We start from the raw sequence: 262,704 nt of genomic DNA, 5'->3' as shown, positions 1-262,704 counted from the left end.
CAAGGTTAGATTTCAGAAAGGCAGATTTTAAGGGATTCAGAAAGAGAATTGGAGGGATCCAATGGCTGGATATCCTTAAAGACAAAAATGTCCAGGAAGGATGGGAAATCTTGAAAAATGAAATTCTCAAAGCACAGTTGTTAACAATTCCGAAAAGAGGGAAGAATAGGAAGCATTTAAGGAAACCAGGATGGATGAACACAGAGCTTAAGCACATGCTAAAAAGGAAGCAAAAAATGTTTATAAAATGGAAAGAGGGAGGCATATCTAAAGAAGAATATAATGCTGTCTGCAGAACCTGCAAGGCACAAATCAGATTATCTAAAGCTGAAAATGAATTGAGGCTTGCAAGAGATGTCAAAAGCAATAATAAAGGATTTTGGGGATATGTCAAAAGTAAAAGAAAAGTCAAAGATGCTATAGGATTTTTACAGGATGAAAATGATGAAATGGTAAGACAGGATGTTGAGAAGGCTGAACTTTTAAATTCCTATTTTGCATCTGTTTTCTCTCAGAAAGGAAATGTAACATCAACTGTTATTCACTGTCCTATTAAGGGAATAGAAGAATCCAGGATATCTATAAACAGAAAGATAGTGAGGAAACACTTAGCTAACCTAAATGTATTCAAGTCTCCAGGTCCAGATGAATTACACCCCAGAGTACTGAAGGAGATAGCAGAAGAAATTTTTGAACCCCTCTCCATAATCTTTGAAAATTCTTGGAGAACAGGAGAAGTGCCAGAAGACTGGAGAAGAGCAAATGTTGTTCCTATTTTCAAAAAGGGGAAGAAGGTGGACCCAGGCAACTATAGGCCGGTGAGTCTGACTTCTATACCAGGAAAGATCTTTGAACAAATTATTAAACAACATGTATGTCAATACCTGGATAAGAATGAAGTGATTAAACAGAGTCAGCATGGGTTTGTAACTAATAAGTCATGTCAGACTAATTTAATTTCCTTCTATGATGGTATTACTGATTGGGTGGATCAAGGAAATGCTGTAGATATAGTATATCTTGACTTCAGCAAAGCATTTGACAAAGTCTCTCATACAATCCTTATTGAAAAAATGACTAAGTATGGAATGGACAAGGCAACTGTTAGGTGGATTCATAACTGGCTTAGTGATCGGACCCAAAGAGTGGTCGTAAATGGCTGCACATCCAGTTGGAAGAATGTCTCAAGTGGGGTACCACAGGGCTCTGTCCTGGGCCCTGTATTGTTCAACATCTTTATCAACGATTTAGATGAAGGAATTGAGGGTAAACTGATTAAATTTGCTGATGACACAAAGCTAGGAGGGATAGCTAATACTAGAGAAGAGAGAGAGAGGATTCAAAAAGATTTAAATAAACTGGAGAAGTGGGCAGCAACTAACAGAATGGCTTTTAACAGGGAGAAATGCAAAGTACTACATCTGGGCAATAAAAATGAAAAAAGCATATATAGAATGGGAGGAATAGGGCTAAGTGACAGCACATGTGAAAAAGACTTGGGTATACTAATAGATCACAGACTGAATATGAGTCAACAGTGTGATGCAGCAGCAAAAAAGGCAAATGCAATTCTAGGATGTATTAACAGAAGCATACAGTCTAGATCACGTGAAGTAATTATTTCCCTCTACTCCTCTTTGGTCAGACCTCATCTGGAATATTGTGTCCAATTTTGGGCACCACATTTTAAAAAAGACATCAACAAACTGGAGCAAGTTCAGAAAAGAGCGACCAGAATGGTGACCGGTCTGCAAACCCTGTCTTATGAGGAAAGGTTGCAGGATTTGGGAATGTTTAGTTTGCAAAAGAGAAGACTGAGAGGAGACTTAATAGCTGTCTACAAATATCTAAAGGGCTGTCACATTGTAGAAGGATCAACTTTATTCTCATTTGCACAAGGAAAGACTAGAAGCAATGGGATGAAGCTGAATGGGAGGAGACACAGATTAGATATTAGAAAAAACTTTTTGACAGTTAGAGTGATCAATGAGTGGAACAGGCTGCCACGAGAAATGGTGAGTTCTCCTTCAATGGAAGTCTTCAAACAGAGGCTGGACAGACATCTAACTGGGATGATTTAGCGAATCCTGCTTTGAGCAGGGGGTTGGACCAGATGGCCCAGGAGGTCCCTTCCAACTCTACGATTCTATGATTCTATGATGCCCTTGCCGCTGCCCAAGGGGCCATGGACCCATATCTCAATGGATTTTATTTCTGATCTTCCTGTCTCTGAGAATGACTGTTATCTGGGTGATTTGTGATAGATTTTCAAAGATGGTCCATCTTGTACCACTCCCAAAGTTGCCATCTTCTGCTGAGTTGGTGCCCTTGTTTTTACAACAGGTGGTTCGGTTACATGGGATTCCTGAGAACATTGTGTCCGACAGAGGAGTCTAGTTTGTTTCCAGATTCTGGAAAGCCTTTTGTTCCAATCTGGGAATTCAGTTATCCTTCTCCTCCGCGTTTCATCCTCAGACCAATGGACAGACTGAGAGAACAAACCAGACCTTGGAGTCTTATTTGAGATGTTTTATATCTGCTGATCAGGATGATTGGGTCTCATTTTTGCCCTTGGCCGAATTCGCACTGAACAATAGAGCTAGTTCTGCCACTTTGATGTCACCCTTTTTCTGTAATTTTGGGTTTCATCCTCGATTCTCTTCAGGGCAAGTGGAATCGTCGTCCTGCCCAGGTGTGGACACTGTGGTTATGAGAATGCAGCAGATATGGGACCAAGTGGTGGATAAGTTGTCACTCTCTCAGGAAAATGCCCAGCGATTTTCCAACCGGCATAGGACCATTGGTCCCCGGTTTAAAGTGGGTGATATGGTTTGGTTGTCGTCTAAGAATATTCCTATGAAGGTTGCATCTCATAATTTTAAGCCAAGATTTATTGGTCCTTATAAGATTTTGGAAATTCTTAATCCTGTTTCGTTTCGATTGGCTCTTCCAGTTACGTTCAAGATCCATAACGTATTTCACAAATCTCTGTTGAAGAGGTTTGTTGAGCCAGTGGTTCCTATGGCAGCACCTCCTGATCCTGTGTTGGTTGAAGGCAATGTGGAATATGAGGTAGAAAAAATATTGGATTCTCGTTTGGTTAGACGGAGACTCCAGTATTTGGTCAAATGGAAGGGTTATGGTCAGGAGGATAATTCTTGGGTCTCTGCCTCTGATATTCATGCTAATAGATTGGTTCGTGCTTTTCACCGGGCCCATCCTGATCGGCCTGGTGGCGTGGATGAGGGTTCGGTGACCCCTCAAGGGGGGGGTACTGTTGTGAGTTCCCTTTCTGGACTCCCTCTGGTGGTGACGGGAGGTGGTGCGGCTGGTTTGATCAGTGGAGATCTGCCACCTGAGAATGAGGATGACGATTGGATCTCAGGATTCTCAGATTGGAATTAAGACAGCCGACGCCCTATTCAGTTGCTGGTGATTCCTTCTGGCTTGTCAGCTCTTGGTTTTCAGCTCTGTTCCAGTCATCTAAAGCTAAGTTTTTCTGCTAATGTTCACACTTGATTTTGTTGGTCTATTCAGTTTTTTGTGTGGTCTGCCGACCCCGGCTGGGGGCTGAGCTGAATTTCCACTCTTATTAGTATTTTGCCAATTGGCTTTTTGTTCCTTACTAGTTCAGTCTCTTTTTGCTCTGTCTCAGAATATTTCAGAGTGCTGATATAGTGGGAGAAGTCTAGTGACTTCAGGGTTAATTTTGCTATCAGAAGTGTTGGACATTATTTTTGTAGGGTTTTTTGCAGGTTGCAGATGTCTTCACTTTCCTTTCCTGTCTAGTTAGTTTGGGCCCCATCATTTGCTCAGCCTATTTTCCTGCCTCTGTTTGTGCCTTCATCTTGTTTCACCGTCAATACATGTGTGGGGGCTATCTATTCCTTTGGGGTCTGCTCTGTGGCAGTTAGTTTTCCCTTTTCTTGCTTTAGGCTTATGTAGTCCTCCGGCCGTGACGAGGCGTCTAGGTTCATCGTAGGCACGCTCCACGGCTACTGCTAGTTGTGTGGTAAGATCAGGGATCTGCAATCTGCATAGTTACCAACCACTCTGGTTTTCTGTGGCTTAGCTTGTTTTGCGTTTTTCTCCTCGGTGACCCATTCATAACAGCCATGGTAGTTTTGGGCAGGATGGTGGCAGCTGCGGAGGCAATCCCTTTTGCGCAGTTTCACACTAGGTAACTTCAACAGACTATCCTGTCCCAGTGGAACAGATCTCCTCTTTCTTTGGACTGTCCAGTTCGGATCTCATCTCGGATCAAAGCGTCCCTAAACTGGAGGATTTCCTTCCCTCTCATTCTCCGAGGTCGGTCCTTCCTTCCCATTCACTGACAAGTGGTACAACGGATGCCAGCCTCCTCAGCTGGGGAGCTGTCTTCCACAACCTCACGGTCCAGGGTCGTTGGATACCTGAAGAGACTTCTTCCAGTCAACGTCCTTGAGATCAGAGCCATTCTTATGTCCCTTCTCCACTGGCAGAACCTTCTCAGGGGCCTTCCGGTTCAAGTCCAGATGAACAATGCCACGGCGGTGGCATATGTCATCCACCAGGTGGGAACCCAGAGTCCTTTGGCCTTGACTGAAGTCTCCAAGATTCTAATCTGGGCAAAGAACAAGGTTCCAACAATATCTGCAGTACAAGTTCACAACGTGGACAATTGGACTGCAACCTTTCTTAGTCACGAGGGTCTCGCTGAGGGAGAACGGTCCCTGCATCAGGATATCTTCCATCAGATTTGCCTATGATGGAGCACTCCAGACATGGATCTTATGGCATCCCAGTTGAACAGAAAGGTCACACAGTTCGTTTCAAGGTCCTGCAATCCTCTCGCAGTGGGCGCCAATGCTGAGGCGATACCCTGATCACAGTTCATCCTTCCCTATCTGTTCCCGCCTATTCCCCTACTTCCCAGGCTGTTGAAGAAAATCAAAGCAGAAGGGGTACAGGTGTAATATCACCAGATTGGACTAGGAGGTCCTGGTAAGCAGAGGTCTTCAATCTGCTTGGAGATTCCCAGACAGACCAGATCTGCTTTCACAGGGTCCCATTAGCCACCAGAATTTGTTGGCTTGACTGTTGAGACTGCGGTTCTAAGAGTGTCTGGGTTCTCAGGGTCTGTGATTCATACAATGATCCGGGCCCGGTAGCCGGCATCGTGTCACTTTTTTATTATCGACCTTGGAAAGCTTTCATTGGTGTGAGGCTAATCACACTGCGTCTATGGCTTTCTCTCTCCCTTCTATTCTGGCTCTTCTTCATGCAGGGCCCAGATTCCACACTATCAATTCTTTTCTAAAAGAATTTAGCTACTCGTTCTCAGATAAGAACCTTTCTGCAGGGAGTGACTCACGCAGCAGCTATGTACCGAACACCAGTGGATCCTTGGGACCTCAACTTAGTTCTGGAGGCCCTCAGTAGTTTCCCCTTTTAACCGCTACGAGAAGTCTCTACCTTTTCTTTTGTGGGTTGTGTTTTTTCTTGTCACAATCACCTCCATCAGTCGCGTTTTGGCTCTGAAGGCTCTTTCTTGTCTCTCTCCTTTCCTTATTTTCCACCAAGAAACGTTGGTTTTGTAACCAGTGCCTACCTTCCTACCCAAGGTTGTCACCGCCTTTCATCTCAATGAGGACATTGTCCTCCCCTCCTTTTGCTCAGGTCCTGATCACCTTCTAGAGTGTTCATTCAACAGGTTGGACCTACTCAGGGCAATTTGCATATACTTTGCTAGGACCGCCCCTTTTCGTAGGACTGATTCTCTCTTTGTTATCCCTGTGGGTGCGCGTAGAGGCCTTCCGGCTTCTAAGACTACAATTGCTCTCTGGATTTGGACGGCAATCTTGTAGGTGTACCAAATTAAAAACAGATTGCCTTCCCCTGGGATTAAGGTCCACTTTACCCGAGCGATGGGTGCCTCCTGTACTGTTTGTCATATAGAATCCGCTCTACAACTTTGCAAAGTGGCGACCTGGTTCTCCATGCACACGTTCGCCAAGTTTTACAGCGTCCATACCTACACTTGAGCCGATGCCAGCCTAAGCAGGAGAATCTTGCAGGCGGCAGTGGTTAGTTCTCCAGCCTGAATGGAGTCTGTGCTATTTCCCTCCCTAGGGACTGATTTGGGTTTCCTCTATCCACCAAGGAAGTGATAGAGAAAACAGGATTTTTTGGTTACTCACTGTAAAATCTGTTTTTCGGAGCCTTCACTGGGGACACAGTACCCTCCCTTGTTTGACAGCTGTGTGAGGCTAGTTTCACACTAGCGTTTATGAGCGCAGCGACGGCCTGCGCACGGCCGCCACTAAGCCCCGCCCCCTGCCGCGCCCCCGCCGGTAGCTTCGCCCACCGGTGCATGACGCTGCATGCGCCCTGCGTCCCCTATCTTTATCACAGGCGGCGCAGGCCGTGCGCAGTATGCGTTTGGCGGCGCATGCGCCTTTTTGACGGTGCGCCGACGCAACCAAACTGCAGCAGGTTGCGTTTGGCGCAGGTCGGCGCACCGTCAAAAGGACTCATGCGCCGCCAAACGCATACTGCACTCGGCCTGCGCCCCCTGTGATAAAGATAGGGGACACAGGGCGCATGCAGCGTCATGCGCCGGTGGGCGGAGCTACCGGCGGGAGCACGGCAGGGGGCGGGGCTTAGCGGCGGCCGTGCGCAGGCCGTCGCTGCGCTCATAAACGCTAGTGTGAAACTAGCCTTAGAGGTTTTATATTGTTACAGTTTGAATTTGTGTATTGATCTTTTACCAGTTGCTTCTCCTACTGCTTTCTCACTAACTGATTAACTTAGTCGGTGGAGTGCACACTGCTGGAGGGGAGCTAATTTTCTTATGGATCGTGTAAGCCTCCTAGTGGCAGCAGCATACACCCATGGTTTACTGTGTCCCCAATGAAGGCTCTGAGAAACAGATTTTATGGTGAGTAGCCAAAAATCCTGTTTTCTTAAAATTATTATTATTATTATTTATTGTTCTAGCGCCATTTATTCCATGGCGCTTTACATGTGAGGAGCGGTATACATAAAAACAAGTACAATAATCTTAAACAATACAAGTCATAACTGGTACAGGAGGAGAGAGGACCCTGCCCGCGAGGGCTCACAATCTTCAAGGGATGGGTGATAATACAGTAGGCGAGGGTAGAGCTGGTCGTGCAGCGGTTTGGTCGATCGGTGGTTACTGCAGGTTATAGGCTTGTCGGAAGAGGTGGGTCTTCAGGCTCTTTTTGAAGGTTTCGATGGTAGGTGAGAGTCTGATATGTTGTGGTAGAGAGTTCCAGAGTATGGGTGATGCGCGAGAGAAATCTTGTATGCGATTGTGGGAAGAGGAGATAAGACGGGAGTAGAGAAGGAGATCTTGTGAGGATCGGAGGTTGCGTGCAGGAAAGTACCGTGAGATATATAAAATATATTTATTTTTCTGAAACTGCTTCAACTACTTTCTTTTACATCTTTGCCTACATACTAGAGGTAGCTTACTGCATACTATATTATCGATTTACATGTATGGGCTCCCTCTAGTAGTGGCTGGCTGTCATAGCTATTAGATGTTCTTCACGGCATGCGCCATACATCTACAGCGCATGTCATGTTTCCCCCTTTGATGTGGACTCTGGCGCTGAGCCCACATCTTTTCTTGCACATCAGCTGATTTCATCAGCTGACATGTGCCACATCCGCAGCTGTTAACAAGTTAAATACCACTGTCAATCTCTGACTGCAGCATTTTACATGTTCGCGGGTCACTGATGGGTTGGGTGTAGTTGGCATAGCCAGATAGCTATGAGTGCCGGCCAGCGGCTGGCGCTCATAGCAAATGAGCATTTTTGCTACACAGAGCAGGGCTGAAGCACAAGCAATCAGATGATCATAGCTTCTAGTCTCCCAGGGAGATTATTAACCCCTTTCTGCCATGAGACGTACTATCCCATCCATGTGCCCTGGGACTTAATTCCCAGGGACTGGATAGTACGTCATAGCGATCAGCGGCGCCCACGTGGTGAGCGCCGCTGATCACGGCCGGGTGTCAGCTGATTATCACAGCTGACACCCGGCACAATGTGTCAGGGGCGGTCAAGGACCGCCCCCGACACGTTAACCCCTTGCACACCGCGATCAAACACGATTGCGGTGTACCGTGGGTTAAAGGGAAGCATCGGCAGGGAGGGGGCTCCCACCGTGCTTCCCTGAGCCCCCCACGGCAGCGCAATGTGCAGCGCTGCTGCAGGGGGCTCCTTCAGGGAGCTGGCTTCCTTAGTGCCTGCAAAGCGCAGGCACGAGGAAGCCTGCTGATCTGTCACAGTGATCTGTGATGTGACAGACAAGCGATCTGTCACAGGACAGTGATGTCCCACCTGGGACAATGTAATAAAGTTAAAAAAAAAAAAAAAAAAGTGTTAAAATAATTTTAAAAAAAATCGCCAAATAAATTAGAAAAATAAAATAAAAATATTCCCCCAATAAATTCATTTTTTGGAAATAAAAAAAACAAAAAACAATAAAAGTACACATATTTGGTATCGCCGCGTCCGTAATGATCTGCCCTATAAAACTGTCCCATTAGTTAACCCCTTTAGCGAACCCCTTAAAAATAAAAATAAAAAACGAAGCAAAAAATAATTTATTATCATACCGCAGAACAAAAAGTGCAATAACTCGCGATCAAAAAGACGCATTTAAATATCCATGGTACCGCTGAAAACGTCATCTTGTCCCACAAAAAACAAGTCGCCATACAGCATCATCAGCAAAAAAATTAAAAAGTTATAGCTCGCAGAATAAAGTGATGCAAAAATAATTATTTTTTATATAAAATAGTTTTCATTGCATAAAACCGACAAAACATAAAAGAAGACCTAAATGAGGCATCGCTGTAACTGTACTGACCCGAAGAATAAAAGGGCTTTATCAATTTTATCGCACGCGGAACGGTGTAAACGCACCTCCCCAAAAGAAATTCATGAAACGCTGGTTTTTGTTTATTCTGCGTCCCAAAAATAGGAATAAAAAGCGATCAAAAAATGTCACGTGCCGGAAAATGGTACCAATAAAAACGTCAACTCGTCCCGCAAAAAATAAGACCTCACATGACTCGGTGGGTCAAAATACGGAAAAATTATAGCTCTCAATATGTGGTGATGCAAAAACTTTTTACAATAAAAAACGTCTTTTTAGCGTGCGACAGCTGCCAAACATAAAAACCGCCATAAATAGTAAATCAAACCCCCCCGTTATCACCCCCTTAGTTAGGGAAAAATAATTAAATTAAAAGAAAATGTATTTATTTCCTTTTTCCCATTAGGGTTAGGGCTTGGGTTTGGGCTGAAATTAGCGTTAGGGGTGTGTTGGGGTTAGGGTTGGAGTTAGAATTGGGGGTTTCCACTGTTTGGGCACATCAGGTGCTCTCCAAATGCAACATGGCGTCTGATCTCAATTCCAGCCAATTCTGAGTTGAAAAAGTCAAATGGTGCTCCTTCCCTTCCAAGCTCTGCCATGCGCCCAAACAGTGTTTTACCCCCACATATGGGGTATCAGCCTACTCAGGACAAATTGCAAAACAACTTTTGGGGTCCAATTTCTCCTGTTACCCTTAGGAAAATAAAAAATTGGGGGAAAAAATATCATTTTTGTGGAAAAAAATATGATTTTTTTATTTTCACGCCCGGGCGTTATAAACTTCTGTGAAGCACTTGGGGGTTCAAAGTGCTCAACACATCTAGATAAGTTCCGTGGGGGGGTCTAGTTTCTAAAATGGGGTCACTTGTGGGGAGTTTCAATAGTTTAGGTACATCAGGGGCTCTCCAAACGCACATGACACCCGCAGACCATTCCATCAAAGTCTGCATTCCAAAACGTCACTACTTCCCTTCCGAGACCCGACGTGTGCCCATACAGGAGTTTTCTCCCACATATGGGGTATCAGCGTACTCAGGACAAATTGGACAACAACTTTTGGGGTCCAATTTCTCCTGTTACCCTTGGGAAAATAAAAAAATTGGGGACTAATTGATCATGTTTGTGGAAAAAATACGATTTTTTTATTATCATGCCCGGGTATTATAAACTTCTGTGAAGCCCTTGGGGGTTCAAAGTGCTTACCACACATCTAGATAAGTTCGTTAGGGGGTCTAGTTTCCAAAATGGGGTCACTTGTGGGGGTTTCCACTGTTTAGGTACATTAAGAGCTATCCAAAGGCAACATAACACTCGCAGACCATTCCATCAAAGTCTGCATTCCAAAACGTCACTACTTCCCTTCCGAGACCCGACGTGTGCCCACACAGTAGTTTTCTCCCACATATGGGGTATCAGCGTACTCAGGACAAATTGGACAACAACTTTTGGGGTCCAATTTCTCCTGTTACCCTTGGGAAAATAAAAAAATTGGTGGCTAAAAGATCATGTTTGTGGAAAAAATACGATTTTTTTATTTTCACACCCGGGCGTTATAAACTTCTGTGAAGCGCTGGAGGGGTCAAAGTGCTCAGCACACATCTAGATAAGTTCCTTGGGGGGGTCTAGTTTCCAAAATGGTGTCATTTGTGGGGGGTTTCCACTGTTTTGGTACATCAGGGGCTCTACAAACGCGACATGATGTCCGATCTCAATTCCAGTCAAAAACGTCAAATGGCGCTGCTTCCCTTCCGAGCTCTGCCATGCGCCCAAATAGTGGTCTACCCCCACATATGGGGTATCAGCGTACTCAGGACAAATTGCACAATAACTTTTAGGGCCCTGTTACCCTTGGAAAAATAAGAATTGAGGGTGAAAAGATCATTTTTGTGGAAAAAATATGATTTTTTAATTGTACGGCTGTATGTTATAAACTTCTGTGAAGCCCTTGGGGGTTCAAAGTTCTCACCACACATCTAGATAAGTTCCTTTGGGGGGGTCTAGATTCCAAAATGGTGTCATTTGTGGGGGGTTTCCACTGTTTTGGTACATCAGGGGTTTTCCAAACGTGACATGGCGTCCGATCTTAATTCCAGCCAATTTTGCATTGGAAAAGTCAAACGGCGCTCCTTCCCTTCTGAGCTCAGCCATGCGCCGAAACAGTGGTTCCCCCCACATATCAGGTATCAGCGTACTCAGGACAAATTGCACAATCAATTTTGCAGTCCAATTTCTCCTGTTACCCTTGGTAAAATAAAACAAATTGAACCTGAAGTATTTTTTTTGTGAAAAAAAGTTAAATGTTCATTTTTTTTAAAATATTCAAAAAATTCCTGTGACGCACCTAAAGGGTTAATAAACTTCTTGAATGTGGTTTTGAGCACCTTAAGGGGTGCAGTTTTTAGAATGGTGTCACTTTTGGGTATTTTCTATCATATAGACCCCTCAAAGTGGCTTCAAATGTGATGTGGTCCGTAAAAATAAAATGGTGTTGCAAAAATGAGAAATCGCTGGTCAATTTTTAACCCTTATAACTTCCTAACAAAAAAAAATTTTGGTTCCAAAATTGTGCTGATGTAAAGTAAACATGTGGGAAATGTTACTTATCAAGTTTTTTTTTATGTGCCGTATCTCTGTGATTTAAGGGCATGAAAATTCAAAGTTGGAAAATTGCGAAATTTTCAAAATTTTCGCCAAATTTCCGTTTTTTTCACAAATAAACGCAAGTTATTTGAATGAAATTTTACCACTAGCATGAAGTACAATATGTCACGAGAAAACAATGTCAGAATCACTGGGATCCATGGAAGCGTTTCAGAGTTATTACCTCATAAAGGGACAGTGGTCAGAATTGTAAAAATTGGCCCGGTCATGAACGTGCAAACCACCCTTGGGGCTTTAAGGGGTTAAAGCAAGTAAAAAGTTAAAAAAAAAAAAAAAAGTTTCTAAAAATATTAAAGTTTAAATCGCCCTATAAAAAATGCACATATTTGGTATCGCCATGTTCAGAATCGCTCGCTCTATCAATATATAAAAATAATTAATCCGATTAGTAAATGGTGTAATGAGAAAAAGTCAAAACACCAGAATTATGTTTTTGGTATCCGTAACATTGCATTAAAATAACATTGTATCTACAGCAAAATGTTATCACTAACAGCTCGGCACGTAAACAATAAGCCCTCACCAAGACCCAGATCACAAAAGAGTCGTTACGGGTCTTGGAAAATGACGCAATTTTTTTTAAAACAAACTTTGGATTTTTTTTTCACCGCTTAACCCCTTTACCCCCCGAGGGTGGTTTGCACATTAATGACCGGGCCAATTTTTACAATGCTGACCACTGTTCCTTAATGAGGTAATAACTCTGGAACGCGTCAATGGATCCTGGTGATTATGAGAATGTTTTTTCGTGACATATTGTACTTTATGACAGTGTTAAAATTTCTTCGGTATGACTTTCGTTTATTTGTGAAAAAAATTGGAAATTTGGCGAAAATTTCGCAATTTTCCAACTTTGAATTTTCATGCCCTTAAATCAGAGATATCTCACACAAAATACTTAATAAGTAACATTTCCCTTACGGACAGCACCATGGAGGAAGTCCTTCCTTGACATATAGCGGGACAGGATCACAGAGAGGTTAAAAGGCCCCTCCCACCTCCAGTGTTTTTCCTGTCCCAGCAAGGGACGGTTGTATGAGAGGTTGCTCTTAGAGTGAAGATAGCCTGTGGACGTTTATGGCTTTCCGTTCCCCCTGGCAGGCGGTCCGTGGCTGATTCCTCTCTGGGAGAGGTCCCTCAGCCGTCATTCGCTGTACCAGACGGTCTCAGGGATTAGGGGTCTTAGCCCTCTCTTCCCCCCCTGTCAAGCGGACCGTGGCTGACACCTCTTGGAGAAGTTCCTCAGCCAGCAGCCAGCCTGCATGATGGGCTCAGGGGGATCGCGCGGCGCGTCCAATCCTTCCCCCTGTCAAGGGGCCCAGGGCCGACACTCCCCGGTGGGGAGTCCCTCTGCCCCAAAGACCAGTCGAGCGGACGTGCTCCTGGGTTGAGCCGCTCCTCCCGGTGGGAGGCTCTCGGCTCGGACACCGGCCGGCAAAACATCGCTACTTCTGGAAAACATGCGGTGGAGAAGGCCGTCGCGCCTCTGGTAACGTCAGCATAAGGTCGGCGTGCGTTCCACGGCAGAACGCGGAAGTGCAGAACGAGACAGGCAACAGGCTAGTTTCTTGGATCTCGTGGGGCACAGAAGAGGAAATCACTGGCAGTAATACAACATTCCTGACCGAACGCCACGTCCCTCCATGGTAGGCTCTCGGCGTTACCAGCTCCCCCTGTCTTTCTAGCAGGTGTGGAGCCAGCACAGGTGAGTGCATGTTAGATTGTTGTGTTCATGGCCTGGGCCTCTAGGCTGATACTAGCCTCATGCCTTGGTGCCAAAGCTGGGCCTAGAGCCTCATGTGCTGAGATGTGTCTTCACTACTCACATATAAGCAGCTAGGCCTTGGACCTTTAGGCTATAGTAAGGCCATATGTCCAAGCTACATCTCATAATGTGACCTCAGTTAGTTGCAGGCCATGTCTGCACAGAGCCTTATGGCTGGACACATGGTGGAATGCAGCACATGGTCTCCAGGAAGACTGCCCTCCAGCTGCGGCTCATTAATTAGCTCCTTCAGGTGGAGCCGGTCTGACAATTGAGATGTACTATTCAGAGTGGAGGTTTATCTGGATCTCTGATTGCTTTCTTGGAGGTAACTGTGGGCCTGGTCTCTCGTTTGGCACCTTCAAGCAGGGACGTAGTCTGTGCATCATATTGCCTTTGGGCAGCTAATTGCATCATATGGCCTCTGTGCATCATAGTGCCTCTGAGCATCATATTGCCTCTGTGCATCATGTTGCCTCTGTGCATCATGTTGCCTCCGTGCATCATATCGCCGCTGAACATTGTATCACCGCTGATCATCGTATGGCCGCTGTGCAGGATATATTGCCGCTGTGCAGGATATATGGCCGCTGTGCACGATATGGCCGCTGTGCACGATATGGCCGCTGTGCATGATATTGCCGCTGTGCACGATATTGCTGCTGTGCATCATACTGCATCATAGGGCATCATTGTGCTTCATATGGTATCATTGTGCTTCATATGGCATCATTGTGCATCATATTGCATCATTGTGCATTATATTGCATCATTGTGCTTCATAGTACCTCTGTGCATCATATGGCTTCATAGTACCTTTGTACATCATACTTCATCATATGGCTTCATAGTACCTTTGTACATTATACTTCATCATATGGCTTCATAGTACCTTTGTACTTCATATGGCATCATAGTTCCTTTGTGCATCAGACTGCATCATATGACATCAGGGGGCTTCATAGTGCCTCTGTACATCATACAGCATCATGGGGCTTCATAGGGCCTCTATGCAGGGTATTCCACTATATGGCTTCATAGTGCCTTTGTGCATCGTATTGCATCATAGCGCTTTATAGTACCTCCGTACATCATATGGCTTCATAGTGCCTTTGTGCATTATGGTGCATCATATGGCTTCATAGTGCCTTTGTACATCGTATTGCATCATAGCGCTTTATAGTGTCTCTGTGCATCATACTGCATCATATAGCTTCATAGTCCCTTGGTGCATCATATTGCAACATAAGGCTTCATAGTGGCTCTATGCACCATATTGCTTCATAGCGCCCCATAGTGTCTTGGCACATGATATTGCGTAATACTGCTTCGGTACAGCATAGGGCCTCTGTGCATCATATTGCGTCATAAGGCTTTGGTACCTTTGGGCCTCAAGGTGTCATTTGGGGGTCATAATACCTCCGTGCTTCATAGCACCTGTGGCTTTGTGCCTCTGGCTGTGGGTCTCTGGCTTAGACCTTCTGACTTGTGCCTTGTGGGGGCCGTACCTCGTATGGTCGGCCTACCACTTCACATTTTGTCTCAGGCCCCAACTCCGGTCTTCGTGTTTCGGGACCCAGATCCAGTTTCTGTTGCTTCATTCTTTGCGACCGGGCTTAGCCAGACGAACAGTTAGGCTTGAATTGGCCTAGTAACTTAGCATTTCTTCTATTTGGAACAGATAAATACCGTTAACGGTAAGTAACTACGCTTTTTACCACGAAAATTTTGTTTTAACCCCATATTTTACATTTTCACACATGAGGTAGGTAAATATGACACCAAAATTTGTCCCACAATTTCTACTGAACGTGGCAATACCCCATATGTGGCTGTACAGTACTACTTAGCCATACAGAGAGACTCAGGAGGAACAGAGCGCTATTTGCCTGCTGGAGTGCAGATTTTCCTAGAACAGTTTGCGGACTCCATATACAGAGTCCCTAGTTGCTAGAAGAGCAGAATCCCCCCTCAAGTGACCCCATTTGGGAAACTATACCCCTTGGGGAATTTATATACAGGTGAAGTGACGATTTTGACGCCATGGTGACCAGTACGTTGCAGTCATGAGTACGTTATGCCCAGCTTATGCTTCTGGAGGCATGAATTCGTAACCTAGGCGGGCTCTCATCACTTCAGAAATGCCAAAAGTGGTGGATGCAACATATGGTTTAGGTACACTAAGGGGCTTAGAAGGGAGGAGACATTTGGATTTGGGAGCGGAGAATTTGATGAATTTCTTTTAGCGGGTGAGGCCTTGGTGCTACGAGTAACGTGGAAGCACCCTATCTTTCCGTTAACAGATGACGTACCTGAGCCAGGGCTTACTTTTTTTGTGGATTGAGTTGAAGCTTTTATTGGGAACATTTTATAAACTGTTTGGGATCACATTTATCAAGTGCTCTGTGTTGAACACTTACTTTTTGGGGTTTCTATCTACCATTTCTACTCGTTCATAAGCTGAAATTTTCAGCACATTTTCTGTGCTGAAAACAACCCCCTCGGCTTATACACGATTCATTGTCTAGACTCGGAGGGGAAGCGGGGGAGCTGAGCAGGAGCCGGCGGCTGTGGCACAGTGACAGCTGCAGCCGCCGGCTTCAAGAAGACGTCATACTCACCTTCCTCGCGCCGTCGCTGCATCTCCATCCCGGCAGCTCTTCCCCTGTTCTTAGCGGTCTCGTGGTACCACTCATTAAGGTAATGAATATACACGCGTCTCCACTCCCATAGGCGTGGAGCACATATTCATTACCTTAATGAGCGGTACCACGTGACCGCTCAGCACAGGAGAGCTGCTGGCGCCGGGAAGGAGATGCAGGGACGGCGCGGGGGGTGTGAGCCATGCATACAACGATGGGACGGGAGGGTGGTGAGCCATGCATGCAACGATGGGACAAGGGTGAGCCATGCATACAACAATGGGAGGGGGGTGAGCCCTGCATACAACATGGAGAGCCACACATTCTACAACAGAACGGGGGAGCCACACATACCTGGACAAAATGGGGGAGCCACATACCAGGACAGAACGGGGAGAGCCACACATAGCAGGACAGGGATGAGGGGACAATGCATACCCGGCTTATACTCAAGTCAATAAGCTTACCCAGTTTTCCGTGGCAAAATTATACTTGGGTCATCTTATACTCGATTATATACGGTAAATCTATGCGTGACCTTATTCAGATGAAACCTCCAAGGGATCCATTCACTATAATGAGACAGATTTACTCTAGACCCCGTCTGGCCTCTGTTCAGTGGTGTCCTTTTCAGAAGTGCACAAAACTGTGGCCGACGACACTTTTATGCAATCCTAAAAAGACGGACATTGCCAGATCACAGGTCAGATGGCGTCCACAGTGCCTTCATCTGCCTCATAGAACCTGTGGTGGAACATTCCCTATCTGAATCACGTATTTCAGAGATTTACAAAGAAACCCTGGTGTAAGCACTCAGCAGAGAGCGCAGGATAAATGTGGTCAAGCCTTACTGCGATCTTTGGGAGGCAGAATGAACAAATCAACAGCATGTGAAGAATTGATTTTATTTATTTTTTATGCTGTTCCTCATGCGTTATAAGTGATTAGGCGGCTTTATTCTTCGGGTTGGTGTGATTACAGCGATAACAGATTCATATCAGGTTTTTATGTTTGGCTGCTGTCGCACACTAAAAGATGCTTTTTATTGCAAAAAATAGTTTTTGCATCACCCCATTTAATTTTTAGAGCTATAATTTTTCCATATTTTGGCCCACAGAGTCATGTGAGGTCTTTTTTTTTGTGGGACGAGTAGACGTTTTTATTGGTACAATTTTCAGGCACATGACATTTTTTGATCGCTTTCTATTCTGATTTTTTTTGGGAAGCACGAACAAATAACAGCAGTTCAGGAATTTATTTGGGGGGGTTATGCCATTCCGTGTATGAAAAAATTGGTAAGGCAGTTTTATTATACGGGTCGGTACTATTATAGCGACACCTCATTTATATTTTTTTTATGTTTTGGCACTTTTATACAATAAAAACTATTTTATAGAGAAAATAATTATTTTTGCATCGCTTTATTGTGCGAGCCATAACTTTTTAATTTTTTTGCTGATTGAGCTTGTTTTTTGCGGGACATAATGACGTTTTCGGCGGAAAGATGATAATGCATTGTTTTTTGCCTTGCTTTCTATTTTTTGTTTTATGGTGTTCACTAAAGGAATTAACTAGCGAGACAGTTTAATAGGTCGGGTCGTTGCGGACGTGGTGATACCAAAAATCTTTTTTTTTTTTCATTCAAATATTTATTTGGAGATATAGTATCTTTTGATTTTTTTTTTATATTCTTACCATTATTTTAAAAATTTTTTTTTTTACTTTTTTCTAACTTTTTTCTTTGTCCCACTATGGAACAATATAATTTTTTGCAGGCTGATCACTTCTACAACATGCAGATGAAGGAGCATCCGCATGCTGCAGAAACTGTCAGCACTGCACTGACAGAGAAACTTGCTGATCATGCACTGGGCAAGATCAGTAAATTTGCTAGGTCTGGTGACCCGGATGTCATCATGACGGCATCGGGTCACCATGGCAATGATAGGGACCCCGCGTCACGCTGCGGGGTCTCCGATCCAAAGGAAGAGGGGGCTGTTATTCCTCTGCCGGCTTCCGGAATGCTGCGATCATGTTCAATCACAGCATTTTGGAGGTCGAAGTGCAAAGACGTAATATTCCGTCCCTGATCAAATAGGCCCAGGGCACAGGGACGGAATATTACGTCTGATGTCAGAAAAGGGTTAAAAAAGAACTTAGACATGTTTGGTACTGTATCTACGTAATGACCTAGAGAATTATAATGGAAGGTCAGTTTTAGCATTTAGTGAACATGGTAAAAAAGAAAAAAAATTGTGAAATTGCACTTTTTTTGCAATTTCACCGAACTTGGAATTTTTAGCCCTTACAGAGCCATATTGATGAAAAAATAAAAAAGTTATGGCTCTGGGAAGAAGGGGAGCAAAAGACAGAAACGGGGTGAAGGGGTTAAAGGGAATCTGTCAGCAGCAACAGTTCATCTCCCAGGCAGTATTGTGTAGGGGTCCTATTAATTAGAATAGACATGTCAGATGCTTCTTTACTGGATAATAGCTAGACAATGAGTTTTGCAAACTTCAGCCATGAACCCAACCATACGTGCCATATAGTACCTACACAGTGATGCCACCCTGCAAATAATCCATACTGTACCGCTCATACATCAAGTAGTCATGTCTAAACAGTAATGACATCCATGTAGAATTGTCAGAGCAGCGTTACTCAATGAGAAACAGTTACCATAAGTAATCAGTAAGCGTTAGTGCTGTGCGATATGAGCTCAAAATAAAATCTTAATTTGCTTATTTATTTCTGCTACATGTAGTCCAGATAAATAAATTAAAAAATGAACCCGTACTCGTGTGTGCCTGGCAGTTTTTGTGAAACCCTCTCCTGAACCCATTGCACCAGTTACTGCTGAGATCTTTCATGCGTTGATACCATACAACGCCACTGGAAAGAGAAGCACTCACAAAAAGAAAGGAAGAGGTGAGAGTAATGCAGGAATTAAAAAAGTAAGCCTCATCCACATGGCAATAACCTAATTAATTCAAGCGGGGGAATACAAAAACATTCCAATGAATCGGAAGCATAATCTAGATTTTTGGCACAATGATGTCCTACTTTTTTTTAAATTGCTGAGGATTTATCATCTGAAGGCTGGAAAATAATATGAGGCCTGTCATATACTGTATGGAACATTATATGGGGCTCATTATACTGTATGGAGCAATATATGGGGCTCATTATTCTTTATGGAGCATTATATGGGGCCGATTATACTGTATGAAGCAATATATGCGGCCTATTATATACTGTATTGAGCAATATATGGGGGTCATTATTCTGTATGGAGCATTATATGGGGTCCATTATTCTGTATGGAGCAATATATGGGGCCTATTATATACTGTATTGAGCAATATACGGGGCTCATTATTCTGTATGGAGCAATATATGGGGCTCATTATATTTTATTGAACAGTATATGAGGTCCATTATTCTGTATGGAGGAATATATGAGGTTCATTCTGTATGAATCAATATATGAGGCTCATTATTCTGTATGGAGCACTATGTGGTGCCCATTATACTGTATGGAGCAATATATGGAGCTCATTATTCCATATGGAGCGCTATGTGGTGCCCATAATACTGTATGGAGCAATATATGAGGCTTGTTATTTTGTATGGAGCAATATATGGGGCTCATTATACTGTATGGAGCAATATGTGGGGCTCATTATTTTGTATGGAGCGCTATGTGGTGCCCATAATACTGTATGGAGCAATACATGAGGCTTGTTATTCTGTATGGAGCAATATATGGGGCTCATTATACTGTATGGAGCAATATATGGGGCACATTATTCTGTATGGAGCAGTATGTGGTGTCCATAACACTGTATGGAGCAATATATGAGGCTCGTTCTTCTGTATGAAGCAATATATGGGGCTCATTATACTGTATGGAGCAATATGTGGGGCTCATTATTTTGTATGGAGCGCTATGTGGTGCCCATAATACTGTATGGAGCAATACATGAGGCTTGTTATTCTGTATGGAGCAATATATGGGGCTCATTATTCTTTATGGAGCATTATATGGGGTCCATTATTCTGTATGGAGCAATATATGGGGCCTATTATATACTGTATTGAGCAATATACGGGGCTCATTATTCTGTATGGAGCAATATATGGGGCTCATTATATTTTATTGAACAGTATATGAGGTCCATTATTCTGTATGGAGGAATATATGAGGCTCATTCTGTATGAATCAATATATGAGGCTCATTCTGTATGGAGCACTATGTGGTGCCCATTATACTGTATGGAGCAATATATGGAGCTCATTATTCCGTATGGAGTGCTATGTGGTGCCCATAATACTGTATGGAGCAATATATGAGGCTTGTTATTTTGTATGGAGCAATATATGGGGCTCATTATACTGTATGGAGCAATATGTGGGGCTCATTATTTTGTATGGAGCGCTATGTGGTGCCCATAATACTGTATGGAGCAATACATGAGGCTTGTTATTCTGTATGGAGCAATATATGGGGCTCATTATACTGTATGGAGCAATATATGGGGCACATTATTCTGTATGGAGCAGTATGTGGTGCCCATAATACTGTATGGAGCAATACATGAGGCTTGTTATTCTGTATGGAGCAATATATGGGGCTCATTATACTGTATAGACCAATATATGAGGCTCATTATTCTGTATGGAGCACTATGTGGTGCCTATTATACCGTATGGAGCAATATATGGGGCTAATTATTCTGTATGGAGTGCTATGTGGTGCCCATAATACTGTATGGAGCAATATATGGGGCTCATTATTCTGTATGGAGCACTATGTGGTGCCCATAATACTGTATGGAGCAATATATGAGGCTCGTTCTTCTGTATGAAGCAATATATGGGGCTCATTATACTGTATGGAGCAATATGTGGGGCTCATTATTTTGTATGGAGCGCTATGTGGTGCCCATAATACTGTATGGAGCAATACATGAGGCTTGTTATTCTGTATGGAGCAATATATGGGGCTCATTATTCTTTATGGAGCATTATATGGGGTCCATTATTCTGTATGGAGCAATATATGGGGCCTATTATATACTGTATTGAGCAATATACGGGGCTCATTATTCTGTATGGAGCAATATATGGGGCTCATTATATTTTATTGAACAGTATATGAGGTCCATTATTCTGTATGGAGGAATATATGAGGCTCATTCTGTATGAATCAATATATGAGGCTCATTCTGTATGGAGCACTATGTGGTGCCCATTATACTGTATGGAGCAATATATGGAGCTCATTATTCCGTATGGAGTGCTATGTGGTGCCCATAATACTGTATGGAGCAATATATGAGGCTTGTTATTTTGTATGGAGCAATATATGGGGCTCATTATACTGTATGGAGCAATATGTGGGGCTCATTATTTTGTATGGAGCGCTATGTGGTGCCCATAATACTGTATGGAGCAATACATGAGGCTTGTTATTCTGTATGGAGCAATATATGGGGCTCATTATACTGTATGGAGCAATATATGGGGCACATTATTCTGTATGGAGCAGTATGTGGTGCCCATAATACTGTATGGAGCAATACATGAGGCTTGTTATTCTGTATGGAGCAATATATGGGGCTCATTATACTGTATAGACCAATATATGAGGCTCATTATTCTGTATGGAGCACTATGTGGTGCCTATTATACCGTATGGAGCAATATATGGGGCTAATTATTCTGTATGGAGTGCTATGTGGTGCCCATAATACTGTATGGAGCAATATATGGGGCTCATTATTCTGTATGGAGCACTATGTGGTGCCCATAATACTGTATGGAGCAATATATGAGGCTCGTTATTCTGTATGGAGCAATATATGGGGCTCATTATACGGTATGTAGCAATATATGGGGCACATTATTCTGTATGGAGCAGTATGTGGTACAAATAATACTGTATGGAGGGCTATACTGTCCAGTTTCTGAGCTATTGTAGAATTTACAATAGATATCACTCATATAATGTAAGAAGTAAGTGAAATATTTGGCATTGTACTATACCTATTTTTCTCTGCCGTATTTGTGCATCATGAATTGTGGTATGTGTTAAAGGTGCCCAATGAGACACTTTCGCCTGGGGCCCACAAAAATGTGGAGCCGGCCCTGGGTGCCACAGTAGATGAATATAAAATTGTGTTTTTTCTTATAACTTTGCTTTTATAGCCGGTCTCTACAATGCTTAAAATTCACAGGATTTGTTATTGATTCATCATGCTAATTTCACGGTGGAAAAAAATCCAGTGTGTGTGAACATATCCTGGTTCCACCAACCATTTTTTTTTTTTTTTTTAATCAAAACATTTTCATTGAGCAAACATCAACCATTTTGTAAGTTGTTAATAAGGATAATCACACTATATACTCACAAGAAACTGAGTACAGCTTTGATCAATCATTGTTCTTGACAGGGCTGTGGAGTCGGTGTCCATTTTGGTGGATTCAGTCTAAAATGGACCGGCTCAGACTCGTATAATATATAATAAATTGGGTATAGTAGTACAATGCATGATAAGCTGTAAATGTTTCCATAATAATTTGGGAAAATTATGAAATGTCCTATAAATGTCTGTTCTGTCCCTGATCTGAGGATCTCGGCTTTTAGGTGAGATGAATCTGTGCTGCACTTTATGTACATGCTCAGTAAGTGACCTGTGCTGTGGGGGTCAGGCAAATTGAGGAGTTGGTGGTTTGGCTTACCGACTCCACAGCCCTGGTTCATGACAAGAATACATTGCCCAATCCCTCACCCCCATCTGAGAAGGGATTCTTGACCTTTGACATACAGGTACGTCAAGAGTTGGGCCTGTGCTTAAGTTAAAACCAAGACTCGGCTGTCAGTGCCCGCACTGCCCCAGGTATTTTAAGCACCTAAATCACACGATTGATAGTGATCACAGCATTTAGAAGGCTGGGAAAGGGAGGAGGCTCCTTCTCCTGTCTGATCAGTATAATCGCAAGGGCCCAATCATTACCATGGCAACCCATGGATCACCCAGCTACGGCAAGCATGTTAGATCATGCTCAGAGCATTTCTGTAGCAATGAGCATCCGCTTAATTTATGGGTGCATGTCTCCAGAAGCACAAACTGGGCATAATGTACTGGGCACTACACTGGAAAATTTTCAATTTTAGCTCCGTAACCTCCACTGCTGCTTGTTTTTGGAAAACACACATGGAGTCAAAATTGTCACTAAATGGTGCCATTTTTTACCCATTTCCCAGTATGAAAATATAAAATCTGGGGCTAAAAATTTTTTGGTGGTAAAAATGTAATCATTTTCTCTTCAATGCCCAATGGTATCAAATTCTGTGACACATCTGTGGTGTCAATATGATCACTGCAACCCTAGATGAATTCATTGAAAGGTGTAGTTTGTAAAATGGGGTCACTTAGGCTGTGTGCCCACGTTGCATTTTGTTAAGCGTTTTTGCCGCTTTTTTCCCCGCAGCGGAAACGCTTAAAAAACGCTATTAAATCGCATCCCATGCAATCCTATGGGATTCTGCAGTTTCTGTGTCAATGCTGCGGATTTTACTGCTGCGGAATCGCATAGCGGTAAAATCCGCAGCATGTTCATTATTTCTGCGGAATTGGGGGGAATCTGCACCTGAGGTCACTGGCAGGTCACCTGCGTTTTTACATGCGCTTTTGAATGCATTTTTGTAAGCTAAATAAAGATATTATTTAACAAAAAAAAAAAAGATTTGTGATGTCATTTCTGGTCCAACTATCTCCTTAACATTTGTCCAACCCACACACCATTACACACATAGATGGATAGATCTGTATATAGATAGATCTGTAGATCTATCTATGCCTCTATAGATATATCTATGTATCTATCTATAGATATACTGTATCTATGTATCCATCTATAGATATAGCAAACTATAGATAGATTACATAGATATATGATTGTAAGGTGCCATTAAGCCCCGTTAATAATGGAGAGGTGTCAATAAGACACCTCTCCATTATTAATCCTATAGTTAAAGGGCTAAAAAAAAAAGACATAGCCAGAAAAAAGTATTTTAATGAAATAAAACACTACACCGTTTTCCATATTTTTATTATACGCCCAAATCAAGGCGACGCCCTCGATCTCCTGAAAAAAAAACAAAAAACAAACCAACCGTATACTCCCTGATCCGATGTAGTCCTAATAACGATTGTCCCACGACGAGTCCAGCTCTGCTACATCTGGATGCATGACATCCAGATGTAGCAGAGCTTGTAGATGACCACTGGAGATCTCCGGCAGTCATCTACACTGTGATAACCCCCGGCCACGTACACGGCAGTTCTCGCGATAACATGGCCGTTCTCGCGATCAGCCAAGTTATCGCGAGAACTGCAGTGGACGGGGACTTCCGGCGGCAGGACAGGTAAGAACGTCATTTTATTAGTAGACATGTGTAGTAAGCTGCGTTACCGCTGTTACTACGCATGTGACTAATCATTAGATGCGGTTTTACCGCATCTATTGTCTATGGGAAAATTACGCTGTGGCGACGGAGCGTCGCTGCATCGGAAACAGACATCCTGCGTTCTGGATAGACGCGTCACATGTCTGTTTACGCGGGTCTGCTGCCTGCGTGTTTTAACGCATAGTGGAGATGGGATTTCATGACATCCCCTCCACTATGCTGTAACATCTGGAGGCTGCGGGTTTGACGCTGCGGCTGTACGCAGCGTGAAACCAGCAGCGTTTCCTGACAGTGGAAACACACCCTTATGGGGAACGTTTGCTGGTCTGGCACCTCAGGGGCTCTTCCAGTGGGTCATTCCACTGTGCCTGAAAAGGAGTTCTTGATTACATATAGGGTATTGGTGCACTCAGGAAAAATTACACAACAAAATAAGGGCCATTTTTGCCTATTGGTCTTAGGCTACTTTCACACTTACGTTTTTTTGCGCATACGTGCACATTACCATGCGCACCCATAGATTATAATGGGTGTTTGGCTGTAAAAAAAACGCATTGCATGCGCATGCGTTTTTTGGGGGCAAGTCGGACGCACAAAAAATGCAACAGGATGCATTTTGTGCGCCCGAGCGCACACTACAAAAAATGCATGCGCATACAAACGCATGTGTATGCGCACCTATGCGCACCCATGTAAAAGACAGGGGAAAAAAACGCATGCTTTTTTTTTAAGCTAAAAAACAGCGCAAAAAAACGCAAGTGTGAAACCAGCCTTAGAAATATGAAATACTTGGGGCTAAAATGACATTTTAGTGGTATGTTCCTCACCGCCCAATCATATAAAATTGTGTGAAGCACGTGTTGTGAACATGCTCACTGCACACCCAGATGAATTCATTGAAAGGTGTAGTTTGTAAAATGGTGTCACTTATGGGGGGTTCTGCTGTTCTAACACCTTTGGGGCTCTGCCAATGTGACATGGCACCCTCAAACCATTCCAGCAAAATCCGAGCTCTAATATGGAGCCTCTTCCCTTTGGAGCTTTGCAATGTGCATCAAAAGTAGTTTTTGGACCACATATGGAGGTACTCAGTAGATATTGCATAAACTGTACGGTTAATTTTCTCCTATTACCCCTTTTGAAAATTAAAAACTTAAGGCCAAATCAACATTTTGGTGGAAAAATTGTAATTTTCCATTTGCTCAATGTTATACAATTCTGTAACTCGCATGAGTTAAAAATGCTCATTTCCTCAAGAGGTGTAGTTTGCAAAATCGGGTCACTTATGGGGGTCTCCATTGTTTATGCACATTAGGGGCTTGCAAACGCGACATAGCGTCAGCTATCTATTCCAGCCAATTTTGTGGCGTTCCTTCCTGTCCGAGTTTTGCATTGCACCCAAACAGTAGTTTTCAACAACCTTTAGCGTATCGGTGTACTCAGGAGTCTATTAAATTGCGGGGTTTTTGCGGGAAAAATGTATTTTTTTAATTTTCACGTCTCAACATTGTAAATTTCTGTGAAGCACCTGTGAGTTCAAGTTTCTTTCTAAACCTCTAGATAAGTTCTTTCAGAGTTGTAGCTTCCAAAGTTGGGTCACTTGTGGGGAGTTTCCACTGTTTAGGCACATCAGGGACTCTCTTAACGCGACATGGCATCAGCTGTCAATTCCAGCCAATTTTGCACCCCAAAAGTCAAATAGTAGTTTTCCCCCACATATGGGTTATCAGCGTACTCATGAAAAATTGCACAACAAATGGTACGGTCCATTTTCTCCTGTTACCCTTGTGAAAATGAAAAAGTAAAATTGTAATTTTTTCCTTCCACATTGCTTTAATTCCTGTGAAGGGTTAATAAACTTCTTGAATGTGGTTTTTAGCATCTTGAGGGGTGTCGTTTTTAAAATGGTGTCAGTTTGGGTATTTTGTGTCATTTAGGCCTCTCAAAGTCACTTCAAATGTGATGTTGGAAAAATGAGACATTGCTGATCAACTTTTAACCCTTCTAACTTCCTAACAAAATTATGTTTCCAAAATTGTGCCGATGTAAAGTAGACATGTGGGAAATGTTATTTATTAACTATGACTCTCTGGTTTAAGGGCATAAAAATTAAAAGTTTGCAATTGCGAAATTTTCAACATTTTCACCAAACTTCCGATATTTTCACAAATAAACACAAAAAATATCCGCCTAAATTTACCACTATCATGAAGTACAATGTGGAGCGAAAAAACATTCTCAGAATCGGTGGGATCCGTTGAAGCGTTCCAGAGTTATTAACCTCATAAAGTGATGCTGGTCAGAATTGTAAAATTTGGCCTGGTCAGGAAGGTGAAGCCAGGGTGGGTAGTGAAGGGGTTAATTCAATCCCCCCACTGTTTACCAATTTTAGCGTTGCCACCCCCTCCCTTTTGATGTATATATTTTTTTTCCTCATCAGAATATCACCAAATACTTCTGTTAACTCCTTAAGGGGTCAGATTGGGGAAGTTGGGGAAAGGATTGAGGTCAGAAATAACATTTATTGCTTCTCAGGAAATCTCTGCACAACCTTAATTCTAAAACAATTTACCTCCTGTCAGCATGAGCTGATAGAATTTGCACTGAGACGCAGCAGCTACTAAATAACTAATTTATAACTTTCTAGCATTCAAACTGCAGTCTGAGCCATGCACCGGCTGTAAGATGGCAAAATGAGGCCGCGTCTTGTCCAGTCCTGTACTGCAGAAGCTAGTTACCGCTTGTCACCGTGCCTTTCTACCAACAGATAAAGGGTATATTTAAATTTTTGATATTTACCAAAATGAGAATCTTGTGAATCTCAGCTGGCAGAATACGGTACTCAAATACAATTAATCGTCCAGTTCTACTTGGAGACCCATAATACTAAGTACATGTGGGCAGCGGACCAAGCAGTGTCACCTAATCCTGTGCCAGGCAGAGATCACAAACGAGATCTGTGATCCGTGGGCAGACCAGTAATACTGAAGTTTCATGCGGGTAATTCCTTATGTTTTAGAGAAAATATGATCCATGTAGTATAATTTCTCCTTGTGGAGAGTGACATGTTAAGCGTGCCGAGATGAGGAGACAAATCCGCAATGCTCCTGTCATGCCGCTCTCACCAGGGGCTGGGACTCAGCGCCCGACGTCACCACTTCTGGTGCTGCGGCCGCTCCTGGGGTCCCGTCGGGTGCGCATGTGCACCTCTCGCACTTGATCCTATGGCTGTCTGGCTTTACTTAGCGCGTCCTGACTGCAGCTGCGCCATCTCTATGGTCCTGGAGGACCTGACCCGGAAGTCCCAGCGCTCATGCCCTATATCAGGCTGCCTCTTCCTGTAGGAGGGGCCTGATTATTGTTGTGCTTCCTTGCTAGGGCTGCTTGGCCGTTCTCAGTATTCGGGTTCTCTGCCGTGCTTCTTAGCACACACTCTGCTTCTGCCCTGTCCTCTGTCGTGCTCCTTAGCACACACTCTGCTTCTGCCTTGTGCTCTGTCGTGCTGCTTAGCACACACTCTACTTTACCTTGTACTCTGGCGTGCTTCCCAGCACGCGCTCTACCTTGCCTCGTACCTGGGCGTGCTTCTCTGTGCACGCTATATGCACTCCTGTACCCAGCGTGCCCCAGCATACACGTCCTGTACTGTCCAGAATCCTGCGTACCTCCGTGCACTCGCCTTGCACTATCCAGTACCCTGCGTGCCCCCATATACACACCCTGTACTGTTCTGAACCCTGCGTGCCTCCGTGTACTCACCCTGCACGATCCTATACCCAGCGTGTCCCTGTGTCCACGGTTTGCACACTCCTGTATCCTGTGTGTTCCCTCCTGCACCTTGCTAGACACACTCTCTCGTGTGTTCTGTGAGCCGGCCACCTGGTTCCAGCAGTCGTGGTACTTTACCCCCCTGGGCAGGCCCTTGATACTCCCTGTATAGGGGGTGGTCCTCACTAGGTCAGCTCGCCCTGGGTGGGTTGGTATCACAACCCAGGGGGTCCACTCCAGGAGTCATCACAGCTCCTCTGGGAAATATGCAACCTACTGTCTCCTTCCCCACAATTCTGTGGAGTGTAAGCCCACAAGGGCAGGGTCATCTTCCCTCTGTACCAGTCTGTCATTGTTAGTTTACTGTGATATTTGTACTTTGATGTAACCCCGTCTCATGTACAGCACCATGGGACCAATGGTGCTATATAAATAAATAATAATAAGAAAAATAGTCTCTTCAGAGAGGAAGAGGACTAGAACTCTAGTGCCACCTATTGGAAGTAGCAATCCTAAAAGTCAATGTCGTCCCATTATCGAGCCTTGCCACATAACTTAGGATAAAAGCCAAACCAGAATCTCAATTTGCAGACACTGTGTTTCAGGGTACTGCCCCTCATTAGAGCAAAGTGTGAGGTCTGGTTTGACTGTGTGAGAGGTGCTTGACCGTGATGCATGTAGTAACGTTTCTCCTTGTGGGAGTGACATGTTAAGCATGCTGACATGAGGAGATTTAAAGCCGCAATGCTCCTCTGGGAAATATGCAAATAGTCTCTACAGAGAGGAAGACGACTAGAAAATATGAAAAAGCCCATAATGTTCATCTAATAGATTCATTTAATTTACAATTTCTTACAGTTTAACAGCATTTAAACTGATTCATACCTAGATAATCAGCACGTAAATCATGAAACTTGCAGACCAAAGACCAGAAAAACCTGGAACTCCCCTCCTGTAGGTAGTCTACAGCGGAGTCAGGGGTGACATTGTGGCCACCATCCACCATAGTCACGTGGTTAAGTCTTTCTGACATAGACCCCTGTCTCCATCTGCTGTTTCACCTTAGATTTGTCATAGAGACCCCCAGCAAATATAATAATGTACATGACATCTGTTGCATTGTGACTTGTAGCTGCTGCAGATTGGCACTATTAGATTGCACAGACCAGAAATCACTGTTCTATGGTGCAATTCTGCACGTAGCTCTGTTTGTGTGTCCCGTCGCAGTATGGAGGCTTTTTTGTCTGTTTGCAGCCACAGAGCCAGGCTTCCTTATCTTCTGTTAGAGTAAAGCGAACTGGAGTGAGAGCAGGGGCTGCCTTCTTGTGCGACCCATCACAGAATGGCTGGAGATCAGATAAGAAAAAAAAAAACAGTTATGAAGTGTCCAATCGTCTAAGTGGAAAACCTCCATCTTCAGGAATAACTAAACTAAATTCACTGCCCTGCAACAGAGAGCAGGTCACTAATTTCACATGATTGGAGAACCCCTATAGAGGCGCATATCCCTCTAGCAGAACTGGGCAAAGTGCAGCCCGCGGACCGAGACAGCCGAGGGGCTGGAAACCAGAGGCCCACTGCCTGCCCGCTCACTGTTGCCATCTGCGCTCACTGCAGTGGTGGAGGAGGGGCCTCCGGCCACTGCCTTCACCAATCAGCGTGTGAAACAGCTGACACGATGACGTCATTTCACCGGAGACACCGAGACAGAAGCAGAGTGCCGGGACCGAGGTGAGTATGTGGTGCTTTTTTTCCCCCCCTATGTGAATGGGATGTTTAGGTGGGCATACATGCTGCATATGGGGGTGACATACTGCACATGGTGCTGGCTATGGGGGTGGGTGACATGCTGCATATGGTGATGCATATGGGGGTGACATGCTGCACATGAGGAGTCTATGAGGGCGATATGCTGCACATGGTGCTTGCTATGGCGGTGACATGCTGCACATAGTGCGGGCTATGGAGAGTGTCATGCTGCACATAGTGCGGGCTATGGAGAGTGTCATGCTGCACATAGTGCGGGCTATGGAGAGTGCCATGCTGCACATAGTGCGGGCTATGGAGAGTGTCATGCTGCACATAGTGCGGGCTATGGAGAGTGTCATGCTGCACATAGTGCGGGCTATGGAGAGTGTCATGCTGCACAAGGGGAGGCTATGAGGGCATCATAATGTACATGGGGAATCTATGGGGGTGACATGCTGCACTTGAGGAGGCTATGGGGGTCTCATGCAGTGTATATAGGGAGGCTGTGCGGGGCTCATGTAGTGTATATAGGGAAGCTGTGTGGGGGTCTCATGCAGTGTATATAGGGAGGCTGTGCGGGGCTCATGTAGTGTATATAGGGAGGCTGTGTGGGGGTCTCATGCAGTGTATATAGGGAGGCTGTGTGGGGCTCATGCAGTGTATATAGGGAGGCTGTGTGGGGCTCATGCAGTGTATATAGGGAGGCTGTGTGGGGCTCATGCAGTGTATATAGGGAGGCTGTGTGGGGCTCATGCAGTGTATATAGGGAGGCTGTGTGGGGCTCATGCAGTGCATATAGGGAGGCTGTGTGGGGGTCTCATGTAGTGAATATAGGGAGGCTGTGTGGGGCTCATGCAGTGTATATAGGGAGGCTGTGTGGGGGTCTCATGCAGTGTATATAGGGAGGCTGTGTGGGGCTCATGCAGTGTATATAGGGAGGCTGTGTGGGGCTCATGCAGTGTATATAAGAAGGCTGTGTGGGGGTCTCATGCAGTGTATATAGGGAGGCTGTGTGGGGCTCATGCAGTGTATATAGGGAGGCTGTGTGGGGGTCTCATGCAGTGTATATAGGGAGGCTGTGTGGGGGTCTCATGCAGTGTATATAAGGAGGCTGTGTGGGGCTCATGCAGTGCATATAGGGAGGCTGTGTGGGGGTCTCATGCAGTGTATATAGGGAGGCTGTGTGTGTGTCTCATACTGTATATAGGGAGGCTGTGTGGGGCTCATGCAGTGTATATGGGGAGGCTGTGTGTGTCTCATGCTGTGTATAGGGAGGCTGTGTGGGGCTCATGATGCATGTGGGGGAGGCTGTGTGGGGTTCATGCTGCATATAAGGAGGCTCTGTGGGGCTGTCGCATATAGGGAGGCTGTGTGGGGGTCTCATGCAGTGTATATAGGGAGGCTGTGGGTGTCTCATACTGTATATAGGGAGGCTGTGTGGGGCTCATGCAGTGTATATGGGGAGGCTGTGTGTGTCTCATGCTGTGTATAGGGAGGCTGTGTGGGGCTCATGATGCATGTGGGGGAGGCTGTGTAGGGTTCATGCTGTATATAAGGAGGCTCTGTGGGGCTGTTGCATATAGGGGAGGCTGTGTGGGGGTCTCATGCAGTGCATATAGGGAGGCTGTGTGGGGCTCATGCACTGTATATAGGGAGGCTGTGTAGGGCTCATGCAGTGTATATGGGGAGGCTGTGTGTGTCTCATGCCGCATATGAGGGAGACTGTGTGGGGCTCATGATGCATGTGGGGGAGGCTGTGTAGGATTCATGCTGTATATAAGGAGGCTCTGTGGGGCTGTCGCATATAGGGGAGGCTGTGTGGGGGTCTCATGCAGTGCATATAGGGAGGCTGTGTGGGGCTCATGCACTGTATATAGGGAGGCTGTGTGGGGCTCATGCAGTGTATATGGGGAGGCTGTGTGTGTCTCATGCCACATATGAGGGAGACTGTGTGGGGCTCATGATGCATGTGGGGGAGGCAGTGTGGGGTTCATGCTGTATATAAGGAGGCTCTGTGGGGCTGTCGCATATAGGGGAAGCTGTGTGGGGGTATATAAGTTGCTGTGGGGGCTCATACAATACACAGAAGGGGCTGTACTTGGGTTCAAAGGATATATAGCGGTATGCAAGCATACTCAATTCTGCTCAATATTAAGTGATACAATTAATATTAATATAATTCTCAATAATTACTGAGTAGAATACTACTGAGTAAAATAATATAGAGTAGAATTCATTTCGGCCTACTGGTTTGGCCCTCCTTAACAGTCACGATCTCTCATGTGGCCCCTCAGGAAAATTAATTGCCCACCGCTGTTTTAGGACATCACCACATACTTACAGAAAGGTGGATGCACAGTGCAGACTATAATTCACACCACCCACCTGCTTCTTGCTGTGTCCACAGCTACACCATGAGTACCGTTTGTCAGCCTTCAGCTGCACTTTAAAAGGATGTTTTGCTGCAATAACCGGGGCCGACTGCGCCGTGCTGCATGCCTATAAGAAGCAAAAAGATTACCGGCAAATGCATTTGGTAAAGCAAGGGAATAACAGAAGTAGATTTCTGGTAACATCTATGACTAATGCTTTAGAAAATCATTCATGCCAAACGTTTTGAAATATTTATCACTGTTTTCCAATGTTACTGGCATACAAAAATATTTTTTTTTTTATAATTTGATATTTCCATTGATCCCCATGGGCGGCTGTTAATCTGTCTTAGTGGTGGCAGGATTCAATCCTCATCCCTTTTTTCCATCCCCTTCCCCTCCTGGGAGCGGACAGTATAATCCCTTCTTAAGTTCCATTATTATAGCATTTAATGAGGCATTACAATGACACCAATATTTCTAAAGTACAGCATTTGGTACAGCAGGGGCAGCAACAGGCACAGCATTATGGGTGTCAGCGGGAAGGGAAGCTTGTAGGTTGGGAGTAGATGGGGACCTTGTGGCAAACTCTACAGACAAGTCTTGGCTGGAAGAAGTCATCATACTCTGGGCCAGATGAAAAAAACAACTGTGCAACTAGCAAGACCAAGACTATTGCATGTTGCAATTTTTTTTTAAGTCACGGAGCCATGGTGTTTGTGGAAATTTGTTTAAGTGGCCTAGTCACTTATATTCATCCATCTGGTGTGCACACGGACCAGACCTACGCTACTTCTGCCCTGATGAGACTGTAAGGGTATGTGCACACGTTGCAGATTTGCTGTGGATCCGCAGCACATTTTCGGCGCGGATTCACTGCAGATCCGCAAGTGTGTGACCAACCAATGTAATTCAATAGGAAAAAGGCTTTATATGCTGCTAAAAATTCCGCACGGAATCCGCAGCGGTTTATTTTCCGCAGCATGTCAATTCTTTTTGCGGATCTGCATGCGTTCTCACACTCATTCTATTAATGAAATCCGCAGGGCTAAAAATGCATGCTAATCCGCAAAGAATGCGCATACAATCCGCAAAAAAACAGCACGGATTTTTACCTGCGTTTTCTGCCAAGAGATGCAGATTCCGTGCAGAAAATTCTGCAGGCAAATCTGCAACGTGTGCACATACCCTTATAGGGGCAAATGGGAGGTAACAGTCAAGGGGGCAAATACAGCTCTGGCAAAAATTAAGAGACCACTTTCAAATGTTCAGTTTTTCTGATTTTTCTCTTTATATATATTTTTGAGTAAAATGTCAATTGTTCTTTTAGTCTATAAACTTCTGACACCATGTCTCCGAATTTCCAAGCAATACATTTTGTTTTCTTTTCTGAAAAGGAGAAAACAAGTTAATAATCATTTAGAAACAACAATACTAATGTTTTACCTCAGGAAGAGTTCAGAAATCAATATTTTGTGGAATAACCATGATTTTTAATCACAGCTTTCGTCTTGGCATGCTTTCCATCAGTCTTTTACACTGCTCCTGGCGCAAAAATGTAAGCAGTTCTTCTTTGTTTGATGGCTTGTGACTATCCATCATCCTCCTGATTACATTCCAGAGATTTTCAGGTCTGGAGAGTGGGCTGCCCATGACAGGGTCTTGATGTGGTGGTCTCTTAATTTTTGCCAGAGCTGTATCTTAAAGGTTAGATTGAAGCATAGATATCCTTTGCATTGCATGTTGGTACAGCAGCCAGGGGCCCTGGAGGTAAGGGGGCCCATTTCTGCCTCCAAAGGAGCACGCAACTTCTGTCAGTGACACTAAAGGGGCTACATGATGATGAACTATTGGTCTGCAAAGGGCCATATACTGTTCTTGTACAGTGGCAATCTTCTATCTAATCCAAGTATATTCCTAAAATAGGTAATAAATATCAAAGTAGTGGACAACCCCTTTAAATCAGCAGCAGACTAGAATAATGTGCAGAATGGACTCGTCTGTAGTCAGACAGTAATGGGGACACTAATCGCACACAATACCAAATTTGTAATGAACTTGTAATATCCTTCATTAGACGACAGAGGGCGCAAGTGTATCACAGGAAAAATCTACACAGAACGAAGCTGCCGTGCAAACGGCGGAAGAGCTTTACTGCCGCACACAGCCGTGCTCCGCTGCATGGTGCACGGGCTCCAGCAGCTAAGATTATAGTCACTGGTAATCCGGCACTCACCCGCGACACTATGACTTTCAGTCCTTGCAGTGACCTCATTGTGTGTACGGCACCGGCCGATATCTGTCTCTTCCGGAAACACTTTCCGAACACTTTGGTTCCGCTTTTTCTCGATACGCTTCTTGAAATGGCTCCTAGTAAAACGCTATTGTATGAAGCAGGAGTGCACCTAACTCTTGGGGGGGGGGGACTAAATGGCTACTCCACTCTGTATAGCCGCCACTAGGGGGAGCTGAAAACGTGTGTTGATATAATGCCCATTGGCAGCTTTAGTCCCAGGGAGCTCCCTCTAGTGGTTATAAGCAGCTAGACTACCACAAACAGGTAAATACTAAAAATAATTTACTTCTTAAGGCTGTGTGCACACGCTGCGGATTAGGTGCGGATTCATCCGCGCGGATTTTCTAAAATCCGCAGGTGAAACCGCAGGTCAAAATACCTGCGGTTTTACCTGCGGATTGCTCTGCGGTTTTGCCCTGCGGTTTTTCATCTCCTCAATGGAGGAGATGGCAAACCGCAGCAGAATCCGCAGAAAGAATTGACATGTCAATTCTTTCTACGGATTGAAAACCGCAGATAATCCGCGCGGAAAATTCCGCACCGTCTGCATTGCGGTTTTTGATTCCCATAGGGAATCATGGTACTGTACACCGCAGCAGAAACTGCTGTGGGTCCGCAGCGGCCGGAACCACAGCAAAATCCGCAGCGTGTGCACACAGCCTTATTGTTCCTTGCAGTATCTATATGTGTCCCCCAGTAAGTAATTTTATATAGTCCAGAGTCTACACTTATTATGTAAAGGGTGTGTTCAAACTGCAGCTTTCTGTGTGGAAGAAATGGATATGTATTGGTCATAGTCACTGACATTCTTGGATGGCACCTGGGCTCTAGCAGCTTTGAGCTTCGCTCAAAAGGGTTAATTTGTAAGTGGCTACTTAGCCAGTGGTTTCTAGGCAGAATCCACGCAAGGATCACTGCTTTGAGGAGGGGGTTGGACCAGATGACCCAGGAGGTCCCTTCCTACTGTACCATTCTATTCTGTGATTCACTCTAAGGCCATGTTCACACATTCAGTATTTGGTCAGTATTTTACCTCAGTAAAGTGACGTGTTTCTATGATACTTTTCCTCTGATTGAAAGCCAAAACCACGAGAGGAACAAAGACTGAAGTAAAAAATTCACCAAATTCTGAATGTGGCCTAGTAGATAACAGTGACTGAAGCAGTTTTCAAAAAGGGAGCACAGGTTTCTCATTTTAAACGATAGTAGCCACGTTGTGGATGATTTTCAAATGGGAAAACAACCTCTCAGTGTAATCATACTAGAAGATTTCATTCTAGAAGAAGCCTTTGAAGTTATTTTTATTCTCAATGGTCACATATCCAATTTCAGCTAAATTTACAAAATGATCATTTCAAAGTTGCCATGCTGGTACGACATAGACCATGGCGTTCCCCGAATCCAACATCCAAAGGCTATGGAGTCTCGTTGAGAGAACAAATCTCCAAAGGCTGCAACAGCAGCCACTCTGGGACCCTCACCGCTCCATGGGACCCGGCGTCTGTGATGAGCAGTGAAGTCAGTAACTACACGGCTCATCAGAGTCGCTGAGTAATGCTGCACTCTGTATAATGGTCCCATATAGTGCATCCTGCTATATATCCCCATTCTGCCAGCACCACTGTTCAGTGCATTGGAAAAAAACCCGCTGCTACTCACCTTCCCTCCGCTCCCACGCAGAGTCCTATTCTGTGTCAGTGTGTTCAGATCACAACAGCGTGATGATTTCACTGCTGAGCTCTGAACAGGTCGGTGGTGAGTGGTGATTGCAGCCTGTATTTTACTACTGTTGACAGGCTGCAGTCACCGCTCCATGGCCCCGAAACTAGCCTCACCCCGGGCTTCCTCTGCCTGGCAGCTCCTGACTACACAAAGATGGCACCAATCTCTTCCCACAGCTGTGAATTGGACAGCCCCATGCATGCTCAGGTCACAGCTATTATACTTCTCCTCTGATTGTTCCACTCCTGGATTTAGCTTACAGATACTGAGGTAAAATACTGACCAAATACTGCTAGCGTGACCACAGCCCTGGATCAGTCTGATTGATTATAGACACAAGCATTAGGGAAGCAGATACTGCAGTGATGAAGCCACATACTATGCCGGATGATACGGTTTGCGGTGGGTACATGATTTTGCAGAATACGTTTCACCTGCCTGTAACAGCTGCATTGTTTGCAATGAAACATTGACTCGCCTGAAAAATCACGTGTCCATTTAAAAGTCAACTAAAAACAGGGGCTACTAGCCACCACTAGTTTTGGGTGGCTCCGCCTAAGCCTACCCTTAGGCCGGGTTCAGACAGCTGTATTTCACAGTTCATATATGGACCTGAATTTAAAGAGGACCTTTCACAAATTGTGACCTTATAAACCATGGCCAATCCAATCCAGGCATTGCAGTCCATAAACGGACTGTGAAGAATGGCTATAAAAAAAAGACCAAAGGGTTGGCTCAAATGCTTTTGAAAAAATGGATAATAAAACCTAGGAAAATCCAAACGATGAACATAAAGATCTGCATCCAATTTGCAGTGGATTTCACAACTTACAGACCTGGAAATAAAATGTGCAGTGGGGCAAGCTGCTTATACTAATTCCCGCACAGTGTCCTAAAAAGCCTACTTACTTACATTTAGGGAGGAATATATGAAGACTGCAAAGTTCTGCATAAATACTAGTGACAACAAGTTTAGACATTTGTTGACACCATGAAACTTGCATAGTGTTCCCCTTTAGTGTACCTTTGGTGCTGAATTTCGTTTTTATACCAGTTCTGCAGCTGGTGTTCCTGTACTGGTAAGAAGTAGAAAAGTAATAAAAGCACAAGAGTCATAAAGTGAAAACTGACATTTTATTAAACAGTCTTATCATTTACTCCTGCAGAAATGGACAAAGAGACACAAATTATTTACAAGTATAACAAGGAATCCATGCGAGCTATCAAAATGCTAAGAATGTTATATTTGTAAAAAGCCCAAACAATTGCCACATTTAACATTTCATAGAAAATCATAATATATATATATATATATATATATATATATATATATATATATATATATTATCATCAGTCATTTCATCCTGGGGTCTGCACTTCACCAATCACTTCATGTGCTGAGAACCCATGTTTGTATTATAACCTGATCATAATAAGTGCAAGTAAACAATGTGTAGTAAGTGTCCTGTCAGGAGGACCCCCCTCGGCAATCAAAAGGACAGGTGTACCTTGTCCCCCAATCACTGTAAGTGGTACAGCAGGTAGTGGAGGAGGGCGGTAATCAGCAGACACTCCATTCATCGCTATGGGAGACCTAGATACAGCTGATTTGAGTATATGGTACCCCTCTTCTGATGATCATTGGGGGCCCAGTTATGTGGCCTCGCTTATCACACATTTCTTCTATGGAGCAGTTTGGCAGCTGTTAAAGCATGCTACTCCCCAACTTTATATTACCAGAGACGTTTATACTGCTCTAAACTAACCATATAGTTGGATGACAGCCAGCATGTAAAGGGTTATTCCCAGCATTAAAAGCTAGCACCTATCAAGTGGTCATGGTGCACCGACCTGCTCCATTCTGAAGGGGCATTTTAAAGACCTGTTCTCTAGTTCACTGGGGGAAACAAAGCAGTCAGTTCCTTCCTTTAGACAGACAACAGTTTTTATTGGTGGGGCTATCCCTTTAAGGCTGCAAAAGCAAATTTCCTATTACATGAATGTCTCCATTTGCAATGTCATTTACGTAATAGGAAATTGCAATTAAGGTGACGCCTCACTATAATGCTTTATATAAAAGATGCCCTGTGTTCTGGAAATTAGATGGTTTACTAGAACAACCAAACAAAAAAGAAATGTGTATACCCGAGAGTATTGAAATAATCAAACTGCAAATTAGAAATGTATGGACGTTATGATTGTATCTTATTAATGAAATATGAGAAGTTGAATGTCCCAGATGTGCAGGTCATATTGTGGGTCTGATTCATTAAGGTGCTTATGCCAGAAATCTCCCCCATAAACACCTTAAGAAGCCGCAATATGTTTGCACAGCTCGGCAGTTTCACAAAGATATTGCGACTTTTGTCATTTATACTCCAGACCCAAAATGGGCATAGCAGAGGCGGGATGGGGCTATGTCTGTCAAAGTCATCATAAAAGTGGCGACAATTACTCAAGAAATGTACGCCAGGCCCTGATTTCTGGCGGCAGCGCACGCGGAGTGTCAGACACGCCTGATTCATTGAGTGGTGCCTGCACTTGTACTCCAGCGAGCACTTCATGGTGTCTGGCGTGTGCTATGCCCCCACAGATTATGTCTTTCCTGACGCAGATATCTAGCCTTCGTGTCTTAATGTGCTGATATTCCACTGGTTGTCCTGCAGCTCAGCAATTGTTTTTGTGGGTGCAAATGACAAAAAACTCACTTTCCTTCCACCTTTAAAGAGAACCTGTCAGCGCGGCTTTGCATAGGGTAGAAGTAATGCTATACAAGTGCTTCTTCCCCAATACAAATAACACCTTGTAGACATCCCCTGTGCCAGCTATAAGAATTCTAGCATAGCAATCAAAGGCCAGTCAGGCTGAAGTGCCCTAAGGTTGTATCAATGTATTCAGAAGAAGAAGTCCACGTGCTATAATAAGCCCCAGTGCACAGCTCCCTGATTTGCATTTATTTGCTAGATTTCTTATGGCTGGCACGTGGGATCTTTGCAAAGTATAAGGTTTATTGCTGGACAAAAATTGCCCTACCTCTACTTCCATATGTAAAATCCTGCTGCTGGGTTCCTTTCAATACAGAGCTTACAACCTGGTCCATCAGTTTCAAATAGATTTTCCTTTACACCAGACAGTATTCTCTGGCAGAATGTGAGCCATATAGTATACAGTTTATTACTGTAAGGAATAACGGACATAATAATCCAGTAAATACCACGCTGTGTCCAGCTGCCGCCCATAAGACCTTACAAGAGACTAGGTGCACCCTTTCTAGCATAGTCTGGACAACCATAGCAAATTGCAACATTGGACGGAAGAGAAGTACACATCGTAAAGGGATTGTCTGATGAAGAGTTATTGCCTATCCATAGGTTAGGTAATAAGTTATAGATTATAACGGATAGGACCTCCACCGATTGGTAGAACGGGCATTTTTGTACCTGTTAGCATGTTTGACTGCAGCTCTATTCATTGTCTATGGGACTGTTGTAAAAAAAAAAAAAAAAAAAGAAAAAAAAAAGTGCACTACGTTCAGTCCCATAGTCAATAAATAGAACAATGGCTAAGCCTGTGCACTGCTGCACCATTCCAATGAGGATAAAAATGTCACTTTCTGGAGATCGGTGGAGGACTCAGCAATGGGACCCCAACTAATCTACAAGTTATCGCCTCTCCTGTGGTTACCCGACAATTTTTCATCACCGAACAACTCCTTTAAACGGAGTCTGGCAGCAGGATTGTGAATGACTGCTATGTGACCGACAGCCTCTATGATGTGAGACGTCAGGTAAAGAAGTCATCAGTCAAGCAGGAGGAGGCAGCACTGAGTAGGGAATAGAGCTGGAGTGACAGAGGCTTTAGATCTACCATAGCTCTTCAGCTTCATTTACATATCAATTCAAATGCTGATTTCTCAGTAAAGGAGTGGCCATGTAAAGGTATTGTTAGACTTATCTTTGAAAGAGCTACGTATGTATATAAATAGGTTTTGTTTGTTTTTTTGAGGTGGCAGCGCAAGAGGGAGGTAAATCCTGTTGACAGATTCACTTTAAGAGTGCTGTAGCGGAAGCAGCTCTGGTGTGCAGCCGGGTGTGATCTTCTACATGGAAAAAAGTATAGTAATTCATATAAATATGGAGTGTAATCCAGTCAGGACAAATTGATAAATAATCACAGCGTCACCTCTACCTGTCCTTCATCTCATCTTTTATGCAGGATGTATTTAGCCACGCATTTTCAAGTCTCATTTCTATATTTTTAAGAATGGATATTGATAACAGGGTTATGGGGGAGACAAGTGGTGAATTACAAGCCTCTCATCATTATGACACTATTGTATTGTAATGCTCATGCTCCACTGGTCATTTCCTACCAAGCAGGACATGGCTGCTTCCAAGAAAATCAAATGGATCATAAATGGAGAAAGAAGCAGCTTTTTCTGACAAGAGATATTACAAAACTTCTTATATTCTCTTGTACTATTGATTTATGCAAACTCTGCTGAAAGTTCAGATTCCATTGAAGTTTAATGGAACAGTGAATTGTTTTCATATAATGTTATAGCAGTCTTGGAATTATTTTTATTGGCACATATACATATTTCAATAGTAGATGGCTTGCAACTTTGACTTGTATACTAGCACCGGCCCTAATGCAGTTTAAAGGGAATGTGTTATCAGAAAATAATGAGTTTTTATGTTACATTTATTTTTGTAGGTTTTTTTTTTTTGCTATCACAATTTGTATTAAAAAAGAATTAGAAATCTTGCAATCTTCACACTAGCCACTAAGGTATTCTACATTCATACATCCTGTTTGTTTTTCAGCAATGTATTCACATGCACATTAGCATCACTGAGCAGACCCTGACACTTTCTTTTACATTTAAACATCTAGTGTGCATTTACAAAGGTCAGTGTGAAAGGAAGTGACATGCGGAAAACAATGACATCACCTATTGTGAGTGAATGTCAGAGGACTGTATTATCAGCTGCTTATGGAGGTGTTACCTAATTCTGACCCTGATGATAATGAGACTTCTGAAAAGTTTTCTGTAAAGAACAGGGAGTGTGAGGTTTAAAATAGCCCAAATGGGTACTGTGAAGGCTGAAAGATTTTTTATTGATTTATTTTTCTGATTACCGTATACATTGGCTTTAGGGCTACATGGTATGATCAGTGAAACTTCCGATGAACCTGTCATCTGTTTGCCAATTCAAAGCATCCGCTGAGTTACTCCTGTAGAATCCAACAGGGAGAGCTGCATGGAAGATGGGCCACCTCCCTATAGCTGTCTAGAAATAAGACCCCTACTTATTAGACATTTATGGCAAAATCCTGTGGACATTCCAGAAGTGTCTACCCTGCCCGTTTATTATATTATTTCTTAGATAAACCTGGAGACCTGCACAATCAGGCTTTATCCAGAGGTTAATTTGGACTACCTGAATATGTGTAGATGAGTTTCCATTGAAAATGCTACTCCTGTGGAACTACAAGTCCCAACTAACCACAACCTGTAATGACATAGCAGTCATGAGTTCCTTTCATCATTTTAAAGAAGCGCTCCAGCTATTTTTTTGTCTATATAGTGCATCACTGAATACTAAATGTAGAGACTCTTGTGTATACTTTATGTATACTTCTTTCAGTTTATGTGCTGTGTCTGGGTTGTCATTATAATTTTTTCTTCCCTCTTAGATGTTTTGCATAATCTAGACAACACTGTCTATGGTGTCAGAGTATCATCACATTGTTCTTGCTCCTATATAATGGTTAATTGATCAGTAACAAAGAGCAGATGTCCCCTGATGTATACAGCAGTCTCAGTGTCTCCTATGTGATTCATAGACAGCAGTCTCAGTGTCTCCTATGTGATTCATATACAGCAGTCTCAGTGTATCCTATGTGATGTATACCGCAGTCTTAATGGGATGTATATACAGCAGTCTGTGTATGCTATGTCATGTATGCAGCAGTCTCGGGATATGCCCTGTGATGTATGCAGCAGTCTCAGCATATGATATGTGATGTATGCAGCAGTATCAGTGTATGCTATGTGATGTATACGACAGTCTCAATGTATGCCATGAGATGTATATACAGAAGTCTGTCTCCTATGTGAAGTATATATAGCAGTCTCATTGTATCTTAGGTGATGCAGACTTGGCATTTCTCACTTTTATAAAGCAGAAATGGATAGATGGGAGATATACATAGGGACAGAGAAGGGAGGAGTCTGAGAGCTGCTAGGAGGGATCTGATAGGTGATAATGTCTTCCTGTAGTTTACAGGAAGTCAGAGACTGACATCCTGTTTACACAGTAGGGCATGAAATGGACTGGTCAGATTTGAGATCATGTGATCCACCTCCTATAATGAAGGAGAAACTGTATAGATGTATCTGAGGTGGAATGGAATAAATTACACAGGTAAAATATTGATGGTGAGTATGTATCATATGTGCATAAAGAAGCTGGAGTGCTTCTGTAATTGAGGGCATTTATTAAGATCTGTGGCTGTAGACAATAGTAAACTTTCCTGCTTTATGACAACTTTTATATTAGGACCAGTAATGAGCACAGATGCTCGAATAAGGTGTTATCTGAGCATGCTCGGGTGCTAACCAAGTGACTTTTTCATGCTTGAATAATATGTTTGCGTCCCCGCGCCTGCATGTCTTGTGGCTGCTCAACAGCTGCAACACATGCATCTTTTGCCTGTGTTAGGCAATCCATGCATGTGTTGCGGCTGTCGAACAGCTGCAAGACATGCAGGATGGAAACTGAAATATATTATTCGAGCACACCGAAGACACTCTATTAGAACCAGAGCATGCTCAGATAACACCTTATCCAAGCATGTTCGCTCATCGCTAATTTGGACCAAAAACAGAAGTAGGCAATTTTTAACTTGCCAGCTGCAAAAAAAGAAATCCAGCATATTTTCTCAGCCAAAGATTTCCTACACCTGTCCTATCACACACACACAAAAAAATTCCTATTTCTGTACAAAACAGTCATTGATACAAAGGTGCAAATTTTGGGGCTACCAAATGCTCCGGACATATTTCTTACATAGTTATATATATGTATATATATGTTTATATTACATAGAAGCCAAGCCCCTTTAAAAGGGTCAATAAATTCCTATTTACCCCAAGATACACACATGGTAAAATATCTACATCTTGTGCTAAAGAATTCACAAGAAATTGCTACATATATTGATCCGTGCAGTTATCACGGAAACATGAGCGATCAGGGTCAAGAGAACAAGAAAGAATAAAACAAACAAACTTGTGTATACGTACGTGTACAGATGAACATATACTATAAAATATGGATCGAACGTACACAGAGAAACACAAAGATAGTGCAACAGAGCGAAGAACTTGCAGACACACATCCTTCACATGGACTGATACTTAGTATCACAAGGTGCTTCAGGCTTCGCCCATAGTGCCGGAGAACGGAAATAGGCATGGGGGTTTTAAGGGGCTGAGTGCACAAAGTTCTGCGTCCAACTAAGAGAAGAATAAGGAGAGAGGAGAAGGACCGCAAGGCTCCCTGCTTGAAATGAAATAGGAGAGGCCACTGGGACATTTAACATCTAGAAATGTATATACACACAATAATGTGCCCAGCGTACTAAGGAGTGAAGTAATCTGCATGACACATACATTTAAAGGTGCTGTGCAAGAAGAGACCATTACATGGAAATGACACATCACTCTGCATGAAACACAGATACGCTACATATTTTCAGTATGTGTCCGGAACAGATATTTCCAGCTACTCTACGTAATACGACCTTATCCGCAGGCCGTACATATTGTCATTGCTTTGTAGACATGTGCTCTTTTCTCCCAGAAGATCTGGGTATCCTCTCCTACTGCCGATATTGGGAACATCCTCCCCAGTGCTCCAAACGCTTCTGCTCAGCTGGGTAGAGACCGGTCGGATCTGGTGGACGCATGGAGTTCGGTTCATCCCTTGTCGTGATTCATGGGCGTCTTCTCACCTCCTCTCTGTAATACAAAACAGACAAGGAAACGACGGGGGGATGATTTGTGTCCATGTTAAAGCGAACCTGTCACCAGGTTTGGCCGATATGCGTTGCAGCCACTGACTTTCAGGGCTTATCACAGCATTCTATAATGCTGTATATCTGCCCCCGATCCGACCTGCAAGAGAAGAAAAATAACTTTTATTATACTCATCTGCGGGGCGGTCTGGTCTGAGGGGTGTCGCTTTTACTGGTCCGGTGCCTCCCATCTTCTTGCGATGCCAACCTCCTGCTTACTTCATGGCTCCCCGGCTTTGTGCTCCTGTTGAGGGCAGAGCAAAGTACTGCAGTGCACAGGCACCGGGAAAGGTCAGAGCGGCCCGGCGCCTGCACACTGCAGGAATTTGCTCTGCCCTGAATAGGGCAGAGAAGTACACTTGCACAGGAGCGCAATGCCAGGGTGTCTGTGTGGATGATGCAGGGACACGTCATCTACATGAAGCAAGCAGGAGGATGGCATCGCAAGAAGATGGGAGGCACCAGACCAAGAAGAGCGACATTCCTCGGATCAGACCGCCCCACTGGTGAGTATAATAAAAGTTACTTTTCTTCTCTTGCATGTAGGATTGGGGGCTTATCTACACCATTATAGAATGCTGTAGATAAGCCCTGAAAGGCGATGGCCGAAACACGTATCGGCCAAACCTGGTGACGGGTTCCTTTTAAGATAAAGGAGAATAGAAAAAATGTAGAACATAACAAGGCCGATGCATGAGGCAATGGCAATCATTAATAAAAAAAAATATATGCAATTCTTTCCTTATACCACTACTGAATGAAACGTACTGTTGACTTCTGTACCCCCCCCTCGCCTTGTGGCACAAGGTAGGGGGGGGCTTGAGCGGTAAGAATGGGTGGGGCCGGGGAGGATGCCATGGTGTTAGATGTTGATGTCACAGGCAGCAGAGGAGGGGCAGCTGGCGCTGTAATCAGGCGCTGGAGATCCTGTCGTTGTTGTAAGTGTTGAACAAGTTGATAAAGGACATTCTGCTGTTCCTACAAACGACACAAAATACATAGTTGAAATAAATGGATAAAAGGCACCAATTTCTAATTTTACAAGACTAAATGGATTGTGATTCGCCAATCAATCTGACGGATCTGTAATGATCTGTTACGGTCTTGTTTTCCATTCTCCTCGACTTATGATAATGTCTGGCAGATTTATGTTTTCTTCATATTGGATTAAAAAGAAATATCAAAGTGAGCTACAATATTCTCATCAAAAAGAAATGAAAATAAAGAAAAAAAAGCGAACGCGAGTGTGAAGACATCATAGAAAGGCATTGTATAGGCTAGACAATACTAGCTTAAGCCACAATCAAAATTATTCTATCCCCAGGTTTATTCGTAAACTTGACAAACTTTCTGCTGTTTGCAGTGAACCAAACGAGAACAATATTATTCATAAAGTACATAATGTACATAGAGTGCAGCACAGTTTCATCACAGCTAAGAGCCGAGATCCTGAGATCAGGAACAGAACAGACACTTATAGGACATTTCGTAACTTTCCCAAATTTTTATGAAACATGTACAGCACATCCTGCATTGTACTACTGTACCCAATGTATTATATAATTTTAGGAGTCGGTCCATTTTATACCAACTCTGGCTCCCCCAAAATGGACACAGATTCTGACTTCACAGCACTGACAGAAGGCATGATGATTTCTCATATGGTTTCTTGATATTTGGTTGAATCCATCTTGACCTGCACACGCTGCAGGTTTCCAGTGTCAGAGAAGGCAAAGCATCCCCAGATCATCACTGAGCCCCCGGCTAGCGGTACTACGAAGTGTTCCAGGATCGGTTTTTGAACATGACAGCACCAGGCTGCACGTTACTTGTGCGTCAGTGAACAACCTTTGTGGTCTAAATGTGTAACCATGGCCTGCAGCGTCTCCGGACTTGTCTCCCATCAAGCACCTCTGGGATCAGCGGATCTTGATGATTTGTGTGCCCAAATGCATTTAGTGTGGCAGAACATTCCTCAGACAACCATTATTAACATCACTGATATCAGCCAAGGAGAGTAAGTGCGGGGATTTCTGCATGTGGGGCTTAGACTCAATACAGACTAAAGTGTCACGTTTTAAAATTTTTTTGTTTAAACACTACTCGAGTCGCAAATTTGAAAAGGTATGGCGTCCTTGGCATGATACTCCAGGGCTAGCCACAAATCTTTTAATTAGAGGTAGAATATATATGGTGTTACTCTCTAGTCGTTAGTTCCTCTCCCCCCAAAAAAATGTTGTACTCCTTTATTCCAGAAATTCTGTGTAAATAGCAATGGTTCTCTCTGGAATGTTTCCATTTTTTATCTTTTACTTATTAACACATCTATGCATCCTGTGATTTCCATAAATCCAGATCTCATACTTCTTGGTGTTATAATTTAAATGTTGAGGAGTATATAAAGATTACAAGGCAAACATCTAAGGCTACTTTCACACTTGCGTTTTTTTGCTGCGCGTTTTTTGCGCACAGAAACGCATGAAAAAAACGCATCATGCGTTTGTGTGCTTTTTTTGCGGGTTTTGGTGCTTTTTTTGTGCATATGTGCGCATTACAATGCGCGCCCATAGACTTTAATGGGTGTTTTGCTGTTAAAAAAACGCATTGCGTGCGCATGCGTTTTTGGGGGCAAGTCGGACGCACAAAAAATGCAACAGAATGCATTTTGTGCGCCCGAGCGCACACTACAATAAAACGCATGCGCATACAAACGTGTACAAACCCATGTGTATGCGCACCTATGTTAAAGTATGGGGAAAAAAACGCATACTTTTTTTGCGCTAAAAAACAGGGCAAAAAAGAAAGCAAGTGTGAAACCAGCCTAAGCGAGTCTGTCTGCAGTTTTGACCCAGTAAAACTGCTGACAGCACAGGTGTAGAGGTGAACATGAATGTAAAACTGAACTATTACTCCGAAACGCGTTGCTGCCACAAGCGCTCCAGGGGTGATCTCCAAGGCTGAAATGCTCTTCGTTCTACCATATTGATCTGGTGGTACTGCCCATAATAGTCACAAGATAGAAATTACTTCTAATCCTGGAAGCTTAACCCATTAGAAGCTGCTGACAATACCGTGGGATCTAACGTGTTTGTCGCTGTCTACCCATTGGCCGAAGTTGCATTTCAGCGCCTTTAGACGGAACAGGGCTGAGTTGTAATATTACTTGTGTGCGGCTGTTGAACTGATTTTGGAAGAAAGCAGCCATGCTTTTCCAGTCTTGTATACCTCACATGACCTCTGCAGTGAATCCCTAGACTCACCGTTCTTATGCTGCATATGGCAAAGGCCAATGATTGGCTGCAGCGTGAGGTAATGTGAACATTATCCCTACATCTAGCTAAGCAGAAGACCAGAGGGAAGGATTGGGGACACAGTGCTGGAACGATTGGGATTAAATAGGAAGCAGAAAGCAGTTGTCTAGCCTTTAATGCTAATAAAAGGCTTAGGTGTAGTTGAAGTGTTCAAGTACAGGCTGAGGATACCTACCACAGTGAGATGAGCAGAGGCGAGCTGCTGCAGCTGTTGTGCTAGCTGCCTCTGTTGTTCTGTCAGTGCGCTCAGTGGGGAAAGGCTGCACAAGAAAAGAAGCAGATTTTGATGTAATAGGAAGCTAATGTAAAACATAAGATATAAAATCTTTCATATCCACTAGCTCACCTGGCTGGTATGTGGCTGCTGGCAGTCCCGCTGCACAGAGGGTTTGGAGTTTGCCCAGATGCCTGCAGAACGCCCGTGATACTTCCTAGAATAGTATTCAGTGATAGTGCACCAGGATTACCAGAAAGAGCTCCAAGAAGAGGAATAGCTGCCAGTGCAGAGGGAACTCCAGGGCCTGCGGCTCGGACCAGCCCATTCATTAGTTGTTCTGCTCCCATTGTGGGAAGGGATGAAGCTGTATGAGATAGGGGTCCTGGGGGAGGAGTGCTGTGCAAGGATAGACAGGAGCTGCTTCTGCTGGGACAGCCGGACTGTGGGTCCTGTGTGGGTGCATTGCAAAAATAAGGAAAGGTAATTAATAGAAGGAAAAAAAAAAAATAGAAAAACAAAAGTTAAAATGTATGAAAGGTACAACAAAACAGGAGATATGCGTAGCACATGACAATAATGGGTACCACTACTGGTAAACTTGGACAAGGAAGATATGTGACCAGTATACCGTATGGATGAAAACATAAGCAAAGAAAGAAAAAAAGATAAAATAATGACAGTATATGCAACATAAATTAGAGGAGAGATAGAAATATCCCCACCTCAGAAGGAGAGTTTTCAGTACGAACGCTGCTCTTTGAAGTCGGACTCTTACTGCTCAAAGTGTCTTGGACGCTCACTGCAGATACAGAGCAAGGGAGTTATGGAAGAAGAGTTCATTTGTATAGAAATTGCTGGTAGAAGTGAACCATCTCTAAAGAAATATGAGGAGAACCATAAACCAAGGACTCACCATGAGGAACATTAATTGCTGGTAAAGTAGGGGGAAAGGGACATGCAAGCTGAACATTCAGTAGCTGCAGCTTCTCCTTCCGAGCGGTCAGACTCAAGATCTGGTCTTGTAGTGAGCGGTTCTCTTTTTGCAGCGAGTGCAATGCCTGGAGCATGTCCACAACTATGGAGGCAGAATGAGAACCATGAATGATAATGCACAGTGCTACGCTGATTGCACTCCCTTTGTATAACTTACACTAAATGCAAAAAGACTCTACTTAGGCCACTTGTAATGGGTCCTATTCTGACCTGTCTGATTCCTAACAGGCAGCTGATCCTATCCAATCCCTTAAACTACATATGATCTATTTTATATCTTATATAGAACAGGATACTTTGAGAAATAATTATTTTCTTTATAGTTCTGTCAATTTTATTATTTATTTTTTCACCACCTTCCACAATAAAATGGAACTGCCAGATTCTAATTTTACTCTTTTTCATTCTGCCACATCACGGCCATCACCAGGGTCTAATTGGATACTTGAATTCTGTCACATGCATTTCTACATGAACGTTAGCCTTCCCAACAGTTACCCATCATTCTCCAACACCATGAATTATCAGTCTGTTCCCAACCTTTCCTTGTATGAGGCCACATTGTCAGATTGCACAGTTGCCAAAGTCCACTTTAAAATTCAAATGGGGTATTACATTCTGAGACATATCAAAATTATATTCCATATATGTCTCTCCGATTCCACTTTCAGGTCTCCTACCTCTCAAGAGAAATAGGGATGCCTCTTCTCTCAGAAATGGAAAAACAATGAATCCATGGGTCTCCCCCCATTACGGTTTATGCACTGTACTCCTGTATCACCACCCCATCTTTCTGGAGTACTAGACAGGAGTAAGAAGACCCTCACTTTGCCAATATACTGAAGTCCCCACTGTGCACTGTTAGTACTTTTCCACCCCAGCTCTTGCACTATGTACCACTCACTCCTCTTTTCTGTGACATGGAAAATAAATGGGAGCAGACACAAGACACAGCAAAGGACGTCCATGACCATCTGTTTGGGGGCCGCACAAAGAGGCAACATGGGCCCTCAGGATGCAAATTTCAGTCACTTTTCTCAATACCACCCCCACACCAATTATTTAACCTTTTAAATTAGAGTCTTACTGTTAACCCCTGCCTCTCCATGTTTCTCCAGTAATTGTTCGAGGTTGGCTGTGACCTGTGGTACATTATCATTCTGTGTGGAGGCGCCACTTGGATCATATAATGGGGGCAGGCTGCTGATTGGTGACCTGTTGGAGAACAAAGTCTTTTTCTTAGTGTGAATTTACATGTACACTACATAACAAGGAACGTGTGTTACAAGGCTTTATGCATTTCTGCTAGATCAAGTATACTTACATAGAGGACAAACTCTCTCGTGGAGAACTACCTCTACATATAAAGCTGCAGTCTTCCAATTCAGGCTCTGTGTAAGAGAAGTCTTATTAAATATGAAAACATTCACCCCTTTTATTAAGGAAATTACTTTATATACATGCAATTGCAGAAAGCGACCCAATGTTCCTTACAGGACCATGTACTAAGCCCAAAGAACATTCTGGCAATCAAGTACAATTCCACAAAATGAGATCAGTCCTACATGTTTCAATTCACTAAAATATTATGCCATACTTCTCCTTAATAACGTTCAATTCACTGACTATTCCAGTTAGAGTAATATAGGAAAATACATGTTTTATTAATAAATTTAAAAGTCCATAAACAATCCCAAATTAACACAGAAAAACTAAAAACGAGTAATAGTTTTCTCAGCATATAGTTAATGGGTCCTAGCATTATTAGATGTTATATATTACTGTAACTAAAGTGTTATAGGTGCAATATAATACCCTAGCCACCTAGGACAGTTAGTACATAGTATTTCTTTATTATTGCTGTTAGTGTATGTAGTTTCTACTAAGGCCAGGTTCATGCTGCGTTAAGGCAGTCTGTTCAACACATAGCGTTGACGGGTTGCGTTAACGCTATAGCATAACGCGATCGCGCCATGCTATACCGCTAGGGCAGATGCTTCATCTGCGCTGGCGGTGACTGAGCATCAGACGCTGCAGCCCGCGTCCGAGGCTCCGTCACAGAATGACGGCACATCGCTAGCGCATGCTGATTATGGCATGCGCTAGCGATGCGCCTGATAATAGGGGTTATGCCGCAGTGTAACGCAGTATGAACCAATCCTATATAATACATAAGGGAACTAACCCTATCTAGGCAGCACACATAATTTCCTTTAATGCACTATTCACTAATACCACTAGTATTACATACTGGTTTAAGCAGTCGTTCAAGCATAAATCTAACACTGTCCAGCTTGTATGTTTAATTTGTATTTACAGTCAGTGAATTCAGTCCTACATGTTTCATGTACATGAATATCTGTATGGTTCTTTATGCCCATTGAAGCCATATATGCATCTGCTTAGAAAGATTAGCATCTAGCAGAAAATAGTGTTACCTACAACTACATATTTGGCTTGCCCTCAATAATCTAATAATAATCTTTATATAGCGCTAACATACTCCGAAGCGCTTTACAGTTGGCACACATTATCATCACTGTCCCTGATGGGGCTCACAATCTAAATTCCCTATTATTATGTCTTTGGAGTGTTGGAGGAAACCAGAGGAAGCCCACGCAAACACGGGGAGAACATACAAACTCCTTGCAGATGTTGTCCTTGGTGGGATTTGAACCCAGGACTCCAGCGCTGCAAGGTTGCACTGCTAATCACTGAGCCACCATGCTGCCCCGATTTCTTTGAATGGTAAATTTTGCATAACCAGGACTAAATCAACGTTTTGGTAATCAGAAGAGAATTTTATTTTCTCAATCTGAACACTAATTTCTGACCGCCGGGTCCCAACAGATCACTGGGATCTGTGATGGCTGCAGCAAGGATGAGTTGTATGGAGTGATGGCATTCATGCTCATCCATGAATCCATAGACTGTACTGGTGAAGAGGTCAGGGGTCAAACCCGACAATCTACCATTAATCATATATTGTGTTGATGTTACCTATTGAAAACCCTCTCTTACGTAATGCTTTTTTTGTGCTCATAAAGTATTAAAACGTTTCACTGGATTGCATATTTCTGCTTTATGCGATATTTAAGATAACAGAACTAGAGGTTGGTTACCTGTCCTATTATTCTCAGCCTGACTGAGGAGAGGAGGCATTGACAGAGGGCTTCCAAATATATGTGACGATGGTATACTGAATGTGGAGCCTGCCAGTGAGAATACCTACAAAAAAATTGGGGAAAAACATCAACATGCATTAAAACAGCTCCAAAACCACGGAAATATTTTATAATATGTTACATAAAAGTAGTTTTCAGAACTAAAATATTGATACAAAATGTGTTAGGGATTTTAACAAGAAGTGATAATAGTAGCCTCTTATATCATAGTTTGCATTTCAACAGTCACCTGAGAAAGGCATGATGTATGTGAAAGGGGGATGACCTATCCTTAGTATAGGCCCTCAATGCCTGACTGGTGGGGATGTGAGATGGCACCCCCATTGATCAGCTCTTCCCGTGTCGTCAGAGGCCGACGGAACTGCTCGGATAGAAAATTGCACAACTCCGTCGACAGAATAGTGGCCGCGGCCGAGAAATGCACATCTGCCTTGTATACAAATCAACAATCACAAGCCGATTGGACGTGCACGGCCTTGATCAATAAGAGTGAACTGAGTGAGGCTCCGCACGTCTAGTCAGAACTATACAATCCCGACAGCATTCGGTGTGCACATTGTAAGGATTCACAAAGTCATGGTGTGACTGCAGACTTTCATTAGAACAGACAAATCTTAAAAGCAAAATCCTTGTTTGCTTCCTTAAAGGGATATTGTGGTTTTGAAGAGTTGCTATTCTTCATTTTTCCATGTTATAAAGGATAACCACAACAGTGGCATGTAAAAGTTTGGGCACCCCTGGTCAAAATTACTGTTATTGTGAACAGTTAAGCAAGTTGAAGATGAAATGATCTATAAAAAGCCTAAAGTTAAAGATGACACATACATAAAAAATAAATACATAAAAAAAATACATTTTATATATATGGAAATTTGCATCACCTGGTCATTCCTAATGAGGATAGGATTATGACTTAATAATAATAAATTTTATTTCTATAGCGCTGACATATTCCGCAGCACTTTATATTTCAGAGGGGACAGGTACAGACAATAGACATTACAGCATAACAATAATCACATAGATCATAACAGATACCAAGAGGAATGAGGGCCCTGCTTGCAAGCTTACAATCTATGAGGAAAAAAAGGGGAGACACGAAAGGTGGGTGGTAACAGTTGCCCTGATTGTATGGACCAGCCATAATGTTAAGTGTGTAACAGTACAGACACAGAGGGCTAATGGATGCATAAAGCATGTGGGAACATGATGCGGGGAACCTAGTTATGGTAAAACTTTTGGCTGTGCCACACAGGGATAGATTAGGTTAATGTGTTGAGGTGATAGGCCAGTCTGAATAAATGCGTTTTCAGGGCACGCTTAAAATTGTGGGGATTGGGGACTACTCGTATTGACCTGGGAAGTGCATTCCAAAGAATTGGCGCAGCACGTGTATAGTCTTGGAGACGGGAGTGGGAGGTTCTGATTATTGAGGATGCTAACCTCAGGTCATCAGCAGAACGGAGAGCGTGGGTAGGATGGTATACTGAAACAAGGGAGGAGATGTAGGGTGGTGCTGAGCCATGAAGAGCTTTGTGGGTGAGGGTAATAAGTTTGAACTGGATTCTGGAGTGGATGGGTAGCCAGTGTAATGACTGGCAGAAGGTAGAGGCATCAGTGTTACGATTGGCGAGGAATATGATCTTGGCAGAAGCATTCAAGACAGATTGGAGGGGGGAGAGTTTGGTAAGAGGGAGACCGATTAGAAGGGAGTTACAATAGCCAAGACGAGAATGCATAAGAGAAACAGTCAGAGTTTTTGCGGAGTCAAAAGTAAGAAAATGTCGAATTCTAGAAATGTTTTTGAGGTGCAGATAACAAGAGCGAGCCAGTGATCGTATGTGGAGGACAAAGGAAAGCTCAGAGTCAAGTATGACCCCAAGATAGCGGTCATGTTGCTGGGGAGTAATTGTGGAACCACACACGGAAATGGCAATGTCGGGTGTAGGTACATTAGTAGCGGGAGAAAACACAAGGAGTTCAGTCTTTGACAGGTTCAGTTTCAGATATAGTGAGGACATGATGTTAGACACAGCGTTTAGACAATCGCCGGTGTTTTCTAGAAAGGCTGGCGTAATGTCAGGAGAAGAAGTGTATAATTGGGTGTCATCAGCATGAAGATGGTACTGGAAACCAAATCTACTGATTGTTTGACCAATAGGGGCAGTGTACAAGGAGAAGAGGAGGAGGCTTAGAACCGATCCTTGAGGAACCCCAACAGTAAGGGGAAGGTGAGAGGAGGAGGAGCCAGCAATAGATACAGTAAAGGAGCGGTCAGAGAGCTAGGAGGAGAACCAGGAGAGAACGGTGTCCTTGAGGCCAATGGAATGGAGCATAGTGAGGAGGAGCTGATGATCCACAGTGTCGAATGCTGCAGAGATCCAAGAGAATTAGCATGGAGTAATGACCATTTGATTTAGCTGTTAGTAGCTCATTAGAGACTTTAGTGAGGGCAGTTTCAGTAGAGTGTAAAGAGCGGAAACCGGATTGGAGAGGGTCGAGAAGAGAGTTATCAAAGAGATAGCGGATAAGACGGGAGTGGACCAGGCGTTCCAGGAGTTTAGAGATGAAGGGAAGATTAGAGACAGGTCTATAGTTAGTGGCACAGTTTTGGTCGAGGGATGGTTTTTTTAAATAGTGGATGTATGATGGCATGCTTAATTGAGGAGGGAAAGATACCAGAAGAGGGAGAGAGGTTAAATATTTTAGTTAGGTGAGGGGTGACAGCAGGGAAAAGGGGCTGGAGTAGATGTGACGGAAATGGGTCACTGGTGCAAGTGGTTGGGCGAGAAGATGCAAGGAGCCTGCTTACTACTTCTTCTGTGACTGGTTCAAAATTAGAGAGTGAGCTAGATGCAGTGGGGGAGGGAGGACAGTGCATGGTATGAGGGGATTGGGAGATAATTTCCTGTCGGATCTGGTCAATTTTTTCTTTGAAGTAATTGGCCAGATCGTCAGCTCGAAGCTCCGTGGTTGGGGCGCGCTCTCTATGGAACGTTCAAAAACCACATTTAGTTAGATGGATTACGTAGTCACGCCTCTCAAACTGTCACACAGAGACATCCATATATTAAAGGGGCGTACCGCGCCTGCATGCTTCCTATATAACGTTCAGCAGCCTATAACCAAGTGAGCAGCCTTGGTGATGGCATTTCTTGAATATGGAGGCATTGAGCCTTACCCAATTTAGATTGTGAGCCCCTTTGGGGACAGTGATGATAATGTGTGCAAACTGTAAAGCGCTGCGGAATACGTTAGCGCTATATAAAAATAAAGATTATTATTATTACCCAGAACCTCCCCTGATGATCTGGAGAGCAGTGAAACGCGTAGGGAGAAAGGGAGCGTTATGTGTATGGAGGAACTCATCACTGAAATGGTTATGGGTGAGATCTCTCCATGATATGATATACATGCAAATTCTGAGATTAGAAAAAAATCAATGAAGTATACGCTATATGAGTAATGAATTTGTAAAGCAAAGAATCTCAGACTGCATGATATGCCACTTATGTTTTTATAGGTTGTTACTATTATAACTTGTCTATGAGTACTATGAGCAATAATGGTATATGTAGATATATAATTACCATATTGGTCTCTGTATATTGAATAGACCATAGACAGTTCACAACATCCCAGAATTTGTAAAGGAGTGTTGTTGCTAGTCTCAAACTACTTGAATTACGGGAAAAAGCTGTACAAAGGAGAGATTAAGTAAAACTGTCTCTGTATAGGAGATTTGTATATAGATACTGAGACTGTAAAACCCGATTGAAGCTTGGGCATACTATTTACCGCGTCTTCAAGAGCAGTTTCTGTGCCTTGTTGTTTGTGTTTTTGTACATGTGCAATTTTATCAGGGACTAAAGTCCTTTTTTTATATATTTTTTTAAAATAAAGTAGATTAGTTTTATATTTCTAGTTTATACATGACTGGCCCGCTGAAAAATGAACTTTGCAAATTGGTAAGTCTTACCCCTCAAATTTGTTCCTTTTAGCATAAGGATTCACCATGTAAAATATGTTGACATTAAATTTAGATTTACCACTTGCTCAAGTATATGTTATATTTATACACACACAGTACAGACATACAGTATTTTCAGTTGTTTCACACTTTTTTGTTAATTATATACTGCAGTTCCACATGTGTTAATTCATAGTCCTGATGCCTTCAGAGTGAATCTACAACTTTCATAGTCATGAAAATAAAGAAAGCTCTTCGAATGAGGTGTGTCCAAACTTTTGGTCTGCACTGTGTGTGTGTGTGTGTGTGTGTGTGTGTCTATATATATATATATATATATATATATATATATATATATATATATATATATATATATATATATATATATATATATATATATATCTATCAAAAAGGGCAGCACTACCAAAATTAAATAGTTGGTGCAAAACCTATTCAGCAGTGTCCAAACAGCCAAATTAACAAAGGTAAAAAAAATTTGAGTGCTGCCTATTTTTTTTACCTATATATATATATATATATATATATATATATATATATACATACATACATACATACAGGGGTTGGACAAAACAATGGAAACATCTGGAAACATCAACAAAAGTTAGTTTAATATGGTGTATGTCCACCTTTTGCGGCGATTACAGCTTCAATTCTCCGAGGTATGGATTCATACAAGGTGTGAATTGTTTCCAAAGGAATTTTAGCCCATTCTTCAGCTAAAACACCCTCCAGTTCTTTGAGCGACGATGGCGGCGGAAATCGACGTCTAACTTGAATCTCTAAAATCGACCATAAATGCTTAATAATGTTGAGGTCTGGGGATTGTGGGGGCCAGATGAGATGCTCAACTTCATTACAATGTTCCTCGTGCCATGCTTTTAACGATTCTAGCTGTATGAATTGGTGCAGTATCATCCTGAAAGATGGCGTTCCCCTCCGGGAACAGTGCTTGAACCATAGGATGCACTTGGTCGCTCAAAATGCCTAAATAATCTCGGCTGTTAATTCTTCCATGAAGGGATATCACTGGCCCAGCGGATCTCCACGAAATAGCACCCCAGATCATCACAGAACCTCCGCCATGTTTTACATTTGGGAGAAGGCAGTCTGGATGGAATGCTTCTTTCGGCTGTCTCCAAACGTACACTCGGCCGGAGGTCGGAAATAGGGTAAACAATGATTCGTCTGAGAATATCACATGTTTCCACTGCTCCAGGGACCAATTCTGGAGATTTCTACACCACGCTAAACGCTTGGAAACAGTTGTCATTGAGAGCAGCGGTTTTCGAATTGCAGCTCTTCCGTGGAATCCAGATTTGTGCAGCTCCCGACGAACAGTTTTCGTGGAAACTGGGTTCTGTAGTTGTTCATTGAGCTCAGCAGTGATTTTCGGAGCCGTGGTCTTGCGATCCTCTCTCACAATTCGCTTTAGAGTCCGACAGTCTCTCTCGGTCAACTTCGACTTTCGTCCGGACCTGTGCTTTGCGGGGGACGTTTTTCCTTCTTTTTCAAACGCAGTCATTACTTTGGAGACAGTACCTCTTGACACGCCAAGCACTCGGGCACTTTCTGTTACACTAGAGCCTGCCATACGAGCACCAACAATTTGGCCTCTTTGAAAATCCGAGAGGTCTGCCATTAGTACCAGGTTTTCATCAATGTTCTTACAATTCTGCAAAACAAACAGTTAATTTACATACACATATCACATAACACAAATAATCAACTACAAAACATTACCATATGTCACGGTTTGCATGTTTATAACACGTTCGAAGATTATGATGCCAAAACATTAGGCGTTTTCATTATTTTGTCCAACCCCTGTATATGTATTATATATATATCTAATATATAAAGCTCAAGTGCGTGTATGTATGTATGTATGTATGTATGTATGTATGTATGTCCGGGATTGGCATCCGCACCGTCGCAGCTACAGCCACAAAATTTGGCACAGTCACACGTCTGGACCCCGAGAGTGTCCTAAGCTATGTTGTGAGGTGAAATTTTAAGCCCACGCGTTCCAATGCACCAAACAATTTTGCCCCTATCTCCCCTATCTACCTAATGGGGAAAAAGTGTGCGTGTATCAAGCCCTGCCCCTCATTATGATGTCATAATGGTTGACATGGCGACGCTGATTCATCATAGGTTGCAAGCCCCGCCGCTCATTATGATGTCATAATGGTTGACTATGGGATGGAGGATGTGTGATGGGTATATGGGCACTGGACTATGGGATGGAGGATATGTATGACGGGTATATGGGCACGGGACTATGGGATGGCAGATATGTATATGGGCACGGGACTATGGGATGGAGGATGTGTGATGGGTATATGGGCACTGGACTATGGGATGGAGGATATGTATGACGGGTATATGGGCACGGGACTATGGGATGGCGGATATGTATGATGTGTATATGGGCACGGGACTATGGGATGGAGGATGTGTGATAGGTATATGGGCACTCTACTATGGGATGGTGGATATGTATGATGGGTATATGGGCATGGGACTATGGGATGGAGGATATGTATGATGGGTATATGGGCACGGAACTATGGGATGGAGGATAATTATAATTTGTTATAAGTAACCACAGCTAGTTACTATGCCCGGGCAGCGCCAGGCTCTTCAGCTTATATATATATATATATATATATATATATACACACACACACACATACATACATACATATATATATACACACATACAAATACACACACATTTGGTATTGCCGCGTTCATTCAGAAACGCCCAATCTATCAAAATATAAAATCAATTAATCTGATTGGCAAATGGCATAGCATACCATACATAACGCAGGATATGCATGACGATAAATACTAAACAAACTGCAATATGCAAAAAACTGCAATATGATGTGCCATTGAGCAACCAGTAAATGATAACTAATCTTAAAAAAAATAAAAATAAAATATATATGACCAAAAAGGAACAAAATTAGGAGTAAGACGTTCAAAAACTTGCTACTTAATTTTTACCATGCATTTCCTTGGCACCCTTAGGCTGGTTTCACATTTGCGCTTTTGTGCGCAGCGCATCGTGCGCACCCGTGCGCATGCGCACTGCGCACCTATGTTTAACATGACGTGCGCATGTTTTTGCGCACACTTGCGTTTTCGTGCGCATGCGTTTTTTTGTCTTTTGCGCCAGGTGCGCCAGACGCAACATGTTGGATTTTTTGGTGCGCCCTGTCTCGGCAAAAAAACGCATGCGCACGCTTGCGCACGGAATGCGCAAAAACAACACATTGAAGTCTATGGTAACGCATGCGTGCGCATGGTCTTGCGCACGGTTGCGTTTTTTTATGCATGCGTTTTTGAGTGAAACAAGTCTAGAATGTTCTCTAGACAATGGAAAAAACGTCACACTTAAAAACGCATGCGCATAAAAAACGCCAACGCATGCAAAAAACGCATGTAAAACGCAAACAACTCTGCGTTTTTTTTACACATCAGCGTGCGCATGACGTTAAAAAAACGCGCGTTTGTTTTGCGTTTTTCTTTGCGTTTTTTATGCGCCCGATGCGCTGCGCAAAAAAACGCTAATGTGAAACTAGCCTAATATATAACTTTTTCTCCACTCATGGTTAGTGGTTGTGTGAAGCCATTTATTGTCAAATTACTGTGTTTTCTCGTTTTAAATCATAATGACAACCCAAAACATCCAAATGACCCTGATCAAAAGTTCACATACCCCATTTCTTAATACCGTGTATTGTCCCCTCTAACATCAGTGATAGCTTGAAGTCTTTTGTGGTAGTTGTGGATGAGGTACTTTATTTTCTCAGATGGTAAAGCTGCCCACTCTTTTTGGCAAAAAGCCTCCAGTTCCTGTAAATTCCTGGGTTGTCTAGCATGAATTGCACGCTTGAGATCTCCCCAGAGTGGCTCAATGATATTGAGGTCAGGAGACTGAGATGGTCACTCCAGAACCTTCACTTTGTTCTGCTGTAGCCAATGACAGGTCGACTTGGCCTTGTGTTTTGGATCGTTATCATGTTAGAACATCCAAGTACGTCCCATGCGCAGCTTCCGGGCTGATGATTGAAAATTTTCCTCCAGTATTTACTGATAACGTGCTGCATTCATTTTTCCTTCAACTTTGACCAAGTTTCCTGTGCCTTTGTAGCGCACACATCCCCAAAACATCAGCGACCCACCTCATGCTTTACAGTAGGAATGGTGTTCCGTTCATCATAGGCCTTGTTGATCTCTTTCCAAATGTAAGGTTTATGGTTGTGGCCAAAAAGTTAAATTTTGGTCTCATCACTCCAAATTACCTTGTTCCACAAGTTTTGAGGCTTGTCTCTGTACTGTTTTATGTATTATAGGGGAGATACTTTGTGGCATTTGTATCTCTTTCCTGTTTTATACAATTCAACTTCCTTTTTCCGTAGATCCGTTGACAATTCTTTTGCTATCCGCATGACTCACAATCCAGAAATGTCACTGGCATGAATATCAGAGGCAGAGACCCAAGAATTATTCTCCTGGCCATAATCCTTCCATTTGACCAAATACTGGAGTCTCCGCCTAACCAAACGAGAATCCAATATATTCTCTACCTCATATTCCATATTGCCTTTAACCAACACAGGGTCAGGAGGTGCCACCACAGGAACTACTGGCTCAACAAACCTCTTCAACAGTAATTTGTGAAATACGTTATGGATTTTGAACGTAACTGGAAGAGCCAATCGAAAAGAAACAGGATTAAGAATCTCCAAAATCCTATAAGGTCCAATAAATCTTGGCTTAAATTTTGGAGATGCAACCTTCATAGGAATATTCTTAGACGATAACCAAACCATATCACCCACTTTAAACCGGGGACCAATGGTCCTATGCCGGTTGGAAAAACGCTGGGCCTTTTCCTGAGAGAGAGACAATGTATCCACCACTTGGTCCCATATCTGCTGCATTCTCACAACCACAGTGTCCACACCTGGGCAGGACGAAGGAGGATGAAACCCAAAATTACAGAAAAAGGGTGACATCAAGGTGGCAGAACTAGCTCTATTGTTCAGCGCAAATTCGGCCAAGGGCAAAAATGAGACCCAATCATCTTGATCAGCAGATATAAAACATCTTAAATAAGACTCCAAGGTCTGGTTTGTTCTCTCAGTCTGCCCATTGGTCTGGGGATGAAACGCGGAGGAGAAGGATAACTGAATTCCCAGATTGGAACAAAAGGCTTTCCAAAATCTGGAAACAAACTGGACCCCTCTATCGGACACAATGTTCTCAGGAATCCTGTGTAACCGAACCACCTGTTGTAAAAACAAGGGTACCAACTCAGCGGAAGATGGTAACTTTGGGAGTGGTACAAGATGGACCATCTTCGAAAATCTATCACAAATTACCCAGATAACAGTCATTCTCTGAGAGACAGGAAGATCAGAAATAAAATCCATAGAGATATGGGTCCATGGCCTCTTGGGCACCAGCAGGGGCATCAGCAACCCACTAGAACGAGAACAGGGTTTAGACCGAGAACAAGTCCCACAGGACTGTACAAAATTCCTGACATCACGAGATAAGGCAGGCCACCAAAACGACCGACTCACCAAATCTCTGGTACCAAAAATAACTGGATGACCAGCCAATGCGGATCAATGGACTTCAGACATCACTCTCTTTCTCCACTGGTCCAGAACATACAATCTTCCCATAGGGCAACGCTCAGGTTTATCCTCCTGAAATTCCTCCAGGGCGCGTCTCAAAGCGGGCGAAATGGCAGAAAGAACTACCCCCTCACCTAGGATAGTAGTAGGCTCGGTCACATTAAGAGAATCAGCAAAGAAACTCCTAGAAAGGGCGTCTGCCTTAAGATTCTTAGTGCCCGGAAGAAAAGAGACCACAAAATTAAAACGCGTGAAAAACAAGGCCCATCTAGCCTGTCTAGGATTCAAGCGATCGGTGAGGACCACAAATTGATGTCTAGCTTCCTCCAATCAATGTCTCCACTCCTCAAATGCCCATTTCATGGCCAACAATTCCCGATTCCCTACGTCATAGTTGCGTTCAGATGGGGAGAACTTTCGAGAAAAGAAGGCACAGGGATTCATCTTAGAAGTCACAGGGTCTCTTTGGGACAAAACAGCTCCTGCACCAATCTCAGAAGCGTCTACCTCCACTTGAAATGGAAGTGAGACATCAGGTTGCAGTAAAACTGGAGCTGAAGTAAACCTCCGCTTAAGCTCCTGAAATGCTGAGACAGCCTCAGGAGACCAATTCAGCACATCAGCTCCCTTCTTGGTCAGATCAGTCAGTGGTTTGACAATACTAGAAAAATTACCTATAAATTTACGATAGAAATTAGCAAAACCCAAAAACTTCTGAAGAGCCTTCAAAGAAGTAGACTGAACCCAATCATAAATGGCCTGTACCTTGGCCAGGTCCATTTCAATAGTCGATGGAGACAAGATAAATCCCAAAAATGAAATCCTCTGTACACCAAAGAGACATTTCGATCCCTTAACAAACAGGGAATTCTCCCTCAAAATCCGGAACACAGTCGGTACATGTTCCACATGAGAATCCCAATCACTAGAAAAGATCAAAATATCATCCAGATAGATGATCAAAAACTTATCCACAAAGTCTCGGAAAATATCATTCATAAAGGACTGGAAGACAGAAGGGGCATTGGAGAGCCCAAAAGGCATCACCAGGTACTCAAAATGTCCCTCCGGAGTATTAAACGCCGTCTTTCATTCATCCCCGTGCTTGATGCGAATAAGATTATACGCCCCCCTGAGGTCAAGCTTAGTAAACCAGCAGGCACTCTTAACTCTGGAGAATAAATCAGACATCAGAGGTAACGGGTATTGATATTTAACCGTCATCTTGTTAAGGGAACGATAATCAATACACGGTCTTAATGAACCATCTTTCTTGGCCACAAAAAAACCTCCAGCACCTAAAGGTGACGAGGATGGTCTAATATGACCTTTCTCCAACGACTCCTTAATATAGGATCGCATAGCATCATGTTCGGGTACAGAAAAGTTAAAAAGCCGACCCTTGGGAAATTTACACCCAGGCATCAACTCAATTGCACAGTCATAACTCCTATGAGGGGGCAAAGACGCAGACTTACCCTCACTAAATACATCAGAGAATTCAGCCAGATAATCAGGAATATCATGAGACTGAGGAGAGGTGGAGAAAACAGGAGCGTCCCTAAGAACACACTGACAACCCCAACTCACCACAGACACAAATTTCCAATCCAAAACTGGGTTATGAGTTTGCAACCAGTGGAACCCCAATACAATAGTGTCATGCAAATTATGCAGCACCAAAAATTTACAATTTTCCTGGTGGTCAGGGGCAACTCGCATTATCACCTGGGTCCAAAACTGAGGTTTATTCTCCGCCAACGGAGTGGCATCAATACCCCTCAAAGGAATAGGCGTCTGCAGAGGCGTCATGGACAAAGCACAACGTTTAGCAAAGTCCAAATCCATCAAATTCAGAGCTGCTCCTGAATCCACAAAAGCCTTAGTGGAAAATGTGGACAAGGAGCAGATCAGAGTAATTGCCAAAAGGATCTTAGGTTGTATACTGCCCACAGCAAATGTGTGTGCAAAACGTTTCTCTCGTTTAGGGCAGACAGAAATAGTATGAAAGGCGTCTCCACAGAAAAAAAACAGCGCATTACGCCTTCTAAACTCCCGACGTTGGGCCCTAGACAAAACCCCATCACATTGCATAGGTTCAGACATTTGTTCAAAAGGTGGCAGCGCCTCCCGTGTATTTTTACGTTCACGTAAACGCCGATCAACTTGAATGGCTAATGCCATAGAGCCATCCAGACCAGAGGGAACAGGAAAATCCCACCATAACATCTTTTACGGTCTCAGATAAACCTTTCCGAAAGAGGGCTGCCAATGCACTCCATACATTCCATGTAGTAAGGACCGCCCACTTTCGGAATTTTTGACAATATGACTCTGCAGGATCCTGACCCTGGTTTAATGCCAACAGGGTTCTCTAAGATTAATCAACGGGGGGCGTGGCCTGGACCTCATGTAGGGAGGACGTGGAGTGAGAGAGCTCCTGCCCGGATCCGACAATAAATCCTGATTACCGGCACTGCTGACGAGTCCCACTGACCTGGAGGGCTGCAATATCTCCCTGGGCGTTTAGACAGCGGAGGATCCTTGGGCCATGTCGAACCGCAGCAGTAAAAAAGATAAGGAGACGCCGGGGCGCGCCTCTGCTACATCCAGGATGGCACCAGCAAACAACAAGTCGGCTGGTAGTGGAGCGATGGGAGCTGCTGGCAGGCTGGAACGATATGCAAGGGTGCCTCCTGCTGCTGCTCGATCGCCCAGTGCACAGACTGAGGCAGACGCTGGATGCAGCGTGGAGCTGGAGGATCATCTCTCCAGGGAGGGAACAGTGAGTAAACTGGGCCCCCCTTCAGCCCAACACGTGCAGACACAGGGGCCTGTGCTGGAGGAGGAAGGAGTGGGGGATGGGGAGCAGCCGGAGTCTGTGACTGCTGAGCCCACACTGGGAGAAATCCTCGCAGCAATTAACTCCTGCAATACCACACTGGCCACTCTAAGTAATCAAATGGAGATTGTCACCAAGGACATGGCCTGTATTAAACAAGAGCTGCGGGGGGTGACTGCCAGGGTGGGGGAACTGGAGGAGCGTGTTGGTGCGACGGAGGATAAATTGCCACCAATAACACGGGAGCTGGGAAAAGCCACGCAAAATATTACAATACTGCTGAACAAGGTGGATGATTTAGAGAACCGCTCCCGTAGAAGTAATCTGCGACTGGTGGGGGTTCCGGAGAGGACGGAGGGGACTGACTCACTTGGCTTTTTTGAAAAATGGCTAATGGACACCTTTGGTAAAGATGTTTTGTCCCCATTCTTTACTATTGAGAGAGCACACAGGGTCCCTACGCGTGCCCCCCCGCCGGGAGCACCCCCGCGTCCCATCTTGCTTAAGCTCCTACACTTTAAAGATAGAGATGCTATCCTGCGCAGATCCAGAGACATTAAGGAACTTGCTATTAATGGGAGGAAAGTCTCCATTTTCCCTGATTTTTCCCTGGAGGTGCAGCGTAAAAGGGCGCAATTTATTGAGATTAAAAAACGCCTACGTGACTTACAGGTGACATATTCCATGATGTACCCTGTTAGACTGCGGATTGATGTGAATGGAGAAACGCACTTTTTTGATACGGCGGGAATGGCGCTGTCCTGGCTGGATATTAATGAGAGGTCCATGAGGAGGAAGAATACTTGAAGTTCTCCCTTTTTTCGCCACCAGGTGTTGTTACTCCTTTTTGTCTAGGACGCTATGCTGGTATAATTACTACTGTTCATTCCATTTCGGATTCAGGGCGGGAGCTGACCGGATTGCTGTGGACACTCGTTACAGTGACAAGCTGTGGACCCTTCTCCCTGCATGGACTCTGGGCGAGTTTTCTAGCCCTGATTCTCTCTATTTGAGAGAAATGTGCAAGTTACACTTGTGTTTGGGGGTAGGGGCGCTGTGCACTGGCGTGCAGTGCTCCCTCTCCCTCCTTTGTTTTTTTCGTTTGTTGTTGTATTCCCTAATTGTTCTGTGGGATGTGATGTGCGTCAGCCGTGTCGCCCAATTCATTGTACTGAGGGATGGTGGAGATTGCCTCTCTCCCTCGGGAGTGGAGTATGTTCCGATTTCTCATTTTTTAGTCTGCTCTTATGGCGATATCACTTAATATTGTAGCGTGGAATGTTAGGGGGCTCGGGGATGCAAATAAGAGATGTGCTATATTTACTAATATGCAGAAATTTCTCCCGGCTATCCTGTGTATGTCTGAGACCCACATGGTGAAAGATAATATTCATTGGCTAAGAAAGGGATGGGTTTCACATGAATATCATTCCACGTACTCGACCCATGCGCGGGGTGTCAGTGTGCTGGTGCACAGGTCCATCCCCTTCTCATGTACTAAATCAGTGGTTGACCCTGGGGGCAGATTTGTATGTTTGCTTTGCACGTTATACGGTATACAATTTATTTTGGTTGCCATATACATCCCCCCGCCCTATTCAGTCGAACCAGTAAAAAGAATCTTGTCTATTTTGGGTTCCTTTCCCCCTGCGCCGACTCTTCTAATAGGAGATTTTAATACATATTTGCATCCCTATTTGGATAAGTTGCATTCGGGAAACATATCAGAGGATGCAGCCTCAACCTCATTTGCTAGAACGTTAGTGGAGCTGGGTATGGTAGATCTTTGGCGTGTCCGAAACCCCACAGCCAGACAGTTTTCCTGCTACTCTAGCTCCCACCACGCTATGTCACGGATAGACCTGGCCATTGGGAATACACTCATGACCCCATATGTACGAGGGGTGGCCTACCTGCCTAGAAGTGTATCTGATCACTCGCCGCTACATGTCACACTTTCATGGGGACACCCCCTCACCCTATCTAGACCTATCTGGAAGCTTAATCCCTTCTGGATCCAGCTTATAGGGGGATCTTTGCATGATGCCATTCTAGAATATTTTCAACTTAATGAGTACTCTGCATCATCACACATAGTCTGGGATTCCATGAAAGCCTATGTCAGGGGCTTATATATTAGAGAAATATGCACACGGAAAAGCCAAAATAGACGCTACACCCAGAGTCTGATCCAGGAGGTGTCTGTTGCGGAGGCTGCGGTGATACTCAACCCGACAGAGGAAACTAAAAAAGCTTTGGAGAAGGCACAGGGGTCGCTCAGGGAAAACCTCATGTCGGTGGCAGCAAATAAACGTTATTTCCTCAAACAAAAATATTTTATAGAGGGGGAGGGAGTAGGACATTTATTGGCCACGGTCATTAGAGCACAGGAAGGATCTTCATATATCAATAGGCTAAAAACGGACTCGGGTGGTCCTGTGACAGACAGTGCGGACATAGTGAGTGAGATAAGGAGGTATTATATGCGACTATACACATCAGATTGCAGTCTCACGGAGACTGAGATTGAGCAGTACCTGGATGCGCTCTCTCTCCCTGCATTGGCTGATAGCGATAGGGATTCATTGGATCGGGACATCCTGTTGGAGGAGTTGGAGGAGGCGCTTGGTCAGATGCAAAATGAAAAGGCTCCAGGAATGGATGGCCTGCCTGGCGAGTTTTACAAAACCTATGCACCCTTACTGCTACCTAAGCTACTTAAGGTATTTGAAGAGGCTGAAAGGCAGAGGGTCCTCCCGCCATCTATGAGGGAAGCTTTGATAGTTTTAATATTAAAGCCCGGAAAGGATCCAGAGGTTCCGGATTCATATCGCCCGATTTCCCTATTATCAACAGATGTTAAATTATTGGCCAAGGTACTCGCCAATAGGATGTCCCGAGTTATCTCATCTGTTATACAGAAGGATCAGACGGGATTTATCCCAGGCAGAGCCACATCTATGAACCTTAGGAAACTATACTTGGGGATTCAACATAGTTCTGGGGAGTTGGGGGGAAGAGCAATTTTGTCCTTAGACGCCGCTAAGGCGTTCGATAGTTTGGAGTGGGGTTTTTTGTGGGCGGTACTTCGGAAAATGGGCTTTGGACACAGATTTATAAATTGGGTGAGGCTGTTGTATGGCTCGCCGGTGGCGAAGGTTGGGGCTAATGGCAGGGTCTCTGAGTCTTTTCCTCTTGGGAGAGGTACTAGACAGGGGTGCCCGCTCTCGCCCTTGCTATTTGCTACTGCGGTGGAGCCATTGGCAGTTGCAATTCGGAAGTCCAGAGAAATAATGGGATTCAGATGTGGAACTGTGGAGTTGAGGATATCATTGTACGCGGATGATTTACTTCTATATTTAGATAAGGTACATTCCTCGATTTTGCCGGCAATGGAGGTCATTCGAGAATTTGGGCTGAGGTCTGGTCTTCGGATTAATTGGTCCAAATCAGCTTTAATGCCGATAGACCCTCTCCCGGCGGATTTCTCAGATTTGCAGATACCGGTCCCTGTAGTTCGGAGGTTTAGGTATCTGGGTATAATTGTTAGTCCTGCCCCGAAGGATTTTCGGGCTCTGAATCTGGAGCCCCTGTTGCAGCGATTTAGAGCAAAAGTACATACTTGGTGTCGCCTGCCGTTGTCGAATATTGGTAGATCTAACTTAATCAAAATGGTAATGATGCCACAATTATTATATTTGATACATAATTCTCCGGTGTGGATCTGTAGGGACTTTTTTGCAAAAATAAATACATTATTCCGGGAATTAATTTGGAAGAAAAAACAGGCTAGGATTCGCTTGGAGATACTGCAGCGAGGGAAGGAGGAGGGAGGATTGGCGGTGCCAAACCCATTCATATACTTTATAGCCTCCCAGATGCAACATCTTAAGGGTTGGGGTAGAGACGGGGCGTGTGACAATGGTGGTGATATTGTGAGGGAAGGATCGGTATGGAAATATCCAGGGTGCCGGTTGGAGGTGGGAAGACGGCAGATAAATGGGGCACGATACCCCACGTTGGCTATGATTTTCAAGGTGTGGGATAGGGGTAAGTCTCTTTTGAAGATAAATGGGCCTACGGAATTGTGGCCATTGTGGCGAAATCCGGATTTGCAAGAGATCAAAAAGCTGGTGGGGTTCGGAAGATGGGAAGATAAAGGGATTTATCTGGTGTCACAAATTTTGCAAAATAATACTCTTAAGAGTTTTGAACAATTGAGAACAGAATTTCACCTCCCGCACGTCTTCTTTTATCAGTACTTACAGCTAAGACATGCATTGGAAAAACAGAGAAGGACAAATCCGGTGATAGTGACACAATCAAACACTACATATGCTACTTACATCTGAGTCTTCTAGGGGACTTATCTCTGAATTATATAAAAGATTATTACCTGCCCATCTGGAGACATATCCACTGACTGCTGCTAAGAATAAGTGGGAACGGGACGTTGGCCCCCTGACGGAGGACCAGTGGTCCGATATTCTAGAACAGGTCCCTAAAATGGCGGTTTCTGAGTGCCAGCGGCTTTCGCAAATATATCTCATTCACAGGGTATATAAAACACCCAGCTTATTATTTAAAATGGGACTTAGGCCCAATACACAATGTGTTAGGTGTGGGCAGGATGATGCCCACTTGATGCATGTTATGTGGGAGTGCGGGCACATTGGGGATTTCTGGAGGCAGACCCTGGGACTCATAGCCCAAGTATACCATATCACAATACGACCGTCACCTCGTCTATGTTTGTTGAATTTGTGGGAGGAAGGGGTTGACCCGGACTCTGCAGTGGCCCTGGGAATAGCACGCATCCTGTATCAGGCAAGAAAGATACTTGCATATCATTGGTTGGATCCTATGCCACCAACATTGTCAGAGCTTAAAAATAAACTAAATAATGTCATCAGATTGGAAAGGGGGGCTTATTTAAAAAGAAATGCATTAAGAAAGTTTTACAAAATTTGGCAGCCATGGATGGAGTCACCGGGTCTCCCCTCGGGCGCACTGGTACGGGATGCGATGTTGGACCAGTTGCTGTTGTGCTTGCGATGAGGGGATGCTTGGGGGGTGAAAATAAAGTCTAGTGCCCTTTGTGGCGAAGTAGATTTTGAGTGGCGCGGTGGGAGGGAGCTGGGGTGGATTGGACCTGATATCCGTGGGGGGCGGGGGGGGGCGAAATATGATGCGGAGTGGCGCGGCTGGCGGGGATGGTTTTCCCGCTGAAATGAGGCACTGATGTATAATTTTGATTTTTGTTTATTTGTGGAGCCATGTTGTTTATAGGCTCAATTTTATGCAAATATCTGTGTTTTGAGATTTCTTCTTTTTATTTATTCTTACACAGGAAGAGTTTTACCCTTTAAATAATATTTGCTCTCAATGTAAATTTTACTAGCTATATAAGATGTCATATTCTTTCTGTATTGATTCCTGAATGTTTAATAAAAAAGATCTGATTAAAAAAAAAAGATTAATCAACGGAATTAGGTTCATCATACAACAACCCCAAGGCCTGAAAAAATGCATCCACATTAGTCAGAATAGGATTTTCAGGTGTCAGAGAAAACGCCCAATCCTGGGGATCGCCGTGCAGCAAGGAGATGACAATTTTAACCTGCTGCGCAGAACTTCCCGATGAGTTAGGCTTCAAGGCAAGAAATAATTTACAATTATTCTTAAAAATCAAAAATTTAGACCGATCCCCAAAAAACACATCAGGAGTGGGGATTTTGGGTTCAACAGCATGTGATTGAGCGAGATAGGCGGAAATTCCCTGCACTTCAGCAGCGAGCTGCTCCACACGATCAGACAATTGCTTAATCTCCATTAAGGAAAAAATCCTCCTACGGCCCCAGAGAAAAAGAGGAAAAAATGCATATTAAAAAAAAAAAAAAAATTCTGCCAATTTCTCTTTTTTTCTTTTTCCTGCTTTTGAGTACCCTAGAATCTGCGGTAAGGCTGGTGATTCTGTTATGAAAGGGTAGCCGAGGAGGAAATAAAAAACAATACAAGCTAAGTCTCAGAAAACCAAAGAGGTTGGTAACTATGCAGACGGCAGAACCCTGATCCTAACATGCAATTAGCAGCAGTCGTGGAGCGTTCCTACGGTGGTCCTAGACGCCTCGTCACAACCGGAGAACTAGATAAGCCTAAAGCAGGAAAAGAAGAAAACTAACTGCCCCAGAGCAGACCCCAAAAGAGACAGCCCCCCCACATGTATTGACGGTGAAAAAAGATGAAAACACAAACAAAGGCAGGAAAATAGGCTGAGCAAACGATGGGGCCCGACTAACTAGAAAGGAAAGACACTGTCTGCAGTCTGTCAAAAAACCCTACAAAATGTCCAACACAACTGATAGCAAAATTAACCCTGAAGTCACTAGACTTCTCCCACTATATCAGCACTCTGAAATATTCTGAGACAGAGCAAAAAAACGGAGATTAGACCTACCGGTAATGTTATTTCCAGGAGTCCATCCTGACAGCACCATGGGGGTTGTCCTTCCTTCATCCTTATAGGGACAGGAAATGCACGAGAGGTTAAAAGGTCCCCTCCCACTCCCACACTCCAGTGATTTCCCAAGTACCACACCAGTATGGATGCAATTATTATTTATTTAGATTTAGTACAAGCATATTATTACCAATACAAATCATCGGGAGGGAACTACCAGTGCTGTCAGGATGGACTCCTGGAAATAACATTACCGGTAGGTCTAATCTCCGTTTTCCAGGACGTCCTATCCTGACAGCACCATGGGGAATACCAAAGTAGGAATTCGTTTAGGGTGGGACTACTGCTTGTAGCACTTTACGACCGCAGGTCGTTTTGCTAGCTGCTAGCGTGTCCAATTTATAGTGTCTAACGAAAGTGTCTAGTGTAGACCAAGTGGCGGCCCCGCATATTTGCTCTACTGAGGCTCCCGCCCTTTCTGTCCATGACGTCGCCACCGCCCCAGTGGAATGAGCTCTAAGCTCCTCTGGTATCGGTAATCCCTCGGCCTCGTATGCTGAGGAGATAATTGACTTATCCGCCCTGCCAGGGCGTGAGTAGATGCGCCTTTATCTTTATTTCTACCCTGTATTGGACAAATAATTTATGTCCTGTAGCCACTCCTGAGTGGCCTCTAAGTAGCGTGTGACGTCCAATGAGTAAAAGAATCTTTCTTTATCGTTTTCCGGGATGGGCAGAATGAGGGTAAGACTATCTCCTGGTCTAAAATTTTGGGGAGATACTACCCAAGGGAGGAATCCTGGGTTCAGTTTTAGTATTATGCAGTCATCCTTTGAATGTAGGAGTTCTGGACTGACACAGCCTGGATCTCACCCAGCCGTTTGGCTGAGGTGATGGCTACCCAAAGGATGTGTTTTGTTTTTTTTTTTGTGTAAGCTTGTGACATCAATCTCTGATACTGGCTCATATGGTGGTCTGCATAGAGCGTTAAATAACTGATTTAGGTCCCACGGGGAACTGTTTTCCTTAACGTGGCTCTCAATCTCTGGATGGCCTTTGTAAACATGTTATCCACGGATGTGAGGCCACGGCAAAATCAAAGAAAGTACTCCAAGCTGCTATCTGAACTTTCAATGTGCTTGGACTCAGACCTTTATTAAGTCCTGCCTGGAGGAAGTCAAGGATTTGAGGGATATATGAGCAAGACGGGTCTATGGGGATACTACCACCTTCTGGGCAGAACTTCCCCAAGATTTTGCAATAGATTGCACTCGGTAACCGGCTTACAGCTGGTCTGCATCTTTGAGATCAATTGGTAGGAGAGGTCTCTGGATCTTAGGATCAGTCTCTCAGGATCCATGCTGCCAACTGTAGGGTCACCGGATCTGGGTGCAGAACTGGGCACTGGGAAAGTAAATCCTCTGGCGTTGGTAGATGGGCAGCCCTTCCTGAGCCATCTTCTTTAGAAGGGGGAACCAACTTCGCCCGGGCCTGAAGAGTACCACTAGCATCACCCGCCCTCTTCCTGGATCTTCCTGAAGACTCTCGGTATTATAGCAATCGGGGGGAAACCCGTATAGCAGTCCCCCACTCAATATTGATTGAGGGAGAAGAATCTCTGTAGCCTGATGTTCTTCCTTGATGCAAAGAGGTCTAGCTGAGGGGTCCACTCGGTGGCTCGGACTTCTTGTCCTGTTCAAATAGTCGGCTATGTTGTTCCTGGTGCCTTGCAGGTGTACCGCTCATATGGAGCGAACATTGTTCTCTGCCCCGGTGAAGATGTGAGCCGCCAGGTTCTGAAGCTTTCCCCCTGGTGGCGTAGGAAAGACACTGAGGTTACGATGTTTGACCTGGCTTACCTAAGTTGGCCCTGTAGACTCGACCGGCTTCGTTTTAGTGTCTCCCAAACTGCTCCTAGTTTGAGGACTGTGAACTGATACTTCCGGGCCATGTCCCTGAAGGTACCTTCCTTTCAGATGGGCCCCACATCCTTTCCTACTGGCGTCCGTGACGATAGTCCCACATGGTGATAGGATCCGAGGCACCCCCAGGCTGATGGTTCCTGTGACTGGTCCACCACTTTGGAGATGGTTCTAGGCCTGAGGACGGCCGAGTGCCTTTGTCCAGAGAGGTCTGCCGTCTGTCCCACTTTGACCCGATTTCCCTTTGTAGTCTTCTTGTCCGATTACGCAGGGTATGTATGCTTGCCAGGGTACCTAGGACCTTCATTGCGGTTCTTATGGATATTCAATCTCGTCATAGCTGACGAACTTTTTTTTCTTTTCTTTCCGGTAACGAGATTCCTCTCTTGGAACCTAACATGATTCCCAGGAATTCTTTCCCCTCCCGGGGTACAGGGCTGCAGGTCTGACTTGTCTTGATCAGGTTTCATCTAGAATCTCAAGCGTGGCGATTACCAAGTCGAGTTGTCTTTTAACTCTGATGCTGAAATAGATATTACAAGGAAGCCGTCCAGGTATGGCACGATGATTATGCCGCTTGTCTTAAGTGTGCCACGATCTTGGCGACCAGCTTCATGAAAAACCCGGGTGCTGAAGCTAGGCCAAAGAACGAGCCTGAAATTGAAAATGGTAGTACCCGTTTATTTTAGTGGAATCGCAGGAACTTCTGAGAGTGAGGGTGGATGGGAACCTGATAGTATGCACTCTTTAGATCTATTGTGCACATTGTGGTGTTCTGATCTATCAGAGGGATGGTGGTTTTTAGGGACTCCAACCGGAATCTTCTGTATCGGATCCACTGGTTAAGTGGTTTTTTAAATTTAGAATGGTCCGACTCTCCCCCAAAGGGTTGTGAAGAATTGAATAGAGGCCTTGACCTCTCTCAGTACCTGGGACCAGAACCACTACTTCTGACCCTAGCAGATCTCTACGTCTGCCCATATAGGGTCTATAAGGGTTTTGGACCGGGAATGAAACTACAAACCGTGCTGGGGGGGCTTTGTGAATTCATGGGTATAGCCCTGGGAAACTGTATTCAGAATCCACTGATTCTGGGACATAAGCCCCTATGCCTCTGAGAAGTTTTTGAGGTGACCCCCTAAGGATATCGAGCTGATCTTTTCCCTCTATCCTGGGAGCCTGAGGAGAACATTCGTGCTCCCTTTCTCATTGCGGCCTATGAGCATTGTGAGGCACAGGGGGGAGGGGGCCCTAGGAGGGGGGGTAATGTTAAGCGTTGGGTTCCTGACTCTGCACAGCAGGAATCCTCCTCCCCGCCGTAGTGAAGTCTGCTCAGCAAAGACATTGTTCTCAGCATCCTGCTCCGTCTGCTACTGTTGGCTTAGTAAATACTATCTAGTGGATTGGAAGGGTCATGGCCCAGAGGATAGGGCCTCTGAAGGGAAAATATCCTTTTTGATGTCCCTGGCCTTCCAGTATTTTATCTAAGACCAGCCTGAATACCCCTCCGACTGAGACGGTATGGCACGTAACTTATTCTGGTAATTCCTTGACCAGGTCTTCATCCCTATGGCTTGGCGAGCCAAATGGATAAAGAATTATTCCTGGCCGTGAAACGCACTGATTCGGCTGAAGCGTCCACCAGAAATCCAGTTGAAATTCTCAACAGGGGAAGGCTTTCTAAGATATTACGTCTAGGGGTTTCCCCTTTGATCGGTGCTCTGACAGGTCGATCCATAGATGCACGTATCTGACGACCGATGTGACTAGAAGAATATTCAAAGGGAATTGAAAACTTCCGTGACACCCTGGCCACTAGGGGTGTCGATCTTAGGAACTTCCTCCCGAGTGTTAACCTGGTTAAAGGGTAGTTGAAGCCCAAGGAGCTGAGGAACGATGAACCGCTCCTCAGCGTCCCCCCCATTCCTCTAGAATCCTTGTACGGATATGGTCTTTAACGGGTGGATGACTGAGGAGGTAGCAGACCTGAGGCGGAGGCCTGGACCTCCCCTCTGACCATTGTGCGCGTCTCAGCGGGGGAAAAGAGGCTTGTTTGCCTCTGACGAACCTGAGGGTGCACTCTTCGCATAGGGGTTTAAAGGTATGCCTGTCGATTTGCCCCTGGTCTGCCCAGCCTCGCGCTGTCTAGCGGCTGACACCTGACGAGAGCAGTTACGCTGACGAGAGCAGTTACGATCCGCCTAGAAGGGCCGCCTGGTCGGCCCCCTGGTAGTTTTGCCGACACAGATGGCGTTTATTGGATCTGCCCGCTTTCCTGGAGGTTGATGCTGCAGGAGTCGGTGTCGTCTTTTTCTATCGTAAAGCACGGGAGCTTTTTGGTTAAAGCTTCTGTCTTACATATGTCATGTCCATCGTGCCCACTACTTACAGACATTGGTGGTTCAGCGTGATCGCTGTTTCCACAGCGTCTTTCCTGGCGGTGTACGGTAGTCTGTATGGCCGACCCCCCGCCACTCTGTCCTACCTTGTCTTGAGTGGGTCGATTGATCCTCTTGCTGTCGCTGTCCCCGCGCCGCCATTCTGTTCCCGGCTCCACACCCGGTGGGACGCAACCGGAAGTCGTCATCTGGCGCCCGGAAATGATGCGGCCGCAGCCCTGGGGATGATGCGGCGTGTGACGCCGGGAGCCGAGAGCCCCGCTGAGGGGAAGCGGCTCCGAGTCCCGGAGCAGCGCTCCACGGGATGCCTGGCGGAGAACCCCCCTTAGGGGGTGCTGCCCCGGACCATCGGACGGGAGAAGCTTGGCCTTGGACCCCGATCTCCCTGGCCCCTTGGTAAGATTCTGACGATCCTGTGGATGCCGCAGCTCCTCCGCGGCCCTCTCGCGCCTGTCCTTACAGGGACAGGAAAAACACTGGAGTGTGGGAGTGGGAGGGGACCTTTTAACCTCTCGTGCATTTCCTGTCCCTATAAGGATGAAGGAAGGACAACCCCCATGGTGCTGTCAGGATAGGACGTCCTGGAAAAGGCCAATCTAATAAGGGACAAAAAAAAGGTAATTTGGCAAATAAGAGTGGAAATTCAGCACAGCCCAGCCGGGCTGGCTGACCACACAAAAAACTGAAAAGACCAACAAGAGCAAGTGTGAACATTAGCAAAAAACAAACTTATCTTTGAGAAGACTGGACCAGAGCTGAGTCCTAGCTGAGACCTAGACCTGAGAAGCAAACAGAATCACCAGCACCTGGATAGGGCGTCAGCTGTCTTATATCCAGTCTGATACTCCAGAGATCCAATCATTATCTTCCTCACCAGGTGGCTGATCACTACCACTCAAGTTAACCTCACTACCTCCTGTCACCACCAGAGGGAGAACGGAAGGGGAACTCTCAACTGGTGGAGCAGAAAATGAGCTCATAACAGTTCCCCCTTTCCATTGGCTGCAACACAACCACAAAGCATGACTGATCCACCCCCATGCTTAATGGTTGGCGAAATGTTCTTTTCCTGAAATTCTGTGCCCTTTTTTCTCTCCACACATACCTTTGTGGCCAAAAATTTTTATTTTAATCTCATCGGTCCACAGGACTTGTTTCCAAAAATGAATCAGGTTTGTTTAGATGTTCTTTTGCATACTTCTAACACTGAATTTTATGGTGAGCACACATGAGAGGTCTTCTGCTCATGACTCTTCCATGAAGGCCATATTTGTGCAGGTCCAGCTGAACAGTAGAACAATGTACCACAACTCCAGAGTCTGTTAAATCTTTCTGAAGGTCTTTTGCAGTCAAGTGGGGATTCTGATTTGTCTCTCTAGCAATTCTAAGAGCAGCTTTGACTGAAATTTTGCTTTGTCTTCGAGACCTTATCTTGACCTCCACTTTATCTGTTAACTGCCATTTCTTAATTACATATCAAACTCAGGAAAGGGCAACTTGAAAACACTCTGCTATCTTCTTATAGCCTTCTCCTGCTTTGTTGGCCTCCACCATTTTCAGAGTGCTAGGCAGCTGCTTAGAAAAAACCATGACTGCTGTTTTTTGCCACAAGGATAGAGGAGGCTGGGTTCTTATAAAGCTTGGAAATTTGCATCACCTGGTCTTTCCTAAGGATGATAGGATTATGACTAACAGGCTAATTAAGGTCTAAAACCATATAATATACAGTATATATAAACATTATATATATATATATATATATATATATATATATATATATATATATATATATATATATAGAGTGCCTACAAGTAGTATTCAACCCCCTGCAGATTTAGCAGGTTTACACATTCGGAATTAACTTGGCATTGTGACATTTGGACTGTAGATCAGCCTGGAAGTGTGAAATGCACTGCAGCAAAAAAGAATGTTATTTCTTTGTTTAATTTTTTTTTAAATTGTGAAAAGTTTATTCAGAGGGTCATTTATTATTCAACCCCTCAAACCACCAGAATTCTGTTTGGTTCCCCTAAAGTATTAAGAAGTATTTCAGGCACAAAGAACAATGAGCTTCACATGTTTGGATTAATTATCTCTTTTTCCAGCCTTTTCTGACTATTTAAGACCCTCCCCAAACTTGTGAACAGCACTCATACATGGTCAACATGGGAAAGACAAAGGAGCATTCCAAGGCCATCAGAGACAAGATCGTGGAGGGTCACAAGGCTGGCAAAGGGTACAAAACCCTTTCCAAGGAGTTGGGCCTACCTGTCTCCACTGTTGGGAGCATCATCCGGAAGTGGAAGGCTTATGGAACTACTGTTAGCCTTCCACGGCCTGGACAGCCTTTGAAAGTTTCCTCCCGTGCCGAGGCCAGGCTTGTCCGAAGAGTCAAGGCTAACCCAAGGACAACAAGGAAGGAGCTCCGGGAAGATCTCATGGCAGTGGGGACATTGGTTTCAGTCAATACCATAAGTAACGTACTCCACCGCAATGGTCTCCGTTGCAGACGAGCCCGTAAGGTACCTTTACTTTCAAAGCGTCATGTCAAGGCTTGCCTACAGTTTGCTCATGATCTCTTGGAAGACTCTGAGACAGACTGGTTCAAGGTTCTCTGGTCTGATGAGACCAAGATCGAGATCTTTGATGCCAACCACACACGTGACGTTTGGAGACTGGATGGCACTGCATACGACCCCAAGAATACCATCCCTACAGTCAAGCATGGTGGTGGCAGCATCATGCTGTGGGGCTGGTTCTCAGCCAAGGGGCCTGGCCATCTGGTCCGCATCCATGGGAAGATGGATAGCACGGCCTACCTGGAGATTTTGGCCAAGAACCTCCGCTCCTCCATCAAGGATCTTAAGATGGGTCGTCATTTCATCTTCCAACAAGACAACGACCCAAAGCACACAGCCAAGAAAACCAAGGCCTGGTTCAAGAGGGAAAAAATCAAGGTGTTGGAGTGGCCTAGTCAGTCTCCTGACCTTAACCCAATTGAAAACTTGTGGAAGGAGCTCAAGATTAAAGTCCACATGAGACACCCAAAGAACCTAGATAACTTGGAGAAGATCTGCATGGAGGAGTGGGCCAAGATAACTCCAGAGACCTGTGCCGGCCTGATCAGGTCTTATAAAAGACGATTATTAGCTGTAATTGCAAACAAGGGTTATTCCACAAAATATTAAACCTAGGGGTTGAATAATAATTGACCCACACTTTTATGTTTAAAATTGATTAAAATTTAACTGAGCAACATAACTTTTTGGTTTGTAAGATTTATGCATCTGTTAATAAATCCTGCTCTTGTGTGAAGTTTGAAGGCTCTAACTTATTTGCATCTTATCAAACCTGCTAAATCTGCAGGGGGTTGAATACTACTTGTAGGCACTGTATATATATATACACACACACACACACACACACACACACACACACACACATACAGTGGGTACAGAAGGTATTAATGTACACTCTGCACCCCATCTTGACTGAAAAAAAAAATAGAAATGTAGAAATTTATTAAAAAAGAAAAACTGAAATATCACATGGTCATAAGTATTCAGACCCTTTGCTCAGTATTGAGTAGTAGCACCCTTTTGAGCTAGTACAGCCATGAGTCTTCTTGGGAATGATGCAACAAGTTTTTCACACCTGGATTTGGGGAACCTCTGCCATTCTTCCTTGCAGATCCTCTCCAGTTCCATCAGGTTGGATGGTGAACGTTGGTAGACAGCCATTTCCAGGTCTCTCCAGAGATGATCAATTGGGTTTAGGTCAGGGGGCTCTAGCTGGGCCAGTCAAGAATGGTCACAGAGTTGTTCTGAAGCCACTCCTTTGTTATTTTAGCTGTGTGCTTAAGGTCATTGTCTTGTTGGAAGGTGAACCTTCGGCCAAGTCTGAGGTCCAGAGCACTCTGGAAGAGGTTTTCATCTAGGATATCTCTGTACTTGGCCGCATTCATGTTGCCTTCAATTGCAACCAGTCATCCTGCCCTGTAGCTGAAAAACACCCCCATAGAATGATGTTGCTACCACCATGTTTTACTGTTGGGATTGTGTTGGGCAGGTGATTAGCAGTGCCTGGTTTTCTCCACACATACCACTTAGAAATATCACCAAAAAGTTCTATCTTCGTCTCATCAGACCAGAGAATCTTATTTCTCAGTCTGGGATTCCTTCATGTGTTTTTTAAGCAAACTCTATGCGGGCTTTCATATGTCTGGCACTGAGGAGAGGCGTCCTTCGGGCCACTCTGCCATAAAGGCCCAACTGGTGGAGGGCTGCAGTGATAGTTGACTTTGTGGAAATTTCTCCCAACTCCCTACTGCATCTGTGGAGCTCAGCCACAGTGATCTTGGGGTTCTTATTTACCTCTCTCACCAAGGCTTATCTCCCACGATTGCTCAGTTTGGCTGGTCGGCCACGTCTAGGAAGACTTCTGGTGGTCACAAACTTCTTCCATTTAATGATTATGGAGGCCACTGTGCGCTCTTAGGAACCTTGAGTACAGCAGAAATTATTTAGTAACCTTGGCCAGATCTGTGCTTTGCCACAATCCTGTCTCTGAGCTCCTTGGCCAGTTACTTTGACGTCATGATTCTCATTTGTTCTGACATGCACTGTGAGCTGTAAGGTCTTATATAGACAGGTGTGTGCTTTTACAAATGATGTCCTATCAGTTTAATTAAATACAGCTCGATTCCAATGAAAGTAGAACCATCTCAAGGAGGATCACAAGGAAATGGACAGCATGTGACTTAAATATGAGTGTCTGAGTAAAAATGTCTACATTTCTGTTTTTTTTCAGTGAAGATGGGGTGCAGTGTGTACATTGATGAGAAAAAAAAAAATTTTTTTACAAGTTTGTCCACCCTTCGAGATTTGTTTGCTCATATAACTTTGATCAAAGTTTCAGACTTTAATTAGCCTGTTAGTGCACAAGTCATAATTAGAGTTGAGCGATACCGTCCAATACTTCAAAATATCGGATCGGAATGGATCGGCCGATCTTTAAAAAAAGTATCGGTATCGCCGATGCCGATACCGGAAGTCCCATTCAAGTCTATGAGACTTCCGGTATCGGAATTGGAAAAACCCTTTCCTGCCCTTGTACAGCCTCTCGGGGGTCTGTACGGGCCTTCCGGGGGTCTCTGCCGGCCTGCCGGGGGGCTGTGCCGGCCTGCCGGTGGGCTGTGCGGACTGCCCGGGGTCTGTACCGGCCTGCCGGGGGGCTGTGCACCCTGTGGGGGTCTGTACCGGCCTGCCGGGGGGCTGTGCCGGCCTGCCGGGGGGCTGTGCACCCTGTGGGGGTCTGTACCGGCCTGCCGGGGAGCTGTGCCGGCCTGCCGGGGGGCTGTGCTGATGTCTGGGGGTCTGTGCAGGCATCGTCCGATGGGACTACAAGTCCCATCTGGCGTTGCCTGCTACCATGACAGTGATTGACACATTAGTCAATGATGGGACAGTAGTAGTCCCATCATCCGGCTAATGTGTTAAATGTTAAAAAAAAAAAAAGAAAAAAAATACTACATACATACTACATGCTACATACATACCACATATATACTACATGCATGCTACATACATACTACATGCTACATACATACTACATGCATGCTACATACATACTACATGCTACATATATACTACATACATACTACATATATACTACATGCATGCTACATACATACTACATGCTACATACATACTACATGCATGCTACATGCATGCTACATACATACTACATATATACTACATACATACTACATGCATGCTACATACATACTACATATATACTACATGCATGCTACATACATACTACATGCATACTACATATATACTACATGCATGCTACATACATGCTACATGCATGCTACATACAATACATTCATACAATACATACATAGACATACAGTACATATAACAGAGTAACATACTTACCAATACTTGTCACATTGTTCCCCGAAGCCATTGTCTTTTACGGAATAAATATTAACATAACAAACCACAAAAATACTCACCCATGATCCGAAGCAGTCCACGAGTGTGTCCCACGACGATCTTGGGTAGAGAACTGCAGCATCACCTGATGCTGCCGCTCTCTACGGGCTGCAGGAATCCAATGACGGAAGGTAGGTATCCTTCCGCACTGTATTCCTCCGCCACTTAAAAAAAAAAAGTCCCTAGTCTCACTTTATGGTAAAAGCTGTGTGGGAATTTACCATAAAGTGAGACTAGGGACTTTTTTTTTTTAAGTGGCGGAGGAATACAGTGCGGAAGGATACCTACCTTCCGTCATTGGATTCCTGCAGCCCGTAGAGAGCGGCAGCATCAGCTGATGCTGCAGTTCTCTACCCAAGATCGTCGTGGGACACACTCGTGGACTGCTTCGGATCATGAGTGAGTATTTTTGTGGTTTGTTATGTTAATATTTATTCCGTAAAAGACAATGGCTTCGGGGAACAATGTGACAAGTATTGGTATGTTACTCTATGTTATATGTACTGTATGTCTATGTATGTATTGTATGAATGTATTGTATGTAGCATGCATGTAGTATGTATGTAGTATGTATGTAGCATGTAGTATGTATGTAGCATGCATGTAGTATATATGTAGCATGCATGTAGTATGTATGTAGCATGTAGTATATATGTAGTATGTATGTAGCCTGTAGTATGTATGTAGCATGCATGTAGTATGTATGTAGTATGTATGTAGCATGTAGTATGTATGTAGCATGCATGTAGTATATGTAGTATGTATGTAGCATGTAGTATGTATGTAGCATGCATGTAGTATGTATGTAGTATGTATGTAGCATGTAGTATGTATGTAGCATGCATGTAGTATGTATGTAGTATGTATGTAGCATGTAGTATGTATGTAGCATGCATGTAGCATGTAGTATGTATGTAGCATGCATGTAGTATATATGTGGTATGTATGTAGTATTTTTTTTTTTTTTTTTTTAACATTTAACACATTAGCCAGATGATGGGACTACTACTGTCCCATCATTGGCTAATGTGTCAATCACTGTCATGGTACCAGGCATCGCCAGATGGGACTTGTAGTCCCATCGGACGATGCCTGCACAGACCCCTGGACATCAGCACAGCCCCCCGGCAGGCCGGTACAGACCCCCACAGGTTGCACAGCCCCCCGGCAGGCCGGCACAGCCCCCCGGCAGGCCGGTACAGACCCCCACAGGGTGCACAGACCACCGGCAGGCCGGCACAGCCCCCCGGCAGGCCGGTACAGCCCCCCGGCAGGCCGGCACAGACCCCCGGCAGGCCGGCACAGACCCCCGGAAGGCCCGAAATGACGGCGCATCATGATGCGCACACACCGCGCATCATGATGACGTCATTTCGGCTGTCAATCAACTTTGAACTTCCGATTCCGATGCCCGATATTGAAAAAATATCGGATGTCGGTATCGGAATTCCGATACAGCAAGTATCGGCCGATACCCGATACTTGCGGTATCGGAATGCTCAACACTAGTCATAATCCTATCATCAATTGGAAAGACCAGGTGATGCAAATTTCCATATATATAAAATATATTTAATTTTTATGTATGTGTCATCTTTAACTTTAGGCTTTTTATAGATGATTTCATCTTAAACTTACTTAACTGTTCACAATATCAGTAATTTTCACCAGGGGTGCCCAAACTTTTACATCCTACTGTAAATCTGTCAGGGTCCAACCAAGGCCTAAATATCACCACAACTGGGTGTCCTGAATCTCCTGTGCAAACGTAGCAAGGGACCAGTCTGTGTGCTTGTGCTCTATTCAATGTCTATTGGCCTTCCAAATAGTAAGAAATTGTAGTGCACACAAATTGAGTTCTAGGCGCAAGTAAAGAGGGGTATAAGACCTTTCAAATAACTGCTGCATGGATTTACTGCACATTGTAGTATTGTTGAAAAATTGCTAGATACTTTTTTGGATATTTCAGCAGTGACCAGGTGAAACTGACATTTTTATCCTCCCAGGTATTGTTCATAGGAGTCGCTTATATAGGAGTCGCTTATGTAGCTTCACTGCCTCTTGTGTAAGGCTGGGTTCACACGTAGTGGAAATTACCACGAGAATTCCGGAATTCCATTCCATGGGAAAATCGCATTTTAAATTCCCGCGATTTTCCCGCGGAAAAACTAGCATTTTGCAAGCGTAATTAGCTTGCAGAATTGCTAGCGTTTTCCAAGCGATCTGGAGCATCGCTTGGAGAACTGATTGACAGGTTGGTCACACTCGTCAAACATAGTGTTTGACGACTGTGACAAACTTTTTACTATTGAGGCCGCCTATGCGGCGTCAATAGTAAAAAAGATAGAATGTAAAAGATAATAATAATAAAAAAAATATTGTTATTCTCACCTTCCAACGTCCCGCGCAGCCTTCCCGCCTCTCTCCACGCTCCCAGTAATCCTTTGCGACAATTACCGCGATGACGTCTGTTCTCGCGGGATCGCGACGTCTCGCGGTCATTCGCGATGACGTCGCACGAATGACCGCGAGACTTCGCGATCCCGCGAGAACGGACGTCATCGCTCGCAAAGGCTTACTGGGACCGGGAGCGTGGAGAGAGGCGGGACGGCTGCGCGGGATGTCGGATGGTGAGAATAACAATATTTTTTATTTTAAATTCTATTTTTTACAGGGATATGGTACCCAAAGCCCGGAGGACAGTCTCCTCTCCTCCGGACCGTGGGTACCATACGCAAATGTTCTGCTTACTTTTCGCATGGTGTGCAATGCGGAAAGTAAGCAGAACAATGCATTCCTATGGGTGCGGGATCGCCACGATTCCGCGAAATTAATGAGCATGCTGCGTTTTTTACCGCGAGGCGATTCTGCCGTGGTAAAAACTGCAGCATTAGCACAGCATTGCGGAATTCCATAGGAATGCATAGGATGCTTATTTTTCGCGGTTAAAACTGCCGAGGAAACGCGAAAAAAACGCCACGTGTGAACAATGTCAATAATTAAGCTACACCTTGGATATTTTGCCATGATAAATCTGAATATATGCACAAACTATTAACATAGTATGCACAAAATAGAAAGCATACATATGTATTTACATTAATATTCTGCCTAACACAGCATTTATTTCCCAAGTTCAGACCTGTGTGGTAGAAGTAGAAGAAGATGGGGTGATGGAGCAGCCTCTGCTGTATGGAGTAAGGGAGCTCTGGTGAGACAGGAGGCTGGAGGGGAGTGGAGTGCTGCAGGCCGTCCTCACAGAGATGGGGTCCTTATTACTGGTGTAGATCCCTGATGAGAAGAACACATAGCATCAGCAGGAAAGTAGCGTAAACCTGTCAGATTCACAGGAACATTTTCATTTACATTGGTTTGACTCCTGTGACAATCCCAGCGCCAATATACAAGTATTCTTTTTATACCTGATGACATCAGGGGCGATTCCATGCTGACACTGTGCAAAGAAGATGAGTGAGTATACTGCCTTGGTGGCAGGGAAATGGCAGAGGAGGCAACGCTGTGAGGTGGGTTGTTCTTGCTACCCCGAGGCCTCCCAGGACCATGCCTGCTTTTTCTGCTTCCTTTATGTTTTTTCTCTCGTGGGGGCTCACTACCTTCTCTGCTCCACCTCTGTGGTCTATGATCACCAGAAGAGGAATCCCATGGTCGGGGATGAGTGGATGATTCAGTTGAAAAGCGCATGATAGAGCCAAAGCTGGAGAAGGTGAGTTCTGGAGGAGAAGATGGTGTAGGTCTAGACGGCTTTCCCACATCTTCATCTTCCTCTTCTTCCTCATCCTCCTCTTCTTCTTCCTGCTCTTCCAATTTTGGGAATGTGACCAGTTCGGGGGGAGAGGAAGCACTACCTGCAATGTAAGATCTGATGAATGTCAAGAAAATGGCACCTTTACATGACATGCTTGCTTGTCTGTTTGTGCAACTACATCAGAAATGAATAGAGAGAGCCGCAGACACGTACAGCCACCTCTTCATTAATTCTCCACGTGGAATTTGGGTGACCCCCGTTCTGGAGATGTTTAAGGAGGAGATAATTTTTGGGCTAGCTGCATATTATACAGTACACAACTTTAATGATTCATTCCTGGCTGATTATAATAACATGACTCTGTGACAATACTGAGCTGTTAACTTGCTGATTATAGTCAATCTATATCTGTCTTTAAAGCAGACCAATAAGAAACTATCAGCAAGAAAAAAGAAAGAAAAAAAGTGTATTTATCATGTTATGGGGTACCCATACCTGCCAATCAATTAGGATTATTTCTATATGAGAAAAAAAATAATTGTGATACATACCAATAGAGGAAGCACTGCCAGCCCCTGGCACCACTTTGCCAATTCCTGCCTTTCGGCCTCTATGACCTGATAATTTTTTTCCCTTCTCTGACCTGGACACCTCTGGACTGTCTGTACTGCTTTCCAGCTGTATGGACCCAGAGCAAGATATAACATGAGAGAAATGCATGTACAGGAGGAAGAGCTATGTTAACACTTAAACTTTCAGAATATAGCTAGTTACATTAATTCTACATCAAGGTAAAAACTGGTCAAAACTCTAATATTGTGGATATGAACATATGAAATCACAAAAAAAATACCTTCTCTGTAGATATGGGTAACAAAGGAGGGACAGTTATGTGACCTGGTGAATCACGATGCTTCCGATGTCGAATTCTCTCCCTGTCTTTGTGACTCTAGAAACATTTTAGAAAAGTTTAAAAAATAATTATAAAACTAAAAAAAATATAACATCATCTAGTCAACAAAACTTTATTCCTCTTTACAATCACAGGGGTTCCAGCAGTTTGCTAAACTATTATAGCTGTAGTTTCAGGACTTTACTGTATTGTATGAAATGAATACTGGGAAAATTTTAAAGATTTTAAATTTACCTCCGGTTACAAAACCTGGTGACAGCATAAAAACAGGATTTTTGGTTGCTTACCGTAAAATCTGTTTCTCGGAGCCTTCCTTGGGGACACAGGAACCATGGGGGTATGCCGCTGCCACTAGGAGGCTGACACTATGCACAAAGTAGTTATCTCCTCCTCTGCAGTATACACCCACCCCAGTGACTGGCAATAGGTTAATCAGTTAGTGAGAAAGCAGTAGGAGAAGCAACAAGATAGAAAGAAAACAAAAAAACAAATCAAACTGTAACAATAGAACACAGAAAAAAAGAGCTGTAAGCATGGGAGGGTGCTGTGTCCCCCAATGAAGGCTCAGAGAAACAGATTTTATAGTAAGCAACCCAAAATTTTGTTTTCTCTATTGCTTCATTGGGGAACACAAGAACCATGGGACGTCCCAAAGCAGTCCCTGGGGAGGGAACAGCAAAAACTCAGTTCAGGTCGGAAAACTCACCACTGCTGCCTGCAAGATCCTTCTGCCTAGGCTGGCATCCGCCAAGGGTAGGTATAGACCAGGACCGTATAAAATTTGGCGAACGTGTGACCGGAAGACCAGGTTGCTGCTTTGCAAAGTTGTAGGGCGGGTGCCCAATGGTGTACCCTGGATAGAGTGACCCCTAATTCCAGGGGGAGGCACTCTGTTCTTGACCCAGTAAGCCTCCAAAATTGTCGCCCTGATCCAGAGAGCAATCATAGACTTGGAGGCCGGCAGGCCTCTTCGAACACCATCTGGAATGATGAAAACAGAGTCCATCTTCCTAATGGGGGTGGTCCTAGCCAGATAGATCTTCACAGCCCTGACCAGGTCTGGCCTGTTCAGTGAACGCTCCAGAGGAGGAGTCGGAGCAGGACAAAGGAAGGGAGGAAAATATCCTCATTTAGGTGAAAAACGGACACCACCTTGGGAAGGAAGGAAGGCGGAGGCCCCCAAACCACCTTATCCTGGTGAAGAACCAAGAAAGGAGGGCGACAGGAAGGAGTCGCCAATTCCGAAAGGCGCCTGATGGAGGTGATGGCCACAAGAAACGCCACCTTCCAAGACAAAAAGGACAGAGAGACCTCTCGGAGAGGTTCAAAGTGAGAACGCCTAAGGGCGTCCAGGACTGGATTGAGGTCCCAGGGGTCCACAGGTGTCCGGCATGGGGGAGCTGCATGCGCAACCCCTTGAAGAAAGCTTCTGACCTGAACGCGGGAGGATACATTTTTCTGGAAAATAATGGAAAGTGCTGACACCTGGCCCTTTAGCAAACTAAGAGCAAAGCCAGTGTTAAGTCCCGCCTGGAGAAAAGTAAAAATGGAAGGGAGATAAAAGGACATAGGCGAGATGTGATTAGACTCACACCAGCTGAAATATGCTTTCCAAGTCCGATAATAGACCCTGAAAGACGACTGCTTCTTAGCTTGGATCATGGTGTGAATCACACGATCTGAAAATCCGGATGCTCTCAGAACCGCGGTCTCAACAGCCACGCCGTTAAATTGAGTGACCGAGAATTTTAGTGGCAGATCCGTCCTTGGGACAGAAGGTCCGGTCTTGTCTGGGAGCCTCCAGGGGGCATCTGCGAGAAGAATGACGATCTCTGTGAACTAAGACCTTCTGGGCCAATCCGATGCAATCAGAATGACCGGCACCCCTTCCGCCTTGATGTTCTTCAACAGCCGGGGAAGGGGAGGAAACAGATATGGAAGGGCAAACTGTGACCAGGATATTGCCAGAGCGTCTGCGTCCACCGCAAGAGGATTGGGAGATCTGGCAACGAACCGTGGCTGCCCAATTGTCCATGCCGGGCATATGCACCACGGATATGGCTGGAACCGTCACCTCTGCCAGAGGAGAATCTTGGACACTTCGGCCATCGCCAAGAGGCTCAGAGTTCCTCCCTGATTGATATATGCCACTGCCATGGCATTGTCTGTCTGAATTCAAATTGGCAGACCCCTGAGATACCCTTCCCAGTGGCGGAGTGACAGAAGAATGGCCCTTATCTAGAGGACGTTGATCGGCAGAGAGTATTCCTCTGCCGACCACCATCCCTGTACAGTCAGATGCCAGTGAACAAGAAGAAAGGACCGACCCTGGAAAATGAGAGGGGATGACAGGACCAGCTGAGAGACCGTTTTGACTCAGAGAGCGAGCTGAATCAGATGATCCAGAGAGAGAACAGACCTGTCCCACTGTGAAATGATGGCCTGTTGAAGTGGTCTTGAATGAAATTACGCTAAGGGGATCGCTTCCGACACAGCCACCATCCTTCCCAGGACCTTCATGGCTGAGCGGAAAGATGCAAGCCGAGGACCCTGGAGAGAGCGAACCCCCTGCTGGAGGATTGTTGTCTTCTATTTGGGAAGAAACACCCTTGCCTGGTGGGTGTTGAACAACATGCCTAGAAAAACAAGATGCTAAGTCACAACAAGGCAAGACTTTGCCCTGTTGACTAGCCATCCGAAACGGAACAGGGTGTCGAGAACAATGGCCAGATTGTCCTCGGCCTGAGGAAAAGACGGATCCCTGATGAGAATGTCGTCGTGGTACGGGATGAGCACCAGCCCTCTGACCCTCAAAAAGGCCATCAAAGTTGCCATGATCTTTGTGAAGACTCTGGGAGTGGTTGCGAGCCCAAACGGTAGAGCGACAAATTGAAAATGGTCCTGCTGTACCGCAAAACGCAGGAATCTCTGATGCCCTGAGAAAATAGGGACATGGAGAGGAGATAGGCGTCCTGGATGTTTATGTAGCACAGGAACTTCTGCTCCTCCATGGAAGCAATTAGTGAACAAAGGGAATCCAAATGTCGCAGGTGGACCCTTTTGTTCAGCAACTTTAGATCCAGGATGGGTTGAACCGTGCCATCTTTCTTCGGCACCACAAACAGGTTTGAATAGAAACCTGTGAAGCGTTCCTGGTCTGGAATGGGAACGATGACCCCTGAACTGAGAAGGGAGGCAATGGATGCAGCAAAGAAACCCGGAACCAGAGAGGCATCTCTTTGAGGACGGAATTCGAAGAATCGATCTCGGGGCCGCAAAACAAAATCTATTTTGTATCCTGAGGAAACAACCTCCCCTGACCCATGCGTCCTCCACTGAGGCGAGCCAAACGTCTTTGAAAAGACGGAGACGTCCGCCCAGCCTGGGAGATATGCTGGGATCTTGAAATGATTCATGCCGAAGATTTACTCTGGACGATACGGGGACGCCAGGAATGAGAGGGTTTAAAGGAAGTCTTTTTCCTTTCCTGGCGAGCCTGCGGCCTCTGCCGGCAGGAAAAGTCCTCCATTGCAGCAAAACTGCGAAAGGAGTGAAAAGGCGTAAACCGACGCTTCGGAGGGGGAAAGCGAGGTTTGGATTGAGGAAGGAGGGAACTCGTGCCCCCGGTGGCCTCCTTAATAATTTGGTCCAACTGGGAACCAAACAAACGGGAACCCTGAAAAGGCAAGCTAGTAAGGGACTTTTTTGAAGACAAGTCCGCCTGCCAGGCCTTAAGCCAAATGGCCACAACATTACTGGATGCTTGAGCCGCACATGAGGCAGCGTCCAGGGAGGCAGATACCATATACTTTCCTGCATGATAAATCTGGTCTGTGAAGTCGGCCAATTCCTCCGGTCGAGCTCCAGCGAGAATACCCTGACAAAGTTGTTTAGCCCATGCAGCTATTGACTTCGACACCCAAGTCAAGGCAAAGGCCGGACACAAAGTAGAAGCGGCCGCTTGAAAGGCTGACTTTACGAAAGATTCTATGATCCTGTCTTTGGATTTTTGAGAGATGCCCCATTTGTTAGCAGGAGGACCGTGTTAGTGGACAGTCTGGAGACTGGCGGGTCCACAGTAGGAGAGGATGTCCAGTTAGCAGTGAGCTCTGGGGCGAAGGGGTATAGCAGGCGCTTTCCTCTTTGGAAGCATCTGGTAGGGTTTTCCCTTTCCCTGGTAAGAATGCCCTCAAATTCTCTGTGTGGGGCAAAAACCTTGGCAGCTGGTTTTGACCGTCTGAACAAAACCGCCTGTTCTGCGGGATCCGTAGAGGTGTCGTTAATGCTAAAGGTCTGGTTGAATGCCACAATGAGGATCTGGACCATGTCTCTCATGTTAGAGGCTTGATCAGAGTCCAGGTCCGAGTCATCCTCTGATAATGCATCCGAAACCGGGGAGGAGGACCAGGAAGAGGCAGACCACCAGGAAAGACCGGGGGGAGAGATAGAACAGGAAGAGGACATGGAACGACGCGCCTGCCTGAATCCCTTACGGCCTAAGTTGGTGGGCACAGTCGATGAATCCTGCGACCCACTAGCCATGGCAGAGGTTGGGAGGGGCAATCTGTCAAGAACAGATACCAGGGCCTGAGACACCTTGGTAAGGTCCGCCACAGACTGAGACAGAGAGGAAGTCCACACTGGGATAGAGGCCTCACTCTTTCATGGGCACAGAAGGGTTGCTGCAGTCCTGACAGAAGGGAGAGGACTGACCTGTAGGGAGTTTACATTTACATGAAGAGCATACAAAGTGTCTAACAAGAGCAGAGGAAGAAGAACAGTAATCAGGAGGAGGGGACGCTCTCCTTTAGGATTAGGCATGATGACCCAATAACTGACCAACTAACTGATGCCAGAAAGTTAGGGGACAGTTAGAGAATGCAGAGGTGAGTGTTAGTCTGCAGAACAGAACTACTCACAGCAAGATGCAGGCATCCTGTAGTCTGCTTCAAAGGGTAAAGAAGATGCAGGTTCTGAAGGAAACAAATCAGCAACCGGATCCACCAGAAAAATGGCGACTGCAAGAAGAATCCCGCTCTCTGGGGACGGGAAAAGGGGGCGGAGCTAGCAGCCGGGTCCAAGAGTAGTAAGATGGAGAAGGAGCAGGGTTTGGCCTGAGGTTGGGAGGAGTGGGCGGAGCTAACTGTCAGGAGCCAGAAGAAGTGAGAAGAGACGGGCGGTAGAAATGCCCGCCCAAAGAGCAGAGAAGAAGGGAGGCAGAGCCCACACGAAAAACTAAGCCTGTGAGAAACCGGGACCATCAGTGACCGCCGGAGCGAGGGGGAGCAGCGCGGAGGCCCTAGAAGCACATCAGAAAAGGTAGCATGGCACCCCAAGTCACCTAAAAACCAGGGGACAAAGGCCCCTATAGTCTAAAAGGGACCCCAACACTCCAACCCATAAAATTAAGCGAGGAAATAAGAAAAAAAATGTTTTGTTTTTTTGTCCTTCTTCGATCCTTGTCTTCTTCTTTTCTGTGGGGACTTCTCGTCGTCTCTGGAGAATCTGGGGAAGAGAGGGAAAAGATGTACCTCTGCATCCAGGAATGCCGGACGTCCGAAATTGCTGCGTTGCGGGACGTCCACGTCTCCAAACACCGACAGGCTCTGGTGTGCGAGTGGGTGGGGAGACGGGGGCCAGGACCAGATCCGGATCACCTAAACACGCTTCAGTGTTAGGGGTTGGGGCCCTGCCGACTAGACTTATGAGGATACGGGGTGGCAGTACTGCCGTACGATTAGTCTCTGCGTGGGATTACACCTCCTACTGACAACTAAGCTAAAACTGATTAACCTAGTGCCAGCCGGTGTGGTGTATAGTGCAGAGGAGGAACTAACTTTTTTTGAGCATAGTGTTAGCCTCCTGGTGGCAGCAGCATACACCCATGGTTCCTGTGTCCCCCAATGAAGCGATAGAGAAATAAGGACGGACCCCGATTCCAGAGCTCTGCCACTTACTGGACTCCTTCATAGAGTTTTGATATAATCTCTCAGCTGCTGAAGGTCTGCTAATCCTCTCAGTCACACCCATAACATTGATTTACAGTATTCTGCCTACACTGTGCATAGACGCAAAGCTGATATTTTTAATTTATTCCTTAATCTGTTAGGTAAATTGAATCCTCAGTCGTCCAATTACTTATATTATACTAGATGGTGGTCCGATTCTAACGCATCGGGTATTCTAGAATATGTATGTAGTTTCGCGGGCAGACTGCACCTGTCGCTGATTGGTCGCGCCCGGACGGCTGCGACCAATCAGGCTAGCGCCGGTCATCTCCCGGCTGTGTCGCCGCTGACCTCCGTGCGGCAGATTACGACCCGCCGCAGATCTCCTGACGGTAGGGATGTTGAGCGTCGTTCGAATTCCGTGCCAATTCAACAGGTGCAGTCCGCCCGCGAAACTACATACATATTCTAGAATACCCAATGCGTTAGAATCGGGCCACCATCTGGTTTTAGATAATTCTCCACTGCTTCCATACACACACACAGGGAAGAACACATCATATAGGATAGGACACGCAGGGCACACAGGACGGCACAAATAGCCGCATAATGTCGGCTGTGACGCATAACGTGTCCCATACGCCAGCGCTGCAGTGACAGCTGCCTCTCCCCACAGTCCCCCTGCACCGCCCCCTCGCCTGTCTCTGCCCCCCGCGCCAACACACCGGTTGCCGTCCCCCTCACAGAATGCAGGATACGGTCCAGGTATACGTTGTTTCTGTCTCCCTCCATAGCTGCACTGCTCAGTTGTTGGAGTCAGTGCATTGCCAGGTAACCACAGCCGGTGCCTAACTCACCGCGAGAGCAGGCGGCATATCACGAGACTTCCCGTAGCGGACGACACGCCGGCCTCATACATGGGAGTGCGCGGTACCGCATCACGGATGCGTCCACATTACAGTTGTTCCTGTGAGGGCCTCATTCCTATAACTGCGTCCTACACGATTCTGTCTGTCTGTCTCTGTTTGGTCGCAACCGGTTGCGACCAATCAGCGATGCAGGATTCGCGGCCGGACTGCGCCTGTCGCTGATCAGCCAGGCGCGACCAATCAGCGACGCGGGATTTCCACTACAAACAGACAGACAGAATTAGACGATTATATAGTAGATAATGCAATACTACAGAAATTGCAATATATAGAGAAATAGGAGTTCTCCTAAGGAGCGCAGCCTGTACATAAGCTTCATTGGAGAACCAATATGACAGCGACACAGGCATCTGGCAGGCCCCTGGTTGCCATGGCATATCATCTGCTCAGTGTGATCACCACAGTGATGGAGAAAAGCTCCGATCGCTGCAGCTACAGGCAGATGCTACCTATGTAATAAAGCCAGCACCAGCCTGGTATAAAGCAGGCTCAGCACCTGGGACTGCTTAACACATTCCTTATCGACCTGGATGGGTAATGGAGTAATATGCATTGTCCAGTTTTAAAAAAGTAACACCTTAATCACAAGCCATCAAAAACTGAACAAACAAACCTGGCCAAAAACATACCCTTTTCTGTCGCTCTCGATATAGGAGAGGCTTTTCTATAGAAGGGGAATCTGACCGGCTACATCGTCCTGGGATGAAAGGGCAAGGGAGACGGGAGACTTTCTGAGTAACAGAAATAAAAGAATATTATATAATATGTTAGAACACAAAACATCAGTGACAAGAGTAATATTTTTTAGTAATGTAGATTATCCCACAAAAAACTTTTAAGGACCTGTCGGCAGTATAAGCGATAAATGTACGATACCTGGGGCTTCCATCGCACATTAGAACAGGTATGCCTAGTCTGTCAATTGCCCTGTGCCTACTAAAACATCACCAGCACCTGTTAGGGAACTTGAAGACATACAAATATGGATGAAGACCATTTTAGCAATGTAAAGAAAATAAATTTTGATTATGTAAACGAGTGTGAAAGTGCCCTGGGGGCTGTACCAGTCCTGGAACTCCTCACTAAGGCTACGTGCACACACTGCAGATTCGTCTGCGGATTCATATCTGCGGAACCGCAGGTAAAACCGTAGGTAAAATGACCTGCGGATTGGCCTGCGGTTTTGCCCTGCGGTTTGCCACCTGGACAATGGAATAGGTGGCAAACCGCAGCAGAATCCGCAGAAACAATTGACATGCTGCGGAAAAAAAAACGTAGCTTTTCCGCAGGTAAAAATCCGCAGCATGTGCACAGCAGAATGTTAATCCCATAGGATAACATGCTACTGTACACTGGCTGCAGAACTGCTGCAGTTCTGTTGCGATCAAAACTGCAGCAGAAACGCAGCAAAAACCGCAGCGTGTGCACATGGCTTAAAGCCTGCCACCTTGTTGACGGCTCCAATGCGCAGAAATATGCTTGTGTCTTTTGCATGCACTGTACTTTCCGACCGGTCAGATGTGCAGCATTTTCCCTTATGCTGCCATCAATGAAGCTGAAGTAAGAATTTGCATGGTGCACGCCCAAAATTTCTATGCATGTCTTCCATCAAAAACAAGGGGGCAGTGTCAGATAGAGGAATCTTTCCAGCCCTGGAACAGCCATTGGGAAACTTTGGCTCAAAATTCATTTTCCTTTTATGCTAATCAATCTGCACTGCAGCCACATGTTTTAAAGTCCCCTACCCAGTGCTGTTATAATTCTTTTGTCAAACCCCATTTAAAGGGTATAGTCACATTCACACCATACTGACACACTTAATCTATGTAAAAATATAAAAATATTATGGGAAGATACGTTTGGAAAAAAGTCTACTCCCATGCACCACTCTGTGATTGGTGTCATGAACAACATTATCTATCATGAGATTGCTAGTCAAGCAATTCTGTAAGGGTGGTTTCACGTTGCGTTCCATCACCCGTTCAGTGGCCCCGTCAGGGCTTAAGTCTATACCCTCCCACAAAACGGGATTCAGGTGTAAATGTCGACGGGCCCACAGACTATAATGGTACTGGCAGAGCGAACTTGAGCTCTGCCGACACCATTATAGCCTATGGCCTGTCGGCGCATAATCCCAAATACCGTTTTGCGGGTGGTTCAAACGCAAGCCCTGATGGGGTCATTGAACGGGTGCTGGAAAGCAATGTGAAAGTGTCTTAATGTTTTTAAAGCTAGTTTAACTACACTGTGCAGATAGTTGAACGTTAAACTGGTAATAGAAAAGTAAACTGAGACTGGTACCTGTGGATCTCTCACCATCTTGTTATAGTGGTATTTGCAGTATCCAATATACTTTACGTTGTCCACTTCCTGAGCTTCCTCCTCACATAACAGACCAGCCATCTGGGCACTATGATTAAAAAAAATAATAAAAACATCAAAATGGCCCATCAAAAGTTTGCACACACTTGTTCATGCAGTGGTTTTGTTTGCTATTATTGGAATGTACAAATTATAGATTCAGTCTGAAGGCAGGAAAACCCACGAAGGTACACATAACACGTGTGAAAGACACCAGCATTTTTGTTAAGTCTTAGCAAGTACCTGCCTTTTCTTCTGATGACCCACTTATACCCACTTTGCATTCCTTCAAGCATTAGGTAGTCAGTAGAAATGGCTTCCAACGAACAGGTATGTAAAGAGTCCTTTTGGGGAATCACTGGCCTTCACAAAGTGTTTGAGAATATCCATTGTACTTTGCAGAGGCAGTGTTGGTTCACAGGTCCATACAGTGCTGAACCCTATTCCACAACTGTTCTGAACCAGAAAATTCCAGGAACCACTCAACTAAGTAAAAAGAAACAACAGTCCATCATTACTTTAAGATATAAAGGTCAGTCAATCTGGAAAAATGCTTGAGGAGGACCACCTCAGGAACTGAAGACCAAGAATTACCTCCGATGCAGAGGATAAATTTGTCAGAGTTACCAGCCTCAGGGATCACAATTAACAGCTCTCAGAAAAGATGAACAGACATCAAATAGGAGATGCATCTCAACATTAGCTTCCACAAGAGACTGCGAGAAGTAGGCCTTTTAATAACTGACAAAAGCCACTATTAAGGAACGCAAAAAAAGGAGAGACCAGTTTGGGTCAAGCAACACTAGTAGTGGAGAGTAGATCAGTGGAAACCTGTACTGTGGTCTGACATGTCAACATTTTTCATTTTGAGATGCAGATGTGCAGTGGATGGTTTATACATGTATGGTGACCTTAGTGAGGCATGTTGTGGAAGGTGTCATTGTGTGTGGCTGTGCCTTTCTGACACAGTGACTTATTCCAAATTCAAGGCTTTGTTTACTCAGCATGGCTACCACAGCATTCTACATGACATGCCATCTCATGTGGTTTGCACTTAGTAGGACCATCATTTGTGCTGTAACATGACAATGACCCAAAACACACCTTCAGGCTAAAGTAAGGACTATGCAATCAAGAAGGAAAGAGATGAAGAACTGCGTCAGATTGAAAGCAAAGCAGCCAATAAGTGCAAGACTATTAGAAAGCTATTCTTGATTAAGCTGCTTGATAGAATGCTAAGGGGGTGTAAAGCTGTCATCAGAGTAAACGAGGGGGTACTTTGAGGAATCTATGGTTTAACACAAATTCTGGTTTCACATGTTTCTTTACTCTTAGTTTCCATTTGTTTCTTCCCTATATGGCAGTGAGAAGTACTGCTTGACTGTGCCTGGGGCTGCATATCTGAGCTAAATCAGTGTTCCACCCCTATAAAACATATATATATAAACCCCTTAGTGACGGAGCCAAATTTTTTAAATCTGACCAGTGTCACTTTATGTGGTAATAACTCTGGAACGCTTCAACAAATCCCAGTGATTTTGAGATAGTTTTTTCGTGACACATTGTACTTTATGATAATGGTAAATTTAGGTCAATGTGTTTTGTTTTTATTTATAAAAAATATCAGAAATTTGAGAAAAATGTTAAAAAATTAGCAATTATCAAACTTTGAATGATTATCCCTTTAATTCAGATAGTCATACCACACAACAACATTCATAAATAACATTTTCCACATGTCTGCTTTACATCAGCACCATTTGTAAAATGTTCTTTTATTTTGTTAGCATTTTAGGAGGTTTAAAAATGTAGCAGTAAGTTTTCATTTTATCAAGGAAATTTACAAAATTTATTTTTTTAGGGACCTATCCAGGTTTGAAGTGACTTTGGGGGTCTTATATATTGGAAAACCCCCAAAAGTTATACCATTTTAAAAACAGCACCCCCTCACATATTGAAAACTGCAGTCAGGTAGTTTATTAACCCTTCAGGTGATTTTCAGAAATTAATGCAAAGTGGCATGACAGAAATTAAAATGTGTATTTTTACCACCTAAATGCCACTAACTTCTGAACAGGTTACATCAGCCGTCAGACTCTAAGGCCGTTATTTGGTCATGAATTGCCATGGCAAACATCAGGCCCACACAATCATGATCTCAGGGTGTGTATGGGGATAAAGAGGAAGCCCCCCACACTCTGTTAACCATTTATATGATGTTGTCACTATTGACAGCAGTATCTAAGGGGTTAAAAAGATTTGGACGGTGCAAACACTGATAGTGGCTGATGCATCAAGTTGTCAGCTATAGTGGACAGCCGACAGCTACTGGATTGTCACCTGTATGGGGAGGCTATTCTCTTATATCTCACGTCAGTTAAAGACGTATTGGCGGTCATTAAGGGGTTAAGCCACAAAATCATGGCTTAACACAGTTTGTGAAAGGACCTATAAATTTTGCACTATTTTCAAATTGATATGATAACCTCTCACCATGTCACATGGAACGCCTGTCGACACCCATGTCTGTTACAAGTCATACAGGCCCCAGATGCAGCCCTGCTTTCTCGTCCTTGGTCTTCACATATATAGCAAGTCTACGGAAGGAAACATAGTGAGACTGGAAAACATAATGAAGGCAGACAGTTGGCAAAACACACATCAGTGACATTCTGAAAGTTGAAGGGCCCCTATAGCCAATTACCTTGTTGAAGCGATCATGAGGCACATACTGCAGGACAATGGGCTCCATTGTCAACACATTCGCAAACTGAACCTCTGGGATATATAATGCACACACCACATGTGCCCAGCCTGGGGAAAGCAACAAAATGAAATTTTAAAAAATGAAAAAAAAAAAGAAAAAAAATGAAGGTGAGATTATCAGTTTTCAGGTCAAGCAGTCATCTCTATTCCGTCAAATCTACTAATATTGCCACTTAGTGTCAATGGCTAGCCATAAATATAATTATAGTTGATTTTAAAAGGATGGTCTAGTGAAGGCAAATTATCACCTATCCATATTATGGCCGATAACTTATTGATGGGTTGGGTTCGACCATCAGAATGGAGCACATTTTTCCCTGTGTGTATGCTCAACCTTGCCCGATTTGTTCACTATGGCAATGCCAAGAGTTGCTCTTGCCTTCCTCTGGCAGTCCCTTACAGAAAGTATAAAGCATCTGACCTGCAGCTCCATTTTGTAATAAGGATAAAAGAACCCCGTTGGGGGGGGGGGGGGATTTAAACATTCCGAGTTCTGACAACACCAATCGGTAGCTGATAACTTGTTTCACCAGACATCCTCTTTAAAGACTCTACAATAGTTAACACCAGGGCCGCCATTAGGGCATTACTGCCCTTATTGGTGTATGGGGCCCAGGAACGTCGGCGAGCAGCTGCATTAGATCTGCGTACCACGCTCGACGGGGCCAGTCTGGGGCCAGCAGAATCGCCGGCCCCCCTTCCGTCTTGATCCCTTTGCGGACTCTCGGGAGTAGTGGCAGTGGGGGAAATAGATATGGGAGGCGAAACTGGTTCCATGGCAGAACCAGCGCGTCCACCGCGAATGCCTGCGGGTCCCTGGCCCGAGAGACATATGTGGGCACCTTGGCATTCGCTCTGGAAGCCATCAGGTCCACATCCGGAGCTCCCCACAGTTGACAAATCTGCCGAAGAACTTCGGGATGTAGAGACCACTCTCCGGATGCAAGACCCTGCCGGCTGAGGAAGTCTGCCGCCCAATTTTCCACGTCAGAGATGTGGACAGCCGAAATCACCGAGTGGTTTGCTTCGGCCCACTGAAGAACGTACCCCACCTCGCGCATGGCTGTTCTGCTGCGGGTGCCCCCCTGACGAATTATGTAAACCACCACCGTGGCGTTGTCCGATGGAATCCAGACGGGGCGGCCTGCTAGAAAGTGATGAAACTTCTGCAGAGCCAGCCGAATTGCTCGTATCTCCAATAAGTTGATCGGGAGGCGTGCCTCCTGTGGCGACCACCGCTCCTGGGTTGTGTGGTGGCGAAACACCGCTCCCCAACCGAGGAGACTGGCGTCGATTGTCATTATCAGCCCATGACCTGGAGGGAAAAGTTTCCCCTAGGCCAGAGAGGAACTGGTTATCCACCATCCGAGCGACTGCCTGACTTGAGAGGACAGTTGGCACCGCCGATCGAGCGTGAAAGGATTCTTTTCCCAGGCTGACACGAGGCGTGCTGCAGGGGGTGAAGATGGAACTGGATGAAAGGTATCGCTTCCATTGCTGCCACCATTTTCCCTAGGATCTTCATCCCGGATCGGATGGTATGAGGGACTGGTTGGCGCAGTGTCTGGACTCCCTGCCGGAGACTAGCGCCTTTTCCTGAGGAAGAATTACCAACCATCGGCAAGTGTCGAAGATCATTCCTAGGAAGGAGATCCTCTGAGCTGGCACAAGGGATAATTTCTTTGTATTGACCAACCATCTAAGCGGCAAGAGTATCTAGCGTGATGTTGCCACCTTCCTCACATGCCCGTATTGACGGGCCCTTGACCAAGAGGTCGTCCAGATAAGGCAAGACGACTATGCCTTGAGAATGCAGTGTGGCCATGACAATTGCCATAACCTTTGTGAACACTCTGGGAGCTGAGGCTAGCCCGAAGGGTAGCGCTATGAACTGAAAATGTTGAACGTTGATGGCGAAGCGTAGAAACCTCTGATGAGGAGGAAAAAATGGGAATATGCAGAAATGTGTCCTGGTTGTCTATTGAGGCCAAGTATTCTCACTGCTCCATGGCCGATATGACTGAACGGAGAGACTCCACCAGGAAATGTCTGATCCTGATGAATTTGTTCAGAAGCTTCAGGTCCAAAACAGGCCTGACAGAGCCGTCCTTTTTTGGAACCGCAAAACGGTTGGAATAGAACCCCTGAGCTCTTCCGTGTTCCGGCACTGGAACAATGATTCCGTTGTACAGGAGCGACTTGATGGCTCCCAATAGAGCCCTTACCTGGGTATCCACCCTGGGAAGCCGGGAAAGAAAAAACCATCTTGGAGGGTATCTGACAAATTCTATTTTGTAACCTGAGGACACCAATTCTTTTACCCATAAGTCATGAGCGATGTTGGCCCAGACGTGGCGAAAACAGAGTAGGCGGCCGCCTACCTTGCTGGTGTCATCTGGTAAAGACCTCGAGTCATTTGGCCGATGATCTTTAGGATCTGGGTCCCCTCGATCTGGCCTGTTGAGCACGCATTCTCCCCAATGGGTTGGCTCTATATGAGACCTGCCGCTCCATATCCTGGTTGGGGCGGCCTGAGGTGGCGGAATTGGGCCCCGTAGTTCACCCGGAGTCTTTCAACGCATGACTCCGGACCGGTCTCCTATTCGGGTCCCGGACCAGGCTCAGGCTGCTTAGCGGCCGTCCCCTGACGAATGCAGTCACGCTCGGCCTAGAATGGCCGGTGGCACTGCGAAAGGCCCGAAAACGTGCCTGAACCGGGTGACGAAAAGCGGTTTAACCTTCTGTTGAGGGAGAAACCCGCTCTTTTCTCCTGTGGAGTCGGAGATAAGTTGATCCAACTTTTCTCCAAATAGGCGGCCGCACTGATAAGGCAGGGAAGTCAAGGACTTCTTGGAAGTAGAATCGGCCCGCCATGTCCTCAACCATAGGGCTCTTCAGATAGAGATTGCATTAGTGGCAGCAACTGCTGAACAACTGGCCGCATCCAAAGACACATTCATTACATAGTCTCCGGCTATCGCCATCTGACCTGCGATCTCCGAGATCTCTGCAGGTAGATCCTGCTCCCGCGCGACCTTCTTTAATGTTTCTGACTATGATAACATGGCCTTAGCTACCCAAGTTGCTGCGAACGAGGGAGCGAGTGCAGACCCTGACGCCTCAAATACTGAATGAGCTAGGCTCTCAATAAGGCAGTCCATGGGATCTTTAATCGAGGAAACCCTAGGGACAGATAACAGGGTGTTAGTGGCCAGGCGTGAAACCGGAGGATCCACTATCGGGGATTCCATCCATTGTTTACGGAGGTGAGGAGCAAACGGATACCTCGTTTCGAGTGCCTTTTAACCCGAGAAAACGCCGGTCTGGACGTCCTCTGTGCCGCTGCACTATGTCCTCAAACTCAGGGTGAGAGGAAAAAATTCTGTGCGGCCGCTTCACTCGTTTAAATGCCACTTTATGCCCCGTAGCCGCTGGGGAATCATCCGCAATCCCCAGGGTCTGATTGACGGCTTCTATGAGGCTGTCCACTGTTTCACGTGACTCTGGAGTGTCCAGGTCAAGGGGCTCCTCTGAGTCGCAATCTGAGGTCTGCTTGCTATCAACCACTGGTGACGGGGAGCGAGAAGCAGAACTTACGGATGCCGAAGGCACCGGATGGACTGGGCGACACCGTGTGGATTCATTTCCCCCGGGTCTGCCTGGAGTGGGAGCGGCCCCTGCAGGCCGGAGGCTCCTGTGAGGTGGAGGTTCCCTCTAAAGGCGGCGAGCCACTGTCCCTGCCCCTACCTGGGGCTTGAAGGGATTCTATTGCTCTCGTAAGCGACGCCATGTACTGTGACAGTGATCGGGCCCACTCCGGGGGATTTGACACATTGGTCGCGGTCGCAGGGGAGGGCTCCTGGGCGCGTTTGGATTCGCAGGCTTCGCATAAACGCTTGTTCTGCGCCCGTGGAAACGCAGCCCGACAAGAGATGCATGCAGCGTAAAAGAACGTGCGTCTTTGCTTTTTCGGACATGCTGTATCTGTCCGCTGCTGGGGATATGGGGAAGAGGTAGCCCCTCGTTTTTCCCTATAGCATGGCCTCTCGGGCAGCACTTACCCCAGTCCTGCGCCCCCCCGACCTGGATGCTTCCTTTAAATCGCGTGCCGACATCTGTGGTGCGCACCAGTCTGTAAAAAACGCTCTAGGGGTGATACTTCCGCTTTGCAGCCTAGCCCGTGCTCCGAAGCCGGGGCCTCGATTTTACCGCCGCCCAGTGCGGGGCGGGCTACTGGAAGTGACTTCCGGCCGCAGCCTCAACTTTTCCCCTACCCGACCGGGGGGGCGCGGTACCAAAAAATGGCGCTACTGACCGGCGCGGCGTTTCTGTCCCAGGCTGCCGCCTGACGATCCAGCAATCCAGCCCTTCTCTTGCAGGGCTAGTGGTCGCCGAGCTGTGAGCTCCAGCCCGAAATCTTCGCAGGAGCCCTCCCCGATGATCCTCTCAGCCTGAGCGCAGGTATGTGAGGGGGTCTTTGATAAAAAATAGGACGGTGCAGGCACCCTAACTCCATCTAACTCCTTCAGGGCGTGAGGAGTGGGACCGTCCGCCGCCTTGCAGCACCGCCGTCTAGCGTTGGTGGAGCAGTGGGGGCCGTACAGACTAGTCTTGTGCCTCTGTGCAAGCCCATGGTTTCAATACCTAGGGGTGGACAAGGCTAAGTCTGGCATAATGTCCCCCATCGCGGGAAATGATACGTGGAGGGATACTCGCATGTGCTCGCCCGTTGATGGTTTGGGGAAATCGGATCCTTTCAATAGGATGCGTTGCCCCTGTCTTATCTTCAGAAAATAACAAATAAAAACAGAAGTCTGGGGAAAAGTCCCAGATATGTCCCTCGGTGCGGGAAAGTATACATGGAGGCGATACTCAACGCGTGCTCGCCCGTTGATGGTTTGGGAGATCGGACCCTTTCAATAGGATCCGTCGCCCCTGTCTCATCTTCATAGTAAACTAGAAAAAAAAAATAGTCTGGAGAGATCCAGACTGTGTGTGCCTCCATAGCACACTAAGCAAAAAACTGATTTCCGCCCGCAATAGGGGCGAGGGTGTATACTGCGGAGGAGGAGCTAACCTCTTTTTTTCACTTAGTGTCAGCCTCCTAGCGGCAGAAGCATACACCCACAGTATCTGTGTCCCCCAAATGAGACGAAGGAGAAAGAGTCTACCTTGTCATGGTGGCAGGCTTAAAAAAATATTTTGGCCAAAACAAAAGCTCATGGCAATGCATGTGATATTGTGTCCACAGGAAACTGTTAATGTGTGATTGGTGAGGACGTGGCGCAAAAGTGGAGTTTTCCCAAGACTGAGCGTTGTAATTTTGCCAGCATGGGGCCCTGAAATTCCTGGTGGCAGCCCTGGTTAATGATACTCCTATTGTTCATGGATTGTTTCGACTTACGGGAATTTAATTAATCCGTGGATACACTTTTGACCCATATATTGATTGAGAAACAAGCATGTGGCGCTAAACATTGGCAAATTTCCCAATTTTACATGGATTAAATTGTTAATCTAAAAATGTCTGGTTGTGTACTTCATATCGACTACAGTTCTGACCTCAAAACAGAGTAATTATAACATGAGTGAGGGCATCTATAAATCTAGAGTTAACCTTACCTCCATTGTCTGTTCTCTTCAGCGCCCCCTCTTTATGTGGACAAAGATCACATCTCTGAAAAGAAGAATGATAGAATGGTCAATAACACAAATTTTTTTAGTACTCTTCATCTATAGGTGTGTGATTAAATAATGCTGTGGCTGGCAGACACAGAATATAGGTTACCATAAGGGATAGTCTATATTCTGCTAATAGTTTCTGCCTTAGGAGGATAGGTCATCACTGGCACCCCCACCAATCAGCTGATATTGGTGGCCGGAAATACTCACTTGCTGCTCCTTCGTCTGATAGTGGCCGCATCGGGGTAATGCACATCCACTTCCTATTCAAATCAATAGGAGGCGGATGTGTAGTACCCCCAGTCAGCCACTACCAGACAAGGAGCAGCTCTGCAAGTGAGAACTTCAATAGCAAAAGGCTATTGTTATGCATGGTTTATCAATGGTGATAAGGGGATAAGCAACTGCAAGACATCTGAAGAGTGGTTGAACAAGAGGATCAAGAGTTGCAGGACAGACAAGAGTCCACCATAAACATGTAAGGGTACCGTTACACTTAGCGACGCACCAGTGATCCCGACAAAGATACGACCTGTAAGGATCGCTGGTGCGTCACTAAATGGTCGCTAGTAAGCTGTCAAACAGGCAGATTTAACCAAAGACGCAGCAATGATCCAGCGATCCGTATAACGACCTTGGCGGTCTTTTGGGCCTTGTCACACAGCAGCGATTCTGACGACTCCCGGCCACGTCCATGATTTCTGAGTCGCTAACGAGGTCGCTCGTCGGTGTCAAACATAGCGATGCTTGCTGGCCAGCGGGACACCAGTCATCAAAAAATGGCCCAGGACATTCGAGCATGATCAGCGACATCGCAGCGGGGGCGTGGTCGCCGCTACATGTCACATGTAGCGAGATCGCTGGCGAGTTCGCTGTTGCGTCACAAAATCGGTGACGCTTCAGCGATCTCGCTAACGATCTCACTATGTGAGATGGGGCCTTAAGGCTCGTCTTCCCAAAATATGCAGGATCCATCAACATTGTTAAAATGTTTATAGACCCCTGTAGAATGAATTCACACCAGATTTACAGCAGATATTCATCTAAATAGGTAAAGTGCTTGAAGCCAAAACAACCTCAATTCAGAAGAATCTGATTTTCAGTTGCCAAAATTTCTGCAAGAAAACTTGATGCGTGTGTGAATAAATGTATGTTTCAGACCACTAATTAGCAAGACTGGGATTTTATATTCCAAATTAAAAATAAAAAGGAAACCTGAATGTCGCATTAAAGACAGACTGAAAATGCAGAAAAAGAACTTTTGTAGATTTGTGCCAAAATGTTTGCCCATTTTAACCCCTTCACCCCCAAGGGTGGTTTGCACGTTCATGACCGGGCCAATTTTTACAATTCTGACCACTGTCCCTTTATGAGGTAATAACTCTGAAACGCTTCCATGGATCCCGGTGATTCTGACTGATATTGTTTTCTTGTGATATATTGTATTTCATGTTAGAGGTAAAATTTCATTCAAATAACTTGCGTTTATTAGTGAAAAAAACGGAAATTTGGCGAAAATTTTGAAAATTTTGCAATTTTCCAAATTTGAATTTTTATGCCCTTAAATCACAGAGATACGGCACACAAAAAACTTAATAAGTAACATTTCCCACATGTTTACTTTACATCAGCATAATTTTGGAACCAAAATTTTTTTTTGTTAGGAAGTTATAAGGGTTAAAAATTGACCAGCAATTTCTCATTTTTGCAACACCATTTTATTTTTACGGACCACATCACATTTGAAGCCACTTTGAGGGGTCTATATGATAGAAAATACCCAAAAGTGACACCATTCTACAATCTGCACCCCTTAAGGTGCTCAAAACCACATTCAAGAAGTTTATTAACCCTTTAGGTGTGTCACAGGAATTTTTTGAATATTTAAAAAAAAAATGAACATCTAACTTTTTTTAAAAAAATACTTCAGGTTCCATTTTTTTTTATCTTACCAAGGGTAACAGGAGAAATTGGACTGCGAAAGTTATTGTGCAATTTGTCCTGAGTATGCGGATACGTGATATGTGGGGGGAAAAACTGTTTCGGCGCATGGCAGAGCTCAGAATGGAAGGAGCGCCGTTTGACTTTTTCAATGCACAATTGGCTGGAATTCAGACCGGATGCCATGTCGCGATTGGAAAACCCCTGATGTACCTAAACAGTGGAAACCCCCCACAAATGACCCCATTTTGGAAACTAGACCCCCCAAGGAACTTATCTAGATATGTGGTGAAAACTTTGAACCCCCCAAGGGCTTCAAAGAAGTTTATAACATACAGCTGTACAATTAAAAAAATCATATTTTTTCCACAAAAATTATCTTTTCACTCCCAATTTTTATTTTCCCAAGGGTAACAGGACCCTAAAAGTTATTGTGCAATTTGTCCTGAGTACGCTGATACCCCACATGTGGGGGTAAACCACTATTTGGGCGCATGGCAGAGCTCGGAAGGGAAGCAGCGCCATTTGACGTTTTTGGCTGGAATTGAGATCTGGCGTTTGGAAAGCCCCTGATGTACCAAAACAGTGGAAACCCCCGACAAATGACACCATTTTGGAAACTAGACCCCCCAAGGAACTTATCTAGATGTGTGGTGAGCACTTTGACCCCTCCAGTGCTTCACAGAAGTTTATAACGCCCGGGCGTGAAAATAAAAAAATTCGTATTTTTTCCACAAACATGATCTTTAAGTCACCAATTTTTTTATTTTCCCAAGGGTACCAGGAGAAATTGGACCCCAAAAGTTGTTGTCCAATTTGTCCTGAGTATGCTGATGCCCCATATGTGGGAGAAAACTACTGTATGGGCACACGTCGGGGCTCAGAAGGGAAGTAGTGACCTTTTGGAATGCAGACTTTGATGGAATGGTCTGCGGGTGTCATGTTGCCTTTGGAGAGCCGCTGATGTACCTAAACTATTGAAACTCCCCACAAGTGACCCCATTTTGGACACTAGACCCCCCATGGAACTTATCTAGATGTGTGGTGAGCACTTTAAACCCCCAAGTGCTTCACAGAAGTTTATAACGCACGGGCGTGAAAATAAAAAAATCATTTTTTTCCACAAAAATGATATTTTTGCCCCCAATTTTTTATTTTCCTAACGGTAACAGGAGAAATTGGACCCCAAAAGTTGTTTTGCAATGTCCTGAGTAGGCTGATACCCTACATGTGGGGGTAAAACACTGTTTGGGCGCATGGCAGAGCTTGGAAGGGAAGGAGCACCATTTGACTTTTTCAACTCAGAATTGGCTGGAATTGAGATCAGACGCCATGTTGCATTTGGAGAGCACCTGATGTGCCCAAACAGTGGAAACCCCAATTCTAACTCCAACCCTAACCCCAACACACCCCTAACCCTAATCTCAGCCCTAACCCTAGCCCTAACCCTAATGGGAAAATGGAAATACATTTTCTTTTAATTTTATTATTTTTCCCTAACTAAGGGGGTGATAACGGGGGGTTTGATTTACTATTTATGGCGGTTTTTATGTTTGGCAGCTGTCGCACGCTAAAAGACGCTTTTTATTGTAAAAATAGTTTTTGCATCACCACATATTGAGAGCTATAATTTTTCCGTATTTTGACCCACCGAGTCATGTGAGGTATTATTTTTTGCGGGACGAGTTAATGTTTTTATTGGTACCATTTTCGGGCACGTGACACTTTTTGATCGCTTTTTATTCCGATTTTTGGGACGCAGAATGAACAAAAACCAGTGTTTCATGAATTTCTTTTGGGGGGGTGCGTTTACACCGTTCCGCGTGCGGTAAAATTGATAAAGCGGTTTTATTCTTCGGGTCAGTACGGATACAGCGATACCTCATTTAGGTCTTTTTTTATGTTTTGTCGATTTTATGCAATGAAAACTGTTTTATATAAAAAATAATTATTTTTGCATCGCTTTATTCTGCGAGCTATAACTTTTTTATTTTTTCGCTGATGATGCTGTGTGGTGGCTCGTTTTTTGCGGGACAAAATGATGTTTTCAGCGGTACCATGGATATTTATATGCGTCTTTTTGATCGCGCGTTATTGCACTTTTTGTTTGGCGGTATGATAATAAATCATTATTTTTTGCTTCGTTTTTTATTTTTTAAGGGGTTCGTTAAAGGGGTTAACTAATGGGACAGTTTTATAGGGCAGGTCGTTATGGACGCGACCATACCTAATATGTGTACTTTTATTTTTTTTTTTTTATTTCCAAAAAATGGATTTATTGGGGGAATTTTTTTTTTCTAATTTATTTGGCGATTTTTTAAAAAAATTATTTTAACACTTTTTTTTTTTTTTACTTTATTACATAGTCCCAGGTGGGACATCACTGTCCTGTGACAGATCGCTGATCTGTCACATCACAGATCACTGTGACAGATCAGCGATCTGTCACAGGCACTGCTGCAGACTTCCTCATGCCTGCGCTTTTCAGGTACTGAGGAAGCCGGCTCCCTGCAGGCCACCGAAGGCCCCCGTCGCCATCTTGGATTCGGGGGCCTGCAGGGAAGGAGCCCCCCGCAGCAGCGCTGCACATTGCGCAGCCGTGGGGGGCTCAGGGAAGCACAGAGGGAGCCCTCTCCCTGCCGATGCTTCCCTTTAACCTGTCTATGTTCCTCATGTCATGAAATACATTTGACCAGCTTGCTTTTTCTGAAATTGCCTGCGTCCCTGACGACCAATGTGCGAAAATTTCGCACGGGCCAACTAGTGTGGCATTAAAGGCTAACTTATCTTTTCCGCATTGTGCGACTTTCTGGCCAAATTGTAACGTTCTTATGCCAATGGCGTAAACCGAGTAATAAATTTGTTCTCCTAGTTGGGAAGAAGATCGAGCACGCACATGTTTGCCTTAGGTAGGTGAACTTATCGCACATCTGTCTAACCTACGGTGACTCCTTACGTTACGTTTCACTATTGGCTAGAACGACCCGTCCCTGACACCACAACTATACATACAGTACTTTACCGATATGTGCAGTATTGTCAATAGGTTTCATTTTGAAGGTGACTTATCAGAAAATTCATGCTGCTCATGGTTTGGGCAGAGTCCAATTGCACAACTGTAGAAGTGCCCGTTTTCCTCTGAAATTTTACACCATATCAGCGTAAACGCGCTATGAAAAGCCAGCCGGGGACAACGTCTCAGCGGACTAGTCCAAAGTTTCTCTGCGCCTCGCTCAAGTTGACAGACAGGTCTCTCCCTATGTCTGTACATAGACCTATCAGTTATGGGGCATAGGACAGGAAGAAGCTGGCCAGGGACTACATCAGACTAGTCAACCGAGACACACGGTCCAATTCATCAGGACCGACGTTGTTCACACCAGTCTTAATGAGGGGATGTGGTAAGAGTGAGACGCTTCTGATACATGAAGAGGCGTATGCTAAGCAGTCTACACCTCTGTGTGCGCCCCACCACAACGCCTACTCCAGACCCTGCTGGAGTAAGATTTGAGACAAACGCCGCCGCTCGTCATCAGTTTGATAAGCGGTGGACACCATGCACACGTCTCTGCTCCACCCACTTTGAAAAAGCTGAGTAAAAATGTGAAAACTCCAAAAGTCTAGCACAGTCTTGATTTGTGCCAAAATTATGTGACTTTTCAAAGCATGTTCATTCTGAATGCTACAGCAAGATCAGAGCAAACATACTTGGCTAAAATCACAGAGCGGGGTCCTGATTCATGCTGCATGTGCTTTGGGCAGCATTACCGTAATGACGTGTTTCCTTCAATAAAGCTGTGACCTTTGCTATACTAAATGCAAGGCATGTGAATTCTAGTAGGCGCATAACAGGAAGTTCAAAGACCTCACTTAGCAACTTTAAAGGGGAGCAGCAAAAGCAGAAAACCCCTTTATTGTAAAACGCAATGGGACAGATTACCAACCAGTTTTGTACATCAGTAAATTAACAAAAGATGATGTTCTAATTGGAAAAATTTCTGGAAAATAACAAACCTGATCATAATAAAAAAAAAATATAACAAAAGTAGTAATCATAAATGTGATCGCCTGCTCCCTCATCAAAGTTACAGGCGAAACGCGATGGGTGCAGCAAATCTGCTATGGGGTTTGTATTTCACATAAAGCACTAGCTTACCATACAGAAAAGAGGACTGGGTTACCACCTTTTTTTTTGCAACACCCGCCTATAAATTAGCATGCATTTTGTCAACTTGTGGATTTATACCGTGCTTATTGGATGATAGGAACTGGAGAGAGAATTGAGGATCCAGGTAAGGAATGTAAAAACAGGAAAATGGGCAACGGCAAATAAAAATCAGAAGACAAATACAGATCCCTACAATAAACTATATTTGCAGATACAACAGACATACATTGTTTGAGAATTAGTTAACTGAGAACCAAAGAGTGAGGTTGCTCTGATGGCAGAGATTGTAACTTTTTGGGCTCGCTCACACTAGTGTATAAATTGGACTACTGTAATGCGGAAAAAAAAAAGTATTGCACTCTGACCAATGTTATTCAATGAGACAGTGCAGACAGGCGTATATTTCTCAGCTGTATATGGCATTAATAAAAAAATAAGAAAAAATTTTTTTAAAAGAAATCGCAGCATGTTGCAATTTCATTCTGAAATCTATTGGGTGTGAAGAAAAAAAAAAAAATCGGATGCCATACGGAGTCACAGTACAGCTCCTGATTTTTCTGGATATATTACAATTCTGTAGCATAGCAGCTATTACTCATGTACAGGACCGTTATGAGTTTACTGAATAAAAAAAAATGATTGGATGCGGACAGCACACGGATGACAAGTGAGAGAAAATCATCCCACTCTCAAAGTGGCCTGGAGTGAATACTGGGCCAGAGACGCGATGGAAGACCAGACACTGGGCAAGGACCAGTAGAGAAGTCGGAAAGGCGAGCGGTGAGAGGAGTTTTGTTTTTTAATCTTTTGCTGGCCGCTTACCTCACCGGCCGCCACACTGCTCCCTGACCGCTGTTCACTCCTCTGTGGTTCTGTCATGTCACATCTCTGGCCAGGGGTTTATTCTAGATCAGGGCTTTCGGTTGCAAGTAAGGCCTCATTTAGTTTTTTTGACGTATGAAAAAAAAAAAAAAAAGGGACCAAGTTTCATCAGTGAATTCAGTCAGTGAAAAACGGACAGCACCTGGATGGCATCCGATTCCTGTCACATTTTGACCCATAGACTTGCATTGCCAACTTTGATCTGACACTTGGTGTTCTGTCTCCGACATTTAATTCATAATCCCAGATTATCTGCTTGTTAATGTTTACAGTCTTTTCTGGCTCCATCTAGACCAGAGTCATAACCACAGTGTTATTGTGTGTTTTACTTTCACTTTTTATTTCCCTCCGTTTGCAATGCATTCTGGTAAGGTTGCAATGCACCCTGGTAGCCTTTTGCAAAGGATTATGGTTAGTTCAGCCCCCATTTTCCCTCCAGTCCACCATTTTCCTTCTGCCTGCATTCAGGAAGCATCTCATTTCTCTTCTCCCCTTGTGATGGCATCACTTGTATGTACTTTTGTTTCCTGTATCCAACTTCTGTCTCATATTAGCCTGCTTAGTTACTTCTCCCCTTGTTAGCTATTAGTGCAGATGATGTATTATGTATATATGAATCCCTGATGAACCCAGTATTGATTGTATGTATACGTTTTATTTCTAGTTTCACCGCATCAATATACCACCACGTTAAATAAAATACAGATTCAACCTACAGTCTCCTTATTGGACTCCGGTATAGCGGTTTAGCTGCCTGTATAAGCCACATGAAGTCTGCTTCAATTAGTGAGGACAGAACAGTGAAACAGCGGCCCTCCAGCTAGTGGGAATACAGAGAGAAGAGCCTTCCATCTTGCAGGACCGCAGTGAAACAGCGGCTATCCAGCTAGTGGGAACTCAGAGATAGAAGAGTCTTCCATCCTGCAGAGGCTAGTTATACAGCACCATCCAGCTAGTGCAATTCAGGGAAAAGACAGCCCTTCATCCAGCTTGCAGGAACTAGTGAAACTGCAGAAATCCATCTAGTGAGATTTAAGTCACCAGCTACAGAGACTAATACAGCAACAGATAATACTGCTCAACATATTCCACAAGAAGGTATATCATGTGGAAAAAAAGTGAAAATAAGAGAAAATACCCCACCCCTGGAAGAAGCTACATAGCGAAACGGCGCTCATCGGGCGGGGGGAGACTCCTGCGGCATTCCCTCAGCTGTTACCGGTGGACGCTGTACCGAATCTGGCACATTCTTCTAGCTCAGGTACTAACAACCAGTCCCTGGTTTATACCAGGCACTTTATTTCTATTATACTCTGTGCAGCTCCACTGGCACACTTTACTCATTAACCCTTTAGCACACTCAGGACACTAATAGTCACATGGGCAATGTGCAATACTGTTTCCTTTGCAGATACTCAGCAGTAACAAACAATGGCTTTTGTCTACGGAGGCATGTTGAACACTACAGTGATTAATTTGCATGTTAATACCTCTTTATATTTACATCTAATTTATATCTACTTTTTCCACAGCCACACGGGCAACATGCAATATTGTCTTAGACCTAGTAGTAACAAGCAATGTGTTCAGTGTCATCTACTATGGTGCACTGACTCTGGCAGGAATTATTATTATTACTTTTGCATGCAAGAACCATTTTTGTATTTATATTTAAATCTACAGGGTTATTATTGTGTGTGTATTATTTTTTTACATCATTGTATACTGTTTTGCCGCAGCGTATCCCCCTTTTTTGGAGGCCTTTTGCCCTGTCTTTTTAAGTTCTCTTTTTAATAATATTTAATAAAGACTCTTTTAACAATCAATATTTTCTCTTATTTTCACTTTTTTCCACATGATATACGTTCTTGTGGAATATGTTGAGCTCAGAATTGAAGTGACTTTGCCTTTCTTAAAAAGGACTATGAGATTTACAGATAATACTGCTGTTGGGAAGAGATATCCTACAGGTTCATAAAGTGAGAAGTCACATCAATTGACTCCACAATGGTCCCTATGCCCAAAGGCTATACCTAGGATGGGTCATAATAGGAAACGTATGCTTGGGACATATGCACGCCCCATCTTCTGTGACAAGTATGCTAACAAATGAAACCAGACGATTCTATGTTTATGTCAACAACAGAGTGCTACGAATTAGGAGATCAGTTCATCCAAAACAGTGGCATTATATTCCCACGGACCAAAACCCTGCAAATCATGCAACTAGAGCAGTTGACGCAAGTCGACTTGGAGGCACAACATGGCTCTCAGGACCAAAACTATTGTACACTGAGGAACGCTGTCCAGAAACCTTTGAACTAGAACACAGGTCTCAAACACGCGGCCCCTGAGGAAGGCATCTGCAGCCTGTGGTGCACCACGTCTCACTCCCTGAGGCAGGGGGAAGGTGCGCATTCAGGAGCCGGAGCACGCGATAGCTGTTCTGTGTGCACACACTGCACAGAACCTGGGATGATGTCACAAGAGGGGGAGGAGTCAGGGGTCACATGATCAGGGGCATAGAATCGTAGAGTTGGAAGGGACCTCCTGGGCCATCTGGTCCAACCCCCTGCTCAAAGTAGGATTCGCTAAATCATCCCAGACAGATGTCTGTCCAGCCTCTGTTTGAAGACTTCTATTGAAGGAGCGCACACCACCTCTCGTGGCATCCTGTTCCACTCATTGATCACTCTATCAAAAAGTTTTTTCTAATATCTAATCTGTGTCTCCTCCCATTCAGTTTCATCCCATTGCTTCTAGTCTTTCCTTGTGCAAATGAGAATAAAGAGGATCCTTCTACAATGTGACAGCCCTTTAGATATTTGTAGACAGCTATTAAGTCTCCTCTCAGTCTTCTCTTTTGCAAACTAAACAATCCAAGATCCTGCAACCTTTCCTCACAACAGGGTTTGCAGACTGGTCACCATTCTGGTTGCTCTTTTCTGAACTTGCTCCAGTTTGTTGATGTCTTTTTTAAAATGTGGTGCCCAAAACTGGACACAATATTCCAGATGAGGTCTGACCAAAGAGGAGTAGAGGGAAATAATGACTTCACGTGATCTAGACTGTATGCTTCTGTTAATACAGCCTAGAATTGCATTTGCCTTTTTTGCTGCTGCATCACACTGTTGACTCATATTCAGCCTGTGATCTATTAGTAAACCCAAGTCTTTTTCACATGTGCTGTTGCTTAGGCCTAATCCTCCCATTCTGTATATGCTTTTTTCATTTTTATTGCCCAGATGTAGTACTTTGCATTTTTCCCTGTTAAAAACCATTCTGTTAGTTGCTGCCCACTTCTCCAGTTTATTTAAATCTTTTTGAATCCTCTCTCTCTCTTCTTTAGTATTAGTTATCCCTCCTAGCTTTGTGTCATCAGCAAATTTAATCAGTTTACCCTCAATTCCTTCATCTAAATCATTGATAAAGATGTTTAACAATACAGGGCCCAGGACAGAGCCCTGTGGTACCCCGGACAGAGCCCTGTGGTACCCCACTTGAGACATTCTTCCAACTGGATGTGCAGCCATTTATGACCACTCTTTGGGTCCGATCACTAAGCCAGTTATGAATCCACCTAACAGTTGCCTTGTCCATTCCATACGTAGCCATTTTATCAATAAGGATTGTATGAGAGACTTTGTCAAATGCTTTGCTGAAGTCAAGATATACTATATCTACAGCATTTCCTTGATCCACCCAATCAGTGATTCCGTCATAGAAGGTAATTAAGTTAGTCTGACATGACTTATTAGTTACAAACCCATGCTGACTCTGTTTAATCACTTCATTCTTATCCAGGTACTGACATACATGATGTTTAATAATTTGTTCAACGATCTTTCCTGGTATAGAAGTCAGACTCACCGGCCTATAGTTGCCTGGGTCCACCTTCTTCCCCTTTTTGAAGATAGGAACAACATTTGCTCTTCTCCAGTCTTCTGGGACTTCTCCTGTTCTCCAAGAATATTCAAAGATTATGGAGAGGGGTTCAAAAATTTCTTCTGCTATCTCCTTCAGTACTCTGGGGTGTAATTCATCTGGACCTGGAGACTTGAATTCATTTAGGTTAGCTAAGTGTTTCCTCACTATCTTTCTGTTTATAGATATCCTGGATTCTTCTATTCCCTTAATAGGACAGTGAAGAACAGTTGATGTTACATTTCCTTTCTGAGAGAAAACAGATGCAAAATAGGAATTTAAAAGTTCGGCCTTCTCAACATCCTGTCTTACCATTTCATCATTTGCATCCTGTAAAAATCCTATAGCATCTTTGACTTTTCTTTTACTTTTGACATATCCCCAAAATCCTTTATTATTGCTTTTGACATCTCTTGCAAGCCTCAATTCATTGTCAGCTTTACTAATCTGATTTGTGCCCTGCAGGTTCTGCAGACAGCAATATATTCTTCTTTAGATATGCCTCCCTCTTTCCATTTTATAAACATTTTTTTCTTCCTTTTTAGCATGTGCTTAAGTTCTGTGTTCATCCATCCTGGTTTCCTTAAATGCTTCCTATTCTTCCCTCTTTTCGGAATTGTTAACAACTGTGCTTTGAGAATTTCATTTTTCAAGATTTCCCATCCTTCCTGGACATTTTTGTCTTTAAGGATATCCAGCCATTGTATCCCTTCAATTCTCTTTCTGAATCCCTTAAAATCAGCCTTTCTGAAATCTAACCTTGACGTCTGAGTCTTCACAGGTCTTCCTCCTCTAGTTATCCAAAATTCTAAAATAGCATGGTCGCTACCTCCTAGGGTCCCAGCCACTTTACCTCCTCAACCATTTCCTCCCTGTTTATAAGGATTAGATCCAAGGTAGCAGTTCCCCTTGTTTTCTCCCCTACCTTTTGGAAGATAAAGTTGTCAGCAAGGATAAGAATTTCCTTGACCTGTTAGTTTTGCCTGAGAGAGATTCCCAACAAATGTCTGGATAGTTGAAATCTCCCATGACAACTATGTCATATTTTTTGGAGAACTTGGCCATTTGATGCATAAAGAGTTCATCCATATCATCAGCTTGCACAGGCGGCCTGTAGTAAATGCCTACAATGGTGTCCTTTCCATTGTTCTGTCCTTGTATTCTTACCCAAACAGTTTCCACAGAACTCCCAGTCTCTGAAGCTTCAATCTCTGTGCAGATATACGCATTTCTAACATACAATGCGACACCTCCTCCTCGTATATCAAGTCTGTTTCTTGCAAATAAGTTGTACCCTTCTAGTCTTGTATTCCAATCATGTGTATTGTCCCACCAAGTTTCAGTGATTCCAAAGACATCATATTTCTTTTCTTGTGTTAGTAGTTCCAACTCTCCTTGTTTGTTGCCCATGCTTTGTGCAATAGTATAGAAACATTTTAGTTTGTGATTGGTTTCTCTTTCTCCAATATTTTTATTAATTAGATTCTTTCGTCTTTGTTCTTCCTTTCCACTTCTAATAGCAGAGTTCTCAATAGCATTTGTCAGGTGTATGGCTTTTTCTGGTCTTTTGCTTCCCTTCCCATGTTGTTCTAGTTTAAAGCTCTCCTTACAAGTGTAGCAAGGTGACTTCCAAATACATGTTTTCCAGTCTTCGTGTGGTGCACCCCATCTCTAGCAAGTAGTCCATCGTATAGGTAATTCACTCCGTGATCCATAAATCCAAATCGTTGCTGACGGCACCATCGACGTAGCCAGTTGTTCACCTGCAGAATCTTATTCCACCTCATGTTCCATGGCCATCCACTGGGAGGATGGAAGAGAAGACCACCTGCGCTCCCAGTTCTTTCACTTTCTTGCCTAAGTCTTCAAAGTCTCTGCAGATGGTTTCCAGGTCGTTTCTTGCGGTGTCATTTGTCCCCACATGTAGTAGCAGGAATGGGTAGTCATCTGTAGGTCTGAAGAGTCCTGATATCCTGTCAGACACATCTTTAATTTTTGCACCTGAAAGACAGCACATTTCTCTTGAAGTTATATCCGGTCGGCAGATAGCGGCCTCTGTTCCTCTCAGCAGGGAATCCCCCATGACCACCACTCTCCTTTTCTTCTTCAGAACATTTTTCTTTCTCCATCCAGGAGGACTCTGAAGGCGTACAAGGTTGCTGTTTGTGGGCAAAGTCTTATCCTGATGTATTTCTTCACTGTTCTCCTGCGTGAGAGGCTGGTACTGGTTCCTGAGAAGTATGGATGCTGTCTGCCTCCCTATCCTCCTGCTTCTCTGGGTCACATGTCTCCATTCCTCTGTTTCTTCAGGTGCACTTGGAATTTCTTCTCTTTCTGTAACATGAAGAGATAATTCTGCTCTGTCTAAGAACTCTTCACCTTCCTTAATGATCTTCAACGTAGCTAACCTCTCTTCGAGATTTTGCAACTTTTCCTCCAACAGGGACACAAGCTTGCATTTGTGGCATGTGAAGATTTGCTTTTCCACTGGTAAGTCTGTGAACATGTAGCAAGAAATGCAGCTCACCAAATGGCTCCTGGCCTCTTCCATACTGAGATTTCTTAAAAACGATGAAAGATGAGCCAAAATTCTCCTCAAGACTCTTCCCCTGGTTTTCCGATTTCCTCTTTTCAGCTGCAACGGCCAAAACCCAGTGATCGTTGAGCTCGCGGAGACTCTTCACTTATCCCAGAAGGCACTGGGAATATGCAAATGATCTCCTTAAGACTCTTCCCCTGGTTTTCCGATTTCCTCTTTTCAGCTGCAACGGCCAAAACCCAGTGATCGTTGAGCTCGCGGAGACTCTTCACTTATCCCAGAAGGCACTGGGAATATGCAAATGATCTCTTCAAGACTCTTCCCCTGGTTGCGCTTTCATTGTTTCTTCCCTAGTTTTCAAATAGCCATAATTTTTTTCATTTTTCGGCCGATATATATATTGTATATATATTGTTGTAAAGTGACATGAAAATGTGATTCTCCAGCTCAATACAATTACAGAGATACCAAACAGCTATACTATTATTATTACTTTTACTATAATAGTGTCTGAATAGAGCTGAAGTTTTTATTTAAACCGTTTTGTTGGACATACTATGTTTTTATTGCCTCTTATTGCATATTATCTGGTGCTGCAGTGACCACAAACTGCAGTTCTAGTACTTTGATAATTTCTTCCTTACAGCGTTTACTGAATAGGTAAAATTTATGTTTTAGATCAGACTTTTATAGATGCACCGGTACCAAATATGAGGGTGTTTTTTTTTTTGGTTTTTTTTTTTAACATTTTTTAAATGTATTTATTTTTAACCGGGCAAATCTGGGGGTGATTTGAATTTTTATGTTTTTGTTTTTATACACTTTTATTTTTCAATTTATTTTTTAGTCCACTTAGGGGACTTGAACCTGCGATTTGTATTGCTAAATATAGTATAAACGTTCCTTAGTATTGCTGTACAAAGTCACAGGAAAATTAACATTACAGGCAAGGGGCCTTCAGCAGGCTTCTGGCTGTCATAGCAACTCAATGGGCTCCCTGCGATCACGTCGCGCGAGGGCTGGTGGGCGCAAACAGACACTTGGGCCATACTGCAGCAATTAAAAAATGCTATCAGAGACTAACAACAGTATTTAAGAGGTCAATAGCAGTAATTGTCATTAGCTGGAATCCGTCCTGTGTGTTGCGGGCTCAGCTCCTGAGCCTCCATGATATAATACTACATCATTCATGGAGCAATAAGAGGTTAAGGCTATGCTCCAAATACAATGAATGTAATGTAAAAGTCAGGAACCCAAGATGTGTGCAAAGTGCTCTAAAAAGCCTACAATAATATAGTAGGGAACTAAAGGAACAGATTTACCCTACTTACTCACTTTACAAACCAGATCTTTCTCATCACAAACAGTGAAGAAATATACCGTATTTTTCAGACTATAAGACGCACTTTTCTCCTCCAAAAATGTGGAGCCAAATGGGGGGTGCGTCTTATAGTTCAGATGTATCGGCTGTGGTTGGGAGATGGGGGAGCGGTTTCAGCGGAGCAGCAGGTCACAGAGGCAGGAGCTGGCTGCTGCAGCCAACTCCTGTGCCCGCTGCTAAAGCGAAATGAATATTCACTGCATTTCACGGGGGTGGAGGGCAATGAATAGTCATTTCTCTTTAATGGCATCCTGGTATGATTGGCCCCCATCCCGGTCCTGGTATGCATGGTCCCATCCTTTCCTTATTCTGGTATGATTGCCCCCCCCATCCACATCCTGGTATGCATGGCCCCATAGGAAAACATTAAGAAAAAAACCATTACACTTACCTTCCCGGCACTCCCTCGCAGCGTCCTGCTCCAATGCCAGTGGCTGCTTAATGCTTGTAAGCAGCGCATGGCAGGTACGCCATGCGCTGCTTGCAAGCCAAAGGGCAGCTGCCGGAATACTCAATGCTCTGCACGCCGGGACTGTGTGCACGCAAAACAGTGAGTATTCATTGATCTCTAGCGAGCACAATGCCAGCCGGAGCCTTCCTGCTGCTGTCGGCATACTTAAGAGAAATGAATATTCACCCCTTTTCATGAATATTCATTTGTATTGAGTATCAGCACACATGACCACCAGCAGCTGCAGGAAGTTTCAGGCTGACACTGTGCTCACTAGAGAGCAATGAATACTCACTGCTTGGCGCGCACACAGTCCCGGCATGCAGAGCATTGAGTATTCCGGCAGCTGCCCTTCAGTTTGCAGGAAGTGCATGACGTCCCTGCCATGTGCTGCTTACAAGCATAAAGCAGCCACTGGAATCAGAACAGAACGCTGCTAGGGAGTGCCAGGAAGGCAATTGTAGTTTTTTTTAATGTTTTCTGATGGGGCCATGCATACCAGGATGGGGTGGGGGTCAATTATACCAGGATAATTATGGGTCCATGCATACCAGGACCGGGATGGGGCCAATCATGCCAGGATAAGGATGGGGCCCTGCATACCAGAAGAGGGATGAGGGGGACCATTCCTGCCAGTATAGGAATAAGGGGGACCATTCCTACCAGGATAGGGATGAGCGGGACCATTCCTACCAGATAGGGATGAGGGGGTCATATGTATCAGGATGAGAGGACCATATACAGTGCCTTGCGAAAGTATTCGGCCCCCTGGAACTTTTCAACCTTTTCCCACATATCATGCTTCAAACATAAAGATTCCAAATGTAAATTTTTGGTGAAGAATCAACAACAAGTGGGACACAGTTGTGAAGTTGAACGAAATTTATTGGTTATTTTAAATTTTTGTAGAAATGCAAAAACTGAAAAGTGGGGTATGCAATATTATTCGGCCCCTTTACTTTCAGTGCAGTACACTCACTCCAGAAATTCATTGTGGATCTCTGAACGATCCAATGTTGTCCTAAATGACTAATGATGATAATAATAATAATAATAATAATAATACTACATTTTATTTCTATAGCGCTGACATACTCCGCAGCACTTTACATTTCAGAGGGGACATGTACAGACAAAAGACATTACAGCATAACAATAATCACATAGATCATAACAGATACCAAGAGGAATGAGGGCCCTGCTCGCAAGCTTACAGTCTATGAGGAAAAGGGAAGACACGAAAGGTGGGTGGTAACAGTTGCCCAGATTGTATGGACCAGCCGTAATGTTAAGTGTGTAACAGTACAGACACAGAGGGCTAAAGGATACATAAAGCATGTGGGAACATGATGTGGGGAACCTGGTTATGGTAAAAACTTTTGGCTGTGCTACACAGGGATAGATTAGGTTAATGTGTTGAGGCGGTAGGCCAGTCAGAATAAATGAATTTTCAGGGCACGATTAAAATTGTGGGGATTGGGGACTAATCTTATTGACCTCGAAAGTGCATTCCAAAGAATTGGCGCAGCACGTGTATAGTCTTGGAGACGGGAGTGGGAGGTTCTGATTATTGTGGATGCTAACCTCAGGTAGCATCCATCAATACAGGTAAATATAATCCACCTGTGTGTAATCAAGTCTCCATATAAATGCACCTGCTCTGTGGTAGTCTCACGGTTCTGTCTGATGCACAGATAGCATCATGAAGACCAAGGAACACAACAGGCAGGTCCGTGATACTGTTTTGGAGAAGTTTAAAGCCGGATTTGGATAGAAAATGATTTCAAAAACTTTAAACATCCCAAGGAGCACTGTGCAAGCGATCATATTGAAATGGAAGGAGTATCATACCACTGCAAATCTACCAAGACCCGGCCATCCCTCTAAGCTTTCATCTCAAACAAGGAGAAGACTGATCAGAGATGCAGCCAAGAGGCACATGATCACTCTGGATGAACTGCAGAGATCTACAGCTGAGGTGGGACAGTCTGTCCATAGGACAACAATCAGTTGTACACTGCACAAAACTGGCCTTTATGGAAGAGTGGTAAGAAGAAAGTCATTTCTCAAAGATATCCATAAAAAGTGTTGTTTAAAGTTTGCAACAAGCCACCTGGGAGACACACCAAACATGTGGAAGAAGGTTCTCTGGTCAGATGAAACCAAAATTGAACTTTTTGGCAACAATGCCAAACGATACGTTTGGCGTAAAGGCAACACAGCTCATCACCCTGAACACACCATCCCCACTGTCAAACATGGTGGTGGCAGCATCATGGTTTGGACCTGCTTTTCTTCAGCAGGGACAGGGAAGATGGTTAAAATTGATAGGAAGATGGATGGAGCCAAATACAGGACCATTCTTGAAGAAAACCTGTTGGAGTCTGCAAAAGACCTGAGACTGGGACAGAGATTTGTTTTCCAACAAGACAATGATCCCAAACATAAAGCAAAATCTACAATGGAATGGTTCACAAATAAAAGTATCCAGGTGTTAGAATGGCCAAGTCAAAGTCCAGACCTGAAACCATTCGAGAATCTGTGGAAAGAGCTGAAAACTGCTGTTCACAAACGATCTCCATCAAACCTCACTGAGCTCGAGCTGCTTGCCAAGGAAGAATGGGCAAGAATTTCAGTCTCTCGATGTACAAAACTGATAGAGACATACCCCAAGCAACTTGCAGCTGTAATCGCAGCAAAAGGTGGCGCAACAAAGTATTAAGTTAAAGGGGCCGAATAATATTGCACGCCCCACTTTTCAGTTTTTGAATTTCCACAAAAAGTTAAAATAACCAATAAATTTCGTTTAACTTCACAATTGTGTTCCACTTGTTGTTGATTCGTCACCAAAACATGGATTTTTGTGAGTACTCACCGTAAAATCCTTTTCTCCGAGACGCTCATTGGGGGACACAGAGACTGTGGGTGTGTGCTTCTGCCGTCTGGAGGTTGACACTAAGTATACAAAAAAAGAGTTAGCTCCTCCTCCGCCGCATACACCCTCGCCCCCAGACCGGGCGTAACTCAGTTTAGTGCATAAGCAGTAGGAGAACGCGCCTTAAATTCAGGCAAGAAATTATACGTCTGGAAAAGGGACCACCCTGATCCTTACATAAAGATTTGTATAACTCAAAATAAGTAAATGCCAACTGGCTAATAGGGTGGGTGCTGTGTCCCCCAATGAGCGTCTCGGAGAAAAGGATTTTACGGTGAGTACTCACAAAAATCCATGTTTCTCCTTCGTCTCATTGGGGGACACAGAGACTGTGGGACGTTCTAAAGCAGTCCCTGGGCGGGATCTTAGCTCACCCAATCCATGCTATTTTGCGCCCCTGATTAGAGGTGCGCAACTGCTGCCTGGAGAATCTTTCTTCCCAGGCTTGCATCCGAGGATGCCTGGGTATGTACGTTATAATGTTTGACAAACGTATGCAAGCTGGACCAGGTAGCTGCTTTGCACACCTGTTCCGCTGAAGCTTGGTGTCGCAGTGCCCATGAGGCACCCACTGCTCGAGCCGAGTGTGCCTTGATCCCTGCCGGAACCGGCGTGCCACTGATTTCATAAGATTCTTGGATCGTCAGGCGAACCCATCTGGCCAAAGTCACTTTGGACGCAGCGAGCCCCTTCCGCCGCCCTTCTGGGATCAAGAATAGAGAGTCTGTCCGGCGGAAAGGTGCTGTCCTTGTCACATACCTCCTAAGAGCTCTTACCAGATCCAAGGTGTGCAATGCCTTTTCTACCCTGTGCACCGGTGCCGGGCAAAACGAGGGTAAGACAATGTCTTCGTTGATATGGAATGCAGAGACAACCTTCGGCAAGAAGGGAGGAGCTGGCCTTAAAACTACCTTATCCTTATAAAAAGTCAGGAACGGCGGTTTACAAGATAAAGCCGCCAATTCCGAAACCCGCCTAATAGACGTAATAGCTACCAGAAAAACGACCTTCCTGGACAGGTAAGGTAAGGAGACTTCTTGTAACGGTTCGAAAGGAGGCTCCTGAAGGGCCCTGAGCACCAAGTTCAGGTCCCATGATTCCGTCGGCGCCTTATAGGGGGGTACTAAATGTGCGACCCCCTGCATAAACGTCCTAACCTGCCAGACCGAAGCGACCTTTCGTTGGAAAAGCACCGACAGGGCCGAGATTTGCGTTCTGAGCGAACTTGGAGCCAATCCTGCGTCCAGCCCTGCCTGCAGAAAAGCCAGTACGTTGGGGATCGAAAAAACCAGAGGAGCCACTCCGCGATCCCTACACCAACGGAAAAAAACTTCCCAAGTCCGATGATATACTCTCGCCGAGGAAGGCTTTCGGGCACTCACCATCGTGGCCACCACATCGCGCCTGAATCCTGCCTGTGTTAACAGCCAAGATTCAATGGCCACACCGTCAAACACAGGGCCCCTAAGTTCGGATGGTAGATCGGACCCTGGGACAGCAAGTCCGGCCGATCTGGGAGACGCCAGGGTACGTCCACCACTAGCTGAACCAGATCTGCATACCAGGCCCGCCGAGGCCAGTCTGGGGCCAGCAGAATTGCTGGAACCTTCTCTCTCCTTAACTTTCTGATGACTCTTGGAAGCAGAGGTAGCGGGGGGAACAAGTACGGGAGACGAAACTGGCTCCACGGAAGCACCAGAGCGTCTGCTGCGATTGCCTGCGGGTCGAGGGATCGAGCGACGAACCTTTGTACTTTGGCGTTCTCTCTGGATGCCATAAGGTCCACGTCTGGTGTCCCCCACCGTTGGCAGATCTGTTGAAAAACCTCGGGGTGCAGGGACCATTCCCCTGCCGCGACCCCCTGTCGGCTGAGAAAATCTGCCGCCCAGTTTTCGACTCCCGGAATGTGCACCGCCGAAATTATCACGTGGTTCTTCTCGGCCCAACGCAGTACCAGCCCAACCTCACGCATGGCTGCTTGGCTGCGCGTGCCCCCTTGATGGTTTACATACGCTACTGCTGTAGCATTGTCCGACTGAATGCGCACCGGCCGGTGTCTCAGCCAACACTGAAACTGTTGCAGGTCCAATCGTATTGCCCGTATCTCCAGAATGTTGATCGGGAGAATTACCTCCCGAATGGACCACCGCCCCTGGGCTGTGTGACCCTGGAAAACTGCTCCCCAACCCTGCAGGCTTGCATCGGTCGTCACCACCAACCACTGTTCCGGGGGAAAGGGTTTCCCCTGGACCAGAGACGAGTCGCGAGTCCACCATCGGAGTGATCGTCGGACCAGCGGAGACAAATTGCACCGATGACTGAGGGATAGCAGCCTTCGGTCCCATGCTGACAAGAGCGCATGCTGAAGCGGACGGAGATGGAACTGGGCAAACGGGATTGCCTCCATCGCCGCCACCATTCTGCCCAACACACTCATGCCGTACCAGATGGATCTGGAGCCCGGCTGTAGAAGGTTCCGTACCCCCTGTTTGATCCTTCGCGCCTTGTCCTGAGGGAGGATCACCAGCCCCCGGGAGGTGTTGAAAACCATGCCTAGGAATACGATTCTCTGGGCTGGAACCAAGGACGACTTGTTCCGATTGATCAACCAGCTTAGACGGGCCAGGGTATCCAGCGTGATACTGACATTCTCCTGGCACGCCTGAAACGACGGCTCCTTTACCAAAAGGTCGTCCAGGTAAGGTAGTACCGTTATGCCCCGAGCATGCAGGATGGCCATAACCACCGCCATTATCTTCGTAAAGACTCTGGGAGCAGTGGCCAGACCGAAGGGCAGAGCAACAAATTGAAAATGTCGCCCTCCGATCGCAAAACGCAGGAACCTCTGGTGTGGAGGAAAAATCGGAATGTGCAGATATGCATCCTGCACATCGATCGAGGCCAGGAACTCCCCTGGATCCATGGCTGCAATGACCGAACGGAGGGATTCCATCCGGAACCGCCTGACTCTGATGAATTTGTTCAGGATTTTTAGATCTAGTACTGGCCTTACTGTCCCGTCTTTTTTGGGGACCGAAAACAGGTTGGAGTAAAAACCTTGTATCTCTTCGCTTTTCGGCACTGGGACGATGACCCCGTTGCGCTGTAGCGTCATTATGGCCTGTAACAAACCCTCTGCCTGCGATTCTGTTCCGGAAAGCCGGGAAAGGAAGAATCGTCGTGGCGGGAGTCCGATAAACTCTATCTTGTACCCGGACGATATCAATTCTGCCACCCAAGCGTCGCGTGCCACTGCGACCCAAACGTGGCTGAACCTTAGTAGGCGTCCGCCTACTCTGTCGTCCGTAGGTACGAAGCGCCTCGAGTCATTTTGCTGGAGGCTTTTGGGATCTGGCCCCCCTCGTTCTGGGCAAACGGCCTCGGCCTCTACCCAGCGGATTGGCTCTGTAAGAGGTTTGCCTTTCCCTAAACTGACCATCATTTGCGGAGGTGGATGTTCTGGCCGAAGTCCCCCTCCAGGGGTTACGAAAGGGCTGGAAACGCCTCTGTGTCTGCCTAAATGCTGGCCAAGTCCTCTGCTGCGGGAGGAAACTACTCCTCCCCCCTGTGGCTTCTGAGATAAGCTTATCAAGCTTCTCACCGAACAACCGATTGCCCTGAAAAGGCAATGAGGTCAAGGATTTTTTGGAGATAGAATCCGCTTTCCACAATCTCAGCCATAATGCTCGCCTAACGGCGATCGCATTTGCTGCTGCCACAGCAGAACACTCGGCCGCGTCCAGAGAGGCGCTGACGAGAAAATCACTTGCCACTGATATCTGATTTATCAACTCCAAGACCTCCGCAGGCAGATCTCTGTTTTGGAGGGCATTATGCAGAGCATCCGCCCATGAAACCATGGCCTTAGCCACCCAAGTAGCAGCAAAGGAGGGGGCCAGGGCCGACCCCGCTGCCTCATACACCGAGCGGGCAAGCCCCTCTATAAGGCGATCAGTTGGGTCCTTGATAGAAGAACCGCTGGGTATCGACAATAGCGATCTTGATGCTAAACGTGATACCGGTGGGTCCACTACTGGCGACTCCACCCATCCTTTATGGAGTTCAGGAGGAAACGGATACTTTGCTTGCAGCGCTTTTTGCATTGCAAAACGATTATCCGGGTGTTCCCTATGTTTCTGGACTAGCTCCTCGAACTCCGGATGCGTGGCAAACCTTCTATGCGGTCGCCTGGTCTTTTTGAAGGAGACCTTGTGACCTGAGGCCGTGGACACATCGTCCTCGATCTCTAATGTCTGGTTGACTGCCTCAATGAGGCTGTCCACCGAGTCTTGGTATCCCAGGCTTTCTGGATTCCAGGCCTCCTCCTCCTCCTCGCCCTCATCCTGCTCGCTTCCTGAGCTCGGCGACGGGGAACGAGATGCCCTAATACCCGCCGCCGAAGCCCCAGAGGGCCCGGCCGACGGGGAACGAGCTCTCTTGCCGTGAGCTTGTCTGGTGCTGGAGCGGCCTCTAACGGTCGGAGGGTCCTGAGACGTGGACGAGCTGTCTTCCGCTGGCAGACCACCATCCTTGTCCCTGCCCGGGCCTCGAAGAGACTCAATTGCCCTTGTAAGGGACATCATAGAGTGTGATAAGGACACCGCCCATTCTGGGGGGTCCTGACCTCTGGGCTCTGAAACAGTGGGAGGCTCCTGGGCTCGCTCCGACTCGCAGGCTTCACAAAATTTACCCGGCTGCGCCTTAGGCAGCCTGACCCCACAGGTAACGCAAACAGCGTATAGGAAAGAGTGAGCTTTCCCTTTGCCAGACATATTGCAAGGTAGGGTAGGAGGAGGAGGATAACCCCTTCCTTGACTACTAGTGCGGCACTCGAAACGGGGTTGCACTCACCCACCGGTAATGTCCCACCTTGCGTCTCCTCCACGGGGCGTGCGGCGTTACTCACCGGGGCACTTGCGGCGCACTCCGGGAGATAGGCGGCGGCTTCCGGCCGCACTTCGGCGAGGAAATGCGAGGAGAGGAAGGAGGGCGGGAGCTCCCCGGTAACTGTGCGCGCCCGCCGCTCTCCGCCCCCGGAAGTTAGTGGGCGGGGCTTCCGGCTGCCCCCGGAAGTCGGCGGGCGCGCGGAACTCCGGACCTCCCCATACAGCGGGGACCGCGGCCGCCGACGGGGCTTCTGGCCGCACTCCACGTGCGGCGTTCGAGAGAGGGGGGGGGCCTTCCGGCTGCCCCTGGAAGCCGGCGGGCGCGCGGAACTCCGGACCTCCCCATACAGCGGGGACCGCGGCCGCCGACGGCACTCCACGTGCGGGGCCGCATTCCACGCCCATCAACAAAGGTGAGCCGGGCCGCCGTGAGGGCTCTCTTGTGGTGCTCTCAACCCCATCCCTGGGCAGGGAGGGGGAGGCTACTGCATCGGTAAAAACCTTGACTCACCTGCGCCTCCAACTCCACCCCTGGTCTCACTACCTAGGGGTGGTAGGGGCATTAATGAATTCCCACGTTGCAGGAGAGGAACAACGTGGAGGATCACTCACACGTGCTCGCCCGTTGGGGTTCATGGGGAAACCGAATCCTCTTATCAGGATGCGTTGCCGCCTCTTTAAAAAAAAAAAAAATAACAAAGAAAAATGGTTGTCTGGGGAAAAGTCCCAGATGTGTCCCTCGGTGCGGGAGAGGAAACACGTGGAGAGCTACTCACACGTGGTCGCCCGTTGATGATTTGGGGAGATCGGACCCTCTCTATAGGATCCGTCGCCCCTATCTTATCTTCATAGAAAGGGAAGGAAAAAAAAAAAAAAAAAAACTAGTCTGGAGCTCCAGACTACGTGTGCCTCCATCAGACACTAAGCAAAAAACTGAGTTACGCCCGGTCTGGGGGCGAGGGTGTATGCGGCGGAGGAGGAGCTAACTCTTTTTTTGTATACTTAGTGTCAGCCTCCAGACGGCAGAAGCACACACCCACAGTCTCTGTGTCCCCCAATGAGACGAAGGAGAAAATTTACATTTGGTATCTTAATGTTTGAAGCATGATATGTGGGAAAAGGTTGAAAAGTTCCAGGGGGCCGAATACTTTCGCAAGTCACTGTATACCAGGATAAGGGATATTAAGTACAGAATTGACCACTTTTGCTTACATTTTTTTCCTCTAATTTCCTCCTTTAAAACCTAGGTGCATCTTATAGTCCGAAAAATACGGTAATCCCATGACTGCTCTGTCAACCCAGCTCCCAAGAACAGCAGCCTGTGCCGTGTCAGTGGATTTCCAGGGACAGGATGCATCTGCTGACAGGATAGAAAGACACTATAGTGGGCACACATACATATCACTACTTACCACCCTGGCGGCTCTCTCCTGTGACTCACACTTCCGACAGAACCACGGACCTGTTGGCACCTGTACAATCCCATAGCATGCTGGAAGGAGAGGGAGAAACATTACAAGATCAAAAAGAGAAGACAAAAATCAATATAAAGTCAATATGTGCACCCACTGCCAATCACTAGAAGGGGCAAAGCAACATTAGATCAGTCCGGCAGCGTCAATCTCTCCTTGGTGATGTCAGGGGGCAATTGCTGTCCACGGGCTTATTATGGTATTGCAGTACAGCGTGGTTAAAGGGGTTGAACAAAGTTAGTTGTAATCAATAGATCTTGGAATAATAATAAGTTCCACAATTGGATGTGTTTACAAAAATGTTCCTGTGCCAAAATAATTTTATAAATGTGCCCCTGCTGTGTACTGTGTAATCGCTGTGTCTGACCATGTAGAGTTGCTCCAGTTCATAGTCAGCACATACCACTGCTCCTGGACAAGGGTGGAAGAAAAAGAGTGTGCAGATATTACAGCAAATCTTTCTTTGTTTGAAGTAACACTTCTTAAAAACATACAGGGAAATGCTTTACCTCACAAAAAGAATCAGCTGTGCTACCTGTACACTATATTGCTTCCTCCCCTCCCCAGGAGCTGTGGTATGATCAGACCATGTTCCTGTACGGTCAGACACAGCCATTACACAGTACACAGCAGGGGTGTCACGCCGTGCTCACCTGGGGGCGGGACCTCGGTCCCGACGTCATCTCTTCCAGAGCCGCGGTCACTCCGGGGGTCCCGTCGGGTGCGCACAGGCAGCTCTCGTCCCCGGGTCTCCTCCTACATGTCACGTTTGCGCTTGCGCGCTCCTGTCAGTGCTGTATAGGGCTCGGTCCTCTCTATGGTAATGGAGGACCTGACCCAGAACCTGTAGTGGTCATGTGCTTTCTGGCTAGGTCCTGACCCGGAACCAGTAGTAGTCATGTGCTATATCAGACGACCTCCCCCTAGGGGAGGTGCCTGATTATTGTTGTGCTTCCTGGCTTGGTCTGCCGTGTCCCTGCCTGGCTGTGCGCTGTATTCAGGTCCCCTGCCTTGCACTCTGTTGTGCCTCTTGGCACACGCTCTGAATCTGCACTCTGATTTGTACTCGGTTGTGCCTCCTGGCACACGCTCTGACCCTGTGTTCTGTCTCGTACTCGGTTGTGCCTCCTGGCACATGCTCTGACCCTGTACTCTGTCTCATACTCTGTTGTGCCTCCTGGCACACGCTCTTACCCTGTACTCTGTCTCATCCTCAGTTGTGCCTCCTGGCACACACTCTGATTCCGTGCTCTGTCTCATACTCAGTTGTGCCTCCTGGCACACACTCTGATTCCGTGCTCTGTCTTATACTCAGTTGTGCCTCCTGGCACACACTCGGACCCTGTTCTTTGTCTCATACTCTGTTGTGCCTCCTGGCACATGCTCTGATCCTGATCCTGTACTCAGTCTCTTACTCTGTTGAGCCTCTTGGCACACGTACCAATCCTGCGCTCTGTCTTATGCTCAGTTGTGCCCTCTGGCACACACCCTGCTCCTGTACTCTGTTACACCTCTTGGCACACCTGCTGCCTGACTCAGTGCTCTGACGTGCTCCTTGCACGCATCCTGCTTCACTCACACCCGGACGAACTAAGTCTCTGTACACCACGTGTTCCCGTGTCCACGCTTTACACGTTCCTGCAGACACACTCACCCACTCGTGTCTCCTGTGAGCCGGCTGCCTGGTGCCAGCAGTCGTGGTGCCTCACCCCCTGGGGCTTGCCCCTGACACTCCCTGTATAGGGGGTGGTCTTCACTAGGTCAGCTCGCCCTGGGAGGGTTGGTGTCACGACCCAGAGGGTCCACTCCAGGAGTCGTCACAAGGGGCACATTTACAAGATAATCTCAGCACAGGAAGAAAAAAAATTAAACATCCAACTGTGAAACATTATTATTTCAAGATCTAGTGATTAAAATCAACTTTAAAATTAACTTTGTTCGTGGGAAAACCCCTTCAAATTCAAAAAAGCGGAGCTTCAATATCAAACATAACCTATGGAGAAGTGTGGCGACATTTCTGGCAAAAGAGACATTTTTCTAAACCTCGACAACCCAATAAAAGGGCTGTCACATCTTTGACAGGAGTGCACCGCTCCCAGCTTGCTGCGAGGTTGGCGAGCTTCTGCTGGACTGACATCGCCGATCTGAACAGTGCGGCCCCCCCGGAACTGCTATATAAGGCAGCATTGGAGCAGCGCAGTGATCCTGAACCTGGCTGGATTGGAAGCTAACAGTGTTCTTTTGAGATCTGAACAACTTCAAGGTCGTGTATAGACGCTCTATTGGAAAAAGATTGTAAGCACTGCACATGTTTGACCACCTCTAGTGGACTGCAGCGGTGGCCAGTATCCTAGGCAACGAGCAATACATAAAAGTTCAAAATACCTCTGCTCTTGAGAACAAAGAGGATTTTAATAACAAGCAAATTGCAAAGGTGCATTACAATTTTAACCTTTAAACGGATTTCTTCTACACATAAATCACCCCCCATAGAGGTGCAGCTTTCAAAACACAAACCATGCCTTGATCTACAAGTCAGAGTGCTGTGTACATCATACAGCGCTGGCTTCCCGTAACGTGAACGACAGCGATAAGTCAGTCATATGAAAGCCACATCCGCTGTCAGGGACAAGTAACCGCATAGGGCAACCACACAGCGCTCAGTGAGCTCTCCATAGACACGTTCATGAGTCGTCTAAGGCCTCTTTCACACTTCCGTTTTTTACAATCAGTCACAATCCGCCCGGTTTTGAAAAAAAGGATCCTCAAATTTGTTTTGAGGATCCGTTTTTTTCCCATTGACTTGCATTAATGGCGGATTGTGACGGATTGCTGTCCGTTGCATCCGTTTTTTGTGAGGATCTGCCAAAAGTTGCTGTCCGTCACCATCCTCAAAAATTTTAAAACGGAGCTTGTAACGTTTTTTTCTCTGGCGGATCCTGCAAACACTGATTTAACCAGAATTTCTTTCTGGGTGCCGGACAAAACACAAAATTCATTCTTTCTTTCTCTCTCTCTCTCTCTCTCTCTCTCTCTCTCTCTGGATCCTGTGCCATCCGTTCACATCAGTTGAGAACGGATCCGCTTGTCCGCCTTTTTGGCGGATTATAACTGATGCAAAAAACTGAAGTGTGAAAGAGGCCTAAGTAATAAGCAATGACGCCGGACACATCTTCCTCCGGATATCACCTACAGGCTGGCACTATGGAAAGTAAGATCAGTCTGCAGATTTCATCCCCGAGATCTAGACACTCATTATGGTGAGTGTCTGAGCGGTCCTACAGTCAGGTACTGGCCCAGGAGGAACATCTGAGCACAAAGCTCATCCTTCTCACACATGAACACATCATGTAAGCGATCACAAATCTGTACAGTAATGAGAGCCAGCACAAATCTGTACACAGCACCATCCGCACAGTGATGACAGCCAGCACAAATCTGTACACAGCACCATCTGCACAGTAATGAGAGCCAGCACCATCTGCACAGTAACGAGAGCCAGCACAAATCTGTACACAGCACAATCCGCACAGTGATGAGAGCCAGCACCATCTGCACAGTGATGAGAGCCAGCACCATCTGCACAGTAACGAGAGCCAGCACAAATCTGTACACAGCACCATCTGCACAGTAATGAGAGCCAGCACAAATCTGTACACAGCACCATCTGCACAGTAATGAGAGCCAGCACAAATCTGTACACAGCACCATCCGCACAGTAATGAGAGCCAGCACAAATCTGTACACAGCACCATCTGCACAGTAATGAGAGCCAGCACAAATCTGTACACAGCACAATCCGCACAGTGATGAGAGCCAGCACAAATCTGTACACAGCACCATCTGCACAGTAATGAGAGCCAGCACAAATCTGTACACAGCACCATCTGCACAGTAATGAGAGCCAGCACAAATCTGTACACAGCACAATCCGCACAGTGATGAGAGCCAGCACAAATCTGTACACAGCACCATCTGCACAGTAATGAGAGCCAGCACAAATCTGTACGCAGCACCATCTGCACAGTAATGAGAGCCAGCACAAATCTGTACGCAGCACCATCTGCCCAGTAATGAGAGCCAGCACTAATCTGTACACAGCACCATGTGCACAGTAATGAGAGCCAGCACAAATCTGTACGCAGCACCATCTGCCCAGTAATGAGAGCCAGCACAAATCTGTACACAGCACCTTCTGCACAGTAATGAGAGCCAGCACAAATCTGTACACAGCACCATGTGCACAGTAATGAGAGCCAGCACAAATCTGTACACAGCACCATCTGCCCAGTAATGAGAGCCAGCACAAATCTGTACACAGCACCTTCTGCACAGTAATGAGAGCCAGCACAAATCTGTACACAGCACCATCTGCACAGTAATGAGAGCCAGCACAAATCTGTACGCAGCACCATGTGCACAGTAATGAGAGCCAGCACAAATCTGTACACAGCACCTTCTGCACAGTAATGAGAGCCAGCACAAATCTGTACACAGCACCTTCTGCACAGTAATGAGAGCCAGCACAAATCTGTACACAGCACCTTCTGCACAGTAATGAGAGCCAGCACAAATCTGTACACAGCACCTTCTGCACAGTAATGAGAGCCAGCACAAACCTGTACGCAGCACCTTCTGCACAGTAATGAGAGCCAGCACAAATCTGTACACAGCCCCATCTGCACAGTAATGAGAGCCAGCACAAATCTGTACGCAGCACCATCTGCACAGTAATGAGAGCCAGCACAAATCTGTACGCAGCACCATCTGCACAGTAATGAGAGCCAGCACAAATCTGTACGCAGCACCATCTGCACAGTAATGAGAGCCAGCACAAATCTGTACGCAGCACCATCTGCACAGTAATGAGAGCCAGCACAAATCTGTACACAGCACCATCTGCACAGTAATGAGAGCCAGCACAAATCTGTACACAGCACCATCTGCACAGTAATGAGAGCAGCACAAATCTGTACACAGCACCATCTGCACAGTAATGAGAGCCAGCACAAATCTGTACACAGCACCATCTGCACAGTAATGAGAGCCAGCACAAATCTGTACACAGCACCATCTGCACAGTAATGAGAGCCAGCACAAATCTGTACACAGCACCATCTGCACAGTAATGAGAGCCAGCACAAATCTGTACACAGCACCATCTGCACAGTAATGAGAGCCAGCACAAATCTGTACACAGCACCATCTGCACAGTAATGAGAGCCAGCACTGGCTGATGACACCTAGGTATATACAAGTTACTGACACCTCATTACTATATATGTAAATAGCCCGTATCCCATTATTAACCCTTACTAAGTAGTCAGCTCCCAGTACTGCCCATCTCCATACACCTGATTCGTTCACCCGGACAGTTGCCCCAAAGGTGTCTATCTACCGCCCCTTCTGTCAATACTTGCCCCTCCCCCAGGACGCGTTGCCCCACCTTGGTGCACCGCCACATTGCACCCGTGACCGTCACAATAAACCAGTGGGTTCTCGGCCCAGCCCCTCTCATCCGAGCACACGCAACAGCCTCCAACCATCTCCTTCATCCTCCCATGGAGCCGCCGCCACTGCTCTCCCCGGGGCCGGGCGGCCGACCTGCCGGGGCCAGTACGCATGCGCAACCTGCTCCTCTCACCCCGGGCAACGACCATAGTGCTAGGGACACGACGCATGCGTACAGACGATCACTCGGTACAATAATATTGCGCATGTGCGTAGTATTTTTTTTTTTCTAAGTACAAAAGCATCGGCAGTAGCCAAGGTTGTATCGCATATGCGCATGCGCAATACGTGCACGTTGGTTGTGGCTCATGGTAAAGCCGAGTGTGTGGATGAGCACGCGCCACTGTACAGATTCAGTGTATATGTATGATCCAGGACTCCACTCTATGTACAGGCTCATCGTATATCCGAGAGCCCCAAGAAATAGGATTATTTGGAGGGTGCACAGTACATGCTGTCTATGTATAGGACCTGTCAGTATCAAGCAGCCATCAACACCGGTAGCACCTATCTTCTCTCTATTCAGAAATGGATTTCCCCTTTAAGAAAGTTGCAGTTAAAGGGAATCTGTCACCATGACTTCACCCCCAAACTATATATATTCATATGTAGCTCTGTCAACGACAAGCTCAGAAGTACCTTTACATGGCCAGTTTGTTTCTCTATTACTGAGAAATCAGCAACTAGATATGCAAATGAGGCTGAAGAGCTATTTGTAGATCTGAATCCTCCGTCACTCCAGCTCTATTCCCCCTCCTGCTTGACCAACAGCTCCTTTGCCTGCTGTCACACATCATAGAGGCTGTCCGTCAAGCAGGAGGAAGCCGCTCTGGGTGGAGAACAGAGCTGGAGTGACAGAGGCTTCTGATTTACAAATAGCCCTTCGTCCTCATTTGCCTATCAACACAAACACTGATTTCTCAGGAATGGGGGAACGGAGTGGCCATGTAAAAGTATTGCTGGACTTGTCTTTGCACATATAAATAGTTTGGGGTGTAAAATCCTGCTGATTCCCTTTAGAGCTGTGTTCCCACAATGAGCTTTTGATGTTGCAGATTTTCTGCACCTATTACGGTAACTAATATAGGTTACTTGCATTTTATCAAAAATACACAGAGTAAAAAAAAAAAAAATCACACGAAAAATGCTTTGTGGAAACAGATTTTGTTGCAGACATTTCTGTCACTGAATTTTGTCACTGGGGAAAAAAAGATTTCTCAATATTTTTTCCACAACATTAGGCCTCATATGTCAGAACAGGCCTCGTTGCCCATAGCAACCAAGCACAGAGCAGCTTTCATTTTACCTCACCTGTGTATAAGCTGGGCTTTGGCTGCTCTGGATAGTAAAAGGCATTCATGTGTCCAACATATGATACTATTTCCTCATACATTTACCTCACAGAAACGTAGTCCTGATATACAGAACGGTTCTGTAGTAATGATGTAATGTATAGGCATTAATGTACACAAACACTGAAGTCACTGCTATAATACTATTACCAGGTTATATTTGCTCGCACACATCCCGGTGTGGTCCTGTTACATTCACAGGAGGTTTCCACTAAGCTACAGATAAGATTGTGTTTAATGCTTATCCAATATGTCTCATGCATCAACCCTGCTGGCTACGACTCTCCCTGCGCCATAATCCTCCGTGAGAAAGTGTGCTCCATTTTATTTACATGTATTTACGTCAGGGGAACAAGCCCCAAGGGACAAAACACTATAGAAAGCCTTTTATCACCAATATTACCATTATACTAAGGAAAAATAATGCCGCCATACTGTGACCACAATCATATCTACTACATAGTGAAAAAATAATATTACCAATACTTCTAGAGCACAAACGCATACAGTACAAAAAAAAACATATTCTCAATAATATTGCCACACTGTGACCATAACTATTCCCGCCACATATATATTACCAATACTTCTAGAGCACAAACGCATACAGTACAAAAAAAACATATTCTCAATGATATTGCCACACTGTGACCATAACTATTCCCGCTACATATATATTACCAATACTTCTAGAGCACAAACGCATACAGTACAAAAAAAACATATTCTCAATAATATTGCCACACTGTGACCATAACTATTCCCGCTACATATATATTACCAATACTTCTAGAGCACAAACGCATACAGTACAAAAAAAACATATTCTCAATAATATTGCCACACTGTGACCATAACTATTCCCGCTACATATATATTACCAATACTTCTAGAGCACAAACGCATACAGTACAAAAAAAAACATATTCTCAATAATATTGCCACACTGTGACCATAACTATTCCCGCTACATATATATTACCAATTCTTCTAGAGCACAAACGCATACAGTACAAAAAAAACATATTCTCAATAATATTGCCACACTGTGACCATAACTATTCCCGCTACATATATATTACCAATAGTTCTAGAGCACAAACGCATACAGTACAAAAAAAAACATATTCTCAATAATATTGCCACACTGTGACCATAACTATTCCCACTACATATACAGTCATATGTAAAAGTTTGGGCACCCCTATTAATGTTAACCTTTTTTCTTTATAATGATTTTGGTTTTTGCAACAGCTATTTCAGTTTCATATATCTAATAACTGATGGACTCACTTATATTTCTGGATTCAGATGAGGTTTATTGTACTAACAGAAAATGTGCAATCTGCATTTTAACAAAATTTGACCAGTGCAAAAGTATGGGCACCCTTATCATTTTCTTGATTTGAACACTCCTAACTACTTTTTACTGACTTCCTGAAGCACTAAATTGGTTTTGTAACCTCATTGAGCTTTGAACTTCATAGCCAGGTGTATCAAATCATGAGAAAAGGTATTTAAGGTGGCCACTTGCAAGTAGTTCTCCTATTTGATTCTCCTATGAAGAGTGGCATCATGGGCTCCTCAAAACAACTCTCAAATGATCTGGAAACAAAGATTATTCAACATAGCTTTTCAGGGGAAGGATACAAAAAGTTGTCTCAGAGATTTAACCTGTCAGTTTCCACTGTGAGGAACATAGTAAGGAAATGGAAGAACACAGGTACAGTTCTTGTTAAGCCCAGAAGTGGCAGGCCAAGAAAAATATCAGAAAGGCAGAGAAGAAGAATGGTGAGAACAGTCAAGGACAATCCACAGACCACCTCCAAAGACCTGCAGCATCATCTTGCTGCAGATGGTGTCACTGTGCATCGGTCAACAATACAGCGCACTTTGCACAAGGAGAAGCTGTGTGGGAGAGTGATGCGAAAGAAGCCGTTTCTGCAAGCACGCCACAAACAGTCGCCTGAGGTATGCAAAAGCACATTTGGACAAGCCAGTTACATTTTGGAAGAAGGTCCTGTGGACTGATGAAACAAAGATTGAGTTGTTTGGTCATACAAAAAGGCGTTATGCATGGAGGCTAAAAAACACAGCATTCCAAGAAAAACACTTGCTACCCACAGTAAAATTTGGTGGAGGTTCCATCATGCTTTGGGGCTGTGTGGCCAATGCCGGCACCAGGAATCTTGTTAAAGTTGAGGGTCGCATGGATTCAACTCAGCATCAGCAGATTCTTGACAATAATGTGCAAGAATCAGTGACGAAGTTGAAGTTACGCAGGGGATGGATATTTCAGCAAGACAATGATCCAAAACACCGCTCCAAATCTACTCAGGCATTCATGCAGAGGAACAATTACAATGTTCTGGAATGGCCATCCCAGTCCCCAGACCTGAATATCATTGAACATATGTGGGATGATTTGAAGCGGGCTGTCCATGCTCGGCGACCATCAAACTTAACTGAACTGGAATTGTTTTGTAAACAGGAATGGTCACAAATACCTTCATCCAGGATCCAGGAACTCATTAATAGCTACAGGAAGCGACTAGAGGCTGTTATTTTTGCAAAAGGAGGATCTACGAAATATTAATGTCACTTTTATGTTGAGGTGCCCATACTTTTGCACCGGTCAAATTTTGTTAAAATGCAGATTGCACATTTTCTGTTAGTACAATAAACCTCATTTGAATCCAGAAATATAACTGAGTCCATCAGTTATGAGATATATGAAACTGAAATAGCTGTTGCAAAAACCAAAATTGTTATAAAGAAAAAAGGTTAACATTAATAGGGGTGCCCAAACTTTTACATATGACTGTATATTACCAATACTTCTAGAGCACAAACACATACAGTACAAAAAAAAACATATTCTCAATAATATTGCCACACTGTGACCATAACTATTCCCACTACATATATATTACCAATACTTCTAGAGCACAAACGCATACAGTACAAAAAAAACATATTCTCAATAATATTGCCACACTGTGACCATAACTATTCCCACTACATATATATTACCAATACTTCTAGAGCACAAACGCATACAGTACAAAAAAAACATATTCTCAATAATATTGCCACACTGTGACCATAACTATTCCCATTACATATATATTACCAATACTACAGAACAAAGCACAAGTTTAACGACCAATAATACCATATACTAGGCCAAGCTAATACCGCCAAACCCTAACCAATACTGTGTCCACTACATATAAAATGAATATTACCTTACTTCTACAAAACATTACAAGCTGCGCAAAGACTACTATTACCAACAATACCTCTATAAGAGGATGAAATAATACCGCCACACCATAACCACAGCCGTATCCCCACATAGACAACAAATATTATTACCGTACTTTTACACTGTGCAAAAACTAATATTACAATAATACTTCTATACTCAGTTTAAATGATGCCGCCACACCATAACCACAAACATTTCTACACCATAATGAATAGTATTAAAATACCTATACTGTGCAAAGCCAATTATTGCCAATAATACTACTATACGTGGTTGAAGTAATACTGTTACACGATGGTAGCAACCATTTCCACTTTTCAATGAATGAATACTATTACCATACGACTACAAAACAAAACACACTGTATAAAGCCATCGTTTCCAATGATACCGCTATACTAATCCAAAATAAAACCGCTAAACCATAACCAAAACCATTTCCACTACATAATTGATGAATAATGTTCCCAAACTTCTATGGAACAGAACACGCTTTTTTTCAAAGCCAAATAGTGCCAATAATACCACAATACACCTACAAACTGTTCCTACACACGCTCACCATCATGCCACTACCATCTATCCATCCATTTTTTTCTTAAAGTGTTAAAACTTTTCTGTGTGCCATTATAAATGGTTTGACTTCTTCTTGTGATTTTCCAGTGAATGAGAAGACTTCCGAAGTTATCCAGGCCGCTTTCAGACATGCCTCTTTTCCTAACATCACGGGAGAAAAAGCTGTCGGATTTCTGGGGAAAGTCACATATGGTTTAACAAAGTAAGAATGACAGCATTGTTGAATTTTATGAAACGGGTACAATACGCTAAGGGACACTGAGAAGCTTCTCTGAAGAAGCAGAAAGCGAAACGCGTTAGGGGGGTTCAAGTCCTGGTAAATATGAAGTATTTATTCATGATCTGAAATGTTTATGGTAGTCCTCCACTCTTGAATTCCTGAAGGTGTCTCCCTTCTTTAAAGATTGAATTTAATGCACTTTCTATTTATTTCACTGTGGCTGCTATTATATTCCCATATGCCTCCATTTTAACTGGCTCCACTAGATAGAGACATTGTGGACTGTTGATTTATATGGACTTTCTTTAATATACATGTAAAAAAAATTGTGAAAATTGAGCACAATTTCTTCATATAGATTCATACTCTAATTAGTGTTCTAAACACCATCCAATGATCAGTTCATAAATAATTCAGTTTATTAATTTACATTTACCAGTGACATGACTTTTGCAGTAGATTCCCTTTTTAATTGTGTTTTTATGGTTTTTGTCTGAATTATATGTTAATAAAATGTATCTTTTTAATCAAGTCAGTATCCTTTTTGGCTATATGATTTATTTATACTCCCATGAACTTGTAGGACCTTCTTAGGCTATATGTATATAGACGGCAGGTTAAGATCTACCCTCCTTTTTCCAGATCATAAATTAAATTTAAAAAAAATAACATATTTTGAATCGGAGCATCCGCCCGAATAACCACTTCATACTATTTAGTAAGTATCAATCTGAAATGGTAGAGTCATTGATTTTTGGCTAGTTAACTCACCCCCCCCCCCCCCCCCGAAAAAAAATTGATAAAAAAAGTCATACGGACCTCAAAATATGGTAGTAATAAAAATGCAGCTCATATCGACCCAAACAAAAAAGGGTTATAGACCTATGAAAGTGAGGTGCAAAAATCGACAATGAGGACTGCGACTAAGTTGCCCAAGGGCCTGAATAATAATAATAATGACGACAATAATAATAATAATAATAGCAATAATAATAATCACGATAATAATAATGATAATAATAATAAATAATAATAATAATAATAAAAAATAATAGTAAATATAGTACACAGTCCATAAAGATTTATAGTCACAAAAGTCCACCACTAGCAAATCACAAATCCTAGTGCTTGCAATATAGCAGACCTGCCTTATACATGGAGATAGGGCTGATCTCGTAGTTATAAGCCTGATATATTAATGATGGGGTGCGCTCACCCCCACTCTGCGGTGACGGACTCCTGGCTTCTGTGCATCAAGAGTAGCCAGTGAGTAGGTGTGAGGAGCGCTCTCTTCATGAATGCACTATACTCCTAATAATGCGCCGTATATTTGATTGCTCCTATTGGACAAACCACACATTATTTTGGCTATTAGAAGAATGTACCTTTGCACAAATTTGCTGTCTTTGCAACAGGGCGACATAGCCTGCTGACCGATGTAGCCGCTCATTTAGGGTTAATAATACGGATACTAACTAAGGTGCCTCTGCTTCAGTATTCAGATTAGTAATCTATCGATAGAAAGCAGTGAAGTGGATCTGAAGGAGGATGAAGCTGTGGAGATCATGATCAAAAACGTCAGCGCATCTTTCAAAGGAACTCTGAACTACGGATATGGGACCTGATTGTAAGTGGACATGACAATTATAAAATATATTCCATAAATAAATATATACATAGAAATGATATAGAGAGTATGTTTAATATATAAAATATTAGATTATGGGGAGCAGAACCTGACACAATCACGGGTCAACTGATACCTGGTGCAGTGGTCACGAAAAGTGCACAATGTATGGAGCCAAAATATCGCAGCTCTGTAGATTGCATAGTGGCCGTTCTCGGTACTGCAGCTCAGATCCCATTCGTCTCAATGGGAGCTGAGCTTGACCACCACATTTGTACGGCACAGTGGTGTTTCAGCTATGTATACTGTAGATTATACCTAACCTGTGAAAGTGTTTAAAAGTGAACATATCTCTGTGGTCTAAGATGTAATATAATATATTTTATTTGCCATTATTTTCAAAATATAAATGTTAGTAATGTTTCATCTTATATTTAATTTTTAGTGTTCAGGTTGACCATTCTATTGACTTTGAAATCTTTTCCTCCATTGATTTACAAGTGAACACTAAACTCAGTAAGTAAATATCACTCTATGTAAATGTTTTTAGTCTAAATTAATCTTTTTGATATATACTATTTATATACAGTGGGGAAAATAAATATTTGATACACTACCGATTTTGCACGTTTTCCCACATACACTTCACCTGTGAGAGACAGAATCTAAAAATAAAATCCAGAAAATCACATTGTATGATTTTTACATAATTAATTTGCATTTTGAAAAAAGTATTTCATCACCTACTAACAAGAAAGAGTTCTGGTTCTCACAGACCTGTTAGTTTTTCTTTAGGAAGCCTCCTACTCTGCACTCATTACCTGTATTAATTGCACCTGTTTGTACTCGTTACCTGTACAAAAGACACCTGTCCACACACTCAATCACATTCCAACCACTCCACCATGGCCAAGACCAAAGAGCTGTCTCAGGACACCAGGGACAAAATTGTAGACCTGCACAAGGCTGTCATGGACTACAAGACAATAGGCAAGTGGCTTGGTGGAGAAGGCAACAACTGTTGAAGCAATTATTAGAAAATGGGAGAACCACAAGATCACTGTCAATCTTCCTCAGTCTGGGGCTCCATTCAAGATCTCGCAACGTGGGAATAAGGATGATTCTGAGAAAGGAAAGGAATCAGTTCAGATCTACACGGGAGGATCTGGTCAATGAACTGAAGAGAGCTGAGTCTACAGTTTCAAACATTACCATTAGTAACACACTACGTCGTCATGGATTAAAATTCTGCAGGACACTCAAAGTCCACCTGCTCACTCAGCACATGTCCAGGCCCATTTGAAGTTCGACAGCGATCATCTGTATGCAGTGTCGGACTGGGGTGCCAAGGGCCCACCAGTAAAATTGACTTTGGGGGCCCCCTTGTTACCTGCACACAAATATTACACTACCCTTGCTCACAAATTTACCTATAGCAGTATATAATAATAAACTGGCTAGTTTGGTTAATGAATGATGAGATGCTGCTTTTTTCTGTATAGAGTGAATTATGCCAAGTTCTGCCCACACAATGGGATTGGGGGCCCAGATCTGCACAGGGGCCCACCGGGGAATTCCCCTGTTACCCTATGGGCCAGTCCGAGCCTGGCGCCGGAGATCGTGGTACGCGTAGACACTGAATGCATACCACGATCTCCGGCGCCATACTTACCTGAGCGGGAGGAGTGATGCCGTGGTGCTTCTCTTCTCGCTGGAGTCCAGGCAGGAGTTCGGCGTCGCAATCGCACATGCGCCTAGCGCTATTTGGCGCCATTTTACTGAAGACACATTTGCAGTGTGTCTTCAACAATATGGCGCCGGACAGCGCGGTATGGGCATGCCCGTACTCCAGCGCTGCACTCCTCCCCCGGCCTGTGGCAGAACAGGACAGTTCTGGAGCACAGGGAAGAAAGGTGAGTATAAATTTTTTTTTGTATGTGTGCAGTTTAATAGGGGTGAGGGGGACCTTACATATCAGGATAAGGGGGTGAGAGATAGCATGAATACCAGGATAAGGGATGAGGGGACCATGCATGCCAGAATTGGGGGGTGAGGGGACCATGCATATCAGGATTGGGGGGTGAGGGGACCATGGATATCAGGATTGGGGGGTGAGGGGACCATGCATATCAGGATTAGGGGGTGAGGGAACCATGCATAGCAGGATTGGGGGGTGAGGGGACCATGCATATCAGGATTGGGAGGTGAGGGGACCGTGCATACCAGGATTGGGGGATGAGGGGACCATGCATACCAGGATTGGGGGTGAGGGAACCATACATACGAGGATGAGGAATGGGGTGCCATGCATACCAGGATTGGGGGGGTGAGGGGACCATACATACCAGAATAGGGATGAGGAGGCCATGCATACCATTATAGGGATGAGGGGGCCATGCATACCATTATAGGGATGAGGGGGTGCCTTGCATACCAGGACAGGAGGGGGGCAGCACATACCAGATTGGGAGACCATATACCAATAAAAATGCTCACCACCCGGGCATAGAACGGGTTCAATAGCTAGAAGGCTATAACAATTTAGGAGACCCACTGTTTAATAATGGCCCTTTAAGCAGCTTAATGCTGCCTGATGCCCCTGTAAAAATAGGCTCTGTGACTTAAAGAATCCCTCCTTCATAAATGAAACAAGATGGGTCTGCTTATGTGTCACACACCACATGGCCAGCTGGGGTTGGTAAATGTTACAATGACATTTCCTAGTGAATGCATTTGTTTTAGTTGAAAGCAATGTTAAAGTTGAAAAAAAGCTTCAAAAACGCTGCTTCTGCGCATAGCCCAAGTGGGGGAGGAACATTTTGGTCCGGGGTTATTTATTTTGCCTTATATACAAGTAATTAACCTGGAAAGGATGTACCCTAACATATTTCCCAGCAAAATCCGTTTTGGTATGTTTTTTGGTGCATCGGTAAAAATGGCATGAAACTCTGAAAACATTGTTTAAAGCTGTGAACTAGGAGTCAGGAATGCTTCCAGGGGCGATCCCCATGATGTCCCCGTGTCATTTCATCAGTGTTTCCATCATTTTTTAAAGTTTTTAGACCTTAAAAGGACCCCCGGGGGAGATTGCGGTAAAAATGTTCTGGTCTCCCATAGACTTACATTGGGTTCGTTGATCTGTCCGAGTACCCGAGTATTACAATTTGCTTGACCCGAACAACGAGCATTTTAGTGCTCGCCCTTCACTATTAAAAATAATTTTATCATGGATCTTTTCTCAGAACTGGACCCCTTTTTTTAATTAAAGGTTACAGTTCATTTTTGTGTGTTATACTGTACAGAAATGTGTCTGTTTTTCTTCACTGTAAATCTCCCATTTAAGAAGGGCCCACAATTACTCATAATGGTTTAGGTCCGGTGAGGAAGGGGTTGTAGCATTATTCTTTCATCTTTACTGGCAGCCGAGCAGTGGAGACATTGATGCTGCAATGGAGCATTGTCCTGCAGAACAATCATAATTTTCTTGAAATATACAGATCTATTCCTGTAACACTGTATGAAGGAAGAGTCTCCTAAACACTGGTAATAGGTTTGGGACTTGATCTTAAGTTCATCTGCCACCTGAAAAGGTCCATCAAGCTCATCATTAATAATCCCAACCCATAGCTATTCCTCACCTTCACCTTGCTGGTGTCAAAATAGATGTTTGTACCAATTACTTCTTCAACCATTGCCAACTGGTCCATCAAGAGTCGCTCTAACCTCATCAGTCCATAAAACCTTTAAAAAATCTGTCTTCAGATATTTATTGGTTCAGTCTTGATGTTTCACCTTCTGTGTCTTGCTCGGTGAGGTTCAGCCTTTCTTACCTCGGCCATGTCTCTGAGCACTGAACACCTTGTACTTCTGTGTCTTGCTCAGTGGTCAGGTTCAGCCTTCCTTACCTCGGCCATGTCTCTGAGCACTGAACACCTTGTACTTCTGTGTCTTGCAAAGTGGTCAGGTTCAGCCTTCCTTACCTCGGCCATGTCTCTGAGCACTGAGCACCTTGTACTTCAGAGTCACAGACTTCATCATGTCGCTCTATCCCCCTTATCTCTTCCCAGGGCTCATCTAGTGTGCCCCCTTGCTGTTCTGTATCAAGTCTTTCTGTATCATCTGGCTGCCCTCACCGATAAGTTAAGCTTTGGGTGGGCCCGTCTGAGTGAGGGGCTTGGGGCGACTTCAACCTCTGCTTCTCCAGAAGTTATGCTACTGGGAGAGCAGTAAATGAGGATACTTGTAAAGTTTGAGTAGATTAAATTCTCTCATTTTTTTTAGAACTTAAATATTTTACTGTATGCAGAAATCCTCATGAGAGATATTCAGACCCTTCCACAATTACAATAGGTCATCTGGGTATAAGTAAAAGTACCAAACAGCAGTTCTGTCAGAAGAATCGTTCTAGAAGCAGCATTGATGTTCAATATATTTATTTTTGCATAAAAGTTGTTACTAATATGCAAAGATGAAATAAGAAAGTCTGTAGATACAGTAACTTTCTATAGAGAGGAGCAGATGTTGATGATTCCGCTCCTCAGGCCATTGGTTGTACTTGTGCTGTTTTTGCACATCCAGGTCTGGATCACACACGATGGAGAGGAGAAGAGCAGGAATGTGTAACGTGTGATCTGTGTAGATGGAGTTTTCTTGGATTCTTACAGCACCACGATCAACCATATGGCCTTCTGTCTGGCCATGGACAGGTAGATGAAGGAGCAGCCGCTTCTTCATTCTGTCCATGACCCGGTAGTGTCTGTATATGGCCGGGGTCACAATTGCCGCTGTCACTCAAGACTGGAGTTTGTTTCTATGCAGCTGAGCGCTAAGGTCCAAGTGCCGGTGGCAGTGCCGGGTATTGAGACGCGAGACTCGTGCGAGTTTCTTGCAAGGGTGACCCCGGCCTATGGCCAAGTATGAGAAGGAGCAGCCGCTGCCTTCCTTTTGGCCATATCCGGTGGAGAAGGAGCAGCCGCTGTCTTCTCTGTCCATATCCAGTAGTCTTGTCCTTACCACCACAGTGTAAATGAGTCAACCAAATGGCAAGTTTGGCTGAAAGAAGTCCTTCAATTTCAGCCTTTGTTTACTTGCCATTTCGATCCAGAGGAAGGCGAAAAATAACCCCGAGGACTTGTTGTTGGAATAACCTCAGGGGAAAAAAATTCCTTCCTGACCCCAAATATGGCGATCGGAATACATCCCTGGATGTTTGGTGCTCGAATCTACGTGGCTGTTAATGTGGTGGAAGCTCTGTAGTATTTGTCACAGTCCGGTAAATTAGAAAGTCCAGGTAATTGTCTCATCCGATTAATTAAAGCTTCATTCCTCGATGTTGCTGGAATGGGGCTGATTTATATCAGCCTATTACTCCTGTAAGAAAAGAAATATATTCAAAATAAAGAAATGGAAGCGACTCGACACCATCATAAAGTCTGGGCGGAGATCACAATATCGCAGGTTGCACATTTAAAAAAGGGTCCGTAGACCACAGGGGAGCCCAGTTTAATAGACACCAAACTGGGGAAACAATTTCAGGCCAAAAATGAAGAAAAGCGTCACTCGCCGTATAAAAATACTCCTTTATTAATGTCCTGTAGAACATATCGGCTGGTCTCTCTGAACAGCCGCACCTGATCCTTCTCTCTCTACTGATGATATGTCTTAAAGGATGTTATTAAGAAAGTGATTTTTAAAGGTGAGCGCTGCTTTTCTCCTTTTTAAGAAGAGAAATTTACAATTCTTAGAACTGGCGCCTCACATATATACTGTATACTGGGGGATATAATGATGAGGTGTATGGTGGGTATGTGTGCTACTGGGCAGAGGTAACACTATGGATGTCCCTATGTGCTATACTTACATTTTCGTAATGGAACGGTGGTTCGGCTCTGCCGGACTCCACGTCGCTCCAGTTTATGGAGCGGAAGAATGGGCGTTCTCTAATGAACGATGTTATGGCATACCGAGCAGATGGAGTTTTGCAGAGAAGCTGGAAGATGAGAGAGACCATTGATCGTTATATTATGTATTATTACTGATACGTTATTACACAATGTCTATGGACTGTCAGCATCATGTCCTCTATCCTTCCTTATAATCTACCATCATTCTTCCTCACCTAATCCTACTTACCCCTTCTAGGATGTCAAGCTCATCGATGGAGATGCAGGGTGGGAAATATAGGACGTTGTCCAAAGACTCATGGTAGTCGTCCATATCGCCACTGTTATAGAATGGAGACGTCCCCACAATCATCATGTACAGGATGACACCAAATGAAAAGGAATCTGCCAGATGATTGTAGCCTTCTCTATCCAGTACCTGTAGGAACATAAGATAGGAGATGAGCTGAATATTTCGGGGAGGGGATTTACACACAGAGCCTATGAGGACCGGTCTGTGATGAGATATGAGCTGGATACTCGGATTAGTACTCAATCCTACTATCAGCATCAATCATTCAGGGATGCTCCTTACCTCAGGCGCGATGTAACCCTTTGTGCCAACAAGTTCTTCCAAGATGTCATCCTTGCCCACATTCACGGCTGAAGTGCCAAAGTCACAGATTTTTATGTGTCCAGTGCCATCAATGAGGACGTTATGAGGCTTCAGGTCACTGCAGGGAAAAGGAGCAGACACTGATGGTGAGGATAATTCATGAAAAGAACTTTCTACAATAGATATGTAAGGTGACAACATAGATTTATGAAGATGAACTGATTACCGATGTATCACGCCATGTTCATGGAGGAACTGGATTCCGCAAACCATTTCTGCTGCAAAGCGTCTGTGGAGAAGAAAGTAGAGGATGGATCAGTGGTTACACACACTTTAGGACCATAATGAACGGGCAGCAGATTATTATGATTCAGCCTAAGATATTTACCTCGTTGTCTCTATATCGAACTTCATCGATTCTAACATTTGGCTAAACAGATCTCCTCTGGCCATTGCCTCCATGGCTATTATATAATCTTGTGATCTTTCTACAAAGCCCCGCAGAGATGTTATGAAGCGGCAGCCGGCGCCAATACTTAGGACCTTTAACTCTGTAGAGAATGTTTCTTCATCACAACAACTCTTTTCCATGATCTTAAGGGCTAGTAATTCTTTGCTGACCGGATCTGATGCCAAGACGACCTGGAGAAAAATCACAGAAGATCAGGGCAAACTCTCATCTATTCTAGGGATCTGTGTAATGGATCACTGGTGTATCCCAATTGTCATTACATATGAAGATCCTGTAATGAATATTTATACCATCCTGTGTATCTGGTGAAGAATACATTGGGGAGCACGGAGTAGTATAAATTCTTACCTTTCCATAGCTTCCTCTTCCAATATTGGTGAGTAAATTAAGGCTGTAAAGGTCAATAGGATTTTCTATTTTAAACAGTTTTCTCCCAGGTAAAATAGGAGAGCTGGCATCACCAATGTCTTCTGCTTTCACATCTGCTATGCCAGAGGGCATCATAACGTTTGCACCTGCTGAGATAATATAAGATTTGTTAATCTCTTTGAGAACAAATAATGAAAATACACTTTCCATTAAAGGGAATCTGTCACCCCTTTTTTGAGATATCATACAATGATATCATTCAATTGTGTGTCACATAAGGATTCTCTTAGTACTTTTGCTTCCCCCTGACCCCGCACCTTTCATGCATAAATGCCTTTTTTATATCGGTTCAGATGTATGTAAACTGCCGCTGTCCGGTCCGCTGGGCGGGGCTTATTCACCTGCTCCCCCCTCCCTGTCTTGCTCTACACAAGAAGAAATGCGTAGAGCAAGACAGGGAGGGGGGGAGCAGTTGAATAAGTCCCGCCCAGCGGACCGGACAGCGGCAGTTTACATATATCTGAACCGATAAAAAAAAGGTATTTATGCATGAAAAGTGCAGGGTTACGGGGAAGCAAAAGTACTAAGAGAATCCTTATGTGACACACAATTGAATGATATCATTGTATGATATCTCAAAAAAGGGGTGACAGATTCCCTTTAAATGCGGGCTCAGGCGCTGAGCATGCATTTTACCAGGCTAACACCAGCTGTATTACATAGCTGCCACCTGCCTATAACTGCAGTGACAGGAGAACACTCCGATTGCTTCAGTTTTACTATTTCATTGCTAAGAGTGGTACTTAAATTAAGTAAATGCCGATTTGTGAGCACCAGCACCCATTAGTCCCCTCAGGACACAATTGCAAGGGGTTTATCGGTTGAAATGTCTATACGGGCCCTATCTTTTATTTTCATCCAAATGTTAAGACCAGCCTGGCTTAATTTCATATGAAAACGTAACTAAAGCTATATACAGCGATACAGTCCCTTTACAAGAGATCAGAAAATCTCAGGGTCAAATCTTCTAAAGAGACTAAAAAATGAAATAAATAAAAAAAAGTTTTTTTGTTTTTGTTTTTAAATTCAAAAATTTAATTTGAATTACTTATCCTTCCCTGTTAATAATAATAAAAAAATGAGCATAACTAGGATCACTCCATTAGTACAAGTCCACTATACAAAAATATAAAAATAATTATCCCAAACAGTAAATACTGAAATGAGAAAAAAAATGGAACTACCAAAATTGCATTTTTTTCAAAATCAGAATGTTACAATGTCTGAGAATATGGCGACACAAACCAATTGTCATTTTTTTTCTTATTAAATTTCTAATTTTCTTCCACCATTTTAGTAAAAAGAAAACTTATGCATATTGGGCATTACCAGAATTGTATCTGACATGGGAAATTTTTTTGTTGTGAGGTCATTTTTATCACACAATTAACACAATAAAGAACAAACATGTTGGAATCCCTTTTTTCTACACAATTTTACCAAACTAATTTTTTTTCCTTTTTTTAAAAAAAAAGCAAAAATAACATTGAATGACAAAATAAATGCGGTCGTTTGAAGCTACAGCTCGGCCCACTGAAAAAAAAACAAGCTCACATACGGCTGTATTAGAAGACAAATGAAGAAATAAAATTATGGCTTTTTCGAAAAAGGGAGGAAAAAAACCGAAAAACTACCCGGTCAAGAAGGGGTTAATAAATATAGCTCCAGATATCACATATTACAATTTTAAACAGAACTCTATACATCAGCAGGAAGTGTCGAATATTTGGTGTTTCATTTATCAAAACTGTCTAATTGCAAAAATGTCCCTGTTGCCCGTAGCAACGATTCACAGCACAGATTCCGGTTCTTAACATTCTATGGAACACTGAAATGTGACTGGCTGCTACGGGCAACAAAGACAGTTCTTCCACAAGTCAGCATTGATAATTGAGGTCTGCACATAATTTTAGGAGTATAATCCCCCTCGCCCCCAGTCTTATCCTACTGAGCTGTTTCCATCTTACCTGTTTCATCTTCATCCATTGCTCTTTCTGGTAAAGAAACGGTGATGGTTTTGGCTGATGACTGGGATCTCCATAGTGCACCATTCCCATTAATAATGGGTGTAGCATAGGTCAGCTGTCTCCTGCATTGGATAACCCAGTCTCTGCTGTTCCGAATTCTTTTCTTGGCTGCCGCTCTTTGAGATCTGGATGAGACCTGTCTTAGAGTTTCTTGGAGAACCTCGTCCAGCTTTATATCTGTGCCGATGTTTCTCCGCTTATTTAGGATGGCTTCTTTATTCCTCATCCTTATTGCAGGGGCCAGATCTCCAATTTTTTTCAAGGAGATAAGTATGGCCCTCTGAAGCTCAGCGGAGGCTGCAGAGTGGGACTCCATGAGGTTCTCCATAATCCTTCTCTCTGTAAGGATCTCATGTCTTTTGGACTTTCTAATTTTCTCAAGATTTTGTCGTTTGGACGCCATTTCAGAGGCATCAGTGTCCATGTTCGGTAGAGTAATGTCTTTTCGCCCTAAAGCGAATAATAATACCTGCTCTTCATTTAATCCTCTCCTCTCTCTCAGTACCCGATCTCGTTGGGCTCGTCTTCTCTCTTTATCCATTTTGTAATAAATTTTTGCTTCGTTCATCACGAAAAACAAAAGGAACTCCCTCACCCTTGGGGGTCTGTGAGGCAGTGATTTCCTACGGGCTGTAACACTGGAATGTAGAATGTGATGATGTCATCACATCATTGTGACATAGATAATATTGTGATGTCACAGCAAGAATCATGTACAGTAGATGGACAGATACTTAGAAGATAGATATAAACTTTGTATGATATATATATATATATAAAATTAAATAATATAAATAAAATCTAAAAAATATATATAATTATAATCAGAAAATTTAATGTATGGACACTGTTTAGGAAATAAATATAAGTAGGAAAGGGGGAATTTAATACATTACATAATTAAGGCTTAAATGCTGCTATGAATCTCAGTTCTCAGATGTAGTTCAAATTTTAAGGTTAAGTGGAAACACCCATTAAATTGTATACACACATTAAACAGTATCATGGTAACAAGTCTTGACTTTTCAGTCAGCTAAATCTCTTATGGCCCATTTACAATTTGCCTAAAAATTCTGCACACCTTAATAAAGGTCATTGTATCCTTGGGTTATGTGCACACATTAAGAATTTGGTGCAGAAATTTCTGCATCTTTTGGCAGGAAAAACGTTGCATAAAATAGGCAGCTTTTTTGCTGCGTTACTTTACTTGCGTTTTTTGGTGCAGATTTTACCCCACTCATTAGTATGGATGAAATCTGCATCAAAAACGATGAAAGAATTGACGTGTTTCAGGTTTAAATTTGCACTGAATCTACAAGGAAAAAATAAGCCACGCATGCATGAGACTTCAGGATTCTCATTCGCTTCCCTGGCATCAGGAGACCCTTCAGGTTTTGCAACAAATCCGCACACAGCATAATAATCTGACACCTATTAGATAGATCCATTTATTAGAAAGAGGACCTTTGGAATGGGGAAATGGATTTATTCTGTCTTCTGTGTTTTTCCACTTCTTACCCAAAACTGCAGGGGCTCCTTTTTGATGTCCTCGTCCAAAACGTTCAGTATTAGTAGGTGATGGATTGTCAGAATCTGGCCCCGGAACACCATGCCTCAGTAGTTGCGAGTCCTAGCCCCGTACTCTTCCACCTGCTCTTGCTCTGGATCTTCCAGTTATGATTTAATCTAGAATATTTTGCCTTCGTAATCCAGAGACAGACTACAACACCGCCCAAGCATTCACCCTCTGCTCCCTAGACTTTCTATCTGCGAAGTGACTGCCTCTAGGCAAAAGACGACGATGGTGTAGTAGTTGCATTTAAGACACAGTTATGAAGCAGCCATAACAACTTGAAACAGAAGTATTTTTACCGAGATACCACACTGCTCAATATGTGGCCTGTGTTTTTATTTTTTCCACAAAAATAGTGTATAGACCTAGGGTAACAGGCAGCAAATACAGTGGAATGTAGGCCTGAATTGCCACAATTTGTAGGCCACAAATAGATCAGGCGTCTGACAGCGATACCAGACTGTTCAATATGTGGCCTGTATTCTTTAATTTTTTTACCCCAAAATAGTAAAATAGTGTTTAGAGGTAGGGTAACACACAGCGAAAAAGGTGAATGGAAGCCTCAAAAGCACACTTTGTAGCCCACAGATAGAGGAGGCGTGTCACAGAAATACCACACTGTTCAGTATGTGGCCTGTAGTTTTTTAATTTGTACCCCAAAATAGTGTATAGACCTAGGGTAGCAGACAGCAAAAAAGAGGAATGTAGGCCTGAAAAGTAGAGCACAGATAGACCAGGCGTCTGATGGAGATAACAGACTGTTAATTATGTGTCCTGGAGTTTTTTTTTTATTTTTTTTACCTTAAAATACTGTAAAAGCAGTTTAATATAGGCCGGAAATGCCACAACTTGTAGAACACAGATAGATCTGGTATCTGACGGAGATAGAACACTGTTAAATATGTGGCCTGGATTTTTTTTGGCCCGCCAAAACTGTCAATAAGTTGGCGATGACACTAAAAAGAATTGTTGGAGTACTAAAATTGTAAAATATTTAGCGCAACGATATGCGATGCGTGTGGCGTACAAAACACAGTGATAAATATATGAACTGTAGCTAAATATTTTTTGGCCAGCTAAATATTTTTTGGTCAGCAAAATGGTTTACAAAAATGTTGTAAGACATTCCAAAAATACTACAGTACCACAAAAAAAGGCCAGAATTTTCTGCGCACTCAGGTGTGAGGCCTAGGACGGACAAAGCCGTTTTAAATTGCTGGATTTTCACACTGTTGTATTAAAATGATCTGGGTGTAGTCTGCAGTGTGAACAAGCAAATAAATGTAGAAAAAAAGGGGGCTCAGGATTGTCTGTCAGGCTATTGGATTGCCCACCTGGGCAGTAGGAATACTCGGTACCGGGCCTCTTCTTAAAGGGGCAGTGTCAAGGCAGCAGTGACCCGGTTCTTGGCCCTGGACGTCAAATAAAAGGGGATATTTACAGGGGAAAAATAAAGAGTTTGCAAAATGTTCGTGACGCCACCTGTGATTTCCGTTCAGAGGTGACCAGCGCTGCAGGGCAGAGCCTCTGGGACTGATGGTGATGCAGCAGAGTTGGTATATCTCTCCACAGGCAGAGCTTTGTCCCAGGGCAGCTGTTGTAGTAAATATGTTGTGCTTGATGATGATAGATGTAGCAGTGCTGAGTAGGTGTTGCAGAAAGAATTCAGAGTACAAAGCTAAGTGCAGTTCCAAAGCTTTACTCACAGTTCTGATGCGTGTATGCCCGCTTGATGCTGCGTCCTCCAGGTGAGAGGTCCAGCAAACTTCCCAGCGGATGGAGAACACCTTTCCAGTACTCCCTTCAGTATGTGCCTTTCCTGACCGTCTCACTGTGCTGGCTTTTCTACTTCTCTTCCTTCCCAACACTTCACAGTAAGTGTCCAGGCTAGCAGCCGCGGACCTTGTCGGGTAACGTCCTCGCTGCGTTTCTTTGCTCCCTCTGGAGAAGATAACTGTGGCTCACGGCTGAGTTACGCAAAGGTGCCTCTGCCTTCGGCTTGCTAGTTGAGTCTGCTGAGATCGCCACTAGGCTCGGGGGCCGATACCCTTCTGCGACCTGATCCCTCCACTCGACGTCTGCCGGCATGGAACGAGCACCACGGGCAGTATGGTCGCTGCGCTGTGCCTCTAGGGATCCCTTCCCTCTTCAGGGAGCTTCTTTCTGTTCCTTTCCTTCCAGCAGCTCCTCCTGACCAGGAGCTGCTCCACACGTCTGTTCACCTCTTCCCCTACGGGAAGACTCTCTACACACGTCCTTCCCCTTCCTCCCCTCAGGGAAGACTCTTTACTAAACTCTCTCTTCTCCTGCTCTAAACCCTCTAGTTCCACCCACCTCCCAACACCCTTTACCACCCGGCAGGGTTGAGATCCTCCTCCGTTGAGGTCCATCCAGGGTGCCCTGCTGCTCTAGGGTGTGTGTTGGGTGCAGGTGTTAGTCCTGTTAGGTGTCTCCATCTTACCTGGGAAGTGGGATACCACACCTCTGGGTGAGGTGCAGTACCTCTGTGGCGACTGAACCCTCAGTGGCGCCACATTTTGAAACGCCGCAGCCATCTTAGTTGTGATCGTGGAGTGATTGGCTGGCCGAACAGCATCATCAGGGGTATAAGAGACTGGATGCCGCCCTGCTCGACACATTCAGCTCTGTTGTGAGAGAGTGTAGGTAGAGCGGCTGCCTTGATAGGGTCAGAATTGGAGATTTCTTAGTTAGTGTGGGGTCTACCATTCTAAATACTGACATCCAGCTTAACCAACAGTCCTTCTAAGGACTAATTCTGGAGTTTATAGGTTCCAGTATTAGACAGGCAGGGTAGTGTACGTCGCTGTATACACATCAGTGCAAGGCCTGAAGGCATTGTATGTGTGTATATAGAGCATTGCATACATCAAGAGGGTCCATTCCCTTCCTGTGTTCTGGTGCTGCTGCTGCTGCTACCTGTGTATTAGCCGTATATAGCTAGCTCCAGGTGTAATTGGAATACAGGCCACACATTTTTTGGTGTAGTATCTCCGTGCCAGCTCATATCTGTAAAAACAATATCTGGATCAGAGATCAAAGATATATATATATATATATATATATATATATACAGGGTAATAATCAATATTTCAATTGATTATTGTTACAGTGGCAGAATACACATAAAAATTCATACACATAATTAAAAAATAATACCAAGACACTGCTACCTAGAGGTGTCAGCACAACTATCATATATTGTTTATATATATAAAAAATGATATTTCATGCAGAAATGGCCCTAAAAAATCCTTTATCAGTAGTCAGGAAAAACCTGAACAATATAAATCCATAAGTCATTAAATAAATCTCAAAAACATAAGGATCAGGGACAATAAAAGAGTGAAAGTGCTAAAAAATATTAAAAAATATATTATTTGTGCAAAAAATGAATAATAACTATATATATATATATATATATTGTGATGCAGTGACCCCTGTGACAGCTAGAGGGCGCTGTATGGGCTGCCCAGGACATGCATGCAGGTATTCCCTTTGTTTTGATGGGAAAATGGTGAGCTGCAGGATTATAAATGGCCGATATGTATCACAGGGGTGGGTGCCTGTGATGGAAGTTGGAATATGTATTAATCAACAGAGATAATACTGCTGAGGGTTTGTTGCTGTGTATCGGGAAAGCTTCTAGGTGACTTGGTGAGATGGGTGGAACCAGTCACCTACAAGCCCACCAAGGGGCATGTGTCTGAATGCCCAATGTAAAGCCTGTATGAGTGTGGCTGTGTGTGGAATAGGACCTGTAGTGAGGTCATGACCATGTGATCCATACCTCACCTGTGGGTGTGGTTATTTACCGTATAATGTGCCTGGGGTCTGGTCACATGGGGAGAGAGTTAATTTTTAGTGTTCAGGTTGAACATTCTATTGACTTTGAAATCTTTTCCTCCATTGATTTACAAGTGAACACTAAACTCAGTAAGTAAATAGCACTCTATGTAAATGTTTTTAGTCTAAATTAATCTTTTTGATATATATTATATACAGTGGGGAAAATAAATATTTGATACACTACCGATTTTGCAAGTTTTCCCACCTACACTTCACCTGTGAGAGACAGAATCTAAAAATAAAATCCAGAAAATCACATTGTATGATTTTTACATAATTAATTTGCATTTTGAAAAAAGTATTTCATCACCTACTAACAAGCAAGAGTTCTGGTTCTCACAGACCTGTTAGTTTTTCTTTAGGAAGCCTCCTACTCTGCACTCATTACTTGTATTAATTGCACCTGTTTGTACTCGTTACCTGTACAAAAGACACCTGTCCACACACTCAATCACACTCCAACCACTCCACCATGGCCAAGACCAAAGAGCTGTCTCAGGACACCAGGGACAAAATTGTAGACCTGCACAAGGCTGTGGTGGACTACAAGACAATAGGCAAGCGGCTTGGTGGAGAAGGCAACAACTGTTGGAGCAATTATTAGAAAATGGAAGAAACACAAGATCACTGTCAATCTTCCTCAGTCTGGGGCTCCATTCAAGATCTCGCAACGTGGGAATAAGGATGATTCTGTGAAAGGAAAGGAATCTGTTCAGAACTACACGGGAGGACCTGACCAATGACCTGAAGAGAGCTGAGTCTACAGTTTCAAACATTACCATTAGTAACACACTACGCCGTCATGGATTAAAATCCTGCAGGACACTCAAAGTCCACCTGCTCACTCAGCACATGTCCAGGCCCATTTGAAGTTCGACAGCGATCATCTGTATGCAGTGTCGGACTGGGGTGCCAAGGGCCCACCAGTAAAATTGACTTTGGGGGCCCCCTTGTTACCTGCACACAAATATTACACTACCCTTGCTCACAAATTTACCTATAGCAGTATATAATAATAAACTGGCTAGTTTGGTTAATGAATGATGAGATGCTGCTTTTTTCTGTATAGAGTGAATTATGCCAAGTTCTGCCCACACAATGGGATTGGGGGCCCAGATCTGCACAGGGGCCCACCGGGGAATTCCCCTGTTACCCTATGGGCCAGTCCGAGCCTGGCGCCGGAGATCGTGGTACGCGTAGACACTGAATGCATACCACGATCTCCGGCGCCATACTTACATACTTACCTGACCGGGAGGAGTGATGCCGTGGTGCTTCTCTTCTCGCTGGAGACCGGGCAGGAGTTTGGCGCCGCAATCGCGCATGCGCATAGCGCTATTTGGCGCCATTTTACTGAAGACACATTTGCAGTGTGTCTTCAGCAATATGGCGCCGGACAGCGCGGTATGGGCATGCGTGTACTCCAGCGCTGCACTCCTCCCCCGGCCTGTGGCAGAACAGGACAGTTCTGGAGCACAGGGAAGAAAGGTGAGTATAAATATTTTTTTTGTATGTGTGCAGTTTAATAGGGGTGACGGGGACCTTACATATCAGGATAAGGGGGTGAGAGATAGCATGCATACCAGGATAAGGGGTGAGGGGACCATGCATGCCAGAATTGGGGGGTGAGGGGACCATGCATATCAGTATTGGGGGGTGAGGGGACCATGGATATCAGGATTGGGGGGTGAGGGGACCATGCATGTCAGGATTGGGGGTTAGGGGACCATGCATACCAGGATTGGGGGATGAGGGGACCATGCATACCAGGATTGGGGGTGAGGGAACCATGCATACGAGGATGAGGAATGGGGTGCCATGCATACCAGGTTTGGGGGGTGAGGTGACCATACATACCAGAATAGGGATGAGGAGGCCATGCATACCATTATAGGGATGAGGGGGCTATACATACCATTATAGGGATGAGGGGGTGCCATGCATACCAGGATAGGAGGGGGGCAGCACATACCAGGATGGGAGACCATATACCAATAAAAATGCTCACCACCCGGGCATAGAACGGGTTCAATAGCTAGAAGGCTATAACAGTTTAGGAGACCCACTGTTTAATAATGGCCCTTTAACCCCTTCACCCCCAAGGGTGGTTTGCACGTTCATGACCGGGCCAATTTTTACAATTCTGACCACTGTACCTTTATGAGGTCATAACTCTGGAACGCTTCCATGGATCCCAGTGATTCTGACATTGTTTTCTCGTGACATATTGTACTTCATGTTAGTGGTAAAATTTCATTCAAATAACTTGCGTTTATTTGTGAAAAAAATTGAAATTTGGCAAAAATTTTGAAAATTTCGCAATTTTCCAACTTTGAATTTTTATGCCCTTAAATCACAGAGATACGGCACACAAAAAACTTGATAAGTAACATTTCCCACATGTTTACTTTACATCAGCACAATTTTGGAACCAAAATTTTTTTTTGTTAGGAAGTTATAAGGGTTAAAATTTGACCAGCGATTTCTCATTTTTACAACACCATTTTATTTTTAGGACCACATCACATTTGAAGCCACTTTGAGGGGTCTATATGATAGAAAATACCCAAAAGTGACACCATTCTAAAAACTGCACCCCTTAAGGTGCTCAAAACCACATTCAAGAAGTTTATTAACCCTTTAGGTGCGTCACAGGAATTTTTTTGAATGTTTAAAAAAAAATGAACATCTAACTTTTTTTCATAAAAAAAATAATTCAGGTTCAATTTTTTTTATTTTACCAAGGGTAACAGGAGAAATTGGACTGCAAAAGTTATTGTGCAATTTGTCCTGAGTACGCAGATACCTGATATGTGGGGGAGAACGACTGTTTCGGCGCATGGCAGAGCTCAGAATGGAAGGATTGCCGTTTGACTTTTTCAATGCAAAATTGGCTGGAATTCAGATCGGACGCCATGTCACGTTTGGAGAGTCCCTGATGTACCTAAACAGTGGAAACCCCCTACAAGTGACCCCATTTTGGAAACTAGACCCCCCAAGGAACTTATCTAGATATGTGGTGAGAACTTTGAACCCACAAGGGCTTTACAAAAGTTTATAACGTACAGCGGTACAATTAAAAAATCATATTTTTTCCACAAAAATGATCTTTTCACCCCAATTTTTATTTTCCCAAGGGTAACAGGACCCTAAAAGTTATTGTGCAATTTGTCCTGAGTACGCTGATACCCCACATGTGGGGGAAACCACTATTTGGGCGCATGGCAGAGCTCGGAAGGGAAGCAGCGCCATTTGACGTTTTGGGTTGGAATTGAGATCGGACACCATGTCGCGTTTGGAAAACCCCTGATGTACCAAAACAGTGGAAACCCCCCACAAATGACACCATTTTGGAAACTAGACCCCCTAAGGAACTTATCTAGATGTGTGGTGAGAACTTTGAACCCCCATGGGCTTCACAGAAGTTTATAACATAAAGCCATACAATTAAAAAATCATATTTTTTCCACAAAAATGATCTTTTCACCCTCAATTCTTATTTTTCCAAGGGTAACAGGACCCTAAAAGTTATTGTGCAATTTTTCCTGAGTACGCTGATACCCCACATGTGGGGGTAAACCACTATTTGGGCGCATGGCAGAGCTCGGAAGGGAAGCAGCGCCATTTGACGTTTTGGGCTGGAATTGAGATCGGACACCATGTCGCGTTTGGAAAACCCCTGATGTACCAAAACAGTGGAAACCCCCCACAAATGACACCATTTTGGAAACTAGACCCCCTAAGGAACTTATCTAGATGTGTGGTGAGAACTTTGAACCCCCATGGGCTTCACAGAAGTTTATAACATAAAGCCATACAATTAAAAAATCATATTTTTTCCACAAAAATAATTTTTCACCCTCAATTCTTATTTTTCCAAGGGTAACAGGACCCTAAAAGTTATTGTGCAATTTGTCCTGAGTACGCTGATACCCCACATGTGGGGGTAAACCACTATTTGGGCGCATGGCAGAGCTCGGAAGGAAGCAGCGCCATTTGACGTTTTGGGCTGGAGTTGAGATCGGACACCATGTCGCGTTTGGAAAACCCCTGATGTACCAAAACAGTGGAAACCCCCCACAAATGACACCATTTTGTAAACTAGACCCCCCAAGGAACTTATCTAGATGTGTGGTGAGCACTTTGAACCCCCCAGTGCTTCACAGAAGTTTATAACGCCCGGGCGTGAAAATAAAAAATTCGTATTTTTTCCACAAACATGATCTTTTAGTCACCATTTTTTTTATTTTCCCAAGGGTACCAGGAGAAATTGGACCTTAAAAGTTGTTGTCCAATTTGTCCTGAGTATGCTGATACCCCATATGTGGGAGAAAACTACTGTATGGGCACACGTCGGGGCTCGGAAGGGAAGTAGTGACGTTTTGGAATGCAGACTTTGATGGAATGGTCTGCGGGTGTCATGTTGCCTTTGGAGAGCCCCTAATGTACCTAAACAGTGGAAACCCCCCACAAATGACACCATTTTGTAAACTAGACCCCCCAAGGAACTTATCTAGATGTGTGGTGAGCACTTTGAACCCCCCAGTGCTTCACAGAAGTTTATAACGCCCGGGCGTGAAAATAAAAAATTCGTATTTTTTCCACAAACATGATCTTTTAGTCACCATTTTTTTATTTTCCCAAGGGTACCAGGAGAAATTGGACCCCAAAAGTTGTTGTCCAATTTGTCCTGAGTATGCTGATACCCCATATGTGGGAGAAAACTACTGTATGGGCACACGTCGGGGCTCGGAAGGGAAGTAGTGACATTTTGGAATGCAGACTTTGATGGAATGGTCTGCGGGTGTCATGTTGCCTTTGGAGAGCCCCTAATGTACCTAAACAGTGGAAACCCCCCACAAATGACCCCATTTTGAAAACTAGACCCACTAAGGAACTTATCTAGATGTGAGGTGAGCACTTTGAACCCCCAAGGGCTTCACTGAAGTTTATAATGCCAGGGCATGAAAATAAAAAAATCGTATTTTTTCCAGAAACATGATCAATTAGTCCCCAATTTTTTCATTTTCCCAAGGGTAACAGGAGAAATTGGACCCCCAAAAGTTGTTGTCCAATTTGGCCTGAGTACGCTGACACCCCATATGTGGGAGAAAACTACTGTATGGACACACGTCGGGGCTCGGAAGGGAAGCAGTGACGTTTTGGAATGCAGACTTTGATGGAATGGTCTGCGGGTGTCATGTGCGTTTGGAGAGCCCCTGATGTACCTAAACTATTGAAACTCCCCACAAGTGACCCCATTTTGGGCACTAGACCCCCCACGGAACTTATCTAGATGTGTGGTGAGCACTTTGAACCCCCAAGTGTTTCACAGAAGTTTATAACACTCGGACGTGAAAATAAAAAAATCATTTTTTTCCACAAAAATGATATTTTTGCCCCCAATTTTTTATTTTCCTAAGGGTAACAGGAGAAATTGGACCCCAAAAATTGTTTTGCAATTTGTCCTGAGTAGGCTGATACCCTACATGTGGGGGTAAAACACTGTTTGGGCGCATGGCAGAGCTTGGAAGGGAAGGAGCACCATTTGACTTTTTCAACTCAGAATTGGCTGGAATTGAGATCAGACGCCATGTTGCATTTGGAGAGCCCCTGATGTGCCCAAACAGTGGAAACCCCCAATTATAACTCCAACCCTAACCCCAACACACCCCTAACCCTAATCTGAGCCCTAACCCTAGCCCTAACCCTAGCCCTAACCCTAGCCCTAACCCTAACCCTAACCCTAGCCCTAACCCTAGCCCTAGCCCTAACCCTAGCCCTAACCCTAAGGCTGTGTGCACACGCTGCGGATTTTGCTGCGGTTCCGCAGCAGTTTTGGCCGCTGCGGACCAGCAGCAGTTTTTGCTGCGGTGTACAGTACCATGATTCCCTATGGGAATCAAAAACCGCAGTGCAGACGGTGCGGAATTTTCCACGCGGATTATCTGCGGTTTTCAATCCGCAGAAAGAATTGACATGTCAATTCTTTCTGCGGATTCTCCTGCGGTTTGCCATCTCCTCTATTGAGGAGATGAAAAACCGCAGGACAAAACCGCAGAGCAATCCGCAGGTAAAACCGCAGGTCTTTTGACCTGCGGTTTCACCTGCGGATTTTATAAAATCCGCGCGGATGAATCCGCACCTAATCCGCAGCGTGTGCACACAGCCTTACCCTAACGGGAAAATGGAGATAAATACTTTTTTTTTTAGTTTTATTATTTTTCCCTAACTAAGGGGGTGATAACGGGGGGTTTGACTTACTATTTATGGCGGTTTTTATATTTGGCAGCTGTCACACGCTAAAAGACGCTTTTTATTGTAAAATGGTTTTTGCATCACCACATATTGAGAGCTATAATTTTTGCGTATTTTGACCCACTGAGTCATGTGAGGTCTTATTTTTTGTGGGACGAGTTGACGTTTTTATTGGTACCATTTTCGGGCACGTGACATTTTTTGATCGCTTTTTATTCCTATTTTTGGGACGCAGAATGAACAAAAACCAGCGTTTCATGAATTTCTTTTGGGGGGTGCGTTTACACCGTTCCGCGTGCGGTAAAATTGATAAAGCGGTTTTATTCTTCGGGTCAGTACGGTTACAGCGATACCTCATTTAGGTCGTTTTTTTATGTTTTTGTCGGTTTTATGCAATGAAAACTATTTTATATAAAAAATAATTATTTTTGCATCGCTTTATTCTGTGAGCTATAACTTTTTTATTTTTTCGCTGATGATGCTGTGTGATGGCTCGTTTTTTGCGGGACAAGATGACGTTTTCAGCGGTACCATGGATATTTATATGCGTCTTTTTGATCGCGCGTTATTACACTTTTTGTTTGGCGGTATGATAATAAATCATTATTTTTTGCTTCGTTTTTTATTTTTATTTTTTAAGGGGTTCGCTAAAAGGGTTAACTAATGGGACAGTTTTATAGGGCGGGTCATTACGGACGCGGCGATACCTAATATGTGTACTTTTATTGTTTTTTTTTTTATTATTTCCAAAAAATGGATTTATTGGGGGAATATTTTTTTTTTTTTTCTAATTTATTTGGCGATTTTTTCAAATTTATTTTTACATTTTTTTTAAATTTTTTTCTTACTTTATTACATAGTCCCAGGTGGGACATCACTGTCCTGTGACAGATCGCTGATCTGTCACATCACAGATCACTGTGACAGATCAGCAATCTGTCACAGGCATTGAAGAAGACTTCCTCTTGCCTGCGCTTTGCAGGCACTGAGGAAGCCAGCTTCCTCAGGTCCCCGAAGGCCCCCGTCGCCATCTTGGATTCGGGGGCCTGGAGGATAGGATCCCCCCGCAGCAGCGCTGCACATTGCGCTGCCGTGGGGGGCTCAGGGAAGCACGGAGGGAGCCCCCTCCCTCCCGATGCTTCCCTTTAACTCCCGGTACACCGCGATCATGTTTGATCGCGGTGTGCAAGGGGTTAAGGTGTTGGGGGCGGTCCATGACCGCCCCTGACACATAGTGCCGGGTGTCAGATGTGATAATCAGCTGACACCCGGCCGCGATCAGCGGCGCTCACCACGTGGGCGCCGCTGATCGCGGTAGACGTACTATCCCGTCCACGGTCATACGGGCCCGGGTACCGTGGACGGGATAGTACGTCGGATGTCAGGAAGGGGTTAAGCAGCTTAATGCTGCCTGATGCCCCTGTAAAAATAGGCTATGTGACTTTAAGAATCCCTCCTTCATAAATGAAACAAGATGGGTCTGCTTATGTGTCACACACAAAAGGACCAGCTGGGGTTGGTAAATGTTACAATGGCATTTCCCAGTGAATGCATTTGTTTTGGTTGAAAGCAATGTTAAAGTTGAAAAAAGCTTCAAAAACGCTGCTTCTGCGCATAGCCCAAGTGGGGGAGGAACATTTTGGTACGGGGTTATTTATTTTGAATTATATACAAGTCATTAACCTGGAAAGGATGTACCCTAACATATTTCCCAGCAAAATCCGTTTTGGTATGTTTTTTTGGTGCATCGTTAAAAATGGCATTAAACTCTGAAAACATTGTTAAAGCTGTGAACTAGGAGTCAAGAATGCTTCCAGGGGCGATCCCCATGATGTCCCCGTGTCATTTCAGCAGTGTTTCCATCATTTTTTTAAGTTTTTAGACCTTAAAAGGACCCCCGGGGGAGATTGCGGTAAAAATGTTCTGGTCTCCCATAGACTTACATTGGGCTCGTTGATCTGTCCGAGTACCCGAGTATTACAATTTGCTTGACCCGAACAACGAGCATTTTAGTGCTCGCCCTTCACTATTAAAAATAATTTTATCATGGATCTTTTCTCAGAACTGGACCCCTTTTTTTAATTAAAGGTTACAGTTCATTTTTGTGTGTTATACTGTACAGAAATGTGTCTGTTTTTGTTCACCGTAAATCTCCCATTTAAGAAGGGCCCACAATTACTCATAATGGTTTAGGTCCAGTGAGGAAGGGGTTGTATCATTATTCTTTCATCTTTACTGGGAGCTGAACAGTGGAGACATTGATGCTGCAATGGAGCATTGTCCTGCAGAACAATCATAATTTTTTTGAAATATACAGATCTATTCTTGTAACACTGTATGAAGGAAGAGTCTCCTAAACACTGGTAATAGGTTTGGGACTTGATTTTAAGTTCATCTGCCACCTGAAAAGGTCCATCAAGCTCATCATTAATAATCCCAACCCATAGCTATTCCTCACCTTCACCTTGCTGGTGTCAAAATAGATGTTTGTACCAATTACTTCTTCAACCATTGCCAACTGGTCCATCAAGAGTCGCTCTAATCTCATCAGTCCATAAAACCTTTAAAAAATCTGTCTTTAGATATTTCTTGGTTCAGTCTTGATGTTTCACCTTCTGTGTCTTGCTCGGTCAGGTTCAGCCTTTCTTACCTCGGCCATGTCTCTGAGCACTGAACACCTTGTACTTCTGTGTCTTGCTCAGTGGTGGTCAGGTTCAGCCTTTCTCACCTCGGCCATGTCTCTGAGCACTGAGCACCTTATACTTCAGAGTCACAGACTTCATCATGTCGCTCTATCCCCTTATCTCTGCCCAGGGCTCATCTAGTGTGCCCCCTTGCTGTTCTGTATCAAGTCTTTCTGTATCATCTGGCTGCCCTCACCGATAAGTTAAGCTTTGGGAGGGCCCGTCTGAGTGAGGGGCTTGGGGCGACTTCAACCTCTGCTTCTTCAGAAGTTATGCTACTGGGAGAGCAGTAAATGAGGATACTTGTAAAGTTTGAGTAGATTAAATTCTCTCATATTTTTTTAGAACTTAAATATTTTACTGTATGCAGAAATCCTCATGAGAGATATTCAGCCCCTTCCACAATTACATTAGGTCATCGGGATATTAGTAAAAGTACCAAACAGCAGTTCTGTCAGAAGAATCGTTCTAGAAGCAGCATTGATGTTCAATATATTTATTTTTGCATAAAAGTTGTTACTAATATGCAAAGAAGAAATAAGAAAGTCTGTAGATACAGTAACTTTCTATAGAGAGGAGCAGATGTTGATGATTCCGCTCCTCGGGCCATTGGTTGTACTTGTGCTGTTTTTGCACATCCAGGTCTGGATCACACACGATGGAGAGGAGAAGAGCAGGAATGTGTAACGTGTGATCTGTGTAGATGGAGTTTTCTTGGATTCTTACAGCACCACGATCAACCATATGGCGTTCTGTCTGGCCATGGACAGGTAGATGAAGGAGCAGCCGCTTTTTCATTCTGTCCATGACCCGGTAGTGTCTGTATATGGCCGGGGTCACAATTGCCGCTGTCACTCAGAACCGGAGTTTGTTTCTATGCAGCTGAGCGCTAAGGTCCAAGTGCCGGTGGCAGTGCCGGTTATTAAGACGCGAGACTTGTGCGATTTTCTCGCAAGGGTGACCCCGGCCTATGGCCAAGTATGAGAAGGAGCAGCCGCTGCCTTATTTTTGGCCATATCCGGTGGAGAAGGAGCAGCCGCTGTCTTCTCTGTCCATATCCAGTAGTCTTGTCCTTACCACCACAGTGTAAATGAGTCAACCAAATGGCAAGTTTGGCTGAAAGAAGTCCTTCAATTTCAGCCTTTGTTTACTTGCCATTTCGATCCAGAGGAAGGCGAAAAATAACCCCGAGGAATTGTTGTTGGAATATCCTCAGGGGAAAAAAATTCCTTCCTGACCCCAAATATGGCGATCGGAATACATCCCTGGATGTTTGGTGCTCGAATCTACGTGGCTGTTAATGTGGTGGAAGCTCTGTAGTATTTGTCACAGTCCGGTAAATTAGAAAGTCCAGGTAATTGTCTCATCCGATTAATTAAAGCTTCATTCCTCGATGTTGCTGGAATGGGGCTGATTTATATCAGCCTATTACTCCTGTAAGAAAAGAAATATATTCAAAATAAAGAAATGGAAGCGACTCGACACCATCATAAAGTCTGGGCGGAGATCACAATATCGCAGGTTGCACATTTAAAAAAGGGTCCGTGGACCACAGGGGAGCCCAGTTTAATAGACACCAAACTGGGGAAACAATTTCAGGCCAAAAATGAAGAAAAGCGTCACTCGCCGTATAAAAATACTCCTTTATTAATGTCCTGTAGAACATATCGGCTGGTCTCTCTGAACAGCCGCACCTGATCCTTCTCTCTCTACTGATGATATGTCTTAAAGGATGTTATTAAGAAAGTGATTTTTAAAGGTGAGCGCTGCTTTTCTCCTTTTTAAGAAGAGAAATTTACAATTCTTAGAACTGGCGCCTCACACATATACTGTATACTGGGGGATATAATGATGAGGTGTATGGTGGGTATGTGTACTACTGGGCAGAGGTAACACTATGGATGTCCCTATGTGCTCTACTTACATTTTCGTAATGGAACGGTGGTTCGGCTCTGCCGGACTCCACGTCGCTCCAGTTTATGGAGCGGAAGAATGGGCGTTCTCTAATGAACGATGTTATGGCATACCGAGCAGATGGAGTTTTGCAGAGAAGCTGGAAGATGAGAGAGATCATTGATCGTTATATTATGTATTATTACTGATATGTTATTACACAGTGTTTATGGACTGTCAGCATCATGTCCTCTATCCTTCCTTATAATCTACCATCATTCTTCCTCACCTAATCCTACTTACCCCTTCTAGGATGTCAAGCTCATCGATGGAGATGCAGGGTGGGAAATATAGGACGTTGTCCAAAGACTCATGGTAGTCGTCCATATCGCCACTGTTATAGAATGGAGACGTCCCCACAATCATCATGTACAGGATGACGCCAAATGAAAAGGAATCTGCTAGATGATTGTAGCCTTCTCTATCCAATACCTGTAGGAACATAAGATAGGAGATGAGCTGAATATTTCGGGGAGGGGATTTACACACAGAGCCTATGAGGACCGGTCTGTGATGAGATATGAGCTGGATACTCGGATTAGTACTCAATCCTACTATCGGCATCAATCACTCAGGGATGTTCCTTACTTCAGGCGCGATGTAACCCTTCGTGCCAATAAGTTCGTCCAAGACGTCATCCTTGCCCACATTCACGGCTGAAGTGCCAAAGTCACAGATTTTTATGTGTCCAGTGCCATCAATGAGGACGTTATGAGGCTTCAGGTCACTGCAGGGAAAAGGAGCAGACACTGATGGTGAGGATAATTCATGAAAAGAACTTTCTACAATAGATATGTAAGGTGACAACATAGATTTATGAAGATGAACTGATTACCGATGTATCACGCCATGTTCATGGAGGAACTGGATTCCGCAAACCATTTCTGCTGCAAAGCGTCTGTGGAGAAGAAAGTAGAGGATGGATCAGTGGTTACACACACTTTAGGACCATAATGAACGGGCAGCAGATTATTATGATTCAGCCTAAGATATTTACCTCGTTGTCTCTATATCGAACTTCATAGATTCTAACATTTGGCTAAACAGATCTCCTCCGGCCATTGCCTCCATGGCTATTATATAATCTTGTGATCTTTCTACAAAGCCCCGCAGAGATGTTATGAAGCGGCAGCCGGCGCCAATACTTAGGACCTTTAACTCTGTAGAGAATGTTTCTTCATCACAACAACTCTTTTCCATGATCTTAAGGGCTAGTAATTCTTTGCTGACCGGATCTGATGCCAAGACGACCTGGAGAAAAATCACAGAAGATCAGGGCAAACTCTCATCTATTCTAGGGATCTGTGTAATGGATCACTGGTGTATCCCAATTATCATTACATATGAAGATCCTGTAATGAATATTTATACCATCCTGTGTATCTGGTGAAGAATACATTGGGGAGCACGGAGTAGTATAAATTCTTACCTTTCCATAGCTTCCTCTTCCAATATTGGTGAGTAAATTAAGGCTGTAAAGGTCAATAGGATTTTCTATTTTAACCAGTTTTCTCTCAGGTAAAATAGGAGAGCTGGCATCACCAATGTCTTCTGCTTTCACATCTGCTATGCCAGAGGGCATCATAACTTTTGCACCTGCTGAGATAATATAAGATTTGTTAATCTCTTTGAGAACAAATAATGAAAATACACTTTCCATTAAAGGGAATCTGTCACCCCTTTTTTGAGATATCATACAATGATATCATTCAATTGTGTGTCACATAAGGATTCTCTTAGTACTTTTGCTTCCCCCTGACCCCGCACCTTTCATGCATAAATGCCTTTTTTTCGGTTCAGATGTATGTAAACTGCCGCTGTCCGATCCGCTGGGCGGGACTTATTCACCTGCTCCCCCCCATCACTGTCTTGCTCTACACAAGAAGAAATGCATAGAGCAAGACAGGGAGGGGGGAGCAGGTGAATAAGCCCCGCCCAGCGGACCAGACAGCAGCAGTTTACATACATCTGAACCGATATAAATAAGGTATTTATGCATGAAAGGTGCGGGGTTACGGGGAAAAAAAATGGAACTACCAAAATTGCATTTTTTTCAAAATCAGAATGTTACAATGTCTGAGAATATGGCGATCCAAACCAATTGTCATTTTTTTTCTTATTAAATTTCTAATTTTCTTCCACCATTTTAGTAAAAAGAAAACTTATGCATATTGGGCATTACCAGAACTGTATCTGACATGGGAAATTTTTTTGTTGTGAGCTCATTTTTATCACACAATTAACACAATAAAGAACAAACATGTCGGGAATCCCTTTTTTCTACACAATTTTACCAAACTAATTTTTTTTCCTTTTTTTAAAAAACAAAAAAAACATTGAATGACAAAATAAATGTGGTCGTTTGAAGCTACAGCTCGGCCCACTGAAAAAAAAACAAGCTCACATACGGCTGTATTAGAAGACAAATGAAGAAATAAAATTATGGCTTTTTCGAAAAAGGGAGGAAAAAAAACGAAAAACTACCCGGTCAAGAAGGGGTTAATAAATATAGCTCCAGATATCACATATTGCAATTTTAAACAGAACTCTATACATCAGCAGGAAGTGTCGAATATTTGGTGTTTCATTTATCAAAACTGTCTAATTGCAAAAATGTCCCTGTTGCCCGTAGCAACGATTCACAGCACAGATTCCGGTTCTTAACATTCTATGGAACACTGAAATGTGACTGGCTGCTACGGGCAACAAGGACAGTTCTTCCACAAGTCAGCATTGATAATTGAGGTCTGCACATAATTTTAGGAGTATAATCCCCCTCGCCCCCAGTCTTATCCTACTGAGCTGTTTCCATCTTACCTGTTTCATCTTCATCCATTGCTCTTTCTGGTAAAGAAACGCTGATGGTTTTGGCTGATGACTGGGATCTCCATAGTGCACCATTCTTGCTGCAGATGGTGTCACTGTGCATCGGTCAACAATACAGCGCTCTTTGCACAAGGAGAAGCTATATCGGAGAGTGATGCGAAAGAAGCCGTTTCTGCAAGCACGCCACAAACAGAGTCGCCTGAGGTGTGCAAAAGCACATTTGGACAAGCCAGTTACATTTTGGAAGAAGGTCCTGTGGACTGATGAAACAAAGATTGAGTTGTTTGGTCATACAAAAAGGCGTTATGCATGCGCTGTATTGTTGACCGATGCACAGTGCTCGCAGAATAAAGTGATGCAAAAATAATTATTTTTTATATAAAATTGTTTTCATTGCATAAAAGTGCCAAAACATAAAAAAAGACCTAAATGAGGTATCGCTGTAACCGTACTGACCCGAAGAATAAAATCGCCTCATAAATTTTACCGCACCCGGAACGGCGTAAACGCACCACCCAAAAGAAATTCATGAAACGCTGGTTTTTGTAAATTCTGTGTCCCAAAAAACGAAATAAAAAGCGATCAAAAAATGTCACTTGCCCGAACATGATACCAATAAAAGCGTCAACTCGTCCCGCAAAAAATAAGACCTCACATGACTCGGTGGGTCAAAATATGGAAAAATTATAGCTCTCAATATGTGGTGATGCAAAAACTATTTTTACAATAAAAAGCGTCTTTTAGCGTGCGACAGCTGCCAAACATAAAAACCGCCATAAATAGTAAATCAAACCCCCCGTTATCACCCCCTTAGTTAGGGAAAAATAATAAAATTAAAAAAATGTATTTATTTTCATTTTCCCATTAGGGCTTGGGTTAGGGTTAGGGCTAGGGTTGGGGCTAGGGTTAGGGCTAGGGTTAGGGTTAGGGCTAGGGTTAGGGCTAGGGTTAGGGTTAGAATTGGGGGTTTCCACTATTTGCGCACATCAGGTGCTCTCCAAACGCAACATGGCGTCTGTTCTCAATTCCAGCCAATTCTGCGTTGAAAAAGTCAAATGGTGCTCCTTCCCTTTCAAGCTCTGCCATGCACCCAAACAGTGTTTTACCCCCTCATATGGGGTATCAGCCTACTCAGGACAATTTGCAAAACAACTTTTGGGGGTCCTATTTCTCCTGTTGCCCTTAGGAAAATAAAAATTCTGGGGCAAAAATATCATTTTTGTGGAAAAAAATGTTTTTGTTATTTTCACGCCTGGGCGTTATAAACTTCTGTGAAGCACTTGGGGGTTCAAAGTTCTCACCACACATCTAGATAAGTTCCTTGGGGGGTCTAGTTTCCAAAATGGGGTCATTTGTGGGGGGTTTCCACTGTTTTGGTACATCAGGGGCTTTCCAAACGCGACATGGTGTCCGATCTCAATTCCAGCCAAAAAAGTCAAATGGCGCTGCTTCCCTTCCGAGCTCTGCCATGTGCCCAAATAGTCATTTACACCCACATGTGGGGTATCAGCGTACTCAGGACAAATTGCACAATAACTTTTAGGGTCCTGTTACCCTTGGGAAAATAAAAATTGGGGGTGAAAAGATCATTTTGTGGAAAAAATATGATTTTTTAATTGTACCGCTGTACATTATAAACTTCTGTAAAGCCCTTGTGGGTTCAAAGTTCTCACCACATATCTAGATAAGTTCCTTAGGGGGTCTAGTTTCAAAAATGGGGTCACTTGTGGGGGGTTTCCACTGTTTAGGTACATCAGGGGCTCTCCAAACGCGACATGGCGTCCGATCAGAATTCCAGCCAATTTTGCATTGAAAAAGTCAAACGGCGCTCCTTCCCTTCTGAGCTCTGCCATGCGCCGAAACAGTGGTTCCCCCCCACATATCAGGTATCAGCGTGCTCAGGACAAATTGCACAATAATTTTTGCAGTCCAATTTCTCCTGTTACGCTTGGTAAAATAAAAAAAATTGAACCTGAAGTAATTTTTTTTGTGAAAAAAAGTTAAATGTTAATTGTTTTTAAATATTCAAAAAATTCCTGTGACGCACCTAAAGGGTTAATAAACTCCTTGAATGTGGTTTTAAGCACCTTAAGGGGTGCAGTTTTTAGAATGGTGTCACTTTTGGGTATTTTCTATCATATACACCCCTCAAAGTGGCTTCAAATGTGATGTGGTCCGTAAAAATAAAATGGTGTTGCAAAAATGAGAAATGGCTGGTCAACTTTTATATCTTACTAACAAATAAAAATTTTGGTTCCAAAATTGTGCTGATGTAAAGTAAACATGTGGCAAATGTTACTTATTAACTTTTTTGTGTGCCATATCTCTGTGATTTAAGGGCATAAAAATTCAAAGTTGGAAAATTGCGGAATTTTCAAAATTTTTGCCAAATTTCCGTTTTTCTCACAAATAAACGCAAGATATATGAATGAAATTTTAGCACTAACATGAAGTACAATATGTCACGAGAAAACAATGTCAGAATCACCGGGATCCATGGAAGCGTTTCAGAGTTATGACCTCATAAAGGGACAGTGGTCAGAATTGTAAAAATTGGCCCGGTAGTTAACGTGCAAACCACCCTTGGTAGTGAAGGGGTTAAATACCTTTTCTCATGATTTGATACACCTGGCTATGAAGTTCAAAGCTCAATGAGGTTACAAAACCAATTTAGTGCTTCAGGAAGTCAGTAAAAAGTAGTTAGGAGTGTTCAAATCAAGAAAATGATAAGGGTGCCCATACTTTTGCACCGGTCAAATTTTGTTTAAATGCAGATTGCACATTTTCTGTTAGTACAATAAACCTCATTTGAATCCAGAAATATAACTGAGTCCATCAGTTATTAGATATATAAAACTGAAATAGCTGTTGCAAAAACCAAAATTGTTATAAAGAAAAAAGGTTAACATTAATAGGGGTGCCCAAACTTTTACATATGACTGTATATATATATATATATATATACAGGGTAATAATCAATATTTCAATTGATTATTGTTACAGTGGTAGAATACACATAAAAATTCATACACATAATTAAAAAATAATACCAAGACACTGCTACCTAGAGGTGTCAGCACAGCTATCATATATTGTTTATATATATAAAAAATGATATTTCATGCAGAAATGGCCCTAAAAAATCCTTTATCAGTAGTCAGGAAAAACCTGAACAATATAAATCCATAAGTCATTAAATAAATCTCAAAAACATAAGGATCAGGGACAATAAAAGAGTAAAAGTGCTAAAAAATATTAAAAAATATATTATTTGTGCAAAAAATAAATAATAACTATATATATATATATATATATATTGTGATGCAGTAACCCCTGTGACAGCTAGAGGGCGCTGTATGGGCTGCCCGGGACATGCATGCAGGTATTCCCTTTGTTATGATGGGAAAATGGTGAGCGGCAGGATTATAAATGGCCGATATTTATCACAGGGGTGGGTGCCTGTGATGGAAGTTGGGATATGTATTAATCAGCAGAGATAATACTGTTGAGGGTTTGTTGCTGTGTATTGGGAAAGCTTCTAGGTGACTTGGTGAGATGGGTGGAACCAGTCACCTACAAACCCACCAAGGGGCATGTGTCTGAATGCCCAATGTAAAGCCTGTATGTGTGTGGCTGTGTGTGGAATAGGACCTGTAGTGAGGTCATGACCATGTGATCCATACCTCACCTGAGGGTGTGGCTATGTACCATATAATGTGCCTGGGGTCTGGTCACATGGGGAGAGAGTTAATTTTTAGTGTTCAGGTTGAACATTCTATTGACTTTGAAATCTTTTCCTCCATTGATTTACAAGTGAACACTAAACTCAGTAAGTAAATATCACTCTATGTAAATGTTTTTAGTCTAAATTAATCTTTTTGATATATACTATTTATATACAGTGGGGAAAATAAATATTTGATACACTACCGATTTTGCAAGTTTTCCCACCTACGCTTCACCTGTGAGAGACAGAATCTAAAAATAAAATCCAGAAAATCACATTGTGTGATTTTTACATAATTAATTTGCATTTTGAAAAAAGTATTTCATCACCTACTAACAAGCAAGAGTTCTGGTTCTCACAGACCTGTTAGTTTTTCTTTAGGAAGCCTCCTACTCTGCAATCATTACTTGTATTTATTGCACCTGTTTGTACTCGTTACCTGTACAAAAGACACCTGTCCACACACTCAATCACACTCCAACCACTCCACCATGGCCAAGACCAAAGAGCTGTCTCAGGACACCAGGGACAAAATTGTAGACCTGCACAAGGCTGTTATGGACTACAAGACAATAGGCAAGCGGCTTGGTGGCGAAGGCAACAACTGTTGGAGCAATTATTAGAAAATGGAAGAAACACAAGATCACTGTCAATCTTCCTCAGTCTGGGGCTCCATTCAAGATCTCGCAACGTGGAAATAAGGATGATTCTGAGAAAAGAATGGAATCAGTTCAGAACTACACGGGAGGACCTGACCAATGACCTGAAGAGAGCTGAGTCTACAGTTTCAAACATTACCATTAGTAACACACTACGCCGTCATGGATTAAAATCCTGCAGGACACTCAAAGTCCACCTGCTCACTCAGCACATGTCCAGGCCCATTTGAAGTTCGACAGCGATCACCTGTATGGAGTGTCGGACTGGGGTGCCAAGGGCCCACCAGTAAAATTGACTTTGGGGGCCCCCTTGTTACCTGCACACAAATATAACACTACCCTTGCTCACAAATTTACCTATAGCAGTATATAATAATAAACTGGCTAGTTTGGTTAATGAATGATGAGATGCTGCTTTTTTCTGTATAGAGTGAATTATGCCAAGTTCTGCCCACACAATGGGATTGGGGGCCCAGATCTGCACAGGGGCCCACCGGGGAATTCCCCTGTTACCCTATGGGCCAGTCCGAGCCTGGCGCCGGAGATCGTGGTACGCGTAGACACTGAATGCATACCACGATCTCCGGCGCCATACTTACATACTTACCTGACCGGGAGGAGTGATGCCGTGGTGCTTCTCTTCTCGCTGGAGACCGGGCAGGAGTTCGGCGTCGCAATCACGCATGCGCATAGCGCTATTTGGCGCCATTTTACTGAAGACACATTTGCAGTGTGTCTTCAGCAATATGGCGCCGGACAGCGCGGTATGGGCATGCGTGTACTCCAGCGCTGCACTCCTCCCCCGGCCTGTGGCAGAACAGGACAGTTCTGGAGCACAGGGAAGAAAGGTGAGTATAAATATTTTTTTTGTATGTGTGCAGTTTAATAGGGGTGACAGGAACCTTACATATCAGGATAAGGGGGTGAGAGATAGCATGCATACCAGGATAAGGGGTGAGGGGACCATGCATGCCAGAATTGGGTGAGGGGACCATGCATATCAGTATTGGGGGGTGAGGGGACCATGCATATCAGGATTGGGGGGTGAGGGGACCATGAATATCAGTATTGGGGGTTAGTGGACCATGCATACCAGGATTGGGGATGAGGGGACCATGCATACCAGGATTGGGGGTAAGGGATCCATGCATACGAGGATGAGGAATGGGGTGCCATGCATACCAGGTTTGGGGGGGTGAGGGGACCATACATACCAGAATAGGGATGAGGAGGCCATGCATACCATTATAGGGATGAGGGGGCCATACATTCCATTATAGGGATGAGGGGGTGCCATGCATTCTAGGATAGGAGGGGGGCAGCACATACCAGGATGGGAGACCAAATACCAATAAAAATGCTCACCACCCGGGCATAGAACGGGTTCAATAGCTAGAAGGCTATAACAGTTTAGGAGACCCACTGTTTAATAATGGCCCTTTAAGCAGCTTAATGCTGCCTGATGCCCCTGTAAAAATAGGCTATGTGACTTTAAGAATCCCTCCTTCATAAATGAAAGAAGATGGGTCTGCTTATGTGTCACACACAAAAGGACCAGCTGGGGTTGGTAAATGTTACAATGATATTTCCCAGTGAATGCATTTGTTTTGGTTGAAAGCAATGTTAAAGTTGAAAAAAGCTTCAAAAACGCTGCTTCTGCGCATAGCCCAAGTGGGGGAGGAACATTTTGGTACGGGGTTATTTATTTTGCATTATGTACAAGTCATTAACCTGGAAAGGATGTACCCTAACATATTTTCCAGCAAAATCCGTTTTGGTATGTTTTTTGGTGCATCAGTAAAAATGGCATGAAACTCTGAAAACATTGTTTAAAGCTGTGAACTAGGAGTCAGGAATGCTTCCAGGGGCGATCCCCATGATGTCCCCGTGTCATTTCAGCAGTGTTTCCATCATTGTTTGACGTTTTTAGACCTTAAAAGGACCCCCGGGGGAGATTGCGGTAAAAATGTTCTGGTCTCCCATAGACTTACATTGGGCTCGTTGATCTGTCCGAGTACCCGAGTATTACAATTTGCTTGACCCGAACAACGAGCATTTTAGTGCTCGCCCTTCACTATTAAAAATAATTTTATCATGGATCTTTTCTCAGAACTGGACCCCTTTTTTTTATTAAAGGTTACAGTTCATTTTTGTGTGTTATACTGTACAGAAATGTGTCTGTTTTTGTTCACCGTAAATCTCCCATTTAAGAAGGGCCCACAATTACTCATAATGGTTTAGGTCCGGTGAGGAAGGGGTTGTATCATTATTCTTTCATCTTTACTGGCAGCCGAGCAGTGGAGACATTGATGCTGCAATGGAGCATTGTCCTGCAGAACAATCATAATTTTCTTGAAATATACAGATCTATTCCTGTAACACTGTATGAAGGAAGAGTCTCCTAAACACTGGTAATAGGTTTGGGACTTGATCTTAAGTTCATCTGCCACCTGAAAAGGTCCATCAAGCTCATCATTAATAATCCCAACCCATAGCTATTCCTCACCTTCACCTTGCTGGTGTCAAAATAGATGTTTGTACCAATTACTTCTTCAACCATTGCCAACTGGTCCATCAAGAGTAGCTCTAATCTCATCAGTCCATAAAACCTTTAAAAAATCTGTCTTCAGATATTTCTTGGTTCAGTCTTGATGTTTCACCTTCTGTGTCTTGCTCGGTCAGGTTCAGCCTTCCTTACCTCGGCCATGTCTCTGAGCACTGAACACCTTGTACTTCTGTGTCTTGCTCAGTGGTGGTCAGGTTCAGCCTTCCTCACCTCGGCCATGTCTCTGAGCACTGAGCACCTTGTACTTCAGAGTCACAGACTTCATCATGTCGCTCTATCCCCTTATCTCTGCCCAGGGCTCGTCTAGTGTGCCCCCCTGCCATTCTGTATCAAGTCTTTCTGTATCATCTGGCTGCCCTCACCAATAAGTTAAGCTTTTGTTGGGCCCGTCTGAGTGAGAGGCTTGGGGCGACTTCAACCTCTGCTTCTCCAGAAGTTATGGTACTGGGAGCGCAGTAAATGAGGATACTTGTAAAGTTTGAGTAGATTAAATTCTCTCATCTTTTTTTAGAACTTAAATATTTTACTGTATGCAGAAATCGTCATGAGAGATATTCAGCCCCTTCCACAATTACATTAGGTCATCGGGATATTAGTAAAAGTACCAAACAGCAGTTTTGTCAGAAGAATCGTTCTAGAAGCAGCATAGATGTTCAATATATTTATTTTTGCATAAAAGTTGTTACTAATATGCAAAGATGAAATAAGAAAGTCATATTTTTTCCACAAAAATGATCTTTTCACCCTCAATTCTTATTTTTCCAAGGGTAACAGGGCCCTAAAAGTTATTGTGCAATTTGTCCTGAGTACGCTGATACCCCATATGTGGGGGTAGACCACTATTTGGGCGCATGGCAGAGCTCGGAAGGGAAGCAGCGCCATTTGACGTTTTTGGCTGGAATTGAGATCGGACACCATGTCACGTTTGGAAAACTCCTGATGTACCAAAACAGTGGAAACCCCCCACAAATGACACAATTTTGGAAACTAGACCCCCTGAGGAACTTATCTAGATGTGTGGTGAGCACTTTGAACCCCCCAGTGCTTCACAGAAGTTTATAACGCCCGGGCGTGAAAATAAAAAATTCGTATTTTTTCCACAAACATGATCTTTTAGTCACCATTTTTTTATTTTCCCAAGGGTACCAGGAGAAATTGGACCTTAAAAGTTGTTGTCCAATTTGTCCTGAGTATGCTGATACCCCATATGTGGGAGAAAACTACTGTATGGGCACACGTCGGGGCTCGGAAGGGAAGTAGTGACGTTTTGGAATGCAGACTTTGATGGAATGGTCTGCGGGTGTCATGTTGCCTTTGGAGAGCCCCTAATGTACCTAAACAGTGGAAACCCCCCACAAATGACACCATTTTGTAAACTAGACCCCCCAAGGAACTTATCTAGATGTGTGGTGAGCACTTTGAACTCCCCAGTGCTTCACAGAAGTTTATAACGCCCGGGCGTGAAAATAAAAAATTCGTATTTTTTCCACAAACATGATCTTTTAGTCACGATTTTTTTATTTTCCCAAGGGTACCAGGAGAAATTGGACCTTAAAAGTTGTTGTCCAATTTGTCCTGAGTATGCTGATACCCCAAATGTGGGAGGAAACTACTGTATGGGCACACGTCGGGGCTCGGAAGGGAAGTAGTGACGTTTTGGAATGCAGACTTTGATGGAATGGTCTGCGGGTGTCATGTTGCCTTTGGAGAGCCCCTAATGTACCTAAACAGTGGAAACCCCCCACAAATGACACCATTTTGTAAACTAGACCCCCCAAGGAACTTATCTAGATGTGTGGTGAGCACTTTGAACCCCCCAGTGCTTCACAGAAGTTTATAACGCCCGGGCGTGAAAATAAAAAATTCGTATTTTTTCCACAGACATGATCTTTTAGTCACCATTTTTTTATTTTCCCAAGGGTACCAGGAGAAATTGGACCCCAAAAGTTGTTGTCCAATTTGTCCTGAGTATGCTGATACCCCATATGTGGGAGAAAACTACTGTATGGGCACACGTCGGGGCTCGGAAGGGAAGTAGTGACGTCTTGGAATGCAGACTTTGATGGAATGGTCTGCGGGTGTCATGTTGCCTTTGGAGAGCCCCTAATGTACCTAAACAGTGGAAACCCCCCACAAATGACCCCATTTTGAAAACTAGACCCACTAAGGAACTTATCTAGATGTGAGGTGAGCACTTTGAACCCCCAAGGGCTTCACTGAAGTTTATAATGCCAGGGCATGAAAATAAAAAAATCGTATTTTTTCCAGAAACATGATCAATTAGTCCCCAATTTTTTCATTTTCCCAAGGGTAACAGGAGAAATTGGACCCCCAAAAGTTGTTGTCCAATTTGGCCTGAGTACGCTGACACCCCATATGTGGGAGAAAACTACTGTATGGACACACGTCGGGGCTCGGAAGGGAAGCAGTGACGTTTTGGAATGCAGACTTTGATGGAATGGTCTGCGGGTGTCATGTGCGTTTGGAGAGCCCCTGATGTACCTAAACTATTGAAACTCCCCACAAGTGACCCCATTTTGGACACTAGACCCCCCACGGAACTTATCTAGATGTGTGGTGAGCACTTTGAACCCCCAAGTGTTTCACAGAAGTTTATAACACTCGGACGTGAAAATAAAAAAATCATTTTTTTCCACAAAAATGATATTTTTGCCCCCAATTTTTTATTTTCCTAAGGGTAACAGGAGAAATTGGACCCCAAAAATTGTTTTGCAATTTGTCCTGAGTAGGCTGATACCCTACATGTGGGGGTAAAACACTGTTTGGGCGCATGGCAGAGCTTGGAAGGGAAGGAGCACCATTTGACTTTTTCAACTCAGAATTGGCTGGAATTGAGATCAGACGCCATGTTGCATTTGGAGAGCCCCTGATGTGCCCAAACAGTGGAAACCCCCAATTATAACTCCAACCCTAACCCCAACACACCCCTAACCCTAATCTGAGCCCTAACCCTAGCCCTAACCCTAGCCCTAACCCTAGCCCTAACCCTAACCCTAACCCTAGCCCTAACCCTAGCCCTAGCCCTAACCCTAGCCCTAACCCTAAGGCTGTGTGCACACGCTGCGGATTTTGCTGCGGTTCCGCAGCAGTTTTGGCCGCTGCGGACCAGCAGCAGTTTTTGCTGCGGTGTACAGTACCATGATTCCCTATGGGAATCAAAAACCGCAGTGCAGACGGTGCGGAATTTTCCACGCGGATTATCTGCGGTTTTCAATCCGCAGAAAGAATTGACATGTCAATTCTTTCTGCGGATTCCCCTGCGGTTTGCCATCTCCTCTATTGAGGAGATGAAAAACCGCAGGACAAAACCGCAGAGCAATCCGCAGGTAAAACCGCTGGTCTTTTGACCTGCGGTTTCACCTGCGGATTTTACAAAATCCGCGCGGATGAATCTGCACCTAATCCGCAGCGTGTGCACACAGCCTTACCCTAACGGGAAAATGGAGATAAATACTTTTTTTTTAGTTTTATTATTTTTCCCTAACTAAGGGGGTGATAACGGGGGGTTTGACTTACTATTTATGGCGGTTTTTTTGTTTGGCGGCTGTCACACGCTAAAAGACGCTTTTTATTGTAAAATAGTTTTTGCATCACCACATATTGAGAGCTATAATTTTTCCGTATTTTGACCCACTGAGTCATGTGAGGTCTTATTTTTTGCGGGACGAGTTGACGTTTTTATTGGTACCATTTTCGGGCACGTGACATTTTTTGATCGCTTTTTATTCCTATTTTTGGGACGCAGAATGAACAAAAACCAGCGTTTCATGAATTTTTTTTGGGGGGGTGCGTTTACACCGTTCTGCGTGCGGTAAAATTGATAAAGCGGTTTTATTCTTCGGGTCAGTACGGTTACAGCGATACCTCATTTAGGTCGTTTTTTTATGTTTTTGTCGGTTTTATGCAATGAAAACTATTTTATATAAAAAATAATTATTTTTGCATCGCTTTATTCTGTGAGCTATAACTTTTTTATTTTTTCGCTGATGATGCTGTGTGGTGGCTCGTTTTTTGCGGGACAAGATGACGTTTTCAGCGGTACCATGGATATTTATATGCGACTTTTTGATCGCGCCTTATTACACTTTTTGTTTGGCGGTATGATAATAAATCATTATTTTTTGCTTCGTTTTTTATTTTTATTTTTTAAGGGGTTCGCTAAAAGGGTTAACTAATGGGACTGTTTTATAGGGCGGGTCATTACGGACGCGGCGATACCTAATATGTGTACTTTTATTGTTTTTTTTTATTATTATTTCCAAAAAATGGATTTATTGAGGGAATATTTTTTTTTTTTTTCTAATTTATTTGGCGATTTTTTTAAATTTATTTTTACATTTTTTTTTATTTTTTTTTTACTTTATTACATAGTCCCAGGTGGGACATCACTGTCCTGTGACAGATCGCTGATCTGTCACATGACAGATCACTGTGACAGATCAGCAATCTGTCACAGGCATTGAAGAAGACTTCCTCTTGCCTGCGCTTTGCAGGCACTGAGGAAGCCAGCTTTCTCAGATCCCCGAAGGCCCCCGTCGCCATCTTGGATTCGGGGGCCTGGAGGATAGGAGCCCCCCCGCAGCAGCGCTGCACATTTCGCTGCCGTGGGGGGCTCAGGGAAGCACGGAGGGAGCCCCCTCCCTCCCGATGCTTCCCTTTAACTCCCGGTACACCGCGATCATGTTTGATCGCGGTGTGCAAGGGGTTAAGGTGTCGGGGGCGGTCCGTGACCGCCCCTGACACATAGTGCCGGGTGTCAGCTGTGATAATCAGCTGACACCCGGCCGCGATCAGCGGCGCTCACCACGTGGGCGCCGCTGATCGCGGTAGACGTACTATCCCGTCCACGGTCATACGGGCCCGGGTACCGTGGACGGGATAGTACGTCGGATGTCAGGAAGGGGTTAAAGCTGTGAACTAGGAGTCAGGAATGCTTCCAGGGGCGATCCCCATGATGTCCCCGTGTCATTTCAGCAGTGTTTCCATCATTGTTTGTCGTTTTTAGACCTTAAAAGGACCCCCGGGGGAGATTGCGGTAAAAATGTTCTGGTCTCCCATAGACTTACATTGGGCTCGTTGATCTGCCCGAGTACCCGAGTATTACAATTTGCTTGACCCGAACAAGGAGCATTTTAGTGCTCGCCCTTCACTATTAAAAATAATTTTATCATGGATCTTTTCTCAGAACTGGACCCCTTTTTTTAATTAAAGGTTACAGTTCATTTTTGTGTGTTATACTGTACAGAAATGTGTCTGTTTTTGTTCACCGTAAATCTCCCATTTAAGAAGGGCCCACAATTACTCATAATGGTTTAGGTCCAGTGAGGAAGGGGTTGTAGCATTATTCTTTCATCTTTACTGGGAGCCGAGCAGTGGAGACATTGATGCTGCAATGGAGCATTGTCCTGCAGAACAATCATAATTTTTTTGAAATATACAGATCTATTCTTGTAACACTGTATGAAGGAAGAGTCTCCTAAACAATGGTAATAGGTTTGGGACTTGATTTTAAGTTCATCTGCCACCTGAAAAGGTCCATCAAGCTCATCATTAATAATCCCAACCCATAGCTATTCCTCACCTTCACCTTGCTGGTGTCAAAATAGATGTTTGTACCAATTACTTCTTCAACCATTGCCAACTGGTCCATCAAGAGTCGCTCTAATCTCATCAGTCCATAAAACCTTTAAAAAATCTGTCTTCAGATATTTCTTGGTTCAGTCTTGATGTTTCACCTTCTGTGTCTTGCTCGGTCAGGTTCAGCCTTCCTTACCTCGGCCATGTCTCTGAGCACTGAACACCTTGTACTTCTGTGTCTTGCTCAGTGGTGGTCAGGTTCAGCCTTCCTCACCTCGGCCATGTCTCTGAGCACTGAGCACCTTGTACTTCAGAGTCACAGACTTCATCATGTCGCTCTATCCCCGTTATCTCTGCCCAGGGCTCGTCTAGTGTGCCCCCCTGCCATTCTGTATCAAGTCTTTCTGTATCATCTGGCTGCCCTCACCGATAAGTTAAGCTTTTGTTGGGCCCGTCTGAGTGAGAGGCTTGGGGCGACTTCAACCTCTGCTTCTCCAGAAGTTATGGAACTGGGAGCGCAGTAAATGAGGATACTTGTAAAGTTTGAGTAGATTAAATTCTCTCATCTTTTTTTAGAACTTAAATATTTTACTGTATGCAGAAATCGTCATGAGAGATATTCAGCCCCTTCCACAATTACTTTAGGTCATCGGGATATTAGTAAAAGTACCAAACAGCAGTTTTGTCAGAAGAATCGTTCTAGAAGCAGCATAGATGTTCAATATATTTATTTTTGCATAAAAGTTGTTACTAATATGCAAAGATGAAATAAGAAAGTCTGTAGATACAGTAACTTTCTATAGAGGGGAGCAGATGTTGATGATTCCGCTCCTCGGGCCATTGGTTGTACTTGTGCTGTTTTTGCACATCCAGGTCTGGATCACACACGATGGAGAGGAGAAGAGCAGGAATGTGTAATGTGTGATCTGTGTAGATGGAGTTTTCTTGGATTCTTACAACACCGCGATCAACCAAATGGCCTTCTGTCTGGCCATGGTCAGGTAGATGAAGGACCAGCGCGCTTCTTCATTCTGTCCATGACCCGGTAGTGTCTGTATATGGCCAGGGTCACAATTGCTGCTGTCACTCAGGACCGGAGTTTGTTTCTATGCAGCTGAGCACTAAGGTCCAAGTGCCGGTGGCAGTGCCGGGTATTGAGACGCGAGACTCGTGCGAGTTTCTCGCAAGGGTGACCACGGCCTATGGCCAGGTATGTGAAGGAGCAGCCGCTGCCTTCTTTTTGGCCATATCCGGTGGAGAAGGAGCAGCCGCTACCTTCTTTTTGTCTATATCTGGTGGAGAAGGAGCAGCCGCTGCCTTCTCTGTCCACATCCAGTAGTCTTGTCCTTACCACCACAGTGTAAATGAGTCAACCAAATGGCAAGTTTGGCTGAAAGAAGTCCTTCAATTTCAGCCTTTGTTTACTTGCCATTTCGATCCAGAGGAAGGCGAAAAATAACCCCGAGGACTTGTTGTTGGAATATCCTCAGGGGAAAAAAATTCCTTCCTGACCACAAATATGGCGATCAGAATACATCACTGGATGTTTGGTGCTCGAATCTACGTGGCTGTTATGTGGTGGATAGTGTTGAGCGATACCGTTCGATACCCAAAAATATCGTATTGGATGGTATCGCCCAATACGAAAAAAATATCGGGTATCGCCGATTCCGATACCGGAAGTCCCATTCAAGTCAATGGGACTTCCGGTATCGGAATTTAAAAGAGCCCTTTATTTCCTTGTTGGCAAATTCTACATAATTGAAAACAAATAAGAATCATGTAGCATGTATTGTGGGAGGTGGAGGAGACATTAAAGGCATAGTGGTTTATTCAAATCACATGGCATAGCATGAATTCCAATTTTTTTTTTTCAATACGTTCGGAGTTAAAAAGATATTGACTATGTTAACCTTTTTTATATTTTGTCAGATATGTTTGTTTCACAACTTCCATGCTCTTCACCTTCTTTTGTACTTCTCCCACACTTTCTCCTTCATGATCCGCAGCAGTAGCATTTTTTTCATCAACTTTTTCTTCACCTTATTCATCATCTTCTTCTTCTTCATCTTCTTCCCATTATTTTTTTTTTTTCCATTCTTCATATTCTTCTTATTCAGCTATTATTAATTTTAATATGCTATTTCTTCATCTTCTTCCTATTCTTCTTTATCTTCATTTTCTTATGGTGACAGGCATTCCTGTAGTACTTATCTATAAAAGTTATAAGATTACACCTTACGTTCTGCCTGTCACTAAAGATTTACAACAGGATTTGTCCGCGTTCAGTTTGGCCTGCAGCAGCAGGCATTTTCCAGGGGCACCACGAGGAGGAACGGACTCACCCCCATTTACTGCTTAGTCTTCTTCTGCTTATAATTTTGATTTCTTCTATGCTGATTTTTAGTCTTATGCTTAATGTTCTTCTGCTTTCTGTTCTTCTGCTTTTGCTTCTTCTGCTTCTTGTTCTTCTGTCTTTTGTTCTGTATCTTGGTGTTTGTCTTCATGTTCTTTGTCCTCTTGGTCTTATTATTTAGGGTCATATTTCTGGTCTTCTTTGGTGTGGTCTTCAGGGTCGTCGTCATCAGGGTCGTTGTCATGGAGATCAATAAGGATTACCAAAGACAATTTCAAAAAGCTTCATCTTGGAAATGTAGCAGAAGGTACAAGAAGGCTGAGAAACTGGCGAGAACCAGCTGACAGTACTGGAACCCGTAGTGGCAGCAGAAGGAACAATAGCCAATGGCACTACTGAGGAACAGCTGACGGTGCTGGACCCCGGTTACTATGCAGGAGGTACCTGTGCTAGAAACCACTACCAAGGACCAGCTGACGTTGCTGGACCTCGGATACCGAGATGGAGGCACCTAGGCTAAAGGCTCTGGCGAGAACCAGCAGACAGTGCTGGCACCCGGATGGGTAGCAGAAGGAACAAGAGCCAATGGCACTACCGAGGACCAACTGACGGTGCTGGACCACGGTTACTAAGCAGAAGGTACCTGTGCTAAAAAGCACTACCAAGGACCAGCTGACGGTGTTGGACTTCGGATACCGAGATGGAGGCACCTAGGCCAAAGGCTCTGGCGAGAACCAGCAGACAGTGCTGGCACCTGGATGGGTAGCAGAAGGAACAAGACCCAATGGCACTACCGAGGACCAACTGATGGTGCTGGACCACTGTTACTAAGCAGAAGGTACCTGTGCTTAAAAGCACTACCAAGGACCAGCTGACGGTGCTGGACTTTGGATACCGAGATGGAGGCACCTAGGCCAAACGCTCTGGCGAGAACCAGCAGACAGTGCTGGCACCCGGATGGGTAGCAGAAGGAACAAGAGCCAATGGCACTACCGAGGACCAACTGACGGTGCTGGACCACGGTTACTAAGCAGAAGGTACCTGTGCTAAAAAGCACTACCAAGGACCAGCTGACGGTGCTGGACTTCGGATACCGAGATGGAGGCACCTAGGCCAAAGGCTCTGGCGAGAACCAGCTGACAGTGCTGGAACCCGGGTGGGTAGCAGAAGGTACCCATCCAAAGCAAAGTAGCCAGGCCGCAAGCCGGCCGCAGTTACCGAAACCCACTGTCCTACAGGGGGTCCATGTCCCATTGGCACTACGGATCCAGCCTTCAGTGACAGTTCCCGCAGCCCACATAGGAGTCACCTAAACTGCAGGCACCGTAGAGTCGGCTAACCCGGCCGCAAGACGACAGGACAACGGACTGGTGGCATAGTGACCTTGACACTACCCGGAAACAGCTGGCGTGCTGGAACCAGGCTGGGCAACAGGGAGTACCCATGCCAAAGACACTGCCGAGAACCAGCTGACGGTGCTGGAACCCAGATGGGTAGTAAAAGCTACAAGAGCCAATGGCATTACCGAGGAACAGCTGACGGTGCTGGATCACGGTTACTAGGCAGGAGGTACCTTTGCTAGAAAGCACTACCAAGGACCAGCTGACGGTGCTGGACTTCGGATACCGAGATGGAGGCACCTAGGCCAAAGGCTCTGGCGAGAACCAGCTGACAGTGCTGGAACCCGGGTGGGTAGCAGAAGGTACCCATCCAAAGCAAAGTAGCCAGGCCGCAAGCTGGCCGCAGTTACAGAAACCCACAGTCCTACAGGGGGTCCATGTCCCATTGGCACTACGGATCCAGCCTTCAGTGCCAGTTCCCGCAGCCCACATAGGAGTCACCTAAACTGCAGGCACCGTAGAGTCGGCTAACCCGGCCACAAGACGACAGGACAACGGATTGGTGGCATAGTGACCTTGACACTACCCGGAAACAGCTGGCGTGCTGGAACCAGGCTGGGCAACAGGCAGTACCCGTGCCAAAGACACTGCCGAGCACCAACTGGCATTGTTGGAGCCCAGGGACAATCAGGGTGCAGGCCGAGGCCTACTTGGTGGCAGTTTTATATTGTTTGTAGGCTACAACAGACTGTCAACGTGCTCCAATTAGGCATCTGTCTCCACTCTGTTTCCAGGATTTCACGTGACCACCAACACCGCCAGTTTATGCGTACAGCAGCCGTCTGCCCAATCCACACGTGTTCCTGGGTTACTGGGGTTCTGTAATGTCAGCAGATCCCCTGATGTGTGTCTGCCACTGTCTTCTGCTCTGTCCACATTCCCACCGCTTGCAGTGGGAAGGTGGACAGCGCAGGAGACAGTGCCGGACACACATTGGGGGATCTGCTCACGTAACAGAACACCAGGAACACAGGAACACGTGTGGAATGCGTGGACGGCAACTGTGAGCATGAACTGGCGGTGTTGGAGGTCAGGGGAAATACTAGAGACAGAGTGGAGACAGAGGCCAAATCAGAGAATGTTTAAATCTGAAATAGTTACAATTTGGAGGCAGCAGCAGTTTGCCCTCCACACAGCAGGGGATCAGCTGACGTTACCGAACCCCACTTTCACATGAACGAGTGTGTTTTTCTGTGTGGACAGCACTTCTGAGCACCAACTGGCGTTGTTGGAGCCCAGGGACAATCAGGGTGCAGGCCGAGGCCTACTAGGAGCCAGGTGTAAATCGGAGTTATTTTGACTTTGGAGGCAGCAGGAGAGTTTGCCGTACACACAGCAAGGGATCAGCCGACGTTACCGAACCCCACTTTCACATGAACGAGTTTGTTTTTCTGTGTGGAGAGCACTTCCGAGCACCAACTGGCGTTGTTGGAGCCCAGGGACCATCAGGGTGCAGGCCGAGGCCTACTAGGAGCCAAGTGTAAATCGGAGTTATTTTGACTTTGGAGGCAGCAGGAGAGTTTGCCGTACACACAGCAGGGGATCAGCCGACGTTACCGAACCCCACTTTCACATGAATGAGTGTGTTTTTCTGTGTGGACAGCACTTCCGAGCACCATCTAGCGTTGTTGGAGCCCAGGGACAATCAGGGTGCAGGCCGAGGCCTACTAGGAGCCAGGTGTAAAGCTGAGGTATTTTGACTTTGGTGGGAGCAGGACACTTTGCCCTCCACATAGCAGGGGATCAGCTGACGTTACCGAACCCCACTTTCACATGAACTAGTGTGTTTTTCTGTGTGGACAGCACTTCCGAGCACCAACTAGCGTTGTTGGAGCCCAGGGACAACCAGGGTGCAGGCCGAGGCCTACTTGGTGGCAGTTTTATATTGTTTGTAGGCTACAACAGACTGTCAACGTGCTCCAATTAGGCATCTGTCTCCACTCTGTTTCCAGGATTTCACGTGACCACCAACACCGCCAGTTTATGCGTACAGCAGCCGTCTGCCCAATCCACACGTGTTCCTGGGTTACTGGGGTTCTGTAATGTCAGCAGATCCCCTGATGTGTGTCTGCCACTGTCTCCTGCTCTGTCCACATTCCCACCGCTTGCAGTGGGAAGGTGGACAGCACAGGAGACAGTGGCGGACACACATTGGGGGATCTGCTGACGTTACAGAACCCCAGTAACACAGGAAAACGTGTGGAATGCGCGGACGGCAACTGTGAGCAGGAACTGGCGGTGCTGGAGGTCAGGGGAAATACTAGAGACAGAGTGGAGACAGAGGCCAAATCAGAGAATGTTTAAACCTGAAGTAGTTACAATTTGGAGGCAGCAGCAGTTTGCCCTCCACACAGCAGGGGATCAGCTGACGTTACCGAACCCCACTTACACATGAGCGAGTGTTTTGTCTGTGCGAACAGCACTTCTGAGCAACAACTGGTGGTGTCGGAGCCCAGGGAAAATCGGGTAGTAGGCCGAGGCCTACTTGGAGCCAGGTGTAAATCTGAGGTTGTTTGACTGTGGAGGGAGCAGGACACTTTGCCATACACACAGCAGGGGATCAGCTGACGTTACGGAACCCCACTTACACATGAGCGAGTGTTTTGTCTGTGCGGACAGCACTTCTGAGCAACAACTGGCGGTGTCAGAGCCAAGGGAAAATCAGGTAGTAGGCCGAGGCCTACTTGGTGGCAGTTTGCGATTGTTTCTAGACTACTACTGTAGTAACTGTCAACGTACTCCAATTAGGCCTCTGTCTTCACTCTGTTTCGAGTATTTCCTCTGGCTTCCAACCACGCCAGTTGCTGCTCTGAAATGCCGTCTGCACAACCCACACTTGTTCCTGTGTTACTGGGGTTCTGTAACAGCAGCTTCTCCCTAGAGGTGAGTCAGGCAATGTCTCCTGCTCTGTCCACATTTCCACTACAAGTAGTGGGAATGTAGACAAAGCAGGAGACATTGCCGTGCTCACCTCTGGAGATGAGCAGATGTTACAGGACCCAGGTAACACAGGAACAAGTGTGGATTGTGCAGACGGCACTTGAGAGCAGAAACAGGCGGTGTTGTAGGCCGGAGGAAATACTCAAAACAGAGTGGAGACAGAGGGCAAATCAGAGAACATATTAAATCAGAGGTAGTCAGAAGTTGTAGGCAGCAGGAGAGTTTGCCGTACACACAGCAGGGGATCAGCTGACGTTACCAAACGTACATGAGCGAGTGTTTTGTCTGTGCGGACAGCACTTCTGAGCAACAACGGGCGTTGCTGTTGCCCAGGAAATAAAGGTAATAGAAACATGAACACAACAGGAGACCTGGATCCTGTTGCCAGCCAATTATTTATTCTGGAAGAGGACTGGCAAATTCAGGTGAGATCCAGGCCTTGTTCATTTTCAGAAAAGTAAGCCGGTCAACATTATCGGCTGATAGTCGCGTGCGACGGTCTGTTACCACACCACCTGCAGCACTAAAGACACGTTCCGATAATACACTGGCAGCAGGGCAAGCCAGCACCTCCAATGCATACTGGCTAAGCTCTGGCCATGTATCCAGCTTAGAGACCCAATACTTGAACGGGGAAGAGCCGTCTGGGAGTACACTAACAGGGCAAGACAAGTAGTCTGTCACCATCTGACGGAAACGTTGCCTCCTGCTGACTGGAGCCGTCTGTGATGGTGTAGCCGTTTGTGGCGGTCCCACAAAACTTTTCCACATTTGGGCCATACTGGCCTTGCCTTGTCCTGCGGCACTGCCTCTGCTACCTCTTTGTGCAGAGCTTCCTCCACTGCCTCTACCCACATGGCTGCTTTGAAAAGCACTACCAGCAACACTTGCGGGGGGAATGGAGAACATGATGGTCTGCACAAGTGTTTCTTGGTACTCCCGCATTTTTCGCTCCAGGTTCAACTGTGGTATGAGGCTTTGTAAGTTGTCCCGGTAGCGAGGATCTAGGAGGGTGTACACCCAATAATCAGCCGTGTGGAGAATGTTGGCAATGCGGCGGTCATTTAACAAGCACTGCAGCATGAAATCAACCATGTGCTGCAGACTGCCCACTGGACCGGAAACGCTGTCCCCAGCTTGAGGCAACATCTCTGCCTGCTCAGCATCACCCCACCCTCGCTGTACACACTGACTACTAGAGCCTTGTGTACCTCCCTCCTCTGCAGAGATGTGTTCCTCCTCCTCCATTGACTCCTCGTCATCCTCCTCACTAAGTGTCCCCTGCCTGGGCCTTTGTGTGGAAGCACGTTGCGCAGACTTGCCAGAAGTAGATGGCATTTCTGACTGCTCATCCTCGACCTCTTCAAAAACCTCCTCACTTAGTGCTTGTAAGGTTTTTTGAAGCAGACAGATGAGGGGGACAGTCATGCTGATTAGTGCATCATCTGCACTGGCCATCCGCGTGGAGTCATCGAAGGCACGCAAAACTTGGCAGATGTCCCTCATAGTGGCCCACTCAGTGGTGGTGAAGTGTGTCCGGCGCACAGTGCGACTTGTTTGCGCCTGATGCAGCTGCTACTCCATTACTGCTGCCTGCTGCTCACACAACCGCTCCAACATATGTAACGTTGAATTCCACCTGGTGGGGAGGTCACATATGATGCGATGTTCTGGCAGGCGGAATCGGCGTTGCAGAGATGCAATGCGCGATCTTGCCATGCTGGAACGCCGCAAGTGAGCACACTCTAGGCGAACCTTGTGCAGCAGTGCATCAAGATCCGGATAGTCCCTCAGAAAGCTCTGCACGACCAAATTGAGCACGTGTGCCAGACATGGTATGTGAGTGAGGTTGCCTAGGCCCAGAGCTGCCACTAGATTTCGGCCATTGTCACTCACTACCAAACCTGGCTGGAGATTCGCTGGCACAAACCACACATCGCTCTCCTGCTTGATGGCATTCCAGAGCTCCTGTGCTGTGTGGCTCCGATTCCCCAAAGAAATTAATTTAAGGACGGCCTGTTGACGTTTGGCCATACCTGTGCTCATATCTGGCCTAACAGGCTCATGCAGTGCTGATTCCGAGGAACTAGAGTAGGAGGAGGACTCAATACGTACAGACTGCATTCCTGCAATCCTTGGAGTTGGCAGAATACGTACAGAGCCACTCTCCAGATCTGTACCCGGCTCCACAACATTGACCCAATGGGCAGTGAGGGAAAGGTATCGTCCCTGTCCATGGCTACTGGTCCACGCATCGGTGGTCAGGTGGACCTTGCTACTGACGGCGTTTAGTAGCGCATTTTTAATTTTTCCCTCCACATGCTTTGCAGGGCAGGGACGGCTTGCCTGCTGAAACAAAAGCGGCTGGGCACATTGTATTGTGGAACTGCCAATGACATAAAGTTCCGGAAGATGTCAGTCTCCACCAGCCTGAATGACAGCATCTCAAGGGCCAGTAGTTTGGCAATGCCGGCATTCAGAGCCAGTGCTCAGGGATGGTTTGCCGAGTATGGCCGCTTTTTCTCCCATGCCTGTGCTACCGATTGCTGGTGAGTGGCCTGGGAGTGTGCTGATGACTGCGAACCTGGTTCAGTGGGTGGAATTTCACTGGGTCTCTGGACAACAGTGGCAGTGGTTCTTCCATGGCGTTCCAGTGAGGAAGCCGAACCAGCTGTGTGTGAGCTGGAGGAAGAGGCCCCAACACGAGCTGAAGAGGTGGTAGGTGCTGCTGAAGGTTGGCCTACATCTTCAGTGTGTCTGTGTAACTCCACCTCGTGCTTGGTACGCATATGTTTCCACATATTTGTGGTATTGAGGTTGCTCACATTTTTCCCTCGTTTCACTTTCTGATGACACAGCTTGCATTTGACAAAGCAAATGTCATCTGCAACTGTGTCAAAAAAAGACCACGCACTGCAAGTCCTGGGAGCGCCCGTTTTGTGTTTTGGAAGAGGATTGCTCCTCACGGGTGCCAAAGTGGAGGCTACAGGCAACCAAGTCTGCCCCCGCCCTCTCCCTCCTCTTTTGGCCGTTCGGGGAATCTCTTCCTCAGAGCTGCTCCCACCACCTTCCTGTGGCTGACGCCATGATGGGTCAAGGACCTTATCATCTCCACTCCCCTCTTCAAGCACCGGCTGGTCCTGGGTTGTCTCGCCAGCACTGTACGCACCAGAAATTGGCAACTGAGTCTCATCATCATCAGATGAGCACTGAGGTGTGCTGACAATAGGCACTGGCCCACCCGCCTCTTCAGATTCAGAGGGACAAAGCAGTTGCGCATCACTGCATACTCCCTCTTCTTCACACTCTAGCATGCTGCTTGGCTGGCCACCTCTTTCCAAGCCAACAGATTCTGAGAACAGAAGTAAAGATTGAGATGGCTCCTGTCCAGGGCTCTCAGACTGCCTGGGCAATTTGGCAGGTGGTGAAGAGACAGATGGTTGCTCTTCAGTGCTCTGGCCTTGGGAGGATGCGGAAGTCATTGAAGTGGATGCGTTAGCTGCCATCCATCCGACAACGGCTTCAATTTGTTCGTCACGCAGCAGTGGGGTACGGCGAGGTCCTACAAAGCTGCGCATGAAGGACTGTTGCCTGGTAAAAGTGGGGGATGCCTGGTCACTGGTGGCCGCAGCAGACACCGAATCCCCACGTCCTCTCCCTGCTGAATCCCCCCGTCCTCTCTCTGCTGAAACTCCACGGTCACGACCACGTGCCTTACTCCCTGCCTTCTTCATCTTGGTAGACTGATAAAGATAGGCAGAAAAGTAAAAAAGGGGTGGCTTAGTGTTCTTATTCCTGAACACCTGCTAACCAGTATAAGAAACACTAATTTGGCTAAGAGTGTGTGTACTACACTTTAATATGATCTAATGTGGCCTACACAACTGTAAAGTGGAGTGTTTGGTGAACTTTATTTCCTTTTTTTTTTTTTGGGGGGGGGGGAAAGGATGTAACCAAAGTTTGAAAGCTATAGTATCACAAACTTTTTGGAGCGATTACAATGCAGGAAGCTAACCTACAATGCAATTGATGAGGCTCCAAAAAATAGGGTGATACTAGTCTGGCTGGCCCTGAAGGGCACAAGCCAGCAAAAAGGCTCCTCTATCTAATCCTATATAGTGTTTGCAACCAACCAATGACAATGGATGCGGATGGAAGCACACTAATATAGGAACAAAAATCTGGCTAAATTAGCTGCAAAAAAAGGACTATGTATGCCTAACAGGATATGCCCACACTTCTGAGGATCCCCATTGGCTGAATCAAATCGAGCGGGCTCCTAGCATTATGGGAACTTCCGATTCCGGTATTCGATATGAAAAAAGTATCGGAACTAAGTATCGGAATTCCGATCCAGCGAATATCGGCCGATACCCGATACTTGCGGTATCGGAATGCTCAACACTACTAATGACCATGATTCATTTATTTTTTTTACAGATCCTGATCCTTTTCTTCCTCCAGCCAGGCTTGGACTGGCCCACGGAAGAACAGGAGAATCCTCAGGTGGGCCACCACCTTCTTATATGAGCAGTACTTTGGCACAATATACTGGAATCACTGTGTACAGACAATGGCAGCATCGTATTCATTTACCAATCTGCTCAGCTCATTGTTCTATAAATTTGTGATTGAGGATAATCCAATGTATGCTGCTGGAGAAAATAGCGCAATAGGGTCTTACCCGAGAAACATATGATTGAAATGATAGTATTGTGCTCGCCAGATTGAGCCACAAAACAGGCTTGTGGAGATACCCGCTGCAGCGGATCCACCGGTCCACTCATGACCAACCAAAGATAAAAAAAATGGGTAGATTGTGGATTTGATTTGCGCTGCTGAATGATTCAAAGTCCAAAACATGTAGCCTTTCAATTGTGGATTTATTCAACGCGTTTCGAATTACACGACTTCTTCATCAGGAACACCACACCACAATGACCTTGACATTGTGATGTTCCTGATGAGGTCGTGTACTTTGAAACGCGTTGAATAAATCCACAATTGAATGCAGGGCCGCCATCAGGGCATGACAGCCCTTACTGCTGTATGGGGCCCGATGAACATCAGTACAGAAGGGGGCCCGCAGATCAGGGGCCCCGCTCCTGTGCTGCCAGTCATCGGGCCCCAAGTGCTGTGCGTCATAGGGGCGCCGGGCAGGCCTCAAGTGTGCGCTGCGATCGGGCCTGCAGCGCACACATCAGCAGAGCCGCCACAGCGCCCGACATCCGAAAGATAGAGAAGAGCTGAAGGACCTGTGGTGACGTCATCATTATCACAGGCCTTCAGCATTGATCAGATCCGCCCTCTGATCACATGACGATGACGTCACCACAGGTCCTTTCAGCTCACACAGCAGCAGCTCCATCTTCAGCGCAGGAGCGAGGTCAGGTAAGAAGAAAGTTTTTATTTTTGAAAGGGGCAATATGTATCCCTGGCAGAATGGAGACACGGGGGCAGGATTGGAGACACACAGGGGCAAATATGGAGACGGGGCAGGATTGGAGTCACACAGGGGCAAATATGGAGACGGGGCAGGATTGGAGACACAGGGGCAAATATGGAGACGGGGCAGGATTGGAGACACAGGGGTAAATATGGAGACAGGGGGCAGGATTGGAGACACAGGGGCAAATATGGAGACAGGGGGCAGGATTGCAGTCACACAGGGGCAAATATGGAGATGGGGCAGGATTGGAGACATACAGGGGCAAATATGGAGACAGCGGGCAGGATTGTAGTCACACTGGGGCAAATATGGAGACGGGGGCAGGATTGGAGACACAGGGGCAAATATGGAGACAGGGGGCAGGATTGGAGTCACACAGGGGCAAATATGGAGACAGCGGGCAAGATTGTAGTCACACGGGCAAATATGGAGACAGGGGGCAGGATTGGAGACAAAGGGGCAAATATGGAGACGGGGCAGGATTGGAGTCACACAGGTTCAAATATGGAGACGGGGCAGGATTGGAGACACACAGGGGCAAATATGGAGACAGCGGGCAGGATTGTAGTCACACAGGGGCAAATGTGGAGGCAGGGGGCGGGATTGGAGTCACACAGGGGCAAATGTGGAGACGGGGCAGGATTGAAGTCACTCAGGGGAAAATGTGGAGACGGGGCAGGATTGGAGACACGGGCAAATATGGAGACAGCGGGCAGGATTGTAGTCACACAGGGGCAAATATAGAGACAGGGGGCAGGATTGGAGACACACAGGGGCAAATATGGAGACAGCGGGCAGGATTGTAGTCACACAGGGGCCTGGAGACAGGGGGCAGGATTGGAGTCACACAGGGGCAAATATGGAGACAGGGGGCAGGATTGGATTCACACAGGGGCAAATATGGAGACGGGGCAGGATTGGAGACACACAGGGGCAAATATGGAGACAGCGGGCAGGATTGTAGTCACACGGGAAAATGTGGAGACAGGGGGCAGGATTGGAGTCACACAGGGGCAAATGTGGAGACGGGGCAGGATTTAAGTCACACAGGGGCAAATGTGGAGACGGGGCAGGATTGGAGTCACACAGGGGCAAATATGAAGACGGGGCAGGATTGGAGTCACACAGGGGCAAATGTGGAGACAGGGGGCAGGATTGAAGTCACACAGGGGCAAATGTGGAGACAGGGGGCAGGATTGGAGTCACACAGGGGCAAATGTGGAGACAGGGGGCAGGATTGGAGTCACACAGGGGCAAATATGGAGACAGGGGGCAGGATTGGAGTCACACAGGGGCAAATGTGGAGACGGGGCAGGATTGGAGTCACACGGGCAAATGTGGAGACAGGGGGCAGGATTGGAGACACACATGGGCAAATATGGAGACAGGAAGCAGGATTGGAGACACACAGGGGCAAATATGGAGACAGGGGGCAGGATTAGAGACACACAGGGCCAAATATGTAGACACGGGGGCAAAATGCAAGACATGGGGGTAGAATGCAAGACATGGAGGCAGAATGCAGACATGGGGGCAAAATGCAAGACATGGGGCAGAATGCAGACATGGGGGCAGAATGCAAGACATGGGGGCAGAATGCAAGACATGGGGGCAGAATGCAAGACATGGCAGAATGCAGACATGGGTGCAGAATGCACACATGATGGGGCAGAATGCAGACATGGGGGCAGAATGCAAGACATGGGGGCAGGCAGAATATGACAGTGAGACACAGGAGGGGGCTGAATGTGACAGTGAGACATGGGGCAGAATGTGAGACATGAGGGCAGAATGTGAGACATGAGGGCAGAATGCAGAACGTGGGGGCAGAATGCAAGATATGGGGGCAGAATGCAGACATGGGGGCAGAATGTGACAGTAAGACACAGGGGGGCAGAATGGGACATTGAGACACAGGAGGGGGCAGAATGTGAGACATGGGGGCAGAATGTGACAGTGAGACACAGGAGGGGGCAGAATGTGAGACATGGGGCAGAATGTTTCAGTGAGACACAGGAGGGGGCAAAATGTGACAGTGAGACACAGTAGGGGGCAGAATGCCCATGGGGGCAGAATGTGAGACACGGGGTCAGAATGGACATGGGGGCATAATGTGACAGTAAGACACAAGAGGGGGCAGAATGTGACAGTGAGACACAGGAGGGTGCAGAATGTGACAGTGAAACACAGGAGGGGACAGAATGTGAGGCACGGGGGCAGAATGTGACAGAGAGACACAGGAGGGGGCAGAATGTGACAGTGAGACACAGGAGGGGGCAGAATGTGAGACACAGGGTACAGGATGGGAGACACATGGTGCAGGATCATGGGGCAGGATGGATACGATGTAGACAGATGGGGCAGGATCTGGAGATCATGTGGGGGCAGAATGGATACTCATGAGGGCAGGATGAGAGAAAATATGGCTGGAGCCAGGATGGGGGAGATTATTACCATAGGGGCTAATTAAGGGATATTATTACTGCAGTGATGTATTTATTTTATTTTTTTGAGGATACTGTTTTAAATGGGGGGAGGTTCTGTTACTGATGCAACGTGGGTTTCCTTAACACACGTTGCATTGATTGCCTTGTGTAGCCTCAGTTTTGTACTTTCTATTGTTTTTGCAAACTTCTGATTTTATTTTCACCACTAGAATAATTTAAAAAATGTCCATCTTTGGTATCGCCGTAGTCGTATTGATGAGGAGAATCGTATTGCGTTGTAATTTTTTACCACAAAATGAAAACCGTGAAAACAAAAAAAAAATAATGTCAGAATTGTTTTTGTTTTGTTTTTCACAGTTTCACTGCACTTGGATTTTTTTTTCTGTTTTCGAGTACACTATGTGATAAAATGGATGTTGTCAACCAAAAGTGCAACTCTCCCCAAAAAACAAGTCCTCGTATATCTGTGTGTACAGAAAAATAAGGCCGGCTTCACACTGAGGTTATGTGCCCACGTTGCAGATTTGCCTGTGGAATTTTCTACACAGAATCTGCATCTCTTGGCAGAAAACACAGCAAAAAATCCGTGTGGATTTGATGCGTTTTGGTGCCGATTTTCATGCTTTTTTTTCATGCGGATTTGTATGTGTTTTTGTAAGCTAAATAAAGATCTATTATTTAAAGAATTGTGATGTCATTTCTTTGTCCAACCTCTTATTTTGCATACTCCATTGAAGAATAATGTTTACACACACAGAGAGATAGATCTCTAGATAGATAGATAAATCTATAGATAGCTATATAATACCAAGGCCAGTGTTTATTAATGAACAATATGTTTAATTTTGAAAAAAGAGAAAAAAAATGGTGTGGACTCCCACACAATTTTCTGTGCCAGAGAGGGAAAGCTAATGACTGTGGGCAGATATTCATAGCCTAGGAAGCAGGGCTGTGGAGTCGGTAAGCCACAGTTGCGACTCCGACTCCGACTCCTGGATTTTATCAGGCTCCGACTCCGACTCCGGCTCCGACTCCGGCTCCGACTCCTTCATAAATGGCCAATTCATAACAATAAATTTACTGTTGTAAAATATTACACATCGTGCTTATTCAGTTTCTCACCGTCATATAAGTAATCAGACCACTTAGAGCAAAAACTACATTTATTAGAATACAATTAGAATATAGCAAATAACTTTTATAAACTTTTCTAAACTGTAAGTAAATATGCAATAAACACTTTTATGCAGTTAATATGAAGAAATCTATAAATTTGTCCTCAGAAAAAGTATTGCCTCTGTCAGATCCTCCTTCATGGATGCCCTCAAATCTGATCTAATTATTTTGAGAGCTGAGAACAACCTCTCTACACTAACTTGTGTTGGTGGCAAAGCAGTAACCACTCGGGCAACATCTCTGACAATGTCAGGATACAGAGGAATCGCTTGTTGCACTGTTATTTTTGATGAACGGTCAAATTTCTCAATTTCTTTTAGTGCACATGAAAAATTCTGCTGAAATGTACTGGCTGTGTTCCTTGATGGGGATGACTCTTCTTCTATGCGGGAACGCTTTGCACGGTCCTTGTGATCCAAATATTTTTCGAAATTAAATTCTTCATCAGTTGATGATGAGGGTGAAGATGTGGCAGGACGACCAAATTCTTCTTGTTCCTCCTGACTGTTCTGCAACCCTTTCATCCTTACTGCTATTTCAAACAGAGCTTCTTTTCCTTTACTTAGCTGTTGATCATCTAGAAGAATCCGATGCATTGGGTCTACATAAACAGCTGCCAAAAGAATGTTATTTTGTAATAGTAGCTCCTCTCTCCGTTTCATTGATGTAGCAATGCCACTTGCAATTAACCCTCCTCTTTGGGACAGGCGAAACATCAGGTTCTTCCACTCCTTTAAGAAAATACCTGGAGTTAAGTCTTCTGCTTGTAATTTTTTAGTCACTGTAAATGGGTGCTCTAGCAATTTTTCCAGCTCAGTCACCTGATTCCACTGACTTTCATTTAGCATCAGTTGAGGGTTAGCCATGTCTACAAGAAAGGTTTTCAGTTCAACCAAGCGCTGAATCATTAAGTAAGTACTGCCCCATCGTGTGGCTTGATCAATAATTGCCCCTTTTCCAGCACGTCTCTTCAAAATTGAGTCAACTTTAGGGGTTCTGGCAACAGTAGCCAATTTTCTCACCTTGCCAATCAGTGCAGCAGCATGTCCTTCTTGCAGACTGTCTCTTATAGCCAGCTGTAGCGTCTGCACAACACAGCGCATGCGATGAATGAAAGAACATATTGACACAGTTTCAACAAGATCATCTAAACTATCATGTTGCTGTTCATCTGAAGCAACTTCAGTTTGCTCCTCAGTTACAGTACTGTGTTCCTCTATTTCAAACATTTCTGTGTCTGTGGACCCAGAATGTTCTTCTAGCTGCTGGTCACCATCATTACTCTCATTCATTAGCTTAATAGTACTTATCATATTTGAAGCATTGTCAGTTACGACAGAAAGAACTTGCTCTTTTTTAAGTTCATAGTCTTGCAGAACCTTTTCCACCAAGACCTGGAGAAACTCACTGGTGTGATGAGCTTTGGTGTCTTTTACTGCCAATGTCTTGGTAACTATTTCATTTTTGTCACAAACAAATCGGACATTGATGGCAAAATAGTTCATTCTGTGACGTGTGCAGGCATCCATTTTAAGAAACAGAAAGCGTCCCTTGAGAGTTTTTTTAAGTTCTTCCTTTTGTTTAAAAGCTTCTTCGATTACTAATTTTCTAATACTCTCTCTCTCCAGAGAAACACCAAGCTTGCGGGCCATTTCCCATTCAGACACATAAAAGCTGGTTGTGAAAATAATGAAATAGGCACACTATCCTTTACAACAAGCTCTATGATCTGTTTTTTAAATGTATCTACTGTCATTGTCACAGTAACTTTGTCACTGACAAAATTTCTTGCAACTGATGACTGCAAACAAAGTTCTCTGCTCCTTTGTTTGGCTGGAAGAGCTGGGCACTGGTTAATTGGTTTGGATGCAGTCTTTCTCATCCACTGCTTTCAGTACTTCTGGATGAAAGCGCTGTAAATGTCTCTTTAGATTAGAAGCTCTGGTAGGAGCATTTTTATCTTTGCCTGAATATGCACTCATCTTGGCTTCACAGCATTTGTTTTCGTCTGGATCATTTGTCATACACTGACAGACATAATGTTTTCTATCTTGAGTGATGGTGAAATGTTCAAATACAGCTGATTTAATGTGATGCTTCTTTGACATTCTCAGGTTTTTAATTCTGCATTCACAATCCAAATGACAATTGTTTTTCCTAAAAACAATTGTACAAAATTATTGCCAGGTCGTACAACTGATATAGTGGTCAGTAATACTGTTATTATTCCTCATGTACTCACAGTTAACTGATGCAAAGTTTGTTGAAAGGATAATACTTCTTACAGTCTTCCTCTTCTGAGTAGCAGGCAGCTGTGAGATGCTTGGAAGACGCACACCTAGTATGATCTAGTCTAGAGAAGGAGCTTTACTACTAAGAATTTGCAACACATTTTCACTTTCAGTTTCATACATTGTAAGTAGGGGGGTTGGGGCAGCATGAGGTTAACCAAGTATAAGATTAGATAAGGGCAGTGGAGAACAGTGACACACAAGAAGTAAGAAATGTCTCTATCTCCAGCAGAACTGCTTATCACTGTTGTTCATAGTTTGATAGAACATATATATTTGAGTAACATTTATAAAATTCATATGAAAGTTCAATTATGAAATATTAATACATTTTTTTTAAAGCTGGAGTCGGAGTCGGTACATTTCTACCGACTCCGACTCCAACCAAAACTAACTCCGACTCCGACTCCACAGCCCTGCTAGGAAGGGACCATGGTTATTGCCTGCTCTGCTACAAACACCTGCCCCCAGCAGTCCCCAGAAATGGCGCATCTCTAAGGCACTTAGCCCGTCTCTTCCCACTGCCGTGTAGCGGTGGCATATGGGGTAATATTTGTGGGGTTGATGTCACCTTTGTATTGTAAGGTGAGATCAAGCCCGGTTAGTAATGGAGAGGCGTCAATAAGACACCTCTCCATTATTAATCCTATAGTTGTTAAGGGTAAAAAAAAGACACCGCCAGAAAAAAGTCTTTTAATGAAATACTACACAGTTTTGCCATATTTACTATACGCCTAATCCATGCAACGCCCTCGATTTCCTGCAAAAAAAAATATGAACAAATATTCCCTGTTCCGACGTAGTGCATTTAATAACGAGTGCCCCACGACAATCTCTCCTGTAGAATAGTGACATCGGGTGATGTCACTGCTCTACAGGCCTCCCACGATGCACTGACAGGAGACAATGGCTCCTGCAGTGCATCACTGAAGAGGTTACCTGAGTTCATCCTCTCACTTTACGGCAATGCTGCATGAGAATTTTCTCACACAGCGTTGCCGATGAGAGAATAAACTTAGGGATAGGGAACCTCTCTCTTGAGGGATACAACACGGAGGATTACCTCCGCCTGTCAGTGCATCGCGGAGGCCCTGTAGAACGCTAACATCACCCGATGTCACTGTTCTACTCGGGATATCGTCGTGGGACACTCGTTATTAACTGGACTACGGCGGAAAGGTAATGTATTGGTTGGTTTATTTATTTTTGGTTACAGGAGATCAAGGGCTTCGGGGACTAGGTGATTGGTGAATATGTACTCTTATATGTTGTATGTACTGTCTGTGTATATGTCTGTACTGTGCTTTTTTTTTTTTTTTTTTACACTTGACATGCATCGTGTGATGGGACTACTGTCCCATCATCGGCGAATGCTGTCACTGTCATATGTGACAGCATTCATAGCCTGATGGGAGCAGTAGTCCCATCACACGATGCCTGGCCACACAGACCCGCACACACTCACAGACCCGCACACACACATACACGCACACAGTCTCCGCCCACACACTTCCCTCCTCCCAATCTGCAGCGTTACTCACACCCACATCCGCAGCAAATCTGCAGATCTTTTTTACATCTGCGGTTTTGCTGCGGATGTGCCTGACTCAATGGAAGCAGAAGCGCTGCAGATACGCAAATAGAGTTGACATGCTGTGGGAAAAAAACGCAAATCTGCGTGGATTTTTCCCCAGCATGTGCACAACAAACCCATATTTCCCATTCACTAACATTGGCTGTGCACTATACTGTGGATTTAATGTCTATCCGTGCCGCCAAAAACGCTGCGAATCTGCATCTAAATCCGCAACATGTGCACATACCCTAAACGTATGAAAAATCAGTCAGAGTCTCCCTACCGAGAGTCACAGAAGTGTAATGCGAGTGTCATGCAAGTACAATCCGATTTTTCACACTTAGCATCCGATTTACATCTGACTGCAATGTGATTGTTAACATGGGCTTTTACATAGAGCAATTCTATGTCATTTACATATCGTTTTCAAAGGAAATATTCATCAAAACCAGCTCTCTGGAATGCACTTCCCCAGGCGATCAGACTGATACCTAGCCCTGACCTATTCAAGCGCGCTTTGAATACCCATCTCTTCAAACAAGCCTACCACATCAACTACCCAGCAAGCTAACTTTGCCCTGTTCCCTCCTTCCAAATATTATTCTGAATCTGCACCCTACTATTCATCTGTCTCCACACCCTTCATGCACATGATAACTGCACTTGATACTTGTCTATTGCACTTAAACACACGGGCTGATGACCGGATCATGCAGCTTTATATGAAAATCCCTATTATAATTGCCAGACCTGAATTAACAAGCATTTCTCACCTACTGTGTCCCCCCATTTCCTTGTAGATTGTAAGCTTGCGAGCAGGGACCTCACTCCTAATGTCACTGTTTGAATTGTCTTAACTTGTATTGAATTTATTGTCTGTACATGTCCCCGCTTAATTGTAAAGTGCTGCGGAATATGTTGGCGCTATATAAATAAAAATTATTATTATTATTATTATTATTATTATTATCAAAACACACACATATATATATCTATAATAGAATAAAAGCTGGCAATTCATGTGCCGCTAACAGTAAAATCACAGCGTGATAGGTTAGAATAGAATAGATATATACACATAGAATACATAGATATATACTGTAGATGTCTGTGACACACACACATATATATATATACCAGACAGGCCTAAATGCATCTGCACTAACACAGGGTGCAGCGGACCCAAGCAAAATGGCAGCTGCACAGGTGCATAAATACCAAATGAAACAGCCAGCCTACAATCAGGGATTAGCCATGTGGTACACCAGTGCAGAAGAAATAATCTGCATGTGGCAGTATTCACACAGGGAATGCAGGCCTTCTGGTTCACAACCGCTTAGTAACACCATATAGGGAGGCTGCCCAGTGACAACTAGAATGCATCCTGTGTGAACAGAGGCCACAAGTTTGCAGAACCATTTGGGCCCAACTGCACCCTGAAAGAAATATAAAAAGTGCACAAAAAACATATCAATATATGAAAGGTATTGGTTGATATTAAGGCCTTAATACGGAAGCTGGCAAACTGCGTCAAAGTTCCTTACACTTGCCAGTCCTACTCTAACATGAAAACCTCAAAAAGAGGAAAAAATCCTCCAAAAAATTCAGATACAAGATATATATGTATGTACAGTGCCTTACGAAAGTATTCGGCTTCCTGGAACTTTTCAACCTTTTCCCACATATCATGCTGTGGTGCAGTGACCACTGTGTCCACTAGGGGGCGCTGTGTGGGTGCCCCAGGACAGGCATACAGGCATGTCTGTTGTGAACTCATTTTCTGGTCTGCCTCTGGTTTCTAGTGAGGAAGCTGGTTGTGCTGACAGAGGAGTTGTGAGTTCTCTTTCCGGGCTCCCTCTGGTGGTGGCAGGAGGTAGTGAAGCTGATCTAATTAACAGAGACCTGCCACCTGATAATTGCTCTGTTCTCAGAATATGCCAGAGTGCTGATATAGTGGGAGAAGTCTAGTGACTTCAGGGTATTTTTTGTTATCAGAAGTGTTGGACATTTTTGCAGGGTTTTTTGGTGTGATTGCAGACATTATCTTTCCTTTCCTGTCCTTTCTAGCTAGTGTGGGCCCCATCATTTGCTCAGCCTATTTTCCTACCTGTGTTCGTGTTTTCATCTTGTCTCACCGTCAATACATGTGTTTGGGGGCTGTCTATTCCTTTGGGGTCTGCTCTGGGGCAGTTTTAGATTTCCCCTTTTCTAGCTTTAGGCTTATTTAGTCCTCCGGCTGTGACGAGGCATCTAGAATCATCGTAGGTACGCTCCACGGCTGCTGTTAGTTGTGTGGTTAGGATCAGGGGTCTGCAATCTGCATAGTTACCAATCTATCAGGTTTTCTGTGACTTGGCTTGGTCTTGTTTTCCTCCTTGGTGACCCATTCATAACACATGTCCATTGTGGTAATGGAAATAGGATGAATGGCAGGATGGTAAATGACCGTTATGTATCCCAGGGTGGGTGGACCTGGGATGGAAGCTTGAGTGTGTGTTAATCAGCAGAGGTACTGCTGAGGTTTTTGGTACAGTGTATCAGGGAAGGCTTCCAGGTGCCTGGTGAGACGGATGGAACCAGTCACCTACAAACCCACGCAGGCGCGTGTGTCTGAAGTAAAGCCTATGTGTGTGGTTGTGAATCTGAAGGACATGCAATGAGGTCATAGCCATGTGATGCTGTGGGTGTGGCTACGTACCATATAAGGTGACCAGGGTAGGTCACATGAGTGAATGCCTGAATCTAATTGGTCAGTGTGGAAGGTCCCGGAAGGCCGACATGGTAGAAGGTGTGCTGCCTTCCTGAAGCGCACATGTGGACGCCGCTGACCGTGTGTGGACTGTGTGTAATAGCCTGTGAGTACTGGACAGTCCCCAGGAGTGAAGAGATGTCAGGACTGAGAAGCAGCTAAGAGGTAACCCCGGATAGGGGGAATTAACTGAGAGACTGTAGAGCCTGTTTGCTGGGCAAAGCGCAGCCTGTGTGACCACAGGGCTAAGAGAGCGGAGCTCTACCTTGAATCTTCATTTGGTCCGATGTAAGACTGTGGCTGCTATATGGTTTATGCTGCACAATAAACCAGATGGACTGATTTATGTGAACAACCCGTGCCTGACGTGGTTAGTCCGCTGCCGAGTGAGTGTCCCTCAACATGAACACTGGGCGCTACCTTACAATTGGTGGAGAATGCTAAGGGCACTTTTGTAGCTTTGTTGCTAGGGGCAACGGACGAGGTCTGCAAATCTTGGTTGCTAAGTGCAACGGTTCCAAGAAGCACATGTTGCAGTGCTGGCGACTCTGAGCCAGGGGGGCAAACGGTCGTGAAAACCATGAGTTATGCTGACCGAGGTCAGAAAAAGAGACTGTTGATAATTTGTAGGATACCTCTGAGGAGAAGAGGCGTCCAGAAACCTGTGTGGCCGACACTAGCAGGTAGCGGACAGGTGTTTGTGTTGTACTGACCGGGGTCAGTGAGAAAGACTGTGGACCTGGTGAGGCCGGTGTGTTGGGAAACCCTGGGAGGAGGGTCGGATCCCTGAATAGCACCCAGTGAGGCCTGTGTGTTGGATGGTTCCAAAGTGGGGACGGATGTCCTGAATAGCACACAGACAGGCCACGTGTGTTTTTGTGTTGTGTGTTTTTTTCTCCCTCTGAAGTCAGTTTGCAGTGACTCAGTGGGATCACGAAGGTGACAAGCGGCTTGCTGTAACTCGGCGGGTTTACAAAGGTTGCTGTGGATCGGCGGGTCCATGAAGACAGGACAGCAGGAGCTGTAGCAGTGCCAATAGGAGCTGGTGTGGTGTCGTGCTTAAAGGGCCAGTACAAGCCCGCAAGACATAAACTGTATAGTGTGAACTTTGGTCTGAGAAGGCCTGTGGAAGGGACATGGGGAAATCCCGAAAGGGGGCAGTGACCCAAATCGGGGTGGAGTCCCAGGGGGGAGGCGAAGTCCAAAAAGGGGATGATGGTCCAAAAAGGGGCTGGGTTTTCAAAAGGGGCAGCACTGGTTAACTCAGTGGACATGTCTGGGGAACAGCGGTGTTTGTGTCTGACTTCTTCTGAGTGCGGCACATTCTTTCCGGATGACGAGAGGCCGCAGATGTGTATCGTGATGCTACACTGTGAAGGAGTCTCTGGACAGCTGGACTCAAAGAGTCAGGTGACTCAGACATGAACTCCTCTCGTTTTCTGTCTGACCGAGAAAAAGGTCAAGGTTCGCTGCCACCATGGGGTCACTGTGGAATATACTGTGGACAGAGTAATGATTGAGAGGTCCAAAAGGGTTGAGTGCCAAGGTGGCAGTATACCACCAAACTTAGTGTATCCCTTTGAGAGGGGCCGGGACTTTGTCTTGTTTGAAGATGCAGGGGAAGTTGATGAAGTGTGGGTTGGCTCAAAGGAGGAGGTAGCACCACCTAATGTCGATAGTCCAGAGCTCTGGGTGACCAAGATAAAGTGTGGGTCTGGGATTTGACTGGGGGGACCAAACGTGTGACCGTCGGAAACGGGATACCTCCAGAAAAGGGGTCCGACACCTGTGTGAATGGGGGCTTGCTGTTCCTGGATGACAGGGTGAGTGGTGACTCCAATTTGACCGCTATCACCCGACAGCTAGAGGGTCAAGTTGACAACCTGACCAAGGAAGTGTGCATGTGGAAAGAGCGAGTTGACAGTTTTCACCAGGTAGAAGCGCACATACGAAACCCGGAGAGAGCGCAAAGAGATCTGTCAACAGCTGGCGAAGGAATGCTTAAAGGTGGCGAGTATAGAAGTCGCCAACTCCACGCAGATGGAGCGGCTGCGCCACCTAGAGTCCAAGCTCTCGGCAGTCAAGGCCCTGAGACAAACGGCCGAGCACAGAGTGGATGAGCTGGAGAAAGAAGTCTTGGAGCTCAGAGGTCGCCTGTCAACGTGACAAAATATGAATAAGACCCTCAGAGAAGATGTGGAAGTACTTAAAGAAACTGTAAGAGGTCTTCTCCGGGAGAAGAAGTTGGTGGACGAAGACTTACAGCGGCCGGGCCTGAGTAATGACAAGAGGGAACTGCCAGTACCCATCTTGGCAAGGGGTCTCAGAGGTAAAATCTCCTGAAGATTTGGAGTGGAAAGCTGAACAACATAGTCACCCGGTATGGACAACTGTATTGAGGGAAGTGTCCGTGGTAAACCCAGAGCCTTCTGCCCAGGAAGAGAGCAAGTCCACGACCTTCAAGTGCGTGATTGACGTGCCCGAAGACATGCAAGAAGCCTGTACCGATGAAGGTGTGCATGAGGCTTTTAAAAAGGTGGTCAAAGCGTGTAAGGTGCACTGGGCGCCTGAGACTCGGCAGTTGGTGGTACTATCAAACAGGGAAGACACAGCAAAGCGGGTAGCTGTTCTGACGGATATGCATCTGCAATGTCTCCACGCTAAACAGATGCTCAGGCGGAGTAATATGAAAGCTGCTTGATGTCTAGAGCTGGCAAGGGGAGCTAAGAATCGGCTGGGCTTGGGGGAAGATGTAATTCTGGTATCCAAATATCTGGTGGAGAGAGTCGTTGGAAGGCTCGATAAAGCGATACAAACCTTGTGGATATCTCCGGTGTGGCGAGGGTGAGGATTCCTCCTGATGGTGAAGTCCAGGTATCTGGTGAAGAGGGCAAGATTCCCATCATTGTGGTTGGCTCCATGGAAATCCTGAGGAACTTCCGGATGCTCTTGCAATACCGAGTAATGTACCTGCAGGAGATAGAGCAGTTGATACTGGACCCACTGCGGATTAATAAAGAGGTGTGGAAAATCAGGTGGCGGCCGCCTACAACCCAAGGTATAAAGACCCGAAGGGTTCCTCCAAATGGTGAAACGGCGGGTGGCCAAAGACCTTCAGCAAGACGTAAACATCGCAAATCTACAAGTGGTAGTTCCTCTCACAGTATAAGACTGAGAGACCTAGCCAGTAGCTCCTTTGATGTACTAAATCAGTCAGACCAGACAGGGAGCTCGACTCTAAGTAATACTTATGACTGAACCAACCGGGAGAGCCGGCCGTGAAGAGAAAAGTCGGGGGACGGAGCAGACAGGGAAAGTGTGGAGATTAAAAAGTGTCTGGTGACGCAGGCGGACTTTGACTGGAAGACCAAAACCCAAGACCGATATACTGACCGCTGGGGCGGGGGAGGCCTAACGTCAAAATGATGCCATATGACGCCCAAAACAGACTGAGATGGTCCTCTCGACTGGTAGGGCAAGGAGACATGGGTGCTCGGTCTCGAGACCCCTGGATGATGTCATGTGTTCAACCCCACAAGTTTGAACAGAGAGGGGAGGTATGTGGTGCAGTGACCACTGTGTCTGCTAGGGGGCGCTGTGTGGGTGCCCCAGAACAGGCATGTCCATTGTGGTAATGGAAATAGGATGAATTCATCCTTGTTCTAAGCTTTTGCCCTGTCTACCCCACATACATACAACTGGGGGTTGGAAATTTAGTACAAATAATTAAGTACACCATATTAGATGTGATGCAGCTGAAAGTCTGTATTTGGGGGAGAAAGGGCAAAAGCTTAGAACAAGGATATATTCTCATCGTCACACAATAATTGTAATAATTGTATGCCTGATCACAACACCATGGATATGAAATTACTGGTATTGAAAAGTAACTTCACATCTCAGAGAGAGAGAAGAGTTTGGGAGTACAAGCTCATGATGACCTTTGACACTCTCAATGCTGGAATGAGTGTGTCGCATAGATTTATGTATTTTTACATCAATTAAGGAATTTGCTCCTAAGACCTTGTGGGGGCATCACAACACATTAGGAGACCCCAATCAGAGGGCAATAAAACATCCAGACTCCTTATCTATGAACTGGTCCAATATTTATGTTTCTCCCTCTCCCATAATGATAATTTTGCTTCATGTCACTTGTCCTCTTTGCAGATCATCTCTAAATCATCAAGATTTTGAGGGTGTCACTTGGCAACTCAGAGCTTCAACTCCCTCCATAAGTTTTCTATGGGATTAAGGTCTGGAGTCTGGCTAGACGTGCTTCTTTTTGAGCTACTCTGTTTCCTTGGCTGTATGTTTTGGGTCATTGTCTTGCTGGAAGACCCAGCCATGACCCATTTTTAATGTCCTGGTGGAAGGAAGGAGGTTGTCACTCAGGATTTTACGGTACATGGCTTCATCCATTCTTTCATTGATGCGGTGAAGTAGTCCTGTGACCTTAGCAGAAAAACACCCCCAAAACATAATGTTTCCACCTCCATACCTGACAGTGGGGACAGTGTTCTTTCGATCATAGGCAGCATTTCTCTTCCTCCAAACACAACGAGTTGAGTTAATGCCAAAGAGATCAATTTTTGCCTCATCTGACCACAGCACCTTCTCCCAGTCACTCACAGAATCATCCAGGTGTACATTGGCAAACTTCAGATGGGCCTTCACATGTGCCTTCTTGAGCAGGGGGACCTTGCGGGCACTGCAGGATTTTAAGCCTTTACAGAGTAATGTGTTACCAGTGGTTTTCTTGGTGACTGTGGTCCCAGCTGTCTTGAGATCATTAACAAGTTCCCCCCGTGTAGTTTTAGGCTGATCTCTCACCTTTGTCATGATCAAGAATAGCCCATGAGGTGAGATTTTGCATGGTGCCCCAGATCGATGTCGATTGACTGTCATTTTGTATTTCTTCCATTTTCTTACTATTGCACCAACAGTTGTCTCCTTCTCACCCAGCTCCTTGCCTATAGTTTTGCAGCCCATTCCAGCTTAGTGCAGGTCTATGATCTTGTCCCTGACATCCTTATATAGCTATTTGGTCTTGCCCATTGTTGTAGAGGTTAGAGTCTGACTGATTAATTGAGTCTGTGGACAGGAGTCTTTTATAAAGGTGACTATGTAAGACAGCTGTCTGTAATGTAGGTAACGAGTTGATTAGGAGCGTCTAACTGGTATGTAGGAGCCAGAACTCTTAATGGTTGGTAGGGGATAAAATACTTATTTCTCACTGCAAAATGCAAATAAATATATAATTTATACAATGTGATTTTCTGGATTTTATTTTTGATATTCTATCTCTCAATGTTAAAATTAAGCTACCCTTCAAATTATAGACTGTTCATGTCTTTGTTAGTGGGCAAACTTACAAAATCATCAAGGGATCAAATAGTTATTTTCTTCACTGTAGATAGAAGAAAAGCCTGCCATTCAGCAGCCGCATAGTGTAAAATCACTGCAGGAGCCGACAGGATATAAGAGATGGATTACATACAAATAGAATAGGTAGATGTCTGTGACAAATACAATTAGTACAGTGTGTGCGCAAATTACTGTACATGTATTTAATTAATAAAAGACAGTTTTTCTGGAAAAAAAATGGCGTGGGCTCCAGTGTAATTTTCGTAACCAGCAGAGGGAAAGCCGATAGCTGGGGGCCGATGTTTATAGCCTGGGAAAGGGGTAATACCCATGGAGCTTCCCAGGCTATTAATATCAGCTCACAACTGTTTACTTAGCTTTTACTGGCTATTAAAATGGGGGACTGTGAGAATCATGTGGGAATAGTGGATGAGGGCAGGTATATCTCGCCCAGATTCCTTTCCTATGTGGCCTAGTCTGGTCAGTATCGCACCTGCTTGCTAATGAATTATGGGAGGTGGATATAAAAGGATGCCAGGTGGTTGTGTGAGTGTCTCAGCCTGGGAACACAGAGAGCTTGTCTGTGTGAGAGACACACGTGAGTGGAAGCAGTGCCCACTGCAACTGTGGTTTGGCTGGACGGGAGAAGCCCGCCAGTTGGTAGTTAGGTTGTCCATTGTTTAGTTAGTGCCGGACAGGCAAGGATTTGTTTTATGTTTTATTTCCTTTTTTGCATTGCTTTCACCGTTAATAAACCTGACCCAGGGTCAGTTTCACCCGAATCCCAGCTCTGCGCCTGAGTTTCATGCTGAACGCACGTGACCTTTGACCCCAGCAAAGCCGATCCTGGAGTGTTTTATCACATTGTGGTGGAGAACGCGGGCATCACGTTGCAAGCATGAGCATGGAGGACGTGGTGAAAGCGCTGGTACAGTCCACCGCCGTCCAGCAAGAAGCTAATCGGGTGATGATGGCCCAGCTGAAGGAGTTGGTGGACATAACAGTTACCGATCGTTCGCTTCTCCAGCAGGTGCCGCAGCGCTTGGCAAGCTTACCTGAGGTTAACCTGGAAGCCGAGTCAAGAGTGATTCACGTGAGTCGGTACTGGCAGAAGATGATGACAGAAGATGACGTCGAGGCATACCTGACTACGTTTGAATGGACGGCGTTGCGAGAAAAATGGCCAAAGGCAAGATGGGCCGGCCTGATTGCCCCGTTTCTTTCCGGTGAGGCCCAAAAGGCTTATTATGACTTAGAGCCTGAAGCTGCGCAGGACTTTGACAAACTGAAAGCCAAGATCTTGGCCCGGCTGGGAGTGACGACCGCTGTCCGTGCACAGAGAGTGCATCAATGGACTTATCAGCTGGATAAACCACCGCGGTCACAGATGTTCGACCTGATCCACGTGACGAAGAAGTGGCTACAACCCGAGTTGCTGACAGCGCCAGAGATAATCCAGAGAGTCATCATGGACAAGTACCTGAGAGCTCTACCGCCAGCCCTGAGGAAGTGGGTAAGCCATGGAAATCCTACGACGGCAGATCAACTGGTGGATCTGGTTGAACGTTACTCCGTGGTGGAAGGACTCCGAGACGACGCTACCCCACCTCGTTCTTCATCATCTCCACGTGGAACCGGTAAGACTGTTCCAGGGAGTAGGGGAGATGGAAAAATCCCTAAGACAGTGGGGGAGGAAAACGGGACTGCCCGCACTGCGAGGCCGAGAGTAACGAACTATGGTCTAAGCAAGGGGCCCGTTAGGTGTTTCCGCTGCCAAGAGATGGGACATATTGCTGCGAACTGTCCGGTCACTACTGAACCCATGCAGTGCGACGTCACAGACTCTAAAAACCGCATGTCTATGGTTGCACGGGTAGTGAGTGTGAATGCCGGTCAAAAGGATGTGGAAAAACACTTGTGTGATTTAACTGTTGATGGCAAAAATGTGGTGGCATTGTTAGACTCGGGAAGTGTGGTGACTCTGGTGAAGGCCAGTCTGGTGTCAGCCCCGACTGGACCATCAGACAAATTTTCTGTAACGTGTGTGCATGGAGACACCTGTTCGTACCTCACCACGGTCATATGCATTACAACTTCCTATGGGTCTGTGCAACATAAAGTGGGACTCGTCCCGGCGTTGTTGCATGATGTTATCCTGGGCCGGGATTTTCCCCACTTCTGGCAATTGTGGGAGAATCAGTTGATGCCTTTGGGTAATAGTGTACATGATTCTTCTCCCAGGGCGCGTGTGGGTCCCGAACCCCGGGAAGAGGTCTCCCCAGAAGACTCGGGGGAAGAGTCTGCGGGAAATGACCTGCAGTTCCCGTTTTCAGTCATGGCGGGTGATACGGAGGAGACCGGGGAAGAGGAGGAGGCTGACAGCCGTCCACCTCCCCGTTTGCCGGATTTAGAATTTCAAAAAGATGACTTCCAAAGCGAGCAAATAAAGGATCCTACCCTTTCTCAGGCTAGGACAAATGTAAAAGTGATAAATGGGGTACCCGTAGAACCTGGCTCTAGGCTGGCATATCCTTACATGGTTCTGGAGAATGATTTACTCTATCAGATAGAGAAAAAAGGGGAAGATACGGTGCAACTATTAGTCGTGCCAAAACCCTACCGGCGGCAGGTGCTGGACCTGGCCCACGGACATGTGATGGGAGGTCACCTAGGAGTCCAGAAAACCACCGAAAGGGTATTACACTGTTTTGTTTGGCCAGGCATGCATCACGATATCCGTGTATATTGTGAGTCTTGTCCTGACTGCCAAGCCTCTGCACCTAAGCCCCGGTTCTGTAGCCCTTTGGTACCCCTACCTATTATTGAAGTCCCGTTTGAGAGGATTGGGATGGATTTAGTTGGGCCCCTTCCACGGTCTGCACGTGGACACCAACATATCCTGGTCATCTTGGTTTATGCCACTCGTTACCCGGAGGCCATCCCTTTGCGTAACACGGCCACCAAGACGATTGCCAAGGAACTGGTGCATGTGTTTAGTCGGGTCGGTATACCAAAACAGATACTCACCGACCAGGGGACCCCCTTTATGTCCAGGGTAATGAAGGAGCTCTGCCGATTGTTACAAATCGAACCGTTACGCACATCCGTGTATCATACTCAAACAGACGGGTTGGTCGAACGGTTCAATAAAACTCTGAAGCAGATGCTGAGAAAGGTGATAGACAAGGATGGGAAGAACTGGGACTATTTACTTCCGTATTTGCTTTTTGCCATCAGGGAAGTACCCCAGTCTTCCACGGGATTCTCGCCTTTCGAGTTATTGTACGCCCTGCTGTGATTTTACACTATGTGGCTGCTGAATTATCGGCTTTTCCTCTATCTATGTAATATATATACATATATATGATAATTCTGTGTGTAACTGATATATATATATTGTAAGGTAGCGATGTCATTCAAGGTTGGGGACATTCGCTTGGCAGCCAAATAATCACGTCCGGCACGGGTTTTCCATAAAACAATAGCAATCCATGCGGTTTATTAAGGCATCATAAACTCACGACAGCAACATAAAGTTCATATAATCAGCATAGCGTTAAGGACAGAGCTTCCCTCTGTTAAGCCTGTGGTCACACAGGTTACGCAATATCCAGTACTCGGGCTCTTCAGCCTCACAGTTCTCACCCCGTCAGGGTTACCTCATGGCTGCTTCAGCTCACTGCAGACGTTCATTCCCTCTCCCTGGGAACTGTTAGACGCTTGCATTCACATGCTGTCAGGCAGGGAGCCCCATCTCACCGCGGAACCTTCCACAACGGACCAACCAGGTCCAAGCATTCACTCTTATGTGACCTACCCTGGCCACCTTATATGGTCCGTAGCCACGCCCACCGGGTCACATGGCTATGACCTCATCACAGGTCCTTCACATTCACATAGTCTTTTACTACCAGCGTTTTCAGACACACCCCTGGGTGGATTTGTAGGTAGCTGGTTCCGCCCATCTCTCCAGCTACCTGAAGACTTCCCTAAGACATTGACACGGAACCTCAGCAGTATCACTGCTGATCAACACTTACACAAGTCTTCATCTCAAGGCCACCCACCTTGAGATACATTACGATCATTCAGCATCCTACTCCTATCAGGACACTGGAAATTCTTATACGCCTGTCCTGGACCACCCACACAGCGCCCTCTAGCGGACACAGTGGTCACTACACCACAATATATATATGTGTGTATTCTATATGTATATATCTATTCTATCCTATCACTCTGTGATTTGACTGTACGCGGCACATGAATTGCCGGCTTTTCAAAGCACACTGATGTGTAAAACTCAGACAGCACTCGAATGGTCCTAGTGCTCTGCAATTTTTTCTCTCGCATCTATAGACTGGCATTCCTCCCAACTTTTGAAGAAGGGAAAGAGGGACAAAGGCTGCGGCGCGTGCAGCGCGCCGCTGCAATTTTTACGCCACGCCCTGACCACACCCATTTCACAACTAGTCACACTTATGTCCAAGCCCAACTGCACCCATTTCGCACTGCTGATCACGCTGACTGGTACTGAGGGCACAGTACCTGGCATTATGGGCACAGTGGCTAGTACTGTGGGCTCACTGACTGGTACTAAGGAAAAGAAAGAAAGAAAACAGAGAGAGAGAAAAAAGAAAGCAGAGAGAGAAAGAAAGGAGAGTGAGAGAGAAAGCAAGAACAGAGAAAGAACAGAGAAAAGAAAGAACAAAGAGAGAAAGAAGAAAGAACAGAGAGAGAAATAAGAAGGGAAAGAAAGAACAGAGTGAAAAAAAGAGGGGAAAGAAAGAACAGAGAGCAAAAGAAAGAACAGAGAAAGAAGGGAGAAAGAAAGAACAGAAAAATAAAGAGAGGAAATAAAGAAAGAACAGAGAGAAAGAAAGAACACAGAGAGAGAAAGAAAAAGAAAGGGGAAAGAAAGAATAGAGAGCGAACAGATAGAAAGAAAGAAAGAAAGAACAGAGACAAAGATAAAGGAAGAATAGAAAGAGAAAGAAAAAGGGGAAAGAACAGAGAACAAAGGAAAGAACAGAGAGAGAGAAAAAGGGGAAAGAAAGAACAAAAAGAAAGAGGGGAAAGAAAGAACAGAGAGAAAGAAAGAGGGGAAAAAAAGAACAGAGAGAGACAGAAAGAAAGAGAAGTAAAGAAAGAACAGAAAGAAAGAGGGGAAAGAAATAGAAAGAAAGAAAGAAAGAGGGGAAAGAAAGAACAGAGAGAGAAAGAAAAAAGAAAGATTAGCGAGAGAAAGAAAGAGGGAAAGAAATAACAGAGAGAAAGAAAGGGGAAAGAAAGAACAGAGAGAAAGAAAGGGGAAAGAAATAAAGAACAGAGAAAAAGAAAGAGAGAACAGAATGAGAAAGAAAGGGGACAGAAAAAAAGAACAGAGAGAAAGAATGAGGGGATAGAAAGAGGGGAAAGAATGAACAGAGAGAACAGATAGAAAGAAAGAACAGAGAGAGAAAGAGAAAGTAAGAACAGAGAGAAAGGAAGAGGGGAAAGAAAGAACAGAGAGAGAAAGAAAGAGGGGACTGAAAAAAAGAACAGAGGTAGAGCGAAAGAAAGAAAGAGGGGAAAGAAAGAGAAAGAAAGAGCAGAGAGAAAGAATAGAGAGAGAGAAAGAAAGAGAAAAAAGGAAAGAACAGAGAGAGAAAGAAAGAACAGAGCGATAGAGAGAAAGAAAGAGGGGAAAGAAAGAACAGAGAGAGAGAAAGAATAGAGAGAGAGAAAGAAAGAGGAAAGAAAGAGAACAGAGAGAGAAAGAAAGCAAGAAAGAGGGGAAAGAAAGAAAGAACAGAGCAATAGAAAGAAGGAAAGAGGGGAAAGAAAGAACAGAGAGAAAGAAAGAAAAAAGAAAGAGAGAACAGAGAGAAAGAAAGAGGGGAAAGAAAGAAAGAACACAGCGATAGAGAGAAAGAAAGAGGGGAAAGAAAGAACAGAGATAGAAGGAAAAAGAAAGAACAGAGAGATAGAGGGAAAGAAAGAACAGAGAGAGACAGAGAGAGAGAAATAAAGAAGTAAAGAAAGAACTGAAAGAAAGAAAGAAAGAAAGAGGAAACAAAAAGAAAGAAAGGGGAAAGAAAGAACAGAGAGAGAGAGAGAGAGAGAAAGAAAAAGAGGGAAATACAGAACAGAGAGTGGGAAAGAAACAGAGAGAAAGAAAGAACAGAGAAAGAAAGAAACAGAGAGAGAGAAAGAAAGAAAGAAAGATTCTATAAAGATACTATAGCAGCCCGGCTCCCATTGTAATGCCGACCTGAACTTCCCGGTGCAGGACATATCATGATCCGCTCACATGGCCGACATCCCCGACTCCAAAGCGATCCTGTCCGCGCTGTCGGAGGAGGACATGGTGATGGATCTGAAGCATTCCTGGTTCCGTCACAATCTCCTCCCAAAATTACCGCATTTCTGGTGAGCTTCCAGCTCATCACTTCTGGTGGACCGTCATGTGAGAGTTTTAAAGTGCTCCTCGGGGCTCAACCGTGTACTCCTGTGTCTGTGGGAAAATGCCTCGTATGCACTTGGCTCCGCTCTGTACATCCTGTACACACATGGCTCCACCCCATACACGGGGCTCCGATCCGCATACCCCATACACACGTGGCTCCGCTCCGTACACCAAGTACACACATGACTCCGCTCCATACTCCTCATACACGTGGGTCGCCCTCCCAGGGCTGTGGGATACTCGGTACCGGGCCGGTATCAGTGGGATGTGTTACAGCGGCGGTGACCCGGACCGTGGCCCTGGGCGCCCAAGTAATCAGAAGATGTGAATGGTGTAATGTAGTTAGATGAATAGTTCATGACGCCACCTGTGGTGCTCGGCAAGGGAGGTGTTAAGCCGATGCTGCAGACAGATCCTCTGGGACAGATGTTGTGGTGCAGCAAGGATGGTATAGCCCTCCACAGGCAGGGCTGTTGTCCCAGGGCAGTGTAGATGTGGAGACACTTAGATGGTGTAGTGTCCGGCGCAGGGGATGTAGCAGTGCCAGGCGGACGGACGCAGGAAGGAATGGAGGACACCAGGGCATGTAGTTCCAAAGCTTTACTCACAGTCTGTAGTGCCCGCTTCTGTGCCGTGTCCTCCGGGTCAGGGACTCAGTCAACCTCCAGGCAAGATGGAATGCTCCCTTCCACACTCCGCGAACTTATGTTCCTTTCCTGAACGTCTCCTCTATAGCGCCTTTAAGTGTGAAGATCTCCTAGTACTGTGTTACACTGGAGTTCCTCCTGATAGATGTTCCCAAGAACTCTACTTGAGTCCCGGCTCTCTATCGGTGTTGCTGTTGTGCCCTCAAGTCTTAGATGGGAGTAGTGCATTTACAGCCCACTACTCCACCGGTGTCTGCTGCAGAACCATTAGTTTCCATACATCCTCGGGGACCGGGCCCCGGCCTTGCACTTAGAACTTCTTTGGCAGAGTTCTTCCTCTAACCCACGTCCTCTATGTTCCCTTTTAGTCCTACGTTCCGTACTTGTCTTTTCCCTTCTATGGAAGCTCAGGCTTCAGTTCAATGTCTTTCTCCTTCTTTCCTTTCCCATGCCAGCTGGCTCAGATCACTGAGGCAGCTGCAGCACTCCTTCCTCCATCCCTCTTCCAGGGATCCCCACTCCTCCCGAGTGGCTTCCTCTCTGACTGACCTCCTGTCAGACTGACCTGTAATCCTAAACCATCCCGCTCATATATATATTCTGAACTCCACCCACCTCCCAGCACGTCTAGTGTTCCAAGCAGGGAACCACCAAAGGTGCTCTGCCTCTCTCTAAGCAAGGAGCCGCAATGTGGTTTTGCTGAACTACTCTATTGTGTGGGGTGCGAGTGTTGGAGCGTGGTCAGGAGCCCCCAACTTCCTTGGATGGTGGGGCACCACACCTTAGGAGAAGGTGCAGTACCTCTGTGGCGACTGAGCCTCAGGGGCGCCACATACCCCCCGTTAAACACAGCACGTCTGCGGGCTGCAAGGCAAACAAAGTTGACAGTACAGGAACATACAAATTTTTGCAATGCTGAATAAACATTTCTTATACTAAACTTGCCAATGTGAGAGGCACTCATTCTTGAACGTTGCAAACAGTTATTAAATAACTATCTAAAATTCTAAGTCAAAGTGCAATTTTTCCATATAATACTTAATTCAAAGTGCTATTATCTGTTACCCTCTATCACTTCAGTATTCTTCATCAACACATTTCTTTTCTCTCTCTAGTGCACATTTTCTACTTTCTCTCAACTCTGAGTGATAACCGTGATGCACCATATACATTTTCAATTCTCTGTATCAAAACTTTTCTAATTCTATATAAAAGCCATTTCCTAGTTACCAATACTCTTATAAAACACATCATCAAATACTTCACATTAAAACTTTTCAATAATTCTTGTAAGTGCTGGACACCGCTCCCAGCCGGGATCTCTTGCAGTGTCCTTTGATTAGAGTCATGCTCCAAATGAGGTAGACATAATCTTCGCAAAGTGTCTATATGTAAAACCAAGAGAGGGCACCTAAAGAGGTGCAACTATTTACAAACACAGTTTTTGGATCACTCCAAGTTCATGATCGCTCAGTTCAAGTGTAAAGGCTGCCAATAAACAGGGCAACTCTGGGAAAACAAAACCAATCCATGATGGTCAAAAATAGAACAAAAGGCACAACGGTGCAAATAAACCCTCCTGGGTACCGAGAGTTAGTGTAGGTTACTAATGCTGGTCCCCTCCTGGGGTTCTGGAAGCTGCTGATTGGGAACTGCTACCAGATGTAATACTTTGGGTGCCTTCATCTAATTCCAGTGCTCTGGTGCGTGGCATAGCACCGAGGGATGCCGCAGCTTGTTGGCGCTGATAGGCGACTACACGGGGATTCGGCAGCCAAGGGATCCCGAGGTCTATCCCAAAGCGACCTAGACTCATCCAATCCCCGAAGATGCCGAATCATGCGTGCCTGTTCTAGCCGTACCCTTCTCAGTAGGGACCTCCTCCACCTCCCCATTTCCGACAGTCCAGTGCCCCCAACTGACTCTTCCAACTGCCCCATTTCGAGTTCCCGCAAGCCTGCCTCCGACAACCTGAAGTCAGGGGGCAACCCATTAGGAGGGCCGGGGTATATACCTGGTGCCTCCTGGCGGTGTGGTCCCTGCTCCGGTGCAGGCATAGTGGCAGTGGACGCTGCTTGGTGAAACACCGGGGATGGTGGTGGAGCTAACGGCGGCTCCGGGTCCGCGGGGGTCTCTGTAGGGACCTGCGCAGCCGCGTCAGGTCCGGATGGGGGCTTCTCTTCCGCTGCTTCAGCACCCTGTGCGGTGTTCAACCCCTCCGGTAGTAGCGGCAGGGAGGGAACAAAGTATGCTGCCAGTGGCATGGCAGCGGTTCTAGGCTCCACAGGGTCTGCCTGGAAGAGGTCCGGTGCAGCAGCGGCGGGTACCGATGTCGTGGGTACCGCAGGTGTAGGACCCTCCTGGGTGCGCTGCAGATTCAAGGTCCATAGCGTTTCCTGCCTCAGTTGCAGGCGGCGCGTCAGCTGGGCAATTTCGTCCTCCAGCTGCTGACGGTTCATCTCTGCTACGGGGTTGGAGCCTTCAGCCATGGCACCGGGGAGATCCACTTCCCCGTGCTCCGCAGGCCTCCTTCCCTCTCTCTCCAAGATGGCGTTCTCGCGTTCTTCTCCCTCCTCTCTCGGCCCCTTTCCCGCCACTGGCTTCTGCCCCTCCTTCTTGGGGCGGCGTCTTCTTCCATACGCGTGGCTCCGCTCCGTACACCGTGTATACGTGCGGCTCCGTGCACCTTGTACACACGCGGCTCCACTCCGTACACCTCGTACACGTGCGGCTCTGCTATGTACACCTCATACACGTGGCTCCATACACCTCGTACATGCGCGGCTCCACTCCATACACCTCATACACGTGCGGCTCTGCTCCGTACACCTCGTACACACGCGGCTCCACTCTGTACACTCATACACACGTGGCTCTGTACGGAGCAGAGCCACGCTTGTACGAGATGTACGGAGCGGAGCTGTGTGTGTGCGAGGTGTACAGAACAGAGCAACGCGTGTACGAGGTGTATGGAGCGGAGCCGCGCGTGTACGAGGTGTATGGCGTGGAGCCGCGCATGTACGAGGTGTATGGAGCTGCACGTGTACGAGGTGTATGGAGCGGCGTCACGTGTGTATGAGGTGTACGGAGCAGAGCCGCACATGTATGAGGTAGCAATACTATTATAGATTACCCCAGAAAACTACCAAAATTATGTAAATAACCAAAATAGTTAGAATCATCCTAATGATAAAGCTGTTCTACGCACACATGTATGAAAAAATCAGCGAAAAGAAAAAAGCGTATAATCAACATGCAAGAATATCAATTTTATTCAAATTTTATAAAAAGACATAAAATCACATATACATAATACTAGATCTTACAAAAAAGGTGCCGATAGTGCAAAGTCATGAGCCCAAATGTGCTACAAAAGCGACACCAAAACCGGGCAGGTAGGAATTATATTATAACATTACATATTAGGCATAGCAGTTTTAATAGAAAATAGTCCTATATAGTCCTATATGTACAAATCATCAAAATTGCGCTGCTGGATACAAAGAGTCATATCACGAAACATTCATAGTGACCTACCAGGCTTCCAGTGATGGTGCCACTAGCCGAAACATGCATTGGGGAAGTGGCACCATCACTGGAAGCCTGGTAGGTCACTATGGACGTTTCTTGATATGACTCTTTGTATCCAGCAGCGCAATTCTTATCTGCCAGCAGCATAGTACAGAGCAGGACTAGATTAATATATAGACCTGTTGTGAGAAACGATTCAGCATACCTTGTATGCAATTCCTGCTCCTTTCTGTGCTTAGGAGTCCAGTGGGCGGTCCTTTTTAGTGATTGACAGACTTCCCTGTGTGAGTAAGTATAAGGATTGCCCATTGGATTCCTAAGCATATAAAGAGCAGTGATTGCAATGGATAAATTACAAGGTATGCTGAATCTTTTCCCACAAATTTGCACTATTGTCCTGCGTATGGCAGCCTTAGGCCGGGGTCACACTAACCGACGCAAAATACGGTCCGTAGTTTACAGGCGTAATACGGATGAATGACCCCTAAATAGTGATCCGTATGTCATCCGTAAGCAAGGTGTGGTTGCGTATTTTGCACATGTAAGCATCCGTATGTAATCCGTATGCCATCCGTATGCTGAGATTTACTCGCCGGCTTGCAAAATGGACATATAATGGAGCCCTATGACAGGTTTTATAACACAAACGAAAGAATAGATATAGGCACATAGAATATATCTATCTATCTATCTATCTATCTATATATATACATGTCATTGAGACACATATATATACAGTATATATTTATATTTCACAGAGTTCTTCATAGCAGAATAGCCGCTAATTCAATTGCCGGCTTTTGTCAAATCAATCCCCAACCCGACATGAAATGACACATGGTTTACATTCAGTAAAGCATTTCATTTCATGTTTTTTTTTGTATGTCTTTCATTAGTAATTAGATGAGGGTTGATAAGTAAAATTTGGGAGGTGTAGGTGTTAATTTAAGGGGTTAAATCGTTGTAAAAAAAGTGTGGGCTCCCGCGGTAATTTGTCAATGCGGGAGCCCACACATTTTTTAACAACAAATTAACCCCTTAATTTAACACCTACACCTCCCAAATTTTACACATCAACCCTCATCTAATTACTAATGAAAGACATACAAAAAAAACATGAAATGAAATGGTTTATTGTATGTAAACCATGTGTCATTTCATGTCGGGTTGGGGAATGATTTGACAGAAGCCGGCAATTGAATTAGCGGCTATTCTGCTATGAAGAACTCTGTGACATATAAATATATATATATATATATATGTGTCTCAATGACATGTATATATATATATATATATATATATATATGTGTATTCTTTGTGTATATATCTATTCTTTCGTTTCTTTGTTAAACCTGTCAGTGTGAGTTTACTGTATCGCGCACTGAATTGCCGGCTTTTTTAAAGGACACCGGGTGCGTATTTCTCGCAAGTCACACATCTGGTCCATGTGTAATGCGTATTTTTAGCGCACCCATAGACTTGCATTGGCGTACTACGGGCGTAGTACGCTGACAATCGCATGCTGCGATTGGCACGGACCGTAGCATACGCCCGAGAAATATACGGCTGATGGGAGCTGCCCCATAGAGAATCATTTGTCCATGTGTATTGCGTGCTTTTTACGCCTCTCACTCGTCCGTATTCCTCTCTAGTGTGACCCCGGCCTTGCTCAGCGGTCACATCATAACTACCTGGCATAGATCTACTCTGACATTCCTTATAATAAATGGGCAGAAAAAGCACAAACTATAAAAGCAGTGCTGATAATTTTATCTTCATAGACTGAATATACAGTTGTGGCCAAAAGTATTGACACCCCTGCAATTCTGTCAGATAATACTCAGTTTCTTCCTGAAAATGATTGCAAACACAAATTCTTTGGTATTATTATCTTCATTTAATTTGTCTTAAATGAAAAACACAAAAGAGAATGAAGCAAACAGCAAAACATTGATCATTTCACACAAAACACCCAAAATGGGCCAGACAAAAGTATTAGCACCCTCAGCCTAATACTTGGTTGCACAACCTTTAGCCAAAATAACTGCGACCAACCGCTTCCGGTAACCATCAATGAGTTTCTTACAATGCTCTGCTGGAATTTTAGACCATTCTTCTTTGGCAAACTGCTCCAGGTCCCTGATATTAGAAGGGTGCCTTCTCCAAACTGCCATTTATAGATCTCTCCAGAGGTGTTCTATGGTATTCAGGTCTGGACTCATTGCTGGCCACCTTAGAAGTCTCCAGTGCTTTCTCTCAAACCATTTTCTAGTGCTTTTTGAAGTGTGTTTTGGGTCATTGTCCTGCTGGAAGACCCATGACCTCTGAGGGAGACCCAGCTTTCTCACACTGGGCCCTACATTATGCTGCAAAATTTGTTGGTAGTCTTCAGACTTCATAATGCCATGCACATGGTAAAGCAATCCAGTGCCAGAGGCAGCAAAGCAACCCCAAAACATCAGGGAACCTCCGCCATGTTTGACTGTAGGGACCGTGTTTTTTTTCTTTGAATGCCTCTTTTTTTCTCCTGTAAACTCTATGTTGATGCCCTTGCCCAGAGAGCTCTACTTTTGTCTCATCTGACCAGAGAACATTCTTCCAAAACGTTTTAGGCTTTTTCAGGTAAGTTTTGGCAAACTCCAGCCTGGCTTTTTTATGTCTCGGGGTAAGAAGTGGGGTCTTCCTGGGTCTCCTACCATACAGTCCCTTTTCATTCAGACGCCGACAGATAGTACGGGTTGACACTGATGTACCCTCGGACTGCAGGGCAGCTTGAACTTGTTTGGATGTTAGTCGAGGTTCTTTATCCAACATCCGCACAATCTTGCACTGAAATCTCTTGTCAATTTTTCTTTTCCGTCCACATCTAGGGAGGTTAGCCACAGTGCCATGGGCTTTAAACTTCTTGATGACACTGTGCATGGTAGATACAGGAACATTCAGGTCTTTGGAGATGGACTTGTAGCCTTGAGATTGCTCATGCTTCCTCACAATTTGGTTTCTCAAGTCCTCAGACAGTTCTTTGGTCTTCTTTCTTTTCTCCATGCTCAATGTGGTACACACAAGGACACAGGACAGAGGTTGAGTCAACTTTAATCCATGTCAACTGGCTGAAAGTGTGATTTAGTTATTGCCAACACCTGTTAGGTGCCACAGGTAAGTTACAGGTGCTGTTAATAATTACACAAATTAGAGAAGCATCACATGATTTTTCGAACAGTGCCAATACTTTTGTCCACCCTCTTTTTTATGTTTGGTGTGGAATTATATCCAATTTGGCTTTAGGACAATTCTTTTTGTGTTTTTTCATTTAAGACAAATTAAATGAAGATAATAATACCAAAGAATTTGTGTTTGCAATCATTTTCAGGAAGAAACTGAGTATTATCTGACAAAATTGCAGGGGTGTCAATACTTTTGGCCACAACTGTATTCTGTAATATAGAATCTATACACTCCAAGGATTTTACAACAGATCTGTAAAAAAAATCAGATTTGTTTCTCTAGGAGTGAAATTTAAGCCAATGTACATCAGTGAGCAGGAATGTTTGCTATAATCTTTATATATTCTTCATTAACTAATTTTCTCATTTTTTAAAATTAAACATAGTCCCCTTGATTTTCGATCCATTATATATTCTTCATGAGGGAACTCAGACATCGCAGTAAAACCTCATTATGGACATCTGAATGAGGCTTGATACTGACAAGATATGATCTCTCTGCAGAGTGCAGAAGTTTGGAAAAATAAACAAAAAAAATAAAATAAACATGCTTTAGTATTGCCATATCCAAAAAAGTCATCTTCCAGGGGTCACAACAGGTCAGATAGGCTACCTGTTCTCACCACTAAATAAAATCAAGTGAAGTGAATTCAAGGATGAGGTTCAAGTTTCACAAGGGGATGAAAAGTAAAGTAAAAAGAAATACGGTAGTTAAAAAAAAAGTAAAAATAAATTAAAGTCCCCCCATTCTCCCCCATTTAAAACAAATTAAAAAAGTTAAACATAGTTGGTATCGACACATCTGTAAAAGTCTGGACAATCAAAATAATTAATAAACCATTGCTGTACATGCCATAAACAGAAAAATAAAATTTGGATTTTATGACAAATGTTATCAGCTGCTCCCCCTAGTGTTTAAAAGTTGAAAATATCAAAACTTTTTAAATAATTTTTCATATTTTATACCAAAAAATAAATATTTATAACAATGAAAGCATTAATACTTAACATTTTTTCAATTGTTGAACATTTTTTCCTTGAATTACACATTCCCTATAAAGAGACTCAGCACAGAATGACTGTTAAAACCAAGTACAGGTTCTCGGTGCACCCTTGGTGTGGCAAAACATTTAGCACAGAAGCACAGAATGACTATTCAAAGCAGGTGCCCGGTGCATCATGGCAAGGCCAATCATTTACATACTACTTCCCACCTGCTTGGTTTCCATCTTACTCCACCCTTCTCTGGCTCTATGAAGCCAGAGCTGTCAATCAAGGAAGAGGGGGGTGGAGACAGGAGGAAAACAAGCAGGTGGAAAGGTGTATTTACATGATTGGCCCCACTGTGGGGGTTTGAACATTTGTTCTGTGCTGACATAGTCCCTTTAACCCCTTAAGGACCGAGCCACTTTATTTTGAAATCTGACCAATGTCACTTTATGAGGTAATAACTCTGATTCTGAGATTGTTTTTTCGTGACATATTGTGCTTCATGATAGTGGTAAAATTTCTTCAATATGACTTGCGTTTATTTGTGAAAATTATAATGCACTGTTACATACTAATTTTACTAAGAAATATGTCCTCCTTTAGCAGATATGAGATTTTCAATGCGGTTTGGCAGTGATTCTACCAAGTTTTTGCATAAATTCTTCAATTCTTCATCATGGAACCACACTTGTATGGCACTGTTTATCATGCGTTCTTTGGTTGTACAGTCCATTTTGCCAAGACGTCTCTTCACAATGCTTCACAAATTTTTCTATAGGATTTAAGTCTGGTGAATTGCCAGGCCAGTCCAGCACTTTTACTTTATTTTCTTCCAGGAATTTCTTCACACACTTGGAATTGTGGCACGGAGCCAAATTTTGTTGGAATGTCCCTTCAAATTTACGCATGAATGGCGCTATAAAACATTTTAAAACGACTGTATTTGGATGAATTCATCATACCATCGACAGGAAATAAGCTCCCTGTACCATCAGCTGCAAAAAAGCCCCAAAACATCTGTTTTTGAGGGTATTTTACAGAAGGGTTCCCCAACTCCAGTCCTCAAGGCGCACCAACAGGTCTTGTTTTCAGGATTTCCCTTGTATTCTACAGGTGATGCAATTATCACCTGAGCAATACTAAGGAAATCCTGAAACCAGACCTGTTGGTGGGCCTTGAGGACTGGAGTTGGGGAACCCTGCTTTACAGTTTGTTGAATATGATCAGCTCGCAATGGTTCATTTTTGCTTCTTCTAACAACACTTGCTCAGTACCCTTGAACAAAAAGATGGACTTCATCACTGAAAATTACCTTTTTCCACTGGCTAGTTGTCCAAGATTTATATTTTTTTGCCCATGCGAGTCGTTTTGCCTTCATTGGAGCTGTCAGAAGTTATTTCTTTACTGGCTTTGTTGCCCTCTGACCAACTTCCAGAAGCCTGCGCCGTACAGTCGAATCGCTAATATCAGTACCTGCAGCGAACAAGTCTCTTTGGAGGTCTTTACTTCTTTTTCTTGCATTAATTTTACTATTTCTGATAAGTGTTTTATCAGTTCTTGGTGTTGTTTTCTTTTTTCTTCCACATTTTCCTTTTCGTTTTGGAGAAAACGATCCAGTTTCATTGTGTCTGCGAATTATTCTTGAAACAGTAGATTTTCCAATACCGACGGTGGAAGCGATTTCTCTTACAGTCAGACTTGTATGTTCATTAAGAGTAATAATTCTAGACCTCTTCCGTGGAGAAACATCCATTTTTACAGGCACGAATCACACTGAGAGAAAAAGTACACTAAACCACTCCTCACAGAAACAAGCTCTCAACTGAAGCTGAGGGGGCAGCTAGCTGTTATTTTCTGACTAAAACCAGTCAAACCACATTTTGTTACTCAAGGTTGTACACTCACACCTGTTCAAAGCAGTTAAAACTGGTTTGAATCACTGACTGGTAACCAACTTACGATTTTACTTAAAAAATGCTTTGTCCCAATTAATTTGCACAGCACTGTAAGTCTGAGATACAAGGCCTGAATGCGTCAATCTCACAAGTTGTCGATAGAGTGACCCATTTGGAATATTCCTCTGCCACAGCTGCCGCAGAACAAAAGGTGGAACATCAAATAATAGAACGCCATTCTACACAGATTGACTCTTTATTAGGTATGATAGAGCACCTCGAGAATCGAAACCGCCACAATAATATTCGCATACGAGGTTTACCTGAAGCAACTGCCACAGCTGATCTTATTCCCACCCTTTGCGACATCTTTAATACGCTCCTGGAAAGGCCACCTACCGAAGAAATACTTATTGACAGAGAACACTGAGCTTTAAGACCCCACAACAATGACTCAGACATCCCCAGAGATGTCATTTGCCGAATTCATTATTTCAAGACCAAAGAAGAAATTATGAGACAGGCTCAGTCCAAAGGACCTATGGATTTTGATGGGCCCTTTTACATTTTATGGTGGACTTATCTAGGTCAACCTTAGCAAAACGTCGGGCTCTGTGCCCATTATTGGAAGCTCTCAGAGAAAGAAATGTTCCCTACTAGTGGGGTTTTTCCTTCCAATTACAAGTGTGCAACCAGCATGGAACTTTCTTTCTGAGGAACCCACACGAATTGCAGTCATTCCTAGAGGACCTGGATCTGTCAGAAATTACTATATCTGATTGGCCCACCAACCCATTGACTCCTACGTGAATTGTCGCCAAGTACGACAATCCCAAAGGCCCAGAAGATGACCATCCTCTCGTTCTTGTTCAGTTGAACAATGACATCTCTGTTTGTTTCTGTTTCATTCTAGGATATTCAGTTAAACCTTGTCTATTGAATTTTATTTATCACTCACCAAGTTCCTTTTTTAGAGTTTATATTTTGGACTTAGGTGTAACTGGACCTGTTAGAATCATAAGACATTTATTTTATATAATGTGGTCTGTACTGTGGATATCCGAGGGTGATGTCATTCTATCTTTCCCTTGAATGAGATTCTACTGAGTCCTTAGACTAATAATTTAAACATAAATATGCGATCTACATCGTGTGAACGCGAGCAGATTTATGAACACACTAGTAGATCCCTGTAGTTAGTATGGTAGACTAACACAACTTTCAGAAACCCTCAAAGGTCTAGAATGAACACTAGGATATGTTCTAATAGGGTTAATTAACTGCATTTTCCTTACAGGTTGCCTAGTGTTATGCATCTTTAAATCAGCATGATCTTTGTGATAGTTGGAACATAGGGTTCTTGTTTTTTGTTAGCGTTTTTATATGCTTCTAACAATCTTTATTTTGTCTGGGCCAAGATCCCTGGGAGTTTTTCAATGTTGGCTTGAAAGGCACTCCCCAATTAGGGCGACTTGTTTTATACAAGTTTACTTGGGAAGGACTTTCCGTTTCCCTTCTTTACATCCTTGACCTAGGATCAAGGTTTGGCCTATTCTCTACATAGGCTTATTTCAACCTCATATCTTTATTCTTTACCTATATCTTCTCTATATCTGTCCTTTCTTCCTTGTCCATCCACCCAGACTAAGTTGAAATTGGTAATATTTGACATGGCATCAATTAAGGTAGCTTCTCTAAATGATAGAGGGTTTAATGGCCCGCAAAACGTTCTCAGATTCTATACAGGACGCATAAAATGGGAGTGCAAATTCTTTTCTTACTGGAGACACTGTCACGATCCATTTCTTGGATCTGTGTCAGATCTGGTTTTCATCACATTTAAACCTTTTTTCCTTTTCGGCCATCGGGGGTTAATATGAGTTTTTGCTCTCGGTGGCCGCTGGTGACTAATCCCCCTCCTTCCTATAAAAGGTCATCAGGTGCTGTAGATCACTGTTGGTTATACACTTGCTCTTGGGAGACCAACCAAGCAGGAGTTCAGGAGCTGACAAAGTTCTGTGGTGCTTCAGTTGGTTTCTGTTGTCAAGTGGCTAACTCTGCTGTCCAGGAGCATTGCAGCAGAGCAAGCTAAGTATTGTTTTGTTTTACCTTATCTATTGAATCTTTCCTTTGTGTTTTTGTGGTAGTCCCCTTTTTTCCTGTCTCACCTCCTGGGGAGGGGGTTGGGGGCTTTAGCACAGGGCTAAACAGGAGACAGGAGACAGGGACAGGTCAGAGACTTGGGCCTCACTACCATTAAGTGTACCCCCAAGGTAAGGAAAGTCAGGGCACCCCGTTAGTCTTAGGGGCAGTTCAGGGGCCCTTTTTCCACGTCACCTGTTTTCCCCTTACTGCCCCGTGACATTATAACCAACAGTGATCTACAGCACCTGATGACCTTTTATAGGAAGGACGGGGAGTAGTCACCACCTGCATAGTTAATTAATCACCATGCAGTAACCATGCAGTAACACCAGTAGCCACTGGGGGGAAAACCCATCAGCAGACTAATGTCATGTCGGACGCTGTTCACACCACTGCGTCTGGCAGGCAGAGGTAGTTCCACCTCCAGCCACTATAGCCTCAGTGGCGCCGGCTTGATCTTCAGGCTCTCGGGGGTTAATCCTGCTGGAGACCAGGTTGGATGGTTAGTCACGCCCACAGTCTTTAAATAGTCATGCTGGCCTATGGGCGTCACCGATTATAGCTTGTGTTTCATACCAAGTGGTTCCGGTCTGGAGTGGAGGTGTTGCAGAGAGAGAGATTCGTGTCTGGTGGCTTATGATCCGTTGTTTTCCTTTCTCCTTCCCATATTTGTGTTTAGTTGTGCCCTGTTCACATTACTGTATATTCCTGTGTGTGTGCGGCGCAGTGCAGTTTAAGTTCTCCCTGTCTGTCATATTTGTGTGGGGGCTTTGGTGTTGTGACTCCTCACTGGGTGGAGGGTGGAGGGTTAAGTGCAGGGCTGAGCAGGAGATAAGGAAAGGGTGGAGGCTCAGGCATTTGCACCATCAGCAAAAACCCTGGGTTGAGGGTCAGACAGGGTTTCCCCTAGTTATAGGGACATCACAGGGGCCCCGGGAGTTACAGCCTTAGTTGAACTAAGCCCCCCGTGACATTATAATCGGCCCACATTTTTTCAGGAGTCCATGGATCCATTAGAGTCCATAACCCGCCAGTTGGTGGCGCTGTCCATACAGGTCTCCGAGTTGAAAGGAGCAGTTCAGCAGCAGGCCCTGGTAGTAGCGAAGGTGCAAACGGCATCTGCAGGTATCGGTGCAGAGCCGAAGTTTCCGCTGCCAGAACGATTTTCAGGGGATCGCAGCAAATTTGTCGTATTTCGGGAGGCCTGCAAGTTATACTTCCGCATGCGGCCAATCTCCTCAGGTAATGAGGCCCAGCGGGTAGGGCTAGTGTTGTCATTACTGAGTGGTGACCCCCAAGCATGGGCATTTTCTTTACCAGCTGACTCTGCTACATTTCATTCTGTTGATAATGTTTTTTCTGCCCTCGGGCTCATTTACGATGATCCTGACCGACTGGCTCTAGCGCAATCTAAAATCCGCGCCCTCCGCCAGGGGGAGCGCTTGGCAGAGGACTATTGTTCGGAATTTCGCCGCTGGGCCGTAGACACACAGTGGAATGACCCAGCCCTGCGGAGCCAGTTTATTCATGGGGTATCAGAGAGGGTTAAACAAGCCCTCCTGATGTATGAAACTCCGGCATCGTTGGAGTCTGCCATGAGTTTGGTGATACGTATTGATCGCCGTTTTCGTCAGGGGGCACAGGAGATGCTACCTCTGGGGGAAAGCAGAGGTGCAAGTGTGGTTGAAGTTGATGAGTTCCCTGAACCTATGCAGATCGCTGGCGTGGCACAGGTTAAGCGTCGCGCTCCGGGATTCCGGAAGCCTGGAGCATGTTTCTACTGTGGTAAAAGTGGTCATTATGTTAACGTTTGCCCGGTACTACCTAAGAGGGTCACATCGGCGGAAAACTGTTAAGCTTAGTGGGTATGGAGGAGACCCAACTGAGCGTATGCATATCCTCCATGATGGTATCTCAATGTATGCTCCCTGCCAAGGTTATTATCGCGGGCAGAGAGCTACCAATATCAGTATTTGTGGATAGCGGTTCCGCCACCAATCTCATAGATGAGAAGTTTGCACACACCGCCGGGTTTAAGATCGAAAAACTTCCTCACCCCATACAGGTGGTGACCATTAATGCTGTTCCCCTCCCTCAAGGGGAGATTACGGAGTTTGTGGCAGAGGTGAAACTCCACATTGGGGTCCTACATTCTGAGTCGGTTACATGTAGGGTCCTCCGTAATCTCCCAGCACAAATGGTCCTGGGTTTTCCATGGTTGTCCAGGCACAACCCGGTAATTGATTGGACAACTCAGGACATAGTACAATGGAGTGGTTTCTGCCAAGACAATTGCTTGGCCACATGTGTGTCCGCCGTGACGCCCAGCCTGCCGGAGGCTTTGCAGGATTTCGCGGATGTTTTCTCTGAGAAGGGTTGCTCAGAACTGCCTCCACATAGAGCCTATGACTGTGCGATTAGGTTAAAACCCGGGGCCAAATTACCTAAGGCCAGGATGTTTAATATTTCTGGTCCTGAGAGACAAGCTCTGAAAGACTACATCGTGGAGAGTCTGAGCAAAGGACACATCCGGCCTTCGTCCTCGCCTGTAGCCGCGGAGTTTTTCTTCATTAAGAAGAAAGATGGGGGGTTACGCCCGTGTCTGGATTTCCGAGAGTTAAACCAGATTACTATCCGTGATCCCTACCCAATGCCGTTAATCCCGGATTTGTTCAACCAGGTAGCGGGGGCGAAATGGTTTTCCAAGCTGGACCTCAGGGGGGCGTATAACCTCATAAGGGTCCGTCAGGGGGATGAGTGGAAGACGGCGTTTAACACTCCTGAGGGTCATTTTGAGAGTCTGGTTATGCCGTTTGGGTTGACCACCGCGCCTGCCGTTTTCCAACATTTTATTAATGATGTATTTGCTCATATCCTGGGGAGATTTGTGATTGTATACCTGGATGATATCCTCATTTATTCTAGCGATCGGGACACTCATTTGGAGCATGTCAGGCAGGTGTTACAGTTGCTCCGGGAGAACCAGCTCTATGCTAAGCTGGAAAAATGTTTATTTTTTGTCCAGGAGTTGCCCTTTTTAGGATATATTGTGTCAGCAGCCGGGTTTAAAATGGACACCGCTAAGGTGCAAGCGGTGCTGCAATGGGAGAGGCCGGAGAGTCTGAAAGCACTCCAGCGGTTCCTTGGGTTTGCCAATTATTATAGGAAATTTATAAAACACTTTTCGACTATCGCCAAACCGCTCACGGACATGACAAAAAAGGGTGCTGATCTAGCGAACTGGCCTGAGGTGGCTATACGTGCATTTGAGCGTCTGAAGAATAGTTTTGCTTCAGCCCCCATTCTGGTGCAACCAGACGTGTCTAAACCTTTTGTGGTGGAGGTTGATGCGTCGGAGGTGGGAGTGGGGGCAGTACTGTCTCAAGGCTCGTCCTTGAGCGAGATGCATCCATGCGCCTACTTCTCCAAGAAGCTGTCGCCGGCCGAACGGAATTATGATATCGGCAACAGGGAGTTGTTGGCCATCAAATTGGCTTTTGAGGAATGGCGACACTTCTTGGAGGGGGCGGCTCACCAGGTCACAGTCATCACCGACCATAAGAATCTGCTCTATCTGTAGTCGGCCAAGCGTCTGTCTCCTAGGCAGGCCCTCTGGGCATTGTTTTTTACTCGTTTCAATTTTCTTGTGACTTACCGTCCCGGGGCTAAAAACACCAAGGCGGATGCTTTGTCTAGGTGTTTTCCGGGGGAGAACCTCGGGAAGAGCCGGTACCCATCCTCCAGAAAGGGGTAGTGGTCTCTGCTCTCACGACGGAGGTAGAGGCGGAGATTGCCGAGGCCCAAGAGGAGGTACCACCAGGACTTTCCGCCAACAAATCATTTGTACCCCTGCATCTTCGGCTTAAGCTGTTGAAGGAACACCACGACTCGGTACTGGCTGGTCATCCAGGGGTGAGGGGCACCTTAGAGCTGGTATCGCGTCGTTTCTGGTGGCCCAAAATCCGGCTGGACGTGGTCTCATACGTGGCAGCTTGCATCACGTGCGCTAGGGCTAAGTCACCCCGTACCCGTCCTGCTGGCACGCTACAGCCTCTGGGGGTACCCAATAGGCCATGGACAGAAATCTCCATGGATTTCATCACTGACTTGCCAGCCTCGGCGGGGAACACGGTCATCCTGGTGGTGGTTGACCGTTTTTCAAAGATGGCGCATTTTGTGGCGTTGTCTTCATTGCCCAATGCTAAGACATTGGCTCAGGTATTTGTGAAGGAGGTGGTCAGACTCCACGGAGTACCGTCGGACATAGTATCTGATAGGGGTACGCAATTTGTGGCGAGGTTTTGGAAAGCTTTTTGCTCACGTTTGGGGATCAAGTTGTCACATTCATCGGCGTTTCATCCACAGTCTAATGGACAAACTGAGCGCATGAACCAAAATCTAGAACAGTATTTACGATGCTTTGTGTCCGACAACCAGGAGGAGTGGTCTACTTTCCTTCCTCTGGCCGAATTTGCGTTAAATAATCACCGCCAAGAGTCATCGGGAGAGTCTCCATTCTTTTGTGTGTACGGTCAACATCCTCAGTTTTGTTCCTTACGTCAGGGTGACTCGGGGGGTGTCCCGGAGGAGGATCAGCTAGGAGCCCAATTGTCATCAGTCTGGAGGCGGGTGAAACAGCGTTTGTTGAGCATGAGTGCCAGGTACAAACGGGTGGCTGACAGTAGACGCGTGCCAGGTCCGGACCTGTGTGTGGGTGAATGGGTGTGGTTAGCTACGAAGAACATAAAACTCAAAATTCCATCTTTAAAACTGGGTCCAAGGTTTATTGGGCCTTTTAGGATTTCTGCCATCATTAACCCAGTGGCTTATCGGTTGGAACTTCCCGCAGTGTACAAGATACACAACGTGTTTCACTGGGCTTTATTGAAAAAGGTGGTAGGCTTGGTGGACACGACGCCGATGCCACCTCCAGTCATGGTGGATGGCGATTTAGAGTTTGAGGTCGCCAAGGTAGTGGACTCTCGAGTAGTACGCCGTACTCTTCAGTATTTGGTGCACTGGCGGGGGTATGGTCCGGAGGAGAGGTCTTGGGTTCCAGCCTCAGACATACATGCGGATCGGCTGTCAGTTCTTTTCACCGTCGTCATCCGGACAAGCCGGGTCCTATGAGTCTTGAGGGTCCGGAGGTCCCTCGTAGAAGACGGGGTAATGTCATGTCGGACGCTGTTCACACCACTGTGTCCGGCAGGCAGAGGTAGTTCCACCTCCAGCCACTATAGCCTCAGTGGCGCCGGCTTGACCTTCAGGCTCTCGGGGGTTAATCCTGCTGGAGACCAGGTTGGATGGTTAGTCACGCCCACAGTCTTTAAATAGTCATGCTGGCCTATGGGCGTCGCCGATTATAGCTTGTGTTTCATACCAAGTGGTTCCGGTCTGGAGTGGAGGTGTTGCAGAGAGAGAGAGATTCGTGTCTGGTGGCGTATGATCCGTTGTTTTCCTTTCTCCTTCCCATATTTGTGTTTAGTTGTGCCCTGTTCACAATACTGTATATTCCTGTGTGTGTGCGGCGCAGTGCAGTTTAAGTTCTCCCTGTCTGTCATATTTGTGTGGGGGCTTTGGTGTTGTGACTCCTCACTGGGTGGAGGGTGGAGGGTTAAGTGCAGGGCTGAGCAGGAGATAAGGAAAGGGTGGAGGCTCAGGAATTTGCACCATCAGCAAAAACCCTGGGTTGAAGGTCAGACAGGGTTTCCCCTAGTTATAGGGACATCACAGGGGCCCCGGGAGTTACAGCCTTAGTTGAACTAAGCCCCCCGTGACAACTAACTACAGTTGTAGTAACACCAGCGGCCACTGGGGGCAAAACTCATATTAACCCCCGATGGCTGAAAAGAAAAAAAGGTTTAAATGTGAGAAAAGATCTGACACAGATCCAAGAAATGGATCGTGACAGACACATTTTAAAAGTAATCACTTCCCAAAAATGAAGAACCGCTACTACAGAACCTGGTATCATAGTTCGAATCCGATTGCTAAATCTAAAGGGGTCAGCATTGCTATTCATAAAAATTTCCCCTTCACCCTACTAAGGCTTGAAACTAATGATAGTGGACAATTTTTGTTATTCAAGATCTCTTTTTTTAATCAGATCTACATACAAGCTAACTTTTATCTTCCAAACAAAGAGCAGGTGAGAACCGAGCTGAGATACCTGCAGCGAATGGAGGGTTTTAAGGAAGGCCTTTTGATTTTGGGGGGAGACCTTAACCTGATGGTGGATAAGATTTGGGACTCCTCAGTGGGTAAGTCTACAATTTCCCCTACACAATTATCCTCCTGGAAAAACAATCTTTTCAAATTGCAGGCAGTGGATGTGTGGCGTTTTTTACATCCAAAAGATAGAGATTACACCCACTACTCATCAGTTCACAACTCATATAGTAGAATCGACTACTTTTTGGTTATTCAAAATTTGCTTATCTGGGGTCCCTCCGCTTCTGTTGGCACTATGACCTGGGCAGACCGTGCTCCCATCTTCTTTACTTTCCAGCCATCCACCTCTGTACCACTCCCATGCCATTGGCGTTTAAACCTAAACCTTCTTGAAGACATTAACACCAAAAATGCTGTAGAGCAAGCCATCTCTGAGTTTTTGCATCATCACGGAACAGATGATACTCCCCTCCCCATCCAATGGGAAGCTCAAAAATGCGTAATTAGGGGTGTTCTAATCAAAGAAGGCACTAAACTTAAGAAAGCAAAAACCCATGCGAAAGAAAATCTTTTGAAGCACATACATTCACTTGAACAAACCTATAAAAAAAACTATCTGCTGATATCTTGATTAACTTGAGCAAACAAAAAGATGACCTGAAGGGACTTCTAGGCCAAAGTTACTCAAAACATAGGGAAAGGTTACAGCAGTTCTTTTATGAATTTGCAGATAAATGTGGTGGCCCTCTAGCCAAAAAGGTCATGTTTTTCTCATTAATGTACACTCTGCACCCCATATTGACTGAAAAAACTGAAATGTAGACATTTTTGCAAGTTTATTAAAAAAAGAAAAACTGAAATATCACATGGTCATAAGTATTCAGACCCTTTGCTCAGTATTGAGTAGAACCACCCTTTTGAGCTAGTACAGCCATGAGTCTCCTTGGGAATGATGCAACAAGTTTTTCACACCTGGATTTGGGGATCCTCTGGCATTCTTCCTTGCAGATCCTCTCCAGTTCTGTCAGGTTGGATGGTGAACGTTGGTGGACAGCCATTTTCAGGTCTATGCAGAGATGCTCAATTGGGTTTAGGTCAGGGCTCTGGCTGGGCCAGTCAAGAATGGTCAGAGAGTTGTTCTGAAGCCACTCCTCTGTTATTTTAGCTGTGTACTTAGGGTCATTGTCTTGTTGGAAGGTGAACAAAAAAAAGAACTTTTTTGAATTTACCAAATGGCTGCAATGAAACAAAGAGTGAAAAATTTAAAAGGGTCTGAATAATTTCCGTACACACTGTATATTTACCTCTTGCAGTGGTGCCATTCCATTGATGTAGGTACTGCTGTTCCTGGAGAATGATGTGACTTGTGTCACGTGCTGGCTTTTGCCAATGAGTGGCTGCGCTTTCATACCGCTCATCAATATTCTGACAGGACGGTCGTTCACTCTAACAAAATAGTAGTGGCTGCAGCTGATGAGTGACTGCCTGTTGACTGCAATTTGCAGATGACACAAGTCAAGTCACTCTCTGAGAACAGTGGCTTCGACATCATTGAAAGAGTGCCGCCACAAGAGAGGAATATTCATTGTTTTTCTTAAAATTGGGTCTTGATTAAGCAGAGGTTGTTCAGTAGTGGCCAGCCTCTTTAAATGCCTTGCCTTTTAACATATGGAGCATTAACATCATGTGATTCTGATTTCCTATTGGAGGAAGAGGCCAATTGTATAAGTAAAAGTATGAAGAAATAAAGGGAGCACCAAACCATGATCAATGACAATCTCTTGCTAGAAGAATGTTTTTGAAGCTGGTTTCACACACTTGGGAGTAGATTTATTAAAGGGAAGCTGACCCTGCAAAACGATAGATACAGTAGATAGATAGATAGATAGATAGATAGATAGATAGATAGATAGATAGATACAGCGACCTGCTTCCCAAAAGTGCTTTGGATGTTGTCCCTAACTTTGATGTATCTCAGGCTTTTGTAGTGAGCGCTTCACAACATATCAGACTGTATTCCTAAATATATATTAAAAAATATATATAATAAATAAATATATTACACTCGTTCTATCAGGATAATTTTGTATCATTGATTTGCTGCCCTGTAAGCAAAGCTTACACCGTCTGCAGTCCACTTGTAGCTAATCTATGGGAAGATGTGGCGCACAGATGCAAATGGTTTTTAATATAGTCATACACAGTTGTATCAGATACTATTGACATAAGGAGAATATTGTGGCAGATTATGTGTCAACAGACAACTCTTTCTCACAACACTGCATTTGTGCTTTTTTTTGGAGACAATTGGCCATATAAAGGTGCATTGGTCTGTGTACCCTTTGTCTTCTCTATGACCCCCATGTGACTGAGAGCTCATCACACAGAGAAGTAGTAGAACCATCTGGAAGCTATAAGATGCTTCAGAGCTGCACAGATAAAATGTTTACAGATGTGTTCATGGCATGACGCTTCTACAAAAAACAGGACTGCACTATTAAGCAGGGGGAGACTGGTGTGATTGTGATATCATGTAGGTATGGATAATAACAGGTACTATTCATGTATTTGCAGCAGTCCTCTTGTCACATAATTTAGATGCCCCTGTTTAATTGTAATGTGCTGTGGAATACACTGACACTAGAGAACTAAAATTATATTATTATTAGTTTATGGTACTGCAAAGAATTGAGTGTGAGTGTGATTGAAAAGCCGGCAGATCCATTCTATGCAGACCAGTAATTGCCTAATACAATGGATTCCAAACTTTTTAATGGACCCTAAGGCTACCTTCCCACAATGAGATTTTGGAGAGTTTTTGTTGTTTCAGATTTTCTGCACCATTTACAGTTGTGCTTAAAAAGTTTACATACCCTGGCAGAATTTTTGTTTTCTTGGCCTTTTTTCATGGAATATGAATGATAACACCAAAACTTTTTCTCCACTCATGGTTAGTGGTTGGGAGAAGCCATTTATTGTCAAACTACTGTGCTTTCTCTTTTTAAATCATTTCTTAATACCGTGTATTGCCCCCTCTAACATCAATGACAGCTTTTGTGGCAGTTGTGGATCAGGTTCTTTATTTTCTCAGATGGTAAAGCTGCCCACTCGTCTGGGCAAAAAGTCTCCAGTTCCTGTAAATTCCTGGGCTGTCTAGCAAGAGCTGCGCACTTGAGATCTCCCCAGAGTGGCTCAATGATATTGAGTTCAGGAGACTGAGATGGCCACTCCAGAACCTTCACTTTGTTCTGCTGTAGACAATGACAGGTCGACTTGGCCTTGTGTTTTAGATCGTTGTCATTTTAGAACTTCCAAATATGTCCCATGCGCAGCTTTCGGGCTGATGATTGAAAATTTTCCTTCAGTATTTGCTGAAACTCCCTTGACTTGGTCTTTTCTCGGCTTTGTACAGTGGATGATTTTGCAAACTCCCCTCTCCCGCTCTCTGACCACAATCTTCTTTCATTCTCTATCAAGAACTGCCAGGCTGCTCAGGTCACCCCCACTGTCCATATTTATAGAAACATACAGGCCATTAACACCCAGAAACTTATGAAAAACTTGCAGTCTTCATTGGCCCCTATCGCCTCCCTCTCATGTCCTGATTCTGCATTGAAGCATTACAGTGAAACACTTCAAAGTGCCCTGGATGAATTTGCACCCCCTATAATTAGAACACCACAACACAGACAGCGACAACCCTGGCACACCCTACAAACACGTTTCCTGCAGCAGTGCTCCAGGTGCGCCGAACGTCTGTGGAGAAAATCCAATCTACACGAAGATTTCATCCATTATAAGTTTATGCTTCGAACATACAACACTGCCCTTCACCTCTCCAAACAAACCTATTTCAACACCCTCATCACCTCACTGTCCAATAACCCAAAACGTCTCTTTGACACTTTTCATTCTCTACTCAACCCAAGAGTACAGGCCCCAACCACGGAGCTCCGAGCTGATGATCTGGCCAATTACTTCAAAGAAAAAATTGACCAGATTCGACAGGAAATTATCTCCCAATCACCTCATTCCATGCACTGTCCTCCCTCCCCCACTGCATCTAGCTCACTCTCTGATTTTGAACCAGTCACAGAAGAAGAAGTAAGCAGAGTCCTTGCATCTTCTTGCCCAACCACTTGCACCAGTGACCCATTTCCGTCACATCTCCTCCAGTCCCTTTGCCCTGCTGTCACCTCTTACCTAACTAAAATATTTAACCTCTCTCTCTCTTCTGGTATATTTCCCTCCTCATTTAAGCATGCCTTCATACATCCACTACTTAAAAAACCATCCCTCGACCAAAACTGTGCCGCTAACTATAGACCTGTCTCTAATCTTCCCTTCATCTCTAAACTCCTGGAACACCTGGTCCACTCCTGTCTGATCCGCTATCTCTCAGAAAACTCTTCTCGACCCTCTCCAATCCGGTTTCCCCTCTTTACACTCTACTGAAACTGCCCTCACTAAAGTCTCTAATGATCTACTAACAGCTAAATCAAATGGTCATTACTCCATGCTAATTCTCTTGGATCTCTCTGCAGCATTCGACACTGTGGATCATCAGCTCCTCCTCACTATGCTCCGTTCCATTGGCCTCAAGGACACCGTTCTCTCCTGGTTCTCCTCCTATCTCTCTGACCGCTCCTTTACTGTATCTTTTGCTGGCTCCTCCTCCTCTCACCTTCCCCTTACTGTTGGGGTTCCTCAAGGATCGGTTCTAGGCCCCCTCCTCTTCTCCTTGTACTCTGCCCCTATTGGTCAAACAATCAGTAGATTTGGTTTCCAGTACCATCTCTGTGCTGATGACACCCAATTATACGCTTCTTCTCCTGACATCACGCCAGCCTTTCTAGAAAACACCGGCGATTGTCTAAACGCTGTGTCTAACATCATGTCCTCACTATATCTGAAACTGAACTTGTCAAAGACTGAACTCCTTGTATTTCCTCCCTCTACTAATGTACCTATACCCGACATTGCCATTTCTGTGTGTGGCTCCACTATTACTCCCCAGCAACATGCCCGCTGTCTTGGGGTCATACTTGACTCCGAGCTTTCCTTCGCCCCCACATTCGATCACTGGCTCGCTCTTGTCATCTGCACCTCAAAAACATCTCTAGAATTCGACCTTTTCTTACTTTTGACTCTGCAAAAACTCTTACTGTTTCTCTTATTCATTCTCGTCTCGACTATTGTAACTCTCTTCTAATCGGTCTCCCTCTTACCAAACTCTCCCCTCTCCAATCTGTTTTGAATGCTGCAGCCAGGATCATATTCCTCACCAATTGTTACACCGATGCCTCTACCTTGTGCCAGTCATTACACTGGCTACCCATCCACTCCAGAATTCAGTATAAACTTATTACCCTCACCCACAAAGCCCTCCATGGCTCAGCACCACCCTATATTTCCTCCCTCGTTTCAGTTTACCACCCTACCCGCGCCCTCTGCTCTGCTGATGACCTGAGGTTAGCATCCTCAATAATCAGAACCTCCCACTCCTGTCTCCAAGACTTTACACGCGCTGTGCCAATTCTTTGGAATGCACTTCCCAGGTCAATACGATTAGTCCCCAATCCCCAAAATTTTAAGCGTGCCGTGAAAACGCATTTATTCAGACTGGCCTATCGCCTCAACACATTAACCTAACCTATCCCTGTGTGGCACAGCCAAAAGTTTTACCATAACCAGGTTCCCCGCATCATGTTCCCACATGCTTTATGCATCTATTAGCCCTCTGTGTCTGTACTGTTACACACTTAACATTATGGCTGGTCCATACAATCAGGGCAACGGTTACCATCCACCTTTCGTGTCTAGCTCTTTCCGCATAGAATGTAAGCTTGTGAATAGGGCCCTCATTCCTCTTGGTATTTGTTATAATCTATGTGATTATTGTTATGCTGTAATGTCTATTGTCTGTACAAATCCCCTCTGAAATGTAAAGTGCTGCAGAATATGTCGGCGCTATAGAAATAAAATTTATTATTATTATTATTAGGGTTATTGCACTTTGGTGTCTTTTGTTCTAAATTTGCCCCCCGGTGGTGGTGAGGGTCATTGCACTCTGGTTTCTTTAGTTAGTGCACATGATTATAATACAGGTGTGATTGCTCTGGCTCTGCTATAAAAGAGTCACAGGTGTTGCAATCAGTGTTGGTGATAGTGTTCATTTCAACCATCCTTGGTGGAGGAAGGAGCTGGAGAGTGTTCCTTGCAGCACTGTCTTAGCCCTGGTGTGGAAGGAGTCAGAGGGGATTTTCTTGTCGCTCTGACAGAGCTTGGTGGCAGCTATTCAGGGGGAGAGCTGCATTCTGGTGGTGGACTCTGTTGCCAGGAGCAAGTGCAACAGAGTAAAGCTAAGTGGTGTTTCCCTGTTTGTGTTTTTCCTTAGTGTGTATTAGTACAGCGGTGGGGCCAGTGCCTGCGCCACCCAGCTCCCTAGCAAGGGATAGGTGTAAGGTGTGCTAGGGCGACAGGTTCCTGATCAGCGCCCGGTGCGGAACTGGCATAGGGAACGTTAGGAGCGTTAGGGAGTCTGACTCAGGGGAGTGCAGGAGGTCTCCACGTCCCCTTTCCCTATCGCAGGGCCCACTGTTGTAACTGTTTCCCCTTTCCCTGTGTCTTGTTGTTGTAGTACCGGCCAGCTAGCCGTGTCACACAGGACAGTATCACGTGCCGCGTCTTGTAGTTTCAGTTACCGGCCTGCAGGTCGTGTCACACAGGACGGGTCATCGTGACATTATCACCAACCGACAACTTTTTTTCTGCTGAGCCATGGACCCAGTTCAGACCTTTGCCCAAATGTTGCCGACCCTTACTGAGGAGATTAGGGGGCTGCGTGGTGAGTTGGTGCAGCAACTGCAGCAGTTGGTGGGCTTTGGGGGCTTGGTTCAGAGACAGGCTCAGCTAGAACCCAAGATATCCCTCCCTGACAGATTTTCTGGAGGGAGAGATCAATTCTTGGTGTTTCAACAAGCCTGCAAATTATATTTCAGGCTGCGCCCTTGTTCATCAGGGAGTGAAGAGCAACGGGTGGGAATCATTATGTCCCTTCTTAAAGGGGATCCCCAATCCTGGGCCTTCTCCTTACCGGACAATTCTACATCATTGGTGTCCGTGGACGAGTTTTTTGCGGCTTTGGCGCTTGTGTATGGGGATCCTGATGGCGTCGCCCTGGCGGATTCCCAACTCCGTAGGTGTAAACAGGGAGCCCGGGTTGCTGAGGAGTACTGCTCAGAGTTTAGGAGGTGGGCCACTAACACTCAGTGGAATGACCCTGCACTTAGGAGTCAATTTGTGCAGGGCTTGTCTCCAAAGTTGCAGGATACTCTGGTGCAGTACGCCACCCCCAGGTCGCTGGAGGCCGCCATGTCCCTTGCCATCCGGGTGGATAGACGCCTCAGGGAAAGACATATACAAAAAGTGCCCCCTGATGTCCTCGCTAGGGAGGAGGACCCACCAGTGCGGATGGAGGAACCCAGACAGCCCGGTGTTGTTGATACAAAAAAGGGGGTGTCTGCGGCTCGTCGTGGTGTGGGGTATGCTTTTCCTGTGGGAAGCCTAGCCATTTTATGAGAGCCTGCCCAGCTCATGCCATGTCTCCAGACAAACCTATGCAAGTAGCAGGAGCTAGTTTGTATTCGGAGCTGCCTGCGGTTCAGGGAGTGGTGTCGGCATGTTTGTACTGTGGACAGACTGGTCATGGCCTGACAGGGCTGCCACTAGGAATTTTGGGGCCCCATACTGGCAAAATTTTTTGGGCCCCCTTGAGACTCCACCCAGGCTCCACCCCAGCCCCGCCCTCCACCCCTCAAACTGTCCACAGCCCCACCGCTCTCTCTTAGAAAAATTCCACTTCTCACCAATCACACATTAACAGTTCCCATCTCCAGATCACACACATAGCCAGCAGCTCTTGTTATGACCAAAAGATTTTTTAAATCTGCCACCACTAGGTAGACTCTTTTGGCTGAGCCCTATTCTACTCTAACCTATTAAACATTTGCTAAAATATCCAATACAATTTAGGTATATTTTTTTATTTATTTTTCAATTTTTAAAATGACCAATAATATCACATCCAAAGGGACAAATACCACCACACCATGCCCAGACACTATATTACCACCACATGGTGACCAATAATACCACATACAGGGAACAAATACAGCCATACCATGTCCAGGCCACATATTACCACCAGTGACAGAATAACAGCACATACAAGGGACAAATACCACCGCACCATGACCAGACCACATATTACCAGCACATGGTGACTGAATACTACAATACTGATCATTAATAAAAAAAACATATACTATCACCATAAGTGCCATTATACACAGGAGATCTGTACTTAGTATGTAGTGTGTGTACAGGTAATACAGTGATCACCAGTGACATTATACACAGGAACTCTGTATATAGTGTCAGTGTACAGGTAATACAGTGATCACTGGTGACATTGTACAAAGGCACTCTGTATATAGTGTATAGTGTCATTGTACAGGTAACACAAACTCACAAGTGATGTCTCTAGGTGAAGTCCTTCATCTTTGCTTTTCATCTTTCATCCAGCACAGATCGCCATCACGTCTTCCAGCCAGGGCTTGTCTCTGGAGGAAATAACACAGTTATCTAGAGCTCCACTTGCAGAACACATTACTTAATTTTTTTACCAACTTCTACACTACACCAGATGAAGAAGAAAAAAAGGCGACATAGTGTCGCTCTGCACAGTAACAGAACCTCCCCCCATTTAAAACAGTATCCTCAAAAAAATAAAATAAATACATCACTTCAGTAATAATATCCCTTAATTAGCCCCTATGGTAATAATCTCCCCCATCCTGGCTCCAGCCATATTTTCTCTCATCCTGCCCTCATGAGTATCCATTCTGCCCCCACATGATCTCCAGATCCTGCCCCATCTGTCTACATCGTATCCATCCTGCCCCATGATCCTGCACCATGTGTCTCCCATCCTGTACCCTGTGTCTCACATTCTGCCCCCTCCTGTGTCTCACTGTCACATTCTGCCCCCTCCTGTGTCTCTCTGTCACATTCTGCCCCCGTGCCTCACATTCTGTCCCCTCCTGTGTTTCACTGTCACATTCTGCACCCTCCTGTGTCTCACTGTCACATTCTGCCCCCTCTTGTGTCTTACTGTCACATTCTACCCCCATGTCCATTCTGACCCCGTGTCTCACATTCTGCCCCCATAGGCATTCTGCCCCCTTCTGTGTCTGTCACATTCTGCCCCCTCCTGTGTCTCACTGTAACATTCTGCCCCATGTCTCACATTCTGCCCCCTCCTGTGTCTCACTGTCGCATTCTGCCCCTTCCTGTGTCTCACTGTCACATTCTGCCCCCATGTCTGCATTCTGCCCCCATGTCTTGCATTCTGTCCCCATGTCTGCATTCTGCCCCCATGTCTTGCATTTTGCCCCCATGTCTGCATTCTGCCTCCATGTCTTGCATTCTACCCCATGTCTTGCATTTTGCCCCCGTGTCTACATATTTGGCCCTGTGTGTCTCTAATCCTGCCCACTGTCTCCATATTTGCCCCAGTGTGTCTCCAATCCTGCGCCCTGTCTCCATATTTGCCCCTGTGTGACTCCAATCCTGCCCCGTCTCCACATTTGCCCCTGTGTGACTCCAATCCTGCCCCCTGTCTCCACATTTGCCCGTGTGACTCCAATCCTGCCCCGTCTCCATATTTGCCCCTGTGACTCCAATCCTGCCCTGTCTCCACATTTGCCCGTGTGGCTCCAATCCTGCCCCGTCTCCACATTTGCCCCTGTGTGACTTCAATCCTGCCCCATCTCCACATTTGCCCCTGTGTGACTCCAATCCTGCCCCGTCTCCATATTTGCCCCTGTGTGACTTCAATCATGCCCCGTCTCCACATTTGCCCCTGTGTGACTCCAATCCTGCCCCCTGTCTCCACATTTGCCCGTGTGACTCCAATCCTGCCCCGTCTCCATATTTGCCCCTGTGACTCCAATCCTGCCCTGTCTCCACATTTGCCCGTGTGGCTCCAATCCTGCCCCGTCTCCACATTTGCCCCTGTGTGACTTCAATCCTGCCCCATCTCCACATTTGCCCCTGTGTGACTCCAATCCTGCCCCGTCTCCATATTTGCCCCTGTGTGACTTCAATCATGCCCCGTCTCCACATTTGCCCCTGTGTGACTCCAATCCTGCCCCGTCTCCACATTTGCCCCTGTGTGACTCCAATCCTGCCCCCTGTCTCCACATTTGCCCGTGTGACTCCAATCCTGCCCCGTCTCCACATTTGCCCCTGTGTGACTTCAATCCTGCCCCGTCTCCACATTTGCCCCTGTGTGACTCCAATCCTGCCCCGTCTCCACATTTGCCCCTGTGTGACAACAATCCTGCCCGCTGTCTCCATATTTGCCCGTGTGTCTCCAATCCTGCCCCGTCTTCATATTTGCCCGTGTGACTCCAATCCTGCCCCGTCACCATATTTGCCCGTGTCTCCAATCCTGCCCCGTCTCCATATTTGCCCGTGTGACTACAATCCTGCCCGCTGTCTCCATATTTGCCCGTGTGACTCCAATCCTGCCCCCTGTCTCCATATTTGCCCGTCTCCAATCCTGCCCCCTGTCTCCATATTTGCCCCTGTGTGACTACAATCCTGCCCGCTGTCTCCATATTTGCCCCTGTATGTCTCCAATCCTGCCCCGTCTCCATATTTGCCCGTGTGACTCCAATCCTGCCCCCTGTCTCCATATTTGCCCCTGTGTCTCCAATCCTGCCCCCTGTCTCCATATTTACCCGTGTCTCCAATCCTGCCCCCTGTCTCCATATTTGCCCGTGTGACTCCAATCCTGCCCCCTGTCTCCATATTTGCCCGTGTCTCCAATCCTGCCCCATCTCCATATTTGCCCGTGTGACTCCAATCCTGCCCCGTCTCCATATTTGCCCGTGTCTCCAATCCTGCCCCCTGTCTCCATATTTACCCATCTCCAATCCTGCCCCATCTCCATATTTGCCCCTGTGTCTCCAATCCTGCCCCGTCTCCATATTTGCCCCTGTGTGACTCCAATCCTACCCCGTCTCCATGTGTGTCCAATCCTGCCCCGTCTCCATATTTGCCCGTGTCTCCAATCCTGTCTCCATATTTGCCCCTGTGTGACTCCAATCCTTCCCCGTCTCCATGTGTCTCCAATCCGGACCTGTGGTGACGTCATCGTCATGTGATCAGGGGGCGGATCTGATCAATGCTGAAGGCCTGTGATAATGATGACGTCACCACAGGTCCTTCAGCTCTTCTCTATCTTTCGGATGTCGGGCGCTGTGGCGGCTCTGCTGATGTGTGCGCTGCAGGCCCGATCGCAGCGCACACTTGGGGCCTACCCGGCGCCCCTATGACGCACAGCACTTGGGGCCCGATGTCTGGCAGCATACAGCAGTAAGGGCTGTCAAGCCCTGATGGCGGCCCTGTGGCCTGAAAGCTTGCCCATTGCGCGCCAAATTATCTGTGCCATCTGAGGAGCCGCATTCCCCTGGTCGCTTGGAGGGAGGCGACCAGGGAGTATACATTTCCTCCATTTTTCCCTCCCAAGGTACCATGTCAGCAGAGGTCTTGGCTGGCGGGGTACCGGAGGTGATACCGGTGCTTGTGGACAGCGGAGCAGGAGTCAGTCTGGTAGATGCTCGCTTTGTCCAGACTCATGGTCTGAGGTGTAGGACGCTAGCCTAACCTATTAGCGTCCAGGCCATAAATTCTGTTCCACTGAGCCAGGGGAGATTGACCCAAGTCGTAGAGGATATCCATCTATGTATAGGACATCATGAGGAGTCCTTATCGTGCTACGTCTTGGAGGGAATGCCAGTACCTATTGTTTTAGGCCTCCCTTGGCTGAAAAGACACAACCCGGTAATAGATTGGCAGGCGAGGGAAGTGGTCAGCAGGGGGCAGTCGTGTGAGGGCTGCTGCCTAGGAACTACTGTCTCTGCCATCTCTTCTCAACAGACCCCTTCCTCTCCGGTGAGAGCAGCAGATGTGTTGCAGGAGAGTAGAGGCAAGTCTCAACCCTCGCCATTGGCCAACCCTGGGAGGCGCAGACCTCGTGGTGGAAGGGGTTGGAGGGTGGTGTACCCCTTGGTGAAGTGCGGGGGTGTGAGTGTGGTGACACAGGGGGATGCCTCTGTTGTCAATTCCAGAAAGAGTTCACCAAATGGTGACAAACGAGTGGCAATAAACGTTCAGGTCTGGACCTGTGTGTGAACGAGCATGTATGGGTGGCCACCAAAAAACATCCAGTGGAAGTGTGTTGTGGAGTGTTACCAACTCATAACAAACATACACATACACCACTCGTTCCCCAGATCAGCGCTTCGGAGATGTGTGGTGCCTCCAGAACATACGTTGCCAATTCCAGCGGGCTCGTTTCTCATCAACCTGATGTGCAGGTAGTTGCTGGGGTGAACTCTGGGTCTGGGCGTCTCCGCTGAGGGTGGTTCCCTGATGAGGAGTGGTCTTGAGGGTCCAGAAGCCCCTCATTAAGGGGAGGGTACTATCATGATCCATGCTGGATCAGGACTGATATAAAGCACAGGTAACCCTTTTTTTTTTCTTAAGCTGTGCTTAAGTTTGCTTTTTGCCCCCGGTGGCCATTAGGATTATTGCACTTTGGTGTATTTTGTTCTAAATTTGCCCCCCGGTGGTAGTGAGCATCATTGCACTCTGGTTTCTTTAGTTAGTGCACACGATTATAATACAGGTGTGATTGCTCTGGCTCTGCTATAAAAGAGTCACAGGTGTTGCAATCAGTGTTGGTGATAGTGTTCATTTCAACCATCCTTGGTGGAGGAAGGAGCTGGAGAGTGTTCCTTGCAGCACTGTCAGCCCTGGTGTGGAAGGAGTCAGAGGGGATTTCCTTGTTGTTCTGAGAGAGCTTGGTGGCAGCTATTCAGGAGGAGAGCTGCATTCTGGTGGTGGACTCTGTTGCCAGGAGCAAGTGCAACAGAGTAAAGCTAAGTGGTGTTTCCCTGTTTGTGTTTTTCCTTAGTGTGTATTAGTACAGCGGTGGGGCCAGTGCCTGCGACACCCAGCTCCCTAGCAAGGGATAGGTGTAGGGTGTGCTAGGGCAACAGGTTCCTGATCGGCGCCCGGTGCGGAACCGGCATAGGGAAAGTTAGAAGCGTTAGGGACACTGACTCAGGGGAGCGCAGGAGGTCTCCACTTCCCCTTTCCCTATCACAGGGCCCACCGTTGTAACTGTTTCCCCTTTCCCCGTGTCTTGTTGTTCTAGTACCGGCCGGCTGGCCATGTCACACAGGACAGTATCACGTGCCGCGTCTTGTAGTGTCAGTTACCGGCCTGCGGGTCGCGTCACACAGGACGGGTCATCGTGACACACGGTGGATTTCAATCTCCAAGTGTGAGCTCTCCACTCTTAATCCATCGCCTGTTTTGTGTTGGTTAATTTACCTGCTGGATTGGTACTGGGGATTCCATGGCTGCAGATTCACAATCCAGTTATTAATTGGTGTCAGAAGGGAGATTGTGAAATGGAGCCCCAAGTGTTACAAAACATATATAAAAAATGTACAAATATGCTCCACTAGTCTGGAGGGTCTTCCGGGGTACCTGAAGGACTTCGAAGATGTGTTCTCGGAAAAAGAGCCGGAGATACTACCTCCCCATTGTCCATATGGTTGTGCTGTTAATCTTATTCCTAGCGCCAAGTTGCCAAAAGCTTGCCTTTACAATTTGTCGGGGCCTGAACGAGCCGCTATGAAAGAATATGTTAACGAATGTTTACGAACAGGTCATATACAGTACAGACCAAAAGTTTGGACACACGTTCTCATTCAAAGAGTTTTCTTTATTTTCAACTGAAAATATGTCTTATATTCTAGGTTCTTCAAAGTAACCACCTTTTGCTTTGATTACTGCTTTGCACACTCTTGGCATTCTCTTGATGAGCTTCAAGAGGTAGTCACCAGAAATGGTCTTCCAACAGTCTTGAAGGCATTCCCAGAGATGCTTAGCACTTGTTAGCCCTTTTGCCTTCACTCTGCGGTCCAGCTCACCCCAAACCATCTCGATTGGGTTCAGGTCTGTGACTGTGGAGGCCAGGTGATCTGGCGTAGCACCCCATCACTCTCCTTCTTGGTCAAATAGCCCTTACAAAGCCTAGAGGTGTGTTTGGGGTCATTGTCCTGTTGAAAAATAAATGATGGTACAACTAAAAGCAAACCAGATGGAATAACATGCCACTGCAAGATGCTGTGGTAGCCATGCTGGTTCAGTATGCCTTCAATTTTGAATAAATCCCCAAAAGTGTCACCAGCAAAGCACCCCCACACCATCACACCTCCTCCTCCATGCTTCACGGTGGGAACCAGGCATGTAGAGTCCATCCGTTCACCTTTTCTGCGTCGCACAAAGACACGGTGGTTGGAACCAAAGATCTCAAATTTGGACTCATCAGACCAAAGCACAGATTTCCACTGGTCTAGTGTCCATTCCTTGTGTTCTTTAGCCCAAACAAGTCTCTTCTGCTTGTTGCCTGTCCTTAGCAGTGGTTTCCTAGCAGCTATTTTACCATGAAGGCCTGCTGCACAAAGTCTCCTCTTAACAATTGTTGTAGAGATGTGTCGGCTGCTAGAACTCTGTGTGGCATTGACCTGGTCTCTAATCTGAGCTGCTGTTAACCTGCGATGTCTGAGGCTGGTGACTCGGATGAACTTATCCTCCACAGCAGAGGTGACTCTTGAACTTCCTTTCCTGGGGCGGTCCTCATGTAAGCCAGTTTCTTTGTAGTGCTTGATGTTTTTTGCTACTGCACTTGGGGACACTTTCAAAGTTTTCCCAATTTTTTGGACTGACTAACCTTCATTTCTTAAAGTAATGATGACCACTCGTTTTTCTTTACTCAGCTGCTTTTTTCTTCCCATTATACAAATTCTAACAGTCTATTCAGTAGGACTATCAGCTGTGTATCCACCAGACTTCTGCACAGCACAACTGATGGTCCCAACCCCATTTATAAGGCAAGCAATCCTACTTATTAAACCTTACAGGGAACACCTGTGAAGTGAAAACCATTTCCGGTGACTACCTCTTGAAGCTCATCAAGAGAATGCCAAGAGTGTGCAAAGCAGTAGTCAAAGCAAAATGTGGCTACTTTGAAGAATCTAGAATATAAGACATACAGTATTTTCAGTTGTTTCACACTTTTTTGTTAATTATATAATTCCACATGTGTTAATTCATAGTTTTGATGCCTTCAGAGTGAATCTACAATTTTTATAGTCATGAAAATAAAGAAAACTCTTTGAATGAGAAGGTGTGTCCAAACTTTTGGTCTGTACTGTACATCCTTCCTCCTCACCTATAGCTGCTGGATTTTATTTTGTTAAAAGAAAGATAGGGGTCTCCATCCTTGCCTTCACTTCAGACAGCTAAACAAAATCACGGTTAAAAATACTTACCCACTTACACTCATCCCCGATCTACAGTATACAATCAGCTTCTGGGAGCCAGAGTGTTTTCTAAACTTGATCTTAGAGGGGCTTACAATTTGAAACACATCCGGAAGGGTGATGAGTAGAAAAAGGTGTTTTTTAATGTCTGAGGGTCTCTTTGAAAACCTTGTCATGCCTGTTGGATTATCTAATGCACCTGCTGTGTTTCAAATTTTATGAATTATATTTTCTCTGATTGCATTGGAAGAATTGTTGTGATTTACCTCTGACATTTTAATTTTTTCGCTAGACTTGGACACTCACCAGGTAATGTCCGTGTTGTGTTACAGAGGTTAAGGGAGAACTCTCTGTTTGCTAAATTAGAGAAATGTGTTTTTTTCTGTGCCAGAAATCTCTTTCTTGGGGTTTATCTTGTCAGCAGAAGGGTTTAAGATGTACCCTGGGAAGGTGCAGGCCATAATTGATTGGGTTCAACATTGTGATCTTAAAGCTTTGCAGCGTTTTCTGGGATTCGCCAACGATTACAGAAAATTTATCAAGGGGTTTTCACAGATTGCTAAACCACTTGCTGACCTTAAATGTAAGGGGGCGAATCTCAAGGTTTGGTCACCGGGTGCTATCTGGGCTTTTGAAAGACTAAAAGAGTGTTTTATGTCAGCACCCATTCTGATCCAGCCTGATCTTCAAGAGCCGTTCATTGTACTGTAGAGGTGGATGCTTCAGAGATCGGGGTGGGGGCAGTCTTATCACAGGGGCCCAAAAGTCGGACTAACCTGTGTCCATGTGCTTTTCTTTCTAAAAAATTTTCAGCGGCAGACATAAATTATGATGTGGGTAATCTGTAGTTACTTGCTGTCAAATTGGCCTTTGAGTAATGGAGGAATTTTTTGGAGGGGGCAGTTCATCCAGTTACAATGATCGCGGATCACAAGAATTTAGCTTACATTGAATCGGCTAAAAGGTTAACTCCTAGACAGGCCAGATGGTCCTTGTTTTTCTCTCGATTTAATTTTTCTATTACATTCAGGCCTAGGCCTAAGGCTGGTTTCAGACTAGCGCATTTTACATGCAGCGCACGGTGCCGCTAAGCCCCGCCCCCTGCCCGCCCCATCCGGTCATTTCCTCCTACTATCGCACACGGCTGCATGCGATCTGCGCACCCTATCTTTAGCATAGGGTGCACAGACCGTGCGCTGGCCGTGCGCTAGAAGGATTTTTGCGTGCGCTGCGCACTTTTGAAAGTGCGCCGTTGTGCGCCGAACGCACCATGTTGCATTTTGGTGCGCTCGGCGCACCTTCAAAGTGCGCAGCGCACGCAAAAATCCTACTAGCGCACAGCCAGCGCACAGTCTGCGCCCCCTATGCTAAAGATAGGGTGCGCAGATCGCATGCAGCCGTGTGCGATAGTAGGAGGAAATGACCGGACGGGACAGGCAGGGGGCGGGGCTTAGCGGCGCCGTGCGCTGCATGTAAAATGCGCTAGTCTGAAACCAGCCTAAGAATGTGAGAGCTGATGCTTTATCTCGTAGTCTAGATTCCATTTCTCCTCCAAAACCCCCATCCTCCATTACTCCTCAGGGTGTTGTGGTGTCTATGGTAACATCTTAATTGGAAGAGGAGATTCGTAAAGTCCAATCATTGCCTCCTTCAACTTTTCCAGAGTCCAAATCATTTGTGCCTGTGTAAATAAGATTGTGGGTGTTACAAGAATTTCATGATTCCATTTTATGTGGTCATCCTGGGGTTACTGCCACAAGGAAAGATGTTGCAAGACTTTTTTGGTGGCCGTCCATGCATATTGATATTAAAGATTTTGTATCTGCTTGTGAAGTTTGAGCACACGTCAAAGTCAGTCATAGCCGGCCGGCTGGGGAATTGTCTCCATTGCCTATTCCTGAAAGACCATGGACTCATGTGTCCATACATTTCATTACAGATTTGCCTCCGTCTGATGTGAAAACTGCTATTTGGGTGGTAGTTGATCGATTCAGCAAATAAGCTAATTTTGTTCCTTTGTCAGGATTACCTAATTCAGACACTCTCCAGGTTGTTTATTTCTCATATTGTAAGGCTACATGGGATCCCTCTGAACATTGTGTCTGATAGGGGAGTACAATTTGTCTCTAAATTTTTGAGAGCTTTTTGCAGTAAACTAGGGATTGACTTAACATTTTCATGTGCTCATGACCCTGAAACCAATGGTCAGACTGAGAGGACAAATCAATCTTTGGAACAAATTTTAAGGTGCTTTGTGGCAGTGCGACAGGAGGACTGGTCTTTGTTTTTACCTCTAGCTGAGTTTGCTTTTAGCAGTTGAGTAAATCAATCTACCGGAACCTCACCATTCTTCTGTAATTATGGTTTTCATCCCCATTTTGGTGAATATTCTAGTCTCAGTTCTGAATGCCCTGGGGTGGAGGTTGCCCTACAGAGACTTGTGGATGTCTGGAGGGAGGTTCAGAAGAATATTGGGACTGCTCAGATTCGCCAAAAACGAACGGCCGATAGAAGACGTTTGGTGGGTCCTGTTTTTAAGATTCGGAATAAGGTTTGGTTGTCATCTAGGAACATTAAACTTAAAGTGCCGTCAGCGAAGTTGGGTTCAAAGTTTATTGATCCATATGAGATCCTAGAGGTGGTCAATCCTGTGGCATTTAGATTAAAGCTTCATCCATCCCTTCGCATCCTTAACGTATTCCATAAATCCCTATTAAAAGAGTGTGTCCTTTCTGCATTGTTTCCTTCATCTCCGCCTCCTCCACTTTCAGTAGACGGTGGCCTGGAGTATGAGGTTCAGAGGGTTGTGGATTCTCGGAGGGTCCGTAATTCCCTCCAATTCCTCATCCATTGGAGGGGATACGGTCCAGAGGAGAGATCCTGGGTCCCTGCTCGAGATGTGAAGGCCAATCGGTTAGTCAGGGCCTTCCATCTAAAATTTCCTAGGAAGCCTGGGGGTCCGGTGGCCCCCCCAGAAGTGGGCTACTGTCACGGTTTCATCCCTCAAGGTGTCTGGGATGCAGTTACTGACAGCTCGGCTGTCCAATCCGGTACAGGGGCATGCTGAAGCTGTCAGTACTTTGTTGGACAGCATGGCCATCCAATCTAATACAGGGGGGGTGCTGTGCTGTCAGTGTGTTGATTGACAGCTCGACTAGCCAATCTGTGATTGGGAGGTGTCGGCTGTCTCAGGTGGTCACTATCCCGGGTAATTGTAATGCCTACTTAACTGAGCAGCTTTTCCCAGACTACTGCCAAACATACATTCATCTTGTGAGGTTTGTGCTTTGTGCTCTACTGTGCCTTATGTTCTGTTTGCTTGATCTGTTGCCTGACCTTGGACTTCATTCTGACCATCCGCCTGTTTAACCCCTTCAGCTCTAATCTGTTAACCTCTCAGTACTCTGACCTCGGAACGTTACCTGACTACTCTTTTGTCTCTTCCTTCTGTTTATGAGGTACCCTCCTGGCTTCTGACCTTGGACTCCTTGACCACTCTGACTCACGGCTTGGCCGTGAGACGTGACTAGGTCACAGTAGCCATTCAAACCCATTTGTGTCGACTTCTGTGCATGTTATCAGGCCAAAAGCACCAGGGTATGTGAACTTTTGATCAGGGTCATTTAGATGTTTTGGGTTGTCATTATGATTTAAAAAGAGAAAACATAGTAGTTTGACAATAAATGGCGTCACCCAACCACTAACCATGAGTGGAGAAAAAGTTTTCGTGTTATCATTCTCTAATTCAAGGCTAAGAAAGCAAAAATTCTGTCAGGGCATGTAAACTTTTGAGAACACCCTTTAAGCAAAATAGGTTTCTTGCATTTTTTTAAAAAAAAACACAGAATAAAAAACAAACGTAGCCTAAAGTGGCCTTACCCCTTCACTAGCAGTCGGCAGAACACTTGTGCACCCTGCAGATATTCCTCCATCCCCCTTACACATGTTCGATTTGGCCGCTGCTGGCTTCCCACTTATGAGAACAAAAGAATCGGGCATTGAATTGCAACATGTCCAATCACTTTTTCCCCCAATATCACCTGTTGGGGAAGAGTTGGTAGGCCTTCACCTATAAGATCTTGACCAAGGTAAGAAGTCAGCTCAGGGGAGGACATACCACATGTGCAGCCGATGCACCTGCATCGGGGCCCAGAGGCTCCGGGGGGCCCCAGCACGGCGGCTAATAATGAGGGCCATATGGCCTGTTTGTCCGGGCCCGAGACTCCTGGTGGCCCCTGGCCAGATTGCCCTCATGTGTGGCGGGCTGAGAGAGATCCCTGCAGCTCTGCTGCCTACAAGAGAAAATGGCAGCAGAGCTGCAGCGATCTGTCCTTCTTCTTGCCCACGCTTCCTGTTTCACACAGCAGTCAGTGGCGCGGCTGGATGACATCATCATTCAGCGCCATGACCGCTGTACCAGTGAGAGGACGCTACCATCGACGGTGATGCTGTGGCTACGGGAGAGCATGCGGAGAGGTGCTGTCTGCTGTGTGTGTGTACGTAGGTGTGTGTAGGGACGAGTGATGTTGTGTGTGGGCATGCGTAGCACTGTGGGGAACGTGCAGAGAGGTGAATGGTGCTGTGTGTGTCTGTGTGTGTGTTGGTGGAGGAAAGGGCAATGATGGGGGTGATGGGAAAAGGCAATGATGTGGGTGATGGGCAGAAGCAATGATGGGGGTGACGGATAGGGCAATGATGGGGGAGAAAGCAATGATGGGGTGGTGGAAAGGTCAATAATGGGGGATGGGGGAGGAGGAAATGATGGAGGTGGTAGAATGGGCAATGATGGTGTTGGTGGGGTAGAAGGCAATGAGGGAGGTGATGAAAAGGACAATGACGTTGGTGGTCGAAAGGGTAATTGTTGGGAACTCTCTTTATCTGACTTCTGAGTCGGGGCTCCCTCTGGTGGTTACAGCGGGTAGTGGAGCTGGTCGTATTGACAGAAGTCTATCACCTGAAGACGATGATTGGAAGTCAGGGGTTACAGACTGGGAGGATTTAAGTGAGCAAGCTTCCTTCAGTTGCTGCTGGTGATTTGTTTGTCTTCCTGTGCATTGTGAAGTCTGCTTTTTCCCCTCCTTGGTCTTGCATCATTCAGATAAGCTATTTGTTTGCTGAATCTTTTGCATTTGATATAGTTTTTGCCTTTTTCTGCTTTCTGCTTTGCTGTGTGGGTTCAGCATTATTCCCTGCTGGGATTAGTGCTGGACCCTGCTCATATGTCACAGCTTATGTCATTCTGTTCAGTATTTCTAATCCCCTGTTATATTAGTATCTTTTGCTTTGCTTCCAGTCCACACCAGAATGCTGATCTAGCAGGGGAGAGGTCATGTGGCCTCAGTGTTTTGTATATCAGATGTGTTGGATTTTTTAGGGTTTTTGCATGATTGCAGACAGTATCTTTTCTGTCCTGTCCTATCTAGACAGTTTGGGCCCCATCATTTGCTCACTCTATTTTCTGCCTGTGTTTGTGCCTCATCTTGTCTCACCGACAATATATGTTTGGGGGCTATATATTCCTTTGGGGTTCTACTCCAGGGCAGTTTAGCTTTCCCCTTTCTTGCTTTAGGCTTAGTTAACTCTTTGGCTGTGCCGAGGCGTCTAGGGCTTCGTAGGCACATCCCACGGCTAATGCTAGTTGTGTTGTTAGGTTTAGAGGTCTGCAATTCACTAAGTTGCCAACCTTTCTGATTTCCTGGTTGCCTAGCTAATTCCCTGGTAATCCTCCTCGGTGACCGAATCATAACAGGTAATAATGGAGTGGTGGGGAGGAGGAAATGATGGAGGTGGTGGAAAGGGCAATGATTGGAGTTGGTGGGGGAGAAAGCAATGATAGAGGTGGTGGAAAGGATAATGGCGGGGGAGAAAGCAATGATGGAGGTTGTGGAATAGGCAATGCTGGGGGTGGTGGGGAAAAGGCAATGATGGTGGTGGAGGAAAGGACAATGATGGTCGTGGAGGAAAGGACAATAATGGGGGTACTGGGGAGGAGGAAATGATGGAGGTGTGGAGTGGGCAATGATGGGGTGGTGGGGAAAAGGCAATGATGGTGGTAGTGGAAAGGACAATGATGGTGGAAAGGGCAATGATGGGGGTGCTGGGGGAGAAGGAAATGATGGAAGTGGTGGAATGGGCAATGATGAGGGTGGTGGGGTAGAAGGCAATGATGGAGGAGGTGGAATGGGCAGTGATGGGGTGGTGAGGAGAAAGCAATGATAGCGGTGGTGGAAAGGGCAATAAGGGGGTGCTGGGGGAGAAGGCAATGATGGAGGTGGGGGTGAGGACAATGGGATGCGGGGGAGGAAGACAATGAGGGATGTGGGGGATTGGGTAGGGAGGAAGGGGGATTTATAATGGATTTAGGAACAGGGGGAGTGGAGGAAGACGTTATTATCACTTATTATGTCTAACACAGTCCCTTACTATATAGTGTATTCACTTAAGTATAACACCATCCTTAGTTCCATAGCTTTCTCTTTTATGATGAATAACACTGTCCCTTATTACATACCATCCTCTCTAGTTATATTTGGTGCCGTCCCTTATTTTATAACTTCCTCTGCTGTTATGTACAGTGCTGTCTCTTACATAGTGTATTCTTGTTATTTTTGTTATTCACAGCGCTCTCTTTTATTACATTCATTAGAAAACAAGCTTTCCCATGCTCCATCAGCCATCATTGCATTATATATCTAACAAGAGGGGATCGTATGTAATAAAAAACAGGGCTCTATATAATCCAATATGTAAGGAACGGTGCTGTACATAGCAAAAGAGGGCACTGTATATGGGACAGCAATATACACAATAAAGGAGACTATGTAATATATATACGTGTATGTGTGTGGATATACAGTATATATATAAATACATATATATATATATATATATATATATACATTTTTTCACATGCAGGACACACTTCCGGGGCATAGACCGTGCTGGAAAATATCGGCGCATGCGCAGTACCGCTTATATGCTTCGCCCACAGTTGGGCAAAGCATACTGCGCAGGTGCCAGAGGCCTCTTTGAATGCGCAAGCGCGGCAAACAGCGTTATCTGTGATATTCACAGATGAAGATTACACTCAGCAAGCCGAGGAGGGGGGGAGAAGCCGACTAAGCCACGCCCACCGGACCACGGCGATTTGCATACCTCTTCACCAACATAACAAAGGTATTTTTGCATCAAAGGTGTGGTGTCGGGGGGAATAAAAATTCCTAAAAGAATCCTTATGGGACGCACAATAGGGTGATATCTTTACATGATATCACTATAAAAGGGTGACAGATTCCCTTTAAGTGACCCATCAATGCAAAACTAGTAGAAGCTCTGTTTATGCTGTTTATGTGGTCAGAGGGGCCTCTTAGCGCTTAGGGGATAGGAGCCAGTGTGAGGCTCTACAGCTGCGAACCCTGGCTTATACCTTTACCACTGGGTTAGTTGTCCCCAACAATGGAAAGGGTTGCACACTTTATGTTTTTTCTCTTTTGTCATGTGTACAAGAAACATTACACTCAAATTTATTTTATAGGGCAGGATTTTATAGCCAGACTGGTACATTGTAAGAGTTTAATCCCCATACATGGAAGAAACAGAATCCTGCTGAAGAACGTGAACCCACAGACAAGGTCAAAGTAACTTTTAGGCTATGTACCCACGTATGCAGAAAATTCCTGACTGAAAACCGGACTCCTTCCGAGAAAACGCACGTTTTTTTCCGCGTGTTTTCTGCGCTTTTTTGCGCAAAAAACGCCCGTTTTTATGAGTTTTTTTCTGGAGCGTCCCCAGTCTCATAGAAAATAGCTAGAAATGCGGATTTTTCCACAAAATTAATGAGCATGCTGCGTTTTTTTTTTTTACTGCGATGCGTTTTTTTCACGGAAAAAAACACATCAATATGCACAAAAAGTGCAGAATTCATTAAAATGAATGGGATGCTTCTTTTAAGCGTTTTTTAAGCGTTTTATTTGGTAAAAACGCTTAAAAAACCCGAACAAAACCCTTACGTGTGCACATACCCTCAGATACAGATACCCATGGGAATTAATACATGCACAGTGCACATAATAACTATGACTAAGAGACTATAAAATAAAACATCGCCGTAGTGCAACTTTAATAAATTTTAACACTTCTAAGTAGTATTTCAGATGACAACTCTTAGATGCTGATTACAAAGAAAAATATAGCACTCCCTAGACAGGTTGCCAATCTTCTGATGGGGGAGGGCATGAAAAAACACACACTTTATAAAAAATAAAGTGTATATATTTGGCCTCATTCACACATCTGTGTTTAAACACGTATGTGAAAAAATGGTACTGGTGTCCTCAATAATTTAGATCAGTGTGTCATCAGTGTACGGTCCTTGTGCCTGTTTTTACCATCAAAGTGTCATCAGTGTTTTTCACAGATGCATAAATTTAAAAATAAGTTACAAAGCTTCTCCTATTCTTTGCATTATTAAATGTAAATGGCACACGGATAGGATCTGTGTGCTGAACATGTTTATCACGGAACTATAGACTTGTATTGGCCCATTTACTCTGTAATGTTTAAAAAAAAGGACATGTCTCCATGAGATTTGCATGGATACACGGTCTTTGAAAACCTCACAGACATGTGAATAGCACTATAGACTTGAAGTGGGTACTTGTTGTATCCCTAGTTTCACACTAGCGTTTTTTTGCGCTGCGTTTCTTGCGCACATCAATCGCATGACAAAAACGCATATAAACGCTTATAAACGCTGCTTTTTTTGTTGCCTCATCGTGCGCGTTAAGCCAAAAAATGTAGCGTTTATATGCGTTTTCAAGCGTTTTTCGTGCGTGTGCTTTATTTTTGCACAAGAGTTAGTTTCAAAGTAGGAAAATTCTAGAAAAATTATTGCAACAGACAACACCAATGGGACATCAGGGTACGTGTGTAATGGTAATTCTTTATATAGACCCTGTGTACAGCTGAATTCTTCACATTTGCTTGCTTTTTCTATGGACAACATGGATCTGCACTGGAAGAGTTTTTACTTCAACTTGGATCTGGACATCAGGATGGCTCAGGCTTATGCAGTTGCTTGCCATCAACAAAGGGAGAGAGAGACAGCGAAGACGGCAGCCGCGGCGTTTGTGGATACATCCGATTGCTGAACTCCGTGAGATCCGTGGAGCGTACCACACCCTCTACAGCGAGCTACAGGCAAACCCGGAGAAATTTACTGATTACACACGGATGTCCCAACAAAGCTTCAGGGATTTACTTGCTCGTGTTGAACAATCCATCCGGAGACAGGACACGCAGCTCTGTCGTGGGATTCCTCCTGAGGAAAGGCTCCTGGTAACTTTATGGTATGTAATAATATTTACAAAACAATGCCTGCATAATTTTCTTTGTTCTGACATGTACTATTTCATAGCATGCAGAATGTACTAAATTTTTGTTTTCTTTTATGTTTTCAAATAACCATATACAGCAATATTAAAATTTTCTTTCTTTGTCTGTTTCTCAGATTCCTTGCGACTGGAGAGACCCTATCTTCACTCCACTTTCAGTACTGGATTGGAATTTCCATCTTGTCGGGAATTGTTACGGACACCTGCCGGGCTTTGTGGAATGTTCTTTGTCCAGAATTTATGCCCCTGCCCACCGCTGAAAAGTGGATGGAAATTGCTGACAAATTCTGGACAGTCTGCAATTTCCCCAACTGTTTGGGAGCTGTTGATGGGAAACACATCCGGATAATCAAACCCAAAAGAACTGGATCAGAGTACTATAACTACAAAAAGTGCTTTTCTACAGTACTCATGGCCATTGCGGATGCCGGATGTATGTTTGTAGCAGTGGACATTGGTGCATTTGGCCGTGGGAATGACTCCCAGGCTTTTAAGAACTCGGATATGGGCCGGAGGTCGTATGGCAACCAATTTAATTTCCCCATGCCACGGCCTCTTCCCCACACTGAAGCTCCGCCACTGCCCTTTGTAATGGTTGGGGATGAGGCTTTTCAAATGTGCGCAAACCTGCTGAAACCCTACTCCAGCCATGACTTGGACCACACAAAAAAATCTTTAATTACAGGCTGACCAGGGCCAGAAGAACTGTAGAGTGTGCTTTTGGGATTCTTGTCTCCAGATGGTGAATTCTCGGCACAACCATTAATCTTAAACTTGAAACAGTGGATGAGGTTGTGAAGGCGTGTGTGGTTCTACATAATTTTGTAATGGCTAAAGAGCACCCTAACTTTGAACTAGATGAACCTGCTGCAAACCCATTACCTGAATTCACTCAGCACCCTCTCAGGTCATCTGTTGAAGCTGGCCAAATGAGGGACCCATTTGCGGCCTACTTCATCTCAGATGTAGGACGGGTGGAATGGCAAGAGCAAATGGTGTAAAAAATTTTTATTGTGTGTATATATTAATAAATAAACCTGTGTTGATACCTGTACCGAGTGCACTATGTCTTTTTACACTGCAATACAATGACCAACTGTCCAAGTATTCCTGTGAATTCATGATGCTGTGTTTTGTGCATCATGAATTTACTAGCACTCCTGACTAGGTGACTATACTTACACCCAATTTGTATGCCCTTTATGAACTCTAAAGTTTCTGTTCAATTTTTAGCGACAGTGGATAATATAAATAATATTTGTGTCACGTGAAGTTAAAAATTGTGATTTGGGTATGCACTCGCAACTGTCATTCTGTATGGGACACCTGACCATGTGACTCTAAATATTATTTGTAGGATCACCACTGTGGCTTGAGTTTGAACTGAGACGGAACAGATAATAAAGTTTATACAACTTCTACAATCCCCAAGGCCTAGTGCCATGATGAAGTGGGATGTTATCACATCTGGCCAGGTAAATACACATATGAGTTAAACTGCAGCATCGCTAAGTCTGCGTGAAATATGTTCAGACTGAAGCAACGCTGCAGGTTAAAAATCATATGTGTATTCACCAGCCCAGTTTGGTAAATAGTTGTGATACTAGGCCTGGATATTGTACATATGACATGTTTTTTAACCATAATTTTCCCAGTTAATTCAACACACACTGAATAGAGGATGTGGCTATTTACAAGGTATATCTAGAATTCCCCGGGCTGGTCTCACAAAAAGGAGGATGGTAAAAAAAGACCACCCTCAATTCAGTTTTTTTGATACCTGCCAAGGTGACAGTAGATATGCCTTGCACTCAACACCATCCTCTATTAAGTCTGTGCAATTTGGGCAAACTGAAGAGACTGGTGGTGAAAATACAAGTCATATTTGTTTTGCTGACAACACATATCTCCTTGAAACACACAAGAAACATGTGTCAGTAGTGGAGATATGAGTGGGCAAATAAACAAAGTGTACGGCGCAGTGTTTGGAGGCGGCGACAAAGACATTAATAAATCGTTATTATGGTAAACCATAACTGCAAGTTTATTCCCTCGTTTGGGGGAACTACGTATCACGTTTGGGGCGTGCAGTGACGAGGAACGACTTATAGTGGATGAAGGGGTTCTAGGGGAAGGGGCGACAAAAGTTGTGGGGGAAGGGAGGTCACTGATGGAAATGTGGGTAGACAAATTAGGAGGAGAGGGGGAGGTACTGTCAAATTTTTTAGTCTTTTTTTTGTCTCCTTAAAGTAGCCTGCCTGGACCTCCTTGTGCCCAATGCCCGCCTTGAGTCTTGTGCACGCATAGACGTTTGTCCAATTATGGAATGGGGGTCCCCCGTTTGCTGCAGCTCCGGCTGCTTCTCTTGCGGCTGCTGTTGCTGCGGCTGTGGTTGTTGTGGCTGTTGCTGCTGCGGCGGCTGCTGCTCAGTGGTGGCGGTGGCAGTGCTTGTCCTTGCAGGAGGACTGGTGGCACTGCTGGTCCATGTTTGTGGAGCGGTGGAGGCAGGGCTACAACATGTAGGAGGGGTGGCGGCAGGGCTGTTCCACGTTGGAGTAGTGGTCACAGTGGCAGTGCTCCAACCAGGCGTGTGGGTGGTGGTGGTGCTCCAGACAGGAGCAGCGCCTGCCATGGTGGTGGTGGTGAGGTGACCAGCAGCACTCAGACTTGTGGTGCTGTAATGGTGGTTATCAAGTCTTTGCATAGAGGTGGCCGTGCAGTGGTATGCAGCAGAAGTCGGTACTGTTGTGAAGCGAGTCAGTGGTGGCACAGGTGGGAATGACACCGCTGACTGCTGCACGTACCGATTCTGCTGCATAGCCTGCAAGTAAGCAGTGTTGCAGGCCTGCAACACACTCAGCTGTTGTTCAGGACTAAGGTGTTCCGCCATGCACCGTTCGATTTTACTAAAGAAATGGTGCGCTGGTCTGTTGAGGTCGGCCTCCAGACGGTCAAGGCGCTGTTCGACAGAGTTGAAGCGGTGTTCCA

General features: G+C 45.1%; 2 protein-coding genes across 3 annotated transcripts; both read right to left on the bottom strand.

Annotated features, from left to right (window-relative positions):
* Window positions 1-29,027: 29,027 nt before the first annotated feature.
* CISD3 (CDGSH iron sulfur domain 3) lies at window positions 29,028-34,784 on the bottom strand. The gene is made up of 3 exons (XM_073572510.1): window positions 34,566-34,784; window positions 32,343-32,456; window positions 29,028-29,554 (listed from the first exon to the last, which is right to left on the bottom strand). Exons 1-3 carry the CDS (start codon window positions 34,602-34,604, stop codon window positions 29,381-29,383), a joined length of 327 nt encoding a protein of 108 aa, XP_073428611.1. The 5' UTR covers window positions 34,605-34,784; the 3' UTR covers window positions 29,028-29,380.
* A 2,678-nt stretch (window positions 34,785-37,462) lies between these two features.
* On the bottom strand, window positions 37,463-134,009 carry MLLT6 (MLLT6, PHD finger containing). Of its 2 annotated transcripts, XM_073572509.1 has the most exons (20): window positions 133,805-133,961; window positions 128,299-128,378; window positions 103,720-103,774; window positions 98,036-98,145; window positions 97,825-97,928; window positions 95,272-95,380; window positions 93,600-93,701; window positions 86,034-86,129; window positions 85,732-85,858; window positions 84,837-85,280; window positions 84,557-84,705; window positions 52,076-52,181; window positions 50,278-50,344; window positions 50,041-50,168; window positions 48,874-49,035; window positions 48,683-48,759; window positions 48,090-48,409; window positions 47,919-48,003; window positions 45,201-45,410; window positions 37,463-44,376 (listed from the first exon to the last, which is right to left on the bottom strand). In XM_073572509.1, exons 1-20 carry the CDS (start codon window positions 133,911-133,913, stop codon window positions 44,335-44,337), a joined length of 2,682 nt encoding a protein of 893 aa, XP_073428610.1. In that variant the 5' UTR covers window positions 133,914-133,961; the 3' UTR covers window positions 37,463-44,334. The 2 variants fall into 2 exon arrangements, with proteins under 2 accessions (XP_073428610.1, XP_073428609.1); XM_073572508.1 differs by lacking the exons at window positions 37,463-44,376; window positions 45,201-45,410; window positions 47,919-48,003; ... (4 more) ...; window positions 50,278-50,344; window positions 52,076-52,181 and adding an exon at window positions 56,719-57,801 and having other exon boundaries at window positions 133,805-134,009.
* Between the last annotated feature and the right edge of the window lie 128,695 nt (window positions 134,010-262,704).

Source organism: Dendrobates tinctorius, unplaced genomic scaffold, assembly GCF_039654945.1.
Source record: "Dendrobates tinctorius isolate UK_male_01 unplaced genomic scaffold, ASM3965494v1 ptg000032l, whole genome shotgun sequence".
In the NCBI taxonomy this organism is placed as follows: Eukaryota; Metazoa; Chordata; class Amphibia; order Anura; family Dendrobatidae; genus Dendrobates; species Dendrobates tinctorius.
The sequence above is the reverse complement of the archived record's forward strand: the minus strand, read 5'-3'. Positions and strand labels throughout refer to the sequence as shown.

Excerpts from the sequence above, each read along its gene's own strand:
- CISD3 (XM_073572510.1), bottom strand. The coding sequence starts at position 34,604 with ATGAGGTCACTGCAAGGACTGAAAGTCATAGTGTCGCGG. Across the intron at positions 32,457-34,565 it reads TGAAAGTCATAGTGTCGCGG|GCATGCAGCACGGCGCAGTC; the intron begins GTGAGTGCCGGA and ends TGCTTCTTATAG. Across the intron at positions 29,555-32,342 it reads GTGGACACAGCAAGAAGCAG|CCATTCTGTGATGGGTCGCA; the intron begins GTGGGTGGTGTG and ends TCTGATCTCCAG.
- MLLT6 (XM_073572509.1), bottom strand. The coding sequence starts at position 133,913 with ATGAAGGAGATGGTTGGAGGCTGTTGCGTGTGCTCGGATGAGAGGGGC. Across the intron at positions 95,381-97,824 it reads CAGGCGTTCCATGTGACATG|TGCCCAGATGGCTGGTCTGT; the intron begins GTGAGAGGTTAT and ends TTTTAATCATAG. Across the intron at positions 45,411-47,918 it reads CCTCTGCTCATCTCACTGTG|GAACAGCAGAATGTCCTTTA; the intron begins GTAGGTATCCTC and ends TGTCGTTTGTAG.